General features: G+C 36.4%; 6 protein-coding genes across 6 annotated transcripts; 4 read left to right on the forward strand and 2 right to left on the reverse strand.

Annotated features, from left to right (window-relative positions):
• The first annotated feature begins 16,696 nt into the window (after nucleotides 1–16,696).
• On the forward strand, nucleotides 16,697–30,362 carry LOC150097131 (2-Hydroxyacid oxidase 1-like). Its single transcript, XM_090407593.1, has 9 exons — nucleotides 16,697–16,737; nucleotides 16,845–16,988; nucleotides 20,952–21,103; nucleotides 21,204–21,459; nucleotides 25,759–25,919; nucleotides 27,432–27,523; nucleotides 27,645–27,806; nucleotides 27,999–28,068; nucleotides 30,256–30,362. The coding sequence occupies exons 1-9, from the start codon at nucleotides 16,697–16,699 to the stop codon at nucleotides 30,360–30,362; spliced, it is 1,185 nt and encodes a 394-aa protein (XP_090263719.1).
• An 11,996-nt stretch (nucleotides 30,363–42,358) lies between these two features.
• On the forward strand, nucleotides 42,359–96,011 carry LOC150097132 (uncharacterized). Its single transcript, XM_090407267.1, has 11 exons — nucleotides 42,359–42,621; nucleotides 77,317–77,442; nucleotides 80,881–81,062; nucleotides 85,220–85,402; nucleotides 91,025–91,176; nucleotides 93,940–94,195; nucleotides 94,294–94,457; nucleotides 94,949–95,040; nucleotides 95,208–95,366; nucleotides 95,603–95,672; nucleotides 95,798–96,011. Exons 1-11 carry the CDS (start codon nucleotides 42,412–42,414, stop codon nucleotides 95,848–95,850), a joined length of 1,647 nt encoding a protein of 548 aa, XP_090263393.1. The 5' UTR covers nucleotides 42,359–42,411; the 3' UTR covers nucleotides 95,851–96,011.
• Nucleotides 96,012–96,417: 406 nt separating this feature from the next.
• LOC150097133 (2-Hydroxyacid oxidase 1-like) lies at nucleotides 96,418–103,868 on the reverse strand. Its single transcript, XM_090407595.1, has 8 exons — nucleotides 103,756–103,868; nucleotides 103,519–103,562; nucleotides 102,616–102,747; nucleotides 102,372–102,523; nucleotides 101,962–102,217; nucleotides 99,625–99,773; nucleotides 97,916–98,007; nucleotides 96,418–96,863 (listed from the first exon to the last, which is right to left on the reverse strand). The coding sequence occupies exons 1-8, from the start codon at nucleotides 103,837–103,839 to the stop codon at nucleotides 96,687–96,689; spliced, it is 1,086 nt and encodes a 361-aa protein (XP_090263721.1). The 5' UTR covers nucleotides 103,840–103,868; the 3' UTR covers nucleotides 96,418–96,686.
• A 6,828-nt stretch (nucleotides 103,869–110,696) lies between these two features.
• Nucleotides 110,697–135,632, reverse strand: LOC150097134 (2-Hydroxyacid oxidase 1-like). Its single transcript, XM_090407256.1, has 11 exons — nucleotides 135,519–135,632; nucleotides 129,145–129,282; nucleotides 122,825–122,868; nucleotides 122,547–122,687; nucleotides 122,211–122,362; nucleotides 119,485–119,737; nucleotides 117,269–117,414; nucleotides 116,651–116,742; nucleotides 116,387–116,545; nucleotides 114,176–114,245; nucleotides 110,697–110,854 (listed from the first exon to the last, which is right to left on the reverse strand). The coding sequence occupies exons 2-11, from the start codon at nucleotides 129,226–129,228 to the stop codon at nucleotides 110,766–110,768; spliced, it is 1,230 nt and encodes a 409-aa protein (XP_090263382.1). The 5' UTR covers nucleotides 129,229–129,282; nucleotides 135,519–135,632; the 3' UTR covers nucleotides 110,697–110,765.
• A 15,189-nt stretch (nucleotides 135,633–150,821) lies between these two features.
• Nucleotides 150,822–207,408, forward strand: LOC150097135 (transmembrane protein 130-like). The gene is made up of 6 exons (XM_090407377.1): nucleotides 150,822–151,159; nucleotides 160,015–160,296; nucleotides 164,014–164,349; nucleotides 168,611–168,695; nucleotides 182,989–183,191; nucleotides 206,727–207,408. Exons 1-6 carry the CDS (start codon nucleotides 151,063–151,065, stop codon nucleotides 207,023–207,025), a joined length of 1,302 nt encoding a protein of 433 aa, XP_090263503.1. The 5' UTR covers nucleotides 150,822–151,062; the 3' UTR covers nucleotides 207,026–207,408.
• A 40,487-nt stretch (nucleotides 207,409–247,895) lies between these two features.
• Nucleotides 247,896–255,333, forward strand: LOC150097136 (lysophosphatidylserine lipase ABHD12-like). Its single transcript, XM_090406786.1, has 2 exons — nucleotides 247,896–248,031; nucleotides 253,652–255,333. Exons 1-2 carry the CDS (start codon nucleotides 248,018–248,020, stop codon nucleotides 254,736–254,738), a joined length of 1,101 nt encoding a protein of 366 aa, XP_090262912.1. The 5' UTR covers nucleotides 247,896–248,017; the 3' UTR covers nucleotides 254,739–255,333.
• The last annotated feature ends 25,890 nt before the right edge of the window (nucleotides 255,334–281,223 follow it).

Here is a 281,223-nt window from a genome sequence, read left to right on the forward strand (position 1 = left end):
TGCCTGGGAATATGTTAGAATATGGCACATAAGCAAGTAAGCCCATAAAATTGAGTATTTATTATTAATTGCTGAGGCAAACTGTTCGTTAGGAGGTATGGGGTGGCAGCGACCTCAACCCACTTTCTGTCTTCTGTATCTACGAAGATTCTAAGAGTCAGAGAAAATATTAGCTGTTTTCTTTGGGATGGGGACTGGTGAGATAAAAACTAAAAGAATCAGAGAAAGTACCATCTATGTTCTTTAGGGTGTGCTGGTGGGGTTTTATTCTAAGATTCTGGATTAATAAAAGTCTTTAATGACACGAGATCTGACTTCCCTTTGTCTTCATAATTTCGATTATTATTATTTTTTATTGCTTCATCTTACGAAAGATTTCTGATAATCTTAAAAATAACAAAAAGGATTTTTCTATTTTAGGCCTAGTTTGTGGATATTTGCACAATCTACTGCAGAAACCAAAAATGTCCTGACCACAACGATCGATGCCATGGGTAGAGTGGGTCTTTTTACTAACAGCGTTGCACTATCAGTTCGGAAATTATCTGCGTCCGGTACATTTATTTTTCTTTATGTGAGTCAAACTCGCTTCCTACCGATAGTAGGCGACCTTCAGATAAACAGGAAGGTCACCTGCTATCGTGTAGTGAAATTCATTTGTCAACTGAGACACACTGAAGAGATAACTGCAATGCCGAAACGAACTTTCACATGTAAAGATAAGGATGATAACCTTATAAGGCCTCGATAAGACCTGAGCACAATAGTCCACGTGGGGAGTATTGTACAAAGATAAAAACGATATCAGGATTATGGAATGCTGATTTTGAAAACAGAGAGACAGCCGCTCTACCTCTCTCTCTCTCCACCAACCGACCGCAACTATACCAACGCCATCTACCGCCGACCACTACTACTAATATTTCAACACACAATCATCCATGCCCACGGCGGGATTCGAACCCGCAGCCTTTTGGCTGGAGAGCGGATATGCTAACCAATCGGCCAGCCAGGCTGCCTAGTCTGTTATACACAATATTGACATATACATTACAATAATTTTCAATCTATGATTATGAGGATTAGTTGAATGATTAGGGTTAGCTTTTATGAAGAGAGTGGGATCAGCGTTCACTATTTATGTTGTTTGGTACTGGGATGTAGGCATTGGATGCTGGTGATTTTGTAATGTGTGTATAAGTGTTACCGCTATATTAACATTGTTGGTATCGTCTCTACAGTTCGGGTTTTAATGTTCTGCAGTTGTCTATGTGTAATTTTAAATTTCTTGGTAGCATGGTTATCAGATGTGATCTCACAAAAGAACCATATCAGTTGTTGAAGGGTGTAGGGATGTAAAGAGTTGTTGTGGGTCATGTTATGCGATATGTGTCTCTGTTGTTTCTATAGGTGATGTTGAAGTAATTCCTTAATAATATAATGTAGTGTTTCAGATTTTTAATGCTCAGGATTCTGTGTATCGCCATAAGCGGTTTGAATATTAAGTCTCCAAATCACTGTTGACACGACTTTCCTGTGTAATGTTTCTAATTTCGTTAAGTGGCTGTTTGATGTGGTTGCATAGACTGTTATTCCGTGTCTGAGAAGGGATTCGCAGATACCGTGATATAGGAGTTTTTTTATGTTGGATGGAATAATGTCTTTTACTTGGAAGAGTTTCGCTGCGATGATCCGGAGTTTGGTGTGTAGGTATTCTATGTGTATAGAGACCGAAGTATTTGCATGTGTCACAGGTTTGATTTCGTCCATTCAAAACCGCATAGTCTCGCCCACTAACTATACTATTGAAGTCGATTTGTTTGTGCACTAATTTCTATTGCAAAATCATAATAAAATGTCTACGAACTGTGAAACGTGCTCGTATTCCAATATTTTGTTACACAAAAGTGTATTAATACGACCCCAGTGGTGATAAAGCAGTGAGATAAAAATAGAACTAGTAGAATACATTTAGAATGAAAAATAATTTCGAAAGGAATATTTTTAAATGCAAACAGTTTCAGCATGCAATGATTGCACATAATACATACACAAACGCGTTCTTTCTGCAGCAAACAAACAAACTTCAAATACATGTATTCTACTTATTTATGAAATATCCGAGTAGGATGCCCTCTGGTGGCAAATTTAAATTGCATTTAAAGAAAAAAAAATGGAAATAATTCAAAATGATTGGCAAAATATCAGAGTGAAGAGACGACAAATGAATTTAAGAGAAAGAGAGAGAGAGAGAGAGAGAGAGAGAGAGAGAGAGATTTAATGCAGCAGAATTAGCTGCGGAAGGCGATTATTAATGGAACATTTTGAATTTTTTTTTTTCATGCATGGAATTTTTTTCATTCAAGTGCAATAAGTAAGGTGATGGTCTTACAGCGCTTTTTTCTTCGCGTTAAGTATTTCTGAGTACGCAACTGTTGAAACCATCTCTTCGCAAGTGGCCTGAACACACTTAGAGTCCCTGTAGACAGAATGAAGACTGAAGAATGAAGGAGTGATAGTAAGATTACCTTCAGCTAAATCGTTTTGATTTGTGATCGGTTAATATGTTACTGAAAAAGAGAGCCCAAAGGCTTCACTTCGGCGATGCAAAATTATTCAAATTAAGTGGATATTGCATCCAACATTATTTCAAAGCCGAATCGAGAAACTACAAGAGTTTGAAAGAAAGTACAAGAGTTTCGTGCCAAATACAGAAACTATAAAAGTTTCGTCGGATCCAAGCTTAAGCAAACCTTTCATGACAGGGGAAACTCGTAGTAAAGGTGGAGTAAGCTCTGATCACTATCCTTAGTATTTCCCATAATGTAAAACACACCTCCTATCGAACATGTATGATGCTATACATTATGGGGGGGGGGGGGTCACTACCCAGACCGGTTTCGACTTTTGTTGAGGTCTCGTCAATGGATAGGTAGACCCAAATGTAAATACTCAGGTTGAAGTGACGCAGAACTTATACTTTACCATACGAGTTGCTAAAGAAGGTGTCTAAATCAGAGCTTACTCCACCTTTACAGCGAGTTGCCCCTGTCGTGAAAGGTTTGCTTAAGCTTGGATCCTACGAAACTTTTATAGTTTCTATATTCGACACTAAACTCTTGTACTTTCTTTCAAACTCTTGTAGTTTCTCTATTCGGCTTTGAAATAATGTTGGATTCAATATCCACTTAATTTGAATAATTTTGCATCGCCGAAGTGAAACCTTCGGGCTCTATTTTTTCAGTAATACTTGGTGCCTTTTGTGATGTGACACCTTTCTTGGCAACTCGTAGAGTAAAGCATAAGTTCTGCATCACTTCAACCAGAGTATTTACATCTGGGTCCGGCTCACACTGATGTGCTTTTGTGCAGAAGTGGTCCCTTTCCTGGAGGTATGAGACACTCTGCTTGGGGTAGGTTTTTGCCTGTCTCTGAGTGGGGCCACCGCTGAGATTATGGTTCTGTCTAGTGGTGGCGTGAGTCTGAGTGGAACAAAGCTGAGTTGGACGGTCCTTCGGTCACTCGTAGGGAGTGGTCTGGGGATCGCTTAATTTTTAGAGAGGTCTTTCCTTAAACAGACATCAAAAAGATCGAAATCGGCCTGGATAGTGACCCCCCATAAGGTTAATATATTATTTCGGCCTTCAACCAGGAGTCTGAAGTCCATAGAAGGTTACAACAAAAGCATTGAGCGTGAATTATTTTAGTGTAGGCGGTTATCAAAACGAAAGGAAGTATATTATACATCCATGCCCCTCCCCCCCCACCCACCTCTTGTTTGCTGATGAAACCTCTAAGAGAGCATCGCCGGTGCCTTAATATCTAATAACGAAAGTGGCGTCGCCAACGGCAGTTATTATTATTATTATTATTATTATTATTATTATTATTATTATTATTATTATTACCACGGGCTACTCCAGGAGTCCTTAGACTCATCGAGGGAGGCCCTAAACATCATGTTCACGCAGCTGTTCAACATTCTCACAGTATCTATCATACCTTGCCTTGAACTCGCTCACTGTCATAGCACCCACAACAGACTCTGGCAGCTTATTCCACTCATTTACCACTCTAAAAGTAAAGAACCCAGCTCTAACACCCCTGCTAACCACGCTCTTGCCCAGCTTCCATGGGTGTCCCCTAGTTCTCCCACCACCAGTCCTGATCTCAAAAATATCATCTGAATTAATCCTATAGAATCCTTTTAGCAATTTGAATGTCTCAATCATGTCTCCCCTTTTCCGCCTATCAACTAGTTTCTGCAACCCACAAATCTTCAACCTGTTCTCATATGGTTCATTCCATAGACCTGTTATCATCTTAGTCACTCGCTTCTGGATCCTTTCAACCTCCTCCCCATCAAGAAGGAACCGAGGTGACCAAATCTGGGCACAGTAGTCGAGATGAGGTCTTATCAGGGCTCGGTACAGAGGTACAATAACTTGTTTTTCTCTGCTCGTCAAGGTATTTTTCAACAACCAAGTGAGTTGATGAGCTGATTTAGCTACTTTCGCAATGTGCCCCCTAAACTTCATCTCCCTATCCACCAACACTCCCAAGTCCCTGGCCTCATCAATCTCTTGGAGTACAGTTCCACCAATGTGGTATACTGCTGCTAATCTTTTCACTCCGAAATGCATAACCTTACATTTTGTCACATTAAATTGACATCCATTCTCCTTAGTCCAGAACTCCAATCTATCTAAGTCATCTTGCAAGACTTTGACATCTTCTGCATTCACTATCGCCCTACCCAACTTTGCATCATCAGCGAACAAATGAACTGTCCCACTTAGACCATTCCCTATATCGTTAATGAACAGATTAAACAGCAGTGGTCCAAGAACAGAACCCTGTTGCATATCACTAGTCAGAGGCCGTCTTTTGAACTCTACTCCTGAATAAATTACTCTTTGATATCTCTCCATCAACCACCCAGCTATCCATCTCACCAACCCTATATCCATTCCCATATGTTGTAGTTTACGGATTAGAATTCCATGTGGTATCCTGTCAAACGCCTTTGCCAGGTCCAGCAGTACCACAGTTGACCATGCAATATTTAATAGGGGACAGTACTAAAAGCATTTCCACCCCAAAAGTGTAGATACCGTAATTCACCTCCCACCCACAGTTTTACACCCCTACGTAACCTCCTCCAGTGGTGGTTTGATGTCTGTGGATGTGCAGAGCCCACTCAGGGTTTTAAAAAAATTTCAGCAACGTGAATGCAGTTCCAGAACATGCGATTAGCGTCATCCAATCAGTCGTCGACGTCATCTGGCAATACTCAGCACGAAACAATCCAAATATCGACTAGTAAGCGATCTGCGGACACTGGCACAGGAACGTACTCATATACTGCTACGGATGAGTATTGTTGCAGGGTTAAAATCCCAAAGGGTCTCCATTTTCATATTAAAATAATGGATTGATAATAGATTTTGTGAAATCGTTTCGTGAACGATCTACTTTAAAATCTACTTTGAAATCCTACTTTAAACGTCTATATTTTTCAATTTGAAATTCACGCTTGCTCTTGGTATCATTCAGGGAGTGAGAGGTGTGATTGAAGTCTGATTAGCGGAATATTGAATTACTGACCATTTAAAACGATGTATTTAGAAATTTATGCACATTTAATCATACAAATACGACATTTATTTTACAAATGATATTCTATCTTTTTCAATTTAGCTACTTGAATGCAAATTCTACCCTACGGTTCTTCTTTATGAACTGGTCAATGACATCATCATAAAAAGTTGGTTGTAACTTAATTTTCCCAAACAACACGCACACTTGTAAAGGCTGGCCGAAGCTCACTGGCTAGAGCTACTTTGACTGCGTATGGCCCGTGTTTAATCAACAGAGTGAGACGACTTGAAATGACTATGCGCACGCATGAAATCACAGTGCTGCAGCTAGGACCTGGAAACTCCTACAACCGAGCAAGCCAAGGTAGCTTTGACTAGACGAGCAAGCATCGGTCTTCGATACACAACGCAAAGCTCAATTATTGCTGCGCAAGCTTAAGATGTCTTCTGTCTACAAAAATAAAAGCCTAAATGGAATGCTTATAAATGCATGCATTTATTAACAAATAAATAGTACTTCTTTCTCAAGCAATGAGCTTGCATAGAGAATTCGTTCCTGATATATATATATATATATATATATATATATATATATATATATATATATATATATATATATATATATATATATATATATATATATATATAGTGCTGAAGGGAACTTTTTTCTACTCGTTTTTTATCTGCTTAATTATTATACCTGTAACGTATAAAACCTACCATAATGCATAGTTGCGAAGGTAACACATTCAATCGATTCTAAGAATTGCGTAATTTGTGCTTAACTGAAGCTTGTCACAACCCAAAATGTTTACTGAAACTTTCTTCTAAACTTTTTTTTTTTGTGTGTGTGTGTGTGTGTGTGTGTGTGTGTGTGTGTGTGTGTGTGTGTGTGTGTGTGTGTGTGTGTGTGTGTGTGTGTGTGTGTGTGTGTGTGTGTGTGTGTGTGTGTGTGTGATCAATATCTACGTAGTATTTCCGTAAAAGCCGCCCTAGCGCAATTGGAAAAATAGCGGAATATTGCACCTTTCCATTGGAAAAGACCTGGGTTCGATTCTCGTCGACGAGCGGAATCCTTGTATTGGATTTTTCAGTTGAAAGTGAGTTAGCCTATTTCATTCGGAGGTAGGAGGGTTTTTTTCCCTCACGGAAACTCGGGTTTTTCATCCCGCGTACAGACAAATCGGCCTTTAGAACACACGCAATTTACAGACAAAAAATACTGTTGTTAATGTGATGGGCGATAGATGGCGTTAATGGTAGAAGTGTAGTAGTTGGTGAATTAAGTAGTAGTGGAGAGGATGAGATGTGTTTGGCGAAGTACAGCAGTGTGCCTTACCGCGATGATTCCTTGGACTCCCTGGAGGTGTCAAGTAATAATGAAATCATCATCATCATCATCATCATCATGCATATCAAGGATTTAGGCCTAGCATGGCCTGTACCGGCCTTAGAAGTCATCGTTGAATCTTTCAAGAGGACGTCCTGGTTTTCTTTTCGCTAATGCCTTGTATTTTAAGGCTTGTTTGGTAATCTTTCTGTTTTCATTCTTTGAACGTGTTCCATCCATTTATGTTTATATTTTTTAATTTTTTCTATTACTGGTTCTTGGTTTAATTCTTTCATAATTTCTTCTTTTCTTTTGTGATAAAATAGGGTATACTTTGCAGTTTTTCTCATAAACTTCATTTCTGCTGTTGTTAATCTTAGTTTGTCTTTTTGTTTTATTGTCCAGATTTCGCTTCCATACATTAAGACTGGTAGGGCTAATGTATTGTATACTTTTAGTCTGGCTTATTTTTGAACTAGGTTTGGTTTAAATATAGAGTTAATTACACCTGTTATTTTAAAATATTTTGCAATTTTTACGTTTGTATCTTTTTCATTTTCATATGTCATCATATATCCTAGGTAGTTAAATGAATTCACCTGTTCTAAGATCTTGTCATCTATTACTATTTTAGTTCTTGCTGGATCTTGTCCTTTAAAGGCCATAGTTTTTGATTTTTCTGTTGATATTATCATACCATAAACTTTGGATATCTCATTTAGATCTAAAATAGCTTTCTGTAAGTTATCTTCAGAATTTGTAATTATTATTTGGTCGTCGGCAAAGTGGAGAGTGTTTAGTAGGAGAAAGTTTTATACCTTGATGGAAATTTTTATTCTATTTTATTATTATTTCATTTAAGTAGATACTAAAAAGAGTTGCTGAGAGGGGACATCCCTGTCGGACTCCTTGGTTTATCTCTCTTGTATATGATAGCTCGTGATTTAATCTTATTTGTATTTGATTATTTTCACATATATTTGTGATAGCTTTTAGGATATTATTTGGTATTTGTCTTTCTTTTAATATGTTAAATAATATGTTTCTTTTAACTTTGTCAAATGCTTTTTCGAAGTCAATAAATGCAATATGTGTTTCTAAATTGTATTCTCTTCTTTTCTCTATTATTAATTTTACGCAAAAGGCCAGGTTTATACATGATCGTCCTTTTCTAAATCCATTCTGTACTTCTAAAATAAAATTTTCGGAGTATTTCATTAGTTTGCTTTTTAAGATTCTGCTATATATTTTGTAAAAATATATAGCAGAATCTAAAAACTATATAGGTATCAGTATATAGATCTCTATTACTTTTTTTTAAAGATAGGAATCAAAATTGCTGTTTTCCATTCTATTGGGGGGTGATACCAGTTGAATAAAGTTTATTTAAAAATAATAAGAGTCTTTCTTTGAATCTTGTTCCTGCGTATTTATATAGTTCTGAACCTAGCTTATCTTCTCCAGGTGATTTTCCGTTTCTTGTTTCTTTCAGGCTGATTTCTAATTCTTCTTTAGTTATTTCCTTTTCATTATCGTTAATTGTTTGCCAGTTGTCTTTTTTAAAATATTTGTCTGTCCACAGTTCTGTGTAGTAATTTAGAAATTCTTCTAATTTCATTTCGGTGTTTAATTTTATGTTTTCTTTGGTATCTGCATTTAGGTGTTTCAAAATCTTATATACATTGGGTCTTATTTTATATAAATCATGTTCTAAATTAGAAACAAATCTGTTCCATGATTCTCTCAGGCTTCTTTTTTCTTTTTGATTATTTATTTGATTGTATCATCCCAGATCTTCAGTTTTTCCTTTTATTGAATTTTTTGGTCTTTCCTAAGCTTTCATTTGCTGCTGCATTTTGTATCGTTTTTATATTAAGCCATTCTATTTCTATTTCTTCATTTTGTTTTATTTTATCTATATATTGGTTAATTCTTTGTTCATATAGCCGTTGTACATTTGTGTCATTCAATAGTCTAGTTGTATAAACAAATGTTTCAAATTTTCTTTCTGTTCTTGTTACTTGTAGCCATTTAGGTGGTAATCTTAATTTCATTTTAACAAGGAAGTGATCACTGCTTATTTCGTATCCTCTGTGAACTCTAACATCTAGTGAAAATTTTGATGTCTTTTCATTTAATATAAAGTAATATAATATTGATTTCTATCCTCTTGCTGCCCAAGCATATTTATGTATGTCTTTATGTTTATAGAAGGAATTCATTATTTTTAGGTTATTATAAACTACAAAGTCAATCAATTTTTTTGCCATTCCTTTTTAGAGTATGCTCTCCATATGTTCCTATATTATTACTAATTTTCGTGTTTCCAATTCTTGCATTTAAGTCTCCTGCTAAAATTACGTAATCATTTTTATTTATTTTATTATATATGTTTTGTAGCTGATTATAAAAATCAACATTATCCTGTTCTCTTCCTTCTTCTTCTGGGGCATATAAACCAATTATTGTTAAATAGCCTCTATGTATTTTTATTCTAGCTTCTATTATTCTTTGATTCCATAATTTATAATGTTTTAACTGTTTTGAAAGGGAGTTATGAATCCAAATTATGACTCCTGCTTGTGCTCTTTGGTCTCTGTCGACTCCACTGTATATCACATTAAAATTTTCAGTTCTCATGGTTCCTTTTAATTTCTTTTTTGTTTCAGTGATTACTGCTATTTTAAAATTTCTTTCATTTAATAATTGGTCTAATTCTATTTCTTTATATGCTATTCCTCTTACATTCCAGTTTGCTATGTGTATTATATTTTGTCGTTTCCATTTTTGTTTTACCTTTTCCATTCTAGGGTCGTTTCCCATAGATTCAATCCGATTATCTTTTTCTGTCAGCTTACAAGTAGGATTATGTTCTCCATGTCAGGGGACTAGCCTGACGATGGAATAGTTCAGTGGTAGGGCTGCTACCTTAAGGCTTCTGAACTGGCCTTCTTCCGAATTTAAACCCATAGGAGGAATAGGGTATATTGAAGGGGAAAGGGTAGATTATAGAAGAAATATAGTAAGGTTTATAGAGAGGGCATAGTTGTAAGGCCAGAAATGAAAAGACCCCATGGCCCTTGAGTACTCTAATAGCATAAGGGTCATAAAATAAGCAGAGTTGGCTGATAAGGTCTTATAGGAAAGATTAAAGTGAGTGGGTCTTCCTCAAAGTAGAAGAAGAAGAGGATAGATCCAGCTAGGGGTCCATGGGAGTGCCGCTTCCGTTACAATCAAGATGATTGCCCCAAATGGCCCTGTTGGTCCACGAGTCCTTATTCAATATATTCGGACCACCCCACCACCACACGCACACAAACGCGCACGCACGCACGCACGCACGCGCGCGCGCACACACACACACACACACACACACACACACACACACACACACACACACACACACACACACACACACACACACACACACACACACACACACACAGTGCACTCCCCTATCCGCCACCCAGGGGATGCGCTCTCTAAGGGTTACAGGGTTCCCGGAGAGAAATAATAATAATAATAATTAAAGATTTCATTCTGCACTGCCACCTAGCACCTTGATTATCTCAGTTATCCAAGCGCTGCTTGGTTAACCGAGATAATTCCCGTTCGTTATTTCCGCATGTGAAATGATTTTCCCAAGTGTGTGAAGTGCTGAATTGAAAGAATGCAGCAACACGTGACAGAAAAACAAGATGCGATTTGCGCAACGGAAACTGTCATGTTACCTAAAAACAACGGGAAGTTTTGGACAGAATCCCTCTCCCATCCCTATGTCAGTTTTTTTTTTTTTTTAAATTGTAAAGGTGCGATATTTAATCTTTCGATGTTTTAATGTAATACAAAAAGTAATTCTATACCTCTGAAAGTGTGATGTGATTTCACTGTATCCATTTTTTAGTGTGTTTCGCTTATTTATGATTCGTTTTTTTTTTTTTATCATTTTAACCTGAAAGCTCTTTGGTTAGAATCCCGGGTGTGCAAGATAATATTTTTTTATTTTTTTTAACATTTTATTATTTCTCAGATAAATTACATACATTATAGGAACACAATTATGCATAACAAATACTTTATCGTACATAATTTTTTTAAAAATAATAATAATAACAATAACTATTTACAACGTATATTATTATAATATTCATAATGATGATTATTACAGATGTTTCTTTGCAATTTTAAACTCTATATATACAATATCAATGGATATAATCACTCTATATTGCATACTTTTGTTACAGTTATTACATACATTTATTTACATATAATACATACATTGGTTTTCATGTGATACGTACATTACATGCATTTGGTTACATATGATACATCTTGGAAGAACTAATTTCTCTGCTTTCTTCCTCGAAGCTTATATGGAAGCTTATCTGAGGATTGTAATAATAATAATAATAATAATAATAATAATAATAATAATAATAATAATAATAATAATAATAATAATAATAATAATAATAATAATAACAATAATAATAGATAATGGCATCCACTTGCTCTTAATACCCTCAACATTATTAGAGACATTGATACAATTTCTGCGTTTTCAAATTGGGAATAAAATCTACAACTTTTTTTTATTATTTTTCCATTGTAATGCTGCCATGAAATCTTTATCCTTCGATGAAAAAAAAAATGAGCTGTAGAGTGCGAGGAATAGAGGTCCATGAAGAAATAGAGGTCCAGGAAGTACCTTTCATAAAGTGGAATGAGCAGGAGCATTGTTGTAGTAGAAACCCGCTCTCCGATGTGTCACGTGTCTTGTAGTGTTAACTGCACATCTTCCTGCAGGCAGCTTAGATATTTTGCGGTAAATCTCGGAAATATTGGTGAAACTCTAAGCTTTAATTTCTTGAATTTTTATTATTATGAACATTTTTATTTTAATTTCTTTATCACTTCAATTAATACTGTTTATTTTAAATATAAATTTAATATTAACTGAATCTAAATTCTTTAACTTTTTTACCGTTGACTCAGCGCTTGAGTTTATTTATTTATCCCATTATTATGAACACTTTTTTGTAATTTCGTCAAAAACAAACAAACAAACATAGCTGGGGGTTGTCATGTAAAAGATTTACTAAAAACAAGCCTGTTTTAATAATGTATACTTGAATGTGTAAAGTGCGTATCATCCACAGTTTTAATGCTTGACTAATTAATTTTCTTGTTTTAATTTCTGTAACAGCTGAAGAAATCTGTGTTAGCTGTCACCCGAGGAGATGTATTCTATTCGCACGTGCCACATTTTCGTAACTCGTGTTCGGTAAATGTGAAAATGCCTTTTATGACTCACCCGTCCCAAGGCGATTTCTTGCATTACATTAGCAACAGACTGTTCGCATGAATTTCAAGTATTCCATTTTTTTTTATCGAATTCTCCAACTTTATTCCACCAGTAAGCAGTTTAATCAGTTGTGCAATTAGTTTGACTTGAATTCTTCGCAGCATGGAGGTCCCGCAGAGTGAATGTGGCCTCAATTGTTAATGCCATCAGTAAGTTTAACAGAAAAACGTTCGCATGTTATTTCCTATGATGGATGCTTCCACCCACGTTCTGATCCCCAAATACTACTTGAGGTAAGTCATACTTTACCAAACATTCCCCAGGAACTATAATAATACAAACTGTGACTGTTAGCAAGTCACAATGTGGCTCTTTTATCTCCGTTAAGGTGCCCTTGGTTCGAGGCTGCTGGAGCACCGCTAAGCAAGACGTTTGAAGCACTCGTTCAGCTATGACAGGATAGAATATCGCCATGGCAACTGAGAGCATCCCAGATGGGTCTATTTACTGTTTTCTTTTAGAGTAACTAGTAGTTCTACTTATAATGCTTTCATTTAACAGGTTTTGTGCACGAACCGCAGCAGTTCTCATCCTCACGCTTCTGATGGTATTCATGCACACATCCATAGAAATAACTTCCGCTGCTGTCGCTCCAGTACAGTATATGGTAAGTACAATAAAAAAATTTTAAAAATTCCAATCAAAAATATAAAATATTGATAATCGTTAAATAGTTAAGGATAAATAATTATAAATGGTAAAGAATAAAATAATAATTCATTTAATGGAACGTGTATACTATGACATATTTAAAAGCTTTTTCGGATTATGCAACAAAAAATATATAGAATTCTATCAGATTCGAATCCGTCGTGAAAATAATTTTAATACCCTACCTTAAAACAACTTTTGAACAAATAGCGCGGATTGGTTACAAATTCAATTTATATGTTTCTTTTAAAATAGCTAGGAGACTGTCTTCCTTCCTCTTTCCTCACCAGATGTCTATCAAGAACTGTACTCGTGTCATCTTTGCTATATTGGACAGACTGGCTGTTCTGCATTGATTAGAATCGAGGAACATCAAGATTATATTACATTTTTGGAATCTGACAAGTCTGGCTTTGCTTCTCATGCTATTGACACTAGGTACAGAGTTTTTTGAAAACAAACAAAAGTTTTTCACTGCAGCAAGTTGAAATTCGATCGACTTTTCCTTGAAACGTGTGAAACGCAACGAATCTTTCAAATCTGAATCGATCAGAATGTTTGCCGATATCCAAGTTTTGGGATTGATCATAATATTTATTTCATTCCATTTTTATTTATTTATTTTAATTAATAATTATTTATAATGATTGTTTACCTACGCAACTTACTATAATTGTTTGAAGTGGGCTTCAGCTGTGATCGAGACGCAAACTAATACACGCATGATTTTTTGGCTTATTATTTTGATCCAAGTTTTGAATGTGATTCACAGTCTGTCTCCCTGATGATGTTCACGTAACATTGGATGAAATATATTGCAATTTTTTAAATAAAATTCTATATAATTTTTGTTACTTGTGTAACTCGTGAAAAATTTTTAATAATAAATAAAACACAACTTCGCCACAATATAAAATATTGCTGTAACATTTTGGTCCCATAATACTAAAGTGCAACACCACAGAAACTATTTTTTCTGGGTCGTTTTTCATTCGGTTTTCGAGTTTGTCGATCTTTCATGCACGCAAGTAGGATTTTTCTCTAGAATACCCAGAATGGCAACTACAGTAAGCATTATCGACTGTGAACTCTCAAAGTTTAAGAACACGAGATGGCGGCATATGCTTCCCATACCCTCGCCTAAAGTGTTCAAAATCATTGGTTGCCATGAACTCGCTTATCGGAAGCGACTAAGGGTGCACACAGCAATTTCTCTTTGCCGATAAGTGTAAAGTTGTCCAGAAGTAGCAATTGTTTGAATGACCTCAGTTTTTTAGAGCAGCGGTTTTCAACTTTTTTTTTTTTTTATCTCACGACACATTAAAACTAATTACGAAAATTCTACGGCACCCCATTCAAGAATCAAGAAATATATCAATTGTTCTAAATAAAGAGACAGCGATAGCTTAGCTGGCTTCTTGCTCTTTTTGTTGATTGTACGCGCTTGATTGCGTGTCGATTTTTCCTGAGTCGAGGGGCTAAAATATCTAGTTTCTTCCTGGATAAGAGAATTTCCCTTGCCTACATCAAGGCTCGACTAAGTCCAGAATCAGCTAGAAAAAAAAAAAAAAAAAAAAAAAAAAAAGGAAGAAATTTCTTCCGTCGATTGCTAGAATCGAACTTAAACTAAAATTAGCTTAAACAGTTATTAACCTTTTATATTTTAATATAAAATATTTTAACCTTTCAGGACAAAGTTTCGAGATACGGGGACTTCTATCCTTCAAAGTAAGTATGAAATACCATGAATATTTAAATATTTATTGAGATTGCTCAACTACCTCAGCTGAGCGTCAATGAAAAATGCTGAAAACCTTAATTGCATGCTTCCGGTGTGATTACTTTGAAAATGACATGAAAACGCCTAAAACAATTCTAGTGCATCACTAATGAAACCCATAATGGATTTTTCATTTTAGGATTCTGCATGATGGAAGCTACCCCGAAGCTATTCAGGAGTTCTGCTAAATTTATTTATTAAATGACTTTTATTTTTAATGGTGGTTTAAGTTTTTGTATTTATTACTGCAAATGTATTGCAACACTGCTGCAGTGCCAAAGGTGGAAAACGTTACTGCAGAAAATACCAGAGGGATCCAGACCATTTCGTTCAAGTATGCTTCATTGTTTCATGAACATTTTCAAAGTCCGCCTGTTGACATTGAAAGGTTCACATAGTTTACTACAGTAATGAAAGATCAAACACTAATACGGCATTCGACAACCACTCTTTTTGAAACTCAGTCGCTGGTACTGGTTGGATACTGTCCACAAAACTAACTTGTGGGTTCAAATCTCACTGACCGTGATTCTGTCGATTGTCTTTAGGTAGTAGATGAGAGTCTGGCTTTAAAACCTTCATATTTTGTTTTTAGGGGAGAGAACCTAACACCCTTTACCCAACCTGGCATTAATATACTCTAGGTTTGCAACCTTTGGCTGGTAAGACTCATAAAAAAAAAGTTTTTCCGTGTTAGCCACACATGATGGTGATATTTCTGGTGTTTTCTGCCTATTTGTTTTCTGCTCCTCCCCTTCTGATCAAATCCTTGACCTCATTTTGTAAATTACAGTTTAAAATATGCAAGCCTTTCAAAAAGGTTCATAGATTTTTTATTTTTTTTTGGGCAATTATTACGTGTATAAAAACTATAATTTTTTACGTTAGTTAAACATTAAACCTTACGTAGAAAGTCACACAATTATCGGCTGTTATTTTCTGCTTTTGATTTCTCTGGGCACTGACTCGTAGCATCAGTAGAGTAGAATTTGTTAAATCATGCAAAGAATATACTTTCTTGGCATCGTTAATTGATAAATTTTTCTGCTACACTGAAAGCAAATTTGCTATCAGAAAAAATCGGTTAAACTACAAAATATTGAGGAGAATGTCTGAAATTCACGTATGCATTGAATCCACGCTCTGATTAGTGTTTGTGATAAAATAATAGCTTAACAAAGGAAAACACACACTTAAATGCCACTTGAACGATCGTGAAGACCTAGTTTGTAGGTCAAATGATTATGAATTATAGGTCAGAAAGGTCAAATGCGTCTTTCTTGTTTACATGTTTTGTTTGTTACATCTGTTCTGTATCTATGCAACTGATATATGTTGGATATATCCGATCTAAAATATATAAACTATAAACGGGAATTGATTATAATAATTGAATAACATTTTATCAGTATACAAGTTATATACGAGATGATCCTGTATGTATTCTATCAAGGTTTATAATCTTTCGTGCATTGGATCCACATAATTATACGGATATGTAGCTTCTTTATGACATGAATCCTAACAGGAGAGTTGACAGTTTTTATCGATGCATTAACTAACTGATTTTCCCTTTTAGTCGTTTGCGACCGTAGGTGAATTTGTAGGCATTGCCCACAAAGTATTCCTGGTGAGATTTTTACAGGGTAGTTCACCATTTCTTTTCCCAACTCCCCCCAATTTTATCCGGGCTCGGGACCGGCATATGGCTGGGACGTATTCATGACTGTAGTCCATGTACGTTCAGGGGGCCGGTTTGCCTGTTTGCGGGGGGAAAAAACCCTGCTGTCTACGCCCAAGACCGGCTAACTTGGCTATGGACGAAGAAGATCCTTAAGCTCCACGCATCGTCCACGGGAATCGAACCTAGGACTCTCCTTCACCAGGCATATGGTTGCGAAGCGCAAAGCCACTATGCTAACCACGTGATGAACATCGATGCATTAATCATCGAAAAAAAAACGATTATGCGTGAAAGTCCTACTACAGTTGTAGAAAATATTTCGAAGTAAGTGTGTTAAAATAGATTGCCACTAATCTATACTGTCTAAAAGATGGTCTACCAACTTATAATTTTCTTCGTTTGTATTTACAAATGTACGTTTTATTTCACAGCACACCGGATCCCCAACAAATGGTAGTCGTAGAAGACTTCGAGATGTACAGCAACACAGTTCTTCCTCCCACCATCCGAGACTTTCTCGACGATGGAGCAGATGGAAACTTCACTTTGAGAGAAAACGTAAACGCTTTCCTCAGGTAATTTTTTTTTTGGAAATTTCTTCGAATATCTTAGCAACCAGTTTCATATACATAACACTGTTGCATGCCTTGTTGAACCTCCGAAATGATTTGCAAACGTAGGGACACTTCCAGGAGATCTCGGATGTGGAATAACCCACATATGAGATCTCCTGGAAATGTCCCATCTGTGGAGACCATCTTTATGGCTTCAATTGAATATAATAATAACTATAGTAAACTCTCTGCAGTGAATGAATGGAGTGGTTTATATTTTAATTTTCATCCTGCAGAATGACTAAATACTGTTCTTAAAGTCTTCTTAATTATATCTCTGCAGTAAATGAATCCTGTTGTTGTTGAAGTCGTAATTTTGGCTCTAAAGATGAACACATTTCTTCCGTTTTTGGTTTATAGAATCAGCACAGATAAGAGGATGGCTGACTGACAGATATCAAAAAGTAGTATATGGGGGATGTGAGTCTGAAAGATTTAAGGTAACAAGTGCTGTACCATACGGATCAGTGCTTGGTCCCCTGTTATTCAATCTGTACGATAATGATATTGGAAAGGATTTGACAAGCGACATACACTTATTTGATGATGATGCAAAGATAGGCAGGGTAATATGAAATGCTGCTGATATGCAGTATTTGCAGAATGATTTGAACAGGCTGTATTTGTGGGCATATGAAAATCGATGTCAGTTCAATGTCCATTAATGTAAAATCATTCACTTCGGCATAATTAGATATCCAGTATCGTATTATACTGGTAGGATTAGGCTTGAAGAAACTGATGAGGCTAGGGATCTTGGAGTGTTAGTAGATAGAAAGTTGAAGTTCAGAGGTCATGTGGCAAAGATTGCAAATACAATTCAAAAGATAATTGCAATGCTCAAACGAACGTTCATGTAAAGATAAGGATGTTATTTTACCTCTTTACAAAGTCTTGATAAGACCTCATTTCGACTATCGTGCGCAGGTCTGGTCTCCTGGTTTCCATTGTGATTCTGATACATTGGAGAGAGTACAAAGGAGATTGTTAAAATGATATCAGGATTGTGGAATACTGATTATGAAGACAGATTGAGAATTTGTAGACTGCAGACACTGAGAGAAAGAGGGGTAATATGATTGAGACTTACAAACTTCTGAAAGGGTTATACAGGATTTCAATTGATTTAATTTTTCAATTTATGGAGGGTGGGGAAAGGACCAGAGGGCATCCTTGGAAGCTGAGAATGAAGCCCGCTAAGAAGTGTATGAGGGCTAGATTTTTCTCTCAGAGGGTGGTGCGTGATTTGAATGGATTGCCATTGGGTGTTGTGAGTGCAAGCAGTGTGAATGAATTCAAGAGTAAGTATGATGGCTGGTGCGTGTAGCATGTGGCCTCCCTCAGTGAGTCTCTGATCCCCTGGAGGTCTCTCTAAATAATAATAATAATAATAAAAAATTTCTTGTATCAATCAGGAAGAATCCATTTACATATCTACAAATATAAAAGCACCTCCCATTAGACTTTGAACAAAACGTTCAAGTTCAAACAATCGGTTTGCAGTTGAAGGAGAAAATTCCTTCTGTGTCTCTCAACATTCAAGCAAACAGACCATAAAAGTTGGCCCTCTAAGATGGAACACGAAATATCCTGCGAACATTAATATTAATTACATCCGCATAAGTATGGTCAAGGATCAATGGCGGATGAGGATGTGCAGATACCGGCTACTAAATTAGAAATCTTTATGCTGATGCACGTAAATATCAATTACGCAGCGTATGTGCAAAATACTTGATCACGTGCGTCACATGTTCTAGGCAACTAATTAAGAATTCTACTGGATAGCAACCGACAATAGTGTTGATCACAAAAAGCAAAGGATCTTTACGAGTCCGATAAATAGCTTACTGTAGGTGCCCGTCAAGCTGGAGCCACAATTTGGAAAACAGCAGAGCTAATCGGTTTCTCCAAAGAGATGTTCTAGGTGTTTAATCAGGGGAAAAATAACCCACATTGCTTGTCTAAGAGGCGTAATTGTGGTTCTAAGAAGAGAAGGCCGTCCGCTGTGAAGACTTGTACGGGCAAACTGAATCTCTTGTGTGCTGCAACTGACCGATTCTTTTAGTCAAGGCTGTTCCCTACACATATCTCACCAAATTATGCGTAGGGAATTGAAGCGGATTGGAATTGGCAGTCACATGCCTATACGTAAAATAAAGGTTCGGAATTCAGTGGCTGCATGTGTACTTTGATTTCACAGATAAACGGATCTACTCAGGAATCAATACGGTTTAATTGGATTTCATGTACACCCTCTGTCCAAAAAGAAACCAAACTTTTCGAAAACAAAAGAAAATAGTGGCGACACCTGTTGTACCTTTTGTTGTCGAAAGCGGCAACTGCCTTCGACAACAAAAAGATTCTCGGCTTCTAATGAAACGTTTGTTTCGTTTGTTTCATCAGAAGCTGAGTTATAGTGCCAAGAGTGACAGTGGGTTTTGACGAGCGGTCGGAAAATGAGTTTCAAACAGAGAGCTGCGATTGATTTTTGTGTTAAACTTCGTAAAAGTTTTACGAAATGCATCAAATGCTTCTAAAAGCATACGGTGATGAATGCTTATCCCGTAATCAAGTTTACGAGTGGTTTAAGCGAATAAGTGGTTGTGAGACGCTTGAGGACAACGAAAAGCGAGGCTGTCCAAAAACTGGACTCAGCGTAGATAACATCGAAAAGGTGTGTGACTTCACCAAAGAAAACCCGAAATCGTCCGAGAGACTGATTGAAGATGCATTGGGGATTCCAAAATCAACTGTGCACAACATTTTGACCGAGAGTTTGGGCCTTCGTAAATTGAATTTGCTATTTGTTCCTCACAAGTTGACCGACGACTAAAAAATGCATCGAACTGAACACTGCAAGGACCTCATTAAAACCACTCGCAAAGACTCAAACGTCCTTGAAACGATCGCTACTGGTGACGAAACGTGGTGGTTTGAGTGTCAGCTCGAAACAAAGCGCCAGAGTGCTGAGTAGAGATCATCAAAAGAGGGAGCACGCGAAAAAAATTCGCTTGGAGAAGTCAAAAGTAAAGACAATGATGATTTCTTTCTACAATTCCAAAGGTATTATCCACAAAGAATTCATTCCACCTGGCCAAACGGTCAATGGTGAGTTTTATCTCGAAGATTTGAAGTGGTTGATAGCGAGAATTCGTCGCGTACGGCACGAATATCGTGACGACCGACCGTTCGTCAAAAGACACTGTCCCTCTTGGCACTACAAATCGGCTTCTAATGAAACAAGTGTCATAAACAGTTGAAACAACACTAATGAAGGTTGCCGCTTTTAAAAGTATACAACAAGTGGCGCCACTAGTTTCTTTTATTTTCGAAAAGTTCGGTTTCTTTTTGGACAGAGGGTGTATAAACCGCACACACCAAAATTTAATTCTGTACTTTGGGAATTTGCTGTTAATCGCCTTCAAAATAAGTTCAATTTCCAGATATTCGCTTACTCGAAAAACCGCTTTCAAAGCAAGTTTTTTGTCTCTTAAAGATTTCTAATTGCAATGCTTTAATTAACAGCGAATGCAGTTAAATTGTTTGTCTTGAAAAACTTTCTAAATTTAAGGAAACAGAGAAGGGCCTATTTCTGTTAAGTACAAAGGCGAAGGTCGAGCTTATGTCATTTTTATCACGGTGAGTTAAATGCCACGGAGACGCTACGTTTGCATTGTGTAAATAGCATCAGCATTAACCATGAAACATTAAAGCAGTCCAATGAGAAATGAGATCATCTACAAAATTAATGGTTGTTTAGTCATAGGAACCATTCGCGTCTTCTTTTACTCTTTCCATTTCTCGACGCTTACATTGTGACCAATATAAGAACGCTGAATCCATTAAATGATTTGTTGATGGCTGCCATGCGCGACAAAGTCCAATGTTTTTTCAATCCCTAAAATGGATTATTCCTTTCAGATACCGAATTCGCCCTCGATTGTTGCACAACGTTTCCACCCTTAACCTGTCGACAACGCTGCTGGGCCAGACGATATCCTTTCCTGTTGGTGTGTCTCCAACAGCATTTCAGAAGCTATTCCATCCTCAAGGAGAGGTCGGGACGGCCAGAGGTATGTAATCGAATTATGTACATACATCAAAATCTTACGAACTACATTGCAAGTATAAACACCATCACCTTTTTTTTTTAATTCCTCTGATGCGATGCAGGTGCTGCCCAGGCTGGGACCATCATGATCATGAGTAGTTTATCCACCACCTCCATTGAGGACGTGGCTAGGGCGGCTCCAAACGGCATTCATTGGATGATGGTTTACCCTCTTACGGTCCAGCAGGTAACCTGGAGGATTGTTAAGGAAGCAGAGAGGAACAACTTCAAGGCTATCGTGCTAACTGCAGACTCGCCAGTGTTGGGACAAAAAGTGAATGATGAGAGGAACATCTTTACCTTGCCAGACAACGTCAGGTAAGAGTTTACTTGTAAATTGTTAGAGAAGAGATCAGTCAACCATGTTGCTTCGAATAGTTCATAGGACCCTCAGAACTAATGAGCAGTAATAGTTTAACTCGGGAGTCGTATACCCCCAAACGTGCGCATTCTGCTGGCAGGTGGAGACACTGCGGATGAAAGTAGGCAACAAATATGTAAATTCATTTTCTTACTCTTGTCGAAGAGATTCGAGGTCATTTCTGTGAACTATCGCTGCACGTGATGATTGAGGGGTTCATAAAATGTGGCCTGGAGATTGCGAGATTCCAATGTTGGGAAATCCACTGCTTTCTTCCAACATCTTTTTCCTTTCTTCAATGCGTATCTGGTGATGTAATATCAAAAATTTCCTATGACTGTATATGTACACGCTCTGTCCAAAAAGAAACCGAACTTTTCGAAAATTGCAGAAAATAGCGCCACCTATCATATTCTTTTGTTGTCGAAAGCAGCAACCTTCACTATGCTGTGTCAACTGTTTATGACATTTGTTTTTAGAAGCCGAGTTATAGTGCCAAGAGTGACAGTGGGTTTTGACGAACGGTCGGAAAATGAGTTTCAAACAGAAAGCTGCGATTGACTTTTGTGTTAAACTTGGTAAACGTTTTACCGAAACGCACCAAATGCTTCACAAAGCATACGGTGATGAATGCTTATCCCGTACTCAAGTTTACGAGTGGTTTAAGCGATTTCAAAGTGGTCGTGAGATGCTTGAGGATGACGAAAAGCCAGGCCGTCCAAATACTGGACTGAGCAAAGTTAACATCCAAAAAAAGTGCGTGATATCATCAAAGAAAACCCGAAATCGTCTGTGAGATTGATTGAAGATGAATTGGGGATTCCGAAATCACCTGTGCATAAAATGTTGACCGAGAGTTTGGGCCTTTATAAATTGAATTCGCAATTTGAACCCCACAAGTTGACCGATGACCAAAAAATGTATCGAATTGAACACTGCAAGGACCTCATTAAAACCTCTGGTAAGGACTCAAACGTCTTTGAAGCGTTACTGGTGACGAAACGTGGTGTTTTGAGTATGAGCCCAAAACAAAGCGCCAGAGTGTTGAGTGGAGATTATCACCAGAAGAGGGACATCTGAAAAAAAGTCGCTTGAAGAAGTCAAAAGTAAAGACAATGCTGATTTGTTTTTACGATTCCTAAGGCATTATCCACAAACAATTCGTTCTGCCTGGCCAAATGATCAATGGTGAGTTTTATTTCTACGATTTGAAGCAATTGACAGCGAGAATTCGTCGCGTACGGTATGAATTTCGTGACGACCGACCATTCGTCAAAACACACTGTCATTCTTGGCACTATAACTCGGTAATGAAACAAATGTCATAAACAGTTGACACAACGCTAATGAAGGTTGCCGCTTTCGACAACAAAAAAGATAGAACAGATGGCGCCACTAGTTTCTTCTATTTTCGAAAAGTTCGGTTTCTTTTTGGACAGAGGGTGTATATACGTGTGTGTGTGTGTGCTCGCATAAAAATTTCTGCAGTGGGCTGTAACATAAAATTTCTGCAATGCCGATTATGTGTCCCCCCCCCCCAGTACGCAATTCTACAGTGGAATTTTAGTGCAATATTTTCTCACATTGATTTAATTATTTTCTTGAAGATGTTCCTATTAATCCCTATTTATATTGTATCAGAACTTTGTTTCTTTAAGAAGATGCAACTCAGAATTAAGGAGCAAGCAATAGTTTAATCACACTACATTTATTATTTTATATAGGATTTATTACGTTCTGTTCACGTGTTTAGCTTCACATGCAATCTGGTCAATTGTCTGCAAACTTTCATATGAAGCAAAGAAGAATGAACAACCACAGCGTGTTTCCTGCGAATTAGACTGCACGGTTCAGCAGAAAACGGGCTGCTGCTGCAAGTGGTGGTGGTATCGTTGTATTGGAATTGTTCTCTTGGACATTCCTGGTTTCTCTCATCTCCAATGAACACACTTTGACCGCTAATTCCTACCTGTGGATAGTTTCAAACCAGTTATTGCCCTTCACGGTGACAAGGTGGCTCCACGGATCTCGTAAAACAACGACCCTTGTCACGAGGATCACATTCTGCAAACAAGGTTCTAAGAGTTCATCCAAGAATTCCTTGAGTTCCTCTGGCTGCACAGTTATCTAGTTCTCCCGAGTTGAATCCCATTGAACATTGCAATGTAGCATCCGCCTGTCGATGTAAACGCCTCCCTCGGCCACTGTCTTCTGGGATGTCATTCTTTATAGTTGAGCCATAAAAACCCGGGGACACCTTTCATGGTCTGCTGGAATCAATTCAAGACGCGTGCAAGCAGTTATCTGGGCCAAAGCAGGTGCAGTACGTTACTGGGTAGGTGGCTATGATGTTTTGGCTCATAGAAGTATATCGGTTTTAGTTTTTTTCGTTGAAATCTGTTACTTGAAATAATCTAAATATTTCACAGATTTATTCTTTCAAAATAACATTCCAGGAGGATTTAAGAAATAGATATCAAATACCAATTAAATAGCTCATCACACTGTTATTTTTGAAATATATTTTCTAAACTGGAATTCGGAAGATCAATTATAATCATCCTGACAATCATCTTGTGAGATCATTCCCTTCTGGCTTTTACACTCCAATACTGAAAGCAGCAGAAACTTGATTCATCCCACAAGAAGCTAAGACACTCAGCAGCAGATGCAAATTCTTTCCATACAAGGAAAGAACACATTTCAGATTTCAATTTCGTGCCTAACCTGCTTTTCTTCTCCATCTCTTATTCCATCTGTAGCTCCCTTTTGGAACAGTCTTCCTCGGGAATTGTTCTTTTATTACTTTCTCTGGTTCTTCAATGTTAAGAGAGTTCGTCCCAACCTGTTCTTCAGAGCTCTTGGATCCACTTCGCAGGTAATCAGCTATCGAGATTTGTTTTCTTGATTTCATAACGCCCATTTCTTCGACCCTGCTACATTCTTGTCCACTACATCCTTGGCACTGTGTCTGTGTCTAATCAAAAATAATAATCATTTTTTCTCTGTGGTAAAGAAGTGTTTCCGTAAGTGTGATATGCGTACCCCTACAGGTATTCGAAGGGTCTTTTGGCAGTGCGTGGCAGTTTTTTTTTTTTTTTCATTTTTATATATCTGCCACTGTATTATTGCGGATGAGTGCGGGACTATTCAAGAATTAATTTTTCAATAACGAAAAAAATCCAAAGGTAGTTATGAACAAAATGGACGTTTTATTGATCAATTGACTTCCGTTAGGACTGCGTCTAATTGAAGACACGATCGCGTTTCAACCTCGTGGTTAGAAATTTTTGCATTAAAAGTTTAAATTCAATAGTTCGTACTACCAAGTGGGTTAAATTTTGGAACCGTTCATATTGTAACGGTCCTCTGCATTTTTTCGCCATCCCTAATTGCGAATGGTGAAGTTGAGCTTAGTAAAAATAAAGAACAATCGCTCCTCTACGAGAAGCCCCATCTACGACTAAAAACAACAATTAAAAAACCGGATTTCACCTAACTATTGGCAAAAACAAGAAATTGATTTCTGATGCTTTCCACTGGACCAAGCTGCAACAACAAAGGCACTCCGGAGAGAAGATTATAAGGGTTGAACTCTTACATCGATTTACTGGGAACAAGTTATTATCCAAAGATATGTTAATGGCAAGTTCTAGAATACTACACTTGAATTGTCATCTTCGGGTTGCATATGAGGAATCCAAATTTCTCTTCAAGGTGATGCCCGTAATGGAAGTTGCCATCTTTTCTAATTCTTCTTCTTCTATTCCTTTTTATAACCATTCATGGTTATGGGCCTCTCCTATTTGCTTCCAACTTTCTCTGTTGAAGGCTTCTCCATGCCAACATCCTGCATCCATTTCCACTAGGCCATCCTTCAATCCTCTCTTCCATTCTTCAATCCTCCAATCGTCAAGGAATGCCTTGACGATCAGAGAGATCTGATCGTCAAGGCATTCCTCTTTCTTCATATGGAAGGTCATTGGTGATTGTCTTTGTCCATCTATCGCTGTTGCCACTCACTTAAGCGTAAGTAAATCAAATACTATTTTTTCTTCAGGAACGAGTTTTCCAACATCTTTATGTTACTCGAAATCCATTGCATTAGAAGAAACAGAAAAAATAAAATAAAATAAAAACATGTCTAACTTGAACGTATACTCCTATATGCATTCCAGTAATATATTAAAATATGAAGATTATTCGTCTGAAAGACTTTTTTTGCACGCACTTCGACTTCAAGGTTTCTCTTTCAGGTTGCCAGTGTACGCAAAGGCCTGTGGAATACGGAAAGAGAGAACCGATGAGTTCCTTCGACGAATTCAAGGGTCATTTAGCACCTCTGCCACGTGGGAAACAGTTCGATGGTTGCGATCCATCACTTCTCTTCCAGTTGTGGTAAAAGGGATTCTCACAGGTAAGTGGTAGATGGAGAGTTACGCTGCCTCTAAAGACAATCACGTGATTTCGTTGTGTGAAAACATCCAGAAGTAGGACAACCAGGGGCGGCTCTGCATAGGCACTGCGGAACTGCAGCACCCCCAATTTTTCTCGATACATAAACATATTTATTAATTTATTTATATCTGCTCGCAATATTTAATTTTATCATCAACAATCCTATACAATTCTCTTAATTTGTATAAAAAATAATAAAAATCCACCTTGTAGCACTTAGGAGAGCGAAGGACACTAGCAGCACTGTGTTTACCACAGCGTCATATTGCTACAAGCGGAATCACATCATAGCGAGATGCAAGCTATTAGCATAATGCGGCACTGTCCGTCGCGCAGTTCCACTGTGGTTTATAAGTAGTTTGCGCCAGTAGTAGAGTGTTCGTAGTGCTTATCGTGTTTACTCCGTCTCTTTAAATATTTGGACATTACAATTAAGCACATAACATTTGTATAGTTTTTAGTTTAGAACATTATTGAGGTTATGATAATGGATTTTATTTTAAGTAATTTTGAATTATACTAAACTGTATAATTTTATCGATAATAAACAATATTTTTTCATGTTTAATTTTTTTAAATTTTTACCGTAATTTTGATATTTTATCCAAACAAGTATACACTGTACTTACAGTGTGTATGTATATTTCGAAAGTTGCAGCACCCCCACGATTTCAAGCCAGCCTCCACCACAGATCTTAATGCATCTGGAAAAAGTTTCGTATAAGCTAAGCATTTGTCTCTAAAGGTGTGTTTATAATCAATATTAACATTGGTTATAACAAAACTAAACAATAAAACTAACATAGTTGTATTTATTAATACTACTTACAACTCTAAAAAATATATGAACAATATTAACCACTTTTAGTGCTTGGAGACTTCAGCACGAGTTTGTGATGGTAATTCACTAGCTCAGAACAAACACAGATCAGGTTGCTATTCTGTGTTCATTTTAAACCTTCGGAGTTCACCCAGTCTTCCACTCTTCAAATGGAAAACCTCACAACCTCTTTGACTCTTACACCGATGCAAACAGTCGATCCTTTTAGGTCATAGTTCATTTTCGTGAACAAGCAGCATTCGCAAAGGATAAAATCTGTGGCCAACGTTAACTATCTGACACGCATGATATTTCCGTATCCAATTCGATATTTTCTGTTTCTTACTTTATTGTTAATATGCAAATTTTATTCTGTGAAGATCTGTTGAATAAATGTTCGGAATTACGGACATTTATTCAATCATACCTTTTACTTTTCCTGTTGTTTCTTCATTGTTCAAATAGCGACTACTTAAGGGAGACTAGTGATATGTGGATTTCTTGAATAAGAACTTCAACAATGGTTAGCATACCGCTAAGAAAGTCGGATTCGCTGGTCTCATTCACTAGTGTATAAAAGGTATAGAAGGTATGAGATGTTAATTTATTTGAACTTACTTATTACTTACCTATTCTACTTTCTTGACTCAGGACAAGACGCCCGTCTGGCAGCCCTTAACGGAGCTAACGCCATTCTGGTTTCGAACCATGGAGGAAGACAACTAGACTTCGTTCCTGCCACTGTAAGTTTGTTGCGCAACTCAATTTTAAGCTATTCGTTCTGTGTTAGTGAACACCAAGTCATTTGACAGTACCAGGATTTGATCCTTTGCTGTTTTTGTGTTTGAAATTTTCATTTTGCAGATCGAAGCCCTTCCTGAAGTGCTGGAGGCTGTGAAGCTTTTACCGATTGAGGTGTACATGGATGGCGGAGTGAGAAGAGGGACCGATGTGTTTAAGGCTCTTGCTATAGGGGCCAAGGCAGTTTTCGTTGGCAGGCCTGCCATGTGGGGACTTGTTTATGGCGTGAGTACAAAACTCATAGCTACTCATTGTCAGAATTCTGATTTTGTTGAGTTTAATATTACAAATTGACTGGAAACGATTTTGTATTAATGTTTCTAGTTTTCCAAAGCCAACTGTGATTAGCATTATTGCATAAGCTTGTAGGTCCTTTATTATGGCTGATCTCGAATTGTATTTCTGTTGTCCGTATAGGGCGCACAAGGAGTTGCCAGAGTACTGAATATTCTCCGATCAGAAACTAACAGGACCATGATATTAGCAGGTAAGCAAATGATGCTGACTCGTTTTTGTTTAAGAGGATGGAAAGGATTAATATACTCCACTTTCTGAGTTTTAAGATATGTCTGTCTCTTAACACCTCATTCGTTTAAAATTTTCTAAAAGAATACAAAGAGGGAAACATATCTTTGTTACCCAAGTATCTCTAGCCATAACCATGACCTTCATTCCCTAACGCAATTCAACAGATTCACCATTTGCAAATTTCCAATTATGATCAATTTCTAGAATCTAATTGTTAATAATCCTGATTTTAATTCCTCATTTAAGCAGGTAAAAACTGTTTCCATTTGTTATCTAATTACATGCAGTGATTTTTATCTAAATTATAGTTAAATTTTATCTAATTCCATCGTGTCGACTATTACTGATCTGAAGTTTAATCTGCCTATTTCTTAGGGTCTCGAAACCTTAAAGATATTACGGAGTTCCAGGTGGTCAGGGAGAGATACTACAAAGATCTCTGGGATCCTTTGGTACCTTTTTGATTATCAGTTCGTGACTGATACGTTGAAGAACGGGATCTGAATTGTTTAGACTGGCTGGAATGAGACGTAAGGATGGGGACCTCGCTAAAGCGGGGATTGATTTCTTGCACACAAATATCTCGAATGCGACACAAATGTAGGACCTATGAGAAGATGACAGAATTGTAAAAGTCCATAAAATAGATGTTCTTAAAATGTATTTTAGTTATTAATATTGCGTGTACAGCTTCAACGGACAAGCTGGTTTCTTCCATTAGTCCAAATTGCGACCATTAAAGGAAACACTTTTTGTAGTGATGCGTTTTCTGTCCAACATTCCCAACACAGAACTCACCAAGTGTATTATGCTCCCCAAAATTCCTTTTCCATTTTTGTCTGAATTGTCTTAGTCCGTGTCTCGCTGGTCGTCCCTCCAGATTTCTTCCAGTGACCAATCTTAAATTCCCATGCATTCTTCACCTCATTTAACAGTTGCAATCAATTGCATAGCTAGATTGGAACTTACGAAAAAGAATAAAAATAAGAAAAAAAAGGGTCGTATTAATCCCATTGTCTCACAACCGAGACAATGGGATTAATGGCCGAAAAAGGGGACAATCATATTAAAAACGGGATACGGGTCACTGTAACTTACAGCAACCTAAATTACAATGCTGGCATTCATTATGGTGAAATGTAGGATATGTTTTTTTTAAAAAAGGTTCCACCTTTATTAAAGAATCAAACCGACTGTAGAACATAAGCGTGCGACACATAGATAAATAAGTACGGTCTGGAAGTCTAGCCTCTTGTACGGCGCAGTGGGGAAAACATTCAACTTTGCCAATGGAATCCGGTTGTCTACTGATTTCTAGTAAAGCTGTGGCTAAAAAGATGGGATGCACTCTCCCCTATGTTTGTTATTGTTGATAATCGTGCACTGATGATTTACCACACAGTATTATTCGTTTTCTGTGCTAAAGATATATCGGCATATTCAATGCATCTTTCTTGGCCTGGCTGCCGAGGTAGAAAACGTACTACCTTAAAGGAAGCAGACTGCGGGTGTCAGTTTCGGTGAATGGCTTTAGGTGGGAGATGAGGTTCATCCACTGTGAGACCATCTCCTCCTCCCTGTTGGAGTCTTGATGTGGCTTGAAAAAGTTTCAATGTTGGACAAGAGCACAGGGTTTCTAGATAACGTAAAGAATAAATAAAAACATAACAAACAACAAAAAAGCTTAATCCACAACCATGAAATTGAGAGCCCAGACACTACCATTTCACCAACCAGAAGGTCAAACTTCTAGAAAGTCGTTCCTCTAATTAAACGTATTCATAGGATCAGAAAAACGCTCGTAGATGAAGTCGAGTGGAACCGAAATGGGCGTGTGGGTTACGCAGAGGTGTTCTGTGTGGAAGCACTGAGCGGCATAAAGAATCGGTGGCTTCCTTCCATTGCTCAGCGGTTGGAAGTCATTTCAAATGAAAGCACTGGACCTAATGGATGAGGCACGCAGAAGGTTTGAACTCCCCAACTGACCTTAATCCTCGTTCACAAGCGAACATACTTTACACCATTGAATAGTCACACTCCACTTGTACTTCTCACAGCCACAAATTTGGCTGTGGAATATGATAGATACAAACCATTGCTTCTAATTCTAGATTACAAGAACAGTGTGTTCTCTTTTTTTTTTTAGTTTGTATTGGTGTTTACGACGACACACTTTTTTCCAGTTCTCGCAATGATTTCAGACTACTATCAGCAGTGGCGGCTAGTGGATTGAAATCGTCGATTGTGGATTGAAATGCTGCAACTTTCGAAATATACATACACACTGTAAGTACAGTGTATACTTGTTTGGATAAAATGCCAAAATTATGGAAATTACATTATGTAAAAATTGTGTAATTACATTACAATTAATTGTAATGTCCAAATATTTAAAAGAGACGGAGTAAACACGATAAGCACTACGAACACTCTACTACTGGCGCAAACTGCATATAAACAACAGTGGAACTGCGCGACGGACAGTGCCGCCTTACGCTAATAGCCCGCATCTCACTATGAAGTGTGTGTGCTTACACGCGGAGCAAATACTAGCAATATGACACTGTGGTAAACACAGTGCTGCTAACGTTCTTCGCCCTCCTAAGTGCTACGAGAGGAATTTTTAATATTTTTTATACAAAATAAGAGAACTGTATACGATTGTTGATGATAAAATTAAATATTACAAGCAATATAAATAAATTAATAAATATATTTATATATCGAGAAAAATAGGGGCGCTGCAGTTCCGCAGCAATGCACGAGCCGCCGCTGACTATAAGAACAAACCAAAAGACAAGAAAACTAATAGAATTATATACATTGTGGCTGTAATCCATTATGAAACATAGCAACAAGAATCGAGTATCACTAAGCACAAGCTAGGCTGAAACACATGATGATCAACGATTAAATGACAACGTTCTAATAAAAAAAATAAATAAATAAAATTCGTGTACTTATATTTACTGATTTGAAATGACACCTTCAGTAAGTGCATATTCGTCAGACATGTTGAAAATAAATTGCGGTTAAACTCCTACATACATATACACGAATTTTTAATTAATTGACTTTAATACTACTATTGTTTCTATCTTATGGATTCAAACTCATCGAAAGACTAAAAACGTCTGTGAAAAGGATGTAAATGATTGCAGTTATGAAAGAAATGATTTAAGTTTACCTCGTAAATTCCTCCTAACGGTATTATTATTACTAAAGCGTGTGCTGCCATCTGTGTTTGTTTGTAATCAACAAACAAATAAATTAAATTCTAGAATTTGTGATTTTTTTTTATTTATTTTACTTGCAGAAGAAAATGTAACGAAAATATTCTACTTACTACTTTCAAAATTTATGTATTTAGAAAATAAATAAATAAATAATTATGGTTTTAATTTATAACTCTAAACAATATACCAAAAAAAAAAGCATTTCAACTCCCTAATCTCTCGCTTCGTCAGGTTCCTGGAGTCCAGTGCCATCAATATGGTGCATAGCTGGTAATCTTTTCACTTCAAAATGTCCAAAATAATCTTACATTTTGCCACAATAAGTTTGCATTCACTCTCATTTGTCCATTCTGCCAGTCTAAATAGATTCCCCTGCAATGATGCCATCATCTTGGTGTTGACTATTGCTCTAACTAATTTTGCATCTGCACAGAACTGATTATTTCCCGTCAGATGATTATTATTATTATTATTAGAGACACCTCCAGGGAGTCAAAGACTCATCGTGTGAGGCCACATACGACACACACCAGCTATCATACTTATTCTTGAATTCATTCACACTGCTTGCACTCACAACATCCAATGGCAATCCATTCCAGTCATGCACCACACTCTGAGAGAAAAATCTAGTCATCACACCTTATTTGGCAGCCTTCATTCTCAGCTTCCAAGGATATGCGCTCTTATCCTTTCCCACCCTCCATAATTTCAAAAATTGAAATCCTGTATGAACCTTTTAGAAGTTTGTAAGTCTCAATCATATCATCCTTCTTTCTCCTGTTTGCTAGTGTATGCAGTCTACAAACTCTCAATATGTCTTCATGTGCCCTCTCATTCTCTCTCTCTCTCTCTCTCTCTCTCCACTCTCCAATATATCAGAATCACAACTGAAAGCAGGTGACCAGAAATCCAAGTGAGGTCTTATGAAGGCATGGTAATGAGATCAAATGACGAACTTATCTCTACATGTCAAGGTTCCTTTTAGCATTGCATTATTCTCTTAGTTGTATTAACAGTTTTATGCTATATGACCCTTGATCTTCAACTTCCTATCTATTAACACTCCAAGATCCCTAGCCTCTTAATTTTCTTCAAGCATAATCCCACCAATATAATACGACACTGGATATTTAATCACATCAAACTGCATGATTTTACATTTACTTACATTGAACAGACATCCATTTTTCATGATCACAATTCCAGCCTACTCAAATCATCCTGCAAAGACTGCATATCAGCAGCATTCCTGATTACCCTACCTATCTTTGCATCATCAGCAAATAGCTGTGTCTCCTGTCAAATCCTTCCGAATATTGAACAGATTGAATAACAAAAGCCCAAGAACTGATTCTTGTATTACATAACTGATTATCTTGAATCTTGCAGAGTCACAGTCCCTGTATACCACTTTCTGATATCTATCAATCAGCCCATCCAAGCTAATATTCTATAATCCAGACCCATATAATCTAACAGTCTTCCAAGCTGTATTCTGTCAAAAATCTTAGCAAAATCCAAAAGTGTTACGGTGTATCCATTCCCCCTTGACTAGTTCAATGGTAACATTGTTATTAAATGTGAGCAGGTTGCAAAACATGACCTTCACTTAGTAAATCCGTGCTGTTTGTTATAAAGTAGAGATTCTCTGTCAACCCATTTCTGAATTCGAGCCCTGACCCATTTTTTTTTAAATCTTCACCAGCACTCCTAAGTTACTAATTGGTCGATAGTTGGATACATCGGCCTTTGCACCACCCTTGTGCAATGAAATTACCATGCATTCTCTCCATTCCAGCGGAATCTTTCCTCTTCGGAGAGTCATATTAAATAGCCTGGTCAAAGGAATGGCCAGTTCAGCTGAACACTCTTTTAGCACACGTGCTGATATTCCATCAGTCCCTATTGCTGAGAATTCTTATTCAGTTTGTGCAACAGCTCTAATATCTCCTCTTCGTACACCTGAGTTTCTTCGATTGTATTATCGTAGAGTAAATACTCTGTATGGTAATAAACCTTGTGATTGTAAAAAAAAATTATTACTATTATTATTGTTTTTACAAACTCCTGTATTCAAGACTCAATAGTGCGATGCATTCTAACAGAGATAATGTTTATTATACCTCGTCTTAAGTTGATTCAGTGTTTGTGCACTCATCACCTCATTTGCCAATACGTTCCACTCTCCATGTTGCCCTTTATTTTTAGCCACACTTTTACAGACCTTCCAAGAATGACCACTTGTCTCTATCCCCTTCACTCCTTTGATCCTTTGAAAAATATCCTCGGTATCTATTTGATAAGCACCCCTTAACAATTTATATGTCTCAATCATATCGACCCTCTTCCAACCTATTTACTAGAGTCTGCAATTTACATTCTTTGAACCAGTCTTCATATTCAGTAATCCCCAATCCCGATATCGCTTTGACTATTTGCCTCTGAACTTTTTCCAGAGTTTGGTTCTCACCTCGGAACGCAGATGACGAAATCAGTGCACAGTAGTCCAGATGTGGTCTAATCAACGTATATAATAAAGTAGAGATAAGGATGTGGTTATTCCTCTGAGCAAGAACCACATCCTTATCTCTACTTCTCAGTGTTCTTCTTCGTGTACTGGCATTTCTTTCTGCTGGTTTTATCACTTTAGCAATATGTCTATTGAACGTCATTCTTTATCCAATAATATCCCAAGGTCCCTCGCTTCCTCCACCATCTGTAATACAACATCTCCAATGTGATACACACTTTACTTTTTTGGTATCCAAAGTGCAAATTTTTACATTTACTGGTGTTAAATTTACAATCCACTTTTCTGCCCACATAGACACTTTACTCAAATCTCTCGGAAGCAATAGTATATCTGCATCATTCCTAATAACTTTTCCCAGCTTAGCATCATCCATAAACAGCTGAATGTCAGCTTGCAAACCACTCGCAGTATCATTACCAAACAAATAGAAAGTTGTGAGATTCTGTTCTAACTGGTAACCCTCTACACACCACCGTTTGATATTGATTAGAAACCCAGCTTGCTATCCAATCAACCATCTGATTTTCCAGTCTCATTTGCCGTAACTTTTACACGAGTTTTTTATGTGGTAGCCTTTGTAAAATCCAGAGTATCACTGTATATGAATCGCTCTTGTCCAGAACTGTAGTCACCTTATTATAAAATGTAAGCAAATTTGTAAAACAATATATCTCCCTTTAACAAACCCATGTTGACCTTTATACAGAATCTTTTATACCCAGTCCTGTATTCTATTCCTAACCAATCTCTTCAAGATCTTGAAAAACACTCCAGAAATGCAAACTGGTCTGTATTTTGGAACATCCGTTTTGCTTCACCTTTATGCAATGGAACACTCTTGACCTCTTTTCACTCATTAGGGTTTGTTGAAGACTCTAAACTCTCATTAAATAACCGAGTCAACGGAGGTGAAATTCCATCCATAACACGTGGTGAAATTCCATCCAGTCGAACAGCCTTATTCACATCAATATGACTTAAAGCAATCATAGACTTCTACCTCATTCACCTTCAGCTGACTATACCTTGAAGGTTATCACCTTCAAGGAACTAGGTTATCAACGTAGGAGCTGGAGAAGATGAAAAAATGATATTATATTGCATTACGTTATTATTATTATTATTATTATTATTATTATTATTATTATTATTATTATCATTAAGAGAGACCTCCAGGGTGTCAGGGACTCACCGAGGGAGGCTACATGCTACACACCAGCTATCATATTTATTCTTGAATTTATTCGCACTGCTTGCACTCACAACATCCAAAGGCAACCCATTCAAATCACAGACCATCCTGTCAGAGAAAATTCTTCCCCTCAATCCCTTCTTAGCGGCCTTCACTCTCAGCTTCCAAGGATGCCTTCTCGTCCTTTCCCCACCCTCCATAAATTGAAAAATTCCATCAATCGAAATCCTGTACAGGGCGTCTCTACCGACGGTGCGACACGTGCATTTGTACGGGGTTACAAGTTTTTGGGGAGGCAAAATTGGCCGAAAATATACGAAAACTAAATCATAAAAAGTCATTTATCCCTTCTCTGTTGAAACCAGACTTCAGGATATCGTTAGTTATGTGTTTGTGATTTAGCAGTTCTTCATTCTACATAACGTGATCAACATTACTTACATATAAGTTAATAGTAATTTATTATAAAAACAATATTTTTCGGTTGTGTTGATAGTATTTTTGATATTAATGAATTTTGGAGCAACACAATTATTCATTTTTTCAAATAAAAGTAACTTTTAATAATTGCCACTTTGAATTAATTTGAATTAATTCAATTAAAATTTACAGCAGGAGCATTTACTCTTGATGAGTATACTCGTCTTCGCTTGATTTTAATTACCCATGCATATGCACATTTTCAGAACAAAAGGTCTACAAGGTCTTATCAAGGCCTTGTAAAGAGACAAAATAACATATTTTTGTGTGATTCACCATTACAACTATCGTTTGAGTTGTATTTGCAATCTTTGCCATATGGCCCCTGAACTTCAACTTCCTATCTATTAACACTCCAATATCCCTAGCCTCATCAGTTTCTTGTAGCATAACCCTACCAATATAATACGACATTGGATATCTAATCACACCAAAGTGAATGGCTTTAAAGTGACGGACATTAAACTGACCTCCAATTTCCCATGCCCACAGTTCCAGCCTATTCAAATCATTCTGCAAGTACTGCATATCAGCATTATAATTTTCATTCCTGATTACCTTACCTATCTTTGCATCATCATCAGATAGTATGTCACTTGTCAAATCTTTCCAATATCATGAATGTACAGATTGTATGACATTGGACCAAGCACTGTGAATCAAGCAGTGGATTATTGTGGTACACCACTTGTTATCTTAAATTTTGCAGACTCACATCCCCCGTAAATCACTTTTTGATATCTGTCAGTCAGCCATCCTCTTATCCATGCTAATATTGTATAACCCAAACGCATTTTCTCCAATTTATGCAGCAGTCTGCCATGCTGTATTCTGTCAAAAGCCTTAGAAAAATCCAAAAGTATCATGGTGTATCCATTCCCCTTGTCTAGTTCAATGGTAACATTGTTACAGAATGTGAGCAAGTTGCTTCCCTTAGTAAACCCATGTTGTTCATTGCAGAGTAGAGATTCAGCGTAAACCGATTTCTGAATGTGAACCCTAACCAATTTTTCCAACATCTTCACCACTACTGCTGAATACCAGTTGGTCGATAGTTGGATACATCGGTCTTTGCACCCCCGCCCCTTGTGCAATGGAATTATGGTAATTCCAAATTCCTTTGGAATTACCTTCCAAAGGAATAGTCAGTTCAGCTGAACACTCTTTTAGCACACGTGCTGATATCCCACCAGTCCCCATTTCTGAATTCTTATTCAGTTTGTGCAACAGTTCTAATACCTCGTCCTCATACACCTGCGTTTCTTCATCTAGTGAAGAGGTAACACTGACCTCAATGTTGCGTTCACTAGGTTGATAGCGTTATCAAAATGCGCACCCTAATGAGAGGTTTTTCAACTCATTAGTTCCAAGTCCTATTCTGTATTCTGTCATATTTGCGTCGTTGTAAATGGCTACTATGGCCGTGTCGTCTGTGTACTGGAAGATTTTACGTTTTAGGGGAAGATGGCTAATATCGTGTGTGTATATGTTAAACAGAATGGGAGATAGAATAGTTCCTTGTGGTACTCCACAGGTTAGCAGTACCACTTTGCTGTGCGCTGATCCTGTATGTGTGATGTGCTTTCTGTTTTCTATGTATACTTTGAACCAGTTTAATAGACGACCTCTGATTCCCATATGTGTTAGTTTGTTCGACAGCATTTTGTGTGTTAATGTGTCAAACGCTTTTGTTTGGTAACTAAACGACTAATACTATTCTGTTTTTATCTAATGCAGTGTTTATTAGGTCTGTGAAAATTTCCAGGAGTATTGCTGTTCCTTTAATAATAATAATAATAATAATAATTTTTTTTATTTCTCAGATAAATTACATACATTATATGAAGACAATTATGCATAACAAATACTTTCTCGTAAATAAAGTTTTTTAAATAATAATAATAACAATCACTGTTTACAACGTATATTATTATAATATTCATAATGATGATTATTACAGATGTTTCTTTGCAATTTTACACTCCACATATACAATATCAATGGACATAATCACTCTATTTTTCATACTTTTGTTACAGTTATTACATACATTACATGCATTTGATTACATATGATACATTACTTACATTTGTTTACATATGATACTTACATTACATACATTTGTTTACATATAATAAATACATTACATAGATTGGCTTACATGTGATACGTACATTACATGCACTTTGTTACATGTGATACATCTTGGATGAGAGCTAATTTCTCTGCTTTCATTCTCGAAGCTTACATGCAAGCTTATCTGAGGATGACACCAGTTGGTTATTATGAATTGGTTTTTTTTGCTGTGTTGGGAAGCTACTAAATCTATGATTGAGAAATTCGGGTGCACACACACACACACACACACACACACACACACACACACACACACACACACACACACACACACACACACACACACACACACACACACACACACACACACACACACACACACACACACACACACACACACACACACACACACACACACACACACACACACACGCACGCACGCACGCACGCACGCACACACAATAACTTGGAATGTATTGATGCGTCGCTGAACTGGAAGTCTGAAGGAATATATTGTGTTTCACTAAGTTTGTATGGTATTTTGGGTGCGTGTTTCTTGTTCATAGTATGTCCTTAGAACTCTTTTCAGGCTATTGTAGTTGTTTCTGTATTCAAAAGGTAAGTTGTTTATCATGGCTGGGATGTAGAAGTTTCGCGTGGCCTTTTCGTAGTGATTATTGTATTTTTATGAGATATAATTAGTAGTCTGAGGTCTTGTTATACGGTATGTATTTCTAACTGTCCTGTAGTTGGCATCGAAATAATGTTTTAGCAAAGCTCCATAGTGACATAAATGTTTTGCTGTCAGTATTTTGTGTTCTGACATTGCAATGTATATAAGGTCGTTACTTTCTCTTTGTTCCCAAAAGTTCAGTTTTATCATTTTGTACTGTAGCGACATTAATCTATTTATTTTGTAGGGTGCACAGAAAGCATACGTTGTTATAGCGTTTCTTAGTATATTTTGGCATAGTGCTTTGTATATAAATGTTTTTAGGCGTATGGGAACTATGTCTTTTAACCTGTAGAGTTTGCCACTTATTGTTCGGAGTTGGTTGAGTAGATAGTTTATGTGGCTATTTTAGTTCATATCTGAAGTAAATTCCAAGGTATCGTATTGTCTCAACCTGAGTGATTGTAGTGGTTTTGCTGTTCTGTGTGTGTTTTATGTTGGAAAGTGGATGTTGGGTGGTTATATATTTGTTACCAACTGGTCGCGTCAGTGGATTTCGGAATATCGTTAATTTTGTCTTTTCGGAGTTTAGGTGTATGGAGTTTTTCGTGAGCCAGTCTATGATCAGATTTATGTCATTTTGCATATTTGTTGCTATGCTTGCGTTATTATGGATGGATATTATTGCTGTATTGTCTGTGTATTGGAATATCTTACCTTTGAGTGGTAGCTGATTAATATCGTGCATGTAAATGTTGAATAGAGTTGGGGAGAGTACAGCTCCCTGTGGTACTCCACAGGTTACTGGTAGCTCTCTGCTTCGGTTTGACCCGATACGTGTGATATGCTTTCTATTTTGAAGGTAGTTTGTAAACCACCTGTGAAGAGGTCAGTCTATTCCAACATGCCTCAGCTTTTCTAACAAGGTTTGATGTGTAAGTGTATCGAATGCTTTGGTTAGATCAATAAAGACTAAAATTTTGTTTTTGTTTAAAGCGGTGCTAATTACGTCTGTAAAGTCTTCAAAAAAGAGAGATATTGTTCCCTTATTTTTCTGAAAACCATATTATGTTTTCGGGATAATATGAAAGGTCTCAGTGTATGCTGTGAGTTTCTTCAGTATGATCCGCTCCAAAATTTGATTGATAATTGGTAATGTTGCTGTGGGTCTGTAATTGCTGATTAAATTTCTTTTTCCATGTTTGTATATGGGCGTGATTATGGCTGTCTTTAGCATACTTGGTATCTGTCCTGTTTTAAATATTTTATTTATTAATTTTAGTAGGATAGGACTTAAACTAGTTGCATGTTGCTTGTTGCTTTATATCTTTAGGTCTGATACCATCAATTCCTGGGCCTTTGATTGGTTTGATTGGATGAATTGCAGAGAGAGAAGTTCTGCTTCTTTTATGGTTGGGAACCATAATGTCTGTTTTGATTGTGGTCCAAGTGGAGGGTCTCGTTTTGTGATTGGGGGAATATTTCTGTGCAGTTCTTGAATGGAGTCTGCAAAGTATTGGTTAAAGTCATTTGCTAGTTGTTGGATAGGTTTTGCGTCTTTCATGAAGCTGTGTTTTATGGTTTCGGAGGCGGTGGTGTTGGGAACACAATCTAGCATCTCATTGATCAGATTCCAGTTTTGTTGTTTTGTGCAGAGGTTAGTTTGTCACTGTAGTAGCTTCTTTTTGCATTTCTGATTTGTGTTGTAAGGCGATTCCTTGTTATCTTATATTGAGTTTTTAAAGCTGTGTTATTTGGATATCGCTTTAATTCTTTCCATAAAGCGTCCTTTCTGTGTATTTCTAGGATTAAGTTTTGTGTTATCCAAGGATTTTGTGTTGTTTTTGAACGAATTCTGATTTTCTTTGTAGCTTTCTTATATATTTCCTCCAGTGTGAGTTTAATGTCGTTGTATAAGATATCTGCTGAATCTGATGCCAGGTGTTCCCAGTCTGCTTTTCTTATTTCGTGGTTGACTATTTCTTCGTCTATTATTGTTTTCTGTCGCTTTTCTTCTGTGGGACATTGCATGGATATTGTCTTGGTGTACAAGTTTAGAGCCCTGATGTAATGGTCTGCTACTTTATGACTGATGCAGTGTAACTTTTTGGCGGTGCTCGGACGTTTATATGATCAAGACAGGAGGCATTGATAGTATTTCCGAATATTTCTTCTATAGTACGTAATGTAATGGTTGGTATTAGATTATATTGGATAGCGAGTCTAGGTATTGTACAGGGTTGTTCTGGTTTTCATTTGCAATATTTATGTTTATGTCGCCAATTATCATTAGGTATTCGGTTGAGCATATTTCTTGGCTTGAAAGCCAGCAATTGAGTACGTGCAAGAATTTTATCATGTTTAGGTTTGATGGCCTGTAAATAGCATTTAGTATTATGGGATGCTGTCTATTGGTGGTTTCGAGGCAAAGGATTTCAGCATGCTCAAACTGATAGGCCGTTTCTTTTGCTATTAATTTTTATTTGATAAATATTAATATTCCACCACCTCGTTTTGTTTGGCGGCATGATCTATGTTGTTAGAAGTCTGGAATTTGGAAAGCAGTCGCTTCGTTATTAGTTATGGATACTTCTGTTAGAATCAATATATCAATAATATCAGTGTAATTCCTCAGATAAGCCTGTAACAATAACCAATGTTTTCGGATGCTTCTGATGTTAATAGTACATCTATCTGATGGTTCACATTCATTTTTGCTGTGTTGAGATCTTCTTATTGAACTAAGTTCGGTCTTTTGTTTCACTCTTTCACCCTGTGTATATCTTCCGAGCTTTTTATTTGTATAGACTGAAGTCTGTGAATTTTTCAAGAATATTTTGCCGTCTTTGATCCATAAAAATTGGTACTTTTGTTCTGTTTTTTCTTTTCTTGCTTGGTTCAAAAGATTCTGATTGAAAGGTGTTAAATACTCAGATGGAAAGATTGGCGTATTGTCTTGCGATGCATTTAAATCCTCGACTACTAGTTTTTTCAGTCTGCTGGCTTTTATGAGATTGTCTCTTGTAGCCTTGCTTGTCAGACGAACTATGACTGGTGCGGGTCGTGGCGAGCCTTGTTTTCTGTTCTTCCTGGGAAACCGATTTATGGTCTGAATATCATTATGCTGTAAGGGGATGTCAATTGGATGGCGTAACTTTAAGACTACGATTTAATAATAATAATAATAATAATAATAATAATAATAATAATAATAATAATAATAATAATAATAATAATATATCTTTATCCAGTACTGCCGAATTGGAAATTAATCGGTTTTCCACATTTGGAAATAGCAATCACATTCGGATAAAAAAAATAATAACGATATACTGTATTAAATCAGCGACATATTTAACCATAAATGACACGGTTATCAGAAACCATGGCAACGAGTTAAAAGCTGTAATTGGTGTTCAGTTGAAAGTTTTTCGTCTGCTTTCATGAAACACTGTAAACTGAAATGATATCAAGTAATATTTAAATCGACTTTGGTAATTAAAATATCATGTAATAATTCGATAAGAAAAATAATAATAACGTGTATTAAAGTAATAATTATTACTTTGCAAAATTTATAATGTATAAAATTAATTAATAATTATTTAAAATCAACATTTTTGAATGAATGCGTGGTGTTTCAAAAAATGCATCTCTTTAACACTTTCATTGCCAAGCTGAAAATTGGAATTTCGTGTGGTGGCCAAATTTTTTATATTTTTTTTATTTAGTTAGCGACGTCAACGCGATAACGCGTGATCGGCCGTTTGGTAAGAACCCGCATTGCGCGATATCGCGTGATTGGCAATGAACGTGTTAAGAACTACGCAGTTAGCGTAAGATCAAATGATGAAAACTCGAAGATAAATGATATTTTGCTTCATTCTCGAACTCGAGTAGGAATGACAGTTAACTGTATTTTGTCACAGGCGAAGTTTGAAGTCTTGCACTGATATTCAGATTGCGGAAGTTTGATAAGTTTGAAGGAATATTGAATATTCCAACATGGCATAATGCTAACTTTGCATTTGAGATATTTTGAGCTACTGCACACGCTATAAACCTTTGACCTTTTCTTGTTATGTAATGCACAAGTAACCACCTGGTTAATGTTCGGCTACAAAAAAATTTGCTTCGTATTAAGGACATCCCTGAGTGACGTACGAAACTCTACGTGCATATCTGCATCCAAACCTACAATATTCTACCGTATCACCTTTACTGAACTTCTCTTAGTGTCGAATGACTTCAAAGTATTTGAAAGAAGAGGATCAACTTTCGAGTTTAAATCGTTCTCAGAAAGTGCAACTGAAGAAATGGTGAGTAGATGTTTTCCTTTATTCTAAAATCAGAAATTACTTCGTTAATTTTCATGCAGTTATGACGTTGCTTGATAAACCAATCACGCTAATTCGTAGTTATTTGTCATGATAAGAAAGAACATGTTTACAACTGTGGAAATTGACTCGCTTCATCACGTGCTTCAAAAATTCTGTCAATGCGCAATGATCTGATATGATATTTGTTTTAGCATACAATTGCTGACGGTGAAAGAGATATTACAGAGAAGTGAAAAAGGAGTCCTATGCATTATCAGAATTCTATTTTTCTTTAAGTACTTTAACCTCTACATTTATTCGAGTCTAATCTGTTTTTTTTTTAATTTAAATGAAGCTGTATTTTAAATGTTTTAACTGCAAGGGTTGTAGCATCAGATGCCTTATGGTAAAAACTGTTTCCAGTTTTTATGTACGAAACAACACAACGTTTGTACTTACTCGCTTTGAAACGGCTTCAGAGATTTTAATGAATTTAGTGCAAGAGATCCTTTCTAAAATATGAATATATGGACTGAAGTTAATATGAAATCGTCTGAATACAAATTTTGTTTTTGTGAACTGTATAAATATACAGTTTACAATACACAAATAGTCCAACATGGATTTATCAAGAAGGATCTTATTCTAGTAGTCTGATTGCATTTTACAATAAAGTCATGATATCGCTAGATAGGGGCTAATATTGTAACTCATATTTCTTGATTTTGCAACAGTATTTGATAAACTTTCGCACGTTGCGTTACTGTTTAAACTTAGGTAGAAATGGAGGCTCATAACTGATATTTTGATATGGAATTGGAGATAGAGATTGTGATGTCGCTCTTGCAAACATGTGTTACAAATTTTCAACCAAATTATAAACCATTATCTGAAAGTATCCAGCCTCACTTCTGTCATTAAATGATAAGATTTGTTCAGCAAATGTTATTGGTATTGTACTTCATAAAGTTCTCAAATATTTTCAATTTGAAGTGTATCGTTATATTTATTTTTTATTCGCCTTAATATTGAAAAGGGGTGACCATTATCAGGTTGTAAATTTTCTAAAGTGGGTATTTAAATACATATGTAAGGAAATTATTATTATTTTTTAAATGAAAAAGTCATATTTTTATCGTTTTAAATAAAAATACATTACAGACATAGATTTGTCGCCCATAAAAGTGTTAGGAATTCGCATTTTTAGCATGAAAATTAAAAACCGTAAATAGAAAATAAAACTTATTTTGCATATAACAAGATATGGAACATTCTTATTCTAACAAATCTAACTTTAAATATAGCCCCTGTACAGGAAAACGTTGAACCCCACTGGACTCTAAACGATTCTCATCAATTTGTTGCGGCATATTATTATTATTATTATTATTATTATTATTATTATTATTATTATTATTATTATTATTATTATTAGTTTGCGGGTAATTAATATTATATAGAGGGCGCTTTAGCAGCAAGCAGTCGCAAGCACGCTATTTCGATGCTCCCATATTTTAAGTTGCAAAGTAGATCTTTTCTTGTGAATTAAAATTTAAAGTACATCAGTGAACTCCGTTCTTCAAGACGAACATATAGATGTAAAAACTGTAAGTATCTGTTAAGTAATAAGTAAAATATAAGTATTCAAAGTTCGAAGTATACGTTGGTCAACTACGCGAGAAGAGAACAAAGGAGGACTCCATATTAGAAAATACAGCAAGATCGTCAAACAAGAAGTATGAAGTGCTACAAATGCCAAGAAGACCTAACGGGGGAAGAAAACCACGTAACATGTAGGAACTGCCAAAGAAACATGCATTTTTTATGTTCAGGATTGTCCGAGACTACCTGGCAGCGAAAATCAAACAAGAATCGTGACGAGTGGAAGTGTCCCCATTGCAGAGATAACAAAGGAACGTCGCCTTCGACCGCAGGCGGAAAACAGCCAACGCAGAAAACAACCGCAGGCAGTAAACAGCTATCAACAACAGAGGGAATTAAAAACAAAGAAAACAACAACGGAAACCCAGGTGAGCCATCTTTAAATGCATTACTTGAAAATAGATTACAAAACCTAAAAGACTGTTTAATCGATTTTGTTGGAGAACTATTTAAAAAACATACCGCACAAATTACAGAAAAATTTAACCAATACGAGGCATTTATTAAATTTAATAATAACTCGATAGAAGATATGTTACAGACCGTTAGAGAAATTAAAAACTGCGTCAAAGAGCTAACTGAAAGACAGCATAATTTAATTAAAGAGACAACGGACCTACGGCAAGAACTAAACTCTCTAAAGCAACAGTACGAGCTCTCAAACCAACAGCAGCACAAAAATGACCTCCTCATAAATGGTCTCCCAGAAATAGCTACGGAACCTCTAAGAGACACTGTAATACAACTAAGCCAAAAAATCGGCTCCCCCATTGAACCAAGAGACATCCAGTCAGTGCATCGGTTACCACAAAAAAGGAAAAGAGAAAATAATACCCGTCCTTCTCCCGTCGTAGTGCGACTCACCAACAGCCTAACAAAAACTACACTTATAAAAGCTAGCAGGATTAAAAATCCAGTAGTAAAGGATCTGAAAGGAGACCACGACAACACCCCAATATACTTGTCTGAATACCTTACTCCACACTATCAGAAAATATTCTACCAAGCAAGGAAAGTAAAAACAGAAAACAATTACCAGTTTATATGGATAAGAGACAGCAAAATATTCCTTAGAAAGACACAAGACTCAAAACCAATCGAAATAAAATCCGTAGATGACCTCAACAGGCTGTCACATTGAAAGGAATATTGACAACTCGTAAAGAAGGACCAGCACCCCAACCAACATGAATGCACACCATCAAGCAGACGTAATCACCCCGGAACATGATAATTGCCACATTCTGAAATCAATATCAGAATGGAAACAACTGACAATCCCCAAAAAAGGACTATCTATTCTCCACATCAACATCAGAAGCATTCAAAAATACTGGCTGACCCTGCAAGCTTATCTGAAGGAAGATATAGACGAAATAGACATTTTAATACTGACTGAAGTATCTACGACAAACGAAGAGGCATCCTCCTACAAATGATACACTTCCAACAACACAAACACTGCAGACAAACAAAACGAGGCGGTGGTATAATAATATTTACCAAACATAAACTAGAAGTAACAGAAATAAACTATAAATTAGAATACGCAGAAAACATATGCATCGAAATTAAAAACATCAAACAAGAAAACTCCCTGATATTAAACGCAATATACAGACCACCCAACTTAAGCACCACAAAATTCCTAGAAGAACTAAACAGATGGCTTTCAGCCACGAAAGTAGGCACCTCAAAATACTTGATAATAATAGGAGACATTAATATAAACATTAGGAACATAAATAACAACACAGAACAATACCTAGACCTATTATCGGCATATAACATAACCCCATCCATACAGTCGTATACACGAGAAGAGATAGTCGGAAACACAACAACCTCAACCTGCATTGATCATATAAATATAAGGGCCCCTCCAAACAGCCACACAGCAGCCGTCATAACATGCAAACTAGCAGACCATTATTTCACAGCATTGCAGTTACACACTGAACCAGAACCCATAAAAATCACTGAGACTACAAAACAGTATCATAGCATTGTAAACGAAGCAATAGTGAACGAAGAAATCAGAAAAACAGACTGGATGCAGATAGCATCTTTAGACTCTGCTGAAGCTGTATATAATAATCTTAAACTTGCATTTAACAAAATATACAACAAAGCATTAACAAAAATAAAAATACGCCCCCAAACGAAACAAAATCCATGGATAACAGACAACATACTAACAGACATACAAAGAAAAGATGCCCTATGGAAACAACTTAAGAAGTCACCGAACAATATCGCTTTAAAAGCTGAATACAAAAGAAAACGGAATCTCCTAACAACCCAGATTCGAACGGCAAAAAGAAACTATTACAGCAACAAATTAACAACAGCACAGAATGACATAAAGGAAACCTGGCACCTGATTAATGAAATGCTGGACAATATACACAGAACCACTGCCACAGAAACAATAAAACACAGCTTTGCCTGCGACCCCAAATCCCTCAAACAGTTGGCAAACAACTTTAATCAGCACTTCGTGAACTCTGTCCAAAAGCTACAAGAAACAACCTTTCCTCACACATACGAACATTCTCCACTAGGTCCACGAGCAACCCAGTCGATGTGGTTCCCCACAGTAACAAAAGAAGAACTATCACTGGCAATTCAACAAATTAATCCTAACAAAGGACCGGGGATAGACGGAATCAGACCAAAAGACATCAAGAAACACTCAACCGACCTACTTCCAGTTATACAAAAACTGTTAAATAAAATCTTCGAAACGGGACACATACCTGAAACACTGAAGACTGCATTAATCACACCCATACACAAACAGGGAAAAAGAAACATAATAAGTAATTACAGACCTATCGCCACGCTGCCTGTAATCAACCAAATCATGGAGCGCATTGTACATCAGAAACTCTCCACATACGTTGAAAAATTTCAAATCATACCCAAAACACAATATGGCTTTCAAAAAAATAAAGGAACAGCAACACTCCTGGAAGATTTCACAGATCTAATAAACGCTGCATTGGATAAAAACAGAATAACATTAGTGGTATTCATTGACCTAACAAAAGCATTTGACACACTAACACATAAAACCTTGTTAACGAAACTTACCCATATCGGAATTGGAGGTCGTCTACTCCAGTGGTTTAAAGCATACACGAAAAACAGAAAGCACATCACACGTATAGGATCAGCACACAGCAAAGAGGTACATGTAACCTGTGGAGTACCGCAAGGAGCTGTCCTATCTCCCATTCTATTTAACATATACACACACGACATAAGCCAACTCCCCCTAAAAAGTAAAATCTTCCAGTATGCAGACGACACTGCCATAGTATCCATTCACAACACTGCAAAAATCGCTTACAAAAATATGCAACACGACATCAATCAAATCACTAACTGGTTAACCGAAAACGGCATATATATAAACCCTGGAAAAACAAAGCTAATGATATTCAAAAACCCCCAAACCCTGCCCACAGAAACTAAATATCTCACTATCAAACATTCATCCTCCTATACACAAAGTGCAGAACCTAAAATCACAACCATCACACAGGTGAAAACAACACGCTACCTTGGACTTCACTTCGATGCAGATCAAAGTTGGAATAGCCATACAAACTACCTACATACCAAGCTTAGGATAATAGCAAGCAAACTATACAGATTAAAAGACATTGCCCCAACCCACATAAAAATACTAATCTATAAAGCATTATGTGAAAACATTTTAAGATATGCAATCACATCATACGCATTCTGCGCAGACTACAGACTTAACAGGCTACAATGGTTGCAAGATAAAATGATAAAACTGATATTCTGGGAACAACCCACTCTTATGCAGGAAGCATGGACAAAACACAACATATTTAAGGTGAAACACTTACGCCACTACACAGTCATGTTAAAACACTACTACAGCCCAACATATAGAGTAACCAGAACAACATATCAAATAACAAGACCATAGTCAACAAACTACTTAATATATAAGTACAAATATCACTACGGCAAAGCCACCCGAAACTTCTACGTACCTGACATGATAAACAAACTGCCGTTCGACAACAGAAACCTAGGAACATACAGAGAGCTGAAACAGGCACTATATAAATATTATAGCGAGAATGAAAATTAGAGCAATTCCTGTTTCTCTCTCCCCCACCACACATACACACACACACAAACCTACGACAACTCCCCCCCCCCCCTCTCAAAAAACTACCACTACAAGAACACAAAGAAACAAACACACCATGTCTAAATCCAACCCTATTTGCACAAAAAAAAAAAAAAAAAAGTTAAACTGTAATAGCAGTCGAAGTCTTTCAAGCACGTACCAACAAACAGTAAAATCAACACCTGGCTTGTGACCACTATAGGAACACAACCATGAAACCACCACCCTCTGTCATCTATTATCTTCCTCAGATAAGCTCTGCTAAGCTTCGAGGAAGAAAATTACTAACTGCAAGTATCTGTTATACACACTTGTAATGCGTTATAAATATTATATACATATAATTACTACAGCAACTATGTATGCAATTCTTCTGAGACATAAAAAAAAAATTCTGTATAATCCTTATTGTAAATACTGTAAATATTATTATTGTATGTAACTTATACTGAGACATAATAATACGTAAAAAAAAAAAAAATTATTATTATTATTATTGAATTGTGTGTGTACGTTGCATTACTGCATTGTATCGTGAATTGTGTGCACATTGGTGCCAATCCATATTTAGCTAGTTTAAAAAAAATGTATATTCATATTTATAAAATGTACTCTGCATTTTGTATATCGAATTTTCGTACTGTACAGAAAAGATAATATGTTTTTCATTGTGTGTGTGCAGATACTCTGTGTTATTATTATATTCTAAATTCAAAAATTCTGTATAAACCTTGTTGTAAATATTGTAAATATTATTATTGTATGTAATTTATACTGAAACATAATAAAATGTTAAAAAAAAAAAAAAAAAAAAAATTATTATTATTATTATTATAAAAACCTCCATGGAGTGAAAAACTCATCGTGGGAGGTCCACTGTTATACACACAGTTTATCATACCACCACGCCTTAAATATGTTCACTGTCTTTGTGCTCACCGCGCTCTAGGGCAATCCATTCCAATCACTCACTCACCACTCTCCATGTCAAAAACTTGTTTTTTAGTCCTCTTCCTCACACATCCTCCTTACACAGCTTCCAGGAATGACCTCTTGTTCTCTTCCTATCTCCATCCATTCTGTGTAAAACCTCCCCGACATTAATCCGGTAATAACCTCTTAACAGCTTATTTGTCTCGATCCTCCTTCCATCTACCAATTTCTGCAAATTGCATTTTGCCAATCGGTCTTCATACTCATCATTCCAGAGACCAGAAACCACCTTAGTCAATCGTCTCTAAACGTTTTCCAACACATCTTCATCTTTTTGAAAACCAGGTGACCAAATATGTGCACAGTAATCCATATGTAGCCTGATTAAAGATTTATATAAGGGAACCATAACATTCTTACTTCTACAAGTCAGTGCCCTCTGCATCATTTCCATTATCCCCTGTGCTGTCTTCACAATTTTAGCAAAATGTCCCCAAAATTTTAGGTGCTTGTCCACAATCACTCCCAGATATCTCATCTCCTCTACATCTTCAAGATATTTCCACCGAGTGTGTACTACATCCCATCTCTGCTTCCAAAATTTCAAAACCTTACACTTTGCAACATTGAATTGATAACTCCCCACTCATTTACCCACTCGGCCATTGTATTCACGTGCTCTTGCAAAGCCACAGCATCCGCCCTGCTCCTGACGGCTCTTTCCTACCTTGTGTCATCTGTAAACAACAGCATATCACCATTCAGACCTCTCCCAATATCATTTACATGGACACCAATGACATACCCTTGGGGTATACCACTAGTAATGTTCTTCCTCTGGGATATCGCTCCTCCATAGACAACTCGCTAATACCTATCAGACACCCAATCTCCAATCCAGCGAACTAATCTACTATTCAGCCCCATCCGTTCCAATTTAATTACCAGCTTGTCATGTGGCAATTTATCAATCGCCTTTGCAAAATCTAAATCTACCACTGTGTATGCAACATCCTTATCCAATGCATTTGTCACCTTATTATAAAAGTAAGCATATTACTAAAACATGATCAGCCTTTAATAATTCCATGCTGGCCGCCAAAGAGCATTTTTCTGTTGTCAACTCAATTCTGAGTCTTGGTCCTAACTAACATCTGTAACACCTTAACCACAACTCCAGACTGGCCTATAATTTAAAGCCCTACTCTTAGAACAATTGGAACAATTTTATCCTCTTTTCAAACTTTGGAACTTGACCCAGTGCAAGATTCATGTTGAAAAGATATACAAAAGCTGTTGTTAACTCTCTGGGACATTCCCTCAAAACACGTGGTGAAATAGCATCGAGTCCCGCAAACTTATTTACATCAAATCTATTCAACTCCTCATATACCTCCCGTTCACTTACTAACAGTTCCTCCTCATCCTCCTTTCCCACTGCTTTCAAGTTCTGCATGATGCCACATTCACATGAATGAAATACCTTTATAAGTTGCTCATTAAATACCTCACTTATATCCTGTGCAGCGGTTATCATTCCTCCATCTTAACCAATCAATCCCATCCTGCCATAATCATTATTTCTTCTACTAGACTTCTACTAAATCATTATTTCTTCTACTAGACTTCTACTAAATCATTATTTCTTCTACACATCGAAAAAAATCCTTAAGATATTTTTTTTGATATGTGGCTAGTAGAAGAAATAGTTTTTTTGCCCGCATTAGCTAACTGCTGCTCATACTGTTAGCCGTATCAAGTGAGTCACCTTCCTCGCCTGTTCTTTGTACTTCTCATGCAACTGGTTGTTATAACTACTCAACTTGTGTTTCTTCCATAATACCTTCTTCTTCAAGATTGCATAGCTTATCTGTTGATATCCTTTCCATCCAGTTCCTCTTTTCAATTTATTACCACAAGCTGTTTCCTGTGCTTTCCACAGTTACCAATCTTATAATTCCACATGCATCCCTTCCTAACAGACGTCCTCGAATGACCAGGCATTCGAGGACGTCTGCTAGAAAGTGATCACCTGGTGGTCACTTTCACCAACTGGTAGAAGATTTGACACCCCATTTATAATAACATCATCTGATGAGATGATCAAATCCAATACTCTTGATCCTTGCGTGCCCTCCGTTACGTACTGCCTAAGGCAGTTGTCTTACAAAAACTCCAGAAATTTGCTTTGCCCCTCGTATCTTGATTCCAGTCTGGTGGGATTTTCCCTTCAGTCGTTTCCGACCTTACATGACTGTAGGCATTGCCCACAAAGTGTTCCTGGTGATATTTTTACAGGGCAGTTCACCATTGCTTTCCCCAACACCCCCAGGTTTATCCGGGCTCGGGTGGAGCATATACCTGGGACAAACTCATAACTGTAATCCATGTGTGTACGGGGTCAGTTTGCCTTTTCATCACTGACTAGAATCGAACCCAGCTCTGTCCAACCTAGGTTCGATTTTCCTTTGGTCTGTCCGACCAAAGGATTTCGTCTATACTGATCGAGCTACGGGGGCTCTTGATTCCAGTCTGTATTACCATAATTAACCTACCTACCGGCCGAGGCGGATAAAATAGTGAGACCAAATTGCACTTCTTATCCATGTTATTCAACGGGTGTTACAGAATCGTATATAGATTTAGCTGCACGTCATGGCCGGTTGCGGGTTAAAGTCACCCATAATGATCACTCGTTTCTTGCTAGCTAGGCCAGTTTGCCTATACATTCTCTTCTCATTATCCTCCATATTACCAAGTCTATAGCAACACCCAACTAAATGTTTTAGACTGTTTACCTTTACGTCACACCATACTGACTTAAAACCGTGGCCAATATTTGAACCCCTTGCAAATCCACTTTAGATGGGCACAACTCATCTGCTACCATCAACAGTACTCCTCCTCCTTTTCTTCCCTGTCTATCTTCACAAAAAAATATCATATCCGTTCATCTCTGTTCCTGTCAGGATGTCATCGTTATCTAACCATGTCTCGATTATACCAACAATTTTGGGGCGAATAAACTCAAGCAATGCAATAATTTCGTTTCCCTTATTTCGAATATTTATGGTATCACTAAACAAACATAAGAAATTCTGATTTCTTATGTTTGTTTAATAATGTTAGAAAGTGATCTCACACACCAGCTACGAAAAATAACCAAATTGGAAGATTTAGATAGGCTGATGTTGTGCTCATTTCTGTTGAATGCTCGGTTCAAAATTTAATATTTTTGGATGGAGGAATCGAGGTGCTTTTACTGTATTGGTGAAAACAGGCTTTAGGAGATGGAGGAAACAAGGATATTGCGGCAGATTAATGTTCAACGCAATCATAAAAAAGGTTATGAAGGTGACACAGAACAATGTTGGAATCATGCAAAACACACAAGTAAGTCGAGATCAAAGTTATAGAAGAATATTTGTAAGTCGAAAATTTGATCGCATTTGGCCTTTTGTGTATGCAGAATGGAGATGAAGAAAATTGGAAAGAGTCAAAAGCGAATAAGTAAGGTGATTTCAGGACTGAGGAATACTAACTGCGAAAACAGATTCTGGATGTTTAATGAAGGTGGAAAAAGGAAAAGGGTTAGGGTTATGGGACTGATGATGGGAGTTTCCTTACAGGTAGGAGGGAAAGAACCGGAGTTCATTCATGGAAAATAAATAACAATTCAGTTCTCCAAAATTGTTCTCGAGAAACACATGCTTCTGATAACAAGAGGAGGGGGGGGCGAATGGATTATCCTTAAAACGGATCATCCTCAGACGTTGTAGCTGTTATTTTAGCATTAAATGTAGATAAACTGATATGATGGAAATAAACAGATATCTGAAGAACTGACTATCGCAATGAGACATTAGCTCCATCGTGCTGGTGCAAGTATAATAATCAATATAAAATGCCGTCCTGGTTAACAGAATGGATAGCGTATCAGCTCTCCAGCCAAAAGGCTGCGGGTTCGAAGCCCACCGTGCGCATGGATGTTTGTGACCGTCTGTGGAAATTCCAGTTGTTTTCGGCGGTAGATGGCGTTGGTGTAGTTGTGATCAGTTGGGGATTGAATGGTGGAGATGGAGTTGTAGAGCAGGTTCCCTTCCTAGATGAGTCCTTGGACTCGCTGGAGGTGTCAAATAATAATAATAATAATAATAATAATAATAAAATCAGTATAATAATCAATGTCAAAATGATGGGTAGAAACCGCTGTACACTGGAGTATGTGTAGGAAATACGGTTTCCCAACTTGCAAAACTTCTTAGGAACATCAGTTGAAAAACTTTATTATTATTATTATTATTATTAAAAGATACCTCCATGAAGTCAGGGACTCATAGAGGGAGACCACATACTGCACACACCAGCTATCATACTTATTCTTGAATTCATTTACACTGCTTGCACTCACAACATCCAATGCCAATCCATTCCAATCACGCACCACCCTCTGAGAGGAAAATCTAGCTCTCACTCCCTTCTTAGCGGCAATTGTTCTCAGCTTCTAAGAATGCCGTCTTGTCCTTTCCCCACCCTCCATAAATTGAAAAATTCCATCAATCGAAATCCTGTATGACCCTTTTAGAAGTTTGTAAGTCTCAATCATATCACCCCTTTTTCTCCTGTCTGCAATCTTCAAATTCTCAATCTGTCTTCATAATCAGTATTCTGCAATCCTCATATCATGTTAAACAACACTGTCCTTTGCACACTCTCTCCACTACATCAGAATCTCAACGGAAACCAGAAGACCATCCAAGTGAGGTCTTATCAAGGCCTTGTAAAGAGGCAAAATAACATCCTTATTTTTACATGTGAACGTTCGTTTCAGCATTGCAATTATCTCTTGAGTTGTATCTGCAATCTTTGCTACATGGCCCCCGAACATCAACTTCCTATCTACCAACACTCCAATATCCCTATTTCTTCTATCATAATTCCACCAATATAATACAAAATTGGATATCTAATAACGCCAAAGTGAATGACTTTACATTTATAGGCATTGAACTGACATACCCATGCCCATTTTCCAGCCTTTTCAAATCAATCTGCAAGAACTGCATATCAGTGGCATTCCTAATTACCCTACCGATCTTTCCATCATCAGCATATAGCTTTTTGATATCTACCAGTCACTCATTCTGTTTCTTATCTACGTTAATATTCTATAATCCCAACCCATATTCTCCAATTTATCCAACAGTTTCCCATTCTATATTCTGTTAAAATCCTTAGCAAAATAGAAAAGTATGATTGTGTATCCATTCCCCTTGTTTAGTTGAATGGTAACATTATTAACTAATTTTTCCAAAATCTTCAACACCACTCCTGAGATACTAATTGGTCGACAGTTGGATACGACGGTCTTTGCGCCACCCTTGTGCAATGGAATTACAATACATTCTTTCCATTTCTGCAGAATCTTCCCTGTTCTGAGACTCATATTAAACAACCTGGTCAAAGGAATAGGCAGTACGGCTGAAAACTCTTTTTCATACTTGCTGATATCCCATCAGTTCCTATTGCTGAATTCTTATTCAGTTTTTGCAACAGCTCTAGTCCCTTATCCTCATACACCTGCGTTTCTTCATTCAGTGAAGAGGCAGCAGTGAGCCCAATGTTGCATACACCAGGTTGATAACTTTTAACAAAATGGGCACTGGTTAGTTGAACAACCTATTCTGCATCTCTTACCCTCTCGCCATCTCCATTTAGAAGAGTTATTCTTTCATATTCATTCCTTCCTTTACTTGCAGGATATCGACAGAATTCTTATGGATTGTCTTTAGCACGCAGAGCCAGTTTCTTTTCATACACAGACTTTGCTTTCCACACAACAGTTGCGACTATTCTAAACTGCTGCTTATAATTATCATAACTGATATCATCCTTATGTACGCAGTATTTTCCTTCTTCATCAGCCCATCATCTTTTTCTTACGAATCTCTTGCTTAATGAGATTACACGTCCATTTGACTCCTACTCTATTTATTATTCAAACTTTCCCACCTCCACCACCACCACAACTAGTATTCTTTTTTTTCTTTTTTTTTGTCTTTAAATTGCGCGTGTCCTGAAGGGCCGATTTGTCTGTATACCGACATGCTTTTATTTCATAAAAAATTTCAACGTCTTGTATTTATTGTGTTTAGAAAAGTAGAAATTGAAATTTTTCTTGATAAATATGAATTTAGAAATATGTATTCTACATAAAAAGATACTCATCTCTTTCTTCAACTATAACTGACAAGCGTGATCCTTGTCTCTCTTCCTAGAACTCTGTGAAACCCAACACCTTGAGATGGTTCCTTTTGCAGTGCTATTTCTTTCGTCATACTTGACAGCATTTCTATTATTTGCAAACATATCTTACTGAAAGAATGAAACGTATATCATTTAGATTAGGTCACTAGATACTGTATATCCTTTAACAACGTCTAAGTTCATGATTTACCTTTCAAATTCATGTTTAAAGCAGGTGGCGTCGAAGTCATAACTGATATAGAAATGTTTGAACTAAAGTAAATTTAAAAATGCCACTAGATGCAAGCAATGCCTAATAATGAAAAGTGCTTCCATATGTGTTCATTTAGTGGGTTAACAAATTATTAACGTCTTAATATTAATTAGCTTTACTAAACAATCAACAATTATAGGTATATAATAAACAGTAATTATTTAAGGTGGTCGATACTTAATTAACAGTATTATTTTTATGTTAATGTGATGTATTAGGTAATCATCCTCGAAACTTTTATGCACCTGAGTACGTTTTAGTATTGATGGTTTCACTAAGGACTTGATAAGAAGCCAAACATTTTTTCAAGCAACTCCTGAAGTCTAGCAAGCGAGGTTGTTAACCTGCTCTGGTAGATAAAGTTCAACCCGAAGACATTCACAAACACCCATGCGCAATGAAATTCAAATATTGGAATGGTGTTAAAAAGCGGATACCCAAACCACTCGGTCAACCACATAGTCAATTAAAATGATTAATTAATCTCCTTTTTCCCCTTGGGCACGGGTCATCTTTAAAAAGCTATTGAACTAGGCGGAGAGTGATTAAGTATGCAAGGCATACTTATCCAAAGGCATCACGACAAAAGAAGTTAGCGTTTGCGCACAGAATGAAAAATCTTCTATGTGTCTGTGACAAGTTTATATTTCTTCTTTCCCTCTATTCACTCAGTTTTTTTTTCCCTCTACATGTTACGTTTTTGTAACATGGAAGGGAAAAAATGGTTGTCCAACTTCTTTGAATAATCTCTCGCATTCTTATTCTTATAACATGATAGAAGTAATTTGTGTTTCTTGTACCTCGGATTCTAGAGGTCGTGTTGGGTTGTGATTGAAGCAAATAAAGATTTAAAAAATAATAAAATAATAAAATAATAAATAATAAAGATTTAAAATACAAACGAGATGTTCTTTGAACGTTTTTGTATATAGCGTGTAAATTTAAAACATAAATGACTACTATTGTAGTTAATTATTTCTAATAAAACCAAAAATCACGTGATTAATTTCCCTTTCCCACGCTAATTTAACGAGTAGGGCTACTCAAAGAAAGTTCACTTTCTCAATACGTTCGTTAAAGTTTCACACACTTATCCTAACGGCATCATTTTTACTTTTAGTATTAATTTTTGTGAACGACATCAAAACATGCAAACGGTTTTATTTTATTTTTGCATTATTATTACGTTTATGGGCACATTTTGTATTGCCAAAAGATTTCAGCTATAATGTTAAGTAACCTGAACTTATCATTAGTCTTTAATCGGGAAGTTCTTTAGAAAATAAATGACTTGAATTAGCAATGATCTATGAGGAAGTACAATAAAAGGTTAAACAGATTCATTACAAAATAATTAACTTAATATATTGGTTGAATCTCTTCTCATCTTCCTCCTTGCTTGTTAGGCTTAAAGACCTTTCACGACCGGCTTCATATAAATCTAATTTAATGAATACGAAATGAATTCCTATCGCTTTCTAGGATCAACCGTATCCATAGACTGAAAAATAAATAATAAATGCAATTAATACACTGACTTATCCAAATGTTCGTTTGCCGAAGTGCCGTATTATCCGAGGTCATTTTTTTGGATATGAAACCGGCAGTAAGATTACTATTGGTTTCGTTTTCTAATCTACTGTGCGGGAATGAAATAACATATTAAAGCACTCGAGGGTTGCCCTTTGCTATTCTGCACGCACGGGAGATAATAATGGGTGCGTGTTGGCTATTTAAATACATGACGGAACATTTCAGCACGGACAATATCAATTACATCTCAAAATTATGCGTACAAGAATCTCAGAATTCTCTCCGTAGATATTTTCAACGTTGTCTGAAATATTACTAATCTGTATATGCATAAATTACACGTGTAACATTTAAAAAAATGTCGTTGCTTAAATTTAAATGTCGCCTAATTGGTTTAATCGAATTCTGAGCACTTTTTGATGGATATTGAAATAATATTACCAGCTGGGATCATTATTATTATTATTATTATTATTATTATTATTATTATTATTATTATTATTATTATTATTATTATTATTATTATTATTATTATTATTATATTCTCTTCAAAGAAGAGGCTTATTCTACCTTTGAATGGTGGGGAAACTATAAAGCCATTCAGTGCACAATCTTGTTATCACAATAACATCCATCTCACATAATCTATGTAATCAACATAACAATATCTTATTATATAATTATTATTAATGTCGTTGTTAAACGGGTATCTCCATGGAGTCCAACGACTCATCTCAGGAGGTCCCCCAAACATTATTCACAATATACCAACGATGCCTCCCACAGTGCATCCAAAATCTCACTACGAACTATCGCCGACGAAGCACTGACAGCCACCTCAGTCAACACCCATTCTGCTCAATCACCACATTGGTAGCAATCTAAATCTCACATCCTTGCTAACTACAGACTTACTCATCTTCCAATGATAATCTCTTCTTCTTCTTCTTCCTTCCCTCCCACCCCGCAACGAAAGTCATTTCTCCTACTTCCATTTTATAGAACCCGTTTGGCAGCTTATATGTTCCATGATGCTTTCTTTCTTCTTTTTATCTGCCAATCTTCATAAATCTTCAATCTATTCTCTTATGGGAACATTCCATAGTTCGTGCCATCTTTGTTACCCGTCTCTAGATTCGCTCAGTCACCTCCACATCTCCAAGAAATATAGACGACCCCACCTGAACACAATAGTCCAAACGTGGACATATCAGAACCTTATAAGAAGGAATTGATTTCTTTATCCCTATTAGTCAGAGTATTTTTGAGTTTCCAAGTGATCATCTGTACCGTTTTACCTATTTTTGTAATATGGTCTTTAATTTCCATTCCCTATCAACCATAACTCCTCCATACTTGGCATCATCAATTTCCACAGAGTTCCTCACAAAGAGAAATACCATTATTCTTTGCCCACAAAATGTTACTCAAACTATCCTGAAGGATCGCTGTCATTACAATCCTTAGCTGTTATACTCGTAGATATTTTTCTACAACAATGAATGTTATCTTTGGTTACATACACCTCTCTCTCTCTCTCTCTCTCTCTCGCCATGTATCTTGTACTTTCCACAATCCTCCGAATGGCCTGTTCTGTGCCATCACCTCCTAAACTATAAACTACCTCATTTGTACAGAGATGCTCTACAGCGGTGGAAAAATACAAAACTTCATCACACACACTAACACAGAGTCAGCTGCACTTACAGAACCACTGGTTTAGAACAGAAACATAACAAGTCTCACAGCTGAGCATGAATAAGAATCATAGTGGATCTACTGACCCAGACACTAAAGGGGAAAACACTCGCTTGCATTTCACTGTAAAACCTAAAAACTGAAAAGCAACATAAACCGATGCAAGCTACTATTATAAAAACTTCCCAGATATCGTTACACCTCAGGAAATCCATATTCCTTCTAGAAACTGTGGGGTGCCCATCTTTTATCTTGTATCATCTGAAGCCTCACTTCCAATTCTTCCTTCCAATTACAAGAAAATATACCACTTCCTCATGACAATCTCTCTCCAACCTCTTCCTTCCTATATTCATCCTTAACCCTCTCATCTACGAAGCTGCACATGCCACTCAGTTTTCAGTGGGATCTTCCATATAAATCGAAGTGTGCCAAACCAGATTCCAACATACAGTGGAAACTATGGCATAACATCTTGTCAACTCCTACTAAGCTCTAAAATTTCAACTTAGATCATTTGACCTGTGTCTCTTCAGCGACGTTTCAGGTACCTTGGAACACACATATCTAACCTATCCTGCAAACAAAGCGATGAATACTAACACCTGTAAGTACGCACACAGCCAAGAAGACTACTGGTCTTTAGTCCATACAGAAGAAAACAGACAGAATATGCAATTTCCTCTTCATCTGCGCTAAGGCCGTCATTTACAGCTTCTACCTAAAATACACAAGAAATAGCCAGCACCCATCCATTACCGAATCGGCACAAACCCTCATAGCCTACGTCAATCTACAAAGCAGGCTTTCACTGGAACTTGATTATTACAAAGAAACAAAAAATGTTGCGAAATTCACAGAGGAGTAGAATCCAACTGGTACCCTGTTCTACAGGGTGTCCCAAAATTCACGCAAGAAGTAATTTTGATAGAAAACACACGTTTTTAATTAAAAATTGTAATTTCTTATTGATTCATAAAGTATACAGTATAGGGTTATGCATGGAATAGCATATCGGGTAAATGGCCTCCACGGCTTTGCTGGCACATACGCACTCTTTTGTCGAAATTTTCCATCACCGTTATGCATAAATGTGCCTGAATTTCGTTGATACAGCGCTCAATTTCCTCCTTCAAGGCGTGGGTGGTCGTGGGCTTGTTGGCATAAACCTTAGACTTCAAAAAAAAAAAAACCCAAAGAAAAAAGTCCAACGTTCTTAAGTCACATGATCTAGGTGGCCAATTCGGATCACCAAACGGAAAATTACACGACCAGTAAATGACTCATGCAGTAATTGAATTGTTTCTCGGGCTGTATGGCATCTGGCACCGTCTTGTTGAAACCACATGTCGTCCACATCCATATCTTGCAATTTAGGCACAAAAAACTCGATTATCATGTCGCGATAGCGTGCACTTAACTGTTATTGCCTTACCAGCCGCATTTTCGAAAATGAATGGACTGATGATGCCTCCAGCCCAAAATCCACACCAAACAGTGACACGTTGTGAATGCATTTGTTTCTCAACAATCACTCGTGGATTTTCTGAACCCCAAATGCGAAATTTTGTCCATTAACGAAGCCATCAAGATGAAAATGAGCCTCATCGCTGAAGATGATTTTTTTCGAAAAATAAGCATCCATTCAACGAACTCTCTTCGCTGTGTGTGGTCATTTTTAATAACCCTGAACTGTCACGCTGTCTTTTTTTTCTCGTTGGCAATACTTTACCGCACAAGTGGGGCTAAATTTAAATCTTGCGTGAATTTTGGGACACCCTGTAGATTGCCGACGACAATCAATTCAGTTCAACAGAAAGATAACTAAGAGTGATTCTGAAATGTAATGTTGACTTTTTTAATAAAGAGATAAATCCTCTCTTCCACTTTTCCTCCTTCCTGTTGTATATCCGAAAGGGAAATCCTTTTTTTCTCTCTGTAATATATATTCTTAAAATATGTGTAAATAGTCTTTTATTGCCTATCTTCCAATGCATATTTTATCAAGTTAAATAATAATAATAATAATAAATATCTCTCTGTATCATTTTATCTGACTTGTCTTTCTCATGTGGTTGTTTCTCTTTTTTATTCGTTTTTCTTTTGTGAGTTACGGTGTCTATTTGGTTTCTGTGGAACTAATTCAACTGTAAGTATGAAATAAAGATATAAATATATATGTATATGCAGATATAAAGTAAAAATATAAAAATGTCCAATCATTTGAAATACTACTACCACTCTTCTACCATTACCCTTTCAATATCTTAATATTTATGGGGATATTAAATCCCACATTGTTTTAAAACCGAATAAGAAACTCAAAGATTGGAATCAGAGAGTTTCATGCCGAATATAGTAACTATAAACGTTATACTTTGGTCTAGCTACTCACTGATGAAGCCTCAAAAAAAGGCTGAAACCGGTCTGGGTAGTGACCTCCCCACCATAATGTAATAACAGCATACATTTCCTAGGAAATGTGGTTTTACATTATGGAAAATACCTAAGAATAGCGATCAGAACTTTCTCCACCTTTGCAACGAGTTGTCCTAGTTTGTATTACGTACTTGAACTACGTGCTTTAGCTTACGCTAGTAGTCGCCGATACGTTTATAGTTACTATATTCGGCATGAAACTCTCTGATTCCAATCTTTGAGTTTCTTATTCGGTTTTAAAACTATGTGGGATTTAATATCCCCTTAATTTAAATAATAATATTATTAATAATAATGCAATGTAAAAATATTAAAATTGTAAATAATAATGCATACAAAATCGGCTAACGCCTTTTATTTAACAATGTCAGGCGGTTTTAGCCTAACTAATATCTGGAGACTGAGGGGCAGCCAATCTCCACCCTTAGGCAATCAGAGACAGCTTCTTCAAACTATATATTTTTGTAATGCACCCGACTTATCCCACAAAATCGGGTTAATTACATTTGTGTCCGAAGTCTCTAGGTGTGAACTTATTAATGTGTTTAAATGGGGACATTAAAAAAAAAAACTGAAATAGATAAAAACAGATAGACAGTCTTTGAAAAACTTCAAAAACTGATATTTGCATTTAACAGCATTTCAATATTTTTAAAAAAAATATTTCAGTTTGATTTGTATTCCCCTTGACGTCAACAGAGCCTTATACGTTTAGGTAAAACTAACAGGTATCATCCAAATTAATATTTTATTTATATCATTTTTTGTTATCTTTACATATCTGCACTGGTATCGCGCACACAACAAAATAAATGTTTAGCATCACAAAAGTATTGTAGAAAAAGTTTACATTATTACAGTATTATAAAAAAGACTGACCATATCGACGTTATGATATGTTAGTCTAAACCGACGTTTTCCCTCTCTCTACCAAATTGAAAACTTGCAGTTACATAAACATTGTCAGGACACCGTACAATATTTGTGAAACTAAAATTAAATAAACATATAATTAAACATATAAAAACGATAATTAAATAAAACATGTAAACAAATTGGGGGGGCATGCAGTAAGCAACTACATACCTATAGCTACATCGCCCATTATCAAGCAAAGCATAGAGTGGGTCATTCTTAATAAACTCAATGTGATATACAGAAAAATTTCGAGTTATCCCCCAACACACACAGCATCATTTAGGTTTCTGACGCATCCATATATATTATATTATAAAAACTAGGATACGCTGGAAAAGTTAAGATTCTGTCCCCATTGTTTAAAAGCTATCTACAGAACAAAACAAAACACGTTGGAAGTTTTTTCCCACTTTGTTAGACTACAATAAATTTAGTTTAATCCTTTATCCAAGTGTAAGCAATCAAAGTTTGCCCCTGAAGTTTCTTCAGGACTGAGGCAACTCGTGGACTCAGGTGGACCAAGCTCTCATCACTCCTTGTCTCAGTATCTCCCATAATGCGAAGCACATCTCTTTGCGGACATGTATAATGCTATGCATTAAGGGAAGGGCCAGACGGGTTTCGACCTTTATTGAGGTCTCGTCAGTGGGAGCCAGACCCAGAGGTGGTGATTCTAAGGAGGAAGCAATGGAGAAGTCATATTTACCTATACGAGTTCACAAAAGATGTCTCACCTTATTATTAAATTACTCTGGATTTTTGGCAACTCGTATAGGTAAATATGACTTCTCCATTGCTTTCTCCTTAGCATCACCACCTCTGGGTCTGGCTCCCACTGATGTGACCTCAATAAAGATCGAAACCTGTCTGGGTAGTGGCCCTTCCCTTAATTACCTGCGTATTGGAAAAGATTACCTCTTATGAATAAACTGGTTAGTAATATAATCCAATACGCAGGTAATTCAGCTGTGGTGTCCGCTCCAGCAGTCAAACAAGCCATTGCTTCTTTGATTGCTGGAGTCCGAAGTTTGTTGGCTTTTTTTTTTTTTTTTTTTTTGAAGAGTTACAGGATTGTCTGTTTGGAAATTTGGAAATATTGCTTGTGGTAGGCTGATCCAGAGAACGAAAGTAGATGGAATTGCAAACACACCAAAAGGGTGCTGGGCGGCCGCTGCTCTTCTATGAACCAGTGTAACAGAAAGTGAAGGAAATGATGGTTGCCAGTTCCGTGGAGGAATGATTATCGAAGTACTTGTAGAAGAGACGAAGTGCTGATGCACTGTGAGATGGAGGTTGAATGGAATCTGTAAGAGATGAAGCGTCTTTGAGCCGAATTGCTCTCCTCTGGACAGTGTTAAGAATTTTTAGAGAAGTTTTAGGTACTCCACCCCTAAACATGTGAGTAGTACTCTACACTATATCAACACAAATCCCAAATGCGTCTAGGCGCATTTGGGATTTGAGTATAGTGAAGAGTTGGTTGAGTGTAAAATAGTCTCTTGAAGGAAAGAGGATGCCAAGTTTCTTGGATGCTAAGGACTCCTTTGATGTGAGGAAATTTATGCCAGGAAAGAATGGAGGTTAACGTTAGACCAAGCAAAGAGATCTGAATCGTGTCTAGTGATTACTGAGGGTAAGGAATCTGAGCTGGGTTGATGAATGGGATAAAAATACACCGTGGTTTGTCAAATGAGTAGAATGAATGCAGATTAATATCGTGTGCAAAGCTTTGGACAGAATTGGTGGTGATTGAGAGTAGATTGTTTGTGTGCAGGAGAAAGAGGATACGTGATAGGGCATACCCCTGAAGTATTCCTGCACTGGTGGTAAAGCTCGAAGAGCGGAAAACATCGACCATGACACGCAGTGATTGACCAGAGAGCAAGCCGGCAACTTAATTACGCAGAGTGGTGGGGAGACCAAAGGATGGCAGCTTGCTTAGCAGGCCTCGATGCCAGACACAATCAAAAGCTCTGGAAATATCAAGAGCGACAACCCGTTTCACTGAACCTTTCCATTGCTCATTTCCAGTGGTGGGTGATGTAGGCTGAGATCAACCATGGACCTTGAATAGCGGAATCCATACTAGTGTTCGCTGATTAATTGATGGCCCTCTAGGTAGTTCAAAAGTTGGCAGTTGATAACCGTCTCCATTATTTTTGGAGAGGACTGAGGTGATAGCAGTTGGTCGGATATTTAATGGAACACTGCTATTTCCATGTTTTGGAATAGGCTGGATTTGAGATTGCTTCCACTTGTTGAGATAACTGCTATGTATAATACACATACCAGCCAATCAATTATGAACTTTTTTAATACCGTGTTGGACCTCCTTTAGCCCGAAGTACAGCACATATGCGGTTTGTCATAGATTTCACAAGGTGTTGGACTGTATCTATGACTAGAACATACCAGGCGTTTATGAGATGGTCCTTTAACGGGCTCAGATTTGACGGAATAAGACGGTGCTCCCGGATCTGATTTTCTAACATGTCCCATACATTCTCAATTTCAGAGCCAGGCTTTGCAGTAGCTAGTGAAGATGGTGGAGGTCGCTGTCATTGCGCGATGGACAGTAGCATTGAAGTCAGTGAAACAACCTTCATCTTCTGGATACAAATTCAATATTAGAGGGTGGATTTCATTGGCAACAATGTTCAGATATGCCTTGTAGGACTCCCGACCTTCCAGCAATATTAGGGGACCCGTTTTGTGCAAACAGAACATGCCCCACCCCATGGCACTACCTCTAGAAGTATGCGTTCTGTTCATAAGGCAGGATTAGATCATTGCTTCATGGGGAAACCCGTCAACCTTCTACCTACGTCGGTACAGAACAAACTGTACCGTGACTCCTTGGACCACAACTTTTTACCAATCTTCCAGTGTGTAGCCACGGTGTTCCTGACACCACTGTAGACAAACTTTCTGGTTCTCAGCAGAAATCAGTGGTTCCCGTATAGGCATCCAACTGCCATGATCCTCTTCAATACCCAGCACATATTTCGGTGAAATATGGATCAAGAACAGCCTTCATTAAATGCTTGATCAATTGCTGCACACAACTTCTGTTTGTCCATACAAGCCTTTTCAGATGATAACAATCGAGTTCCTGACAGTCTGTCTTAGGACCACAGTGATGCCTTTTAGACAAGCCATGTGGGTTATTTTTCTCTTGATTAAACACTTGGGATAGTTCAGGAGAAACCAGTCAGTTCTGTTGTTATCAAAATCATGGCTTCAGCCAGAAGGGCGCATGATAAGCCCTTTATCGAACTTCAAAAGATCCTTTGTTTCTCCCATTGTCTGATCGTCAATAGTGTGATCAACACTATTGACGATTACTGACCAGAAGCATTCTTAAATGGTTGCCTAGAACATGTGGTGATGCACGTGACCAAGTATTTTGCATTTATGCTAAGTGACGTTTATCTGCTTAAAGATTTCTAATTCAGTGGGCCAAATGTGGTGACATCATGCACAGGCTATTCGCGCTTTACATAATATATAGATCAAAATCTTTGGTGAAACTGCTATATACAAACACTACGTAAAACAGATAGTAGTAGTAGAAAGATTTTTCATTTGATTATAAATTAAACTAAAGATGCTAAGAAATTATATTCTTGGTTTAACCTTTATCTAAGTGCAAACAGAGTTTACACTTGAAGCATCTTCACATCTAAGCTACTTGAATATAGAAACTAGCGATTTCACATTAATTTCCTATAGTATCCCCGCTATGCATGAGACCCCAGAAAAGTTCGAAACCGGTCTGGGTAGTGGCCTTTCCCATAATACACACCTGAAAGGATGTGCACTTTGCATTATGGGATACTACAGCAATCGATATGAAGTCATTAGCGTCTATATACAAGTAACATAGTCATGAGGATACTACACACACAAAATTTGCTTAGATTGGATAAAGGATAACACAAAATTTAATTTCTTGATATCTTTAATTTAATTTATATTACTATTAGTAGTAGTAGAAGAAGAAGAAGAGTTGTGAATCTGATATTTTAAAAGAAGAGCGATGAAGCCAACTTAATTCGTAGTGCACTGGGCTAGTGTAAGATAGAAACGGGCGACACCTTTACAAGAAACCATCACACAGCTTTTCTGAAACACACACTTTGTGCAACTAGACAACAAACCCACGTATCAGATAACAAGATCTCAGCTAACTAAGTGTATCACTTGAATCTCCTGCATTCCAGATGTTAAACAAACCGCCACTTGAAAGCAGACATTTCGAAAACTAAAGCACTCTACAAAAGGCCCATAAGAGTATGCTAAACTGAAAGACGTACATTGCACACATTACAGGAGTATAAAAATACATTAGGAACAATAAACTGTTAAACAGAGCTCATGCTCTGCTGAACAACATTATTATTAGTAGTAGTAGTATTAGTAGTATTAGTAAGTAGTAGTAGTACTAGTAGCAGTAGTAATAGGAAAAAAAAAAAGAAAGGTCTGTATAGTCCTGTGATGGCGATGTTAGCATCCATAGCTGTAGGCCACCCGAAGAAAGACATTCAAAGTTAGTTTCCAATCGCCGCTGAAGTAACTTTTTCTAACCCTTTCTTTGATCAGTTCCCGAGTTAGTCGATCTATGACCCGAGCTAAACGGTCTCGCTTACTCCCTATGGAAGTAGAAGGCTTTATTGATTTTCTTCTTATTATTAATTATTCAAGTTCTACTCTGCCCAGTGAAAGTGAAGATTAACGCAATGAGAAATGCGCTGACTTTTCATGCAGTTGTGAAGAGTTGGTGGGAAGGAACAATGACAGAATAGCTCTTCAATTTACCATAATGCTCTTGATTGATAAGGATTTATTGATTTACACCGAAGTCTACCAGAAAGGGCCCTTAATCACCAATTCAAAATAACGCGCTTTCAGCAGTCTTAAAGCAGATACTTGGCGAATATCCACAGTTAATTGTTGAGTGAAGACGCGAAATATGCTTTCGTGTCTTCTTTTGTTTTTATTTCCATGATGACTGACTTTTCTTAGCATTTTCCGACAGATTTTCGATCATCTGGATCGAACTCGCCCAACCAAGGAATTCGTCTATAGGACTAGCGTGTTGAGCAACTATCGCAAGAGCTTTAGTGGTGTTCGATTCTTGATTTGCCTAATTGATTTTTCAGCTTCAGAGTAAGGATTTAAAATTTCAAACTTCCATATCTGCACTGGGTAGAAATCCAACCAACCTATCTTCATATAAACTTCTTTTAAAAACCACTCGAACTGTCATTCCCTGTGGCATCAGTGGAAGAATCATATTAAAAATGAAGATATCAGGAAGGAACTTGATATTGTTAATATTCAAGAATGTTACAGCAGATCTAATGTAATCTAAAGTGGCATGGTCACTTAAACAGAATGGAGATGGATTAGCCAAACATGTATTTGAAAAAATACCTAGAAAGATAAAAATCTAGGTGGATGAATGCAGTTAACAATACCTTAGAGCAGCGTTTCTCAATCGTTCTAAGCTCAAGGACCAATAAAATACCTAAAACAATTCTACGGACCACTAAGTTACAGAGGCGTAGCTGGAGGGAGTGGGGACGATCCGCCCCGGGCGGCAATTGTTTGGCGTTCAAGAAATCTTGCCATACCGTCTATAAAACAATGATAAAATAGACTTCGACAATGTCATCGACGATTTTGCGAACAGAAAAGCAAGAAAAATAACATTTTAGAATGTTGGAAGTAAAGGTTTACTTCAAAAATAAACACGGTGTTTTAATTGATTTCCCTGTACGTCGTTTTGACTTTTTGTAATTTTTTTAAAAACCTAAGTAAGAATTACCAACATTTCGGAAAAACTGTGCCATTTATAACATAATAAAACTGAATGCATGTTTTGAATACATATGGAAACATAATTAATTAAATGGGAAGTAAACGATTAAAGGTGTATCATCATTTGAACAAAGTTTTAGTTTTTATTAAACAAATAAATAATATGATCTAATTATGTTACTACTTCCTTTTAATGAGATGGTTGGGCTTCTCGGCCCTTGCAGAGTTGCTGGATATCTGGCTCAATATTGGTCAACTTTAGTCGAAGATCGACACACACACACACACACACACACACACACACACACACACACACACACACACACACACACACACACACACACACACACACACACACACACACACACACACACACACACACACACACACACACACACACACACACAAGACGATTTCTGTATTTTGTTTTTATTTGTAGAAACGATGAAAATCCTTTCTCACAAAGATTGTAGAAAACTGCATGACGATTTTCAATGCTTTTTCAGATAATTCGTGAAATTCACTTCTCACTAAAGGTGAGATCCAAAATCGAGCCAAACCAAGATCACGGAATTGCATTTTAAGTCCACTGCCACTTGAAAGCTCAATTAATTGTACCTTTTTCGATAACGAAATGTCGTTCTCGTGACTGCAAGCCTGAAATGGATCGCGAACCAGTTTTGCAGTTTTGAGGTGGTCACAAACCCTTTTCAGAAACGTCATCATCATCATCATGCCTATCAAGGATTTAGGCCTAGTATGGCCTGTTCCGGCCTTAGAAGCCATCGTTGAATCGTTTAAGAGGACGTCCTGGTTTTCTTTTCGCTAATGGCTTGTACTTTAAGGCTTGTTTTGGTAATCTTTCTGTTTTCATTCTTTGAACGTATTCCATCCATTTATGTTTATATTTTTTAATTTTTTTCTATTACTGATTCTTGGTTTAATTCTTTCATAATTTCTTCATTTCTTTTGTGATCTAATAGAGTATACTTTGCAGTTTTTCTCATAAACTTCATTTCTGCTGTTGTTAATCTTTGTTTATTTTTTTGTTTCATTGTCTTGTCCAGATTTCGCTTCCATACATTAAGACTGGTAGGGCTAATGTATTGTATATTTTTAATCTGGTTTGTTTTTGAACTAGGTTTCGTTTAAATATAGAGTTAATTACACCTGTTATTTTTAAATATTTTGCAATTTTTACGTTTATATCTTTTTCATTTTCATATGTGATCATACATCCTAGGTAGTTTAATGAATTCACCTGTTCTAAGATCTTGTTATCTATTACTATCTTAGTTCTCGCTGGATCTTGTCCTGTAAAGGCCATAGTTTTTGATTTTTCTGTTGATATTATCATACCATAATCTTTGGCTATCTCATTTAGATCTAAAATAGCTTTCTGTAAGTTATCTTCAGAATTTGTAATTATTATTTGGTCGTCTGCAAAAAGGAGAGTGTTTAAGTTCTTTAAGTTCACAGTAGGAGAAAGTTTAATTCCTTGATGTAAATTTTTATTCCATTTTATTATTATTTCATTTAAGTAGATATTAAAAAAAGTTGCTGAGAGGGGACATCCCTGTCGGACCCCTTTCTTTATCTCTCTCTTATATGATAACTCGTGATTTAATCTTATTCGTATTTGATTATTTTCATATATACTTGTGATAGCTTTTAGGATATTATTTGATATTTGTCTTTCTTTTAATATGTTAAATAATATGTTTCTTTTAACTTTGTCAAATGCTTTTTCAAAGTCAATAAATGTAATATGTGTTTCTAAATTTTGTTCTCTTCTTTTCTCTATGATTAATTTTAGGCAAAAGGCTGGGTCTATACATACATAATCGTCCTTTTCTAAATCCATTCAGTACTTCTAAAATAAAGTTTGCGGAATATTTCATTAGTTTGCTATTTAAGATTCTGCTATATATTTTGTAACAGGAATTTAATATACTGATACCTTTATACTTTTTAGGATCATCTCTATTACCTATTTTAAAGATAGGAATGACAATTGCTTTTTTCCATTCTATTGGGGGATACCAGTTAAATAAATTTTATTTAAAAATAATAAGAGTCTTTCTTTGAAGTAGTTCTTGCATATTTATATAGTTCTGAACCTAGTTTATGTTCTCCAGGTGATTTTCTGTTTCTTGTTTTTTTCAGGCTGATTTCTAATTCTTCTTTAGTTATTTCCTTTTCATTTTCATTAATTGTTTGCCAGTTGTCTTTTTTTAAATATTTGTCTGTCCACAATTCTGTGTAGTAATTTAGAAATTCTTCTAATTCCAGAAACTCAGAACGAACAAAAATATCATTTTCCACTAAAAAGGATTCCAATGTTGGAAAAGGTGCAAATTTTCTGTCTTTTATATAATTAATTCATAAAACCATTTTTTTCTGGAATGCCTTTATTATGTCGTAGACATCAAGAACAGTTAAAGAATTTCCCTGAAGGGGAAGATTTAGTTCATTTAATTTGAAAAAATGTCTGAAAGATAGGATGGTGTTGATAACTATGCTTCGTCAACAAGGAGTGATGCAAAATCAGAATTACGTTCATTTACAAATAATAAAACTTCGTGCCTTAATTGAAATAACCTTGTTAGTACTTTGCCCCTGGAAAGCCAGCGAATTTCAGAATGAAGCAAAAGTTGTGTATATTCACTGCCCATTTCATAGCAGAGTACTGAAAATAACCTGTTATTTAACGGTCGAGCCTTAATAAAATTAACTAGTTTGACAGCGTTGTATAGCACAGTTTTAAATTCTGGTGACATTCCTTTGGAGCATCCGGACATGACAATGCATCCGGAGCTACTGTTTCTAAGATCAAAGAAGCAACCACATTACGCCTACCTGTAAGGGCGCGAACTTCATCCGAACAGAAGCCTATACATTTTTCCCACTGGATCCCTTTGTGTATCATGCAATTATTGAGAGTGTGAAATATTTCTTCTCCAGTTGTTCGGGATGGCAAAGATCTACAAACAGAATATCATCATGAATGTTATCATGCGCAAATCTTACGTAGCCTATTAACTGCGCATCATTTGTAACATCAGTAGTCTCGTTCTATTTTCAACGCATAAAAAGGGCTCTTCTTAACTCTTTCGATTAAGGGAGATTCTACGTCACCTGCCATATCATTAATTCTGCGACCGACAGTGTTATTCGAAAGAGGAATCAAATCAACATCTTTCAGTAACTTGTTGCCAAACATCATTTTTACCACATCTTTTATAGCTGGAAGCAGCAAATTTTCCCCGATAGAATGAGGTTTCCCTGTTTTCGCTATGCTCAAACATAAGAGATAGGAGGATTCCCGTGCCTTGCTATTAATAGAACCATGGCCGAAACTCTATCTCTCCCATGATGTAATGTCCCTGAAAAGCATGGGAAGGCGGAAGCAATAAAACTATATTGTTGTTCACTTCACCCCCTTTTATTATTCGTCATTGTGCCGCTACAAATTGGGCGACAGAATGATGAATAATAAAAGACGAGTGAAGTGAATAACAATATAATTTATTGCTTCTGCCTTTGAACATTCTGACGCATTTGTTGGTTTTTTTAAGTCTCTATTTGATTTCGATAATTTTTACTTACTTATTCAGTTTGAATTTGTTTTGTTTGGATAATTAAAAAATATATATTTATTTAATTAATTTAAGTCTGCCTTCGGACCACCTGTCCCATCGTCGCGGACCACAGGTTGAGAAACACTGCCTTAGAGGACAAAAATATAAAACCTGACAATATTTCAGTTTGGGCAAATAACAGATGAATTTTTAAGAAAAATAAGTAAACTTAACCATGTCGAACTATCACAGAAATTTGTACACCCTGTACATTGAGGGTTCAAGATTATTCTTGTCATCTGCTATGCTATTTTAGTAATTCTACAGTTACTAATGACACCATGTTTAAACATGACTCTGTAGGTGTACTGAATTGCACTAATGGACAAATGTGACGCCTCTTTTTTGTAAGAAAATCAGTTTTGGCATTTTACGTTTTTGTACATGTAAAATTATAGTTTTCACATAATGGTTGAAATACGTAGTGTTTTAATGTACTGACGAGTAATATAGTTAACTTATAAGTTTATTTTGAAATGGTTTTATGTGACTGTTCCAGTTCAAGTCTACATCGATGCGAGTTTCAAGATATATCGCATGAACTTGCGCGATGGTGTGTTGGTTTTACTAAATTTACTTACGTTGAAGAGAAACAAATGTCGGATTATCAGACATATTATCCATGCGTTTGATCATTGGGATTCCATGTATCGTTAACTTTCCTTTTGTGCAGTTTAGCAGCTTTTCTAATCCAAGATTACTCTCGTGTTGTATGTTTGCTATGCGTGCATCATATGCATTGACACCATGTCTGTAATGTCACTCACATATGTGCCGATCATTTAATTGCCTTAATGCAGGAGTTGCATATCACTGACAAGTCCTTCGTAGTTAGGGAATATAAGATGATGTTGCTGCTCGCAAACAATGCGATCTGTACTTAGATTTTATGATGTTCATGGTGGAAAAAAATGACTCGCACAAGTATGATCCAAAAAAGATGTTATCTTGTACTCACAACTTTTTAAAACAGGAAATCTTTCTTTATCCACCAACTTCCAAACGTTTTCATTACCTTTATATGACTTTAATGTGGTATCATTCCTGAGATGTAAAATTTCCAGTTCTACTTCCGTTGTTGCATTGTTAAAGTTTGTAGTGAGTTCATCAATTTCGATCACACGTAGGTCTTCGGAGAAAATTAAAAAAAAACGATACCATTGGCTCAAAGGTGCTGAACTGCGGGACAAACTCTCTGTTGTCAATCATTTTCTGCAGATTTGGGAAATGATTGAGAAATTTCCGCTCCAAATGAAATATCCACAACGTTAGCTTCTCTTTGAAGGATCTGATCTAACTTATCATCATCGCAATGTGTTTATCCTTTCTTTGGAGTTCCAAGTTTAGAAAATTAAATTTTTCTACGATATCCCTAAGGAATCCCAAATCCATTAACCAATTCACTTACCTGCTCACAGTTCTGTTATTTGGAATTGAGAAATTCTTTTACCTCTTCAATCGAAAATCTTGAAAGTACAGGGTGGCCACAAAATAACTTTCCCTCTTTGGAGGCATCTAGCTAAAACCAATAAGCGGAATGAGACCACATTTTATATTGAGACTTTTGAAGGCACGGGGAGACGATTTCCGCGAAAAAAAGATTTAGTATCAAAAGTCGCCGATAGGGGAAATTTTGGCGCTGGAGGAACAAAAACAAGCGGATAATTACATTAAAGGCAGATAAAATTGAATAATAACAATTGGACGGTGTAAGCGACAGCCGCGTCACTCATTCCAGCTGGATATGTGGCGTGTTACAATGATAATAATAATAATAATAATAATTAAACTAAAACAACACCCTTGAGAGAGACAGAAATTAATGTAGTGATTTCACAGGAAATAATGTTTTATTCATCAGAATCGGGGTTCACTGGTTCAAATTTCTTAATTTCAGTGCTCTCAGTGCTACAGCTGACATAGGAAAATGGAATAACCTGCGTATAGGACCTATACGCAGGTTATGAAGTCTTCTAAATTCCCGAAGGGCCGCTACAGTATTGCACTATTTAAGGTAAAACAACTTAACAAGTAAAGCACATTGAGGCAAGGTAGGACGCATATTAAGCACAATTCGTCAGTCATTCGAATAACTGCCTGAACGTTCCCATCCCTTTTTAAGTGGAATTGGTGGCGCTACTGTCAAGTACGCGCAGTAAAATTTGTATAATCCTTTTAACCTGCGTTTACTGCAAATATTTGACTGCTTTCGGCTCCTCCAGCTCCAAAATTTCCCATATCGGCGACTTTTGGTACTAAATCTTTTTTTCGCGGAATTCATCTCCCTATGCCTTCGAAAGTCTCAATAAAAAACATGGTTTCATTCTGTGTATTAGTTTTAGCTACAGATACCTCCAAAGAGGGAAAGTTAATTTATGGCCACCCTGTACTTCTCCTTGGTTTAGCCAGCGAACTTCGGAAAGAAGAATAAGATCTTTTTTAGTTACATCGTCGGTAATCTCGATGAAAGATTTAAAGAGGCGGTTTTCTAGAGGAGAGACTCTAATTGAGTTTATTATTTTTAGAGACTGTTTTCATAAGGTGACCGAAGGAGAGAACTTTACCGCACAATGCTTCTTGATGAATAATGCAATGGTGTGACGTAAAGATCGGAAATGATTTGTCCTCCTTGCAAACAGCAATAAATCCTTTGGAAGTACCCATCATGCTGGGGCTCCAGCAGTGGTGAACGCTGCCAACTTGCTTAGAGGGAAATCTATTGTTCCGATGTATTGTTTAAATGTGCGGTAAATTTCCATTCCTGTTATTTGACCATTCATGGACAATCATTTTAACAGCTCCTCCCTAACAGAAAAGCCTTCAGATACCATTCTTACTAAAATAGTCAATTCCACTGTATCTGATTTATTTGTTGACTCATCAAATTGCAGCGATAAGTGTTCACATTTTCCTAAATCATTTTTCAGTTGGGCTTGCATGTCAAGGGAAACTAAGCTCAATCACCTTGTGATTTTTTTTTTCAAAACTGCAAGGCTGATATTATTATTATTATTATTATTATTATTATTATTATTATTATTATTATTATTATCTGAGATCTCCAGGGAGTCAAGGACTCATCGAGGGAGGCTATCACCCAAACCAGCTGTCATACCTTCCCTTAAATTCATTCCAACTAGATGCACTCACTACCCCTAAAGGCAAATTTTTCAACTCTTTCACTGCTATCTGGGAGAAAAACCTAGCTCTTACCCCCCTTTCTTGACTGCAAATAAATTTAACTTCCATTTATGTCCCCGTGTTCTCTCCCCACCATCCATATAATGAAAAATTTCATCATTTGAAATGCTATAACACCCATTCAAAAGTGTATAGACCTCTATCATATCACCCCTCTTTCTCCTGTTAACCAGAGTCTGTAATCCACATACTCGCAATCTGTCCTCATAATCTAAATCCCATAATCCGGATATAATCTTTGTAACTCGTCTTTGCACCCTTTCTATAAAAACCGAGAGACCAGATCTGCGCACAATAATCGAAGCGTTGTCTTATCAAAGCCTTATAAAGAGGTAAAATGACTTCCTTACATGTCAAGGTTCGCTTCAACAACGCAATTATCCTCTGGGGTGCATTTGCAACTATTGCTATGTGACCTTTGAACTTCAAATTCGTAATCACCAATACGTCAAGATTCCTGGCCTCTTCAGTTTCTTGTAGCATAACCCCGCTAATATAATATGCCGCTGGAACTGTAATCACGCGAAAGTGCATTTTACACTTACAACATTAAACTGACAGCCAGTTTTGTTTGTCCAAATTTCGAGCTACTGAATTTCGAGCCTATTTAAATCACTTAAGTGATTTAAATAGGCTCGAAATTCAGTAGCATCCCAGACTGCCCTGCCTCTCTTCGCATCATCGGCAAAGAATTGCACATCTGATGATAGACCCTTCTTGATGTTGCTAATGTATAGATTGAACAATAACGGCCCAAGGACTGAACCCTGAGGCACACCACTGGTTGTGTCTTATGTCAAACAAGAAATTATGCCGTTAATTTCTTGTTTATTATTAAAGCCCTTAAATAAAGAATCTGCTCGTGCATGAAATGCCTCTTTTATCGATTCACCATCCTGATGTGGTTTTTTTCCTTTTGACTAAGTGAGTAATTTTACAAGAAGCAATGGTGGCACTTTTAGCTTTACTATTGGTCTAATAAAAACTAACTGTTGAGATGTAAGTTTTGACTTTAGCTCACATACTTTTTTCTTTCTCAGTTCATAATTAACAGAACAGTTGTGGTCAAACGAGGAGTGATTAGTCTTGAAATGCCGCTCCACATTATGTTTCTTCATAACTGCAACAGAAGTGCCATCTACCAAACACACGCATTTGTCTTTTATTTTAACAAAACAGAAAACTTCTCCCCATTCATTTGATATTTACGTTTCTTTTCTTTTCTTTTTTTTTTTACTATCCACATTCCTTTTAGGGGAGAACGATAACTTTTTAAAACCCAATAACTGCAGAGTAAACTTTGAAAAGAAAGATTGTCTAACTGCTGTTAACATACTGAAAGCAGACGACTTTTTACGCAGGATCTTCCCGCGCTAGTTTCCCGCCAACGGATCTCTCGCCAATTGATTTCCCGCAATAAAATCAATAGAATAAAAGAGGATTATATATGGCTGAGAGGGAACCTCTGGATATGTTGGCAAGCGCCAAGTGCCCGCGGGAATAGGGGTGGTAACTCCTGCACTAATGGATGCATCTGCATCTTCATGTGATTGGTCTTGCGTTCATTACATTGTGTTAACATTTTAAAATTTCTTAGATGGCAGATGAATTAATTGCCCAGAGATCACAACTTTATCAAATGTTAGGCTTAGAGATCATGAAATGGCGGCAGTTGTCTGGCTTACCTTCCACTAGGATGGATGCCTATTAAAAATCATTGGTAGCCTTGGGCCAACGATCTGTGGTAGCTAAAGATGGAGATTAGCTGTTACGTGTTTTTGAAAGTTAGTTACTACCCTTTGGAAAATAAAAGGCGTAGCGTATATATGAATAAACTTTTTTGTGAACGTCAATGCCGGCGTGGTTGACTGAGCAGTTAGTATATCCGCTCTCCAGCCAAAAGGCTGCGGGTTCAAATCCTGCCTTGCGTATGGATGTTTGTGATTGTCTGTCGAAATACTAGTGGTGGTGATTGGCAGTAGATGGTGTTGGTTCACTGTAGTTGGTAGAATGAGTTGGGGGACGGAGAGCTGAGAGTAGGTGCCCTCCCTCGATGAGTCTTTGGACTCCTGGGAGGTGTCATGTAATAATAATAATAATGTAAAACAGAAATGCCATAATTTGAATCATGTTTTGTTTTGTTCTTTCAGCATACCATAAGTTCTAGTGCTGTTATAATCATTTTGGCTTTCTTATTCCTGACGACCTGTGTCCTTTCCCAAATTGTAGATCAGCAACATGAGCAAATGCGCCACGTTGATCATACTCACGTCCAGGTAAGAAATCTTACTCATAGCAGACTTCCACATTTATTCTTTGCTCTGATAAAGGAATTTTTCTATATATTTCTTAGGACGATTTTGGAGATCATAATGTTTTTTTAATAATTTCTGAAAGAGATAAAAAAAGGATAAAAGATAAATACAAGCCGATGACAGAAGACAACGTTCTTCTGTCATCATCTTGTATTTATAGACACCTTTGTATATTTATAGACACTTGTAGACACCCCAAGATGAATGTCCACTGTGCTGCATTATGACATTATGAAGATTCGCGTTCTATTAATCACTGACAAAAAAATATATATTCTTCAATATAAACCATAATCACATGATACGTATTTTGATAACATTTATTCCAGTAGTGTTACTTCCAGTAGCCACTAAACAAAGAACACTCATTATTCACTCTACTTACATGAGAGGAATATTCGGGACGTGTAGCACTTCAAATACATCGATATGAACTGTATAAAAAATAAGTAAAATTAATCAGCTAACTCCTTTTATTCTCTTAGAGGGAACAGGCGAGGCGCTTTTAGTCCGATCTAACTTTTGGAGACTGAGTGGGCAGTTCAATCTCCACTTATAGCCAATCAGAGATAGCTGGTTCAAGACTATCACTAATTTACGTGGCCACAGGTGAAGATAAGGCTCAACAGGTGCCGCCATCTCGTGGTCCCTAACCCTAACACAATTTTTAATGTCTGAAATAGTGTGGGTTCTACGGTCTATTTTCTTCAGTTTCCGGAAGAAATAACCCACTTGCCAGTTCCGGAGATCGACAACTCGGAAACCGGTCAAAAAAAGGCTTAATAAAAGTTCCTCTAGTCGGCGACTACACTTGAACTCGAAGTCTATCTTCGGGCGGTTTAGCGCTGAGGAGTTTGCTTTAAATTTTTAAAAGATTTCAGAGAAAACATAATTTACCCATTTTCACGATACTTCCACCTTTGACATTTGTGGACCTATACCACTGTCCATCCCACCAAGGATGGACACTGATGGTCGAATAATCCATAATGTCTCTTCTAGAAACCAAACACCCTTTTACCAAGTCTCTAATAAGTTGTCTCACACCGGACGATAAAAATCCATTGGATTCTTTTTTATGTTAATCCCTCTCACATGAGGTTGTAAATCTGGCTTACGGTGGGCTAAAAGAACCTCAATAATAATATTGATTGTTTATTATCTTTCGTTTTTTTTTATAATTTTCGATGCAAAAGAGAGTAAGCGAGATCGTTCAGCCATAACTAACTTTTGTAGGCGAATGAGTAGGTAGTCTCTAACCTTAGTAAAGGTTATCAATCATTCTGAATAGACATCTGGCGAGGAGAGGAGTATTGCAGACAATTGCTGACATTTTATAGTTTCTAACCTTAATGGGAGTTGCGTGATTGAAAACCCGAGGATTATAAAAATCTAGTCGCAATCTACAATGGGACTTTGGGACTTATAATGATCTTTTGTCGTTGCTCATTGGTAAATGCAGTGCTCCATGTAATCTCTCTCAGCCAATCAATTATAAGCCTTTATGAAAATGAACATAAATGTCACTTGCACAGCATATATGCAAAATACGTGATCACGTGTATCTCATCAGGTGTTCTAGCAACTGTTTAAGAATGCTGCTGTCGGTAATCATCAATACTGTTGACCACAATGGGAAAAGCAAAAGGATCTTTTGCAGTTCCATAAAGGACTTATTGTGGGTGCCCGTGTGACTAGAGCCGCGATTTTGTAAACAGCAGAGCTGACTGGTTTCTCAAGAGGTGAGATACCCTCGCTGTTTAATCAGTGGAAAAATAAATTGCATCGCTTGTTTAAGATGCATAACTGTGGTCCTAAGACAGTCAGGCAGACCTCTCAGACAACAGCGAGATCGCTGTTGTCTGAGAGGGCTTGTACAGCCACACAGAACATCGTATGGGCAAAAGTTGACTGAAGCATTTAATGAAGGCTGTCTTTGATCCGAGCTTCACGTAGCTCAGTATAGACGGAGCCTTTTGATTGGAAAGTCCTGGGTTCGATTCCCGCCCATGACGTGAAGAACCCTTATCTGGTCTCATTCGACTAAAGCTGAGTTAGCAGGTCTCATGTCGGATGATTTTTCACCCATAAACGTAGGTTTTTTTAATTCCCCCAGAACAGGCAAACCGCCATCTGAACACACGCACACATGGGCTTACAGCCATGAATTAATCACATCATGGTAGTCAACCTTGTAGATAGGAGACGACACATGAATGGAATGGGTTTTTCATCCATCTCTCACCAAACTATGTGCATGGAATTGAAGAGGATCGGTATTGGTAGTTGGTAACCACTGGTTTCTGCCAAGAACCAGAAATTGTGTGGTGTCAGGAACACCGTGATTGGACATTAGACGACTGACAGAAAAGTCATGTTGTCCGACGAACCACGGTGCACTTTGTTCTGTACCGACGGTGGGCAGAGGGTTTGCAGCGGCCCCGTAAACAATGAACCCATCTTGCCTTGTAAATCCAACTCAAGATTCTGGAGGTGGTGTGATGGTGCAAAACATGTTCTGTTTGTACGCAGCGGGTAATCTTATACTGCTGGAAGTTTGGATGCCCTTCAAGGTACATTTGAACATGGTTGCTGATCAAGTCCATCCTGCAATGTTGACTTTTTACCCTTCAGGTGACAGTTGTTTCGTGGTAGCACTGCAATGCTACTGTCCATCGCTGAAAAATTATTCAGCGACTTCCAGCATCTTCCACCACAAAACCAGGATCCGAACTCTATTGAGAATATATGGGGCGTGTTAAAATAACAGATTCTGAGCAAAGTCCTCTTCCGTCAAATCTGGGCCAGTTAAAGGATTATCTGGTGAACGCCAGGTATGTTGTAGACGTAAATGCAATCCGACACCTTGTGGAATCTATGCCAAACTGCATGTGTGATGTAATTCAGGCTAAAGGAGGTTCAACACAGTATTAAATAAGTTTCTAATTCAGTGGCCGGTATGTGTAAAAGCTGCGTTTGGCTCATGCAGATTTGCCAACATGAACGTATAAATCCAGACAGCAATAACAGCTTTTCTTTTTTCTTTTTTTATTTTTTATCAATTTAAATTGGTAGATTGAACTGGTCATATATTTTATCATGGTAGATCATGATAAAATATTAACCACGGAGTCGATTTCCAATCAGATTCTATGAAATCTCAACAATCGGTTCAAGATGGTGTGTATTCGTGACACAAAGCACACACAATAAGACGAAAAATGTTCTTTATTGGTTTCTCAATGTTTGCAACTAACTGGATATAAAATAATTAGTAGTTTCTTTGTCAATGTTTCCCATTGCAAAATATTCTTGATTAATATACTCGTAATATTGAGATAGCTATTTGGACAGAAGGAACAAGAATGTGACGATATTAAAATGTTGTTCACATTTCAGATCTCAAGCGATTTCTTCAGAGAACAATTAAGACAGATGGAACATAACAATAAACTGGCTAATCTCGGCCAAGAACATCCTCATTATTTGGAACAGGAGCTTATTGAAAAACATCTTCACAATCAGCTACGAGATCAGCAGCCGCAAAGAATCTACCACATTGACAAGCCTCAGATTAACGCGTAAGTAAATCCAGTTGGTAAGTTCCTGATCGCAATTTTTCTTTAGCATAGTTGCGAAGATTTAAGATGGACAAATGTCAAATAAGCAGTGTGTTCCCATGAGTATATCTTCCCTACAGAACAGTTGATTACAGGAATCGTAAAATAGTTCGTGTCACCATAGCATTTCTTTCTTGTTGATATAGTTATTATCATTGCTATTATTATTGTTAAGTTTGAATTGCTATTATAATATCAATTCCAAATAACAAAGCACTGACGACCTCCTCATTCAACTCACTGCACTCATTCACCACTCTCGTAGTAAAAAACCAGAACATCCCTACTAATTAGACCTTTATTCAACTTCCTGTGATTATCTCTTGTTCTTTTCCCTTCTGCCATAGATTTTCCCCTGCATATATTCTGTACCACCTTTTTAGAAGTGTATGTGTTTCTCTTACATTCCTTCTTTTCCGCTACAAGCTTTCGTAGTCCACAAATCTACAACTTATTCTCAGTCATGCAAAGAAGCAATTCACAGATCTGAAACCATTTTGTTCAACCACTTCCACATTCTCAAGAAACCCAAGCTCCAAATCTGAGCAGAGTAGTAAAAATGCGAATTATTTTGGATGCGTAGTGTTTTTAAGCATCCTAGATCCGGCGTGCATTTTACCACTTCTTGCAATACGGCCTTTGAACTTCATTTTTCTGTTAACTATGATCCCTCGATCCCTGACTTCATTCATTTTCACAAGTGATGCCCCACCAGTATAATATTTAGATTGAAATCTTTTTTAATCCAAAGGGCATAACTTGAGAGTTTACAACATAGAAAGAAAAATCCTTTATTCGCAATATCATCTTATTCAATTCATCGTAAGGATCTCTTTATCTTTTTATTTACCATTGCCCTCCCCAACGTAGTATCATCACCAGACAACTGAATGCTGTTCATTAATTTCCTTCAGTATTATTATTAATACAGAGATTAAACAGCAGCAGCAGTGGAAGAATAGAACCTTGCAGCATTCCATTGGTCCCTTGCTTAATATCTGAATCTAATCCACCATATATTACTATTTGATGTCTGTCTATTCAACGAGCACCCTCCTGTCCATCTCACCAATCCCATATTCATTTTCACTGGCTCCAGTTTACTTAAATCATCATCATCCTGTCTTGTATTAAGCCTTGGGGCTTGTTGCGGTCTCATTCCCTCTTTTATATGTCTTCCAATTGATCTTCCCCACGGTTGTGTATTCAAGGATTTGATTGGTGATTCTTCCAATGTGCTGTTTCCATTTCCATCTATAGTTGTGTATATATTCTATTATTGTTTCTTAATTGATTTCTTCCATGATTTCTTTATTTTTTTATGATCTAACAAGGTGTATCTTGCAGTTTTCCTCATAAATCTCATTTCTGTTGATCTTCAATGCCTCATTTCCCTAAGTAATTTCCCAGGTCTTCCCAATGTTAATAAGCTCTAATCCGAGTATGTTTTTGTACCTTCGAAGGTTTAAAAACTTGATTTATAATACTGTATTTAAAGCACTACTGAAATTTGTAATTTTCATTTCTATGTATTTTCTTCTCTGTAGATTAGGTGACATCCAAGGTATTTGAAGGAGTTGACTTGTTCAATAATTGTATTGTCTAAACAGATTTTGCTTCTTATTGGTTCTCTTCCCTTAACGGCAAGTACCTTTGTCTTCTCTTTTGAAATTTCCATATTAAATATTTTATTATTAGATTAAGATGATGGATAGAATATTGCAGATCAGTTTCAGAAGTTGCAAATATATCCTAATCATCTGCGAACAGTATTGTGTCTATATTAGTGCGTTTTTTAATTGGGATATAACCATGTACTGTGAGTCGTCAATGTCTTACTATAGAATTCATATAGATCGTGAAGTGAATGGGTGATAAGCTACAACTTTGCCTTACCCCCCCCCTGGTTATAGGTTTCCCAGTCAGGGATTATATATATATATATATAATATGGGTTTTCCGAGCCTCCATAGCTCAGTCGGTATAGACGAAGTCCCCTTTAGTCTGAAAGACCTAGGTTCGATTCCCATCTATGACGTGATGAACCTTTATTGGTCTCTTTTGACTAAAGGTGAGTTAACCTATCTCAAACGGAGGTAGAGGGCTTTTTCTCCCGGAAACTCGGGTTTTTCGTCCCTCAGAACAGGAAAATCGCCCCCCCCCGAATATACACACTGATCTACAGTCAAAAATACATACTTAGAAGTCCCTCACTGGAGGGGCCCATCCTATGGGGTGACGGATAGGGAAAATTGGGGCAGAACTCCACACGACAAAGAAACAAACAACATCGGTTTCAACATTGTATACTTTATGTTTTTCCAATAAAATTGTAGGGTAAAGTATCCATCTGCAAAAGTGCAACCTCTCCTAAATCCAATCTCTCTTCTCCTATCTTATCTTCATAGAAATTGGGACAATCTATTTTCAGAATTTCACTATAGATTTTATATCCAAAATTTAGGAGACTAATTCGTTTATAATTTTCACTTATTAATGTTGCCCTTCTTGTGTATAGGAATAACTATTGCCTTTTACCAGTCTTTTGATGCTGGTTCACCATTCCATATTTGATTTATTAGTTTAAGGAAACGAATTTTGAGATTTGAGGCTGCATATTAGGCCTGCGTAGCTCAGTGGAAGTGGCGCTTGGTCGCTCGAAGTCACACTTAAGTTCAAGTCTGATTCTCGAGTTAGTCAATCTCTGGTACAGGCAAGCGGATTTTTCCTCCCAGAAACTCGGGTTTTTTTATCCCGTAAACTCAAGAAAATCGACCGAAGTACCCACATTATTTCAGACAATAACATATCTTTTAGGGTTAGGTTCCATGAGATGGCAGCACTTGTTTGCCAGCCTCTTCATCGGTGTCTGCTATAATTAGTGATAGACATGGGCCAGCTATCTCTGACTGGCTACCAGTGGAGATTGAACTGCCCACTCAGTCTCCAAAAGTTAGATAGGATATAGAGGCCTCGCCTACTCCCTATAAGGGAATAAAAGGCATTAGCTGGTTTTTTATATTTTATTAATTCAGTATTTAACCCATCTTTACCTGGTGTTTTATGGTTTTTATAACTTTTTAGAGTAGTTTCTAACTTGTCTGTTGATATAGGATCCAAGAGTGCGTCATTATCGAAGTTTATTGTTTCGAAATCTTTATTATGAGTCCAAAGGTTTTATAATAGCTTGGCCAGTTATTCAGCTTGATGGGTGAAAGACGTGCGTTTTCTCTTAGATCTCTAAATTATTTAATAGTTTAAACGTTTGGACCTATGGGCGTATAATATCTGTTTCAAGTTCAGAGACAAAGTTGTCCCAGGACTTCCTGTATTTTTTTCTTACAGCTTGTCATTTTCTCTTGTATTTTATATATCATCTTGAGATTTTGTTGCTAAGTATTTTTTAAAAGCATTCCTTTTGTCTTCAATAATTTGACCGATCTGATCATCCCATTTTCTAATTCCCTTCCTTCTCTGCCATTCCCTCTTTTTCCCCAGTGATTCCTTGGCCGCGTCTGTTATAATTGTTTTGATATTATTCCATTCTTCCTCGGCAGTTTTGCCTACATTTTTCTCATGGATGGGCTTTTCTCATTAACCATTGAGGTGGGAATCTTAGGTTTGAAATAAGAAGAAAGTGGTCCTTTTCCAATTGACAACCTCGGTATACTCTTGTATCTAGAATGAATTTTGCAAGTTTTTAGTAGCTATTACGTAATCTATAATTGTCTACGAACTACGTGTTGACCAAGTATATTTATGGCAGTCATTATGCTTAAAGAATGAATTTGTGATTTTTAAACCATTAAATTCCGAAAGTGAAATTATTTTGTCCCATTAGAACGATAATTAAATATGGCCAATAGTTAACCATATTAATTCAGAATGTTGATTTAATTATATGAATAATAATTAATATAATTATTAATTACATATAAAATTAATATAACCCATGTATCAAAACCAAAATTATCTAGCATAATTCTGGTGCGCCCTCTATTATTGTAACGCAGTCAAATATTAAACACTCAAGTATTCTAAAGGCGTTTATTAAACACAGTTTGAAATGGCTACTTGCTTGGAAGTGGCTTAGATGCAAATATTGTTTCTCTTCCAAGCACATTCGTGTACGAGGATCCCCACTTCATTAAACAGGTCGAGTCGAAAACTAGCAACCTTCTTACGATCGACGATTTTCGCATATACTGCGACACCGCCATGATAGAGCCGTATCGAAGTTACGTTAATGATGGGGCTGATCAACAACAGACCGTAAAGGACAATACGGAAGCTTTCAAAAGGTAGGTAATCTTAGTCGTCAAATAATTCAGTGAATGTAAGAATATTTGGATATTTTGCCATTTAAATGAGATTTATGTTACAAGCAAAACTTTCATTTAGTGTCCAACGAAGCTCGCATTATTTGATATATTTTATCTATATTATCGAGCCATCTCTTTCAATGATGAGTAAAAATAGAAGCCAGAATCCAATATAAACTTCGATAGTATTTTATTCTTTTATCATTTCTTCTTACAGCTGATACTTCGTTAATTAATCCTAAAATCTGCTGGGCTTACTCATTGGCTTACCAGTAAGTTTCCTTAACATAAATTCTCTGTCAACCAAAAAAATAAAAAATCTATATTCATTAATATTTTCCTAAAGCCTATTCGTTAGACATATCTGTCTAATATTATCGTTTTACTGACTTATATTATTCATAACATATTCTTACCAGCATATATCTACAGGGTGTTCGGGATAAATTTGACAGTTTCGTAAGGAAAAAGAAAATCTTCTTTGTATCTATTAAATTTAATGAATTGACAAAAAAACATTACAGGCAGAGTTAATTACAATACTATCAACAAGATTTACTCAAAATAACCACCATTAGCATCGATCACAGCTTCAATTCTGCTTCGGAACCTCGAACAAGCTGATGCTACAGTCTCCCTGGGAAGGGCCGCAAAAACTGTTTTAATTTTATCCATTAACTGGGCTTTTGTATTACTGGAAGTGCGATTGGTGTCTTTTTCAACTGCGCCCCATACAAAATAATCCATGGGGTTAAGGTCTGGGGAGTTTGGAGGCCAAACATTTGGACTGGTGAAGTCGTAGAAATTTTCAGACAGCCATTTTTGACTTTTCCCAGAGGTGTGGCAAGGGGCCGAATCCTGCTGCCATACATACGGCCTACCATTGGCTACCCATGTTATCCAGGGCTTGACTACAGTTAGCAACTCCACGAACAAAGCCCGAATTCCAATGCCAGGGTTCTTCAACACCTGTTCCTGCAGATTTGCGAGGAATTCTGCTGTACGAACGCAATCAGATCGTCTGCTAGAGATCTTTCTTCTTGCTACATCCTCGTAGTCACCATTGCAAGTCTCTAGTTCATGCCTGATTGTTTTTACTGTATTCAGGGAGCATTGGGCAGCAGTCGTAATATCCTTATTTTGATGGCGGGCACGAATCATCATGATACAAGTTATTCTCTTCCATGATTCAGGTGGGTTCCAGCTATCCATCCTTTCTGACATCTTGTATATGAATGAAGAAGGGTCCAAACTTTTAAACGAAGAGAAGTGTGTGTTAATACATGTAACTTACGGAAAAATATAATTAATTATAAATATGTCAAATTTATCCCGAACACCCTGTATCTCATTATGTTATCGCCCAATTGCATATACAAGGGTGGATTGAAAAGTTCTCGGTCTAACAATGAAAAATGGAATTTATAATTTCAAAATTATTTTTATTTTTCAACATAATCTTCCGTAAGACTAATACATTTATTCCAGCAATGCTCCAGCGCCATTATCCCTTCCCTGCAGTGATTCTCAGCAAGATCTGCAAAATACACCCCCCCCCCTAAGCTGCAATCACCTCTTGATTCGAAGAAAAACGCTGATCAGCGAGGAAGAGTTTTAATTTAGGGAAGAGACAGAAGTCAGAGGGAGCCAAATCTGTGAAATAGGGTGGATGGTCCAAGAAATCATGGTGCAGATCCCTTAATTTTCCCATTGCCAAAACACCTTTGCATTGTCTCGATGAAAGATGATTTTTTTCTTCTGCAAACCGAGTCTTTTCTCACGAATTTTTTCGTCTAGTCTGGTTAAAGATCGGAATAATATTCCCCGGTTATTGTTTAGCCCTTTTCAAGATAATTAATAAACAAAATACCTTTAGCATCCCAAAACACCGATGCCATGACCTTTCCTGCTGATGGAACTGACTTTATCTTCTTTGACGATGAACAACCTGCTTCTATCCACTGTTTTGACTGCTGTTTGGATCTGATGTGTTATGGTGAATACAAATCTCATCCATAGTAATAAATCGACGCACAAAATCAGTTTTATTCTTGTTAAAACGCTCCAAGAACTGTTCACAGATTTTCATGCGAGTGCGCTTTTGATCTGCTGTGAGCAAGCGCGGCACCCATCTTGAGCAAAGCGTTTTGATTTGCAATTCTTCATGCAAAATATATTCTACACGTTCCTTGGAAATGCCTATAGTCTCAGCAATTTCACGCACTTTGACTTGCCGGTCATCCAATACCATATCGTGCACTTGATCATTGATTTCTGGTATTGTTACACTTTTTGGACGTCCTTCACGTTGATCATCTTCAAGGCTGGTACGGCCACGTTTAAACTCGTCAGCCTATTTCTTAATTGTTGAAAATAACGGAGAAGAGCGCCCATAAACTTTTTTGAACTTTGAATGAATTTCTTTTGGCTTTAAATCTTCTTTTACAAAGAATTTTATAACCGCGCGAAACTCGATTTTATCCATTTCAAGGGATACAGACAACACTTTTGCTTCAAACAGCTGTATAAAACAAACTACTTGATAGAATGACTTGCAGTTATGACAAATATACCAACTTGGAAAAATAACTCTTGCCGATAATGTTGCCATCTATGGTCGAAGCCGAGAACTTTTCAGACCACCCTCGTACAACAACATCAACAAGCTCCAACGTCTCATCCTGCCAAACTCTACTGTATATAATATACCAAGTCCGTATCTGATACTAATGGCACAACAGATTGTCTTTTAGAGGTTGCAAGATTAGAACAGTCTGCTATTTTATGCTCTTTTGTTCTAACATGGGAACGTCCATGTCTCAATCGGTATTATCTTATCGACGCTGCTTTTGGTTTGCTAATACCTTTCGAATTCCTTCTAGAACGCAAAGAATCTATAGGGGATTTTCAAATGAAGGTAAGTTACTTGTTCTCATATGGCAAAGTTGTTTCATCTAGAAACTTCTAATTGTTATCGCAGAAAACAGACAAACCACTCAGAAGACCATACGCAGTTTTTTGACATAATACGTTGCCCTCATGGCCTTTGTTGATTCGGACAATAATTCCAAACAATAACAGTTTTAATCTGGGAGACATGATTCTGTAATCTAAAACTGCATTACAAACGGCCGAAAAAGAACCTCCTCATCGAATGGAAGAAAGCAGTGCTATTACATGTATCAAATTTCAATACACGATAGCGATTTGAAATTTGCTATGTGTTAATAACACACCATCATCATCATCATCATAATACCAATTACGGGTATAGACCATATTGGTCTGTTCCGGTCTCATTGTCCATCCAATATCCTCTTTTGAGATCTGCCCTGCCTTCTCTTTCCAATTGGCTTATATTTTAGTATTTGATTTGGATGTCGTGTGTTGGCCATTCGGTTTAGATGTTCTATTCATTTTTGTTTATAATTGTTTTTTCTTCTATTGATTTTGTTTTTAGTTGTTTTAAAATGTCTTCGTTCCTTTTTTGATCTAATTATGTGTATTTTGCAGTTCTTCTCATAAATCTCATTTCACTTGTTTTTATTCTTTGTTTATCTTGTTTGTTTATTGCCCAAATTCCACTGCCCAATAATAATGTGGGCACTGTTAAAGTATTGTATATTTTCAAGCGTGTTTCTTGTTGTACTATATTTGGATTGAGTGTTCTATTTATCAGGCCAATAATCTGTAAACATTTTGAAGTTTTTAATTTTATGTCTTTTTCTCCTTCATATGATATTTCACATCCAAGATAACTGAAAGTATTTGTCTGTTCTATTATTTTATTATTAATAACTATTTTGCTTCTAACCGGAGTTTGTCCCCAAAATACCATTGTTTTAGTTTTACCTATGGAAATTTTCATTCCAAACTCTTCTACTATAATGTTTAAATTATATGTTACTCTTTGTATATATTTTCTTCCTTATTTGATATTATTACATTATCGGAAAATAATAGCGTATTTATTTTGTTATTCCGGGAAATTTCTATACTTTGATTGTTTAAGGTGTTCCACTGTATTAATATTTCATTAATGTAAATATTGAAAAGTGTTGGAGACAGAGGGCATCTCTGTCGTACTCCTTGGTTTATAGATTGTTTTTCAGACAACGTCTCATTTATTTTTATTTTTATTTCATTATATATATTCAATATTGCATGTAGTAAAATATTAAGGATATTTATTCTTTGTAATATATCAAACAGTATATATCGTTTTACTTTGTGAAATGCTTTTTCGTAATTATAAACAAAAGATGAGTTTCCAAATTAAACTACAAAACCCAGGATTCGTTGATATGTGTAAAAGCCAATCCTACTAAACCCTAGATTGACTGATATATGTAGTAGTAAGTGCTACAAAAACCCCAGAAATTGCAGCAGTTGCGATGGATTAGTCAGCCCAAATGTGCTAATTACGAAAGAGCGCCGCTTGAAACCCAACCTCACTTCTAGCCTCAATCACGATAGCCCGTGATTCGCGTTGTTTCTTCAGGTTGGTTCTATAGTTTGCCTTTTGATGGTGTCTTTTGTCGTTCAAGTACTCACGGGAGATTGGGGCCAATTTAAGCACTATCTCATTATTTGGGTCCCCAAATAATGAGATAGTGCTCCTGGAACACTCTGGCGCCTCAGGCCCCTCCCGCCTCAGGAAAAGTGTAAATACGGCCCTGCTGAGGTACCTAGATAATGCTATGATAAGCAAAGATCAGTTGAGTAATTAAATTATTTGCTCCATGCTTTATTCTATACTTTTTCTTCCAGTAAACTTGAACAAGAATTGTAAATTTCCATGCTCCAAAAACAGGCCTTTTTAGCATGTACCATAAGAATTCTCCTTCTTCAGATTACCACTGTTTGGCTACGAATTCTTCAGTTCTTATAGCTGGCAGACTTGCTCGAACAATACAGTGGCTAAAACAGCACTACGAAACGTGATCATATCTACAGAAGCAACTGACGCAGAAGTACTGACCAGAAAAACTGAAAGCAACATAACATCATCTCTTAATGGGGTGTTATGTTATGAGATCTCCCAATAGGATGTAATTCCGTCAGAATATAAATGACCTGTTTCATATTTAATGGGTTTCGTGCTTCGTCCCTTCCGTCATCTTTGTTTCGCGATTCGGATAATGCAGTCCTCATGGGGACATGACCTGGGCTGTAATCGTATTCGGCTCGTTTCAATGAAGAGCGAGATTGATCAAAGCCAGCGAATGCCTGTTGATTTTTCTAGAATGTAACTTTTGCAGATGTGCTATTGAAAGTATTCTTCAGCACTGAGTTGCAATCGTGGGTTGGTGGACAGAAATACTTGGGTAGACGTCCCCAAATATCATTTCAGCATTTGAACTAAGTTTAGAAGTCAGCTGCTACAACACTTAGCATCACTATGAAACTTGTATTTACAAAAAACTGCTGATGCATAAGTATCCCAGTACGTTTGAAAATCTGGTGTAGATTATATGGTACTTATACGGTGGGTATTCTTGTACACGAAGTGTTTCAAATTTTTTCTGATGCTTTGCGATATTATTTCGTATAGTATTTCCTAATTTCAGTTTGTTTGTTTATGTATTTATTTCTGTTTAGGTATCGAATTAGACCACGTATGTTGCGTGGAATTCCTGATGTTGATATAACGGGACACACTTTGGGCCTGAAAGTTTCTTTTCCTGTAGGAATTTCTCCTTTCGGCTACCATCAGCTGTATCATCCAGCAGGAGAGATTGCCACCGCACGAGGTATGTGTTGACTCTTTATCAGATTTGGCTCCAGAGCTAGAATATTTTTTTTTCCTTCACAAAACAAAAACCGCTTCAACGAAGATACAGTAATATGCAGATCCCCCCCCCAAAAAAAATATTACACTTGTACATACTTTCGAATCCTGTTTCACTAAATTTTGTAATTTAAATCTGGGAAGCTTTACATAAACGCTTTGAAACGTATGTAAGAAAGGTTCAGGACCATTTATGTGTTCCTCGCAAAAGTTTCGTATATCTCGGAGAGATAGCAATGCAAATCATAATAACTGTTAAGGTTTACCTTTACAGTGTAACACGGAAATATTTTATAAGGAAGTGCTGCTGCGCTGATATGTTTTCTACTGTGAAAGTAAAGAAGCAAAATTATTGTATTATTTATACCTGTGCAACGCAGCCCACAATTTTGGTTCTGTACTTTCACAAGGGAAGGAGACAAAAAAATCAGCTAACGCCTTTTATTCCACAATAGGGAGTAGACGAGGCTGTTTTAGCGCTATCTAACTTTTGGAGACTGAGTGAGCAGTTCAATCTCCACTGGTACCCAATCAGAGATAGCTGGCTCAAGGCTATCACTAATTGAGCGGCACGCAGTGAAGAGACGGCTAACAAGTGCCGCCATCTCGTGGTCCCTAACCCAAACACAATATTTTTAATGTCTGAAATACTTTGGGTTCGACGTTCGATTTTCTTGAGTTTACTGGATTGAAAACCCGCTTGCCCATGCCATAGATCGAAAAATCCTGGAACCGGTGGAAACAAGGCTTAGAAAATGTTCCTGTAGTCGGCGACTAGATTTGAACCCAAGTCTTTCTTCATGTGGTCAAGTGTTGTAGAGTGCAAACGACATTTCTACTAAGCTACACATGCTCGGGTGGGGACTACTAAAGCTTTATTCGTTTATACACTGTCAAGTTAAAATACAACCATATTCCTTATAATTCGTAGTCTCTTCTCCTTTCTTGCCATTACGCGGCAGGACATGGCCTCTATAAGACTTTAAGCATTGAGGGACTTGCTGTCCAATGTCAGGACCACCATTTCATCTGCAAGTGCTCGCTTCTAATTAACTATTGCGAACTTCCGTCTCCTTTAAGCTCTGCGACCTACCGGGCTTTGCCCGTCAAGTGACCTTAATTCCAAACTTGATGCAGACACTTTGCGAGATCAAAGGTGTCTGAGATACTCTAAACTCTTGAATGACCTTCATCTCAATGCATTTAATGAACTAGAAACATTTCAGCATTACTATAATTACTTAGCATTTAACCATTTTTTAAGAAATTGCACAAGTTACTCAAACTAATCTAAATTTTTCACACACACACGATTTATACACACACTTCGTATATTACAATTTAAATTATATCACTGTGCGTGCGTGTGTGTGTGTGTGTGTGTGTGTGTGTGTGTGTGTGTGTGTGTGTGTGTGTGTGTGTGTGTGTGTGTGTGTGTGTGTGTGTGTGTGTGTGTGTGTGTGTGTGTGTGTGTGTGTGTGTGTGTGTGTGTGTGTGTGTGTGTGTGTGTGTGTGTACAACCGAAGACGTAATATATAGTAACAGAAATAATACAGAAGAATTAATACACCCTCTCTCCAAAAAGAAACAGAACTGTTCGAAAATAGAAGAAACTAGTGGGGCCACTTGTATCTTTTTGTTTTCGAAAGCAGCAACCTTCATTAGAGTGGCATCAACTGTTTATGACATTTGTTTCAATAGAAGCCGAGTTATTGTGCCAAGAGTGACAGTGTGTTTTGATCGAAAGGTCACGTTATTCATGCCATACGCGACGAATTCTAGCTATCAATCGCTTCAAAACTTCGAGATAAAACTCCCATTGACCGTTCGGCCAGACAGAACGAATTCTTTGTGGATAATGCCTTAGGAATCGTAGAAACAAATCGGCATTGTCTTTACTTTTGACTTTTCCGAGCGACTTTTTTTCGGATGTCCCTCTTCTGCTGGTCTCCACTCAGCACCCTGGCTTCGCTTTGTTTCGGGCTCATACTCAAAACACCACGTTTCGTCACCAGTAACACGTAACCAGTCGCCACCAACTTCCATTTCAAGGAAGTTTGAGTCCTTGCGAGCTATTTTAATGAGTTCCTTGCAGTGTTCGATACATTTTTTGGTCGTCGGTCAACTTGTGGGGAACAAATCGTGAATTCAATTTACGAAGGCCCAAACTCTCGGTCAAAATGTTGCGCACAGTTCATTTTGGAATCCCCAATTCATCTTCAACCAATCTCACGGACGATTTCGGGTTTTCTTTGATGAAATCACGCACTTTTTGAATGTCAACTTAGTCCAGTTTTTGGACGGTCTGGCTTTTCGTCGTCCTCAATCGTCAAACGATCACTTTGAAATCGCTTAAGCCACTCGTAAACTTCAGTATGGGATAAGCATTCATCACCTATGCTTTTGGAAGCACTTGAAGCGTTTCGGTAAAACTTTTACCAAGTTTAACACAAACGTCAATCGTAGCTCTTTGTTTCAAACTCATTTTCCGACCGTTCGTCAAAACACACTGTCACTCTTGGCACTATAACTCGGCTTCTAATGAAACAAATGCCACAAACAGTTGACACAACACTAATGAAGGTCGACAACGAAAAGATATAACAGGTGGCGCCGCTCGTTTCTTCTATTTTTCGAAAAGTTTGGTTTCTTTTTGGACAGAGGATGTATATTCTGCCATGCAATCCTTGGTCTAATCTTTCTATTTTTTTGCCATTTCTTGCAGCTGCAGCGGCATCGGGCATTATAATGATTGTCAGCAGTTACTCTACAACTTCCCTGTCAGACGTGGCTCGATCGACACCGTTTGGCATCCTTTGGATGCAGATCTATCCATTACGGGACTTCAACGCCACTTGGCAAATTGTGAAGGCAGCCGAAAGAGAAAACTACAAGGCCATCGTGGTCACTGTGGATCAGCCAGTACCGGGCAACAAGATTCACGACGCTAAGATAAGGCTCACCGTACCGGACGATATCAGGTAGGGTGCTTCCTGTCTTTGATGCCAAATTAATGAAGGTATTCGCTGAGTTTCGTTTATCTTGCCAACTAATGAATGCCATCACCATTTTCCTGCAGACTTGCAATTTACGCCGCGGCTCTCCCAAATACTGAGCGAATGAGCACCCAGCAGATGAAAACAGTGGCCGAAGGACTCATTGATATGGCGGCCACGTGGAAGTTCATTGAATGGTTGAACAGCATCACCTTCTTGCCCGTGGTCGTCAAAGGAATACTCACAGGTAAGGACCCTGAGCGAAATAACCATCGCAATGCAGGCAGTGTGGACTTTGTTTATGTGTACATAAACGTTTATCACAAATATCAAAGACATTTTTTTTCTAGGAAACCATTAATCCCTCCTCCCCCACACATATTAAGAGTTTGTTGATTGTAATAATGCACTGTCACGCCGCCTACCCTGAGTATCCAGAAAATTCTTAGTAAAATAATATAACGTACCGTTGGTTTACGACGTCCACGCTGTTATCCTAGTAGGCTGTGCGATTCGCAACCATACGCTTCGGAAAGGATTTTCTTAGGTTCGATTCCCGCCTTATATCAAACAACCCGCCCAATTTAACAGCTGAAATGTGTAGAATGAAGTCATCTGCACAAAATACGCAACCAATCCCCCAATTTATTTTTTTCTTAATGTTTATTCCGATAAATTTGTAATGCTTCTCTGAAGTTTTAGATTGTGCAGTCTTAAGTGCAGTTTCCTTCTCTTCAGCACACGATGCCCTAAATGCTGCCCGCGCTGGAGCATCTGCAATCATCGTGTCGAACAGCGGGGGACAGCAGTTGGATGGCGTGCCTGCCGCGGTAAGTACTTCTAAGTTCTATCTGGCGAACCTCTCTAAACGGATTGCTTTAAATGACTGCTTGTTATCAATTGAGTCATCATTACTTTTCCTATACTTAATTGTTTTGGTTGGTTTCATCAGTCTGCTCTTCTATCAATCGAGGTTTTTTTTTCCCCCTTTTTGCAGATTGATTGTCTAGAAGAGGTGGTGAAAGCTGTCAGAGGGAAAATGGATGTGTACCTGGATGGAGGGATAAGAACTGGTACGGATGTCTTTAAAGCACTGAGCGTGGGGGCGAAGAGCGTGTTCATAGGCAGGCCAACTATTTGGGGATTAGTAGCTGATGTAAGTCTCACTTTTCCATCTAATTCATTTTTTTCTTAAGAATTTTATTTCTTTTAAATTCTCTGAGAATCTCAGGGAATCCTTATGGCGATGAATTTCTATAATTACATTAAATAACCATATGCGGTTGCCAGATCAGTACCACACTCATGGAAAATGGAATACGGGACAGAAACGGTTTTTTATGCGTATAAATAGTCCTGTATTTTAATGACTAATTCAAGATTTTATTACAGGGTGAAGTTGGTGTCTCCAGAGTACTGGAAATATTGAAGAATGAGCTGAAAAGAACCATGATTCTGGCAGGTGAGTTGTGGAAGATTCATCAACCTACTATTGTGTCTAAATACGAAACTAAAGTACAGACTAAATAATTATTTCTCTTTCTCCTTTGTTTACAAAACAATTGCTGTTTTTTTCCTTTTTTTCAGGATCCATGAAAATAAAAGACATTTCACATTCCCAGGTGTTGAGCTCAGAGTAGATGTTTCCTCAGGGGTGCTGAATCGACAAATGTCTTGAAACGAACAAACTAAACGCCATTCTTTATTCTTCAGTCTTCAGCAAAAAGTATTTTTCCTTTGTATGAATAATTTGGACTCACAATTCCACACTAGCTCATAAAGTTTTCATTTTTAATATTCAGTTATGTTTTTTACATCAGCTGTTCACTAAATGCACAGCGCACGCTCAGAAAGCAGAATTTTTCTACTTGTTTATTTAGTATGGGATATTGAGTTTTTTTATAAAACTTTTCTTGTTCTTACAACAGTCGTAGGAAACTCTTTCTCAGGATTACCAAGATGGGGGAAGTTTCCAGAGTTTTTCATAGTAAATATCTTGAACCACGTTAGAACGTTCAATGTCCTTGAGAGTTCTGGTGCCTGCAATATAAGACTGTTATTATACAATACGAATAAAGAATTCAAATGCAAAGTTTACTTATAAAATATTGGTGGAGTAGATCCATGAATATATTACTCAAATTATACGCAGCTTTTAAAACATTGGGCTCTACATAAAATAAAGCACATTGAAGAAACTAATACGAAGCAACATGGTTCTTAACACCAAATCCAAATGAAGAAGTTAATCTTGGTTTATAAATTCCTATTTAATACTCACCTGCTAACTTCATGGTGCTGTTCAGTTCTTTATGAAGGATAGATAACACTTGTTCCACTCCTTTGGATCCCTAAGATCAAGAACACGTGATTGAAATTAGCTGAATCTAAAATATTTGTAACATTTACGAAATTCAAAATAGAAAGAAATATTTACTGCTTAATTGACTTCTCAACTCAAATGTTGGTGTTAGATTTAATAGAGACTACTTACGTCAGAGGCAAGTCCCCAAATAGAAGGCTGGCCTATAAACACGGCCTTGGCGCCCATAGCCAAAGCGATGAAAATATCTCTGCCTGTGGTGATTCCGCTATCTAAGTACACCTCTTTGGTTGCTCCCACAGCTTGCACCACCTCTGGAAGGACTTCGATCTACAAATCACAATGAAACGCTCAGTAAGAGCAAGTCATTTATTAAAATAAATATGATCCTAAAGTCTCAACCAGAATGAGAAATTCAAAGCACCGAGTATGTACCTATTAGATATAGCAAGTATTTGTTTTTGACCTGCAGAACACACTATATGAGTACTGTAGTATTTTCGACGCTATGCTGTTCATATCTTTCAGCCAATGAGGATAAGCGAGTGTTCTTTTTTACTTGCTCCTGCAAACAAACAACTTGTTTAAAATCCGAACTCTGAATGCACTATTTAATTAGTAGTTATCTTCAAATTATGTTCTCACAGACCTCCTTCTCTACTTCAGTATCCAAGGTGTTAAATCTGTCCTTTCGCGCCCCCCCCTATTCCGTCCTCTTACCCAAAGATCGTAATTCCAGGTCTGGCACTGAGTGAATCAGAGCAGGTAGTTCTTAATTCGTTTAACGTGCAGCACAGGGAATTCTTTGTTGCCAATGGCGCAACTAGAGGACTTTTTGCAGCTCCTCATGGTATCCAGCTTGAAATAGTAACATATTATTCTGGATATAAGTTGCATCCACTTAAAAACTCCATTGATCACATTCAGGAGCGGAGACTCCACTGCGACCCACCCTTTCAAGAACATAAATAAAAAATGCATAAACCCTGTAACACCTTTTATTTCCAGCAGGAGTAAGTGGAGCTTCTTTATCCATAACTAACTATTGAAAACAGTAAAGTAATCAGTGTCCGTCCTTCAGCCCTCACTAGCTGTGAGTTTAAGCCGTCAATGAACCAAGTTTTTCAGAATAAAGTATGGAAGGCAGCTGACACCAATCGTATTAATAAACCTAAATTCGCATTAATGTCTGTAATAGTGTGTGAGGTCAATTTTTTGAGATGCAGAGTTTAAAAAACCTTCGTTCCTTGGAGAGGAAAACAAATGTCATGGCAAAGGTCGACTATGTGTGTGTGTGTGTGTGATCCATTATTTTCAACAGTCATAATTTCAAAAGCAGCTATTAAAGAGTAAAAACTGAACCTCGTTCGTACGGTACTCACCGATGCAGCCACCCCATCGATTTGAAGTCCTCCGTGGTTCGATACAAGAATAGCAGAAGCGCCATGAAGGACTGCCTGTCTGGCATCATGAGCTGCAACAAAAAATAACCGCATTTAATTCTATTACATTAATTTGATGCGATTATTATTCATTTTATGTGATTAAACGAACAATGTACATTAGCATCTTGGGTGAGTTAGACGGTATCAAATGTCCTTGACATGATATTGCTCTTGTCCCCATGCATGACTTGTACCGCTTCTATCAGCATGAAAGCTAATAAGTTTGGGAACTCTCCTGGGTTGTTCAATGGGGATGTTAATTGTTTTATTTATCCGTATACCTGGTTCTGTGTTGGTCAAGGGAAGTACTTTCAACCATCTTTATGTCCGATTCTACCCCGCTGTTCTAAACTTAAAACACATTCTTCATACAGAATCTGAATGATATAAATGCAGTATTTCTTGCACAAGGTGACACTGTCCAGATTATATACAACTCTCTCAGTTTTTTTTTTTTATATTTCTATTACTTTATAAAAGTTTCGATGCAGCAATTACTTCATGTGGAGCTCGCAAATATTTTCTTTCGATAAATCCGTGTTTGTCATTTCTCAAACATCCAATCCCCTTTCAGACAAACACGCGATTTATACAATTAAAACTCTGGCCTGGTGGCTGTATTTGTTTCTACAATAACTCCAACCCAGACCAGGAGTTATCATCGGGGATGGGTTTATATTGTCGAATTTACTATATTGCTAGTACCACGGTAAAGAAATTGCATCAGCATTTTCATGCATAGAGAAACTCAATAATTGGAGTTAAATGCTTGCCGTAATCTAATGTGTTATAATCTTAATAGTTATATGATGATGATAATGGAATTGGCAGAATATCTCATCATCGCTAAATAGTTACCAAATTAGCGAAACTCTGTTCAGAAATAAGTGTACTTTTGGAGCCCACAAGAGTAAGGCTCGATGTTGATTAATTCCTTTCCTACGTTGTATGTGATACTGCAACCCATGAGACTGGGTGAATGCAAGTGCGTGTGGATCCCAGCGTTGGGACCCACACGCGCTCTTGACAATTGTCAGGCTATTTCATGAGTCCATCATGAAAGAAATGACCCATTTTCATCGGTATCTATCTTGACTTTATCATCGAACTGGAAATGATGTCCTCTGAAATGCTCCTTCAGTTTCTGGAAGAGATGCCTTAAAATGGAACCAAGTACACATTCGTGTTCGGTCCAAGAAAGCGAATATCTGCTGTTCATGAAGTCGTGTGAGATTGCGCATTGTCCTGTTGATGGAAAATCTACCAGTAGCGTAGTGAGGGTTTGATGCGTCAATACAACTGCAAAATCTGAGCACCTAATCTTTTTATTGCATATATATAACAAAATAAGACATAATCATAAAACTTCTAACCCTTTGTTTCTACTTTGCAACATCATTGAGAGATGTTTCATGCTATAATGAATCCTTCGAATTCTTGGGGTTCTTTTCCTCAAATTCATTCTTGTGGCAGTACTGCCAGTACTGCCACAAGACAGCGCGCTCGCGGACACACACACACACACACACACACACACACACACACACACACACACACACACACACACACACACACACACACACACACACACACACACACACAAAAGCGGAGAGAGAGAGAGAAAGAATTTATTGAAAATCACTTACCAGTGAGTACGCCTTTGACTACGATGGGGAGGTCAGTTATGGATCTGAGCTGGTTGATAAAATTCCACCTGGCCGATTGATCAATCTTCATCGCCTCTTCTAATGTCTCAATTTCAGAATCTTTCAATGCCTTCTCGTACATCATCAGACTGTAGGAAAATCATTGTGTGCTTGTTATTCATGCTTTACAAAAACATCTAAATTGTAAGATATTCCTAAATATCAAATGCCCCAAAATACAGGGGGGGGGGAATTCAAGCAATAAACAGACACCATTTCGTATTTTTATTACTGTTGAATTTGCATGTGAAATATCAAATTGTTTAACATTTAAGAGATTACGGATAGAATTTAAAAATGCATACAGGCTGACGTGCAATTCTTTTCAAGTGTTATTAGAGGGATTTTAAAGAAGGCTGGGAACGCAGGCAATGAAATCAAGGTAGAATCAAAGTTCAATGCCTTGAACCAACGATGGTTGGAACCTGAGGCTTAAAAGACCAGCATTTTCTCTGTGTATAAGATCAGCAAAAAATGAGCCAGGTCTTTTCCATATGCAATTCACTTACTTAAAATGACAGACGATAGGGTCACGCTGACCTGTAATAGATTATGCGGTCACGTGATTTCATTTGGTGAGCATTCGCTATGCTAAATTTCATCGAAATCATTCAATGATTTATAAGAAGCAAAGTCGACTTGCCAATAAACTGATATTATCTTTACTGATAAAAAAAATACGTAAAATAAACAGTCCTTCCGTTTGTCGTTTGACCCATTTTGATTTTAATAACTCAATAAAACCTTGAGAGTAATAGAGTCATTCTTTTAACATAACCAACATCAAATTCTTTAAGAAGCTGGCTATAATTTGATCATGATCGGTTAAAGAATTTCCATGATAGAGTACGAATCGAATAGTAAACAGTTTAAGGAACTTAATTGCTACCAGGAACAGAGATAAATACAAAAGATCGTTTACAATATTTCTGAAGTAACATCACATTAGCAGTGTAGATAAGTGCATGGCCAGACCGCTTCGTTGCAGTTCTGCAGAAACCTGTCTGTCACGGCCACTGCACCTGCCAACAACACGCACACTCCACCTGCAGCTATTAACAACCGATGATGAGATGCTGATACTTGGCAACAACATAAGGAAATAGCAATTATATAGGGGGTGCCTGGGAAAATTACTGTGAAATTAATTTTTTTACGTGAATCCAACCGTAGATGGGTTTTAAATCTACGATATATTTACATTGGTGGGTGGGCTAAGGATTAGGTAATCCAAAAACATGCCCTAGAGACCAAACATGAAATTTTTTCGATCCACTTCAGTTCTTCACTAAGTACGGAAGAGGTCTCACGTGGGGCGGTGAAATTTAGGTTCCAACTAAAGACATCCAACAAACATTTCTATCTAGGAGTTATATCAAGAGCGGGGGTTTCTTCGAGACACTCCTGGTCCATTTCAATATTCAAGCTTGATTTAAGATTCAGTGCAAAATTAAGCTTGATTAAAAAGTCAATTCAAGGTTAAAATTTAACTTCGTGGCAATGATGTTGTGCTGCGTAAGAAAAACAATCTGGCTCACTTGTGAGGGCTTTTAATTGAAGGTAATTTGTCTCTTTCATTGTGAAGTGGAAATTTTTTCCTTTGGAAACTCTCCTTCCTCATCTTTCAAAACAGATAAAGCAGCCAGAACATATTACAGACATCAAACACAGATATCATACCCTTAACTGTCAAGGCCATCATTCTATTAACCACAACAATAACTGGCCCATTGGATTCCTTTGTCTTAGGTAAGTAAATGGACTGAACTTTCTCAATCATCGAGTTCGTTCGCATTATTGTACTCAAGCCAAGTCCATCTTTCTACGTTGTTGGATTTCAGTGTGAGATCTTTTCCCAACTGTACTGAATAGGTAATGAAGACTCAATCTGAGATTGATACACGGTTCAAGAGTGACCTTGGTCCTCAAAGTTTAATCATTTAAGCCTCACTTAACGCAATCCCCGATTGAAGATTTACAGTTGACTTAACCTAAATGATTCGCGATTCAAGATTCTACTAAAGTTCAATCAAAATTCAAAGTTTATCTCAAGCCTTAAGACTGACTCTATATTTAAATTCAATACGAGGCTCATTCAAGACTCAAGGTAAAGATTGAATATTTAAAAGTTTCTTTCGTGAACATAGCGCATACTTTATTTTCCATATGAATGACTCATTTCTAGAACTGACGGCCGTACTAGTCACATTTCGAAAAATATTGACATTTAAATTCTATTCCAAGGTATTACAAAATCTTATAAAAAATAATTCTCACCTTACGTTTTGGGGAAAAGCAGGATCCTTCATTGCACGTTCTACCTTCTGAGCGCATTCAGGGCAGTCAATGGTCACAACAAGGGCCTTGAATCCATATTTCTCCGCTTGTTTCACAATGCTTTCTGTCACCTCAGATTGCTCTTGTGGAAATATTTGCATCCAGTAGATTCCAAAGGGCGCTGCTTTCACTAAATCTTTGATGGACGTGGTAGAATAACTGCTGAGAATCATGATGGTGTCAGCATTTGCAGTTGCTGAAGAATAAACAAAAAAGCACGAATGATTAAACAAACCCTAAAAGAAGAGTATGTGATCCTAAGTGTTGAAGTTTATGCAAAATATATTCACATTAATCGAAAATCTGGTCATGGAAGGGCACCTAATGGAAGAACCTCTCGCTGCACTTACCAACTGCGGTGGCTGCTTCTCCTTCGGGGTGCACAATCTTCTGGAAAGCCACCGGAGCCACACCAACAGGAACAGAGACTTTCTGACCCAGTACCGTAGTTGAAGTGTCGATGTCTGATACACCCCGTAAGTAGCGAGGGCGAATCCGGTATCTGAATAGGAAAAATAAGCTGTTCAGAAGCCTTCTTTACAAAAGAGGGTGTTTTCAGGAAAGGGAAATTGTAACAACGTTGTTTAAACTTACCTGGTGAAAGCGTCCTCATTTGAGAGATAAGTGAATCCCATTTCGACACCAGGACCAGCATAGAGAGAAATGAGTTCAGTCGTGATCTGTTCTGCATGCTGATGGAAATCTGCCATTGTCCACATAATTGGTCTGTAAAGATGAAACCTCATTAACGACCGAAAGTAGTGTGGGTAATGACCCTTCCCATAATGCTTAGCAATATACACATCCAAAAGGTAGCGTGCTTTGCATCATGGGATATTAAGGCATTTAATGAGAAGTTAATTAGCTTCTATGTACAAGTAGCCCAGTAGTGAAGATGCCTCACGCGCAAATTGCATTTACTTACAGGCGGATAGCAGATATTAAGTTGTGTGGATTAAAATTTATTGTTAAAAATCCGGAGGATAACTAAAACACACAAGAAATTGTCATTCCAGGTTAACTGTTTAAAAGGTTTAAAGATGCTATTAGGATGAGAAAAATGTTTTGCAACAAAGCCAAGGCGAAGCCATTTTATCTGCCAAAAAAATACAATTGTGATGGCAGTGAGTACTTTTTGCGACATAACGCACTTGACAGTTAAGATCATTACTGATGTATCGCGTAAAAGATGACTCTACGCGAAGATTAATTATCAGCCACTGGACCTACGACTTCTGTCAAAAAAATGAAGTCTAGCCTCGCGTCTAGTCTAAGTCTAAGTCTAGTCTACGATTTATATGATTGATTCCATTGGCAAAATATGCAGAAAAGATATTTCAAATGCGATCACCACAGCGGTGTACATGGAGATTAATTTGCATTGTAAAAAAAAAATAAAAATGCTACAAATATCTTTGATAGATTTTTTTATATTTGTAGGATCTAACTGCGTTTAAGCAATTTGAACATACAATTTTAAACAAGTTCTGCACTTACTTTTCTATTTCTCCTTCATCTTCTACACTGAAAGTGACCACTGACTGAAAAGAAACGTAATCCGAATGAGAACACTTCCGAAATGGCGACGTGCATTATGATTGAAAAATATAATGATTATCGCAAATGTAATTTTGTTAACTGTGCCTGATTGTACACTGCATTGTCATTCGGTGCAACTCTACACTAACAATGAAAATAGGGAAAAAATGTTTTTATTTATTTTTTTCTTTTTACCTGGTCTTCTGTTTCTGGGTCGTCACTGCGAGTTAGAACCAGCACGAAGAGTAGAACTACCACTGCAATATGGGTGGCCGTCATGGTCGGATTCTGAAAAAACTACGGATAAGAAATTAAATTCCAGAACAATCAGAATGAAATCAGTTTGAATGTTGTAAAAGTAAAAGACAAGACTCAATAACTGAAATGAAGACTTCAAATGTTTGGACAGTTCCATGCATTCTTACACTTAGTCCATTACAACCATCAATGAGCATTGACACGGGACTTTTCCAGATACAGCAGACAATGAATTCCATAAATGCTGACTACGAGGGCGGTTGAAAAAGTTCTAGGCATCGACCATAGATGGCAACACTATCGGCATTTTTTTAAGTTGGTACATATGTCATAAGTATCCATATGAAATTGCTAGTCATTATATCGAGTAGTTTGCTTTATACAGCTGTCTGAAGCAAAAGTGCTGTTTGTATCCGTTGAAATGGATAAAATTGAGCATCTTGCAGTTATGAAATTCTTTGTAAAAGAATATTTAATGCCAAAAGAAATTCATTAGAAGTTCATAAACGTTTATGGGCATTCTTCTCGTTCGTTTGTGACAATTACGAAATGGGTTGCCGAGTTTAAACATGGCCATACCAGCCTTGAAGATGATCCACGTGAAGTGTAACACGTCCAAAAAGTGTAACAACACCAGAAATCATTGATCAAGTCCACGATATGGTATAGGATGACCGGAGAGTCAAAGTGCGTGAAATTGCTGAGACTATAAGACATTTCAAAACAACGTGTAGGATGGTGTATTGTGCATGAAGAATTGAAATGAAAAAGCTTTGCGCAAGATCGGTTCCGCCCAGCAGATCAAAAACACACTCGCATGAAAATCTCTGAACAGTGCATGGAACGTTTTAACAAGAATAAAACTGATTTTCTGCGTCGATTTATTACTATGGATGAGACTTGGATTCACCGTTTCACATCAGAATCCAAACAGCAGTCAAAACAGTGGAAAGAATCCGGTTGTTCAGCGCCAAAGAAGACAAAGTCGGTTCCATCAGCAGGAAAGGTCATGTCATCAGTGTTTTGGAATGCTAAAAGGTATTTTGATTATTAATTATCTTGAAAAGGGCTAAACAATAACCGGGGAATATTATTCCGATCTTTTAACCAGACTAGACGAAAAAAATTCGTGAAGAAAGACCCGGTTTGCAGAAGGAAAAAATCATCTTTCATCAGGACAATGCACCTGCCCACAAAGGTGTTTTGGCAATGGGGAAATTAAGGGATCTGCACTATGGATTGTAGAGCATCCACCCTGTTCCCCAGATTTGGCTCCCTCTGACTTCAATCTCTTCCCACAACTAAACTCTCCCTCGCTGGTCAACGTTCTTCTTCGAATCGAGAGGTGATTGTCGAGGGGTAGTTCGCAGATCTTACTGAGAACCACTACAGGGACGGGATAATGGCGCTGGAATAAATGTATTAGTCTCAAGGGAGATTATGTTGAAAAATAAAAATAATTTGTAAATTATAAATTCGTTTTACCATTGTTAGGCCGAGAACGTTTCAGTCCGCCCTCGTAAATCTAGTGAGCACTTCACTCATCACTCACTCTCCGGAAATTCTGTCGTCCGATTTATATTTTCAGCTGGAGAGGATGGAGAGATTGACAAAAAGAAAAGTCGTTTCGTTCCATTTAAAATAAAGTTCACTGTGTAAACTTGAACCCATTTGGCTACTCCTTTTTGGGGGGGGGGGGGGTTGACTATACGATACAGTGCGTTGAAACCTTAATTTTAATGGATTTAAAACTTATTCTTGGTGGCACGTGGTCGTTTCTGAGTTACACTCACGCATCCCATTTTGATAAAAATGCCCCTTTGAACTTAAAATCAGTATGAGTGATACGCGCTCACACACACGAAAGATTCTCGAGTCAGAAACATGTTTCGTAAATGAATTCGGATGTTTTCAATGAATGTTTTGTGAAAATATTTCACTGTGGCTACACCAGCACAATATGCCACAAGAAGTCGTGCTTTTCAGCAATGCAAAAGTTAAATAAATAAAATAACATCCATAATAAAATGGAGATTATTACGCGCAGTTATCGAATTAAACAAAAATTGAAATACGGCAGGTATTCCTGGTAGTCTCTTTTACTGGAAGAAACACACAGCTTTCCGACAGGTAAAGAAAAACCCTTCTTGCTTCAGTGTGACATATTTTCAGTCAAGTCTTCTTGTTTCAAATTATATCAATCCCTTGGTTCTGTACCACAGTACATCGTTCATACATCTGAGCTGCTCAGGATCCTCTTTCTCAGGTTCCTTAGGTTCCATATTTTTAATGGAAAAAAACGAAATTATGAAAAGAAAATTTGCAATTGTTTATGGATGGATGTCCTCTTACATTTATGGGTGAAAAAAGTAAGTAATTAAAATAGCAGTTGGTGGGGATTTTCCTTTATAAATGTAAAGAAATACAAATACAAAATATGGAAGAAATTTTTAGCTTGTTCTTATGAACTAATTAGTGGAAATTAATGAATTCCTTGCTTTGTAAACTATTAATTCAATGTGAATAGAAAGGCCCATACTTACATGCCAAGACAACGCTGGAGTACTTGCGTGAAAAGTAAATGGACGATGCTTAATCACATTCAGGTTGAACCATTGACGTCATCATTATTTCTAAGCAATTGTGACTCTCTGCTAGATTGATGACAATAGGGGAATTCCCTTTGCGGTGCACAATTATTCTCTGGATCGCGTGATGAAATTCATTTCTTCCTTCTTTGTTTTCATGTTTATCTAAAAATTAGTGTTCACGAAGTGTGAATAATGAAGCGATATCCTTGAAGGAAAATTGCACCAGCTTGGTGATATCACTCGGGAAAGGGTTGGGAGAGATCTGTAGCTGATTTCGCATCCATTTCCTAATACATTCAAAAGCATTGAAATGCAGCCTTCTTAGTACTGCACGTGGCTAAGATCCACCCTTGGCTTGCAATGCAGCACACACACACATACAAGCATCATACTTTCCGTTTGTGTGCGATATTTCAGCGGTAGTCTTTCGTCATTACTCAAGCAGAACATCTGTTAACAATATGACAGAAATCATCTCCAATGAACAGTTTTTTATTCCCTCTAATTCATCTCACGAAGATTAAATGGGTTAAGATAAAGATTTTGAAACATGAGACACTTTTGGTATTGAAACGTTTTACGTTATTTATAATGAAACTACGTCAACAGGAAGAACGCTGCGTTTTCTCTGATTTTGCTGCGCGACTGACGAGACGCAACCACCGCTTAACAACAAAGACCAACTCAGTTGTCCAACGCCCCTACAGGAAAGATCCCCCATGCTATCATTCAAAGTTAGGATAACATCCTCTTCCACATACACACACACACACACACACACACACACACACACACGGTTTTTCAAAATCTGTGTAGCTCACTATGAATGGTGTTTGCACTCTAAGCCTCTTGACCGCACGACGAAATACTTGGTGTTTGTAATCTTGTCGGCCACTAGAGGAACATTTTCTATGCCTTTTCTTTTCTCGAACGGTTCTGGAGTTAGTCGATCTCTGACATGGGCAAAGGGATTTTGTCTTCCCGAAAACTCAGATTTTCCGTCCCGTAAACTCAAGAAAATCGGCCGTCGAAACCACACTATTTTCAGACATTAAAAATATTGTGTTAGGGTTAGGGACCACGAGATGGCGGCACTTGTTAGCCTTCTTCTTCACTGTGTACCGATTAATTAGTGATAGCCTTGAGCCAGCTATCTCTGATTGGCTACCAATGGAGATAGAATTGCCACTCAGTCTCCAAAAAGTTATATAGGGCTAAAATGCCCTCGCCTACTCCCTATGCGGGAACAAAAAAGATGTTTAATAATTTTTTTATATTTTTTTACACAGAGTTTAATTTATTTTACTTATCGATACTTTTAAAATAAGAAGTGATTAAACAAAATCTTGTAACATGAGCACCACCATGATTGGAAACAGCATATTGATTGTTCACTGATTGCGACAACTCACACATTTGAAGATTTGTAGGGCTAATCAGTAGCCACTGATTCAATTCTATCTGCAGTATTTTAGCATATTGTTTTAACTGTTTTCTCTAAAATGATATCTATATATATCATGTCACTAATTATAGGCATCTTTACGCGACCAGTTAATCTGTTTTACGACAAAGAAAAATGTTCAGCGATATGAATGATTTATTTGAGCAAATCTCTTCTGCGCATAATCAAATATATTATTTCCCGAGGTAAACGAGAACAAAGCCAGTATTGAAATCTCGCTGCGAGAAATAAAACTAAAAATGATTTTTAAGTAATTGGAACCGTGTGTCACACACAATGTTCATATCTGTATTACTGGAGCCTGCAAAAACTCAGGCAACGTCGTCTGCAAATAACTGTTTCTTTAATCTGATAATTGGAAATTACCAAAAGAGTTGGTGTATACTGTCTCATCAAAAGTATCTGGATACTCTTCTTATTAGTAGATATGGCTGTAGATATCACAATCAAGGCTCATATGCGTATGAAAGGAGACACTGTCTTCAATCTTCCTACACAAACAACAGCAAATTGGGCCATGCTGAAGAGCTCAGTTGCTTTCCATGTTGCACTGTCATAGCACAACTCGTTTCGGGTCCCCGCTGCAGCTTCCCTGATCAAATGTAAGTGATGTTGTGAAGTGGAAACGCCTGGGAGCAACATTTAGGCCTGGTAAGCCTCATAAAATCACACAGTGGGGCTTCCCAGTGCACAAGGGCCAAGAAAGAAAAAAAAATCTTCTGTTGGTTGAATCACTCGCTACTAAGTTCCAAAATGTCTCTGCAAGCAATACCAGCACCACAACTGTTAGCAGGGAGCTGAAGAACATACGTTTTCATGGCCGCGTAACCGCACACATGCCTAACATCAAAAGAGCAATACAAGCGTCGGGAAGAATGGTGTAAAGCTCACTGCCATTGCATTGATTCTGAAACAGTGGAAATGCGTTCTCTCGAATAAGGATTCTGGGTTTGGCCGATGGCAAGAAAATATCTCGGATGTGTAGTGCCAATGTAAAGTGTGGTGGAAAAGGAATCATGGTATGGAGCTTCTTTTCATTGTCCGAGTGCCCTCACCCCAGTTCCATTTATGGAGAATCTTAAGGCTGCCGCCTATAATGGCATTCCAGAAAATTCTGTGTTTCAAACTTTATGGCAACAGTTCGGTGAAGATCATTTCCTGCATCAATACGACTGTGTGCCCCATCCACAAAATAAGTTCTATGCAGGAATGGTTTGATGAGATGACGTTAAAAAATTCACTGGTCTGTCGAGAGGCCTGACCTCAATTCGATCGAACATTGTGGGATAAACTGGAACGCCGATTGCGATTCGGGTCGAATCGCCTGGCATCGGTGGCAGATCTCACTATCGCTATTCTGTAAGAATGGAAGGGAATTCCAGAGCAATGCACCAAGAGGAAAGCCCTCCCAGAATATGGAAGGCTGTTGTAGCAGAACAGGACGGACGAATTCCATATTAAGTCGTTCATAATAAAGTGAGAGTTGAGATGATAATGCATCCAGATATTTTTTGATCAGGTAGTATATCTCACGATAGCTCCCATATCCATATCCAAAGCATCTTTTTTGCAGTATCTTCCTCTTACCACAGTCAATAAGTTGCCTGCTGTGAAATTTCGCCAACACCTACCATAACAATCGAACCCAATCATTGTTTGAGATGATCTTTGTCTTATGCTCAGCAGGCCTTTGGAAACAACGGCATGAAATTCAGTACACGATGCTCTGTAAGAAACGTGAACTGTGGAGTCCTGGTCGAGGGAATCTCCAATGTACGATGGGAAAATTTAATTTTCTGTATCCTCCTCTAGTATTCTGTCAGTGCATGTGATCTGCCCGTGTCTCGTATGATGCTACTGTGCTATAGTCACACAAGTGGGCGGTATCGCATGTGCGACAAAGATCATTAGGACATTATTTTATATCTTTAACTGGCTTATGTTCTCATTCTCGTTTGTGGGAGTAAAAAATCCGAGTATCTGGGGATGACCTTGCATCCTCCTTCTGAGACCGATATTTGTACGAATTGCTGGAAACTAATATGCCAGTTTGTGATTACAACAGTGTAATGGTGATTTATTGTAATGGTGACTGAAAATTGTTTTAGTAACTTAATAACAATTCAGAGGGAGGTGAAAATGATTTTTCCTCATACACTATGCATAATTTTGTAGCAAACATGCCATCCCGAACAGGGTCGCGATCAAAATGAATCTGCGCTGTTTTCAACTAAGTATAATGTTATAATTAAAGGATTATCGAACAAAAATTTACAAGTTGCTATGAGATCAAATATATCAAAGCAACCAGTTTGGGTCTAAATAACTAAAAACGAAACCAATTTATTTCAAGTAGTTGGCCTTCTACTAAAGTGAAATATAACGTTTTAGGAAGAGAGTGAGAGGCCTCTTTTTTTTTATTATTGCTTGAAAAGAGAGAGAACTATAAGTTCCTTATGCTCATGTGCGTTTGCAATACCTTCATTATTACTGATGCGTACATTTGCCATAATACATTTGTCACATGTCACAATACATTTGGAAATCGTATGAATTTCCACATGTATTGCATCGATTTCCAAATACAGTAGTTCTACAATGACCATCGTGTTCGTGTTGTGTTCTTTTTAAAATGCCAAATCGCGTTTCCTGTTTTTATATAAATTAATATTAGCTTAAATAATTAAAAAATAACTCAGTGTATTTTTATTGTAAGTTTTATTTCCTTCCTGAGTATACAAATTCGCCATTTATGGGTACGTTCACGATGACAAACACATTCCATCCTGATGGAGTTGTTTGTGTATCTAACGAACCAACTTCTTAAGTTAAAATTCAAAAAGAATGAATTTCCGGAATTAATCATACTAATTTGGCAGCACCGCTAGATGTCAGTACGGTATGTGTGGTTTCCATAGTTCTCTGTAGTAATTATCTCTCACTACTTGAGACGGATCGATATCCTTGACATTCCTGGACCCTAAAATGGAATAAAAGGACACTTTAACTTCCTTTTCATCACACATAAATGAAATATTTATGAAATCTTTAAATAAAAATAACAATAATAATAATACACGCCTTCGAATTTGTAAATATGATCTAACTTGCCACTAATTATTATTGAATCTACTTTTTATGAGCAATGTTTTATTGTATCCTTATTTAATAAATTATTGATTTAATTATAGATTAACAGGTAATTTTCAGATTATTCCTATCTGAAATTTCATCATGCAGCATAAAATCCTCTGTTAGTTACTTAAATAATTAGCTTGAAATAAATAACGCATAATTGACCATAGATGGCGCTGTGACGTATTTGTGATGTTTATATAGTGCTGCAAAGTTGTTTATGTTTATAACATGAACACCTTTTAGAGAAGTATTCTTCTTGTGGAGTAATTTTTTTATATTATGATGTTTAGGTTGAGCGCATTGTATATAGGTTTGTGTAAATTGTCTATTGGTTTTGGGTGAATATACGTTATGAAAATGCATTGGTTGCGAATGTGCGAGCAGCTAAGCCTAATTTCAGGCTAACGCTTAGCTAACTAATTTTAGTAGGAGCGTGTACCTTATATGTATCTGCTATAGGAATTCTCATATGAAGTTTAATGACTTAAAGTTGTGGTTGTTCAATATATGTATGTACCATGGAAAATTAATATTTCGCGGATTATGTTTCTATCATTGTTAAGGGATGCGGAGTTGCTGAAAATTAAAAACTTTTTGGAAGTTGCCAGAATGTAGACAAATTCCACCCAATGTCCACCCAAGTTCCAATAGAGTGGAAAGAGGTAAAAATTAATTTATTTTTAATTTGTTTAATTTATTTTTAATTTGATTGGCCTGTAATTTTTCTACCTCTTGGAGCCTCCCGTAAGGGAGTAAGGGAGGCTCCAAGAGATAGAAAAGTACAGGCCAATCAATATATCGGGAGTGGTGGTTAAGGTTTTGGAGAAATTCATAACAATTAGAATTCAGGACTGGGTGGACAGAAATATGATATTTTATAAGGGGAAACATTGTTTTGTGAAGAGCAGGTCTTACCTTTGTAACTTACTTTCTATAATAAAGTAACAAGGGAGTTGGAGAAAGGAAATCCTTACTCGGTGATACTCGTGGAATTTGCAAAGCCAATTTGACAGGTTCCACACAGAACTGTGTTGCATATATTAAAGCAAATGATGATCCGAAGCCGATGATTTGGATTAGTGAGCTGCTGATGGAGAGATATCAAAGAGTGGTTTATGGAGGAGCTGAGTCCAGGAGAAAAGGTGACTAGTGGTTAACCTCAAGGCTCAGTACTTGGTCCTCTGTTGTTTAATTTGTACATTAATTATATTGGAAATAATTTGAAAGAAAATATCCACTTGTTTGCTGATGATGCAAAATTGGGAAGAGCGATACTCAATTCAAATGATGTTGATATCTTGCAGACGACTTAAATAGGCTGACGGTATGGGCTAAACTAAATGGCTGCCAGTTTAACATGGCCAAGTGTGAGGCGATGCACTTCGGAAGGATGAGATCATATGCTGTTTACTATATTAATGGAACTGAACTGCAAGACGTCGACGAGGCAAGGGACTTGGGAGTTATTGTGGACAGAGAACTTAAGTTTAAAAGGCATATTGCAAAGGTTGCCAAAGCATCACATCAAATTACTTGATTGTTGAAGACTACCCTGACAAGGAAGTGATTGTCCCGCTTTATAAGGCTCTAATAAGACCGCATTTGGACTATTGTGCACAGATCTGGTCACCTGGATTCCTTGGTGATGAAGAAATGGTGTAAGGGATCCAGAGGCGAGTTACAAAGATTGTTGCAGGTCTGTGGAATGTTTCATACGAGGATAAATTGAAGATCTGTGGGCTCCAAAAACTAGCTGATAGACGTGGGATAGGAGATATGATAGAGGCATATAAATTAATAAAGGGATTTTATAGGATTCATGCTGATGACAGTTCAAAAAGAGAGAGAACGAGGGGTCATCCCTGGAAATTGTGTAAGAGTGTGGTTAACAGTTAGGACTAGATTTTTGCTTGGAGGGCTATGAATGGGTGGAATGCTTTACCAGGAGTGGTTGTGAATGCATCGTCTGTTGATGAATTTAAAGAGAAGTACGATAGGCATTGTGTGAATAATGGTTATTCTGTCAAAGTAGGATCTCCCGCGATGAGACTTCTGACTCCATGGAGACGCCATAATAATAATAATAATAATTATTATTATTCAAATAATTTCAAATTTCATAATTCAAATTTATTTAACATATTAAAATAAAAACAAATACCAAATAATATTCTAAAAGCTATCAAAAGTATATATGAAAATAATCAAATACAAGTAAGATTAAATTATGAACTTTCATAGATAGATAAACCAAGGAGTCTGACAATGATGTTCCTTTTCAGCAACTCTTTTAAAATATTTACCTAAATGAAATAATAATAAAATGGAATAAAAATTTAAATCAGGGCATTAAGCTTTCTCCTACAGTGAACTTAAACACTCTCCTTTTTGCCGATGACCAAATAATAATTACAAATGCTGAAGATAACTTACAGAAAGATATTTTAAATTTAAATGAGATATCCAAAGATTATGGTATGATAATATTACCAGAAAAATCAAAAGTATGGCCTTTAAAGGACAAGATCCAGCAAGAACTAAGATAGTAATAGATAACAAGATCTTAGAACAGGTGAATTCATTTAACTTCCCAGGATGTATGATCACATATGAAAAAGATATAAACGTAAAAATTACAAAATATTGAAAACTAACAGGTGTAATTCACTCTATGTTTAAACCAAACCTATTTCAAACACAAACCAGACTAAAAGAATACAATACATAAGCCCTACCAGTCTTAATGTATGGAAGCGAAATCTGGACAATAAAACAAAAAAAAAACAAACAAAGATTAACAACAGCAGAAATGAAGTTTATGAAAAAAAAAACTACAAAGTATATACTCTATTTGATCACAAAAGAAATGAAGAAATTATGAAAGAATTAAACCAAGAATCAGTAATAGAAAAAAATTAAAAAATATTAACATTAATGGATGAAACACGTTGAAAGAATGAAAATAGAAAAATTACCAAAACAAGCCTTAAAGTACAAACCATTAGGGAAAGGAAAACCAGGACATCCTCTTAAGAGATTCACCGATGACTTCTAAGGCTAGAACAGGCCATTCTGGGCCTAAATCCTTGAAAAGCATGATGATAAATTCAAATAATCCTGTCTACTACAGATTGTCTCTTCAATATATAACAAAACTACAAACCTGCAAGAGCCATTGTGATGTTTAGTTCATCTCGCAGAATATCAAGCACCATTTTTACTCCTTCACCACCCTGTAAAAATAAATAAATAATAATAGTAATAAATAAAAATAATTAAATTAAATAAAATACATTAAGAACAATAAAATTAACAGACCTACCCGATATTATCAGTTTTTGTTATACAAGGTTTGTTTAACCAGTGCGGATTGCAGTGATATTTCGATGCCAAGCGGGCAATCATTATCATGACTTTGCAAGTCGAGACAAGTTAAGCAATAGGCCGCTAATTGGTGTGTTGTATCAATTAGTTTTAATATTTTAAAACTCAAAAAGCATTAAAACATTAAAATAGAATACTTGGATACTGAAATATGATATCCTATATAGTAAATGTATGAAATGGAGTGGTTCATCGAAGTGAACAGAGAAGAATCTGCATTCTTCATTACCATCATATTCAAGAAATAACGAATCAATGGAAAAATAGAGCTTGCTTGATTTTTTTTAATGACTGCCTATTAACGCGAAGTAAGAGAAAGCTTAAATCAGGACCATTTTGGATATATGCTTTCACTGCACAAACACTGTCTTTCAGCCCATAAATTCAGGAAAATGTGTAAAATTAAAAACTAAAAACAGAGTTTTTATGTTGCAGTTTTTCCTATTTTCGCAGCCCCTAAACATTGTCTTAGTCGCCTTGTATACAAGCTCGTGCCAATGAATTTCAATTGGACAATCCTTGTCCAATTGAACATTTGGATAAGGATTAATTTTCTGCAAAGTACGTGTTAATAGTGCAACATTATAGTACATTTAAAATATCAGATGATTGGTCCATTATGAAGATGAAGTAAAAGAGCAAATGGAAGCGCAGTTAAAAAATGGCACATGGAATTTAAATATTCGAGTTTCGTAGGTGATTTTTATGAACTGAGAAACAATCGTCAGATCTCTCAGATACCCAAGCAGAACTTCTTAGATGTACACAGCAAGGATGGAATTTAGTGTACACCCTTGCTGTGTACTTCATTTAAAATTTGTTTTTTCATTTAAAAATCTTAATGGATTTTTAAATGAAAATGACGTTTTAAATCATATAGTCCTAACTGAATGAGGCACCAAATGGTCTGTGGAATCAGTCGGCAACATTTTAAATTCAAGCTATCATCATTTATAAACATAAACTATTCAAGAACCCTCCAAAACAAATATGTGGGTATGGTATTTAAGTAATAATCGAGTTCTTAGCTTAGGAAACCATCCTCTTACAGAACCTCTTCGAGAACATTGCTAATATTAAGTAAGATATTGGTGTTTACTGAATTTCTTCACAGAAATTTATAAGGTACAAACCTACAGAGGAATGTAACACATTTCTGAGAAGATTTAGCACCTTTTTTACTACAGCTGTTTAGTTGCTTTCTTTATAGATAAAAAAAAAAGAAATCAGCTAACGCGTTTTGTTCCTGTATAGGGAATAGGCAAGTCCGTTTTAGCCCTATCTAACTTTTGGAGACTGAGTGGGCAGTTCAATCTCCACTGGTACCCAATCAGAGATAGCTGGCCCAAGGCTCTCACTAATTAAGCAGCCCGCAGTGAAGATACGGCACAACAAGGGTCGCCATCTCGGGGTTCCTAACCCTAACACAATATATTTAATGTCTGAAATAGTATGGATTCTACGGTCAGTTTTCTTGAGTTTACGAGACGAAAAAGCAGAGTTTCCAAAAAAAAAAAAAAACCGCTTTCCCGTGCCGGAGATCGATAAACTCGGGAACCGGTCGAAAAACAGGAAAAGTTCCTGTAGTATTACTAGACTTGAACTCGAAGTCTATCTTTGGGCAGTTTAGTGCTGAGGAGTGCAAATACCACTTTCACTCAGCTACACAGGCTCTTTATAGATTTAACGGAAACTTATTTTCTAAAAAATATTTTAAATAGCAAAATTTAATCATGTTACGAGTTGAATTTAATTTCTAAAGTGGCTTTGAAAAACAATACATTCTGAATTGGCAATTTTTCTCTTAGATTGATAGTCTTTCCCAAATAGGTTCGTGGCCATCGATATTTTCACTCTGACTATGTTGCAAATATTCTTTATCCATACTGCGCCTCTCCTAATATTCCTTAATCTTCTACACGCAAGCTACATACAAGTGTTTAGCCAATTACAACACACTTATGTGAGCATAATACTAAAGCATACTGACCTGATATATCAAACCCCAGACAGTGGGTCTACCAATAAACACTGCTTTAGCTCCAAGGGCTAGGGCTTTATACACGTCAGTTCCCGATCTCACTCCACTGTCCAAATAGACTTCGACATTGCTTCCAGCAGCCCGTACAACTTCTGGAAGGGCATCGATCTAAAATAGAAGCATAAATTAGGACAATAGGATAAACTTCAGATTAATCTTGCACTAATTTTTCCTCTCTCTCTTGCTCAGAATAAGATATTATGGACTACTCACTGAAGCAGGTACACCATCTAATTGACGACCTCCGTGGTTTGACACTAAAATAGCGGAAGCACCGTGTATTACAGCCATCCTGGCGTCAAAACCTGAAAGCAGGCAAAAAAAGGCTTGTTATGAAGTATAAATATGAAGTATAAACATGAAAAACTAAAACTTAGCTGTAGGTTTTAGTCGATATTGTAATCACACACACACGCACGCATGCACGCGCGCACCAATTCTATCATGTAGAGCGATTGGAAATAATTCTGAAATGCGATCTTTTAGGATTTGCTGTTGTTTAAAATATGTTGTTTAAAAGGGACGAAAATACTATAACGTTTACTGACCCATAGCCGACATGCGATTAGCGTAATGCACTTTTCGTTGCTGCTGTTGTAAGCAGTATTAATGAATGGGAGAACTAACACTGAAGGTACGTAGGTCCGAATGCAGGACTTAACATTTAAGTTATCAATCACAAGGTTGTTTTCCAGACCAATCTTATCTTCAGTTACACCTTACAGTTTAGCAGAAATCCCCAATGCCCAGCGAATCATGCAAACAATAAAACAACCGAAATCTCATTTTCTTTGGCAAAAACTGAGAACCTAAAGAATTTGTTTTACTGACCTGTGAGAATACCTTTGGTGACAATTGGAAGTTTGGTGTTATCCTTCAGCCAACGTACGTATTGCCATCTTACGGAGTGGTCAAAGGTATCTCCAAGAGTTCCATAATCTTCTGTTCGCTTATTAGCCGTTGAGAATATTGGTAACCTGGAAAAAATGACAGTGGTGAGCGCATGCAATTAGTATACACGCGTGCACTTCTCAATACAAATGGCGAAACTCATTTATAAAGGGGAAAATGTATTTCAGTTAAGCCAGAATTACTACAACTTTTTCGCGAAAAAAGTAAAGTAATACCGGTTTATTTATTTATTTTTGTCTTGTTGCGTAATATTCTGTTTTGCTTAGTTTTATCCATCAATCATTTATGTGTAGTCCATCCGTCCGTCCGATTTTTTACTGTGGTTGCTCGACTAAGAGAAATCCAATACGTTTCAGGATTAGCAAAACGAACAGGGAAACTACACTGAGAGTCAGAACACAGAAGACAATTCCAAGCTAGGTGTATAAACGTTGTCAATACGATACTTATTTCAAAGATAAATAAATATTCTATCCATCCACTCGAATCTTTCTATGGTGCGGGGTTTTGATTCTTCTCTGCCAAATTTGCTAATATTGCCGAATCACCAGAAGCAAACTTAATGGATTTCCAAAATCCTTCAATAATATATGATGTAAAAAAAATGGAAATTTTCTCAAAAATATGTATCTTATTACTGAACTGTGAATAAGTCGTACATTAAATGATGCAAGCAGATGAACGCCAGGTGGAGTCACTGTTCTGATCATCTTGAAGGCGCCTTTTACTAAACATTTTACTTCCTGAGATATTTGTTCATACTTCGATATCAAGTTGCATTCTAACAAACCCTCACAGTAACAGCAGGTTTGTGTTGGCGACAAAAGACTAAGTATGAGATCAACGATTCAGAGAGATCTGAATTGGAGAAAAAAATGACGATTATAATATCTGTAAGTTTTTTTCTTTTCCAAACAAATAGCGCATGTCGTTTTGCCCTACCCTTCCGACTGCACTACAGGACTACGTCAGAAGCGAGACTCAGATCCAAACTGAGTATAAGCAAGCTGCTAATAACAGACACTGTGGGCTGTTTACAATTCACCATATTATTACCGAAGATCGGATAATGCATATTCTATTGGATTTGAATTACACATTAAATATATTTTTAAGTGCATAATAATTAGATTAAACATGTTGGTAATAAAAATTTCCATCAAGGTATTAAACTTTCTCCCACTGTGAACTTAAACACTCTCCTTTTTGCCGACGACCAAATAAAATTACAAATTCTGAAGATAACTTACAGAAAGCTATTTTAGATCTAAATGAGATATCCAAAGATTATGGAATGATAATATCAACAGAAAAATCAAAAACTATGGCCTTTAAAGGACAAGATCCAGCGAGAACTAAGATAGTAATAGATAACAAGATCTTAGAACATGCGAATTCATTTAACTACCTAGGATGTACGATCACATATGAAAATGAAAAAGATATAAACGTAAAAATTGCAAAATACTTAAAAAATAACAGGTGTGATTAACTCTATTTTTAAATCAAACCTAGTTGAAAAACGAACCAGACTAAAAGTATATAATACACTAGCCTTACCGGTCTTAATGTATGGAAGCGAAATCTGGACAATAAAACAAAAAGACAAACAAAGATTAACAACAGCAGAAATGAAGTTTATGAGAAAAACTGCAAAGTATACCCTATCTGATCACAAAGAAAACGAAGAAATTATGAAAGAATTAAACCAAGGATCAGTAATAGAAAAAAATTTAAAATATAAACATAAATGGATGGAACACATTCAAAGAATGAAAATAGAAAGATTACCAAAACAAGCCTTAAAGTACAAGCCATTAGGAAAAAGAAAACCAGGACGTCCTCTTGAAAGATAAGGCCGGAACAAGCCGCTCTAGGCCTAAATCCTTGATACGCATGATGATGATGACATGTTCGGTGCTTTATTATTCAGTATTTTAATCAAACTTTTTTTTTTGTGGTTCTGATCATTTATTTTTGTAAAAAAAAAAAAAAAGAAAAAAGAAAAACTAATAATAAAAAGGCGATTAATAAAATACCACGTTTAAAGAGAAAGTTAACACTTTTTTTCCGATCTAAATCACTAAAGTCAATCATTAGTCCAAGATAACCATCGTAATCATAAATGAACTTACTCCATGAGGCTCAACTGGAAACCCTTTCGAAAAGCTTCCACCCTGTTACCAAAGACTGGGGAATCCACAGTAAGAACCAGGGCTGTGAAATTATTCCTTTCTGCTTCTCTCACAATTCGAATGGTTAACTGACGATCTGCATAAGGATACAATTGCAACCAATGGATACTAGATGGTGCTGCTCGCTTTACTTCTGCAATAGATGTTGTGGAATAGCTGCTCAAGATCATCACAGTGCCTGCAGCAGCGGCACCTGGTGAACAAAAACCATGTAACTTTTTTAACATTCAGAAAGCAATTATTTGTTTCATTTCTTGTTACTATTTTCATAAAATGAGTAATAATATTTACACTCATTTAAGGAACTCCAAGTAGCCTAAATAAATCAATGTTCAAATTATGTAATTCAGTATATAAATTAAAAAATAAATAAATTGAAACGATAGAAACGAAAAATATATCAATAAATATATTGATATATATTATTATTACTTGTTTCAATGTAGAAACAACATCAAATAAAAATAACAAAAATCTTTCTTAAATCACCTTCGTCAGATATGAAAGTCCGGCCTTACGCTTCGTTCAATTTATTGTTAAAGCAAATTTTGAAGAGACGTTACGTTAAAACTTGATATGAATAATATCTTGATATCAACAGTATCCATGATTCCACAATACGTAACCTGATCTTTTTGCTGGTCCTAAAAAAGCATTTATTTGCTTTAAGTTGTGTGGTAAAAGGGAACTGCAATTTTAGTATCCTCCAAGTTCATGCAATTAGGAGTTACTACTATAAAATGAAATATGGACTGGTTCTCAAATTTAGATGTCTTAACCACTCTTCAATTTATGATACGAGAGCTTTGTATGATAATTTCTAAAATAGTAACCTGCCAAATCTGGGTAATCTTTTGTAATCCTGTAGAATTCGTTTATGAGCAGGAACGAATTCTACAGGATTACAAAAGATTTTTTAATCTTTTAAATCTTTTAAATAAAAGATTAAAAAAGAACAGTTAAAAGCCTTTGACTGTTCAGCGTCAGAAGCTTTTGACGCAGGTCAAAGGCTTTTGACCTGCGTCGAAATTTAATCAAGGATATACATTTTCAAAGTAATTTGGCATTTCTATAACCAAGAGAGCTTTGATTCAAAATTGATAGTCTATTAGAAACATCATTAAAGTTCTTTTGATCTGATCTTCCCTTTCACTCGTCTTCCGACCGTAGATGACTTTGTAGGCATTGCCCACAAAGTATTCCTGGTGTAATTTTTACAGGGTAGTTCACCATTGCTTTCCCCAACTCCCCCCAAATTTATCCGGGCTCGGGACCGGCATATGGCTGGGATGTATTCATGACTGTAATCCATGTGTGTTCACGGGGTCGGTTTGCTTGTTCTGGGGGACGAAAAGCCCAAGTCTCCGGGTGGCAAAACCCCCTTCCTCCGTATGAGATCGGCTAAGTTGCCTTTCGTCGAAAGAGACCAGACGAAGGTTCTTCACGACACTGCCGAGAATTGAACCCTAGCTCTTTCCGACCAAAGGACTTCGTCTATACCTACTGAGCTAAGGAGGCTCCTTAAAGTTCTTTGAAGGTGGTATTAAATTTTTGAATTTTACTGCTTTGAAGCATTTCTATGTTGTACTGAACAGGAGGCAAAAAGATTAATAGGACAATAAAGGAGTCAAAGATGTCTTCTTCTGTAGAAATTTGTGCTCAGACTGATTTCGAATCTCTACAGGAAGAAGAATATTGAAAACGAAAGGAATTAGGCCCAGTGGCCTATTGCGGTTACGTTAGACTTCGTGGCTTATTAGGAATTGGAAACTGGAAATCCCATGGACCAGGTCGGTCAATCCTATTCCATGTCCTATGTCTGTGCATTCTTGTGTTCACAGGGCCCGTTTGCCTGTTCTGGGCGACGAAAAACTCGCGTTTCCTGGTGAAAAATCTCTACCTGCGTTGAGACCGGCTAACTCACCTTTCGTCGAAAGAGATCAGATAGAGGTTCCTCACTTCACTGACGGAAATCGACCTGGGTTCGATTCCCTTCAATGAATCGCCTAAAGGGCTTCGTCTATACAGACTGAGCTACGGAGGCTCTACAGTCGTATTTTAAAACTCATATTCTAGCATTCTAAAATTCATGTTTCCAAAATGTTCAAGAACATTTTAATATATTCCTTGCGAAAAATAAAACGAGACAAGTAGATGACGTGACAACTAAATTTCTGGAGAGTTACCACCATAGGAACCCAAAATGCAAGCAGTGTCTTTAAATAAAACCATGTGGAGGGAAGAGAACTGAAGTGAAGACTAATATATATTTTTTATATTATGACTTGCATCGGAAACTTGAGCGAGTTTTGTGCCTGCATTCGTATTTCAAAGAAAATGTGCAAACCTTTTGAGTTGGGTCATAAAAAATAACTTTTGATTTAAGTCATTTCTTTTCAAAGCCTGCAAGTGAAGATACACCACAGCCTTAGATAGGCCTTCACAAAACCAAACTCCATTTCACAGCAATCTATTTTTCATATGCATGCCTGTTTTGAAGTTTCCAAATAAAATAGAAGGCCTTCCAAAAAATTAAAGAGATCATGTTAAGCTGAATGGAGATGTTCATTATTTAATTAGGAAATGGTTTACCTTAGAATGTTTATTAATTAACGATATTTATTAGAGAATTTTCTCGTCATAATAAGAATTATTTTATTGGTTACCTTTGGCTATTTCCACCTCTCCGTTTGGAGAATACAGCTTCATGAATGCGGTAGGACATATTCCGACAGGAAAAGGTATTTTACTCCCTAAAACTTTCATTGAAAGGTCAATTTTTGAGACGTCGTTAAAATGGCGTGGCCTTATTCTGTATCTAAGGAGATCGAAAACAGTTCGTTAGGATACAACTAAAGATCCTTAAAATTCAACTACATTCATTTTCTTATTTCACTACAAACATCTGTCATTTCCATAAGTAGTTTTCCATTTAAGTTTAAAAAATATACTTAAGTAATTCTGTCATATTGCTCACCCTGCTATTCGTGTTTCAAACTTACCTAGAGAATGCCGCAGTATTATCTTTTAAGGTTAAATCAATGTCAACTCCGTGGTTCAAATAAGACAGGTCTGGCTCCCTGACATGTTTTTCACTGTATCGGCGAAAATCTTCGATATTTACCATTATATCGTTGTCAAAACTAGGGGAAGGGAAAGAAAACGATAGCAAGTTATATAAGCTATACATGATGTTAATCATTTAAGATATTTAATAATGAAAATGTATACGTGTCATGAAAGATTTAAAGCAGAGTCACTGAAAGTAAAATTGATTTACCCTTTTGTTGATTTGCTGTTGTCTAAGCGAGTTACTGTCGCTCCCTACAAACGAAATAAAAAACATTAAAATAAAATAAATACATAAAACGGGTGAATTGTATGCTGGTGTATAAAGGTTTAAGTTGATTAAAAAGTGAATTGTAGGGAAAAGAAATCATTATTCTATCTCTGCATAAAGGAATTTACTACAAACAATTTTCACTGTTTTTGCAAACCTAAACATTTGTTGTTGTTTTTAATTTTCATTTTTTCTACATTCATAATTAGAGTTCTGGAGATATTTTTAATCATTTAAGATGCTGACGCCTATTAAGCAATTCACGGAAATTTCGGCTGTTCCATTTCAGCGACCCATGCTGAAAAGAGATCAAATGATCACCAGATACCATCGTCAACATTTACACCATCTTTCTTCTTCCCTAACTCCTTGCTGACTTTTTCAATAAGACTTGAGAAAAGAATGCTGTTAACACGCACACTACACCCTCTGTCCAAAAAAGAAACCGAACTTTTCGAAAATGGAAGAAACTAGTGGCGCCACCTGTTGTATCTTTTTGTTGTCGAAAGAGGCAACCTTCATTAGTGTTGTGTCAACTGTTTATGACATTTTTTTTATTAGAAGTCGAGTTCTAGTGCCAAGAGTGACACTGTGTTTTGACAAACGGTCGGGCGTCACGATATTCATGCCATACGCGACGAATTCTCCTAATCGATATAAAACTCGCCATTCACAGTTTGGCCAGGCAGAACGAATTCTTTGTGGATACTGCCCTTGGAATTGTAGAAACAAATCAGCATTGCCTTTACTTTTGACTTCTCCAAGCGACCTTTTTTCGGATGCTCCTCTTCTGGTAGTCTCCTCTCAGCACTCTGTTTTGGGCTCGTACTCAAAATACCACGTTTCGTCACCAGTAACAATAGTTTCAAGGAAGTTTGAGTCCTTACGAGCGGTTTTAATGAGGTACTTGCAGTGTTCAATTCGATACATTTTTGGTCGTCGGTCAACTTGTGGAGGAACAAATCGCGAATTCAATTTACGAAGGCCCAAACTCCAGGTCAAAATGTTGTGAATAGTTGATTTTGGAAACCCCAATTCATCTTCAATCAATATCGTGGAAGATTTCGGGTTATCTTTGATGAAATCACGCACTTTTTGGATGTTAACTCGCTTAGTCCAGTTTTTGGACGGCCAGGCTTTTCGTCGTCCTCAATCGTCAAACGATCACTTTGAAATCGCTTAAGCCACTCGTAAACTTGAGTATGGGATAAGCATTCATCACCATATGCTTTTTGAATCATTTGATCCGTTTCGGTAAAACTTTTACCACGTTTAATACAAACGTCAATCGTAGCTTTCTGTTTGAAACTCATTTTCCGACCGTTCGTCAAAACCAACTGTCACTCTTGGCACTATAACTCGGCTTCTAATGAACCAAATGTCATAAACAGTTGACATAACACTAATGAAGGTTGCCGCTTTCGACAACAAAAAGATACAACAGGTGGCGGCACTAGTTTCTTCTATTTTCGAAACGTTCGGTTTCTTTTTGGACAGAGGGTGTAGTCATCTGGCTCTGCTATGTCATGTGATATATTCTTTATTTGCACGCATGGTTCTCATACTGATAAAGCACATCTAAACAACCAACATCCTTTTAAAAACTTCAGTTAATAGGGCAAAATAATTTCTTTTAATGGCAATTCCCTCATGACCAATCTTAGAAGATCACTGTTAAATGAATTGGTTATTTAAGAACTTGAAGTTCAGTCATATGGATACCAAATGGGTGATGAGGAATCGAGTGTGCTCTCGTCGGCAAAACTGTGATAGATTTGAGGTTTCTGGGAGAAAGTAATTAATATAAAATAGGGAGGGTGCAGGAGGAAGCACAGGACACTATGTTCCTGTGGTATTGGTGAAAAAATCTGAAGAGTGGTCCAGAAGCAAAGAGAAGAATGGCACCATAAGATGGTGGCATGCAGTATGCCTGGATGCTAGAACTTCCACAGTAATTTCTTGGTTAATTACCAACAGTCACCTTTAAGATAATAAAGATCCATTGAAAGCTTGTAACGTCACTGAATATATGCAATAAAAAGAAACGAAATCCCCCCCCCCAAAAAAAAAGGAGTAAGCAGGTAAACTTTAAAGTAAACTTCATTAGTACTTCTACACCTATAATACTTTTTTAAGTGATTATAGAAGTGAATTCTACTAACAAATGACAAAATAAAATCTCAAAGGTATTTACTGCGATTTTATTAAGTTATTATGCAAGGCTTCAAAGGACATTAAATTAAATGTCCTTGTTTCATATGAAGAGTCTTTCATATCACATGTTGCCCAATCCTTCACATTAAGTAATAGTTTTATGATACATTTCGGTACCTTTGGAATATCATCTATTTATGGATGAAATAATTAATCAATTATATATAACTATTTTAATAACTATATATAACAAGAAATAACTATTTATTTGTTGTGCTGACAGAAGAAGTTTCTAAAAGAAAACGCTGCAGAGAGTTTAAAACCTTGTTTGTCTCATATCAGTTACTTAAAATTACTAATGCTAAAGAAAAAATAAATAAATTTCAGTTACAGAAATAGGTTAAGAGCACAAGGAATCGAAAGTAAAATTAATAGTCCTATTGGTTTAAAAAAATTAATGTAAGCATTAAATTACTACAGCAATAATTTCCCACAGGAACGAATAGTTCCAACCTAAACACGATTTCTCACTCACCTACGTACAACAAAATTGGCGACCAGATAAGAGAGATGTCTTTAAGATAAGACTTAATGAGAAATCTACAGTGTTGGAAAATAAATTCACATACATTTTATTTATTTATTTATTTATTTATTTATTTTGCTCAGTTATTCTGTTAGAATATGTAGTTAAACTGAATTTTAAAAGTAAAATAGAGAGAATAACCAATCAATTTGAAAAAAAAAATCATTTCACTTGTCAGAATTCCATACTCTAAAAGCACTCTGAATTCGAAACAGGAAATAACACTTACCCTAAACAAAACGGCACATACACTTTCCCACCAAGCTTGGGAAACACATTGCATGAGCAACTGTGGGAAAGAATTAATATAGAGAACCAATCGGATAGTAATCTAAATTAAGTAGTCAATTAGCATTTCTGGTTATTTACAGAAATATCTTTCAAATCCTATGTTTGTGTGTTCTGTGCTGTGAATATATGTTAGTCCCAGTAACCCATAATGAAAAAGTCAACTGCATTTTCAGACTTCTGTTTGTGTTCTATGCTGTGAATATATGTTAAAAATCAACAATTTGGAATATTCAGAAAACCTAGATAGTATCAAGATGTTCCCATTCTAGAAAGAAATGTAAGTTACTTTTTTTTAAACTTAAACATAACAATTGATAATTGTAATTTCAATAATCACTGCTCGTATGTTTTGGTAAGAGTAATTCTAATACTGAATTGTTTTTTTTTTCATAAGAATAATCATAAGGTACATATTAGAGTATTAACATGGATATATTAGTGACTTTTCATGTCTAGTGTGTGTGGGTGTGTGGGTGTGTTTGAGGGACACCAGCAAATAATTAAATTAATCAGAAAAGTCTAATCACTGCCGCCATCACAACTCTACTCTAAGAATTCCCACCCTTTAACAGGAAACAAATACTCCAAATTATATTAGAAAATTAGTACAGCCATCTATAGACAACCAAAGTTAAACGTGACGACAATGACGGATGTGTATCACCCTGGGAAAATTCCAAGGTATCTTATCTCAAAAACATCACCCACAATTCCATGGGCAAACCAAAACACCATGTGATATCACAGAGAGACATATGTTCCCCAGAAATTTCCAAACACATAACATCACGATTGCTTATCTCTAAATAACACCCACAATGTTATTGGCGAACCCAACACACCACGTGATGTCCCTGACAGAAGGGGACTCGAGGAAAATTCCAAACTTTATCTTATCACTATCCATCACCCATAATACCATACGCAAACCATTTACTTATCTACAACTCATAACAATACACATCCAAGACACTGATGTCACTTCGCCCCACATTCACCCTACCCCTATTTTGCTCATAGTATCCCACCAATCACTCCACGAATCCTTATCCACTAATGTCTTCCTTTTCCATTCAAAACAGTAATGTCGCTTATTTACAACTAATAAATGACGTCACTTATCTTCATCTCATAATAATAAACATCACGTCACAATTCCTTATCTTATCTTGATCTGGTCAGAAGTGTCCCACCAATCACGACACGAATCCTTATCTCTACCATCACCCATAATTTCATATGCGATCCAAAACACAAGAACTGAAGCCATTGACACATATACCCCCAGGGAAATTCCAAACATTCCAAACCCATGGTGTCACACACACGATGACGTCATCAGATGAACATCCAATCACGTCACGATTCCTTATCTCATCTTGATCTTGATCTGGTTATTAGTGGCTACCCCACTACTGATGTAGCCAAATGATTAACATTCCAACTAAATGTTGATTGGTTGGTTATGGGTGTGGATGCTTTATGAATATCTTTAGTTGGGAACTGTTTATTGGAATTCTGATATGGCTTGAAAAAAGTTCAATGTTTGGTCTCTAGAATAGAGATTACATAACTGGATTACATAACCCTTAGCTCATCCACTGTACTAATACCATTGAACTATATGCTAAAAGCCTTTCATAGGGCGGGATTCATATAAAAAATGAAGTCAAATCAAGATACTAATATTATGGTCTATAAACAATTTAGCCTCCTATGATGAGTCTTGTAATCCCCTAATGACAATACTATGTAATACCAACATGAATACATATTAAGAGCCACTTATCCACCATTAATAAAAGGCAATGTAGACTAAACCAAGTTTCACTGTATTAATTATATATAGTGCTTTCCCTCGTGTTATGTTGTGGTTATAGCCTTTCGACTGTTTAGGGGCAGCTATATATACGCCACCATCCAGGGAAATGACTAAGAGTGGTCTCCCATTGCCTTCCTTGCCGTACTATATCCGATGACTGTTGCCTGTGTGTTCACGGAGCTGGTTTGCCTGCTTGTGGGATGAAAAAACCCAGATAAACTAGTGGAAAAATCCCTACTGTGCACGCCGAAGACTGGCTAACTTGGCTATGGCCGAGAAAGATCCTTCAGCTCCTCACGTCGTTGGCGGGAATCGAACCTAGGACACTCCTTCTGCAGGCATATGGTTGAATATCCATATTTTAACGGTTTCACATCTGCTTGAAGTATTTAAATAAATGTGCTTCAACTTTTTTATTTATTCTTGGTATAATGTCTGTAAAAATTGGGAAAGGACAGAACGAAATGAGAGCATTATAAGTTTATGAGAATACTGCATTTAATTGAATGGAATTCTATATAAAATGGAGGCCTATATAGCCTTACGGAAGTGAGGTGCATCCATAGCTTTAGGCAGCCCGGATAATGCCATTCTCCATTCAAATTTAGTCGTCCTTTCGTCAACCGGTTCTCGAGTTAATTGATCTCTGGTACAAGGAAGCAGCGATTTTTTTTTCCCGGAAATTCTGGTTTTTCGTCTCGTAAACTTAAGAAAATCGACCCTGGAACCCACACTATTTCAAACAATAAATATATTGTGTTCAGTACCAAGAGAGGGCGGCACTTGCCAGCCGTCTCTTCATCGGATGCTGTATATAATTTTGTTATAGCCTTTGGCCATCTGTCTCTGAATAGCTGCAGGTGGAGACTAAAATGCCCTCTTAGTGTCCGAGAAGTTAGACAAGGCTAAAGCTCACCTACTCCCTAAGGGGAATAAAATGCTTTAGTAGATTGATTTATTTTATTCTCTATAAAATGGTAGATCCAAATTTGGACCCAAAATGAGGTTAGAGAATATATTTTAATGAATAGTCCAGGCCAAATTTCAGGATATCTGCCGTACTCATAACAAGCACAATAGCCAAATGAAACAAATCTGCCTTTCGAATAAAGTACATATTATACCATGCGATTCGCTATTAAATGAAAACCGCTTGTATAGAATTCTACCTCATTGATAAGAGATGGCAAAGCTAGTTCGCTATCAGAAAATAGTGAACTAGTTCACTATTTTCTGATAGCATTTTCTGAGATAATAGCATGGCATATAGAAGTTTTTTGTTTGTTGTTTTATCATGATAAAAGGTCGTATTAAAATAGGAGCCGTTGGTGATAGCAAATGACGAAAATGTTTCCATTTTAACTGGTAAAATATTTTAATAGCCTTATTAAGAAGTTAGTTACTTACCACCACTTTACAGGAAACTAAATTTTCGGGTGAATAAACGCTTATTACCACCAGCAGAACAGCACACCAGCGAAAAGATGCCATGACAGTATGTCTCGGACAGAAACTGGCCTTTAATATCACTTTTACTTCAATGAGCTGCTCAGTGAAGAAGACAAAGAACAAGGCAAGGGATGAGTTCCAACATTGAAATATAATGCATGCAAAATTTAAAAAATCAGTCGTCGTTGCAGGTGAATTCATTTAACTACCTAGGATGTATGATCACATATGAAAATCAAAAAGATATAAACGTAAAAATTGTAAAATATTTAAAACTAACAGGTGTAATTAACTCTATATTTAAACCAAACCTAGTTCAAAAACAAACCCGACTAAAAGTATGCAATACATTAGCCCTACCAGTCTTAATGTATGGAAGCAAAATCTGGACAATAAAACAAAAAGACAAACAATAGCAGAAATGAAGTTTATGAGAAAAACTGCAAAGTATACCCTATTTGATCAAAAAGAAACGAAGATATTATGAAAGAATTAAACCAAGAACCAGTAATAGAAAAAAAGAAAAAAATATAAACATAAACGGATGGAACACGTTCAAAGAATGAAAACAGAAAGATTACCGAAAGAAGCCTTAAAGTACAAGCCATTAGGAAAAAGAAAACCAGGACGTCCTCTTAAGAGATTCAACGATTATTATAATTACCGCTATTATAGCCTGTTTTTGTTTAGGAGTGTCCTTATTTTAAATACATTGGCTATTATTACTCAAAAAGGGGTATATATATATTTTAGGACATTATGGGCGAGTACAGAAGGCAATTATAGCAGAATAAAAGAGGTGAAAAATTTTGTACATACCTTGGTTTGATTCTTCCAATTTCATGATCCTGCTGAATGTTGTTTATCACGAGGGGAGGAGGAGGAAGGGAGCGTGGGGATCTGTGTTTTGACGCGGGAAAAATAAATTTGGAAACCTGGGTTATATATATATATATATATATTCTTGTGTTTAGGGGCGCATTTTTTGGGGGGGAAGAGAAAAGGGGAAGGATTTACTTATCGGGAAACTGGGGCAGGGGAGAGCGTTAACGGGGTGCGGACCGTTTCGGTCGACTGACCATCATCGGAACATTTTCGGAATGAGTGTAGGGCTGTGTCATGACTGCAAGTTGAATCTGCCAAATAAGGGCATTTGTTGTCGCTAAATGGCCGGAGGTGTGGCTTAATTTGTAAGTTCTGGATCGTCCAACATTCGGAAATTAGATAGGGGTGGTGGATGCTGATAGAATTTTCATCGCATTTTATGGCAATAGTTTCTGTTATTCTAAGCATCGTTTCGTTGTCTTGTTTGTCTATGATTATGGCCTTGTCGATTTGGGGGATGTTTCAGCTCAAGGGCGTGAGCTGCAATCTCTGTCTTCCCTGTACTCTGTGTTTTGTTTTTCTTTTTTATGTCGCGATGTTTTTTTATGTTCAGATAATCCGGAAGGGGAATATCGCAATCCCTGAAGTGCTCCTGTAGTCCAGTCCATAAGGACCTAATTGTAGAGCCAGTGTAGCTGACGTCACAGTCTTTTTGACAAGGAAATTTGTAGACTACGTTGTGGTGTACGAATATTTCTTTGTGGCTGAGAGATTTAGTGGGTTTTAGGAGAGTTGCTAATTTTTGGTTCGCGGTGAATACTAGCTTGAATCTGAATACTAGATTCAACGATGATTTCTGAGGTCGCAACAGGCCACTCTAGGCCTAAATCCTTGACAAGCATGACGATGATTCGTCGTTAATAATATTTTTTGTGCAATAAATAGCTTTTCATTAGCAATCAATGTACACTTCTTTATAACGATAATCCTACAAACAACAATTTTCACTGCATAACTTGAATAACTAAAAATCACTAATTGGGTACACAAATAACGTGAATTTGAAAATTCAGATCATGCGGCAATGCCAAAAAATGGATAACAATATATATGTTATGGTTAAAGTGATAAATCCGGTTATTATTAATAATTACCGGTTAAAGTGAATAATTTACGAGAATTAATCACTTTAACCGGTTAAAGTGAATAATTTCTAGAGGGGTCTGGTAAATGTAATAAAAACATGTTTATAGGTTTTCATTCTCAATAGAAATTATAACAGGTTAGATTAGGTTAGTTTATAATGAAAAAAAATAAGGAAAGTACTTATTTTGCACTCAATGAAATCAGAAATCATTATAAACTAATCTAACCTAACATAACCTAACCTTTATTGGTTGGCTTAGATTAATGGGAATAAAAGATAAATTTTCTCATCAATGGAGAAAAACATTGATCAGTTCCTCTCTGATTTTTCTATTATCCCCATTCATCTACCAACAACAACTTTTATTTGTTATCCCCCATTTATCTGCCCGAAATCATTAAGCTCGCCCCACAACAACGTTTATCTTTCATCCACATTAATCTGTCCACGATAAACTACGACTACACTTTGGTTCGACATGCCACATCCAGGTTAGTTTTGGTTAGGTTAGTTTATAATGATTTCTGATTTCATTGAGTGCCAAAGAAGTGCTTTCCTTATTTTTTCATTATAAACTAACCTAACCTAACCTAACCTAAGCTGTTATAATTTCTATTGAGAATGAAAACCCATATATAAAACCTATAAACATGTTTTTATTACATGTACCAGACTCCTCTGGGAATTATTGACTTTAACCGGTTAAAGTGATTAATTCTCGTAAATTATTCACTTTAACCGGTAATTATTAATAATAACCGGATCACACACACACACACACATATATATATATATACACACATACACATACACATATATATACACACATACACACACACACACACACACACACACACACACACACACACACACACACACACACACATATATATATATACACACATACACATATACACACATATATATACACACATACACACATACATAAAAGGTATTGGTGGTGGACGTGTCTTTTGTGTAAAATATCTATATTGTCAAAAATATAAGAAATAAAAATGCCATTTCACACCAACACAAAAGACAAAATTTATCCAAGAAAACAGTTACATGAAATACTTTAATTCAACTTGTGACTTGCTAACATTGATGCTTTCTTGGATGGCCTTGCAACTCATCCCAATGGTGTTCAATTAGCCGAGGATCGATGCTCTAATCCCGTGTCTATAATGTTGTGATGCCAATCCGTCATACATCTACATTCATGACACGCTGACTAAGAAGGTGCAAAGAAATTATTTAACACAGAATTTCATTAGTAAAGGTAATGGTGTCTTACTTAGAACGTTGTATCATGATTCTTCGGTCACTGTGCTGTTTACAAGAACTAGTAGCGCATGCAATCACAAACACCATCTGAACCCTATCCCGAAATATTTCTCAGTTGGGACAACTCATTCTGCTCTTCAGATCTGCATGCGTTCAATTCAAGCTCTATTGAATAAAAATAGCGATCAGCGAGACACAAATAATTCCCTTGCACAACTGAAATCGATCTTCTGTGTGTGCACAAAACCACTAAACTGTCGACTTTTGTTGATTCTGAAACACCTATGATCAAGTGTTTATATTCATTAAATGTCTGTTGTGCAATAGCCAGTGTGGTACATTTACTGGCATTTTGCGCTTTGCCTTACGACATGATGCTATGGATGCGAATTTGTTTGGCAACTCTTAGTTTTCTTTCAGCAGAAAATATTCATCCATAGGCTTTCACCCAGCGGTTCGTTGCTGTAGTCGTTGGGAATTTGAGTCTCCAAAATCCGTCAAACACTCAGAACCTCATACCAGTGTGCAACCCACAGAGCCAAATATCGCTAAATTTTTCACCCATAATTCACAGTAAAGATTATCAATTAATTTTCTTCGCGATCAGTATTAGGGAGGGGGAAAAAAGAGTCCTTGGGACTTCTACATAAGCTGAAAGCTTAATTCGCAACGAGATGGTCGATCATTTCACTGGTGATCATGTCTCCAAAAAAAGAAGAAGAAAAGGCACCTGCAAATTATTTAATATAAGTGGATATGAAAAAAAAAATTCGACAAGTAACTATTGCCGTGGGTAAGGGTCAATTTACATTACCCTCCCCAAGATAAATAAATAAATAATGAAGTATAAAAAATATCTAGGAAAATTCTTAATTATCCTGTAATTGGTGGTCTGAAAGAACTAAACTCTGTCACTGGGGGTCAGGAGCTTCTAGAAAAAGCGATTGTTTTCCCTTGGCAAATGCCATCACTAGGAGTGGAAAAAGGATAATTTACTTCGATCGATTAGAAAAGTTGTTCACTAAAAAATATTCAACCCACAGGTTAAACGTTCGAAAATGGATTCCATTTCAGAATAATAAAGCTAGAAAGAGAATGATTATTCGAGTCTGGAATGCTGTCAAATAACTAATCTCACGAACTTCGACGTTTTTTTAGAAGAATGAATACCGCAGTGAATGAGGAATTGTTGGCTGTTGTTGGAATACAAAGCATGTCATTGAACAGTACTCGTAAACGACGTAACTAACCACTGTCTTGTCGTGTCTTAAATTTAAATTCTTCCACAGCGTATCCAAATGGAAAATAATAAAGTGGAATATTTATAGTGATAATCTTTGACTGCAGTCACAAATTAGTGAATGACTTTTAAACACAACATCTAAAAACAGCTACTAGATAAGTCAAGCAGATATCTGGTAAAGGAACAGGAAAGCTCATCTTACCTTGGTGAAGCTCTCTTTGCGTACTATCGGATGTTAAATGGAAGCTTTTATGTCAGTCACACTTTCCGGATAGCTGTCATTTTTTTGCTGCTTTTGTTTTCCTAACCACTCATCTATTCCGACATCCTGTCGTACATCGGCGTACATAAATGCTGACCTTATTTATTTTTATTATTATTTTTTTACATCAAAAGGGTCAGTCACTTTCACCAGACATTTCCGACGGGTAAAATCAATCCTTTCCTAGAAAATCTGCCAAAAGGTCGCGTATTACTATTCAAGCGTTTCATGCTATGCTAATTAGGCTTATTTAGAAGAAGAAAAATGGGCCACATTATTTGATAGGATGTTGCTAAATGCCTGAAACCCTCTCTCCAAAAACTGATAGCCAGGGCTGTGCAAAAGAATTTAGGAACCAGGGGAGGAACAATTCGAGGCCCCACAAATATTTTGATAATTTTTGTTGTTGTTATCGATTTTGCTATTATTATTATTATTGGTAACCTGCAAAAATCCCTACTTTGAAATTTATGTACATCCCGATGAAGATATAAAAAATTCAAATACCAACCAGAAAATAATATAAGTATTTTATGTTTGAATTATTTACAAAATGTAACTTATTTGAAGAGGGAAGAGCTACAACAGACTGTAGGAATGGAGTTCCTAATATACAAAATACAAGGAAAGAAAAAAAAATGGAAAGATTTATTCGATCTCTTATTGCAATCTTGATTTCCTAATCAACATTAGAATAATGTAGCCCACAAATCTTCAATCTATTCTCAAACGTAACATTCCACAGTGCCGAAACCACATGAAGGAAGATAACCACATCCATAGGAAGATAACCATATGGTTATCTCCCTATGAATCCTCATCTCCAAGAAATCCAGGCAATTAAATGTCGGCAAAAAAGTCCAAATGGACGTACAGAGCCTTGCAAAGAGGAATAATGATTTCTTTGTCCCAATTAGTAGCCTATTTTTGACCATCCAAGTAATGTTTCGTTTCGTCATTTGCAATATGACCTCTGAACTTCTTCCCTATAAACTATAACTTCCAGATCCCTGGACTCATAATTAATAAAACCTCCGTATAAAAAAACAGATAGCATTTGCATTAGTGTATAATGACGTCATATCAAGGGAACTGCATTTAGAGCTTATATTATTATTATTATTATTATTATTATTATTATTATTATTATAAAATAATTAATAATATTATATGTCATGTACATCTTCGATAACATATTATAATTAATTAATAATTATTTTTATGAATATATTTATTTATTTACAATTTGACAAATTTTAGTAACCATTCCAAAATACTTCCACTACAATCCATCTGGGTAAAACGAAGCAGTTATGTGTAACTACAGTATTGACAAAATCAGAATAGGTACTTAACGTATATTGTAAAATGCACATAAAAACGGAAGAAAAATGAAAAGGGAGAAAAAGTGGGATAATAAATTATGATTTTTCCGAAAAGTTTTGTGATGATGATAATATCAAAAAATTTAAATAGTTTTGGTTTTACATAAAAATGCAGTTATTTTGACAAGCTTAAGCTAGTCTTACATATATCACTGAATAAAACACATACGTATTGTAACTTACCTATAGAAGACACGTATACAGTGACAATCAGCTTTTCGGTGCCAAAATACCCGAGAATTGGAGTCAATATGAATACAGTAAACGGTAAGATTTACTTGTATGCTTGACTTCTCAGCCAGCTTCTTTGCAGCGGTTGTATTCGGAGGAAATGCAGATCAGTACGCTTCGTAAATATGTGGAAGCAAAACCACTTTTACGTACTCCACACTCTGGAAATGCCGGTATATCCACCCTTTTAGATGCTATCTCTTCCCTTAAGGGAGAAATTCTCTTCGGATAGCGCTCTTTCTTAGAACTAATGAAAGAGTTCTCCTGATAGTGTCAATAAGTTAAAAACATCCTGTGTCCGTAAGAAATTGCACAGTAAATATGCATTACCTTCGACGTTGCGAAAATAGCATACCTTCGGTCAAAATGAAGACCCTGCTTGGCGATATGCAAAGCTCTTACTGAAACTGAGATAACATTCTTTTGTGTAATAAACAGCACTGGTGAAACACAGCTTTGTTTATTGAACACACTTTGTGAAGCATTTCGCTGAGGGAGAAGAGAGGGGGAAACAGGTTGGCAAGTGTACACGCTGTTGAAATTATTCATGTGAGAAGAATTTATAAAGTTAAGCTTCCTCTTCTGAAGACTGGTGTATATTAATCATATACTGCAATAGTAATCCGGAAAAGGAAAAAAAATATATAGGAAACAGAAAGAATCATATTCTTAATTTATTAAAATGATTGCTTAAACTAACAATCCCACGTAACTTCATAAATGAAATTTAACTTTATTGTATAAGGAAAGTTTAAAACATTAAAAAAAGTCTGTTGTTGTCGTACGGAATGTTACATTTTATATTATATCCAATATAATTAATAAATTCATTTTTATTCACAACAAAACTATAAAGATTAATATTATCATTTAAATATTAACTGATATGGTAAAAGACTGATTAACAATTATTAATGGATTTTGAGTTTAGAACAAACGCAAAGAAATATTCAGAGGTCACTGGATAAAGATTTAACTAGTTCACTGATAACACTATCAGGCAAGCGATCGTCTGATGAAAGTCACCAATCATAGTCTGATTTGAGAACAAAAATAACTTCTTTTTTTTTATGCAATGCCTTTTCTTGGTATTATACAAAACTGCTCTTCTATTTTATTAGAATCTCTCTCTCTCTCTCTTTGCACCATTAAATATTATTTTAAAAAAAAAAAAGTTATCGTATCTCACTCAGACATGAATATTTTGTTCTTCTCTTTCTTGTTTTGTATTGATGTTTTTGTGCAATAGAATGGAAAAAAAAAGTGTTAGTTCTATAATATCCAGTGCCAGATGTATAATGAGGACGAAAATGCGAAAGCATCAGTAACGTTGACACATCGTTAACTAATAAAATGTGTATCGAAAAATAAATTTGCATGCAATGAATATTTAGTGGCAGGAACAAAGACCTAGAAATTAGCCGTGTAATAAAAGACCGCTTCACTAAATAAATGACCTTATTTGGATGGTTCGCTGAAATGGGACAGAAATGTAACTGTTTAATGAGGAAATTGAAATGAAAAAAAAAAAAAAAAAAAAACGCGTTTCAAACAGAAAGGAAGATGCTGTCAAACGGGAATTATAATGTAAATTATAGCCTTTGAAAATTAAGTTCTTTATACATATTTTAATTTCTTGTTGCTATATTACCAACTACGAAATTTTATCAAATTTATATTCATAAATTATGTCCCGTAGCGGAACATTGGAAGAACAGCGGAACATTGTGCCTTCGATTGGACCCGGGCTCGACCCTCATAGTGACGAGGGGAATCCTTATATGGGCTTTTTCAATTCAAGGTGAGTTAGCCGATCTCATAGGAGGTAACAGAGTTTCTCTCTCGGAAAGTCGGATTTTTCATCCCTACAGATAAATCGGCTTTCAGAACACATGCAATTTACAGACAAAAAATACTGTTGATGGTAGGTGGTAGGTGGCGTTGATGCTAGTAGTGTCGTAGTAGGAGAATTAAGTAGTAGTGGAGAGAGTGAAATGATTTAGCGAGGAAGCGTAGAGTGCCCTCCCGCGATGAATCTTTTGATTCACTGGAAGTGAACGCAATAATAATAATAATAAATTATATTTATTATTATCATTGAAGTTTTGCGGAAAGTAAGAGAAATGAACTTCTACAAATTGAGGAATCAATGTCGTACAAAACAAATTTTTATAAAAATTAATAATTTAACAGCTGTTTATGTTATTCTCGCCGATGAGTTGTAAAGCTATAAATGATTATTAGCAATGGTAGATTATGAGGTTACATAATCTGAAAACCCTGCTTTAGAGCCCTAACATAGCACTTTTTCACGGACTTATGTTTCCAGTAACCAAGTTCATCTTCCATTAAGAAATAACGAAAATGATTTATCGCTTAAAGAACAAGCATTCAATTAGTTTATCATATGTAGACAGATGTATAAAATATGTATTAAAACAAACAACTATGGATAGAAGTTTGTTCTAATAATCATTAATGTAATCATTTGTTGTATAAACTTCTCCCTTGATGATTCTGACTTCAGGAGATTTGTAGTAATAATAATAATAATAATAATAATAATAATTTTATTTAAAAAATTATAAATCATATTATTATTATTATTATTTGAACTGCAGTTAATGATATTATTTGCTTGTGTAATTGTGAACTACTGACTGTAAACTATTCTTCACTATTATTATTATTATTAAAACAGCAACAACAATAATATGAATTTATGACGTACAGTAACGGGGGTATGAAGCCCCTGTGGCAAGTGTCTAACTTGCGCCCCCTAACCCAAAAATGACAAAAATTTTGAAAAATTTAAATGTAAAAAGTTAAATTTTACTAAATGCAATTTGTTAAATACTTACTATTAACCCCATTAAAATCAGTTGCAGTGTGTTGCAGAATTTTTGTGTCTAAAGCGGCGTATTGCCGAAATTTAAAAATACAATATAAAATACGGACTTTTATATCTATTTATTTATTTTTATTTTTTCCATTTTTTACATTTTGCGCCTCAAATCTAGTTGCACCTGTGGCCAGCGCCTCTTTCGCCACGCCCTCGTTACGGCACTGTTTATGACAGTCAAATGGCACATGCATCCTTAGAGGTAGGCATCCAGAAGAAACACATTCTAAGTTCAGATCTAGTCGCCGACTAGAGAAATATTTTCTAACCGTTTCTTCGACCGATTCCCTAGTGAGTTGATATCCGGCACGGTTCTACCGGAAACTTTGACTTTTGATCAGGTAAACTCAAGGAAATGGACCATGGAATGCACTCTATTCCAAAAGATACTATATTGTATTAGGAGCCTGCCAAGATGGCGACACTTGTGCATATATATATATATACGCTCATCATGAGCTCATCATAACACCTATGAATATTAGAAGTTTGCGGCCAGTCTACGAGGTGTTGAACGCCTTCATCCGAGTTAATAGAGGGGAGAACGTGGCTTGAGAGAGAGCTGACCCTGGTCCTATTGTAGGATATTTCTCTTCTGTGTTCCTCCATACGTAAAAAGATAGATTTAGCCATCTGACCGTAATATGGTTTGCCACATTCACACAAGATCTTGAAGACTCCTGGATACCGGAGAGGGAGATGTTTTATTTTAGGTCTACTTAGTATTGATCGAAGTTTTGGAAACGTAGTGAAACAAGTTCTAATGTTGAATTTCCTGAGAATTTTCGCCAGTTTTGTGGAGAGAGCTGATGTATGGTAAAGATATGAATGCTCTTGGGGAAAAAGAATCTTCAATGGTAGATTTATCTCTCACCGTCTAACGATGGTGTGAGATAAATGTATCAATTTTCTTAAGAGAGAAACCATTGTTGACAAAAGTCCTTTTTAGTAAATTAAGCTCATTTTCAATCTTTGTTTCATCTGTTAGTAAAGATCTGGCACGATGTGCCAGGGTTGAAATAATTCCAAATTTCTGCAGAGGGTAGTGATCGGAAGAAGCATGGAGGTATGTGTCTGTGTGGGTTAGTTTTCTAAAAATAGAGATTTTGATGTAATCAGTTGTGATAAGTCCAAAAAGGAAATACAGTTGTTGGATTCCAGTTCGTAGGTGAAATTAATATTCTCATGAAACTTGTTGAGATAGTCTAGAAAAATATTGAGGTTATTTAAACCATGTTCCCAAATGAGGAATATATCATCTATATAACGGCACCAGATTTTGGGTTTCAGTGTAGAGGAATTAATCGCCTTTTCTTCTAAGTCTCTAAGGAATATATCAGCAATAATTGGAGAGAGCGGACTGCCCATAGCCAATCCTAAGTTCTGTTTGTAAATCTTATTTTCGAATTTGAAGTATCCTGAATTTACACAGTGAGAGCATAAAGAAAAGAATTTCTTGGATAGTTTGTTCTTGAGAAGATGGAGGACCTCTTGAGTAGGTACATTCGTGAAGAGAGAAACTATATCAAAACTTGCCATTAAATCTGATTTGTTGAGTTTGAGTTTGGCATATTTGATTTTTGAAACGAAATCAGCTGAATTTTTTATATGAGAGAAGGAATCACCAGATAGGTTTTTCAAGAAATAAGCAAGGTATTTAGATAGGCTGTAAGTAGGGAAGTTTATGTCCTCAACAATTGGTCTAAGTGGAGAGTTCAATTTATGGATCTTTGGGAGTCCATATAATCGTGGGATTAGTCGATGAATTGATCTCAGGGAGAGATGGATGTTTCTTGGCAACTCTGAGGTGGTTTTCAGTAAATTGTTGGTCTTATTGTGCAATTTTCTTGTAGGGTCACTATTTAATTCAGATTAAGTGTTAGTTTCTAGTAGTTCCAAAATTTATTATGATAATCAGTTTTGTCCAAGATGACAGCAGCATTCCATTCATCTGTAGGGAGAATTATAATATCATTATTTTTCTTTAAGTTTTTTTAGCTGATCTTTCAGAATAAGAAATGTTATCAGATGGGGGGGGTCTTGCATGATTTATGGTAAAAATAGCCTCCATACGTAGAAGGTTTGCTTCTTGGTTTGGAAGTGAGGATGCTGCTTTTTTATCTTATTTAGCAACAGTTCTTTAGGTATGGAGGTAGGAGTGATAACAAAATTGAGACCTTTATCAAGTATAGTTTCTTCTGCCGATGAAAGGGAATGAGAAGAATTATTTATGACAACTTTTTTAAATAGTTAGAATTATGATGGGATGAGGGACGATCCTGCATGCATTTTAGAGCTTCAAATTTTCTGATGAGATTAATTTTATTAGTGTTCTGTGCTTTCGAAGCCGTAAGATTACTATTGTCTTTTAAATTGTTCCAAGATGAAGTGTTCAGAGAATTATTTAAACGGATTTCTAGAGACGTCTTCTTAGAGAAATAAGAGACTAGAATACGTTTGGTGTCAAGAATACGTTCGGATGAAAGCTCCAGTTTAGCATTGTGGTAAATTCTTTGAGCTCGAGCTGTTTTAATGGATTCGTTAAAGTTAGAAAACGGGGAATGATTGAATGGCACTTACATCTTTTAAGAAAGATTAGTCTGTTGATGAATAATCTTCTGATATTCTTTGATGAGCAAATTAAACCCTCGTCATCAGGAGAATTGATATCGGCGTTCATATTTACTCGGTAGTATATCAGGAGCAAATATTCCAGGTGTGCTCATCCAGCGAATAGCGATATCACTGATATTATATCTCTGCATTTATTCCTGTTAAAGACTCCCCTAATTGTTTCCAGACTTCGCGTGATTCCTAAAAGTAAAAGATATACTAAGGCTTCATGACGAAGCCACTTTTCGACGCATAAATATCGCATCACATTCACGTTAATAGCCCGGGTGTGCGTTCAAAATACATACATCTTTGAGACCTTAAATGTGCAGATGGCACAGCAGGTCAAATTCTTAGCGTTCTAGTAGTTTTAAACCGCTCAGGAGGCCAGTTCTGGAAAAATAGCCCCTGGACATTGTGATTGGTTATTGTGTTAACCAAATCAATTGAACATTGTCATTTGTCACGAGTTGATGTTTTTGTTTTCTGTTTTGCGAGCATAAAATGTGAACTAACGTGGTAGGCAAGTTTCTATATATAATATAGACAAGTGTTTAATATATAATTTTCATAAATTTATAACTTTTTGCCTATATTTACAATGGGAGACAGTATTGAAGTCGAAGGAAATAAGACTCGTCCTCTTCTTCCAACTTTTATACTTTTCAGTAATTCAAATATACCAACCAAATATAGCATCCTCCTTCACTTTTGTTTTCTCATATACAGTATCTGAAAACAAGCATTATCCATAAACAAGCTGGATGCCAAATAGCACATGGACCTTAACCTGTCTGTAACAAGTCAGGAGCCTTCCTGGTGAAGTGGCCCATAACCACGTTGCCACATACCCTTCCAGGTCATAGAGGGTGTCTGAGTAGTGGTATGTAGGAAGTCTTGTCATGTCCACGTCAATGGAAGGTGATTGGTTGTTCTATGTACGTATCTATGTCATATCCAAGAGATCATCTTCCATCGTTGCATATCCCCACTCTATCTTTCCGTTAGACCATAAATGAACTTATAATAAATCATATAAACATTGACAAATTTATTCCAGAATCTCCATAATAAAAACTCGCTGTAATATCTACTTTACTAATTCTCGTGACAAAAACCAACATTAACGACGCTGTTCACCTTCAACATCCAAATTGCACAGTTCACGATTCCTTTTGCTATAAGGATGGCACATGTGCCTTCTGGCTCATTTCTTTCCCCAGGCCCGCGGGCAGTGCTTTGGACAGCCCTACCTTAAACAATGAGCTCCATACCATCCTTCAATAGGCCGAGGATAATACTGTCAGCTTTAATGCCACCAAAACGCAGTCTTGCTTTCTTCGTAAAAGGGATCTCAGCTTTCATTCCCTTACTCTCAGTAATGCACACATCATCAGGATTAGATTTCTCTCTCTCTCCCCTTCTCCCTCCTTGGGGTGACAATTACCTCCAACCTTTCATGACATAAAACATCATATGAATATCTTCTTCAGCACACACACACACACACACACACACACACACACACACACACACACACACACACACACACACACACACACACACACACACACACTTTCCAGTTCAAGATTCTATTTCACACCCAATCAGCAATTAATTATATAAAAATCCCATTCCAAATTTGCGCATTCTTAGGACACTGTTTGGGGTGGTGCATCTAAAACCTTCCTAAATATTCTCGATACTGTCCAGAGGAGATTAATTAGATCATTGATGAGCTTTTCCTTAGAGACTCACTTCATTGAAACTCAAAGAAGACAATGTTTTATCGCTGTATCTGTTTACAGGTATTTTTCCATATCACAGCTCCAATGAACTGGCAATAATCACTTTCCATTGGGTCTAAAAAACAAGAGTAGAAGATGCTCGGAATCCCTTTTCAGTGCAACTGTAAATACACTGCACTTACTTCTCTTCTTTCTCCTTTATTCCATGTACCGCTTTCCCCTGGAACAGCCTTCTTCATTAAGTATGGCTGACGGAAGATGATATAGTTAGTGGGATAGAATGTGTACGTTATAGTGTGTTTAGGAGGGACAGAGAGAATAAATTGGGGGGGGGGGGTGTTATTGATGATAGCTGATGAGCTGCAGCCAAGGAGAATTGAAGTTGTATCGCAGGATAGTGAAAGGAGCTCATTTGAGGCTATTTGGCGTGAGATTGAGACTGGCTGAATAAAATATACAGATGGGTGCTGCTATAGACCAGGTGATGGAATAGATGGTGGAGATGGTATGCATAAACAAATTGATGAAATGAGTGGAAGGAGGGTAATTATTATGGGGGATTTCAACTATGATAACATTGATTGGAAGGAGGAGAGGACACATGTGAGGAAGGAAATGGATTTTATTCAGTTACTAAGGGATAACTATCTGAGACAGCATGTAATGGAAAATACTAGAGTTCGAGAGTGTTTGACCTAGTAATAGCATCTGAGAATTTGACTGTAATGAATATGACCATGTTGCCACCTACTGGTGAGAGTGATCATAAGGTCTTGACCTGGGAGGTGGCTAAAGGTGTGGAATTTTCGATTAAGACAGGGTATACGTGGAATTACCATGCTGGCAAGTATGACAAGCTTAGGAGATTGCTTGGATCAGTGCCAGGGCATGTACAACTGCAAGGGCTGGATATCGATAGAGCATGAGAAGTGGTCAAGGAGCATTTACAGGAGGTTATGGCTGATTGTATTCCTAGAGTCCGAATAGTAAAACAAGTAGGGGTTAAATGGATGAATAACACCATTAAGCTTGAGTTGCAAAAAAAGAAAAAACTGTGGAGGGAATTTAAAGAAAGAGATGACCTGCAGGCACGAATGGCATAAAGTGCAGGCCAGAAGGGTAACGAGTGTGGTAAAAAAAAGAAAAATCGGATTATGAAAGGAAACTAGCTATGCAAGCTAAAGAGAATCCCAAATAGTTCTTTCAATATGCTGCAAGCAAAAAAAAAAAAAATTGTACACCGCAAAATGATTTTAAGGAATGACGATAAGGAGGTCACTGAATCAGTCGATATAGTGGAGTTACTGAGGGAGAACTTTGCAAAAGTATATCATCCAGGTGGTGACATTGAAAAAATGAAGGAACCATTAGTTTATACGGGAATAGTGATGAATGAAGTGGAGGTGAATAGTCTATTACAAAACTTTAATGTGAATACATCCGTGGGATTGGATGGTATACCGCAAGGGTCTTGCGTGAAGCGGCTAAAGAATTATCAGTGCCCTTGACCATGTTGTTTAATCTCAGTCTCGGGTCTGGTGTAGTCCCGAAGGTGTGGAAAGAGGGGAAAATAGTTCCACTGCATAAAGGAAGATCCAAGACTACGATTGCAAATTACCGACCGATCAACATATCAGGAGTCGTTGTCAAGGTCTTGGAGAAATTAGTCAAGGGAAAAATACAGGAATGGATTGATGATAATGAGATACTGTACGGGGGACAGCATGGCTTTATGAAGGGTAGATCATGCCTCAGTAACTTGCTCAAGTTTTATAACACAGTGACGACTGAACTGGACAAGGGTAATGGGTTTACAGTGATACTGCTCGACCTGGCTAAGGCATTTGACAGGATACCACATGGAATTCTAATCCGTAAACTACAACAGATGGGAATGGATATAGGGTTGGTGAGATGGATAGGTGGGTGGTTGATGGAGAGATATCAAAGAGTAATTTATTCAGGAGTACAGTACAAAAGACTGTCTGTGAATAGTGGTGTGCCACAGGGTTCTGTTCTTGGACCACTGCTGTTTAATTTGTTCACTAGCGATATAGGGAAGGATCTAAGTGGAACAGTTCATTTGTTCACTGATGATGCAAAACTGGGTAGGGCAATAGTGAATGCAGATGTCAAAATCTTGCAGGACGACTTGGATAAATTTTAGTTCTGACCTAAGGAGAATGGGTGTCAATTTAATGTGACAAAATCTAAGGTTATGCATTTTGGGGTGAAAAGATTAGCAGCAGTATACCACATTAGTGGAACTGTACTCCAGGAGATTGATGAGGCCAGGTACTTGGGAGTGTTGGTGGATAGGGAGATGAAGTTTAGGGGGCACATTGCAAAAGTAGCTAAATCAGCTCATCAACTCACTTGGTTGTTGAAAAATACTTTGACGAGCAGAGACAAGCAAGGTATTGTACCTCTGTACCGAGCCTTGATAAGACCTCATCTCGACTACTGTGCCCAGATTTGGTCACCTCGGTTCCTTCTTGATGGGGAGGAGGTGGAGACGATCCAGATGCGAGTGACTAAGATGATAGCAGGTCTATGGAATGAACCATATGAGAACAGGTTGAAGATTTGTGGGTTGCAGAAATTAGTTGATAGGCGGAAAAGGGGAGATATGATTCAGACATTCAAATGGCTACAGGGTTTCTACAGGATTAATTCAGAGGATATTTTTGAGATCAGGACTGGTGGTGGGAGAACTAGGGGACACCTATGGAAGCTGGGAAAGAGTGTGGTTAGCAGGGGTGTTAGAGCTGGGTTCTTTACTTTTAGAGTGGTAAATAAGTGGAATAAGCTGCCAGAGTCTGTTGTGGGTGCCATGACGGTGAGTGAATTCAAGGCAAGGTATGATAGAAACTGTGAGAATGTCGTATTGTCATGTGGACATGATGTTTAGGGCCTCCCTCAATGAGTCTAAGGACTCCTTGGAGTCGCCCGTAATAATAATAATAATAAGTATTCCAAAACAACTGCATTCTTTTGACTATTCAAGAGCAATGTGAATAAGCTGCTTCTTTCTTAATCCCTACCTACATCCCCCCTCCAACACAAACACACACACACACACACACACACACACACACACACACACACACACACACACACACACACACACACACACACACACACACACACACACACACACACACACACACACACACACACACACACACCACATCGATGCTTGTGTAGGTTCTTTGACCTCTCGTGTATGTGATCAATTTTAAAAAAAATCATGAAGGGAGTGAACAAAGTCGGTTGGTATTCATGTCTGCGAATTGCGTGAGTTCTTTAGTCGATTTACCGATTTGTTGAATGAAATATCCCAGAGAAAAACTTTCTACTGCTGTATTTTATTTATTTGTTTTATGTTGCTCCACTCACTGAAGATTCCACAGTGTGATGTTCTTCTAACTCACATTCCATCGAAAGAGCACATATAATGATTGTGTGTTGCTACGGGTTAGAGGATCAGATGCACGTGACTATAAAATACATCGTCAAGTCAACGTAATGAGCACCAAACGATTAATCATGATGCTTTAATTATCCAAACATCGATTGCATAGTAGTGAAACATCAGAAGAGAATGAAGCCGAATTTATTGAATTATTGCTTGACAAGATCCCTTAGCGAAATCAACAGATGAATCCTAGAGTAAAGGGTATTAGACATCAACATAGTGTTCGAGGAAATTTTAGGAAAAGATGTCACTGTTCTGCCTCTGATTAGTGGTAGTGGTCAAAGAAGGGGCTTAGGTTACATGATGAAATTCAAAGCAGGAATTTATGACCAGCTGAGGAGAATGTTAAGTTCAATTCCAAAATATCGGTTGCTATGTGATAAGGATCTCGACAGTGCATAGAGTATTTAAAAAATACATCAATGAAACAATATCGGAATGTGTCCCTAGAGTTCTCTAAGAATAAAGAGGGCGGAAGTGAAAAATGGATGTGCAATTTCTCGTAAAAAAATAATAAGCTAACGCCTAAGTAGCCTGTGCAGCTCAGTAGAAGTGGCGTTTGCACTCTGTGGCGCTTGACTACATGAAGGGGGACTTGGTAGTTCAAATCTAGTTGCCGACTAGAAGAAATTTTTCTAAGCCTTTTTTCGACCGGTTCCCGAGTTTGTCGATCTCTGGCAGCGCAAGTCTGTTTTTTCTCCAGGTAAACTCAAGGAAATCGGCCGTTGAACCCACCCCACACTATTTTCAGGCATGAAAATATTGTGTTAGGGTTAGGGATCACGAGATGGAGCACTTGCTAGTCGTCTTCTTCACTGAATACCGATTAATTAGTCATAACCTTGGTCTAAGCTATCTCTGATTGGCTACTAGTAGAGATTGAACTGCCCACTCAGTCTCCAAAATGTAGATAGGGCTAAAACGGCCACCTACTCGCTATACGGGAACAAAGCTTTTTGTTCCCGTATAGGGAGTAGGACTTTTGGAGAGTGAGTAGGCAGTTCAATATCCTACGGTAGCCAATCAGAGATAGCTGGCCCATGTCTATTACTAATTATAGGCACATCAATGAAGAGACGAGCAAACAAGGGCTGTCAACCCTAACATATCCTGTTAGGGTTGGTACCTAACCCTAACAGGATATGTTACTGTCTGAAATAATGTGGGTTGTAGGGTCGATTTTCTTCAGTTTATGGGGTGAAAAATCTGAGTTTCCGGGAGGGAAAACCTGCTTGTCCGTGCCAGAGATCGACTAACTCAGGAACCGGTCAAAGAAAGGCTTAGAAAAAGTTCCTCTAGTCAGTGACTAGACTTGACTTGAACTATCAGTCTAACTTCGTGCGGCCAAGCACAGAGGATGCAAGCACCACTTCCACTGAGCTACACACACCTTGTGTAATCTCATTAACAAGAGATTCTTATAAAAATATATTGCAGAAGGGATACTGCATACTGATATCAGTTATGATAATTATAAACTGCAGTCAAAAGGATTACAACTATTGTATGAAATGCTAAATGTAAGTATATAAAGAAACTAGCTCTGCAAACTAAAGAAAACCCAAAAGAATTTTATTGTAATATTGCAAGTAAAAGAATGAATGAATGTGAAGGAATAACTATCATCAGTTCAGATGGTATGTGCATGGCAGTTGTAAAAGAGATAGTTCAACTGATGAGTGTTAATTTTGCTAAAAGCTGTCACTTTGGTGTAGTTAACATAGAGCCCGATGCTACATCTACACTCAGATGAATGAGTATGAGGAAGTACTTACTAGAGTTGCATAAACTGAATATGAATTCGGGTATAGGGACTGATGGGATTTCAGCATAGATGCTAAAAGAGCGTTCAGTTGAACTGTTGCTTAGACCAGCTATATAATTTGAGTCTCAGAGCAGGGAAGATTCTACGGGAGTGGAAAGAATGTATGATAATTCAATTGCACAAGTATGGTGCAAAGACTGATGTATCCAATTGCCCTATCAATATATCTAGAGTGCTGATTCTGTAGATTTTGGAAACCTTAGTTAGGTTCCGTATACAATTCCTAACGTTAGTTAGGGATTGTATACGGAAATGGATTGACAGAGAAACTATACTTAGCAATGAACAGAATGGCTTACTTAACAGTAGCGAATTCTCCATGCTTGCTGCACAAGCTCATTACTTGAGAAAGAAATAATATTTATTTGTTAATAAATGCATGCATTTATAAGCATTCCATTTAGGCTTTTATTTTTGTAGACAGAAGACGTCTTAAGCTTGCGCGGCAATAATTGAGCTTTGCATTGTGTATCGAAGGCCGATGCTTGCTCGTCTAGTCAAAGCTACCTTGGCTTGCTTGGCTGTGGGAGCTTCCAGGTCCTCTCTGCAGCACTGTGATTTCGTGCGCGCGCATAGTCATTTCCTCTCCCTTCACGTCGTCATAAACACAGGCCATATGCAGTCGAAGTAGATCTAGCTAGTGAGCTTCAGCCAGCCTTTACAAGTGTGTATTAAGTTACAACCAACTTTTTATGGCGATGTTATTGACCAGTTCATAAAGAAGAACCGTTGGGTAGAATTTGTATTCAAGTAGCTAAATTAAAAAAGATAGAATATCATTTGTAAAATAAATGTTGTGTTTGTATGATTAAATGTACATAAATTTCTAAATACATAGTTTTAAATGGTCAGTAATTCATTATTCCGCTAATCAGACTTCAATCACACCTCTCACTCCTTGAATGATAACAAGAGCAAGCGTGAATTTCAAGATCCGCATTCGCCCCTGTTAGCAAAGGCCATGTTTGAGCAACTTGTTCATATTCTATAATAATGTTACCATTAAATTAGACAAGGGGAATGGATACACCGTGATACTTTTATACTTTGCTAAATTTGTTGACCCAATTCAGCATATAAGGCTATTGTATAAGTTGGAGGATATGGCATTGGATTCAGTGAAGGTGCAAAAGAGAGTGCTAAAGATGATACGAAAACTATGGTTATCTAGACTATAACTCAAATTATAAAAACTGGTCTAAGGAACAGTATTCAGTTTCATATTCAGATCTATGGAAATTAACAATTTGTGCACTGCGGAAGTTAGTAAACAGGGAAAAGACATTTTATATGATAGAGACCTACAAATTCTTGAAAAGTTTGTGTGGAATTCCTAGATCTCTATCCAGTAGAGGAAACTTTTTATTTCACAGAGAGTAGTGGGGAGATGAGCAGATCTGTGGAAGTCAAGCATGAATGCAGTCAACAACAGATAATAGCTAAATTTATGATAGAGCTTGATAGCGCTGGGAGTTAACTGTGAGTGAGTGGAATAGCTTGCATTTGGAGGTTGTGAGTGCAGATACTGCGAACGGATTCAGGAACATTTTATGACAATTCTTCAAGTGATATGTGGCCTTCCTCAAGGAGTCCGTTACCCCTGGAGGTCTCTTGCAACAACAACAACAACAACAACAGCAACAACAGCAACAACAACAACAACAACAACAACAACAACAACAACAATAATAATAATAATAATAATAATAATAATAATAATAATAATAATAATAATAATAATAATAATAATAATAATAATAATAATAATAATAATAATAATAATAATGAGGCCTGTGTAGCCGTGTACAAATGACGTTTGCGTCCATAGCCCTCGGCCGCCTGAAGAAAGACATAAGTTCGATTCCAATCAACCAGGAAAGGAATTTTTTGTAATCAACAGGTGTGTTCTCCCTAAAACACGTTTTTCATCCCTTGAACTCAAGAAAATCCACCTTTGAACAAACACTATTTCAGACTATGTTAGGACTTGGGACTCTGTGATGGCGACGCTTGTATGCCTTGCTCTCTTCATTGGATGCTGCTTAAATTAGTGACAATTTTCCGCCAGCTATCTGTGATTGGCCAGTGGTGGATATCGACTTTCTTTCAGTCTAGAAACCTGAGATAGGGTTTAAAATGAGCTCAACCGCTCCCTTTGGCTAATATAAGGTGTTAATGGATTTTTTAGCGGTATAATCAGAATTATAAATAAACATCCTTCTATTCCTGTCAGGAAGTCGTCTTCTGCTAATTACATGTGGCAGTGATATCAATAGTCTTCGGACAGAAGAAGTATATCAACACCATAAATCTCATTGCATTTATCCCTGATACTCCTGGCAGTTATAAATCGTGAAGTTTGTTGGTATTACCACATCTGTTGCGCTTCCTCGTCTACATTCTGCTCCACGACAGTTCACGAAGTATTATTTTCGGCTGTGCCATCGCGAACGTTGTTCTTAAATTTTTCTCTACCCGATTCACACTACCTTTTAGATCATTTGTACGAACTTAGTACTGTATTATCTACATCATTCTGACTTGTCTTCATTCTATAGTTAGAAATTATTTCGCACTGTTACTAGATTGTATCACTTGGAATTTACTAATGATTGATGATCATTGAGTATATGGACATTTACTTTCGTTATATTTTTCAGTGGTATAAATAATAAAATCAGAAATAACGAATAACAGGATATACTGTATTGTCATTTTCAGTGGATAGATGTGTGCATGTTATTAAAGTTGTTTGTGTCTATAAATCCAGCCAGTACTATCGGAAATTCTTTTTATTTTCCCAGGCAATTCGTAGAGTGTGTCGCAAGGTTAATGGCAAGTGTTTTATCGCTAATGCTAATTTTGGAAATTAAATAATTTAGTGTGCTCAGAAATTAAAGAATGTGCGCAAATGTAACGATAATTCAGACATGTATCGATATTTAATCACAATCAAGCTAATTTCGCCTGCATCATTAATAATATTAATTTATTTTCTTGACTGTACTTTATTTGCGCCAGCTGAAAGTAAGTTAACTGTTTTAATTTTATTTCATTTATTTACATAAATTGTATAATAAATTTGATATTGATACCAAATTATATTTATATTTTTTTCTGTTTATATTATACAAGTATCGTAAATTAAAATATTTAAGTAAATATAAAATAAGTCAATATTTATAGATAAACAAAACAGTCATTTGCTAAATAGCAATATGAGGGACACAGTTGCTTGCTGGTGAAGTTGGGGACTTGAATAAACTGGATGAAATGATGAGGTTCTTTCGATGTGCAGCATCATTGGATCTAAAAGTGCCGATTCGTGTATAAGATTGACAATTGCATTACTATAAATTGATGAGGTGGAAGATTATGTGGATCAGATAGACATGGAATTGAATTCAGAGGGCAACATTGCAAGTTGGCAAAACAGTTGATCATTTTGATACCTAAAAACACAATGACTAGTAAGGATAAAGAATTATAAGGAAGTCATTATCATCTCTCTCTCTCTCTCTCTCTCTCTTTCTTTCACATTTGGACTACTGTGCCCAGATTTGGTCGCCTGGGTTTCTCAGGCAGTTGAAGTGATGTAGAATATTCATAAGGTGTTCTCGAATATTCGATAATAGATTGAAGATTTCTGGGTTACAGAAATTGGTTGATGGATAGAAAAGAGGAGGTATGATAGAAGAAACATAATTTACTTAAAGGTTTATATAGTATGGATACAGAGTAAATACTTCAGCACTTAACAAATGGAGGAAGAACCAGGAGTAATCATTGGAATTTGAGTGTGAGTGCTATATTGTTTTTTTTTTTTTTGGAGAATGGTCAGTGAGTGGATCAGGTTGACAGTCTGTTGTATGTGCTGAGCAGTTAATTAGTTCAAAGTGAAAGGAGGTATTGTGAGAATGTTGGTGACATGTACATAACCTCCCTCCAATAATAATAAAGTATTACTAATTTGATTAACCGTTTGACCCAGTAATCTAAGATAGAAAAAAAATATATACTAAAAAAGAAATATACTAAATTCCTGATATGTACCGTGAAAGTCTCCACAGGATATTATGATAGTACTGCATAAAAAATTTACATTATTACTAACTTTCTATACACAGTTTTCTTCCAGATTAGTCTGTTATCTGTCTGAACTCTAATGTTCTCATATATTATAAATCCCTTCTATTATATTACTGCTGTTGATGCTTATTCACTTGCTTAATTTATTTCAAAACTCTCATATCTGTGGTCTCTAGTTTTTGATCAACTGCTTTATCGTTAACTCAAAGTCTCCATAAGTTGAAATTAATTTGAATATTGTGTTGTTCACTGACAGTTTAGTGTTTTGACTGATTTCTCTCATCCTTATAAATTTATTCATTTGGTTCCACACCATTAGCTTTACTATTTTATTTTTCATTTTTAATTGCTATTTTGAAATATGGAATACAAGAAGAAACTAGCACTGCAATCTAAGGAAAATCCTAAGGAATTATTTCATTATGTGGCCAGTAGGAAGTGAAATGATTGTAGATGTATGATCCTGTTGGATAAAAGAGTTTGCATGACCAATGCAGATTACATGTCAAGCTGTTTATTGAATCACTGTATTGTATTATTTCATCCTGTAAAAGCAGATTTTATTTCTGAAGGGATGAGGGGGGCTGAAGGTTTAGAAGTGCATTAGGAGAATGATTTCCAAATACCAAGTACTCTGGAAATCAAGCAGTGGGGATGGATGGAATTATTATTTTATTTATTTATTTTTTTAATTGAGAGAATGTGCTAAGGAACTGATAGCTCCATTGATCTAGCTGCTTCAGTGAAGGTCTAACTATGGGAAAGCGTCAGAGGAATAAAAGGTGAGTAAGATAGTGTTATTGTACAAGGTTGTGGTAAAATGAAGGCATCGTATTATATATTTTTATATTTCATGTTATATATTTCTTCTCTAATTGTTAAGATTTTCAGAAATTTCTGAGAGATGTTATTCAAAATTAGGCAGATGAGAGTAATAATATCTATGAAAGTCAGTACAGATTTGCTAAGAGATGCTTTTGTTTCAGTAATTTGCTTACCTTTTATAATAAAGTAATGATAGCCATTGGCATACAGAACAGCACATATAGCACTTGTTTTTCTGTAATACAAGTGTCCTTCAGTGGTTGTTTTTGGAGTTAGTTGTCGCTATATTGTGTATTTTGGTTACCGAGAAGACAGGATCAGAATTGGATGCATAACAGTGGAAGAGAAGATGAAGATAACATAAGTTTTCATTATTTAGTTTTATTTTATTTATATTTAGTATACTTAAATATTTTGTTTGTACTTTTACTTATATAGTTATACTCCCTTATACCTATTTAGCGTTTAGTTGTAATAGTTCCTTGACACTATTTTGATTGATGGCAGCAGCGGCAGCTAAAATTGCAAATGGCATATTACCAAGTCCTACCCCATTTAAGGACTACATTTTGCTTGATATAATACGGGATTTTGTAACATGCAGATCTTGTGGAATGTATGCATCCTGGAAGTTGTATATGTGGAAGGTGAGAGAAGGGGAAATACTTATATGCACAAAATGCAGGCAATGGGAGGAACTTGGTGAATTAGAGATGACTATAACTGACCTCGTTGAGCCAGAGGCAGGAGATTCTCCATGTAGAGAGATGAGTGGTATGATAGAGGGCTAGAATAGTGAGAGAAATATGAATAAAATAATGAGAGTGGGGAGTATGGAAAGGTTGAATGATTGTGAAGTTTTCAGAGATGGTCTCAATTGGGAGGATGAATGGCAAATAAGAGGGGCTGACTTGCAGAAAGAGAGAGAGAGAGAGGGAGAGAGAATAGGTGAGCTGAAAGCAGTGGCATATTTAGGTATAGGCCCAGGCCTAGAGTGGCAAATTTTGAGGGTCGGCAGAAATTTCCAGGCTCTTATTTTTTAGTTATAACATGTTTCTTATATGCCGCATTTACTCACAAGTAGAGAAATATTTTTCTTTTCCTCATTGTAAGTTTAGTCCGCAAGCATATTAGCATGTAATCAGATTCTGTATAACTATACAGACTGAGACACGTGCACAGAAAGCTACTGTATTGTTATCGGTAACTTGACACAAAGACAGTAGGGATTAGTGAATTTGATCCCTTTCTTGCTCAGCACATTGCCAAAATCGGGGGGAAAAAAGGAAAAAGTTTCGTTTCCTATCTTTCCTTTGCCACATATAAGGAATTTATTAAAATAACGTAATGGGCAAGAAAGTAATCAAATATATTTTGGAAGAACTTAAAATAGCATAGTACTATTCCATAAGTGTTGACTCAACACTAGACTTGTCTCATGTTGATCAGCTGTCCTTCATTGTACGATATGTAAAAGAATATGGGACTTCTGTGGAGCGTTTCTTGCGTTTCATTCCTAACATAAGTCACAAATCTGAAGAGATACAAGAGGTGGTATTGACTTTACTAAATGAGCTTGGAATTAATGTAGAAAATTGCAGAGGGCAGGCATGTGATAATGCTAGTAACATGTCAGACAAGCACACAGGACTGCAAGCAAGAATTCTTGAAATAAATCCATTGGCAGAATTCACACCATGCACTGGATATTCTCTGTCTTAAATTGGTACTTGTGCTGCCAAATCCTGTCTATACTTTTCTGCATTTTTTATGTCCTTCAGAAACTGTACGTATTTTTCACACCTTCAACACATCAGTGACATGTTCTAAGAAAGCACTTGGAAACTTTTGCAAAAGTAATCAAACATCCTTCGCCTACTCGTTGGTCAGCTTGTGACAATGCCTGTCAGAGTCTTCGTGAGGGACAGACGGAAATAATTTCCACTTTGTCCGTATCTATAGCAACTTCAGTCACTGGAGGTTGGGATCATGACCTGCCTTCATGAGGGGCGGCACTTTCTGCATGCCTAGGGGCAGCAAATACTTAAATATGCCACTGGCTGAAAGAGCAGGTGGAATGTCTAGGAAATGAGATGAGAAGTGTGAAAGATGAGATTAGGCGAATCGAAGAGACGAATGCAAGGCGAATCAGAATAGGAGTGAGAGAGAGTTATGGGAATGATAGAAGAGGAGAGAATAGGAACAGTAGAAGAGAGGGAATGAGAGGGAGAGAGATATGGGAATGATAGAAGAGGAGAGAATAGGAACAGTGGAAGAGAGGGGATGATAGAAGAGGAGAGAATGGAAACAGTAGGAGAGAGGGAATGAGAGGTAGCACTGGAACCAGGGATACAGTCATGTCAGGAAGGCAGGTAAGGGAAACACAGAGAGAAAGTGTTAGAGGAGAAAGAGTGAGATGCATGTGAGAAATTGAGGAACAGGGTGGGTGGTAAGAGGTGTAATGTATGGGGACTCGATGATCCATGGTGTTCAAGATAGGATGCGTGAAGAGTGTTTGCCTGGAGGAACGATGGAAAGTGTGGCTATGGCAATTAAGGGGGGTGAAAGGATGGATGAGTTGATTGTGATGGTAGGAACAAATGACTTGAGAGGTAATGTAAATTGGGCAGCAAGAGATATGAGATTCTTGTTTGAGGTTGTAGGAAAGAAGGTGCAGAGAGGAAAGATAGTGTGTATGTTGCCTACGTATGATAGTGACGAGCTGAGTAGAAGAGCAGTAATATTGAATAACATAACAGCTAGAATGTGTCAGAAGAGAGGATTGGAATATGTGGATGCTTGGAGGGCATTTGAGTACAGAGAGAGAAATTGTATGCAAGAGACCGCTTGTATTTGAATGAGGAAGGACGTAGGCATCTGGGTTGATTGCTGTTCTGAACAAGTTGGTGTGTCAATGCAGGGAAACTAGAATGATATAGGTGGATGGTAGCAGGGGTGGCCTCTTGTGGGAATGGGTACTTAGGAGAAGGGGGACGACATCAGGTAACGCTGAGCCCAGTGGAGTCTAGAGGGGATAATGCTTGGTATAGAAACAGTCAAAACGCTTTATACTAATGCCAGGAGTATCCAGGATAAAGGAGAGGAATTGGTGCTGATGCTGATAACATCAGCCTGGCCAAAGATTATTGGGATCATTGAGACATGGTTGACAGAAGAGGATATAATAACAGGAATAGAAGTAGCAGGGTACAGCATTTTTGGCAGGATAGGAAGGGAAAGCATGGTGGTGGAGTACTGTTTATGATAAGTGACGACTTATGTCCTCATAGAGGACATAAGTCGTCACTTATAAATGGGGGCTTTGGAAGGCAGTGACACTAATGATTTTGAAAGCAAAATCTATTTAGATTTTGTAGTAGGGTGTTGCCACAAACCAAGGATCACAGAGGGTGTGGGACCAGGAAATGTTTAGACAGTTGAGCTTGGCAAGTGCAAGAAGAATGATTGTTATGGGAAATTTTAACTACAGCAGTATAAATTGGGGAGAGAAATATGCATGTAGCAATAAGGGAATGGAATTTCTAGAATTCTTGAGGGACAAATGTCTTAGGCAACATGTAATAGAGGGAACAAGAGGTTTTCAAGAGTTTTGACTTTGGTCATAGCATCAGAAGAGTTGATAATAACTGAGATGACATCTCTCATCAGTTGGAGAGAGTGACCATGTGGTTTTGACTTGGAAGATGAATAGATATGCAGGGGTATCAAAGAGACAGGAACATATATGGAATTATAAGGCAGGTGACTATAATAGTTTTAGACATCAACTTGGGGATATTTCATAGAGGCTGGAATTGGAAGTCCGGGATATCATTAGTGCTTGGGAAATTGTGAAGGAATATTTGTTAGCAGCAATAGTAAGCTGTATTCCACAAGTGAAGAAGAGGAGGACCCAATTTGGTGTAAAGTGGATGACAAACAATATTAAACAGGAACTGCATGTGAAAAAGAGGCTATGGAAGAGATATAAGGAGACAGGTGAAGAGCAGATGCATGAAGAATATAAGACACAGGCCAGGAGAGTGACTAGTATGGCAAGGCAGGTGAAACTGGAGTATGAGAAGAGATTGGGCCTAAGATTCAAAGAAAATCCTGGGGAATTTTTTAGCTATGTGGCCAGTAGGAGAGAAATGATTGTGGAAGAATGACATTGTGGGATAAAAATGGGAATAGAGTGACTGATGCAGAGGACATAGTGGAATTGTTCAATGGACACTTTATTGGTGTATTTTAATTTTAATACTATATATATATATATATATATATATATATATATATATATATATATTAAGGATACCAAGTAATTTTATAAACTTGGTTTTTTTACTCCTTCTCCCAAGTAAGCAAACTTAACTGTTTTGCTTAAAACAACTTAAACTGCTTAAATAACAAAACAGTTCCTCTCAGATCCTTTCTTATATCGTTAATGTACGAATTAAACAGTAGAGTCCAAAAGAACTAGTGGTGTGCCGCAGGATTCTGTTCTTGGACCACTACTGTTTAATTTGTACATTAACGATATAAGAAAGGATCTGAGAGAAACTGTTTTGTTGTTTACCGATTATACCAAGTTGGGTAGAGCAATAGTTAATAGTGATGTCAAAATTTTGCAGGATGATTTCAATAGATTGACAGACTGAGCAAAGAAGAATGGATGTCAGTTTAATGTGGCAAAGTGTAAGGTTATTCATTTTGGGTGAAAAGATTGTCAGCTGTATACCACATTGGTGGAACTTACTCCAGGAATTTGATGAAGCTAATCTTGGGAATGTTAGTGGATTAGGAAGTTTAAAGTTTAGGGGGCACATAGCAAAAGTAGCTAAAACAGCTCATCAGATTACTTGATTACTGAAGAATACTTTGATGAGCAGAGACAAGCAGGTTATTGTTCCTCATTATCAAGCCTTGATAAGACCCCATCTTGACTACTGCACACAGATGTGGGCGCCAGGGTTTCTTGGTGATGAGGACGAGGTAGAGAGAGAATCCAGAGGCGAGTGACCAAGATGGTAACAGGTCTATGAAATGAACCTTACAAGAACAGGTTGAAGATCTGTGTGTTACAGAAACTGGTTGATAGATGGAAAAGGGGTGATATGATTGAGACAAACAAATTACTGAAGGGTTTTTAAAGATTAATTCAGAGGAAATTTTTCAGAACAGGTCTGGTGGTGGTGGTGGAAGAACTAGGGGCCATTCATGGAAACTGAATAAGAGTGTAGTTAGCAAGGGTGTTAGAACTAGGTTTTTTGCTTCGAGAGTAGTGAATAAGTGGAATAGTTTGCCAGAGTCTGTTTTTGGTGCCATGAGTGTGACATATTGGATAGTTCTTGACAAGATGTTTAGGACCTCCCTCGATGAGTCTAAGGACTCCTTGGAGTAGCCCATAATAATAATAATAATACCTCTGTTGGGTTATGTAATTAAACAGCTTGCTAGCCAACCTCATATACATGTAGCAGTTTTTCTGTCTCAGAAACTTGGGTTTGTTTCATTCTACATACAAGTAAAGAGAACACAGTTTACAGACAACAAGAAAAAGTGGACATTAGGTGGCATTTTGTGTAGCTGGTAGATTGTGTGTGGAGTGGTGCCTCCCACAATGAGTCATTGCTTGATGGTAACATGTAATAATGATATGATTAATGTTGATTAGGTCCCGTGAGAGGCTCCAAACCAAAAGTAACATAGTGTTATTTCATGAAGCTGATACCAAATAAAAGCATCCAATTACACAATTGTTTATATTTCCAGTGTAGTGATTAAAGTTTAACTTTAATGACCACTCTAGCAATGCAAACTCAAAAATTAATTGGAACCAAAATTCTGGATTGTATAAGTACAAGGAATGTTACAAAAGTAATGCTTGTCTTGTGATAGCTCCATCCAAAAGAGTTGTCAGTAAACTACAAAACAAAAGATTAAGTTTGAAGTCTCCCTACTTTATTTTCATATGCTATTTCTCAACATAATCTCCTCTCATTCAATATATTTTCTTTACTGTATAACAAGTTTTTCAAAGCCATCATAGTAATACTCTTCAGGTTGCTTCTATGTAATTATTTTCTAACCTCTGCTTTGAAATATGTGTTCTTTTAAAATGTATGCCCTTTGGATGTGTTTTCAATTTAGAAAATGATCAGAGTTCTGATAGAGCCAATTCTGGTATGCAGGATTAATGTTCTGCAACTTCAGATCTGATCTCTTCAATAGCCATTAAAATAAATGTGCTTATGTGTAGCCTCACATTGCTATGTTATGAAAGCAATGGATGTTCCTCGGCCAAACATAATGCATTGTTTCAACTTTCCCAAGGTCTTAATATAGCTTTTCATATTTTGTCATCACTTTCACATTACAGTTTTGATGAATAACGTGTTGTCCCAAAAGAGATTTCTTGTTATTGTGCATTTCCCTATTTAGTTATATCTTATATTGTTATTGTTCAATCCACAGTGATGTTTCACAAGTTATAAAATGAAATTCCTGTGAAGTTTAATTAATAATCATTTATTGTGGTTTTATGTGCATGAATGAATTAGATATTGTATCAGTATTACCAGGATTTTACATTTTGCCCTGCAAAAGATCTCAATCCATGTATTATATTGAGAGGACTACTTATACAAGAACTGAACCTTTTTTTATGCTTTAATCTGTTCTTCAGGTTAATGCATAAAAAGTTTTTTCAAATAAATGGACATTATGAATTTTTACTATTTTGAACTAGTAACTGTTTGAAATCGCTTTTATTTAATTTCATAATTTGTTCACATATAGCATTTGCATAAAAGTTTCCAGACTAATATTAACAACCTCATAATAATAACTGTTATCATAATAATCAGCATATTCAAAATTCATCATTTTCAAAATTTGTGTAGACTAGTTAGATTCCTTATAAATTTTTATTATTGATGAAAGCACTGACTACTTTTTTTTTTCAGGACTTCTTGTAAATATATCTAATAATGGTCCAGTAGTGCTAGACTCTCCAATTAACTTTGATGTAAATTTAACTGATGCACAGCCAGGATATAATTATCTTTACTACCTAGTGGATAACAGTAGCCATCCTCAAAAGTTGCAGAAACCAGGTGGTACTAGCATTAATGCAACATTTCTTTATCCAAGAGATATATATAAACCAGGAAATTACAACATGACTGTAGATATTTGGGATAAAGGAAACAATATTGCTGTAGGTTGGACTCTCTTCAATCTCACCGGTAATGAAAGCAGTCTGTGTGTAATATGATAAAAATAATGTTGAATGTTCATGAAAAGGAATTTTCAAAAAATATGTTTCAAAAAAACTGTAATATTTTGTCAAAAATTTTCACAGTATGCTAATTATACATCCACTTGTGGTTGTAATGCTAAAATGAAGTACAAAGTGGATGTATAATGTTAAAATGAAGAAGAATCATGGTTTAAAATGAGTTCTCTGTTTCATCTGATTAATTTTATACCTCACTCAAATTTGTGTTTTTATTAATAAGAATAGCTATAGTCATAAACCAGATATATCATACAAGAACCTGTCATATGAATACTAGGAAACTTTTGCTTCCTACTTGCTAATGCTGTGTGATCTCCTAATAAACATATTCATTATTATTAACACCAGACCTCCATGGTGTATAAAGACTCATTACAACAGGCAAACACTGTTACACACAAAACCCATCAAACCATGCTTTAAACTCATTCAAGATATCTGCATTCACCACAATGCTCATCAACTCCCATCCTCTAGTACATGTTGTGTGATCTCCTAATAAACATTCATTATTATTAACACCAGACCTCCATGGTGTATAAAGACTCATTGCAGCAGGCAAACGCTATTACACACAAAACCCATGAAACCATGCTTTAAACTCATTCAACATATCTGCATTCACCACAGTGTCAGGCAAAGCATTCCACCAACCAACCACTCTCCATGCAAAAAACCTACTCCGTATGCCCTAACCAACACCCCTCCTTATACAACTTCCAAGTATGTCCTCTTATTCTATCCCTTTACCCCATAGAATGGGGTCAAGGGATTGCTCGTTTACAAATTAATATGACACATTTCTTGTCTTCTCTCCATGTGAAATTGTACACATTTTTATGTTGAAACATGGTATAGGTCTGTCTCCTGAACAGAAATCCAGCAGGCACTTACCATTTTCATTTGGCCCTTTTCTCCAGATTTTCCTAAAACCTTTGCTTGCCTCCAGCCAAAACCAGCTTTACTGTTTTGTCAGCTGCCTTCTCTAATGACTCAAAAAATTCTTCTACTTCTTTCTCAGAACCTTCTGTGAGAACTACAGGCAGAAATAAGTTTCATTGTCCAATTCCTCGTTTTGAATTTGTTGACATTACTACTTGAAATTATTTGTTAATTAAGAAGTTTCTCTATTTTTGCATTGATAACTGTTGCTACTCCTCCCTTTCCATTTTCCTGATCATTGTTGTCTGAGTTTAACATTCAATGTTTATTATTTATCAGGATCTCATCTGTTTCAGTCTTTATCTCAGGAAAACGCCAATTATGTGTACATGGTATTTTAGTTTTGCTAGTTCAACTTGTTTTCCTTATATTGTAAACCTGTGTGCTATATTTATAATGCATGTATGCTGAGGGTGCAGATAATTGACCCCTAGAGATCAGATGTGGTACTTTTTTCAACCCATTGTGCCACTAATAATCAGGATAATGGTGATCTTACATTTAGATTGAGAAAATCACCTTCTTCTTAAAGTCATGGACAAACAGCCATACCACATCAGGATTCAAATGTACAGCATATAAGCTGAAGATTTTAAATACCTGACCAACCAGTCCAGTGATAATCTAATGTCATGTTTTTATAATGTATAGGATTTCTTATTTTGCCCAACAGAATAAGACTCAAAAAAAAAAACTTAAGGCATAAAAATAAGTCTGAGTGAAAGGGATATGGAAAAAAACATGGATGGAAGGATAATGTCCAAAGAATCCAGGTTAGGTACACACTCTGGTGAAAGGAAATAAGTCAGCTGTCTGTCATTTGCCGGAGGCTAGGTCAGGAAAATATTCCTTATTCTTGATGGGTTGAATCAAGGTCTTTCCAAAGAAAGGGCATTTGTTATTCCTCTAACTCTGCCATAGAAGGAGGGACAAGGTTTTGATTAATCAGTGAGTATATCAGGTAGTAAGCAGATGGTTGGGAACAGTGAAGTATTATTTTATTATATATACTCATTTTCATAGAAACCTTACATAAATATACTTTTTAGTGGTTAAAGGTCATTTTCATTGGTTTATCATTAGATATTTCATGTATTGCATCACCTATCATTTCCATGGGTTTCTGTATAATGTAATAGTTGCTGCTATTGTGTCAGAATTTTTTATGCTATAAATAGCAAGAACTAGTTTTTGCATTTTTGTGCTGAGATTGCTATGGCTAGTTACATGCAGTTAACACCTCACAGAAAAAACTGTGATTCATGCTTTGAATAGAGAAGGCTGTTCCTTTCATGAAATAGCTAAAAGGGTGTCCTGTAATAAATCTACTGTGGTATGGCTGCTGTCGAAAGTGAAGGAAACTGGATCTGCTGAAAGGAAGAAGGGAACAGGAAGAACGCTACTGTCTAAATCATTCCAAGATTGAGTTCTAAAGTGGCTCTGCCTCAAAAATTACTGTGCATTGTCTGGAGAACTGAAATGGGACTGGGAAGAACAAATGGGAGTTGTGTAAAGTTCTGTCAGGAGAAGACTTATTCAAGAGGGACTGATAGTCAGGCACCCTAAAAAGAAGCCCTTGTTAATCAAAAAATTAGATTGACTCGATTAAATTGGTGTAAAGAGTATGCCAAATGGACCCTTGATCAGTGGAAAAAGAGTAATTTTTTTTCCGATGAAAAAAACTTTAAACTGTCTCGGTTTAAAGAACTTCTCGGCCAGTCAGATGATTTGGGGCTGCATGTCATATCATGGTGTTGGTTGCTTACATTTCAGAAAAAGTTCAGTGAATGCACGAGTGTACCAGAAAATTTTAGAAGAATGGCTGCCTACTATCAAGGGACCACTTTACTGTAATAACAAACTGCATCTTTCAGAATGACTCTACATCTTGTCATAGGTCAAAAAGTGTAAGTGATGCTATTATAACCCTAAAATGTACCATACAAATTGAGTTTAGTAGTTAAAAAAGCTTTAATTTTTATTGCAGATTAATAAGTGGCTCAATGAACACTCGATTCAGTGACTACTGTGGCGAGTAAGCAGCCCAGATCTCAACCACATTGAGAATTTGTTGTACCAAATGGAGACTGAAATACACAAGAAGCTGAAAACACTTTGGGAGCTCCAAGAAACCATTATAAGGGTATGGACTATGAATTAATAGCTGTATCCATCAGGAAATTGATTTTGTCAATGCCCTGCCAATGCCAAGCTATAGTAAACTCAAGAGGAGGACCCATGAAGTACTAAACAGCAAAATTAGCTTTGAATGTTAGTAAAACTGGGTAGTTGAACTAAATTTTGATATTGGTATTTGTTTTTTTCAAAATGGAGTTGACAGTGATATTTTCACTATCAACTTCATTTTGAAATATTTGTCAAGTTTATTGTTATTTCCTAATTATGTTACATCTTGTACTAAAAAGAGCCAAATATTAATCAAAAATAAAAATGTTATTGCCTTCTTCATTATTTGTGATAACTATTGTATTACTTCCATTACTATTTCTATAAACATGAGTGTACATAGGTATATACAAAAAAAAAAAAAAAGAAAGAAAGAAAGAAACTAGAGAAATAAATAAGCAATAAAAATGTGTAGTGATATCATTTTGGTAATATGTGAAAAAAGATTTATCACAAGAGATGAGAAAATAACTTTTCCATCTTCAGAAGAGATGAATTATTATATATAATATTTAATTTTTTTTTTTTTTTTCAGAATTTATTCCAGGAAAAATTTGTATGAGGCATTCAGATTCAGCAGATGAGAATGATGAATTTCTGATTACATCTAAAGAAGTTAATCTTAGTATTCATATACATGATCCTAGTAACTACTTTCAGTATGCTGAAATCATTTACTCGTGGAGGTTAGATGGCAGGAGGTTTTCTGGTCTTCGACCTTATTTTAATTATAACTTCACTCAGCCTGGTGACTACAAGGTGTCTGCAACAGCTGTAGCCAGAGTGCCAAATCATAAATATAGAAAAGATATGAAATCTGTTGAAGTCTTATATAAATGGGGATTTTTCGAAGCTATTGCCAGTGTTAAAGGTGAAAATTTTTGTTTTCATTAACACTTTTATGCCTTTTCTTTATTTAAAAAAAAAGTCATACATATGTATTATTATTAATATTATCAATGAGTTTCTTACTCTTTGAATATTTTATAACCAGAAATATTAGGCAGAGAAGTTAACTAAAGAAGTTAATCTTAGTATTCATATTCATTGCTTAATTTAGTTACAGGACTTTTTTTAGGAAAGGATAATTTGTCATTATAGTTAAAACAAGATTATTCATTCTAAGTTTGAATTTAGTTGCATAATCAATATTCCAAACTTCAAAATTTCATAACCAATGCTTTAAATACCCATTCTCCAGTTGGGTGAATATATCTGAAACACACACACACACACACACACACACACACACTACTGGCTTATTTTTCTCAAGAAAGATTTCACTTCTTCTACCCCAGACAAGACCAGATATCTTCTCTTGGTCTGAGTTTTGCTGCTAGCCTTACCTGGCACAAACATCATATTTGCATGCAATGTGTTTGTGCCTCCCACAAGAACCTTAAGTCTGTTATTATATGGGTATCCACTGTGGAGTAAGGAAACTCGTTTCAGGAAACCTGCACTAATTCTTATACACACACAGTTCCTATCATACCTCTTCTTAACTCATTCACTTTCAGGAGGCTCATAACTAATTTTGGCAATTCATTCACAACTCTCCAAGAAAAAGTGATCTAGCCTCCCCCCCCCACACACACACCCTTTAAAGGTGTGCAGACTAGAAACTTTTGGATTTACTTTGGCTTACTAAGCTAATTTTCTCTCATAATTTGGTTTGGTCTTTCTTGCCATACTACATGATCCTTCTTGCCTGCACTTTGCACTACTCATCAGTATGCTGATTACCTTTTCTTTATATTCCCTCCACAATGTTTTTTTTAGCCTCTGTAGTTCAGTATAGACAAAGCCAGGAATTTGGTTGCAAAGACCTGGGTTCAATTCTTGTCCATGATGTGAGGAACTTTATCTGATCCCTTTTGACTAATAAATATGTCTCATACGGAGGTAGAGAGTTTTTTTTCCACCCAGAAACTCGGGTGTTTCATCCCTCAGAACAGGCAAACTAGCCCGTACACACATATGGATTTCCAATCATAAAAAAATACATACTTAATCCCTCATTAGGAGGGCTCAACCCCATCTCTTGCCATTCACCCTTTCCTCTCTTCAGTTTTTCTTTTGAAGTCCACCATAATTGCTTGGGCTGTACTTGTTGTGCTAATCAGCTGATGTATGGTATCCATAGCTTGCTATTTCCTTGATCTATAGCAATATATAATGTACTATTGGCCTCTATCTCTCCATCTTCCCGGTCCTAATATCCTCCTTAACTTCTATTTTTGATGGCTGAAGTTCTTCAGCTATCAGCAAATCCCCACTTTCTGGATGAACACAAATATTGTGGTTAACAAATCTTCATTTAATTTCCAGCATTTCTAAACATAAAACAGGTTTATTAAAATAAACAATATAACCTAACAAGTTTTGTAAGTCATCAGGCTTACATCATGGGGGGGGGGGGTACAATACAATCAATCATCCTTGTATCTCATCACCACCTCCAGTCCTAATATCCTACTTAACTTCAATTTTTTTCAGCCAACAGGGAATTCAAATTGCATTGCTTCTTTTGAAGAAGATCGTCAGCTCTCTGAAAATGTTGGAGGTAGAATGTTGCTCAAGATAGGAAGGCAATAAGTATTTGGTGATCTGATTGCACTAGATACCAGCCACAGGATTGTTATTAAGCTGGGTATTGATGAGCTTTATGTGTGGACTGTTCAGCCTAACAGGTGAACAGTATTCAGCTACAGGTAATACTAGGCCTAGAGCTAATGAGCATAAGGTGAAAGCAGAGGATCCACAAAGGTTTTTTTTTTTTTTAATGAGGTTACAAGACTTGATTTTAGACACTGTATTCTCCAGGTGTTCCTGTAGGATAACATACAGTCCAGTGTGACACCGAGGTAAACTTGTTATATCGTAACATAGTACTATTTAAGATGACTTGAAGGTCTATATTGGCAAGCCTATTGTTCAGATGGAAGCAGTACACTTCATTTTTATCTGCATTTGAGTAGTCTCCATTTCTTAAAGTAATCCCCTAAAGTTCCTAGATCAGATGTTTTGTTTCTTCCATATTTTTAATTGAACTGTGTCTAGCAGCAAGAGTGATGTCATCTTCATAACAGAATTTTCTGGCTTGCATATCAAAGAGGTGAGAAATATACAGATTTAAAAAAAAGAGAAGGGCTAACACTGATCCCTGGGATAGACCATTTTTTTAGTTTTTTCCATTTACTAATTTCTTTTAGTAAATGGAATCCTAGAATCGCTTGAAAATATCTATCACTTAGCGTATTGTTTACTAGGCAGATTATAATTTTTTTAAAAATATATCTTGATCCACACACACAAAATGCCACATTTAGTGCTATGTGTGGGCAAGAGGAATAGAAGAAAGGAGGAATCTGTTCACATTTTGCTTGAACAGCTGAGGGTTGTAATCTTTGGGGAAGGCAGCATGAGGGAAACTCCAAAGGACAGAAGTAGATGGAATGAAAGAGGAGGCAGTGAAGTTGATTCATTCAGTTTCAAGATGGACTGTAAAAAGGGTGTTGGTTAGCAATGGCTATTGTGAATGTCTATGAGAGAGGAATTGAAGTGGGTATGTGTGAGGGGGGGGGGTATCATTAATTATCTGCATTGCCCTCTTCTGGACAGAATCGAGCAATCTTAGAAAGGATTTTGGTGTACTGCATCTAATATGGGAGCAGTATTCCATGGCTGGTGCAGATTTGGAGTTTGTATAGAGTTAGCAGCTGTGAAGGTGTGAAGTGGTGTCTTGTGCAAAAAAAGTACATCAAGTTTTTGGGTGGCTGCACAATGTGGTTGTGCCAGGTAAGATCTCAGGTGCAGGTCAGTCCAAGAAGAGAAATCTGATCGTGTTTGGATATCTCAGTATTACCGAAGGTAAGGGGGAAGGCATACAAGCTCTTTCTTGTGATAGATCAGACAGGGCTGACTTGTGGTGACATTGAAGTTTACAAGGTCTCGCCCCACTGAGATATAGCTAGGAGATCTGAGTTCAGGTCACTGGTCATGGTAGATCTTGAGGATTCTAATAAATACTTGAGCACTACAAGGTTTGTCGAATGAAAAGGAAGAATGAAGTGTACTGTTGTCAGCAAAGCTATGGATAGAATTGGAAGTCTGAGAGAGCAGGACATATATACAAGAGGAAGAGAGGGAGTGAATGAACAGAACCCTGAGGAATTATCAAGTGATGACTTGAATTAGTTTACATATTAGAACATCCCTCCAAACACAGCTGTTTTCAGTTGTTTTGAAAGCAAAGCTTGCTTCTATAAATGATGTCAAAGATAGAACCTGATCACAGCAGCAGCATCAATGGGCCTAAAACTTGCCTGTTCTGTAGGTTCCATGATAATGTAGTGAATTCTATTTAAAATAAGTCTTTCCAATAGGAGTTTGTATGGGTCTAGTTCCAGGATTCATCCTTTGGTTTACCAGGTAGTCTCACTTTGCCCTGCTAACTAACACCTTGCGTTTAATTGTCAAATTCAGAGAGAATGTCCAAGCTTTTTAATCAGGTAAGTCTTCAAAAGGATGGTGCTCTTTAATCTTGTGATGCTGCATGATGATAGCCTGGAGATTGTTGGATAGGTTGGCAACCAGTTTTTGCTGTAGCTCATTTAGCGTTATCCAGGGTGCACCACTAGGGGGCAAGCCAGAATTTTAATCCTGGAGGAAATATAATAGAAGCATATAATTACTAAATTGGTTTTATAGAGTAGGCTAAAGAAATTTCTTTTCATGTATTGAAAACAAATTTTTCAGAAATTCTGAAAAATGTCTTGCACTTGAAAATTGTGTAAAAGTGTGATTATGCAAGAGCTTAAGGACTATATTGAAAAGTACTAAATGAGTGGAATAGGTCATTGCCACAGATGAGCTTGAGTCATTGGTAAATCACTTTTAGCAGCAGTATTATGATAGGTAGTACAGTAATGGTTAGTGAGAGTCTATTAGTAAAACTATGGACTCCATGGAGATGTCTGTTTTAATAATAATAGTAGTAGTAATAATAAACTATTAACAGTGTGTGGATTAGATGGTGATTACTTAAAAATAATTTTAAACTAAGTACTGAAGATTATTTAGTATGATCAAAAAATATATTAAATCTCAGTTTTCTAATCTCTGTGTAGATCCTATTTCAACATTGAGGATTATTGGGAATACTTGGCTTTCCCATGGTCAGCTACTTAATTTAGATGTCTCATGCAATGGCAGGTTAGTAGTATATTTCTTGTAAAAATCTGAAATATTTTCAGTGACTCTTTGAATATCTGGTAATTTTACTTTTGAGAAAAAAAATGGCATTTGTTATGAAATAACAAATGCCATTTTTGTTATACATGTCAGATTTTATGATTTATGTTTTTTGTTTACATATTGGCATATATAAAATACAAACTTTATTTAAATTAAGGGGATATTAGATCCCACGTTGTTTTAAAACCGAATAAGAAACTCAAAGATTGGAATCGGAGAGTTTCATGCCGAATATAGTATAAAAACTATAAAAGTATCGGCGAATACTAGCGTGAACTAATGCAAGTAGTCCTAGAACGTAGTACAAACATGGGCAACTCGTTGCAAAGGTGGGTAAAGTTCTGATCGCTATTCTTGGTATTTTCCATAACGTAAAAACGTATTTCCTAGGAAATGTATGCTGTTATTACATTATGGTAGGGAGGTCACTACCCAGACTGGTTTTGGCCTTTTTTGAGGCTTCATCAGTGAGTAGCTAGACCAAATTATTACCAAGGGTATAGCTAAAAGAACTTATATTCTCTGCTATATGAGTTGTCCAAAAGGTGCACCCATTAAGTTACTTAAATATAAAGAGCCAACAGGCTTCATTTTGGCGATTATTTAAATCCCCTTAATTTAAACATTATTTAAATTAAGGGGATATTAGATCCCACATTGTTTTAAAACCGAATAAGAAACTCAAAGATTGGAATCAGAGTGTTTCATGCCGAATATAGTATAAAAACTATAAAAGTATCGGCGAATACTAGCGTGAACTAATGCAAGTAGTCCTAGAACGTAGTACAAACTAATGTTTATATCGCTGAAATGAAGCTTGTTGGCTCTTTATATTTAAAAAAACAAACTTTATTATTAACACCATTTTCCAACACAAATTCACATTGACTATGTTATTGTTAATAGTGATATCTTTATGCTAGTTCAGGATACAAAAATTTTCAGAGGATTTGAAATTGGAAGTGACCATCACTTAGTTTTAAGTAAGATAAAGCTGAATATCACATTGAAAAGAACAGTATATAAAAAGGTTTTAAAAAGAATTGAAGTTGTGCAGCTTTTACAGGTAAACTGTAGATTTGATTAAACAAACATTAAGGAAGAAAGAATGAAACAGCACAAAAACAAAAACCAAGCCTTGCAGGGACAGTCACAAACTCTGAAGAAAACATTGATTGGTTCAGTTACAATGTGGTGAAGGTGTCTGCTAGGATGAAAAAATTAGAATCTGTGGTGGACATAAGAAGTTAAAGAAGCAGTCCTGGAAAAGAAGAAAGCATACTGAAAATTATTAGCAAATAAGTTGAGAGATGTCCTGAAAGAATATAGAGAAAAATATAAGAGAGCCAAGCTATGTGTGAAAGTAGCTAAATAAAAGTCATCATCATTATCAAATTTCTGACATGTATCCTCAAGGGATATACAGGATATGATACTACTACATGAAAAATTTACATCATTACTAACTTCCTATCTACAATTTTCCTCCAAATCAATCTGTTACCTGTCAAGACACCAACATTATCAGATCTTATATTTCTATCTTCTAAGGAACTTTTTACCATATCAATACACCTATATCTTGGTCTTCCTCTGGATCTTTTTCCTGCCAACCTGGCAGAGAACACTTGTTTTGCTAGTCAAGTTCTTTCCTAATTTCCTCATTTTTAATATGATATTGCCATTCATTCCATCTGTTCATTTCCCTAATCTTTCTCAGGACTGTCATATCTGCGGTCTCCAGTCTTTGGACAAGTGTTTTACTTCTAACCCAGCTCCCAGATCCATAAGTTAAAATTGGTTTGAACACTGTGTACAGCTAATTTAGTGTTTTGACTAATTTCCTCTATTTTTCCATATAAATTTATTCAGTTGACTAGCTTTGTTGATTGGGCAAATACGAGAATGGGGAACTGGACAATGAGACTTATTTGTGCCTATGGTCCTACAGAAGGTTCTACTAAGGTAAAGTAGAGGAATTTTTTGATGTGTTAGAAAAAGCAACTGACAATGAAAAAGGGCAAGTTGGTCCTTGGGAATCTGAATAGCAGAGTAGGAAATGATTGTCAGACATACAAAAATATTTTGGGAAAATTTGGAGAAAAGAGCAAAGCTAATAATAATGGCAAATACCTGTTGGATTTCTGCTCAGGACATGGACTGGTTATTACTAACACCATGTTCCAACATAAAAAATGTGCACAAATTCACATGGAGTGAAGAGGCAAGGAATAAGAAAAGTCTCATTGACTATGTTATTGTTGATAGTGATGTTTTCTCCCTGGTGCAGGACACCAGAGTGTACAGAGGATTTGAAATTGGAAGGGATCACTATTTAGTCTTGAGCAGGATAAAATTGAATTTCATATTGAAAAGAATAACATGTAAGAAAGTTTTAAAGTGAAGAAAAGTTGAGCAGCTCTCAGATGTGAACTGTAGACTAAAATACACAAAGATTATTGAAGAAAAAATGAAAGAGTTTGAGAACAGGAACCAAACCTTGGAGATTCAGTGGCAAGCCTTGAAGAAAACCCTAATTGATTCAGCCAGAGAGGCATGTGGTGAGGTTGTCTGCAAGGATAGAAAAATCAGGACTCCACACAGGAATAAGAGTATAAGAGTCTTGCAGTGTGGTATAAGAGTCTTACAGTGAAGGAAAAGAAGAAATCATATCAAAAGTTCCTGGCAAATAAGTCAGCTTTTGCTCTTAGAGAATACAGAGACAAATGTAAGAAAGTGAAACACTGTGTAAAACTAGCTAAACAAAAGTCATGGCAGGACTTTGCCAAGAACATAGAAAATAAATATCAAGAAGGTGGTAAGATATTCTGGAGGTTGTTGAAGAAGCTTAGAAATGGAGGAAAGAGTGCTGTAAAAGGAGTTAGAGATGATAAAGGTGATATGAAAACAGGAGAAAAAGATATCCTTAAAGTATGGAGTAATTACTTCGAAAAATTGCTAAATGAAACAAGCAGTAATAGCACAGTGGTAAAAAACACTTAACAGGCATACAGTCAGGAATACATATCCATACTTGAAGTAGAAAAAGCCATCAAAGGCTTGAAATATGGAAAGGCAGCAGGAGTAGATTTTATTCGACCAGAAATGCTGAAGTATTGTGGTATAAGAGTCTTACAGTGGCTGCACTGCATAGTTCAGAAAGCCTGGAGAGAGGGATGAATTCCCGATAATTGGAGTAGAGCTCTCATAGTACCCATATATAAAAAGGGAAATAAAACTGAATGTGAGAATTATAGAGGTATTTCCCTACTGAGTGTTCCTGGCAAGATCTATGCAAGTATACTTGAGAAACGGTTGAGAAAAATTGTGGAAGAAAAGCTTGGTGAAGAACAAACTGGATTCAGGCCAAATAGAGGCTGTCAGGATCAGATCTTCACTTTACTACAAATAGTCGAGAAAGCATGGGAATATAACAAAGATCTGTATTTAAGTTTTGTCGATCTGGAAAAGGCATATGACAAGGTCTCAAGAGAGGAGCTATTCAATACGATACAGTTATATGGTGTTAATGGTACATTATATCAAGCAGTACTTAGTCTATATTTGAGTTGTAAGTCGGCAGTTAGAATTGAAGGATGTACAGGAAGATGGTTTAATGTTAAATCTGGTGTGAGACAAGGATGTACATTATCTCCTTTGTTATTCATTATCTATTTGGATCACATTATGAAGGAAAGTGGTATTAAACATGATATCAGAATTGGAGATGTTAATGTCAGCTCTTTGCTTTATGTGGACGATGTTATACTTCTGAATAAATCCGCTACAAGTTTGCAAGATTCCCTGACTAAATTGTATAACTGTTGTAATAGATATGGTATGAAGGTCAGCATTAAAAAGACAAAGACAATGAAAATAGGTAGAATTGTTGAAAATGTCAACTGTGTTGTGAACGGGGAACCTGTGGAACAAGTAAAACATTTCAGCTACTTAGGCATGATTTTTAGTGAAGATGGTAAATTAAATATGGAAATAGACAACAGAATCATCAAGGCTGGTATGGTAGGAAGTCAATTGAATAAATTCATGTGGAATAACAGAGAAATTAGTCGGAACACTAAATTAGCTGTATACAAGACTCTGTTCAAACCAGTTTTAACTTATGGATCTGAGAGCTAGGTCAGAAGTAAAACACTTGACCAAAGACTAGAGACTGCAGATATGAGAGTCCTGAGAAAGATTAGAGGCGTGAACAGATGGCAATATCAGATTAAAAACAAGAATATTAGGAAAGAACTTGAAATTGTCGGCATCCAGGAATGCGTTAGCAGAGCTAATCTCAGGTGGTATGGTCACTTAAACAGAATGGGCAAGGAAAGATTAGCAAAACAAGTGTTCTCTGTCAGGTTGGCAGGAAAACGACCCAGAGGAAGACCAAGATATAGGTGGATTGATATGGTACAATGTGCCTTAGACGATAGAAATATAAGATCTGATAATGATAATATTGGAGTCTTGACAAGTAATAGACTGTTTTGGAGGAAAATTGTAGATAGGAAGTTAGTAATGATGTAAATTTTTCATGTAGTACTATCATATCCTGTACACCCCTTGAGGGTACATGTTGTCAGGAATTTGATGATGATGATTGTCTTGTTATTGCTGATCTTCATACCATATCTATTGTAACAGTTATTCGATTTAGTCAGGGAATCTTGCAGACTTGTAGCTGATGTGTTTAGAAGTATAACATCATCCGTATAAAGCAAAGCACTAACATTAACATCTCCAGTTTTGATATCAGGTTTAATACCACTTTCCTTCATAATGTGATCCAAATAGATAATGAATAACAGAGGGGATAATGTACATCCTTGTCTGATACCAGATTTAACATTAAACCACCTTCCTGTACTTCCTTCAGTTCTAACTGTTGACTTACAACTCAAATAGTTGATAGAAATCATGGGAATATGACAAGAATTTGTACTTAAGTTTTGTAGATCTGGTAAAGGCATATAACACGGTTCCCAGGGAAAAGCTTTTCAAAACATTGCAGTTATATGGGGTAAACGGAACATTATACAGTGCAATCTATCTATCTCAATGGCTTTAACAGGCCTTTAAGGCCCACAACCCTCCAAGCATGCTTGGATTTCGTAACCTTAATACGAGGATAGAATGGTCACCCCTATGCCTCGAAGTATTCCTGGCTGTATCCCTGTGTGTGTTCACGGGCCGGTTTGCCTGCTTGCGGGATACGGTGCAATACATAGTCTATATTTAAGTTGTAAGTTAGCAATTAGAATTGAAGGAATATAAGAAGATGATTTAATGTAAAATCAGGTGTAAAACAAGGATGCACATTACACCCACTCTTATTCATCATATATATGGTTCACATTTTGTGAAAGGCAGTTCCATTAAACCTGATATTAGAATTGGAGATATCAAACTTTGCTCTTTGCTTTATGCAGATTATGTACCCCTAAACACATCCAGTGCAAGTCTCCAGGAGTCTCTTAACTAAATCGAATAACAGTTATAACAAATTTGATATGAAAATAAGCAATAAAAATACCAAAACTATGAAAATAGGCAGGAACATAGTAAACTTCAGCTATATTCTTAGTGGAGAGCCTGTAGAACAAGTAAAATATTTCAGCTATTTAGATGAGTAGAAAGGCTTGTGTTACCAGTACATCATAGTTTATTTAACAATATTGATTCACAATAATAGGGAAACAATATTTATTAACTTATTAGCTGATATTTCACTGGTATTAATTGGCAACATCTATTGTTGGATAAAGAGAGAGAAAACAAGTATTAATATGATCATTAAATGATGCCCAGATTTTTGATAAAATTGATATAGCCAAATCTGCTAGACCCGACTTGCCATAGCGATAGTGCTGAATATATTTATGTTCTCCAAGGGAGATGTCTGCATCTCTTCCTGTCTGTCCATAAGCCAGGTCACAAGATTAGAGCACTTCATATACTCCTGGATGTGATAAAGAAGCGAGTTTGTCCTTGGATGAACAGATTAAAGTTGCCAATTTGACATATGGTTTAAATATGGTGCATATCTGGTATTTATTAAGCACTTTAGATTTCTTTTCAGATGTGCCTACACAGTAGACACGTCTGTGAATCTCATCATCATCAAATTCCTGCCATGTACCCTCAAGGGGTGTACAGGATATGATAGTACTACATGAAAAAATTACACCATTACTAACTTCCTATCTACAATTTTCCTCCAAATCAGTCTGTTACTTGTCAATGCTTCAACATTATCAGATCTTATATTTCTATCATCTAAGGCACTTTGTACCGTATCAATCCACCTATATCTTGGTCTTCCTCTGGGTCATTTTGCTGCCAACCTGCAGAGAACACTTGTTTTGCTAATCTTTCTTCGCCCATTCTGTTTAAGTGACCATACCACCTGAGATTAGCTCTGCTAATGCATTCCTGGATGTTGACAATGTCAAGCTCTTTCCTAATATCCTCGTTTTTAATATGATTTTGCCATTGATGCCATCTGTTCACGCCTATAATCTTTCTCAGGACTCTCATATCTGCGGTCTCTAGTCTTTGGTCAAGTGTTTTACTTCTGACCCAGCTCTTAGATCCATAAGTTAAAACTGAGTTGAACACTGTCTTGTATACAGCTAATTTAGTGTTCCAACTAATTTCTCTCTTATTCCATATGAATTTATTCAATTGACTTCCTACCGTACCAGCTTTGCTGATTCTGTTGTCTATTTCTATATTTAATTTACCATCTTCAGTATAAATCGTGCCTAAGTAGCTGAAATGTTTCACTTGTTCCACAGGTTCTCCATTCACAACACTGTTGACATTTTCAATGATTCTGCCTATTTTCATTGTCTTTGTCTTTTTATCGCTGACCTTCATACCATCATCTTGCAGACTTGTAGTGGATTTATTTAGAAGTATAACATCATCTGCATAAAGCAAAGAGCTGAGATTAACATCTCCAATTTTGATATCATGTTTAATACCACTTTCCTTCATAATGTGATCCATATAGATAATGAATAACAGAGGGGATAATGTACATCCTTGTGTCACACCAGATTTAACATTAAACCATCTTCCTGTACTTCCTTCAATTCTAACTGCTGACTTACAACTCAAATAAAGACTATATATTGCTTGATATGATGCCCCATTGACACCATGTAACTGTAGCGTATTGAATAGCTTTTCTCTTGGCACCTTGTCATATGCCTTTTCCAAATCGACAAAACTTAAATACAGATCTCTGTTATATTCCCATGCTTTCTCAACTATTTGTCGTAAAGTGAAGATCTGATATTGACAGCCTCTGTTTGGCCTGAATCCAGCTTGTTCTTCACCAGGCTTTTCTTCCACAATCTTCTCAACCATTTCTCAAGTATACTTGCATAGATCTTGCCAGGAACACTCAGTAGGGAAATACCTCTGTAATTCTCACATTCAGGTTTATTTCCCTTTTTATATATGGGTACTATGAGAGCTCTACTCCAATCATCGGGAATTCATCCCTCTCTCCAGGCTTTCTGAACTATGCAGTGCAGCCACTGTAAGACTCTTATACCACAATACTTCAGCATTTCTGGTCGAATATCATCTACTCCTGCTGCCTTTCCACATTTCAAGCCGTTGATGGATTTTTCTACTTCAAGTATGGATTTGTATTTCTGACTGCATAACTGGTCAGTGTTTTTTATCACTGCTCTGTCATCACTGCTTGTTTCATCTAGCAGTTTTTCAAAGTAATTACTCCATACTTTAAGGATATCTTTTTCTCCCGTTTTCATATCACCTTTATCATCTCTAACTCCTTTTACAGCACTCTTTCCTCCATTCCTAAGCTTCTTCAACAACCTCCAGAATATTTTGCCACCTTCTTGATATTTATTTTCTATATTCTTGCCAAAGTCCTCCCATGACTCTTGTTTAGCTAGTTTTACACAGTGTTTAGCATTCTTGCATTTGTCTCTGTTTGATATGCTTTCTTCTTTTCCTTCACTGCCTCTTTAACTTCCCGTGTCCACCAGCGAGTTCTGATTTTTTTATCCTTGCAGACAACCTCACCACATGCCTCTCTGGCAGAATCAATCAATGTTTCCTTCAGAGTTTGCCACTGAATCTCCAAGGTTTGATTCCTGTTCTGAAACTCTTTCATTTTTTCTTCAATAATCTTTGTGTATTTTAGTCTACAATTCACATCTGAGATCTGCTCAATTTTTATTCGCTTTAAAACTTTCTTACAATGTTATTCTTTTCAATATGAAATTCAATTTTATCCTGCTCAAGACTAAATAGTGATCGCTTCCAATTTCAAATCCTCTGTACACTCTGGTGTCCTGCACCAGGGAGAAAACATCACTATCAACAATAACATGGTCAATGAGACTTTTCTTATTCCTTGCCTCTTTTCTCCAAGTGAATTTGTGCACATTTTATGTTGGAACATTGTGTTAGTAATAGCTAGTCCATGTCCTGAGCAAAAATCCAACAGATATTTGCCATTATTATTAGCTTTGCTCTTTTCTCCAAATTTTCCCAAAATATTTTTGTATGTCTGACAATCATTTCCTACTCTGCTATTTAGATCCCCAACAATTACCACCTTTTCCTTTTTCATTGTGTCAGTTGCTTTTTCTAACGCATCAAAAAATTCCTCTACTTCTACCCTAGTAGAACCTTCTGTGGGACCGTAGACACAAATAAGTCTCATTGTCCAGTTCCCCATTCTCATATTTGCCCTCATTACTCTACTTGAGAATGACTGCCATTCAAGAAGATTAGCCTCGTATTTTGTGTTGAATACTATGGCTACTCCTTCTTTTCCTTGATTGTCATTGCCTGAATATAAAATTTTGTATTTATTTCTCAGAAGGATCTCACCAGTTTTTGTCTTTTTTGTTTCACTCACTCCTATTATGTCGATCTGGTACTTATGTAATTCCTCAGCTAGCTCCATTTCTTTGCCATTCAGGCTTCTTATGTTGATAGTACTGATCTTTAACTCTGGTGATGTTGAGTTGGGGTTTGTTTTCAGATTTGTTCTAGTAGCTGACTTTTCGCTGTTCACCCTGATTCCCTGGCGAAAACAACAGGAGCCTTGTTTAACCGGGCAATGCTCCAGCCGGCATGAAATTTTGTCGTGTTGTACCATCATTTTTTATTTTGGTTTAACCAATAAGAATACAATTTGGTCGGCTAAATCTCAAATTGCCAGCCCATCCTCATTCGTTCAGTATCCAGGTAGATACCCAACAGGGTGCACCACGAGAAGGTGAGGATTGGACATTAGGTCAGAAGCTCTGGTCGGTTCTCCGCATTCCTTTAAAGGCTATATGGAGGTCTCCTCTCAGTTATACAGCTTTGACCCTTAAGCACCCTGTCTGTGAATGTTTGTGTAGATATTTACACAGACATTCACACCACCATCATCCAGTCAACAATATGCTATCCTGAAAACACTCTCAAGAGCCAGAGTTATCTGTTCTAATGACAATGCTCTTACCACTGAACTCACTTTTGTCACACCTCTTAACCAATGGCTATAATTCCCATAGAATAGAAAAAATACTAAATGCTCCCTGGAAATTCTCTCCATTGTCTTTTACACAACACTAAAAACTATTCTTCAGTGGTCTTAACAGGCACTTAAGCACCCATGACCTTCCAACTATGCTTGGACCTCGCAGCCTCAACTGTAACTTTAGGATAAGGTGGTTAGCCCTATGCCTCCCGGTGTGTCCTATGTCTGTAGATGCATGTGTTCATAGGGCCAGTTTGCCTGTTCTGGGAGCGGGGGGACAAAAAACCCGAGTTTCTAGGTGAAAAAAAAAACCCTACCTCTGTATGAGACCGACTAACTCACCTTTCGTCAAAAGAGACCAAATAAAGATTCCTCACGTCACTGATGGGGAATCAAACCCAGGTCTTTCCGACCAAATGGTTTCATCTATATCAACTGAGCTATGGAGGCTCACACATAGGTGTCTAGAGATTTTATTATTGGAATGAGACCTAATGCAGTGTCAGGGAAACTAAGTCATCTTGAGAGGAATGCTGAAGATGTGTGTGTATATAAGTGTGCTGCTAGAATTGGTAGATGTAATAGTTATATGAATGTTAGTGAGCAAAGTTATGAATTTGCTGAATGAATGAACTGGACTTTGATTACCAGCACCAAGTAATCAACTTTCATTTGCTGAATGAAAGAACTGCACTTTGATTACTATCTACAGACCAAGTAGACTGTAGATAGATTTAAGTATAAGATAAAATGAGGATGTAACTTATTATGTCTATGCACAAATGCCAGGAGCATTAGAAACAAAGTGGTTGTTTGTTGCTTTTGAAAAGATGCTTAAATGATGCATTATCTGAATGTGTCCCAGGTGTCTTAAGAATGAATCGATGGAATGGGGGTGAAATGGATGTGCAATCTCATTAAACAATAAATCCATAAGAAGAAGATGATGTGGAAAGAATATTGTGAGAATAAGAGTGAGTCTGTATAATACAAGTATTATACAGAAAGCTAAGCTGTATAATACTTGAAAGTTTTAGCCTGCATACCGAAGACATTGGGTATGCAGGCTAAAGGCAGTGCGAAAGGGATTTTAAAATAAAAAAAAGAATGAAGAAGAAGAATAACATTTATTGAATGCAGATGATACCCTAATATCAGAAGTAGATGAGCTAGTTCAAATAATGCCTTCTTACTTCACCAAGTGAACAGGTGAAATAAATCTATCAACCTGGTGTATGCAACAACTCAGTACACAGTGCAATAATTGGATGAAGAGATAAAGGTGCATGAGGAGGCGGTTCTATAGCTGTTCCATAACCTGGATAAGAATTTGGCATTTTTGACAGATGGGATATCAGTACTTGTGCTATAGGAAGGTTCATTTGAACTGCCTAGGTCCTTGACATATTTCTATAATTGAGTCTTAGCTCAGGAATATTCCCACAGAAATGGAAAGAATGTATGATAATCTCATTTGTACAAAAGGTGGTGCAAAGACGTGTCTATCGACCTATCAGTATATCTCTAGAATAATTGTAAATATTTTAGATATGTTAATATACAGAAATGGATGGACACACAAGCAATTTGTGTGTCCATCCATTTCCACTCTATCAGTTTGTTCATAATTTATGATGTTATGGCTGACCTGGATAAAGGGAATGGTACACTATGATACTGCTGGATGTTGCTAAGGCATTTGATAGGATACTACATGAAAGGCTATTGCATAAACTAGAGAATATGGGATTGGAATATGAACTATTGGCTTGAATAAGTAGGAGCTGATAGACAGGTATCAGAAAACATATATGAGGGATGTGAATCTGTCAGATTTAAGGTGACCAGTGGCATGCCCCAGGGATAAGTCCTTGGACCATTGTTGTTTAATCCATACAATAATGATATTGGAAAGTGGCTGACAGGATAACTTAAGTGTTTGTTGATGATGCAAAGATAAAGAGAGCAATCCTACTGATATACATTTACAGGGTGATTTGAATAGGCTGGAATTGTGGGCAAAAGATTAATGGCCACCAATTCAGTATTAGTAAGTGTAAAGTTATGCACTTTGGCATGATGTGATATCCACCAGTGTTTATATTGCTTGGAATAGCTGATGAGGCTAGAGATCTTGGTGTTATGTTAGATAGAAAGTTGAAGTTCAAAGGTCACATAATAAAAATTGCAAATCCAACTCAGTATATGGAAGTAATTTTTGCCTCTTTACAAGGTCTTAATACGATGACACCTTGTCTACTTCATGCAGATTTGGTCTCCCAGGTTCCAAAGGTATAAAGAAGCTGTCGTAAGGGTGCAGAGTAGAGTTAAAGATATCGGGATTATGGAATATAGATTACAAAAATGGTATGTGGACTCCAGACACTCATGAACATAAAGATAAGGGATAATAAGATAGAAGTCTATAAACTTTTAAGAGGACGTTATAGGATATTGGTTGATAATATTTTCCATTATATGGAAGGCGGGGAGAAGACAGTGGAGGCATCTGTAGAAATTAAGTTTGTCTGTAGATAAGAAGCCACCCCCACCAGCCATATGGCTGAGGGAATAGAATAGTAGGTAAGAAAGAGGTTAAGAGCTAAATGTTTCTCTCATAAACCATGAGTGCGTGGAATAGTTTGCCTTTTGAAGTAGTGAGTGCATATAGTGTGAATGAGTTTAAGAGCAGGTACGACAACTAGTGTGGTTGATGTATGCCATCCCTTGCTGAGTCCTTCACTCTCTGGGTAGAGTATTATTACTATTACAGGCAGCTCAAAGGAGTCCTTAGACTCATCGAGAGAGGCCCACATCATGTCAAGAACAACTATTCAACATTCACACAGTATCTATCATACTTCTCCTTGAACTCATTTACAGTCATGGCACCCATAACAGATTCTGGCAGCTTATTCCACTAATTTACCACTCTCCAAGTAAAAAACCTAGCTCTAACACCCTTGCTAACCACACTCTTGCCAAGCTTCCATGGATGGCCCCTAGTCCTCCCACTACCAGTCCTATTCTCAAAAATATCTTCTGAATTAATCTTATAGAAACCCTTCAGTATGATAACATACAGGATATCATCATCCTGTATTTGGAAATGTTTGGCATTTTAATACATTTACTGGGAGATGACTTTGCATTATTCATTCTGTGTAAGTTACATGTAGACACAGTTGATTAAGATAGATTAACTACAATATTTCGATTCATGTATTGTGGATTATTGTCAGTGTAATACAGTTGGAAATTAAATGACAATGATGGAGAATGGAATCTCTTCTTATATGTGGTTATGAGACAGCCAGGTGAATACTGATAATATTAGGATCAGTTGAAATGTGCATGTGTGCGCATGATTAAAAAAAAATTGAGTACATGTAATGAAAACTTATATAAAATTAAACAATATAGTTCTTAATAATAATTTTCCAGATTTTTAGAATGGAGAGTCCATCGTTCAGGTTGGGACTTGGGTGATGCCGAAATACTTAAGAAATTTTTTTAAAGAGATGCCCATATTTATGGGAACATAAATAGGTGCGTCTGTAATAAATATGAAACATTTATTACATGGATGTTCCTATAAATATAAGTAGATTTTTATTATGTGCAGATGTATGCTTCAGTTTTTTTTTTTTTTTCAATCTCATGTATGCGCACTTTGATTGATCCTAATAGTATCAATTTTTACCCGGCTGTCTCGCGATTGCGCATGAGAGATTCCAGTCTCTGCAAATCTTCATTGTTTAATTAATTTTATTTCCATCTGCATTATACTGATCCATGCTATGTGAATCAAAATATTTGAAGTTAATCTATCTTATATAATCTTTTATCTGTGTCTACATGTAATTAAAACAATTTGGCATTTTAGTAGATAAATTGGTGTGTGCTGGTACAAGTAAATCAAATATGGATGGATTGCCATCACTGTTTGGGAAAGGTCTGAGCAACTGATGTGTGAAAACTAGGCAGTTTCTGAAGACATTTACATTTTATACAAAATGAGTTACTCATCATTCATTGCAATCATTACAAGATGACACCATGGTAGATGCTAAAAACTGTCACCAAGGACCAAATGAATAATTACGACAAGTATAATAAACTATCCAGTTTAATGAAAAAAACATGCTGCCACTAAATTAAAATATAGGATTATAATTATTCTCTTTTTTAAAGCAATCTTTACAGTCACTTGATTTTTAACACTAGATCCTCAGCACTACTGGTTGGTTCATTTACATTACTTGCTTCCAGCACATGTATTGAAGTAGTCATACCATTGCATTAAGTTAGATACCAACTCCTGAGGATGATTCTAAATAGATAATAGTTAATTCTCAAGCAAAGGGGCATTAATGATCATAAATCTTTAGCATGAATCTGATTACTTCCATTTCCAAAATTAAAAACTCTCAATGGATTATGCTTTCAATTCACAGGAAATAACTAGAAAAATATGATAGCCTTATAAGCAACATGAAAGAAAAAAATTTTAATATTTCAAAAACTGGTGTGTGTGTCAGGGAGGGGGGGGGGAGGGGGTATTGTTTATTGCCAAACAAGGTCTTGCAGAACATGTATGAATTCAGTCTTCATCAATTAGTTCAGACATACGCTAATGTATTGGATACTTTCAACAATATTATAATTGCAACCTTTTATAATAATTCATATTAATAATATATCTGTAATTTTTTTCTTCAGTGGGCCATATGTATATTGTTGGAAAATCTTCTTGCCAAATGAGACAAAAACAAATCTAACATGTCCAGAACCTGTTGTTACAACGAGGTGCTCTTTTCCAATTATTCATTACTTTCCACGATCAGGAAAATATCACGTTGCAGTTGATATTAGTAACTTTGTTGGTTCTCAACAAAAGAGTTTTGAAGTACATATATATGATGGTAAGTTATGTTTTACTGTAATAGGTAAATGTAAAATATAAAGCAAAGCATATCATGAATTAACATTTCAAATTTATTATTTTGTAATATGAATAAATCTTGTTGATAAGCTTATAGTCATGAATAAATCTGTAATAACATTTTTTAATTTATTTTATTTATATTATATTTATTAATAATTATAACGGTGTTTTGATTTCAGGAGCATGCTAATCTGAGCTACATAGCACATAAACAGCCTTAATTTAATATTATAAAATCAAGTGGAGAAGTAAAAAAATTATCTTCGATGAAGAGCAGTCACCCCAGGACTGCAATCCTGGGGGTGACTGCTCATATGTTTGCAATCAGTAATGCAAACATATCCATGTTTGCATTACTGATTTCGCCAAAAGATTAAAATGATAATATATTCCAAAATTCAGAGTACCTCTGCTGGAGATTCATGTAACACTGTGAACCAGTAATGAGCAAAGAAAAAAACCATTGTGCATTCCTGCATCATACATAGCTGTGTATTTGTTGGAAATCTAAACAGCAGGGTAAGAAATGAATCTTAAGATGTCATTAAGATCAGTCAAAGTAGATTGATTGCTTATCATAGTGTGCTACAGCTCTTAATAGGAGGGTGTGTTTTGAATATTTGAATCCATTATTTTGCCTATTAGTAACATTTGCAAGGAGAAATATAACAAAGTAATTTGAGTAAGAACATAGACCATCAAGCAGATATTCAAATATTTTGATTATGCCTTCTGGACACAAAGGTCTGTTGTTAAAAGTTATTTGAAAGGTTTTTTTGTATCCATTTTTGTTTAGGTTAGAGGCATCTGTAAAGCAGAAGCGATCTTTTTTTTTTTTTAAGATAATTTTTCTATAACTACATATAGGATGTCAAGCACATGGTCTGGTAATCCACTTTGTTTCTATTCATAAATGCATAATTATGGTGTTCCTCTCTCCATTCACTGCAGATCTGTCAGTAAAACTATACAGAATGCCCAGGTGTCAAACATGTTTTGATAGACCCATTTTTAATATTTTATTGAAATTATTTAAGTCAGCTGATATAAAGAAAATGGAAATGCTGATACTTATTGGAGATCTAAATAGCAGGATAAGAAATGAATCCTAACATATAGAAATGTTTTGGGAAAATGCACAGAAAAAGACAAAGCTAATAATAATGGTAAGTACCTGCTGGATTTTTGTTTGGGAACACTGACTAGTCAACAGTAACTCCATGTTCCAACATAATATGCACAAATTCAACTAGAGAAAAGATGCAAGAAAAAGTTTTATTTACTATATTATCATTGGTAGTGGTATCTTCACACTATTTCAGATTACAAACAAGTAATTATCAGCTTTTAAGATAAAAATGAATATTATATTGAAAACAAAAATATTTTAAGTTTTTAAAAGGAATTAAAGTTAAGCAGCTTTTATAGGTGAACTGTATACTCAACTGTGCAAATATTATTCAAGAAAACATTGCATAATTTTTCTCTCAAAGAAGGGTTATTTTGGAGTTCAAGCAGCTTCATTTGTACTGAGCCTGGCATTTCGGCAGCATTGACACTGAATGGCATTGAAAATAAATCTAAAGAACCACACCTTGGAGTCTTGTTGGCAAACTCTGAAGAAAACATTGATTAATTCAGCTGTGGAGACATCTGATGAAGTTGTCTGCAAGGAGGGGAAATTAAGAACTCCATTGTGGATCGATTGAAGGACAGCAAATGTCATACTGTGCCAAGACACAGGTTACAGCAATACACATGTTCCATTGTGGATGCATGAAATTAAAGAAGCAGTCCTGAAAAAGAAGAAAGCAATATTGAAAGTCTCTAGCAAAAAAAGTTGACACATGCCCTTAGAGACTACAGAAAAAAATGTAAGTGAGCTAAGCTATGTGTAAAAGTAGTTATTCTTGGGAAGAGTTTGGTAAGAATATAGAAAATAAATATCAGGAAGGTGGCAAAATGATCTAGAGGCTATTGATAAAAGTTTATAAATGGAGGAAAGCATACAGTAAAAGAAATCAGATGATAAAGGTAACATGAAAGCAAACTAAATATATTCAGTACAGATATATAAAATACACGAGGGTAGTTTTGAAGTAAAAGCAGGTGTGAGATATTAGTGAGCTCTTATCTCCATTCTTATTCATCATCTAGAATTTATAATGATCACATTATGAAAGGAAGTGCCATTAAATCTAATATCAAAATTTGGAGATATCAAACTTGCATCTTTGCTTTATAGATATTATTGTACATCTATAAAGCATTTGTTCACTCCTAAACTCCAGTGCAAGTCTGTCTTAAATTATATTGGATAACTATTATAATAAATTTAAATAAATGAAAATTAGCACTGAAAGGAGGAAAACTATGAAAATAGTCGGGAACATCGTCATCAATTTCTGGTATGTGCTCCCAAGGGGTATTCAGGCTACTATTACAGTACTACAGGATTAAATTATTTACATTATTATTAATCTCCTATCTGCAATTTTTCTCCAAATTAGTCTGTTTATTGTCATATCTAACATTTTATATATCTAAAGCACTTCTGACAAATCAATCCACCTAGACCTTGGTCTTCCTCTGAGTTTCTTTTTTGCCATCTTGGCATTAAAGGTTTTGCTAACCTTTCCTTGATATTGCTAACAATATCAAGTTCCTTTTTAATATCCTCATTTTTAATGATTCTGCCATTTATACCAATCTGTTCACTCCCCTAATTTCTCTCAGAACCTCATATCTGTGGTCTCTAGTCTTTGAGTGCCTTATTTTTAACCCAACGCTCAGATCCATAATTAAAACTGGTTTCAACATGTCTTGTTTACTGCTAGTTTGGTGTTTTGGCCAATTTCTTCTTATTTCATATATACATTTATTCAGCTGGCTACCTGCCATACCAGTTTTGCTTATTCTGTTGTCTGTTTCCTAGATGAAATATTTTACTTGTTCTGTAGGTTCTCCATTCAGAATGCAGTTGATGTGTTCAATATTTCTGCATATTTTCATAATTTTGGCCTTTTTTTTATTGCTGATTTTTCATGCGAATTTATTACGTCTGTTATTCAATTTAGTTAGAAAATCCTGGAGACTTGCACTAGATGTGTTTAGGAGTACAACATCATCTACATAAAGCAAAGAGCTAAGATTGATGTCTCCAATTCTGATATCAGGCTTAATGCCACTTTCTTTCATAATGTGCATTCTTGTCTTACCCCTAATTTTTAACTATCTTCCTGTATTTCCTTCAATCTTAACTACTGAATTACAACTTAAACATAGACTATGTATTGCTCTGTACAATGTTCCATTTATCACATATAATTGTAGTGCTTTGAAAAGCTTTTCTCTAGGCAACTTGTCATATGCCTTTTCCAGATCTATGAAACTTAAGTACAGATCCTTGTTACATTTCAGTGATTGCTCAACTATTTGTCATAAATTAAAGATGCCAAAAAATTATATTCTTGGTTTCATCCTTTCTCCAAGTGTAAGCAAAGGTTGCACGTGAAGTAACTTCACAAGTGGGCTACTTGTATGTAGAAGTTAAGGACTTTACATCAATTGCCTTAATATCCTACAATGCTATGCATTATGGGAAGGGTCTTCCCTACCTCAATCAGTTTCAATCTTTATTCATTTCTCATCAGTGGGAGCTAGACTTAGAAGAGATACCAAAGTTTGGACATGAAGTAACTTCAAGACTGGGATACTTGTATATAGAAGTTCATGAATTCACATTAATGGCCTTAGTATCCCATAATGCAATGCACATATCCTTACGGATATTATAATGTTATGCATTATGGGAAGGGCCACTATCAGACTGATATCAACTTTTATTGAGGTCTCATCAGTGGGAGCCAGATCCACAAGTGATACCAAGGTTGAATATTAATACAGATGTCATAATAAAGTATAACAAAGTGAAAAACTTTCAACATCTATCTCTAATCCAGAGTAATTTAGTAATGAGGTGTGACACCTTTGACTACTTGTATATGGAAATATGACTTCTGCATTACTTCAACCTTGGTCTAGGTCTGGCTCCCACTGATGAGACCAATAAAGATCCAAACCAATCTGGGTAATGGTCTTCAACCTTTCTGACAGTGTGGGCTTTATTAAAAATTTCAGTGAAGCTCTGTGGGCCACCAAGCTATACTGTGGTATTTAGAATTGTAAGATGCTTTCCAGATTCACAAGGAACACTGTGCATTTGATACTTTACATGAAATCCTATAAAAATTAACCAACTCAGCTGTAAGAGTGTAGGTAGGAGTTGGGTTCATGATAAGTAAATACAATCGATACTTGAAAAAAAGATAATTTAATGAAGAAAACATTCATTTTTTACAATGTCAATGGGCAACTTGGCAATGTTTTTCCTTGACCAGCTTGTCGATGTTGGCATCAATGTTGGAAGCACTATGCGCAGAGTATTCTCGAGATGTTGGTCCGTAATCTTAGTTCTTGTCTTGGACTTCACATGCTTCATTCTGGAGAAGAGCTGCTCACATAAGTATGTGCTTCCTAACAAAGTGCACTTCTTCAAAACATGTGGGTAAAGATTAGGGAATGCATCCTCAGAAATGTAGATTTCTTTGTAAATTGTAAGCAAGGGCACATTGAATAATTTTTCTCTCAAAGAAGAGTTTTGGAGTTCAAGCAGCTTCATTTGTACTGAGCCTGGTATTTCAGCAGCATTGACACTGAAAGGCATTGAAAATAAATCTAAAGAAGACTGTTGGTTACGAAAATAACTAAATCTCTCTTCGAACTCGCTTCACGACACGGCTGATTTTGTAGCGTATTCATCAAGAGATGAACATTTGGACTCAGCGAGAAGCTGAAAATGAGTTGTCTTTTTTTTGCGAGTTGTGCCTCCCAAAGTTTGAGCTTGGCCACAAAAGCTTTGATGTGATCAAACAGAGTGTGCACCAGTTGATCTTTGGATTGTAGCCACGTATTTAGGTCATTCATATGCAACGAGATGTCAGTCACAAAGGTAAAGTCTATCATCCACTTCGGATTGTTAAATTCCGCAATCGGATTCCCCTTGGTTTGCATGAGCTGCTGTATTTCACTCCTTAAGTCAAAGACTTTTAAGAACCTTCCCTTTGCTCACCCAATGCACATCACTGTCACAATAACTTTCATGACATTCTCAAATCCAATAATTTTCGTGCACAAATTCTCCTTGTGGATTTATTTATTAGTATGGCATGAATAACAAAACATTCAGTACTATACACTGTTACTTTAAAAACATAAAATTAAGTCATTTTAAAAAACCAATAAAATTAAAAGGTTACATCCATGTTGGTCAAATAGTTCATAGCTTCGGGTGTAGCACTTAAAAAGTCCAGTTTGTCTCCTGAATATGCTCTGAGATAAAACTGAGTCACAATATGGTCCACAGTTTGTCTTTGAGCTTCACAATCACAATGCAGGGATTGTCCTTTACCCCATTTAAAAGGCATGTCCGCACATACACTAGTGGCCAAAATTGTGGAAACCTTTTGGAAAAAGTGTATTTTTGAGGTTTGATGGCTCATAACACCACTTTTTTTGGTGTAATACCATAAAATTATATATCAATGGAAAGATAATTTAATCAAGAATCTAATGCAATAACTTTTATGAAGGATTGTTTATTAGAACAGCAGTTATAAAGAAGAAAAGTGAAACACAGAAAAAATGAGATATACAAAAATTCTCACAATGTGAGTTAATACTTAGTTGGGTAACCTTTAGCGTTAATTATGGCCTTACAATACCTTCCCATGGAGTGAACCAAGTTTTTTAGTTCTGCAGCTGTTATAATGTGAAACCAAGATTGAATTATTGCTTCTATTAATTAGGTTTTATTGGTGGGTTGCTTCTGACTAACAAGTTTCTTTAGTCAGCTCCATAGATTTTCAATTACGTTAAGTCTGGACTATTCCCAGGCCATTCCAGAAGTGGAATATGATTATCTTGAAACCACTTTTTGCACACAGCAGCAATATGACATGGAGCTGAATCCTGTTGAAACATAAATGCTTCATTATCTTGGAAAAGATCACGTGCCAAAGGCTTCAGTTTGGGCTCAAGTATTTCATTTATGTATTTTTGGGCATTTATATTCCCATTAATCATGCAAATTCTGCCTACACCCTTTGATATCATACAAACCCAGATCATAACACTAAGTGGATGTCACGGTATGTGTAATGCAATCAGGATGCAAATCTTCTCCGATTCTTCTCCTTACGTATTTTATGCCATCACTACCAAACAGCGAGATTTTTGGTCTCATCACTCCAAATAACACTGTCCCATTCGCTGTCCAGTTAACATGGGTTTTTGCCCAGTTTAATCTTTTCAACCTTTGTTTGAGAGATAAAAATGGCTTTTTTCGTGGAATTCTAGCATTTAGACCAAATTCCTGCAGTCTGCGCCGAACAGTCCTTGCACTCAACTTCACATTGTATTGCACCATTTCATCTTGTATACACCCAGATTATTTTCTTCTGTCACGTAGGCACAGTCTCTCAATTCTTCTATCATCATTTGCTGTTGTGCAACTTTTCCTGCCTTTACCAGTCTGGTTTTGTTGTGACTGAGTCTCCTTATACCTCTTCAAAATTTAGAAATGCCACCTTTGGTTAAGTTTCCACCAATTTTTCTTCTAATTTCTTCATAACTGTAGCCTTGTTCACTTAATAGTACTATTTTACATTGCTTTCTGGGTGACCAGTCAACTCTTTGTGCCATTTCTTTAATTTTATTATGTTTTACAAGCTCACTAAATGAAAGAACACAAAAAAAAAACAACCGCAATCACATAACACACTGACAAATGTTCTCCTCTCAGCTCCAATACATGACATCAATAGCTGAATCCTACAATGACCTTATTGTGGTTCATTGCCAAAATAAGATGACACCTGATTGGCTCTCTAAACATTCATGCTCATTGGCATTGCATTCGAATGAAGGAAAGCTACTTCATATTGTTATGACGTCTTTCTTCTCCGTTGTGTGTTTTGGCTGTTGACTGACTCCACTTTTGAACACAAAGAAAATTTATTTTTTACTGCGCCACTTTGCATTCACATTTGTATGAACAATGTTGTGGAATCGATCATCAGCAAGCACAATGTTACATAATCTAAGTCCGAGAGGTATTCTCTCTTTGCCTGAGGCTGAGAGGCAATGGATATCTGTCGATTGATATTCTCTAGTCCTTGTACCACTTTATCTAGATTAACTAATATGGGCTGATTTTGCCTTTCTACTTCCTGTTTGATCGTCTCATTGATGTTATTCGCTGTGGGGTTGTGGTTTTCTTGAGACACTTCATAGTGATAACTGCCAGTTGTTTCACTACTTCATCAAGGCGATCCATCACTGGTTGCTGCAATCTCTTTATTTCTTGGTGAACTAGGGATTGCACTTCTTCCGTTAACTTCTCTTTGTTGGATTAGTCTTCATTCTCAGACAGGTAATTATAATTTATAGATTTCTCCCCAACAATTTTCTTCTTCACCTTTTCCTTTTTATTCTCCTTTCCGGTTTCAACTAGGTTTAGGGAACAATCAGTCCCTTCTATGACATTTACATGGCCTACATTGGATGAGGGACAAAAGTCTCCTATCATTTGTTCCCTTTCCTTGACAGCTTTAAGGCATTCTTCTAACATAGTAATTCTTTTCTTGTAGGCTGTCTCTCTCTCTCTTAGTTCTGGCCTTATACCTTGTCGAAACTATTGAAATACTGCCCAATCCAAATGAGGTTTGTCTACATTGGATACATTTAAACTATTAGAAAGCGTTAACATGCGATTATAAAAATCAATAACATTTTCTTTATCTTTCTGTGTGATCTTCTGTAGCTTCCATAAGTGGACCAATACTTCTTAGTTTAGAAAATTGCAATATTAAAACATCTCTAAATTTTGTGTACTCTAATGTTTCCTTAAGTACTGGGGATGAATACAGAAATGTCTTTGCTTTACCAGTTAATTTGCTTCGGAATAATATCAATAATTGAAAATCAGTCCAATTTGCTATCTCTGAGTTTTTCAACAAAAGAAAAAAAAAAGATAATACATCGTCTGATTCCTCCCCTGAAAATTGAGGAAAGACCTGCTGGGGGTTTACAGTTCAGAAGAACTCGCTGTCCTCCATTCCCATGCTGGATGCAAGAGCCATATTGGTTTATCAGTTACAATTCTAATTAATCAAAACTTTAAAATTGAAATTAAATGAGACACAATTCCTTGTCTGATTTGTTTCACAACCTGCTCACCGTGATTCACTTAACTTTGTTACTAAAGTTTTAAGAATTAATGCTTCTTAAACTAATTTTGAAACTTAATTAACACTCATGAATCAACATCCTGTCGACTGCTGCGCCATTTTGTTGTGACGTCTTTCTTCTCCGTTGTGTGTTCTGGCTGTTGACTGACTCCACTTTTGAACACAAAGAAAATTTATTTTTTACTGTGCCATTTTGCGTTCACATTTGTGTGAACAGTGTTGTGGAATCAATCATCAGCAAGCACAATGTTACGTAATCTAATTCAGATCGAAACTCCTTAGACAATTATCCTTAAATTATATATCAGTCGTGGTTCTCTAGTCTTATATTACTTTTTCATGAATAGGGTTCCCACTTAGATTCGAACTATTAAATGAGCGGTGCAATGAAATGAAATGAAATCAGGCAAACACAAGATTCAAAACAAATGGAAACAATTAATACATTAACACATGAAATTACATTAACCCAAGAAGTTCTAAACATAAATAATATGATCATGAAATAATCAAGTTCTTATTGAGACAATAACTTCACTGTAGAATACACTGAGCACAGTTAGAATTTTAACATATAGATTTCTATCCTTTTTATTTTTAAAAGCTTCTGAGCACAATTATTTTTTTAGACAAGGTTAACTATTCAATGTGCTTCAAATGTTGACTCTGTTTAGCTGTTCAGGGTATATAAAGCACACTTCGCTAAATACACACACCAATGAATTTCTAAAGTCCTTTCAATCTATCACTGTAATTCTTAGTAAATCGGTCACTAACTTATATCACGTTCTCTTGGAACCAGCTTCACAAAATCATGCATTCAGAATTGAACTCTTATTATGGCAATACGCTTCCCTTTTAGTATATTCACAAAAACATAGAAAGGATTTCCTTACCGGAACAATTGGTATACTTTGCCTATTATCACTGGTCCTCGAAAACACTTCTTTGCTTCTTAATAGCTTTCTCTCTCTCAGCTCACATTAGTACGCAAGAACCTTGGTTTTTTTTTTTAGCAGTTTGGTTGGCTCGGGAACACATGCCTCTTTGTTCTAAACTGACTATCCTTCAGGTTCCTTGGCAATTCTTGTCATGCCTCTTGTCCTTCACTATTACTGGACGAGGAAATAGAATTCCGGATATGAACAAGAGCCCAAGAAAAGGTAAATTAAACAATGGAGAACTCCCTTGTCTCTTCTACTCGGTTCCACTTCGCGCTACATTCTCCTTCTATATTAACAGCACGTCTCTTGTCTCCCATTTTCTCGCCAAAATCCGCCTCGTGGTTTCTCCATTAACACAGCATAGTAATTAGCACCAAAATGTACACTGGCAGATAACTTTGTAATTTCTCACAGCACTTAGTTTCTGTTATACTGGCTAAGTCCTTGGCAATGGTTTACACAAGCGGATTAAGTTCCACGCTTCCGTGCACAGTTTATATAGGACATATGCGCTCTGCAAAGAATTAGCACAAGATAAATAACTAACAACTATTAGAATATATAATTATTTTATAATTATGGAATATACAACAGTAAGTCTGAGTCTTGGGTCTGGTTTAGTCCCGAAGGTGTGTAAAGAGGGGAAAATAGTTCCACTGCATAAAGGAGGATCCAAGACTACAGTCGCAAATTACCGACCAATCAGCATATCAGGAGTCATTGTCAAGGTCTTGGAGAAAGTAGTCAAGGGAAAAATACAGGAATGGATTGATGATAATGAGATACTGTACGGGGGACAACATGGCTCTGTGAAGGGTAGGTCATGCCTCAGTAACTTGCTCAAGTTTTATAACACAATGACAGCTGAACTGGATAAGGGTAATGGATTTACAGTGATACTACTGGACCTGGCTAAGGCCTTTGACAGGATACCACGTGGAATTCTGATCCGTAAACTACAACATATGGGAATGGATATAGGGTTGGTGAGATGGATAGGTGGGTGTGTTGATGGAGAGATTTAATAGAGATGTAGAGTCCAAAAGACTGCCTGTGACTAGTGGTGTGCCGCAGGGTTCTGTTCTTGGACCACTGCTGTTTAATTTGTTCATTAATGACAGATGGGAAGGATCTAAGAGGAATAGTTCGTTTGTTCGCTGATGATGCAAAGTTAGGTAGGGCAATAGTAAATGCAGAAGATGTCAAAATCTTGCAGGAAGACTTGGATAGATTGGAGTTCTGGGCTAAGGAGAATGGATATCAATTTAATGTGACAAAATGTAAGGTTATGCATTTTGGGGTGAAAAGATTAGCAGCAGTATACCACATTGGTGGAACTATACTCCATGAGATTGATGAGGCCAGGGACTTGGGAGTGTTGGTGGATAGGGAGATGAAGTTTAGGGGGCACATTGCAAAAGTGGCTAAATCAGCTCATCAACTCACTTGGTTGTTGAAAAATACTTTGATGAGCAGAGACAAGCAAGGTATTGTACCTCTGTACCAAGCCTTGATAAGACCTCATCTCGACTACTGTGCCCAGATTTGGTCACCTAGGTTTCTTCTTGATGGGGAGGAGGTGGAGAGGATACAGAGGCGAGTGACCAAGATGATAGCAGGTGTATGGAATGAACCTTATGAGAACAGGTTGAAGATTTGTGGGTTGCAGAAATTAGTTGATAGGCAGAAAAGGGAAGATATGAGCTGGGTTCTTTACTTTTGGAGTGGTAAATGAGTGGAATAAGCTGCTAGAGTCTGTTGTGGGTGCTATGACAGTGAATGAGTTCAAGGCAAGGTATGATAGATACCGTGAGAATGTCAAATAGTTGTGTGGACATGATGTTTAGGACCTCCCTCAATGAGTCTAAGGACTCCCTGGAGTCGCCCGTAATAATAATGCTGAGTAATAATTTGATATTTATCTGATTAGCAAATTTGGCTCAGGGAATGGCAGACTATGTTAAATCCTGAATGAAACACTATTATAACATAATTCCTTTCATTCAGAATTTAACAATATTAATCTAAACAGGTTGTGCCTTTTTCTGGTTATTTGGCTATAACTTTTCGTAGAATACAGATAATTGAACAAACTTTGTTGCATTATTCTTGATTAAATTATCTTTCCATTGATATAATTTTATGGTATTACACCAAAAAAAGTGGTGTTATGAGCCATTAAACCTCAAAAATGCACTTTTTCCAAAAGGTTTCCACAATTTTTGCCACTACTGTACACTATGACCTGTTCGTATTCTATTAAGCTGAGTCCAGGATTTTTGTGGGAGGTGTGAACAAGCATTACTTTCTTGTAATTCTTTCAGAGAAAATTTTGTGATATCATCTGTCTGGCTCTCTCACTGTTCTTGCCACTTTTGCTGCAGGTCAAAATTAGATTGTAGTAGTAGTTGGGCTAATTGTAGTGGTGGATGTCTTGATCTCAATCGTCGTACACTTAAGTCTGGGAGATCTAAATGTATTGGTAGGGCTGTGTTCTCCAAGATTTTCTTATACTCCTGTAAGAGAACCTTAGTCCTGTGCAGATTCGGTGGAACAATGTTGCCAAGAGCTGGAAGGCCAGTGTGTGTGGGCGTTGATTAGTTGTGCCAGAAATCAATCTCATTGTATTATTTAGTTGGTATCAACAAGTTTAACATATGTGCTATTTAGCTACTACACTGGTGAGCAATATTCAGCAACAGAGAAAACTAGACCAAGAGCTGTAATCCACAGATTATCAGCTGTTGCTCCCCATGTCATGCCTATTAGTTTTTGTATTATGTTGTTACGGGTTCTTAACTTAGCAGAAACATTTGTTGGGTGTTGCTTGTAAGAGTGTGCAGTCCAGGGTCATGCCCAAGTACTTTGGAAACTTATTGTGTCGTAGTAAACATCCTTCAAAGAAGATATGTAAAGTGACATCTGCCATGTGATTATTAAGGTGAAAGCTTGATACTTCTGTTTTGTCTGGATTGAGCTGGAGCCTCCATTTTTTGTAATATTCACCTATTGTTTTCAGATCTTTTGTAAGTACCTCTTCAGCCTGACTCATGTTTTTGTGTTGAATGGCAATTACAGTATCATCAGCATAACAGAACTTGCATGAGATGGTAGCAGACAATTCATGTGTATAGATTATAAAGATTGTACTGGCACCCTTATAAAGTAAGGGTGCCAGTACTGACCCTTGTGAAAGACCATTATTAAGTTTTCGTTGTCAGGACATTTTATTTCCTAATATAACTTGAAAGAAATGTTCAGTGAGCATAGAGGAAATTAAGTGTGCAGTCCGTTTACATGGGACAATGCTAAGAAATTTGTATGTAAGACCTTCATGCCATACTGGTGGATTAAACAGTGGTAATGGACGAAATCTTTTCCTTCTAGTTCCGGTTCTTTCCGTAGCAGTGCAACAAACCCTTCCTTCTTTTTCACCATATTAGGGGCACCATCAGTTACCACATCCTCAAGGTTGGTTAAGTTGAGTTCGAAATGCTGGAGCATTTTCTTGGCAGCTTCAAGAATATCAGTGCCTTTTGTCGTTCCCTTCATAGGTACGAGCCCTAGCAGTTCTTCTGTCACATCGAATTGTTGATCAGTGCCACGGACAAACATAGCCAGTTGTGCTGTATTCTTCACATCTTTGCTCTCATCTAAAGCAAGTGAATATGACGTAAATTCAGACGACCGTTTTTTTAAAGTTCCTTCAATGTCATTGGCAAGTTCTTCGAAACGTCATGCTACAGTTACCCCACACAAACTCTGTTTTTAAACACTTCCCTATTATTTTGGCACAGAATATCCCCAGCAGTGACGAGACACACTTTCAAACTCTCCGTCCAAGAAGGCTTTTGATTTTTAGCAATTTTTTCAGCTATTATATAACTTACTTTGACACATGCTTCGCTCTCTTCCCTCTGCCATTTAAACATACCCTGCTATCATTTTAAATCAATTTGGAGATGGTTCACTTTGTCCACATGAAACTGCCCTTGAAGGTGATCGAAATTGGATGCATGCTTTGTCTCATAGTATCGTTTTATATTGTATTCTTTTAATACTGACACTGACTCATGACAAATTAAACAAACTGGCTCGTCGATCGGCACAAAAAAGTACAAATTGGTCCACTTTTCATTAAAAACCTGACAAGAATCACTTGATTTACGCTTTTTACTCATAGATGCCATAATGATGGAAGGTGAACCCAAAAAATGATTCAAAATGGCCATGTAATGGTTATTATCCACTGAATATGTCTCAACTAATGAAAAAAAGTCTGGCAATGTTAAACCACAATAAGCTATGGCTGACACGACAAACCTGCGTACACTCATATCAACTGACTGACTGGCTGTGGATGAGATCCTCTTGTATTTATATGAAAATAATGAAGTATCGAGAACCTTTGAGATGTATCTGGAAGGCACTAGACAGTGCATTCGAATGAACTACTGCTTCAGTCATCTACCTGCGACGTTAGTACTATTAGTAAAGAGCCAAGCTAAATATGTCTCAACTATGAAAAAATTCTGGCAATATAAAACCACAATAGGCTATGGCTGACATGACGAAATAATGAGGGATTTATTATCCCCTTAATTAAATAAGTTAGTACTAGTACTTAAGTACCAATTGACGCTAGTAGATGGCTGAAGAAGCATGTCTATTTAATATTGATTTTTATAGGATTTTATGTAAAGTATGAAATGCACACCGTTCCTTGTAAATCTGGAAAGCATCTTACAGTTCTAAATACCGCAGTATAGCTTAGTGGTCCCATTAAAATTATTTTTTATTTAATCACGTTTTAATTTTAAGTAGTTATTTTTTCAAAAGCCAGGTGGCCCGCTGGCCATTGTTGAAGACCCCTGCATAATAATACATGTCCGTAAGGATATGTACATTGCATTATGGGATACTAAGGCAATTAGCGTGAAGTCATTAACTTCTATATACAAGTAGCCCAGTTGTGAAGTTACTTCACAATCAGACTTTGCTTACACTTGGATAAAGGATGAAACCAAGAATATAATTTCTTGTCATCTTTAAATTGTAGTATAACTAAGCGAAAATCTGATCTTGAAAACCTCTCATCTGAACCTAGCTTGTTCTCCAAGTTTCTCTTCCACAATCTCTCTTAGCTCTTTTCCAGTATGGTAATATGAATCTTACATTGAACACTTAATAGAGAAATTCATGTGTAAATCTCACATTTACCTTTATTCCCTTTTTTATAGATGGGTACTATGAGAGCTCTACTCCAATCATCAGGAATTCGACCTGCTGACCAGGCCCTCTGAATTATTCAGTGTATCACTGCAAAACTTTTATACCTCCATATTTAAGCATTTCTGGTTGAATATCATCTACTCAGCAGGCTTTCTGCGTTTCAAGGTTTTAATGGGGGGGGGGGGGGGGGTTTCTTCCTCAGGTGATAATATATATTCCTCTTTGTATTCCTCTTGAGAATGTTCCAGTCTGGTTCTGTTACTGCTTGTTTTGTTTGACAGTCTTTCAGCAATAGTCTTCATTATTATTACGTGACACCTACAGGGAGTCCAAAGACTCATCGAGGGAGGGCACCTACTCTACAACTCTCCATCTTCACCACTCAATCCACCAACTACACCAACGCCATCTACCCCCCCACAACTACCACCACCACCACTAGTATTTCCACAGGCAATCGCAAACATCCATGCCCACGGTGGGATTTGAACCCGCAGCCTTTTGGCTGGAGAGTGGGTACGCTAACCACTTGGCCAACCAGGCCGGCATGTCACTTTATCATCTTTGATTCCTTTAGAATATTCTCTTTCTTCCATTTTTAAGCCTTTTAAATAGCCTCCAGAACATTTTATTACCAGAGTAGGAAATGATTATCAGACATACAAAAATATTTTGGGAAAATTTGGAGACAAGACCAAAGCTAATAATAATGGCAAATACCTGTTGGATTTCTGCTCAGGACATGGACTGGCTATTACTAACACAATGTTCCAACATAAAATGTGGAGCATTTTATGTTAAAAATTACAACACAATGTTCCACAAATCATATGGAGAGAAGAGGCAAGGAATAAGAAAAAGTCTCATTGACTATGTTATTGTTGATAGATGTTTTCTCCCTGGTGCAGGACACCAGAGTGTACAGAGGATTTGAAATTGGAAGTGATCACTATTTGGTCTTGAGCACAATAAAATTGCATTTCATATTGAAAAGAAGAACATATAAGAAAGACAACAGAATCAACAAAGCTGGTATGGTAGGAAATCAACTGAATAAATTTATATGGAATAAGAGAGAAATTAGTCAAAACACTAAATTAGCTGTATACAAGATAATATTCAAATCATGTGTAGAGGCTTAAGTGCTGTGAGCACATCATGTTGGAGGCTTAATGGATTTTTTACAACACTCAAAAAGAATTAAAATAGAATTTAATACTTCCTATATTTCGTCCTAGTCACTAGGACATCTACGGGGATTACAAAAACAATTAATGTAACGTGCTGTAAAGTTCTATCTAGGTCACTTTAGTGTCACCCACGTGGTTGGGCTTAGTATTGTTAGATTTGTGTGTGCATGTTACATTAATTGTTTTTGTAATCCCCGTAGATGGCCTAGTGACTAGGACGAAATATAGGAAGTATTAAATTCTATTTTAATTCTTTTTGAGTGTTGTAAAAAATCCATTAAGCCTCCAACATGAAGTATTCAAATCAATTTTAACTTGCAGATCTGAGAGCTGGGTCAGAAGTAAAAACACTTGATCAAAGACTAGAGACCGCAGATTATGAGAGGTCTGAGAAAGATGGCATCAATGGCAAATCATATTAAAAACAAGGATATTAGAAAAGAACTTGACATTGTCAGCATCCAAGCAGAGCTAATCTCAGGTGATATGGTCACTTAAACAGAATGGTTGAGAAAAGATTAACAAAACAAGTGTTCTCTGCCAGGTTGGCAGGAAAAAAAACTTACAGGAAGACCAAGATATAGGTAGATTGATACAGTTAAAAGTGCCTTAGAATATAGAAATATAAGATCTGATAATGTTGGAGTCTTGATAGGTAGCAGACTGATTTGGAGGAAAATTGTAGATAGGAAGTTAGTAATGATGTAAATTTTTCATGTAGTACTATCATATCCTGTACACCCCCCTGATGGTACAAGGCAGGAATTTGATGGTGATGACATTTTATTACCTTCCTGATATTTACCTTCTATATTCTTACTGAAGTCTTCCCATGACTTTCGTTTAGCTACTTTTACATATAGCTCATCCCTCTTACATTAATCTCTGTATTCTTTTAGAGCATCTGCTGACTTGTTTGCTAGTAACTTCTGGTATGCTTTCTTTTTTTCCAAAACTGTTTCTTTAACTTTTTATGTCCACCATGCCCATCATTACATCAACTTTGCCACATACCTCCCTAGCTGAATCAGTCATTGTCTTCTTTGGAGTTAGCCACCAATACTTCAAGCTTTTGTTCTCATTTTCAAACTGCTTCAAATTTTCTTGAATAACATTCATTTAATCAAGTCTACAGTTTACCTGTAAAAGCTGCTCAACTTTAAATTCTTTTTAAAATTTTTTTTTACAAACTGTTCTTTTCAATTTGAAGTGTGTCCACATCACTCGATTTGAAACTGTCTCCCAATCAAGAAGTTTATCTTCATGTTTTGTATTGAATGCTATCGCTACTCCTTCCTTTCCTTTCCTTTTTCCTGGATCATTATTGTCTGAATGTAACATCCAATACTTAAATAAATTTAGTTTAATCCTTTATCCAATGTGAGCAAACAAAGTTTCCGCCTGAAAGTATCTTCAGGACTGGAGTAAGGTGGTACAACACCGGGCAACTCGTTGCAAAGGTGGAGCAAGCTAACATCACTCCTATCTCAGTATCTCCCATAATGCAAAACACATCTCCTTGCGGATATGCATAATGTTATGCATTAAGGGAAGAGCCATTACCCAGACTAGTTTCAACCTTTATTGAGGGCTCTTCGGTGGGAACCAGGCCCAAGTGGAGATACCAGGCAGAAGCATTAGCAAGGTCATCTCCACCTATAGGAGTTGCCAAATGGTGTGCCTCCTTTTTATTAAATTACTCTGGATTTAGAGAAAGATGTTGAAAGTTTATTTTTCACTTAGTGGAGATGACCTTGCTAATGCTTCTGCCTGGTATTTCCACTTGGGCCTGGCTCCCACTGAAGAGACCTCAATAAAGGTCGAAACTAGTCTGGGTAGTGGCCCTTCCCTTAATGCATAACATTATACATATCTGCAAGGAGATGTGTTTTGCATTATTGAAGATACTGAGATAGGAGTGAAGTTAGTTTGTGCCACCTTTGCAACGAGTTGCCCGGTGTTGTTACCACCTTACCCCAGTCTTGAAGATACTTTCAGGTGCAAACTTTGTTTTCTCACACTTGGATGAAGGATTAAACTAAATTTATTATAGTCTAACCAAGTGAAAAATAAACTTTCAACATCCTATACTTAAAAATCTCACCTGTTTTAATCTTCTTTGCTTTTGTAATGCCAGTTATGTCCATGTGGTACTTTTCCATTTCTTCTGCAACTTTGATGTCCTTTATATTAATACTTCTTATATTGATGGTTCCTATCTTCAGTTCTTCTGATGCTGGGTTTATTCTTCTTCTAGATGTTGAGTTGGAGTTTCTTCCAGTAGCTGACTCTTTGCTGTTTGCCTTGATTCCCTGACAAAAACCACCCTTGTTTAACCAATCAACACCCCAGCCAGCATGAAATCTCATCATGTACCATCATATGCATTTACGATTTAAGCTAATATATAGAGTACAATTTGGTCAGCTAAGTACCAAATTGCCAGCTAATGGGGTGCTCCACATGAAGGTGAGGGTTGCACATTAGGTCAGAATCCCCAGTCGACTCTACATTCCTGAAAGGTAATGTGGAGGTCTCCTCCCAGTTATTTGGCATTGATCCTTACGTGACCCGTTTCTGTATCTCAGTGGGAAATCATTAGAGCAAGTGAAATATTTGAGCTAATTTAGGTCCAGTTTGTTTGTTTATAAATTTTGTTCTTCCAAGAAAACTATCCATAATTGATGTTTCAAGTTTCAACTAAAATATCAGAAGGAAAAACGTTTTTTAAGAGTGTCATGCAAGGAAAAATTGGTAAACAGTGAGGTGAGGTGAAAGCTAACCAATATATCTGTATTATTGAAAGTTAGATTTTAGACGTTTTAAAATAGAGATTTTATATATAGGATGTTGTATGACCAGTGGGGGAGAGAGGGTAAGAGAGTTTTCTAAGCTGTTTTTCCACTTGGTTTAATGCTTTATTCAAGTGTATGCAAACAAAGTTTGCACCTTAAATATAATCAGGACAGGACAACTCTTCTATATACTTCTGTATAGCTTCTATATACAAGTTGCCCTGTCCTGATTATATTTCAGGTGCAAACTTTGTTTGCTTACACTTGGATAAAGGATTAAACCAAGTATATAATATCTTGGTATCTTTAATTTATAGTATAACCAAGTGGAAAAACTTCCAACTATCTCTAATGCAGAGTATTTTAATAATAAGGTGACACCTTTTGGCTACTCGTATATGAAAATATGACTTCTACATTACTTTAACCTTAGTACCACCTCTAGGACAGGCTCTCACTGATGAGACCTCAATAAAGGTTGAAACAGGTCTGGACATCTTTAAATGTCAGAAATATGATTTTGCTCAGGCCACCTGTCAAGGCTCTTCATATCTAACCAGTGTGGCAGTAAAATACTTTGAAAATGGACTAAGACTACATCCATTCTACTCCTGAGCAATTCAAAAGCAAAGAATGAAAAGGAGATACAAAGGATCAAAGCTGAATAGAACATATCATATAAGGAGGCAAAGAGGAAGTAGGCCAGAACAGTAACATCTAGTGGAGAAACTCCCTCTTGTACTGAGAAGGTATCAGGTAACCAAAGGGGAACATTTACACACTACTGTCCCACCTTCTCACACTACATCATTTTTGAATGGTACAATATACTTGCTGTCACAACAGAATGAATCAGAAAGAGAGAGAGAAAAAGAACAAATATGGCCTCACTGCTGAAAATACACCTAAAATTATCTCTCCACATTAAAACCCATTAATTGAAAAATACCCGTGCGGTTAGCCTAATAGCTATGCGCTTTGCAACCATATGCTTGGGGAAGGAGTGTTCTAGGCTCGATTCCCGTCGATGACATGAGGAGCTTAAGGATCCTCTTCAGCCATAGCCAAATTAGCTGGTCTTGGGCATCAACAGCAGGGTTTTCCCCCAGTTTATCTGGGATTTTTCATCCTGCAAGTAGGCAAACCAGCCCCCGTGAACACACATGGATACAGTCAGGAATACTTAAGACAATCCCTCCAGCCATAGGTCTGAATTGTCAGCTATGCCAGTCCGGATAAAAATAGGGAGGATTGAGGCGGTGCCATACCTCCCCATAAAAGGGGCTCATGGCTGTTTGAATCACCATACGAAATGCAATGAATGAATGAATGAATTGAAAAATAATGGAATATCTTCTTTTAAACTTTAAACTATAAACTATATAATGTAAACGTTGACTAATTTTGACAGTAATACAATGTAAATATTGATCAATATTTAAATGTGCAAATGTACATCTGAAATACAGTAATACATTATAAGTATTGCCTTTGTTCTTCCACAATTTCTCATTATTCGTACAATGTGACACTGTTACCATGCCAGCCATTTTATTTCTGTATTACTCTGTTATTACATGGTCATCTCTTTAGAGTCTGAATACTCATCATTAATAACTTAACACCTATAAAACCAACAGTAATAATTTTAATGAATTAAAGGTACAAATATTTCGTACTGAAAGTAACAGTACATCATCAGTGTAGAACAAACATTTAAAGGAATGGAATACAAAGTACAGAACAGTCAGTGGATTATCAATCAAATTGTTGCTGCGTACCAGATGATTAATATTAATAAAATATTATTAAATAATTCTTCATAACTATTTCATTGATGGTTGCATAAGATGAGACTCTCCCAAACTTTTGGGAGAGAGAGAGAGTCATTTCGATTCAAATTCTGCCAATGTAAAAGGGGCTTCGCAACTTTCTTTAAAAAGGCGTTCATGTTTAAACTTGCATCTGTGGAGAAGACAAGCTTTATCCCACTGGATATTATGTTTAGTGTCGATGCTATGTTGTGCTAGACCAGACTTATGAGGTTTCATGTATTCGATATAATACTGATGTTCCTTCATTCTTTTTTCCACAGAACGGCTTGTTTGTCCAAAGTATGATAAATTACATTCGCATGGTATCTGGTAAACACCAGCTAATGATAGAGGTGCCAATTTGTTCTTTTGTAGATGGCAACAAGTGAGAAATTTTGTTGATAGGAAAATATGTGGGAATAAGAGAATACTTCTTCAAAATTCTGCCAATAGGTTCTGAGATGCCTGAAATATAAGTAATTGGAACTCTGCGGTCTGTTGAAGAATCCTGAGGTGTTGGAACATAGGAGTCAATTATCTGCTAGATTTGATTAGGGTTGTAACCATTAGATTCTATTAACTTTTTTATAGTGAAAAGTTCTTGTTGTAAGCTTAATGGGGAGGAGCATACTTTATGTGCTCTATTAATTAAAGATTTGATAATGCAATTTTTTGAGAGGTGTGATGAGCAGACTTTTGATGAATCTATCTGCCAGTAAAGGTAGGTTTTCAATAGACACTTGTTGACAGAGTACCAGAGGATGTGCATGTAAAGAGGATGTCCAAGAATGGTAAACTACCAGACTTTTCGTTTTCCATGGTGAATTGAATGCATGGATGAAGATATTAGATATATTAAGAAGCATGCTGGGCAAGCAGGATAACAAATCATTATCCTTCTTTATAAAGCTTTCATATCACCACATCTGGATTACTCTTCATAGATTTGCCTGTCTGGGATTTTTTGGGGATGTGGTGGAAAGAAAATTAAGATTGATGTTAAGAATTATTTAATAATATTTTATTAATATTAATCTTCTGGTACGTGGCAGCAATTTAATTGTTAATCCACCAACTGTTCTGTACTTTGTATTCCATTCCTTTAACTGTTTCTTCTACACTGATGATGTACTGTTACTTTCAGTACAAAATATTTGTACCTTTAATTCATTAAAGTTATTACTGTTGGTTTTATGTGTTAAGTTATTAATTTGAATTATGCCACAGGTACCTCTAAAGATTGAATACTCATTATGGGAGGCCCACACTAACCATTATTTACAAATGCCCTCATACCTCTCTTTAAACTTGTTCATTGCTGCATCTGATGACTCATTCTACTTATTCACTGCTATCCCTGCCTAGGTCCTTGTTCTCTCCTGTCTGGTCATGCTTTGAAAAATATTGTCTACTCTATTGAACTTTTAACCTACAAACCTTTATTCAGAGAGTACTCCAGTTACCAATTTGTTCATTTGCCTCTGAATTCTTTCTACCACTTCCATATCCCCAAAAAATCCCAGACAACCAAATCTATGCAGAGTAATCTGTGATGATATCAAAGCTTTATAGAGAAGGATAATGATTTATTATCTTGCTTGCCCAGCATACTTTTAAATATATCTAAGGTGTTCCTTTGAGTGTTTTTGTCTTCTGAATTTCATCCTCTTATTCATTATTGTCCCTAGATCCTAATTTCATCAATTTCTTTCAGTTCAATCTCATAATGCAGCTTACAACTTTTTAGCAATGAGTGCATAATTTTATACTTTGACTATCAGTCTATTTAAATCTCCTGTAGGATCTCTACATCACCTTTTGCCACTATTTCCCTCCCTGGTTTAGCATCATTCATCAGCAAACAACTGAATATTCCCCACAAATCATTGTCAGTACTACTGATAAACAAATTGAATAGCAATGGTCCAAGTATAAAGCATTGTGGTGCACACTGCTGGTCACTTTCTTCTCTTTATTTTAATACCAGTATACTGTTCATGATATTTGTGCCACCAGCTTTGTGTTCATGCCCATTTGCTTCAATTTATATAATTGGAGTCTGTGCAGTATTCTGTTGAATGTCTTTACAAAGTTCATCAGTATCGCAGTACAAAGATTTCTGTTATCAAGCTTGGTCGTTACTTTCTAAAATAAAGTAAATTACTAAGACAAGACCCTCCTCCTTCACAGTCCTGCTGTCACCTCATAGAGCATCATATTGCTGCCTTCCTATTCTCTGAATTCTCCCTAAACTAATTTTTTCCTATAACTTAACAACTACTTCCGATATACTAATTAGTGTGTAATTTGCTTATGGACAACTAAAATTCCTGTCCCTTACCAGAGCTCACATCCAAAATTGCTGCAAGGTGCACATTAATTTCATTTCTCATGTAAAAAAAAAATAGCATAGATTGCAAAGTGACTTTGGCTTCAAGTGTTAAAACTTTTAACACTGGTTCGAAATGCAAGATAAGAAAGGCTAAATTTTTAGGTCATCATTCTGAAATCTGCTTTACACTGCTGCTATACGTTAATAGTATTCATTAATAATTTTTGGAAATAATACAATTCATTTCTTCTTTTTTAAGAAGAAAAATAATTAAGTTCCTCACATTGTTTTTATAGAAAGTATCATTTTATTAAAATTGAATAAATAAGTCTGCTTGATGCATATTTTAATTAATTTTAAAATTTAAGATTTTTTTTTCCTGATATTTCTCTGCTGACTTTCAAGAAATTGGAAATACTCATTTTGTCAAGACAAAATTATTTTACATGTAAATAATTTGAATTGCAATAGATAATTTTATCTCTCATTATTTATTCAAATTGCTTATGTAGATGTATCTGACTAGATGGATCACTTGCCTGGGATAGATCTCTGTTGTGAGGAAGAGACTACTTCAGGTTCTTTCCTCACAAGTACGCTGACTGAACACAAGTATTCAGCAGACTGTGGTTATAAGACTTGGCTACTTTATTTATTTCAATCAGGTTCCCTGTTAATAAAATATCTAGTGGATTGAAGATATTACAAGGATATAAAAATAATACTAATATTACATAGCATTATTTTAATCATTGAATTGGGGATAGTTTAAATTCAAGCAAGGAATAGGTATTTATTTTAATTTGAAAATGTCATTTCATCTTCACTTTCATGAAAAAATTGTGTTCATGCTAAAGACATGACTTTCCTTGATGTTTATTATTTATTTATTTTAGTGTCTCATAAGCCTCAGTTATCTGTTGTCATCATACCAGTAGTGTGTACTATTTTAGCCATCATCATCATTGCTGCTGGATTTGTCATCTACTACCGCGATAGGCAAAAAGTGCTCATAGAAACAGCAGACTTTGATTTCTTGCAGTCTTCTCAACAAAGTATAGTTCACACTTTTTGGGAACAACTTTGTGGTACCATTAAAAAATCTGTTATCTGTGTTGATGAAGGAGGGGAAAATTCTGCATTATGGACATCTGAAAAGTTTTCTAGTTCTGGAGAGTATGGTTCCATTCAGTAGCAAATTGTGTCATTCAAAGAAGTCTGTGATCTGAAGGATTTTTTTTTCTTTTTTGCATTTTATAAAAAGATATTTATATAGAAAGTTATTTTGCTACTTTATATTGTACAGATTTTGATAATCTTCAGATAACTAAAAATGTAGAAATACTGTTTAAAGTATATTTAAAAAAACTGCCATTATTCTGTTCCTATAAAGATTGTGTTGTACAAAATAAAATTTATTTTCTATTATGTGTATTTAGAATATTTTATGAATGAAACAGTGCTGCTTAGAATATTTCTAAGCAGCACTGTTTCCATTCCATTGTTTATTGTTACCATTTGATAATAGCAGATTGTGAACTGTATTTTAAATAATTCCTCGAATGATTTTGAACTCGTGTTCTGTTATTATTTTTATTAGTTATTTTCTTGTAATTTTTGTTATTACAGTGTTTTCCTATTGAGAATTTGTTTCATACATATGATGCAGAACATTTTCACCATTACAGTTTTTACAAGATCAAGAATTACTTTATTTTTAATTGTCTGTTCCAAAAAAGTCATCTGTGACTTTTATATAGTACCAGTGTTGGATCCTACTTGTTCCCAATCTATACTTTGGATCTGACATGATTACTATTACGATGTTCTTAACTAATTGATAAGTTGTAAGTTGGTTTCTAATTCAAATATAAAGAAAATTTATATTTAAAGACTGCACCACTTTATATCTGAATTAGTTCAAGAATTGAAGATAAATTAACTCTCAACTACCCTTCCTTTATATGTTATTATATATACTGGCCGAGAATATTTAACTTAATTTACCTGCTTTGGTTTGAATATTTTATGAATGGTGCAGTAAAAGAGATTCAGGCAAAATACAACTTTTGATTAACAAAAACAAACATTTGATTTTAAAATCACAAATTTTACACTTAAGATCAAATCACTAATTAAGTTATTATAAACACTTCAGCCTTTCTGATAATACTGTCATACAAACTCAGACAATGGTAAATTTGTTATCTCTAATACAGTCTTCTCACAGTTCCTTAAGTTCCAAATACAATAAAATCGCAGTAACACCACTTTACAAGCAAACACTTTAAATTTACACTTCAGCTAATCTTCGCAATAGTTACTGTTAATATAAGGAAATTCTAGGATGAAACACACTCGCATCTCTGCATAGGAATATTAATGGTTGGAACGTTCTTACCGATAATCTTCTTTCTTCATCAACTTACAAACACTTTTAACAATAAACGGCACTTATTAAAATAAATCTTCTAAGCAATAACTGAATTAATCAACGGATACAATGCACTTAATCAAATGTTTTTGCATGAAGTACTACTAATCACTTATGAATTAAGGTAACACACATTAATTCCTTGACTTGAAGTTTTATATGCACAGTTGTCCATTCCTCCAGCATTCAATTCTTTAGGCACTATAATTCTAAACACAGCTATCGTTAAACTTCAACTTTACAGCCTCTACTATTCTCTAGTTACTCCATGCTTTGCTTCAAGGTTCCGTATGTCCTTGAAAAGTCAGCGCTGAAATTATATCTCAACTCAAGTATCGCTAGTCTATTTAATAGTCTCTCAGCTGTTTTCCGTAGCTATAATTGTTATTCTACAACTTATTAGCTAACTGCTTCTCGACTAGTAGACTTAAATTAGCTGCTTGAGTGACTTGCTGAATCTCTAATATCGCACTCTGATTCCCCGAATGCTGAATGCTCCGATTCCAACCGAATGCCAATCCTCCCTCTCTCTCGTCTATATTTTCAGCGTTCTTCCTTTTTATATCCATTCTTCCTGCCTAAATTGTTTTTGTGATCTCTTTAATTAAACTTTTAGCTTTTCTCCCTCACGTACTATTCCAAACTCGCTCTCACTCTCTTACATATGTCTCCATGACAACCAAACAAAATATAATAAAATTGAGCTATTGCAACATTAAACTTCTACAAACAGGAATAAATAGAGAATATTTACATTTCAATTAATGCACAGTTAAATTATCAAATACAAGTTCTTATAATATTAATATAGTAATAAATAAAATAGCTTAATAATATTAATACAGTCTTTTCATTATTAATACATATATCTTTGATTAAATAATTAAATATTAGACAAAATTAAAGGTAGTTATATGAATATTAAATTATAAATAAGTAATTCACATTAAATAATATTTACAAGTCTAACCTTTGTGATGGAAGATCATGTTGGATTCTGAACCAAATAATTACTCTGATCTTTACATAATCAGAATCCAACACCAGTCTTTTTTAGTAGCCTATATTATTACTCCCACTGTCTAAACGTGATGTTTTAGATACAACAGGTGTTCTTCCATTCCACCCTTGGCCTTTATACACTTAACTCAGTATACCAAGTTTTGTGTATAAGCAAGGACTAGCAAATAAGCAAAGCAGATGCAATGCATTACATTGTCTACATTAGCCTATACAATCCATTCGGTTTGTGAGTTTTGGATATAGCTAGTATCATATTCTCTGTGTGACAGAAACATGCCTCATATGTGTGTCAATTCTCATTTATTTTGCTATGCGTGTGGGGAGTTCACTCCGAGGAAGAAGCAGAGACCATTTACAAAGTTAATTAAGGGAGGCTATGAATGTTATTTTGGTTGTAAGTGATCAACATAAACTGGGCTCCACGTGTGTTGTGCAAGTTGTGTGGTTAATTTGTGGATTTGGCTGAAGGAACCAGACCCTCCATGCCATTTGCTGTGATGGCTCTCTCTCCAATCAATCATTTTACTGACTGTTGTCTGCCTTACAAGTTTCATTGATCTTCATAAAAAAAATAAGAAACATGTTGTGTATCCAAATGTTGCATTGGCTTTTCAACCAGTATCTCATTCTGTTCATTTGCCACTACTGAAACATCTAATCTTCAGATATTGAAAGTGGTGATGAAGAAACATAGGAAATATCTGACACAGAACATGATTTCAGAGTCAAAAATGACAATTCACACTTAATCACCCAAGAGGAATTGAATGATCTGAATGGAGACTTTATTGATTTGTCCAAATCCAGTGTGAAAGCTGTTCTTTTTCACAATAGGGACTTAAATCCATCCATTCATCCCAATAGCCCATTCAGTTACCATTGAAGGAAACATACTAAAACATGAAAATAGTGCTGGGAAATGTTAATTATGATGCCTACAAATGGGACATCTATGCTGATCTTAGTCATGCCAGTTTGCTTGGGTTACAAATAGGATACGCTAAAGCACCATTGCTTCCTATGCGAATGGAACAGCAGGACCAAGAATGGTCAGATTACGTTGTTAGACAGTGATCTTTGCATACACATTTCACACCTAGAGAAAAGAATGTTAAACATGCACCATTGTAGAGACAGAAAAAAATCTATTTGTCACCACTTCACATCAAACTTGGACTCATGAAAACTTTCTGAAAGCAATGAATCAGGAAGAAGCAGGATTTCAGCATTTGAAACAAAAATTTACAAAAGTAAGCGATGTAAAAGTAAAGGAAGACATTTTCATTGGGTCAGAAATTAGATTGTTAATGAACAGTCCCAATTTTGAACACATTCTAAACCAAAAGGAAGCTAATGCATGGACACATTTTAAGTTAGTTGCAGAAAACTTTATAATCAACAAATCTTCAATTACAAAGAAATCATTTTTTCTATGTGTGAAGCATATCATGACATGGGATGCAAAATGTCTCTGAAATACACTTTCTGGACTCGCGTCTAGACTTTTTCCCAGAAAATCTTGAAGTAAGTGATGCACACAGCAAGAGAGTTCGTCAGCAGATTATGAGGATGGAAGGCAGGTATAAGTGGAGTCGTGCTATGTTAGCTGATTACTGTTGCATTAAGAAATGGGGAAACAAGTTCATCTTATAAATGAAAGGCATTAGGTCAGTCGTCATTCTAGTTGACTCATTCTGCATGTATGATATTGTTGATATAAGCACTATGATAATAGTGCTTATATCATAAAAATGTATAGATATTTGTTTCTCAAAAACTATGTGATAGGAAAAAATTGAGTACGAATCACACAAACACATACACATGGTGATTCTTGGAAAGGAAAAAAATAAAAGTTAAAATTTGTAGGACAGCGAAAGTAAACCAGTTATATAAGAATTGAATTTAAGGTATCTACTGCTACAATGCCTTCTGAAAATTTATTTCAATAATTGCCTACTCTTTCACTAAAAGAATTTTGCCTGAAATTTAACCATTAGTGACCCTTTATTATCCCTTAAACTACCATAATCTGGTTACTTCTTTCTGCACTTTCTTCTGTATATCAATATTCTTTCTTAGTCTAGGACTTCAAACTTGAACACAGTACTTTAATTGTAACTGTTATTTTTTACAGGAGAATTAAGCAAAGTTCTTGAAAAGTAGAGAGGGTGCATCTCATTTGCAGTTCTGGTAATTACTTAATTACCAGATACCAGATGGTAATTACTTAGGTAATTAGAAGTAGAATGCTGCTCTTGAATTTTTGCTATTCAGAGGAAAAAACTACATTTTAAGCTGTTAAATCTCAGTTGCATGAGAAAACTCATGAGTGAGATATCTCATGTAAACTTGCCTGAAGCAGTATTCCTTTCCTCTATGTTGTTAGCTATCCTTCCCACTTTGTGTAGTCTGTAACAGCCTTTTTTTCCTTTTGTGATTGTTATTTCATAAAAATGAAGAGCAACAACAGATCCAATTGTGACCTTTTCAAACCTACCACGACTGAAGTAATGCAGAAGTCATATTTTCACACCTCATTATTAAATTATTCTGGATTAGAGAAAGATGTTGGGAGTGTGACACCTTTTGGCAACTGGTATAGGAAAATATGTTTTCTGCATTACTTCAACTTTGGTATCATCTCTGGGTCTGGCTCCCAATGAAAACCTCAATAAATGTCTGGGTAGTGACCCTTCCCGTAATGCATAGTATTATACATGTCCACAAGGAGATGTGTTTTGCATTATGGGAGATACTAAGACAAGTGATGTGAAGTCGGTCCACCTTTTGCTACAAGTTGTCCCAGTCCTGAAGATAGTTAGGCGCAAACTTTGCTAGCTTACACTTGAATAAAGGATATACTAAGAAACTAAATATATAATTTAATATTTGTACATGTCAAGGCGATAACTTGCTCCCCACTGTTAACAACACACCCTCCTCAACAGCCATTATACTGCAGATGCAAGAAAAACAAGTAGTTTTATTGTATCCCTGAATAAGGTACAGAGATATTTGCAGTCTGTGTAATATATTTCTCAACAAACAGTGCATTTACAGACAGCTGGGATAAAAACAGCGCTAACTAATGAATCATATGTCCCCTTTCAGAAACTATGCTGTATAGACTCAAGCAAAACCATGTGTTGCATCAGGAACACAAGTATCTAACTGAAAACTATTGTCCAATTTTTCAATTACATGAAATAAGTGTTTGTTTTATTGCATATGAAATTCTCGATGTCATTATGACAGATCACAGAGGTTAACTTGAAATAAAATTCTACCACGTATTGAAACATGCCATATAATGTGTGTGAGTTTGTTGCCAGCTCAAATAAGCAGCAATAAAATTCAACCAAGGGTTGAAACTGTGTGTGAGTTGAGCACGCTAGTAATGAGGAAGTTCCATCGGAACGACAAATGACACCCCTTAGTGAATGTGTTAAAACTAAGAAATATATAGTGAATGTTATAACAGTTATATAATTCGGTTGAATAGAATTAGTATTTCAACACAATAGTCAGTTGGCTTTATCTTTGGGGCGAGCGATCTTTTGTTAATACCGCACCAATCATGTGCACGTCTTCCTAGCTGCTCTCTCGTGTAAAACAAAATTTAACTTGTAAATATTGTAACAATTAATTTTAAAAAAAAGGCTGAATAATTAATGTATAAAAGGATGTCACCTGTTAATCGTTGACATGCCACCTCTGGCACACGTGCCATAGGTTCGCCATCTATGCCTTAGAAGAATTTATTGGTGCAATTAACGATAACACAGCAGTATCCGAAGCTAAAAGTCTATTAGAAAAGAATTCGAAAAAGAAAAAGATTATTTTCTGCAGAAGATTACTAAACCCGGTAGAGGAATTTAGATGTCACTTTTTCAACGTTGTGATTGATACTGTTATTGTACAAATAGATGAGAGATTTAAAAATATACCCAATGTTATTTCTTATTTTAAATTAATCACTGATATAAAATCATTAGAAAAAAATGAACTAGAAAACCGCTCAAGGGATTTTGTAAAATAAAATATTATGACTGCGATGTTTCTTATTTTGGACAAACTGGCCGTTCTGTGGAAAAAAGAATTAAAGAACATCAATATTATATTGATTACAACAAACCTCAGAAGTCTGGTCTAGCACAACACAGTATTACCACTACCCATAATATCCAGTGGGATAAAGCTATTCTCCTTCATAGAGTTCAAATATGAACGCCTCTTTAAAGAAAGTTGTGAAGCTTTTTACACCGACCGAATTTAAATCGAAATGATTGCCTCTCTCTCTCGAAGATCTGGGAGACTTTTATTTTATGTAATCATTATCCAGTGGGATAAAGCTATTCTCCTTCATAGAGTTCAAATATGAACGCCTCTTTAAAGAAAGTTGTGAAGCTTTTTACACCGACCGAATTTAAATCGAAATGATTGCCTCTCTCTCTCGAAGATCTGGGAGACTTTTATTTTATGTAATCATTAAAAAAACTAATCTTAAATATTAATTATTTATTAATTTCTTTCATTTCCTAGCTCGCGACAACATTGTATTTTAATAGGTGATCCACCGAATGTTAAAAACTCAGAAGCCCATCTGTTGAAAACTGAGGTCCCTCAAAAAACGACTCTAAGCTGGCAGCCCAGGACATATGCGGATGTAACCCGCCCTAAACAGACATCCCTACAACAGTCAACATCGCACCCAAATATGACAGCTATCATTACTGCGTCCCTGGCAAATATGCTATTAGATTTCAGCAGATCTAATCCTTCACAAAGTTCTACTAACAGATTTCTAAAAGATACTCAAGTTATAATTTCAGCGCTCACTAATGAACAGTAAAAAATTAAAACCAGAAGCCCTAGAGATAATAGCCTGGAATGCAAACGGCTTAAGAAATAAGATCCTAGAACTCCAGAATTTTGCCCACAGACATCGGCCAGATGTTCTACTAATAAATGAAACGCATCTAAGACCAGCTGACAATCCCAAAATCTATGGATATCAGTCGTATAGAACTGACAGATCAACCCACAGAGGTGGAGGCATGGCAATTTTCATCAAAAATTTTATCTCTCATCACTCCATAAACATTCCTACTACCTCCAATCTTGAGATCACTGGCATCGAGATTCTCACGAGCTCAGTAGGCAAATTAAAAATTTTTGCAGCATACCATCCACCACAAAAAGCACTACTACCTTCTGATTTGAACGCCATATTTGACACTGGAGAGCCTACCATTGTGGCAGGTGATTTAAATGCCAAGCATTCTACCTGGAATAGCCACTCCACTAACAAAAATGGACAGATACTACAGAATTATGCTGATTTCAACAACCTTCATGTAATAGGCCCAGCTGATCCCACCCATCACAACACCTATGGTAGGGCCGATGTATTGGACATAGCCATACTGCAGCACATCAGACTCCAATACAATCTAATAACAATCAATGATTTATCATCAGATCATAATCCAATAAGGTTAAAATTAGGAAATCTTGAAAAATCATCCCCACCCCCTCACTCATTTATTCCTTGGGAAAGGCTCTCCAAGATGCTCCCGAAATATATTGGACCTGTTCCCATCATTAAATCAAAAGAGGAAATTGACATAGCTGTCAAAAATCTAACAGAACAGATTACAGCAGCCTGTACAGCAGTTACTACCCCTGCAACCACCCACAAGTCCAACCACCTGCCTGAAGATACTATGAATCTGATTAGGGAAAAAAATAAGGCTAGAAAAAGATACCATAACACTAGGGCGCCACAAGATAAACGGATCTTAAATAGGTTAAATTCTGCAGTGAGAGATGCACTCGCAGCTCATAGAACTCAACTCTGGGAAGAAAAACTGACCTCCATCTCCGCTGACAGCCACTCTGTATGGAATCTTATCCAAAAGATCAAGAACAAAAATAAACCTCTTCCCCCTCTGCAAACAGATTCAGGTCTCATCCACACCGATGCTGATAAAGCTGAGGCAATAGCGAATCATCTTGAAAATCAATGCAAACCTGCATACAGTCACCTTGACATTAGTCATATCTACAAGATACACCGTAATGTCAGATATTCACTCAAGTCTGCTCCCACACATTCTACTCAAATCACACCCACCTCACCTGCTGAAATATATGCTATTATTCAGAAATTCAAAAATAAAAAGGCTCCTGGACCCGACGGCATCTCCAACAAAGTTATAAAACTTCTACCTCGCAAAGCTATTGTTCATTTGGTAAACATAATCAACCCCATACTTCACTACAAGTATTTCCCTTCCTACTGGAAATTGGCATACGTTGTTCCAATTCATAAACCTGGAAAGGATCCCACTCTGCCACAGAATTACAGACCAATCAGTCTCATTTCTAATCTCGGTAAAATTGCTGAAAAGGTAATTCTTACTAGGCTTCAAGATTCTGTACTCCTGTTAAACATCCTGCCTGAGGAGCAGTTTGGTTTCAGACAGTTGCATAGTACCACACAACAAATACACAGATTGGTGGAACATATCATCACAGGTTTTAACTGGCGCCAATGCACTGGGGCTGTCTTCCTAGACTTAGCCAGTGCATTTGACAAGGTTTGGCATTATGGTTTACTATACAAGCTTATATCATCCGGTATCCCAATCGGAATCATTCAACTCTTAAAGACGTACCTCTGCGATAGGCGCATGCAAGTGAGACTAAGTGGAGTGGTGTCCTCACAGAAACACATCTTGGCTGGAGTTCCACAAGGGTCCTTACTAGCACCAATCCTATTCTCCTTATACCTGCATGATATACCACACAACCCATTATCTTCAATTAAAGCTCTTTATGCTGATGACACAGCGATATTGGCCAGATCATTAAAGCCTCACCTAGCCATCAAGAAACTGCAAGAAAACCTACTGCAAATAGAGCAATATTTTGCCAAATTGCGTCTCCAGGTGAATCCTCAGAAGAGCGTAGCCGTCTTATTCTCGAGAAGGTCAGTGCTTCCCAAAGAAGATATTCTCCTCTTTAACACAAAAATTCAGTGGAAAACAGAGATCAAGTACCTTGGTGTAGTAATGGACAGTAAACTGACTTTCAACTCCCATATCAAGACTCTCTGTGCAAACACATCCAAAACCATAGCCCAGCTCTATCCGCTAATAAACAGAAACAGCAAACTGAGCACCAGAATCAAACTTCTGATATACGAACTGATGGTTCGTCCAATACTCACTTATGCCTCACCGGCCTGGAGCCATACTTCAAACTCAAATATCATTAAATTACAACGCATTCAGAACAAGTGTCTTAGAATGATCCTGGGCGCTCCATGGTTCATCCGAACTGTCCAACTGCACCGCGACACGGAGGTCCCCTATATTTACACCTTCATGCGGACTATAGCAACCAAATTCTTTTCAAAGGCAAGTGTGCATCCTAACAGACTGATCCAACTGGCCGCTGACTATGATGCAATGGACTATTCTAAGCACAAAAGACCTAAAGCCATCCTAAACCCACTCACTGAGGATTAATCTCCTAGCCCAATCAGGGCGAGCTATATAGCTCATAAACTCTTTCCACTCACAGTCTCTGTTAAGATAGCCGGGAATATGAAAAGCTTTTGCTTCACCCGTTAAGCCAGTAATGTTACTAGTTACTAATGTTCGTTACTTGTGTTCTATTTCTATCTGTTTGTAACACTGAAGATGTACTCTTAGTTTTAGTACGAAATATCTATCTTATTTATTAATTAAAGTTATTTAATTAATAATAAATTACTGTGGACTTACGTGTTGTTTTTAATAATTATACTATGCAACAGGTACCTCTAAAATAAAATAAAAATAAAAAATATAGTAAAGATGTAAATGAAGACTTAATCCAGGAAATTGATTTGTTACGAGAATTGATCTTGGACCAAAAAAATGTAAGACATATTGCAATATATATATTAAATAATAGTTATAATGAACTATTTCCAAATGTGCTAACTGTATTGAAAATTTTCTTTACCTTACCAGTTACTATAGCAAGTGCAGAGCATTCTTTTAGCAAATTAAAATCGATAAAGAATTATCTTCGGTCAAGTATGTGCGAAGAACGCTTAAATGCACTTGCTATATTAAGCATCGAAAAGGAAATTGCCAAAAATTGTAATTTTTCGGAAATGATTAATGACATAGCAAAAAAAAAAAAAAAAAATCGCATATTTAAATAAATACATATTAAGCAATATACATGTTAGTAAAACTAGGCCCCTAAATAGTAAACCTATTTATTTTTATGTGCTTAAATTAATTTTTTTTTTATTACTTTAAACAATAATTAATTGTCAATAGTTTTTGTGCGCTAGTTGGTGAGCCAGGTTACTTTTGTTTGTGTTTAATATTTATTTTAATTATTTAATACTTATATTTAATACTTATATATATATATATATATATATATATATGAAAGAATGATCATCAACTCGGTTAACATACATATTTTTATGAAGAATTGAATGACTAAAACCGAGATTTAAGTAAAAAGGTTTTAATATAAAAACACGACTAGTTTTGCCTTCATCAGGTGACATTATAAAAGAAAGAAAAAACACTAAACACTGAAGGTTAAAAGACTATGAACAACATAGAGAGTTTCTATACATAATTAGCATGAAAACGTTGTGGTTGTATTTAAAGCTGTTCTTTCGTTTGTTGCATTGTTAGAAGAGTGCGTGCTTGCAGCATCACGTGAACGCCAGTACATGATTACAGCTGAATGACTATCTGGGAGGTTGTAGCTCAAGTTATTATTTAGATGAACAGGATTGAAGATGATTTCCCTAGATTCCACGATTTTTCTCTCTAGTTCATCATTGCAACGGAAGATGTTAGTAGATTTTTCCCAGCAGCCTTTGTGACTGGTTATCATCATTAGGATTAGCCGAGAAAAGGATATGACTTGATAATGCACTTGCTGTCTCTTGTAAGTAATGTCCCTCATATGTTCTTCAATTGTAGAAGGTATAAATTCTCCGACGTACAATATTTCAAAATATCTTGCCAAATACATAAAATGTTTTTCAGGCAAGTCACCATCCTTTATCAAGAAACACTACAGAATTTGTTACATACATCAAGCATATTACAGTTAATGGAGATAACATCATGGCTAACTTGGACATAACTTGATGTCCCAACAGATGAAGTCCTAACATTATTCAACGACAAGTTATCCAAAAAAATGTTAGCCTTGCTTACACATTGCATCAAATCTGGTTACTTCAAATTTCAAAATAATATATACAAACAAAATCATGGACTGGCTATGGGTAATCCTTTATCCCCTGTACTCGCAAATATTTGCTTAGAGGATTTTGAAACCAAGGCTTTCTCTTTATTTTATCACCTAAAGTTAGGAAACACTATGTAGATGATGTCTTCATTATTTGGAGCCATGGACATGATTCCCTTATGGTTTTCCTCGAACATCTCAATAGCCGACATCAAGGTATTAAGTTTACTGTCGAGCTTGAAACGGATAATTCCTTGCCTTTTCTTGATGTCAAACTGACTCACTCTTCTGGTAAACTAAAAATATCGATATATAGAAAGCCCACACATACGAACAGATATCTGCACAGTCAGTCTCATCATTTCCCTCCTCATAAGCTTGGAATAATTTCTACCTTGGGACATAGAGCCCGTTCTCTTCTGGATGATCCAAATGAACTTCTTACAGAAATAAACCATCTGAAAACTTCTTTCGAAGTTAATGGATATTCCAAGAGAATCATTGAAAAATTCCTTCTTAATCCTCCTAGACACCACTCAGAAGAAACAAATAGATTCAAAGGCAATATATCTATTTCTTACATAAGTACAGTTTCACATAAATTAGTAAAAGTTCTAAGAAAATACAATATCAGAACCTTGTTCACTCCACTTCCAAAGATCCGTTTCTTAATAAACCACCCAAACCTTTGTCATCATCAACTCAAATACCCTGGTGTATATAAAATATTGTGTGATTGTGATATTCCTTATTTTGGGCAGACAGACAAATCCGTCGAATTGCGTATGGAAGAACACATGAGGGACATTACTTATGAGACAGCCAGTGTATTATGAAGTCATATCCTTTTCTTGGCTAATCCTAATGATGAAAACCAAAGTCACAAAGTCTGCTAGGAAAAATCTACTAACATCTTCTGCTGCATGATGAACTAGAGAGAAAAATCGTGAAATCTAGAGAAATCATCTTCAATCCTGTTCATCTAAATAACAACTTGAGCTACAACCTCCCAGATAGTCATTCAGCTGTAATCATGTACTGGCGTTCACGTGATGCTGCAAGCACGCACTCTCCCAACAATGCAGCAACGAAAGAACAGCTTCAAATACAACTACAACATTTTCATGCTAATTATGTATAGAGACTCTCTGTTTTATTCATAGTCTTTTAACCTTCAGTGTTTAGTGTTTTTTCTTTCTTTTACAATGTCACCTGATGAAGGCTGTTATAGGCTGAAACTTGTCGTGTTTTTATATTAAAACCTTTTTACTTAAATCTCGGTTCTAGTCATTCAATTCTTTATAAATATATATAACGAAACCTGTGGTGAATTCATCACTAAAACACACACACGTAATAAGCACAGTAATGACTATTTGATTCGTAAATATTTCATCCCAAGTATCTTGGGACATCATCAGCACAGTAGTTCGAACAATACTAGGAATAACATACAGTTAAGGCGGATGATTAGAATGGAATCCCACTATGAGTGCAGTCGCGTGTTATAGAAGTAAATTGAATATAATTGGGAAAAAAAAATATATATATATATGTATGAAGATTATATTACACAATTTTGTATGACAATTTCCCATACTTTATGAATAGTAAGAACATCGTTGCGGTGTAAATTTGTTTTGTGTAGTAGGACTTCAGCACTTTCTTTATATAAACGTTCATATTTATATAAAGATCTGTGTAAAAGTTTCGACTTCTCCCAATAGATCCTGTTGTTTGGATTTTCAACTCCGTGTTGGGAGAGACCAGATTTCTGCCGTTTGAAAAGACGAATGTGGTCTTGATGTTCCGAGATGAGTTCCTGAATAGATATACTTGTCTCTGTCCAAAGTAAGACAATTTGCAGGAGCATGGGATCTCATAAACGCCAGGTAACATCAGAGGTGAGAGTTTGTCTTTAGGAGAAGGTAACAAGTTATAGATTTGGTTGATAGGTTTGTAAGTAGTGGCAAAATTGTATTTCTTCATAATTTTAGAAAGACGTTCGGGGATGCCTTTGACGTAAGGTATGGGAATCCTATGGACTTCTTGTCTGGGTTGATGTGTGGGAAGGTGATTGATGATTTTTTGAGTTCTTTTAAGATTATATCCATTTAGTATAGCTGTATTATTGATTATTTCTAGTTGTTGGTTTAGAGAATCTTCGGAGGAGCAGAATCTGTGTGCTCTGGAAACTAGTGATTTAATAATGCCAGATTTCTGAGATGGATGATGAACAGAAGAATTGTGAATGTAGCGATCTGAAAATGTACGCTTGCGATAGACAGACGTGGCGATGGAACCGTCTTCTTTTCTTTTGATGTGTAAATCCAGAAAGGAGATACTCTGTGGAGATTCCTTTTCTAGCGTAAAGTTGATGCGAGAATGAAGGTTTATTTTATCTAAAAAGAGTTATAATTCCTGTTCGGGATGATCCCAGACTGCAAATACATCGTCAACACATCGTAACCAAATTGTTGGTTTGGGTTCAAAAGTGAATATTTTTTTCTTCAAGGTGTTCTAGAAACAGGTTTGCTAAGTTTAACTCAAAAATTTCCTTCTGATATAGTTGAATTATTCAAATTTGTTATTACATCAGGTTACTTCACCTGGAAAGGTCAAACTTACAAACAAGAAGAAGGAACAGCAATGGGATCTCCTTTATCACCAAACTTAGCAAACTTGTTTCTAGAACACCTTAAAGAAAAAATAATCATTTTTGAACCCAAACCAAAAATTTGGTTACAATGTGTCGACGACGTATTTGCAGTCTGGGATCATCCCGAACAGGTATTCTTGACGGTAATCCGGGCTTGTTCACGGAATCGGTTTGCCTGTTCTGGGGATGAAAAACCCGAGTTTCCGGGTGAAAAAAAAAATCCTTCCTTCGTATGAGACCGGCTAATTCACCTTTCATTGAAAGAGATTAGGTGAAGGTTCCTCGCGTCACTGATGGGAATCGAACTCAAGTTTTTCAGACCAAGGGACTTCGCCTATACTGACTGAGTTACAGAGGCTCCTTTCCATTAACACCTGAAAGGAAATAAAATGCCTATATTAAAATATTATTACATGATTATTTCCATCAATCAGTGTTTGGCTTCCTTCTAGATACGCTTAACTTTCTTCTTTTATTTAGACCCACTTCTCGTTAACACTGGTTTCTTTGAAATATTATCCGAAACGAACTAAAGTTAGACCAGGCCTTCCTAAGACCGGGTTGTCTGTTTTGCGAAATACTAAATTTAAGCGAGGAATCAACGACCCTCTTATGAGATCCGCTAATTTGAAAGGTCCTTATTTGAATATATTTCGTGTCGTCGGCAAGATTCACCCAAGGAATTTCTACCTGAGTATTGCTGATGACAACTGAGCTACAGGGAGTTTTCCTGATGCTCAGTGTCTTTTTTTTACAATTTACTACAATCACCTTTTGCGCTGGCAATTGATGAACAGCTAGAAATCAAAAATCTAAGTGCTATGCATGAAAGAGATTGCAGTAAAGCATGCTCAAAAAGAGACTGAAAACAGTTTTGCGTTTTTGGCAGAAAGGAAAATCGGAACTTATGGGTCATCACGTGATTTTGAAAACTCAGTGAGCTTCGTTTCTGCACATTTGTAGGTTTGGAATTTTTAAACTGCAAAAAAATAGCAGTTTTATGAGAATTTTATCCACTCTACATTTAGTAACGTGGTTAGCTTAAGGATTAAGCACAGTCGAAAAACGAGCTCTGCGGTCCAAACTTAGATTTATTTTTCAACCCCTTTGAAGCCTCCAATAAGCAGTATCATGATCTCGCACAACGTAGTGAAAATCATTTGCCACCCGGAGGGATAATATCCTACAATATTTTACATAAAAAATATTTAAAAAATTGTGCATTATTGGTCAATTACAATTTAAATTTTTATCTCGTTTATTAAATAAACTTTAGATATATTTTAGATATATAGAAATATCATCATCATCATGCATATCAAGGATTTAGGCCTAGCATGGCCTATTCCGGCCTTAGAAGTCATCGTTGAATCGTTTAAGAGGACGTCCTGGTTTTCTTTTTCCTAATGGCTTGTACGTTAAGGCTTGTTTTGGTAATCTTTCTGTTTTCATTCTTTGAACGTGTTCCATCCATTTATGTTTATATTTTTTAATTTTTTCTATTACTGATTCCTGGTTTAATTCTTTCATAACATCTTCGTTTCTTTTGTGATCAAATAGAGTATACTTTGCAGTTTTTCTCATAAACTTCATTTCTGCTGCTGTTATTGATCTTTGTTTGTCTTTTTGTTTTATTGTCCAGATTTTGCTTCCATACATTAAGACCGGTAAGGCTAATGTATTGTATACCTTTAGCCTGGTTTGTTTTTGAACTAGGTTTGGTTTACATCATACATCCTAGGTAGTTAAATGAATTCACCTGTTCTAAGATCTTGTCATGCATTACTATTTTAGTTCTTGCTGGATCTTGTTCTTTAAATGCCATAGATTTTGGTTTTTCTGTTGATATTATCATACCATAATCTTTGGCTATCTCATTTAGATCTAAAATAGCTTTCTGTAAGTTATCTTCAGAATTTGTAATTATTATTTGGTCGTCGGCAAAGAGGAGAGTGTTTAAGTTTACTGAAGGAGAAAATTTAATTCCTTGAAGTAAATTTTCATTCCATTTTATTATTTCATTTAAGTAGTTAGATAGGGTAAACGGCCCCGCCTACTCCCTATACGGGAACGACATAGGCGTTAGCTGATTTATTTTATTTTATTTTTTTAGATATTAAAAAGAGTTGCTGAGAGGGGACATCCCTGTCAGACCCCTTGGTTTATCTCTCTCGTATATGATAGCTCGTGATTTAATCTTATTTGTGTTTGATTATTTTCATATATACTTGTGATAGCTTTTAGGATATTATTTGGTATTTGTCTTTCTTTTAATATGTTAAATAATATGTTTCTTTTAACTTTGTCAAATGCTTTTTCAAAGTTAATAAATGCAATATGTGTTTCTAAATTATATTCTCTTCTTTTCTCTATTATTAATTTTAGGCAAAAGGCCGGGTCTATACATTATCGTCCTGTTCTAAATCCATTCTGTACTTCTAAAATAAAGTTTTCGGAATATTTCATTAGTTTGCTATTTAAAATTCTGCTGTATATTTTTTTGCAAGGAATTTAGTATACTGATACCTCTATAGTTTTCAGGGTCATCTCTACTACCTTTTTTAAAGATAGGAATCACAATTGCTTTTTCCATTCTATTGGGGGGATACCAGTTGAGTAAATTTTATTTAAAAATAATAAGAGTCTTCATTTGAATCTTGTTCCTGAGTATTTATATAGTTCTGAACCTAGCTTATCTTCTCCAGTTGATTTTCCGTTTCTTGTTTCTTTCAGGCTGATTTCTAATTCTTCTTCAGTTATTTCCTTTTCATTTTCGTTAATTGTTTGCCAGTTGTCTTTTTTAAAATGCTTGTCTGTCCACAGTTCTGTGTAGTAATTTAGAAATTTTTCTCATTTCAATTCGGTGTTTAATTTTATGTTTTCTTTAGTATCTGCATTTAAGTGTTTCAAAATTTTATATACATTGGGTCTTATTTTATATAAATCATGTTCTAAATTAGAAACGAATTTGTTCCATGATTCTCTGTGTTTTTCTGACTTCTCTTTTAGCTATGGCTCTTATTCTTTTATATTCTATTTCATCTTCTAATTTTTTACTGCTTAACCATTTGTGATAGACTTCTTTTTTCTTTTTGATTATTTCTTTGATTGTATCATCCCAGATCTTCAGTTTTTTTCCTTTTATTGAATTTTTTGGTCTTTCCTAAGCTTTCATTTGCTGCTGCATTTAGTATCGTTTTTATATTAAGCCATTCTATTTCTATTTCTTCATTTTGTTTTATTTTATCTATATGTTGGTTAATTCTTTGTTCATATAGCCGTTGTACATTTGTGTCATTCAATAGTCTAGTTGTATAAACAAATGTTTCAAATTTTCTTTCTGTTCTTGTTACTTGTAGCCATTTAGGTGGTAATCTTAATTTCATTTTAACAAGGAAGTGATCACTGCTTATTTCGTATCCTCTGTGAACTCTAACATCTAGTGAAAATTTTGATGTCTTTTCATTTAGTATAAAGTAGTCTAATATTGATTTCCATCCTCTTGCTGCCCAAGTATATTTATGTATGTCTTTATGTTTATAGAATTCATTATTTTTAGGTTATTATAAAGTACAAAGTCGATCAATTTTTTACCATTCCTGTTTAGAGTATGTTCTCCTTTATTTTCTCTATATTATGATTAATTTTTGTGTTTCCAATTCATGCATTTAAGTCTCCTGCTAATATTACATGATCATTTTTATTTATTTTATTATATATATATAAATATGTTCCATAAAAAAGGCTTATCATTTTATATGGTAGATTTTGTAGCTGATTATAAAATTCAATATTATCCTGTTCTCTTCCTTCTTCTGGGGCATATAAACCAATTATTGTTAAATAGCCTCTATATATTTTTATTCTAGCTTCTATTATTCTTTCATTCCATAATTTATAATGTTTTAACTGTTTTGAAAGGGAGTTATGAATCCAAATCATGACTCCTGCTTGTGTTCTTTGGTCTCTGTCGACTCCACTGTATATCACATTAAAATTTTCAGTTCTCATGGTTCCTTTTAATTTCTTTTTTGTTTCAGTGATTACTGCTATTTTAAAATTTCTTTCATTTAATAATTGGTCTAATTCTATTTCTTTATATGCTATTCCTCTTACATTCCAGTTTGCTATGTGTATTATATTTTGTCGTTTCCATTTTTGTTTTACCTTTTCCATTCCAGGGTCGTTTCCCATAGATTCAATCCGATTATCTTTTTCTGTCAGCTTACAAGTAGGATTATGTTCTCCATGTCAGGGGACTAGCCTGACTATGGAATAGTTCAGTGGTAGGGCTGATACCTTAAGGCTTCTGAACTAGCCTTCTTCCGAATTTAAACCCATAGGAGGAATAGGGTATATTAAAAGGGGAAAGGGTAGATTATAGAAGAAATATAGTAAGGTTTATAGAGAGGGCATAGTTGTAAGGCCAGAAATGAAAAGACCCCATGGCCCTCGAGTACTCTAATAGCATAAGGGTCATAAAATAAGAAGAGTTGGCTGATAAGGCCTTATAGGAAAGATTAAAGTGAGGGGGTCTTCCTCAAAGTAGAAGAAGAAGAGGACAGATCCAGCTAGGGGTCCATGGGACTGTCACTTCCCTTACAATCAAGATGATTGCCCCTAATGGCCCTGTTGGTCCAAGAGTCCTTATTCAATATATTCGGACCATAATGAAGTTTCGGACATCAAACAGAAGTAGATAAGGTTGTATGTCGGAATCTGTTTTTATTTTATTTTATTTTACCGCATTGTGCATACCAGGATTTGTGCTCAATTTACACCCATGTGAAACCGACAAAATAAAATTCAAGAAAAAGCATTTATTGTTTCAAAATCGGTTACAGAGATTAAAATTTGCTTCGTTACTGCAAAAAGTCCAAGGACTCGTTACAAGCTTTCGGTCTGTAAACCGCGTGTGTCCTTTAGTCTATTTGCCTGTATGCGAATGAAATATCTGTGACGACAATCTTTTCCAACAGAAGATTGCGCAAATTGCCACAAGCATGTTTCGGAAGGTAGCTACAAAGATGTCGAATTTTATAGTCGGAAAGAGTCCGTATTGAGCATTAGCAAGATTTACATCTTTGAGTGCAATTCCCTGAACCAACTGTAATAAAAACAAATTTATTACACAACCGGATCTTTAGACGAGATATTCCCTTTCGGAAGGACACCAGAACGAGCAATGAGTGTCACCGTATCCCCCCCCCCCTCCTAACGGGCAAACATGTGCTGCACTGGTGGCCCCACCCCATCGTCCGGATCCAGTTGTGCTGATCGACACGCGACTTAACCTACCTTAAAGAACTAAACCTGGCTCGTGGCTGCCAGCTCAGTAGAGCGGCTCGACACGGACCTGAAATGCGGTGACAAACCTCCTCAGGATGGACACGAAGGATTTCAACTACGCATGACGCTGAGTAGGAACGATTACCGTATCCTCCAGCTCCTAACGGTCAAAGTTCGACTACGGCAGAATGTGCTGCTCAGTTGGAAGCCAACACTCCCATCGTTCGTCACACTTGGGGCTTCTCAACGAATGAGAATGATCATCTTCACAATAAAAAAAAATAAAAATCACAGAATGACACTAAAAACATTGTGAACAGCAATATTTAATTAACTAATTAATGCTTAAAATTGTTATCAAGGGATAAAGCAAAAACGATGTTAGTAAATTATATTTTGTAGTTTAGAATAAATTATCAAATCAGCTTCCTCCTGTGCATTTTCACCAAACCCTTATGACACCATTTTCTCATTCTTCCACTCGCATGCAGGTTACCAATATAACATTTATTCCTTTACTGTTTTTGGCCTCTTGTGACATAAAAAGGATGGCTATGGAGAATTCTGTCTTCTATCTTTCCATCGAATAACTGGTCATTGTGGAGAATGCAGCGTTCATTTGGTAATTTACAAAAGAAATCGTGCAATAATCGCAATCAGTGAAAGCTTTCAGGTTATCAATAAAAGGCATCTGTTGTTAAAGCAATAATTACTGCACGTTCCATTCCATTGTTTCCACTTTTCTTATCGCCGTTGCTAGGATATTTACATATTTAATTTCGAAGATCCAAAACATTCATAGTCTTTTCAGCTGAAAAGGTTACGCAGATGACATTAAGAATACAACCTGAGTTCGGTAAATCCACTAACGCTAGAAGGACGTAGGCGAGATCATTGAGTCCTGACTAACTTTTATCGACTACATAAAGCCAAGCTCCCCTCTCCCCTTAACCAATCACTGATAACAGGTTCGAGGCTGTCAATGCATCGACGGAGGAGAGTTCACAGACTAGTGCCGCCATCTTGTGGTTCCTAATCTTAACAACTGTACATTATTTTATGCTCGTGTTAATAGTAATAGTGTAAGTTCTACGGTTAATTTTTTAGAGTTTACGGGATGAAAAATTAGAATTTCCGTGAGGTGGGGGGGGGGGTGATCCGAATGAGTATTTCTTAAACAGACTATGTAATTAAGACTTTTTGGTTTCGAATTTAATCGGCGACTAGAAGAAATTTTTCTAAGCTCTTTTTCGACCGGTTCCCTAGTTAGTCGATCTCTGGCACGGGTAAGCTGTTTTTTTCTCCAGGAAACTCAGGTTTTTCGTCCGGTAAACTCACGAAAATCGACCATAGAACCCACATTATTTCAGACATTAACACATTAGGAAAGAGGCTCAACAAGTCCCGACCACGAGATGGCAGCACTTGTTGAGCCTCTCTCCTTACTGTGTGCCGCTTAATTAGTGATAGCCTTGGGCCAGCTATCTCTGATTGGGTACCAGTGGAGATTGAACTGCCCACTCATCTTCAAAAAGTTAGATAAGGCTAAAACGGCCTCACCTACTTCCCTATATACGAGAATAAAAAGGCGTTAGCTTATTTTTTTTTGTCTTCTATCACTTAGGTGGGCAAAGGACGCTAGCAGCACTGTGTTTACCACAGTGTCATATTGCTACGCGCGCAAACATATGCACGTCATAGCGAGATGCGAGCTATTAGCGTAATGCGGCACTGTTCGTCAGGCAGTTTCACTGTTGTTTATATGCAGTTTGCGCCATTAGCAGAGTGTTCGTAGTGCTTATCGTGTTTACTCCGTTTCTTTAAATATTTGGATATTACAATTAAAGATATAACATTTGTTATAGTTTTTATTTCAGAACATTATTGAGGTTATTGACAATTATGACCTTAGAAATGCAACCCTCAAGAAATAAGTTCTGTGACAGAAGTGAGTGCAAGTGAACTACAAAAACTTAAATTTTCACAGTTGACTCTCTCTGAGAAAGTTTCTATTAAAATAAGAGGCCGTCCTTTACCCGATGTTCAAATATCTCAGCCAGGAATAAGCTATGATAAGAAGTACATTAGAAATTTTAATACAGAGTGGTATAGAAAGGAAAGTTGTTAAGTGAAAATGCACTGTTTTGTTTTCCGTGGTTGTTGTTTAGAGGTGATGATACGAAATGGACAAAGGTTAAATGCACTTGCGATGATTTCAACGGAGAAAAAATTCTTCAACAGTCACACAAACATCAAGGAAAAAGTTATTGACCTTTTCGCTCGAAACAAAACAAGAATATATTTTATTTTTAAGTAATTTTGAATTATACCAAACTATAATTTTATTAATAAAAAAATATTTTTTCATATTTAATTTAATTAATTTTTTTATCATAATTTTGTTTATGGTAAAAAATAATTCTTGTTCTCAAAACTGTACAAGATTAAATGTACACTGCTGTCCAAAAGCTAAGGACAAACTACATTTTACCTGTATATGAAAAAATTTTCATTATCACTGCCAAATATGGACATAAATTTATTGCCATTATACTAATGAATTATATTACACAAACCGCGTGTTATAACCACTATACGCTAACCATTCGGCCAGCCGGCCTGGCTGGCCGAGTGGTTAGCGTATCCGCTCCTCAGCCAAAAGGCTGCAGGTTCGAACCCCCCCCCCCTGGGCATGGATGTTTGTAATTATCTCTGGAAAAATTAGGGGTGGTAGGCGGTAGATTGCGTTGTTAGTTGCGGTCATTTGCTGGATTGAGTGGTGGAGACAGCGTTGTAGAGCAGGTGCCCTCCCTCGATGAGTCTTTGGACTCACTGGAGATGTCAAATAATAATAATAACAATAAATTTTGTACAAATTAAATTGCAAATATGTGCTTTTGACAGGAGTTACAAATTTCCTAAGGGCATAGTTAAGGAATTAATGGACAGTGCTTACAGAAAACTATGCATAGACTTTCAATATGGAATATGTCCACCTTGAAATGCGATGCAGCTCTTGCAACACCACACCATGCTTAGCACCAAGTCATTCAGGAATTCTTGAGGCAAACTGGCCCACTCCTTCAGATCAAAGATAAGGCCTTGATTGTTTTCTCAATGAAAATTTCGAGCAGCAAAGCGTCTTCCTATTGCGTCCAAACGTGTTCAGTGGGGGGGGGGGGTTTGATATCAGGGGAACGTGTGCTGGTGTATCTCCACTGCTCGTGTACGATGTGGTGTGGCATTGTCATCTATGAAAATGAATTCTTCGCCCACAGCACCACGAAACAGTGAAGAACTTCAATATCGTTCGCTAGTTCCCTTTTCCATCACTTGTAGCTTTGGTACTCCCATTAAGCATAATGTCTTCCTTCACAATGACCCTAGCACATCTATCCCTTTCAAGATTTTTCTCGCGATGGTAAGCAGTGTCTCTTTCACGCCAGATCAAGTGTCATCTAGAACCAGAGAAAACATTAAACTGACTCTCATTTGTAAAGAGTACATTAGCTCATTGGTGTCTTGTCCAATTTTTATGGACACAACACCACTGAAACGTGATGATGAGTTGCGGATAAAGGAAAGCAGACTACAGGCGTTCGGGTGTATACGCCTGCTCGTAGAGCAGGTAGATGCCTTACAACTGTTTGTCGAGATTTTCGCGTACTTGTGCTTGAATTCAGCCAATCTGCAAGCTGATCTGCCATGGTGAATCGATTACATTTTGTAGTAATTGCCAAAAATCTGATAGAGCAACGACCTCTTAGCAAACGTCTGGAACACATTCCGTTGGTTTGAAACGCTGCTCAAAGCCTGGATACAACGCCATGTGAGATTATAAGCTCTCGTGCAATGTCGGTAGTTCTCTGGCCTTCAAGCTTTTCTAATAACTTCTCCGCTTGAAATCATCTAGATGATGTCTTTGAGACATTACATCCAAGTTTGCAACTTTATTCCTTGACGAAAGGAGCTGCAAACACAACTCGCTTAGCGCAACCGTTTGCCTTTTATCCTGTTGAGTGCTATCACGTGATCTGGATTCGAAAATTCTGTTATACAAATTTCCACAATTCGTCCGAATTTGCAGTTTAATCTTTGTTCGTCCTTAGGTTTTGGAACCAGTGTATTTCCTGCATAAACCCTTAATATTAAATGAATTTCTTACAGTTCACCACAAGTATCATGTTTTACTAAGGCAGTGTTATATTCAAGATTTTTTTTATTAAATACATCTTTTTTTTAGTTCTTACTTTGTCTTTAGAAAGCCTCTGCAGCTTAGTGGTATAGACGAAGCAGAAATCCAGCCCAGGTGAGAAAGACCTGGGCTCGATTCCCGTCTATGACGAGAGGAACCTTTGTGTGGTTTCTTTCGACAAGAGGTGAGTTAGCTGGTCTCATACAAAGGTGTAGGGTTTTTTCACCAGAAACTCCAGTTTTTCGTTCTTCAGAACAGGCAAACTGTCCCCGTTCACACACGCGGATTTGCAGCCATGAATACTTACGACGATATGTGGAAGAGATGGGGTCCTCACCACATGTCGTTTCACCCGCAGCTAACCATGAATCACATCATGGTAGTCAACCTGAGCTGGCTGGGCTCATGGCGATAAAATTTACGGAACCCCTAAAACAAAGTGTTAGTGTGTTTATATATTATACAAAGAGAACTAGGCCTTCACTATAACAAAAAATTTAAACACACATAATATGTGATTCAAAAAAATAAAAATAAACTAACGCCTTTTTATTCCCATATAGAGAATAGGTGAGGCCGTTTTAGCCCTATCTAACCTTTGGAGACTGAGTGGGCAGTTCAATCTCCACTGGTACCCAATCAGACATAGCATACCCAAGGTTATCACTAATTAAGCTACATGCAGTGAAGAGAGACGGCTCAAGTGTCGCCATCTCGTGGTCTCTAACCCTAACACAATATATATTTAATGTCTGAAAATAGTGTGGGTTCTACGGTCGATTTTTTTGAGTTTACGTGACGAAAAACCCGAGTTTCAGGGAGGAAAAAACCGTTGCCCGTGCCAGAAATCAAATAACTCGGGAATCAGTCGAAAAAAGGCTTAGAAAAATTTCCTTTCGTCGTCGACTAGATTCGAAACAAAGTCTTCCTTCGTGGGATCAAGAGCTATGGTGTGCAAACACTACAACCACTGAGCTACACAGGCTCTATAATCACCTTACTGGCCATTATGGATCATACGCATCCTCATACGCTTTGTATCCATCATATATTTCAATGTAATATCAATGGTATTACAATTTTAATATGCACTTTGCATCCATGATAACCTTGATTAATGTAGATGTCATGGCCAGTAGCGTGGGTGATATTTGATTTAATAGTTTTATTTGGAAACATTGCAATAAATTTTTCTTTATAATAATATCAAGCATAAAATATATAAAAATATATAAAAATTAAAATCACAACAAAATAATAAAATATTTTTAAATAAAGCAGAAATAAATATATTTAAGTTGGAGTAAAAATTTCAATACATTTTTCCTCGAATTTTCTCTAGCAAACTCATCAATTATTTTCGAAGTATCGATGCTGTTTACTACTGCTTGTTCCATGTACAATAGGGCTCGATCCCCTGGCGGACTTCAGATACAATATCTGCTTGATCCGCTTTGGGGATAAATGAACAAACAAATACCCTTTTTTGTAATAAATTCTCTCTCTCTCTGCATGTTGTCACTACGTCAATTCGAAAAACCTTTTAACGAAGTGTCATAAAAGGAACGCTTGGTCCTCTTTATGAGATGGAAATCATAAACCAGGATGAACTTCGTCCGATTGACCAAGGGGTTAGAGCACCTGCTCTGCAATCCAATCTACAGGCTGCGCGTTTGAATCCCGCCTTGGCCATGTATATTTGTGATTGTCTTTAGGTTAGGTAGAAGATGAACTTAATCGTCCAGTGTGGAACTACCCCCCTGCTTATTGGAGGACTGAAGTGGCTTGAAAAAGTTCCACGTTTGGTCTCTAGAGTGGAAAAAATTAAATTAAAAATACGCAAACAGTGATAAAATAGAAAAACAAAATCACTAGCCTACTCACGGTATACAATAACCCCTCGTTTGGTTCGAAGGAAGAACTTTGGAAACAGCAGCGGACGATTCTTGTTCAAGCAACACCTGCTGTGCTGGCGAGTAGCGAAAAGAGAAATAACCAACTGAAAACTAACACTAACGAAAGAGCAGTCAAACAGAAATAGAATCAGACATTGCTCGATATGGCTAAGGTGATGATGGGGCTGTGCGTACACGCTTACAGTATTACAGCACAAATGTCATTAAGAGGCTCTAAAATATATAAGAAAGCATCCTCTCGTAAATTTCCTTATTTAATTCTCCTTCATTGTTCCACTATGTCTTCTCTCCTCTGTCTCATGCAATGAGAGAAATAAGCCTTTGAATAATCAGGAAAAGAGATTTCCGCCACATAAAATTCGTTCGCGTTGGAGACGAAGAGGGATGGTTAGCTGGCGGCAAGAAAAGTATGGCTTGCTCACACACACACACACGTACACACACACACACACACAGAGAGAGAGAGAGCGAGAGAGAGAGAGAGAGAGAGAGAAAGAGAGAGAAAGAATGTATCTTCACATTGCTTTCAAACATTTCCTCCACTTGTTTTTCAAACATTTCGACCCTACTGTTACAGCAAGAAGAACCACACGCAGTGTTCTCCAACAAAGTTTCCCACTGCTTGGTTTGAGAATAAAAATGCAACCCAAAAGATTGTGGATTTTTGTTTGGAATTGCGATAAGCAACTCTAAGGCTGTGTATTATTTCTTTTGGAATGAAGATTCCCACTTACTCAAAAGAAAAACTTTATTGGTTTCATATGTGATCGGTTACAAGTAAAAGCACGTGGACTCTTGTTTTAACATGACATAAAATACAAAGAAAGAGAATGGTCGCAAAAGACTACATGAAACCATCTTCCCAACCAGACTTCACGTCACAGTTGCTACGGATGCGAAGTGCATATCAAAATATTAACTCCAATGATATTACTTTGAAATATATGATGATATGAAGAGCAATATATTCCATCCATTTGGACGTCGATATCAATGGAACGAAGTCAATAAAAGATAAAGATAAGAACACAACTGAAGAGCAAGATGCCATCATGGAAAGGTGGACAGAACAATTTGGTCATCTTTTAAACAATATTCAACCTATTATCCAGTTATCCTTGGTGAACTAATTAGTTTCACTTTCCAATTTGATTTCAGTCCCATAATACCATCTGAGGGTTGAAATTGGCCATAAGTAAATCAAAGATCTCATAAATCACCAGGCTATGACATTATTACTGAAGAAATGCAGTAATCTTGTCATCGAAGCAGGTAAACAGAGTATAGCAATTTGTCTGACTGAGATCCTGGACATTTTCTATCAAAGTAGTCAAGATCTCAGAGACTCTACCAGAAGTATAATAGTGTCAATTTTTAAGAAGGGTGTTGCACAGTATGTAAGAATTATAGGGAGAAAACACTTATTGTCAATATTGTGGGTCTGGGCTGAGAATGGATGTCAATTTAATGTGGCAAAATGTAAGGTTATACATTTTGGGGTGAAAAGATTAGCAGCAGTTTACTACATTGGTGGAACTGTACTCCAAGAAATTGATAAGGCCTTGTGAGTGTTGGTGAATAAGGAGTTGAAGTTTAGGGGGCACATTGCAAAAGTGATCAAATCAGCTAATCAAATCACTTGGATGCTGAAGAATACTTTGACGAGCAGAGACAAGCAGGTTATTGTTCCTCTGTATTGAGCCTTGATAAGACCCCATCTCGACTACTGTGCCCAGATTTGGTCACCTAGGTTTCTTCTTGATGGAGAAGAGGTGTAGAGAATCCAAAGGCGAGTGACCAAGATGATAGCAGGTCTGTGGAATGAACCTTATGAGAACAGGTTGAGGATTTGTGGGTTGCAGAAATTGGTCGATAAGCAGAGGAGGGGAGTAAGATTGAGACATTACTTCAAATTACTGAAGGGTTTCTATAAGATTAATTCAGAGGATATTTTTGAGAACAGGGCTGGTGGTGGGAAGACTAGGGGACATCCATGGAAGCTGGGCAAGAATGTGGTTAGTAAGGGTGTTAGAGCTGGGTTCTTTACTTTTTGAGTGGTGAATGAGTGGAATAAGCTGCCAGAGTGTGTAGTTGGTGCTGTGACAGTGAATGAGTTTAAGGTGAGGTATGATAGATACTGTGTGAATGTCGAATAGCTGTGATGGACATGATTTGGGGCCTCCCTCGATGAGTCTAAGGACTCCCTGGAGTTGCCCGTAATAATAATAATAATAATAATAATAATAATAATAATAATAATAATAATAATAATAATAATAATTATTATTATTATTATTATTATTATTATTATTATTATTATTATTATATTATTATTATTATAATATTATAATAATAATAATAATAATAATAATAATAATAATAATAATAATAATAATAATAATAATAATAATAATAATAATAATAATAATTATTATTATTATTATTATTATTATTATTATTATTATTATTATTATTATTATTGTGTAGTGTATCGATATCGGAAATTTACGTCTTTTGTTTACAAGATGAATCATATGTCTGTCAGTACCTAACATCAGTGTTGTTTTATATGATACAAAACACTGAAGAGTTATACGTATTGCCAACACTAGACATCAAAAATGAAAAGATAACGAGAAAAATAAATTCATATTTATTTACAGGTATAACGATTCATGCATTGATAACGAAGAAGCAGCAATAAGATTGCTTTATGGTAGTCTAGTGCAGTGGTTGTTTAACCTTTCAGAAGTTGCGCCCCCTAGTTTGTAGTATCAGCATCATAATAATAATTAAACTTTTCTTAAAAAAATAAAATAGTGGTTTTGCTTACTGATCATAATGACAAAAAACAAAAATCAGCTTTACTTAAATATTTTAAAGAGACCTCTATTGTCAGACTTAAATCCATTGTCAATTCCAGTAGTGTGTCATCGTCCGTTGGTGATAAATTTGCGTTTTCGCAGTTATTATATGGATCTTGAATCCACAATTTTCTACAATCAAGTTCATTATTTGGAAAATATTTATCGAATTTTTCAATTAATCTCTGGAGATGACGTATAATTAAGGAATTTATGTAGTTTATCAAATTTAAAATTGTAGTCTGAAATCACTTGCGAATAATTCGGAAACATTTAAAAGACATCTGAATATCTTTTCAGATGTCTTTTAACTGGTTTCCTTGTAAAGATACATTTAGCTGATTTAGAACACAGAAAATATCGTCCAAATATTTTGACAAACAAGTATTGCAATCCAATTTTTGTCATCGAAATAAATGGCCAGGCTGGATTTTGATTCATTAAAAAATATATTTTTTTTAATTTTAATAAACGAGCAAGAATTTTCCCTCGCGACAGCCATCTCGTTTCCGTATGAAGTAGAAGCGATGTATGATCGGCACCAACTTCTTCACAAAGAGCAGGAAACAGTCTTGAATTAAAAGCATTTACTTTTATGAAATTTATAACTTTTACAGCAACCATCCTTACTTCGTGTAATTTCAGACTCATATCTTCAGAAGCTAGGTGTTCTCAGTGTATGAAACAATGAGTACCCATTATATCAGAGTTTGCCATTTGTTTTCTTCGAGAGACAACACCGATTTGACGACCTTTCATAGCGGCTACACCATCCGTACAGATTCCGGCACAGTTTGGCCACTGTAAGTCATTGGGTGTGAAAAATGCATTTATTTTGATACTTTCACTTGTATCAGTTTCTATTTCTAAACAAAACAGCATTTCTTCAAATATATCTTCTTTCTTATTTTCAGTATATCGCCCATATCCCGAACAGATATTCTTGTTGGAAACGTAAGTTGATTCATCTTTTTTGTAGTGAAAACCACGGAAAATTATTAATATTTTGAATTAACTGCTCTTGGAGATCGTCCGCGATCAGTGTAGTTCTATGACAAATAATATCTTTTGGCATAGGTATTTCTTTGATTTTATTAGCCTCTCATATTCCAAACAGTTCCTCGCAAATGTTAATCATGCATGGCTTCAATAAACTTTCTGCTATCGTAAAGATTCTTTGATTTCGATCAAAGCTGTTATAAACGAAGCTTTAACTAATGATTCATTTCGAACAGTTATTGCATTCGTGAAGGACTTTGATATTTCGGTTCACCCTTTTTTCTTATATAAAAAAATATCCAGTTTATATTTATATTGCTGATCAGTGGCGGCCGGTCAAAAATTCTAGTGGGGGTGCTGCATATACAAAATAAGAAAAATAATTCATTTTTTCCTAATCAGTAATCAATTTATTAATATGCAAATTTACATATCCAAGAATATGTAAATTTACACACTTTAAGAATTTAGAGACCCGCTGACATTAGTTTGCACTTGTTACTGTACTTAACAAGTGAATAAGTGAATCCGACACTGCTCGTTGAGCAGTGTCGCTACAGATAAATTCTATGCTTGTGCGCATTGTTTCTGTGTGATACGAAACTTTTATTATTGGTGTGTGTTTGTGGTGAGGGTGAAATATTTTTGGCTCACCCTCACCACAAACACACACCAATAATAAAAGTTTCGTATCACACAGAAACAATGCGCACAAGCATACAGTTTATCTGTGGCGTTGTCTGTGGTTTGTGGAGTGGAGTAGATAGTGGCATTGTAGATTGAGGTGTAGACCAGCGTTCTTCGACCTTTTAACACCTGCGGACCGGGGAGAATAGGAGAAAGATTTCACGGACCGGCTGACGTCTAAGACAGAAACATAAACCAATGTAGATAGTATTCTATTTATTAAATTCAATTTTATAAAATTACAATTTTTAGCTAGTGCGACATCTGTGCTGCTTAGAGGTTACAAAAATTGATATACGTGGCTGGAGCGTTGTTTCTGGGAAATTTTTGGCTGATCGCCAGGAAATTTCCGCGGACCACAGGCTGAAGAACAAGGGTTTAGACACTGTAGACCACGGGTTCTCAACCTGGTTGACGTCGCGGGCGGTTCGAGATTGGAAAGAGAGTGGCGGGCACCAATATTGTTTCTATGAAAATTTATATGGTCAAAGAGTGCCACTATATATATATATATACTGTATATATGAAAAACCTTTAATGACTAATACCGAGAGATAAAAAAGATGACAAGATATATTTAGAAAGATACTACTAGTTTACTAGTTTCGTTGAATAGATCAACATCCAAAGGTGTCACAATCAAAGAAGTATATAAAAAATTACAGAGACTTTAAATTGTAATAACAGAACAAGTATAAAAAAAGACAGTAGCGTGTTTTGAAAAACAAATGCGAGTTTGAGTTCCAAACAAACGTATACTACGCGCTGTCGCGAGTGCGCCAGTACTGAACAGAAGCAACGTGTGCGTCAGAGAGATTAAAACTCAGGCTGTTGTTGATATGAGAGGAATCTAGAGAAATTTCCCTGGATTCAACAATCTTTCTTTCGAGTTCATCGTAGCACACATGGATGTTAGAAGTTTCAGTTCAGTTTACAATGTGTTGGCGGCCTTCGTCTGAGTTAGCTGAAAAGAGAACTTGGCCAGAGAGAGCGCTAGCTCTAGTCGTGTTATATGAGATATCTCTACGGTGTTCATCCAAACGTAGAAGGATGGATTTAGCAGTCTGCCCATAGTATGGCTTTCCACAATCACACAAAATCTTGTACACTCCTGGAAACTGAGTAGGAAGATGTTTCTGTTTATGTTTGCTAAGTAATGAACGAAGTTTTGGAAGCGTAGTGAAGCACGTTTTGAAGTTAAATTTATTGAGAATTTTTGCCAGTTTTGGTGAAAGAGAGCTGATGAAGGCAAGGAGATGAAGGCTCTTGGGGAAGAGGGATCTTCAGAAGTAGTTGAGTGCCTGGAGGAAATTGACAAATTTCTTTCAAATAGTGTTTACTTGCTTTCTATGTTCCCACGCCTGAAGAAGTCGGACAATCCGATGAAACATGTTGCGTTTTGAATAAATTTAATTGTTATTCTAGTCTCGGTTATAATCAGTATATATATATATATATATATATATATATATACAGTATATAGTGGTGGCTCGTGGCTTGAAATCGTGGGGGTCTTGCAACTTTCGAAATATACTTACACACTGTAAGTATAGTGTATACGTGTTTGGATATAATATCAAAATTATGTAAAAATTAAAAACAAAAAATTAAACATGAAAAAATATTGTTTATTATCCAAAAAATTATACAGTTTAGTATAATTCAAAATTACTTCAAAATAAAATCGATTATCATAACCGCAATAATGTTCTAAAATAAAAAACTATAACAAATGTTGTCTTTAATTGTAATGTCCAAATATTTAAAGAGACGGAATAAACACGATAAGCACTGAGAACACTCTAATACTGGCGCAAACTGCATATAAACAACAGTGGAACTGCGAGAGTGCCGCATTACGCTAATAGCTCGCATCTCACTATGACGTGCATATGCTTGCGCGCGTAGCAAATACTAGTAATATGACACTGTGGTAAATACAGTGCTGCCAGCCTCCTTCTCCCTCCTAAGTTCTACAAGTTGGATTTTTATTATTTTTTATACAAAATAAGGGAATTTTAATGGATTGTTGATGATAAAATTAAATATTATTATTATTATTATTATTATTATTATTATTGTTCCGGGAAACTCCAAGGAGTCGACAGACTCACCGAGGGAGGCCCTAACATCATGTCTGGATCAACTATTCAACATTCACACAGTATCTATCATTTCTTGCCTTGAACTCATTCACGGTCGTAGCACCCACAACAGACTCTGGAAGCTTATTCCACTCATTCACCACTCTCCAAGTAAAAAACCTAGCTTTAACACCCTTGTCAACCACGCTCTTGCCCAGCTTCCATGCATGGCCCCTAGTCCTCCCACCACCAGTCATATTTTCAAAAATATCTTCTGGATCAATCATATAAAAACCCTTCAGTAATTTGAATGTCTCAATCATATCACCCCTCCTTCGCCTATCGTCCAATTTCTGCAACCCACAAATCCTCAACCTATTCTCATAAGGTTCATTCCACAGACCTGCTATCATCTTGGTCACTCGTCTCCACTTCCTCCCCATCACGAAGAAACCCTGGTGCCCATAACTGGGCACAGAAGTCCAGATGGGGTCTTATCAACGCTCGATACAGAGGAACAACAACTTATTTATCTCTGCATGTTAAAGTATTTTTCATAAGCCAAGTGATTTGGTGAGTTGTTTTAGTCACTTTCGCAATGTGCCCCTAAACTTCAACTCCCTATCCACCAGCACTCCCAAATCCCTGGCCTCATCAATCTCCTGGAGTACGGTTCCACCAATGCGATATACTGCTGCTATTCTTTTCACCCAAAAGTGCATAACCTTACACTTTGCCACATTAAACTGACATCCATTTTTCCTAGCCCAGTTCTCCAAACTATCCAAATCATCCTGAAAAATTTTGACATCCTGTGCACTCACAATTGCTCTACCCAACTTTGCATCATCAGCAAACAAGTGAACACTTCCTCTCAAATCCTTTCCAATATCACTGATGAACAAATTGAAAAGCAGTGGTCCAAGAACCGAGCCCTGCGGCACTCCACTAGTCACAAGACGTCTTTTTGACTCCACTCCTGAATAAACCACTCTCTGGTATCTCTCCTTCAACCACCTTCCTATCCATCTTACCAACCCTATATCTATCCCCATCTGCTCCAGTTTACTGATTAGGGTTCCATGTGGTATCCTGTCAAAGGCCTTGGCTAGGTCCAGTAGTATCACTGTAAATCCATTACCCCTATCCAGTTCAGCCAATCCTGTATTCTTTTCTTGACTAATTTCTCTAAGACCTTGACAATGATTCCTGATATGCTAATCGGTCGGTAATTTACAACAGCAGTCTTGGAACCACCTTTATGCAGTGGAACTATTTTCCCCTCCTTCCACCCGCTCGGGACTAACCCAGACCCGAGACTCAAATTAAACAAAATGGTCAAGGGTACTGACAATTCTTTAGCTGCTTCTCGTACAACACGAGCTGGTATACCATCCAATCCCACAGATGTATTGACATTGAGGTTATGCAATAGACTACTCACCTCCACTTCATTCACCACAATTCTCGTATAATCTACTGGTTTATTCGTTTCTGCAATGTCACCATCTGGATGATGTATTCTTGCAAAGTGTTCACTCAGTAATTCAGCTATCTCAACTGATTCAGTTACCTCCCTACCATCGGCATTCTTTAGAATCATTCTGCCATGTACATTTTTCCCTTTACTTGCTACATATCTAAAAAACTGTTTGGGATTCTCTTTAGCCTGCATGGCCAATGTTCTTTCGTACTCCTTTTTTGCTTTTCTTACCACACTCGTCACCCTTCTGGCCTGCGCTTTATACCGTTCATGTGCCTGCCGGTCACCTTTCTCCTTAAATTCCCTCCATAGTTGTTTCTTTTTTTGCAGCTCAAGCTTAATGGTGTTATTCCTCCATTTAACTCCTACTTGATTTATTATTCGAACTCTAGGTATACAGTCAGCCATTGCTTCATGCAAGCACTTCTTAACTACCTCCCATGCACTATCAACTTCTAGTCCTTGCAGTTGTACATGCCATGGCACTGAACCAATCAAACTCCTAAGCTTGTCATACTTTCCAGCCCAATAATTCCACATGTACCCTGTCTTAATTGAAAATTCTACACCTTTAGCCACCTCCCAAGTCAAGACCCTATGATCACTCTCACCGATTGGTGGCAATGTGGTCATATTTGTTACAGCCAAATCTTCAGATGTAATTACTAGGTCAAGCACTCTCTGACCCCTAGTATTTTCCATTACATGCTGTCGCAGATAGTTATCCCTTAATAACCGCATAAAATCCAATTCCTTCCTCCCGTGTGTCCTCTCCTCACTCCAATCAATGCGACCATAGTTGAAATCTCCCATAATAATCACCCTCCTTCCACTGATTTCTTCTAGTTGCTTGTGCATACTGTCACCACCATCTTTTCCATCACCTGGTCTATAGCAGCACCCAATTGTATATTTAGTTCTGCTAGCCACAATCTCACACCAAATGGCCTCAAATGTGCTCTTTTCTCTATCCTGCAATTCAACTTCTATTCTCCTTGGCTGGAGCTCATCAGCTATCATCAACAATACTCCTCCCCCATTTTATTCTCTCTGTCATTCCTGAACACACTATACCCATCACATTCAATCCCACTAGCTATATCATCTACAGTCAGCCATGTTTCACTAATACCAATAACCTGTGGTCTGGAAGTGCCAACCATGGCCAAAAACTCTTCCTTCTTGTTCCTAATACTCCTAGTATTAGTGTACATGAATTTAAGACCCCCATTAGCCCCAACCCTACCTTGATGCCTTATATTAACTATCCCACTCTGGTTTGTTGTCCATATTTGCCTTAGCATATTATATTCATTCATACATTCAACTGCCTCCCTAAGGACTGATTATCTACTCCCCCCTTAACAAATCTAGTTTCCCTGAATTTGCACATCCACTACATTCAGCAACATTTTCTCAAGTCTTCTTACACCGTAACCATTCAAATGCAAGCCATCCATCTTATATAGATCCTTTCGTCCATCAAACTCACTCCACACGTCCACAAATTCCACACCACTCGTCATACATAACCCTTGCATAAAGTCATTCGCAATTATGGCCCTCCTTTTAAGCATTTCACTGCCATACCGTGGCAAAAGACTAATCATTCTAACTCTCTCACTCTTTTCTTTTGCTACCTCAAACAATTCATTCAGGTCTTCTATCATTTCCATTTTATCTCCTTTCAAATCATTCGTACCTGCCACAACAATCATTTCTTTCACCCTTTCCTTTTGCTCTCTAATAGATTCAGTTACATCCTTTATGGTATAATAGATTCAGTTACATCCTTTATTACAAGCAAATATAAATAAATTTATAAATATATTTATAAATCGAAAAAAATTGGGGGTGCTGCAGTTCCGCAGTGCCTATGCATGAGCCGCCCTATATATATATATATATATATATATATGTATGTGTGTATGTATATATATATATATATATATATATTTGCCAACTTCGTAAGCAATGATGTTATCTAAAAGTGTTGGCCTATGAACTTCATCTATGCTTTCTGCTAATATTTTTTAGCTATGGTTTGTATATATAAATACTTTTGGACTGAGCCCATAAAATTCAAGTACAATGAATTGTGCACGGAAATCGCTCAAGGTTATCTAAATGACGTGTGTGGAGCTTATTTGAACAAAGTCGTAATATCGATATCAACAAAGAATGCAGAATGAGAAACAAAAGCAAAAGCATTTCTTTCACTGTTTTCCAGCTAATGAGATAACATCTCATCGCTTTATCAAGCATGTGGATAAGTGCAAAGGTACCTTATCAGTATTTTATATAGGAGAATGAATGAGTATAAAGCATAATGTAGAAATTGAAGTTTTTAAAAACAGCTGCATGTTGTTCAGGGGGAAAAAATCGCTTCGTGGAATAAATTAATTTCTTAAACACGCCCTGTCATTATACTGCTGTTACAACATTGATTTGCATTTTATGCAAGTGATGTTATTTTCTGAGATGTGGCTGAGGAAGCTACATTCCAGAAAACTTTCGTCGAATTTTTATATCACAATTTTACTTACAGCCAACATGAGCGACATCTACAGGAAAATGAAAAAGATATTCAAATACTGTCTTTGAATAACTTTTTCAGACCCGCAAATATTAGAATAGAACATCATATACAAGAAAGCTTTTAATATGATAGGTATGGTTATCACAATGCTCTGTAATTATATATGCATTTTCTTGTTAATGGGATAAATTTAGCTGATAATCCTGTACATTGTCATAAATAAAACAACGAGTTATCGTTTTTTGTCATGCATAATATTCTGTTGCTTCGTTTCAGGTAACCTTGATGTTTGCATAACGCCATCTATTTATTTTTGTTACTCAGTCCAATTAAATATTAGCACGCAGTGCAATGAAAGTTGCAACAATGACTGACATTTTTTTTATTTATTCATAGAATTGAAAATAAATTATTCTAATTAAACAAAAACAATAAAAAATTTCAAAATGAAAATGTAGTTTCGATCCAGTCTAACATGGAATCCCTACTTCATTTCAAATAGTTACTTCAGTATTAATCTACAAAAATTTTGACTTTCGTTATAGTATGCTAACAAGACACGTATTTACTTGCTTTTAGGCCTAGAACAACAAAGCAGAATAGTGATTACATTGGCCTTTGTGTACAAAACAGGTTGGGATTTTCTTTCTTAATACATTTCGATATATCATCATCAGCCATTTTCTGTGCAAGAAATTTGCACAAAAAAATGGCAACACATTTGCATTTGGAAGTTTTGTGCTCAGTGGAAGGCCACTGATCTTTCTCATGGGAATTATTTTGCCGCTGTATTAGTTTTCTTCTTTGAGTTTGCCCTATCTTGAACTTTTCTGTGCCATTTTGTTCCAGTTCATCGCTTTAATCTCATCTCCTCACCGTGTCTTTAGTTTTACTGTAGCTCTCTCTCTATCATCTCTGGGATACTCTTCAGATATCAACTTCGTCCATTTTTGAGTGTTACGTCTTGCAATATGACCCACCCATTGCTATTTGGACTTTTCATGGCTGTTAAAATGTCTCTCGCCTTGGTCTAAGCGTAGTAGAGATTGACTGAACTACGGAGGCTTTTTTTGAAACTAGTAATTTGTGACTCTGCAGTTTTGTGACATATGAGTCACTGCCGAGGCCATTCACTCCTACTTTGCCCAGAGTTCCTTGAATGATGCAAGCTACAAAGAACTGCAAGGAAGAAATGTTTTAACCCTTCTTTGACGGGTTGTAATATGATGGAATGTTTGTGGAAAGAAGAAAATATACCTTTAGGTCTTTGTGTGTGTGTGTGTGCGTGCGTGCGACTTCAAAGTACTCTGGGTTTATTTTTCATGCAGTGGACTTCGCACTTCAAATTTTGGAAGTTGTGATTTATTAAATACTTTTGCCAGCTACAGTACATATATGTATAATATTCAACCTGAAATAGAAGTTACATTAGGTCATTGAGTGTACTCTGCCAAAAGTTGACTGTACAAGCGTTAATTTATCGCCAGTACCAAAAATAAATTATTAAATCATACCGCTAGTAATTATCATACCTGAAATATTTTACTTTACAAAAAAATCACGTTATAATAACATTTCAAAGTTGCACTCGCAGATTATTATTATTATTATTAGTAGTAGTAGTAGTATTAAACTGCTATCATAATGCAAACACCTGAGGCACCTAGTGCCTCAGGTGTTTGGTCTTGATTTGGTCCTTATGTGTGATCTCTCCAAGAACTTAGTGAACTAATTCAAGATTTACGAGAGAAATATTGACTTATACAAAGCAGACAGGAAGATAAAGAATACAGCTCAACTTTTTGAAGAAAGAATTGAAAATCCTGGTCCGTACTACAGTATTTCTCTTCAGTCAGAAGAACACGAAGATCAAAGGGATTGAGCTCCACAAAAATGAAAGACACAGTCCTACAATAAGTTCATCTGCTTTCTATGAAAGTCTTAAAGAAGCTGTTGGAAAGCATCTGCTTGAAGGAGATGATGCTAATTTGCCTGAATGTGCTAAGATTTTAGATTCCAAGTATTGGCCAGAAAATCCTGGGAAGCATCTGACATTTGGTGAAGTTGAAATTGAAAAGTTAGCAAGCAAATTTCGCTTAAATGAATGAGAAGCAGTTCGTGGTTTCCGTGAATATCTTCAAGAAAATAAAGTCTCGGACACACTACTTCTTCTAAAGCACACTTTGGACACAATTGCAATATTTTCCAGTGAATGTGCAAGGGGTTTCCTCTCAGATGAATCTTATAGTAACTTCGTCTAAGTCATCTCTGCTTGTACGGACAACTTCTGCACTGATGTTCATCACGATAGCAGGACCTCCTCTCACAGTTCAACTCTAGCAAATATGTGGACTCATGGCTGCTTCGAGGTCATCGTTCTGCAGTTGATACCGAAAGCAAGAAGCGATATACCCTCATCATCTAGAGACGATGAGGGTATATCGGAGGATATGTTAAAAGTGTGGAAGTTGCTGAAATAACATCTTCATGGCGAGTACCCACACCTTTTTCCCAGAAAAAAAAGCACTGATTTTCTCTCAGCCATGTCTCACTAATGGCAATAACCTTTGCCAAGGATGAACTAGCCAATGACAAAAATTCCTCCTGCTTGTTTCGAATGCTCCTGACATTAGTGTACATAAAATACAAAAGCCCCTTACGTCCTTTATACTAGCTATCCGATTCTGTTTGTTACCAGTGGTACTAATTTGGGCATTTTATGCACATTCTTACGCTCAACTGCCTCATTGATGTCTGCGTATGCACTCAACAGCTTCTCCCGTAAAAGCTCTAGTTTCCCTGATTTTGCACATCCACTTTCACTTCATTCGATGACACTTTTCCAGACTCTGAACCAGTGGCGGCTCATGCCTTGAAATCGTGGGGGTGCTGCAACTTTCGAAATATACATACACACTGTAAGTACAGTGTATACGTGTTTGGATAAAATATCAAAATTATGATAAAAATTAAAAAATTAATAAATAAACATGAAACAATATTGTTTATTATCGAAAAAATTATACAGTTTGGTATAAATCAAAATTACTTAAAAATAAAATCCATTATCATAACCGTATTAATGTTCTAAAATAAAAACTATAACAAATGTTATGTCTTTAATTGCAATGTTCAAATATTTAAAGAGACGGAGTAAACACGGTAAGCACTACGAACACTCTACTACTGGCGCGAACTGCATATAAACGACAGTGGAACTGCGCGACGGACAGTGCCACATTACGCTAATAGCTCGCATCTTACTGTGACGTGCATATGCTTGCGCGCGTAGCAATATGACGCTGTGGTAAACACAGTGCTGCTAGCGCCCTCCTAAGTGCTACAAGATGGATTTTTATTATTTTTTATACAAAATAAGAGAATTATATATGATTGTTGATGATAAAATTAAATATTACAAGCAAATATAAATAAATTAATAAATATATTTATGTATCGAGAAAAATTGGGGGGTGCTGCACGAGTCGCCCCTGCTCTGAACACCAAATCCATTCAGATGCAAACCGCCCTTCTTGTATAAGTCCTTTCGCTCATTAAACTCATTCCACACATCCTCAAACTCCACATTATTCATCCTGCATAACCTACGCATCGAATCATTCGCTGTTATGGTCCCTCAGCTCTACTCTGTCATACCGCGGCAACAGACTCACTATTTTAACTCTCTCACTCTTTTCTTTTGCTACTTCCAATAATCCTTTAATATCTTTCCTCATGCCATACTTTCTCCTTCCAAATTATTCGTTCCAGCCGCAACGATCAATTCCTTCACTTTACCACTTTTGCGCAATAATCACCTGACTAACATCATTAATTTTTGCACCCGAGAAGCACTATTTTGTCAGTCTCTCACCAACCACATCTCTTATGATAGAATCGCCGTACCAAACTCGCTCCTTAATTTTTCCTTCTCTCTTAGTCAAGCGTTCCATTCTCCTTTCACACGCTTCTTTCTGATATTAGTTGACCAACTCGTCAGACGTTTCTGCATTCGTTGCACTCCCGCTTCGTCCAGTGTATCACTCCGCGTAACCGAGCTATGTTCCTCATTACAGGCAACCCTTTATTGTTTACATCCGTCATACTACTATTCTCTCGATCAACGCTTTTAACGTCTCTTTCAATCCTACCCTTACAGAGTCACACGCATTTTCATCCGTATTCTCTGTTCCGTCCATCACTTAAAGCTCGACCTGAACCGCACTTTCGACCCTCGCTTTCATAGCATTTTCCGCACACTTTCTCACCACTGTCACTTTCAAACCAATATTCCTCAATCACATATCTGTATCTGGAGAATGCGACGTTTTTTGTGGGATAATGTTCTCGTTATCGGCAATGCAGATCCCTAGGCATCGGCGTTTTGATTATAGCAGTCCTTACAATAACAACAGAACTGTAGCCATAAAAACAAATACTAGTCATTGTCTGCCTGGGGTTATCAATAGATGGCGTAGTCTGTTTTTGACAGATAACATGCGCTTTTATACGTGGTTTATGTTCATCAAGGATATGGAAGTGACGGTAATACTGTGTATGTGCAATGTCCTTGCTATAACTGACGGATATCTTTTAAATGTCGAAATTGCTAATCGTAGTATCTGTCAGAAACTTTTACCGTTACATATCACTGCAAGGACGTTATCTGAGGACTGTGTATCTACTTGCTGAGTTACCGTTCGAGAGAGAATAGCATCTGCAGTTGAAGAATGGACAAAAAAGCGTATGTATTTTGTCTTAACGCTTGTTCAGTGTGAAGTTTTAAATACATGTATTAAAATTTAATTAACTGGAACTTAATCTGGATGAAGTAATTATATATCAATTGATGAAGGTAGCATGAATCTTATCTTTCTTTCACTAACGCACCTTTCCCACCAGTGAGCATTTCTGTCCATCTTCTCATCAAGTAAACAGGTAACTGATTAAGATTGGTAAAATCTTAATCAGTTGCTCAGTGGTAAAATAGAAAGGAAAAGTCTAGTGCATGTGTTTTACAATGTTTTTTATGACTATATTGAGGCACAACTCTTATACAAGTTGATCATTTAAGAAAATGAAAGGCCAAAACGATATTGCGTTATGTGTTTGATTAAGTAAACTGTAACGCAATAAATACGGGTGTGCGTAAGTAGATGTCAAACTGTTTTCTACAACTACGTGTTTCATTTAGATATTCCAGTAATGTTGTTTTCAAGTGTTATGTGTTCAACAAGCGCTATCTCACACCTCTTCACAAGTAAAATAAATAATTATTATTATCGGCATTACGACCAAATCCCTGATGGTCGTAATGTACGTACCCTCAGCAGGTATATACAAGATATTATTATTGTGTTACGTGAAAAAATTACATCATAACTTTTAGGTGAGAGTTTTCCTCCAAAATCTGTTATCTGTCAAGACTCCAATATTATGTATTTATCTCATCTAAGTTGCTTTTTTGCTACATTAATCTACCTAGATCTTGGTCTTCCTCTGAGTCTTTTTCTTGCCATTTTGGCAAAGAACACTTGTTTTGCTACCTCTTCATAATGCAAAATGATGGCACAGCATGACAGAATAATAATGATAAAATAAAAAACGGGTGGGGGAGAATGCTTAAAATTGATTTCTGCTTATGGAAAATTAAATGGTGCTTACTTACCACTGATATTAAACATTTATATAAGTAGAAATTTATATTCTGAAAATATAAGTATATTTCCAGAATTAGATTTTAATAATATTATTATTAGAGAGAGAGAGAGAGAGAGCTTTATATATTTTATATAAGTAGAAACAATATTTCCAGGATTAGATTTTAATAATAATATTATTAGATAGAGAGCTTTATACATTTTATACAAGTCCACAGATTATCATGGAATTTCTCTCCCGCCTACAGCATTTCCATATGATAGATATGCCTTAAACCCATTCCTACTCTTAGCATCTCTCTACCTGCAATTGTTTAATGCACACAGAGCAACTCACTCTGATTTCTTTCTCATGTATACTGATGGCTCAAGAACTAACACCTGCATGTTAGTTCTTGAGCTGAAATGCTGTTTCCTGACTTTACTATCTCCAACCAGATCCCACCAGACTGCTGTAATTATACTGCAGAGTTACATGCCATTCATCTTGCACTTGTACATATAAAAGAAAACTGCTACCAAAAGTGTGTAATTTATACAGCCTCAATGAGCTCTTTACAGGCTATCTGCTCTCTTATGTATAATTTGCATAAAGTGCCGTATGAGGTGTTACACCTGTTAAACATAATAATAAACCTTAATTTTGATGTTTGATTGTGCTGGATTCCCTACATTGAAATTGAGGGATATGAGACTGCAGCTTCTAGATCACCTCATACTTAATCTACATACCGCTTGACAGTACTACAGACAATTTATAAAATCGAAGCTAATTGCTCAGTGGGAACGTGTGTGTGAGAGAGAGAGAAATTTGCACAAACAGATTTCACAAATTTTTTTTATATGTACATATTGCATTGCTAAACTTAATTTTTGTGCTTGCATGTTGCTTACTAATTTGCCTTTGACTACTTATGTGCTACTGTAACCTTTGCTGTTATTTTATTTATATGTAGATATGTTTGGGTCCACAGAGTTATCCTAGTGGCTAACCGCATGGACCTGAGACATATGATTGCAAAGTAATTACATGCCTGGGGAAGGAGTGTCCTAGGTTCGATTCCCGTCAATGACGTGAGGAACTCAAGGATCTTCCTCATCCATAGCCAAGTTAGCCGGCCTTGGATGTGGACAGTAGGGTTTATTCTGGGGTTTTTCATCCTACAAAGCAGGCAAACCAGCCTTGAGAACTCAACATCACGGACATAGGATACACCAGGACGTAGGTCTGACCACCTTATCCTGTGAATGGTTTGAGGTCCGATGATTAACTAACCCCCGACACTGCAAGGTAAAAGAGGGAAAAAGGAAAATTAGATGAGATATGTTTTTGTACATGCATATTGTTTACTAGTTTGTCTCTGACTATTTAAGTGCTGCTGTAACTTTTGATCTTGTGTATTGCTGTAAAGTTTGCTATGGTGCAGTATAACCTTTGCTGTTCTTGTGCCAATAAACCAATCAATCTTCATCATAGTAGCCGCACTCTGTTGTTGCTTTAACTTTCATTGTGTTCTCTGAATGTTGGGTCCCCATTGATCATCATCTTCTGATCCCTAAATCTTATCAGTGCTCATTTTGTCTCCCACAAAATTCCATAGTACAGTATATTTCTGCACTTTGATGTGCAAAAGCATATACTTAGTGATATATATCTTATCAGTGCTCATTTTGTCTCCCACAAAATTCCATAGTACAGTATATTTCTGCACTTTGATGTGCAAAAGCATATACTTAGTGATATAATGGCAACTTCAATAGTTTGTTAATGCCACTAGCCTAAGATGCCTTTATTAAAATCCAGTAAATCCAGTATCTCCTGTATTCCTCCATCACCTCAAATAGGCATAAAATATCATAAATATATTTTATGCCTATTTATACTCTGCTGTAATAATTTCATGACTGAAAATTAACAGAAGCTTATTTTTGGTAATGTCAACATTCACAGTTTAGGTTGTCTTCCTTTTCACACTGACCAAGCTTGTAAAAGATGGAGAGATATTTGGTGTTACCAACTATCCTTTACAAATTATCCTTCTGCCTACCAAAATATTATTATGTATTATTACAAGCAACTCTGTGTAGTCCATAGGCTCATCAAGGGAAGGACCTAAACATTATACCACACTAACCAATATTTGCACAATATCTGTCATACTTTGCTTTGACTTAGTCACCAACATGGCACATGCATCTGACTTTTGCAATCCATTCCATTTATTCATTCACCACTTTCCAAGAAAAAAATCTACTCCTCATGCCCTTGCAAAGTAAAGTCCTTCTTAATTTCCAGAAACATCTAGATGGCAGCTTTCCTCTGTAACTCAAACCCTGTATCCAAGTTTTCTTCTCTATAGAATTTCCTTTACCTTACAGTATTAGGTACATATTCATTTAACACTACCACAGTATTAAATAAATATATCTATAATTTCTTCTCCTCCTTTCCTTTACTTGAGCTGACTACTGCTTTTGCTATTAGCACTTGCTCCAGTAGAATAAACGAAATAATTCTCACTGGAATTGAAGCTCTTAATCCCCCCCTCCTTCCCCACAAATGCCCCAAATCACTATCCAAACCTTGGATCTCCAATACGTGAATTCCAAAGAATTCAGAATATTACAGGTGGCACAAAATGAAAACTTACTTCAGAATCCCACATACTGAGATGGATACACATTAGTGTACTTAGATTTTGCAAAGGCTTTTGATAGATTACTACATAAGTTAATAGTTCAATATGACTGAACATTCAATATGTTTAGTCATATTGAACAGGTAGATCTGTTCATAAACGCATTTTGGAACATCAAGACAATATCCGTCTTATCAAACCACAGAAATCTGATCTCGCTCAACATGGAGTTGAAAACCTAAACCATAGGATCCATTGGGAAAAGACTAAACTTCTACATAGATCTTTATATAAACATTCATCTTTATATAAAGAAAGTGCTCAAGCCCTAATTCACAGACCAAATCTAAACCGTAATGATGTTCTTGCTATTCCTAAAGTATGGGAAATTATCATACAGAATTGTGTAAAATAATTTTTATATATGTTATCTTATTTTAATGTTTTTTTTTCTCTCTCCAGATATATTTTAATTTAATTCTATAACACCCTACTGCACGCATATTGGGATTCCATTGTAATCATGCGCCCAAACTGTATGTTCTTCCTAGTATTGTTTGAATTAACTGTACTGATGATGTCCTAAGATACTTAGGATGAAATATTTACTTATTAAAACCTATTACTGTGGTTATTATGTGTGTTTGTTTAGTCATGAATTCTCCACAGGTTTCATTGTATAATAAAATTAATACCATCTGTGCTGATATCCCATCAGTCCCTATTGCTGAATTCTTATTTAGTTTGTGCAACAGCTCTAATTCCTCCTCCTCATACACTTGAATCTAAGTTTCTTCATTCAGTGAAGAATTAGCTGTGGATGCAATGTTGTATACACCAAATTGATAGCTTTTAGTAAAATGGGCACTCATAGGTTAAATAGCCTCTTCTGCAAGTTTTTCCACTTGGTTATATTATAAATTAAAGATACCAATAAATTATATACTTGGTGTAATTGTTTACCCAAGTGTAAGTAAACAAAGTTTGCACCTGAAGTATTTTCAGGACCGGAACAACTTGTATATAGATAGAGGTTAATGACTTCATATTACTTGCCTTAGTATCCCATAATGCTGAGCATTATGGGATACTAAGGGATACTAAGGCAATGGCACTTGTATATGAAAATATGCAGAAGTCATATTTTCATATACGAATAGCCAAAAGGTGTCGCACCTTATTATTAAAATACTCGGGAGTAGAGGTAGTTGCTGGAAGTTTTTTAACTTGGTTATACTATAAATTAAAGATACCAAAAAATTATATACTTGGTTTAATCCTTTATCGAAACGTAAGCAAACCATTTCTGAATTAACATTTGCGCCTTAAGTATTTTCAGGACTGGGCCTACAGACTGAATGGGCCTAACAGTGTGATAGGCACAGTCATGAATATCAGAATGCGCAGCAGGTCCATATAAAAGTGGCTAAAGTGCAAAGTACTTTTTTTTTTCTTTTTCAAAAGATTGTACACCTATAATACATTAGATTGTGTGGGCTAAGAGTTAGGTAATTCGGAGACCCTTCTCTAGAGACCAAAAGGGAACTTTTTTTAATCACTTCAGATCGACATAGTGGCAGTCTCGCATACTAGGTATTGAAATTTATCTACCATGTTTTAGATAGTTGCAAATGTTTTGTGGCCATAGTTGGATTAGAGTCCACAGTCATTTGTTTGAAGGCAGAGATGCTCTGAAACCCATCTGAAGATAATCTGTAATGTGTATAATGTGATGTTATGGAATCTGTATTCCGACTGGTATTAAAAAAGAGAGAGAGAGAGAATGGGGATGTATGTGCTGGATTAAGGGCTTATTTAGCAGGAGCAACATGACTTCAGAAGTGACCTGAATATCTTGAACTGAGGAATTACACTTTTCCTTCTGTAAAACACTAACCAAAACTTATTAAACATTCTTAAACATTAAAACCTGATGTTTCAGTATGACTTGTTAATTTGAAGAAAGTAATATTTTTATTTCAAATACTTACATATTTACTTCAGTAAGTACCATGAAAGATTATAATTTAATCAATTATCTTCCATTTCTTTCTCATTATTATAGAATGGCTCGTCAGAGAAACAAATCATATAAGAGAAGAATTGAAATTGGACCCAAAGTTCCTGCAAAAAGTACATCTACTAAGCTTGCTAACAAACTTCGTTGGCATATGATAAAAGTATCTGGCTTATTCCTGTTTATATTTTACATTCTTATACCTGTAAGTTTTTACTCTAGTGCATCATTCCGTCGTCATATAGTCTTCCTAAACTATATAAACTTGCAGACTGCAGGAAATTTGTCTACTCCTACTGATTTAGGCTTTCAGTGTGCAAAGAATTTCTATATATCTTCAGGTGAAGATGTGTCACTTGGAACATGGCACATTCCTCCAGGAAGCATTCAGAAAAATTGTGATACCTCAAAGCATGAATTTAAAAATATGTTTGCAGATAACAGGCCAGTCTTCATATATCTACATGGGAATGCAGGCAGTAGAGGAGGTTCCCATAGGGTTGAGCTCTATAAAGTGTTAGCTAACAGTAAAGTAGATGCACATGTTATAACATTTGATTACAGAGGATATGCTGATTCATCTGATGTTCCTCCTAGTGCCTCAGGGCTCCTACAAGACTCTCTGTCTGTTTATAACTGGGTAAAAAAATATGTTGACAAATCTCGCATATATATCTGGGGCCATTCCTTGGGGACTGGGGTAGCTGTTTCTTTTCTGGAATACTTAGAACAGCAAAATGAGAGGCCTGCTGCTCTAATTTTGGAAGCCCCGTTTAACAAGTTAACAGATGCTGCTCGGCATCACCCAGTATCTTTCTTTCATCGACACATGCCTTTCTTTGACTTCTTTTTTGTTGATCCTGTTAATATGAATGAAGATACTAATTTCAACAGTGAAGACAAGATCGGCAAAATAAAGATTCCCATTCTTATTTTGCATGCTGAGGATGATGGATTTGTACCATTTACCTTAGGAAAGAAACTGAACGAACGAGCACAGGAAGATAATTGTAAGGTGCAGTTTGTAAACTATGATGGTGCATTAGATTATGGGCACAAATATATATGCAGAGATCCACAGCTATCAAGCACTATTATAAACTTCATGCATAATCATCAGTCTAATGAAAATTAAGAGGTATTTTCTTCAATTTTGGAAGAAAATCCTTACTCACTGTGATTCCTTGGTTTTTAATAGCAGTTCCGTGATCATTTAATTCAGCTTTTCTAAGCATATGAAACTGATCATACAAATAAAATAATTTTCATTTTATTAGTATTTATTTTTGTAATAAAATCTCTAGCCATAAATGTTGCTTACATATCATGAAAAATTATTTTATATTCTATTCATAATATGGTTGCAAATTCGAATATAGCTGGATTAAGTTGTTTATAATTATGTTTGAATCAAATATTTTGAATATGAAACATTCCATAAATGAGACCAAGATTCTTTATAAAGTGGTGCTATCCAGTTTGTATTAAAAGCAGTTTGCTTTTGTTTTCATACTCTTGGACATGATGCACCTTACTTATGCCAAAAACCGAAACGGCCTCATCTGGTCATATGAGATTGCAAATTTGGAAGATTTAGCTAGTCAGATTTTAACTATAAGAGTTTTTGTATTACTACTTTCTTAATATTTTATGATATCAGATTATGGAAGAAGTATGTATATAAAAACGTATTACCATATTATTGTACATTGAAGTAATTGTTTTCTTCAGTTGAAACAGGTATTTTGAATTCATTTTTTAAAATAATATTGAAATAATATAAATATAAAACACTATATATTTACATTTTCATTCGTTGCAAATATGTAAATTTTGTGGCATTGAATTGTTCTTCTGAAATGTAATCTAACAGTTACTGGTTACTTTCTAAAACTTTGTTAGACATCTTTTATATTTATACTCAGAATATACTACTATTCACTTTACTAATATATAATATAAAAAGAAGCTTGATATTCATTCGTTTTCTGCATATTTTGTATTCTTATTCAGATTTTTAGTTTATTTTCATAGCGGTATATGTTATATTACATCATTAATTGTAGTAATGTCACATCTCTTGATTTTCTGGGAAAATGAAATATCATTCCACTGAAGTGCCTTAACTAATCAAAATAATTTTTGTCATTGTTCTGAGGGATAAATTGCTAATCAAAATCTGTATTGATTGGTTTGTGTGCATTGCAAGAAATAAGATTAACTTAAAAACTGCAGTGCACTTCTAATGCAGATATGTCACTGTTAAAAATAAAGAATTCACTTTACAGTAGCGCATCATACAGTCAGTTATGTTAATTGTATTTTGTCTTTTTGAAATAAACCACCCGAAAAAGTGAATTCTAGCCAATCTTGTTTGCATTGATCTGATCTTCCCAACCCCCTGATTTTATCCAGGCTCAAGACCAGCATATGGCCGGGACGTATTCAAGACTGTAATTGCCGTGTTCTGGGGGACAAAAAAACAGAGTTTCTGGGTGGAAAAAAACCCACTACGAGACCAGCTAACTCACCTTTTGTCAAAAGAGACCAGATAAGGGTTCCTCACATCACTGACGGGAATCGAATCCAGGTCTTTCCAACCAAAGGGTGTTGTCTGTACTAACTGAGCTACAGCGGCTCTTGTTTACATTATGTATGTAATAAATATTTTATTTTGTACTGTAGATACCCAAGTCCAATAATTTAAAAAAAAAAATTATTATTGGACCTGATTGATTTTGCTAAGTTTCAGGAAATATGTTCAAAGGAAAGCACCCTCTTAGCATATTCAGTAATGGTGATGCTTTTCAGGAAAAGACTGGGTTATCTGCAACACAAACAACATGAGTGCTTTTCTGTTGAAGGTGAGTTAGGTCTCATATGAAGATTACAGGGTTTTTACCTCCTACAACACAGATAAACAAAAAAAAACACTCATAATAATTAGCTTTATATAAAAACCTAATAATTGCCATGCCATACTGAGGGAAGACGAAATGCCCAGAGGCATGTTTTAAAGAACATAAGTAGAGAGGAAGAAAAATCTGAGTTTGCAAAAGAGAAAGAAAAACTTAGTGAGTGTAGACCTGAATTAATGATTAGTTATCTTTTTTTAAGCACATGTGGAGCAGAGTATGGAGAAATTATAGGTAAATCAAATAAACCATATCCTGCATAGAAATATCTAGAAAAGGTAGACAACAGTTGACTGACCTGTGTTGACATATAAAAACATACAGTGCTAACTTTTGCAAGTACTCTTTATGGAATAACAAGTATCATAGCATTTAAGAAGGAAAAAAAATAGGCGACAGATACTTAAAAGCACAAAAGTAGTAAACTAAATGCTTCTGTTTCTCTCCCTCCCTCTTGTTCCTTAAAAAAAAAAAACTGTTTCACTATTAAACATATCAGAGCACACCAATGTATTTATCAGCAAAACTGGGTGTGCATGAAACAACCTTTAGGGGATGTTTTTTCTAGAATTTTTATATAAATTCCAAAGTGCCTTTATTTTAGAATACCCATAAAAATACAGATAAAATTTTGAAACAACTAAAGGCTGTTTTTTCCAGAGCAGCAAAAGAAAGAAAAACGTTCCGTGGCATGGTTGCCAACCTCCTTCCTAAGGGATGACACTTGAAGGTTGTTTTAAGTACATCCAGTTTGTTTGTGCTGATAAATACATTATTGGTGTGTGTTGATATGTTTAATAGCGAAACTTTTTTAAGAAATTGGGGAAAATAGAGGCATTTAGTTTACCGCTTTAGAGCTCTTTTAAGCATCTGCCATCTATTTTTTTTTTTCCTTTTTAAATCTTATAACACTTGTTATTCTCTAAGACAGTACTTCCAAAAGTTAGCACTGAAAGAGTTCGAAGTCATGAGGTAACTATCCTCTGTTAACCAGTGTTGTTTTTCTGAGGAAGAGAAATTTCATTCATTTGAATCCTCTGCTGCAATGACCAAATCCAAAACTTTTAATCCTTTCCCTCTGCCACATTCTAAGAAAATTGTTTCTCAAAAATTATATTTTCTTATTACCAGATGCTGACCTGTCACACTCTTTCCTGGACTGTTGTAACAGGCTAAGTGTTCTGTCCTACTTACCTTCACCATATTGGTAATGCTTGAATGAAATAAATAGCACCAGGCATGTTTTAGCTTAATCGTTACTCAGCATCATATTTTATGCAGCCTTTTTCATACATTAAGAAATATCTAAATGCAAACATATTTGCACTGTAGTTTAGAATGATGAATCTTATTTCTTGTTTTGCATTAAAGTTTTTGAATAAATAAGGAAAAAAATGAGAATACAGTTATTCTTTGTTTATCATATAGTTCTATACTTCATAGTTGTTTTATTAGATTAAAAATCTATTTCCAGAATAGTGCAGGGAAAAAGAATTGCATAAAGTATTGAAAATGTAACATTCATTGCATTCATCAAGAAACCAATGGCAACCTCATACAAAAGTATTTGGGTTGATTCTAGGTGTAAACTGAAAATGTTGATCTCGCCATTCTCTTTAGTCTCGTATTTCAAACTCTGCAGTATGTTACCTTCTTAATCAAACTTAATTACACTAGGAAGTGTTTTGTATTATTCATTTGTTCGGATTTAGTTTTTATTTTTTTTTTTATGAAAACTTTGTTTTACTAAAGAGTTGGTAAAATAAATTAAACACTGTAATTTACATACATACTTTTGCTATACGATCGTATAGCAAAAGTATGTAAGTTTTCTTCACTTAAACTCTGATATTCTAGGTCTAGCTACTCACTGATGAGACCTCAAAAAAGGTTGAAACCGGTCTGGGTAGTGACCTCTCCTCATAATGTAAAACAGTACTACATCTCTTAAGAGCTGTGTGTTTTACATTATGAGAAAATATCAAGAACAGTGAGGGATCTTGCTCCACCTTTGCAACGAGTTGCCGTGGGGTGGCACTACCAAGTGGTCACTTACGCTTGGATACGCTGACAGTTCGTCGGCATGAAACGTTACAGATCGTAGTTTTCGATCTTGGTTTCGCTTACTGGCTGATTAACAATAAGGGATTTTTATCTCCTTAACTTATAAAAACAGTGTATTGTTTAATTTTATAAAATATCACCGACACTATTAACTTACTTCATTTAACTTTAAAAGCAAACCAAAATGACACAAAACCTCTCGGTTGCTTTCAGACTGCACTCTTACAAGCAGTAGCTTACGAACACTAGGGAATTGGAGCATTTGCAAGGGCACCACTGACAGGATATTTTGACAATTATTGAAATTGTTAAAAATGATGCATAATTACTAATTTGATAAGAGCACCAAAAACCTAGCTATGCTACTGCCACAGTTCATGCATCATAAAGTTTGTGGTTCTAATCACTACAATTACTTTGTATTCTACTTAATGGGCTAAATCATTAATTTAACTTAAGAGAACCTATTTAAAATTTTAATTGTATAGGTAAGATTTTTTTTTTATTTTAAGAAGTGCCATAAATTTAAATTACTTACAGTGTACTTAGTTTAATATACTACTTTTTATTATTAAAATATAATTTTATACTTAACTGTTATTAAAATGTTTTCCCTTGAAGCCTAAAAATGAATTATTTTTGCAGATAGTTATGCCAAGACCTTTTTACTGATAAAGATGAAATTTATCCAGTTAATGGAATATTGCATGCAAGTAAAATGTTACTTGGCTTGAATATATCTTGATATATGAATACATTTGTTACAAGATATATTGTAGCAAGAATACAAAGGTGAACTTTTGTCCTGTTGTTATTGTTAATATATAGACTGCTCACTATAATTACTCTAACCTGAATGATAAATCAAATGTTAATATCTTGAAACGAACAATTTTTTTTTAAATGCTCACAGTAGAAGTAGCACGGTGTTCTATCATAATCTACATTTTAATGAAAGTGCCTAGTTCAATGTTTCCTGGCTTTTGGACTGTATTTAAATGATTATTTCGCAACACTTCCAAGGAATGCAGAGACTCATCGAGGGTAGGCACCTACTCGACAACTCTCCGTGCCCACCACTTTATCCACCAATGGCATTTTCTGTTCACCACCACTAGTCTATAAATTGTGTGTTCTGAAGGACTATGGGAGGCATTTTTTTCCCCAGTTGTTTGACTGGGGAAAATGAAAACCCTCTCCGAAAGTGTATATTAACCCTAATATCTGTGATAACTTACACAGAACTCATCAGTTCCATGTATTATAGGCAGTGAATTCTCTTTAAGCTTATAACTCAGTTTGTTTTTTATTCCTCCCAACATTGTTATACTAGGTTAATGCCATTCTTTCTGCTTCAGATACCAACTTTTATATGAATATGAAAGCTAAAAAAGTGAAGTTTAAAAATAGTAGCATTCAAACACAGCAGCACACATGAAAGTAATATTAAGAGGTGTAGTTGGATGTAGAGAATTTAAAGAAAATATATTTTTAATGTTTTCAACTTTTATTTTGATATGGTGCATGGAATTGTTTTTCCTGTTTAAATGGTGCTGTTTAGCAAGGTCCTAGAAAGCTAGTGTTTTTATTTTTTTGCTTAGATGAAAAAATAATACACATGTAAGATTTCATTAGTCAGGATGGTGGTTTCATCGCTGTTTATACAGTGATTTACCTATGTTGATCAGTGATCATTATGTATTTTCACTCTCCTCCTCCCCCCCTCCCACAAAAAAAAAGCCTAAATATGTCATTGAATCTAAATAAATTTTTATGGTACATCCTTAATATTTGCATCCAAGATCCAGCTTATATACAAAATATAAGGTCAATTGTTTCAGAAACCAACACGTACTCTCCCTCCTTTTCCTAACAGAGGAAAGTTCTTTGCCGACATCTGATTCTAATACATTTTGATCAGAGTAACTGTTTGTCAATACAATCTAGTGTGCAACCATTAAATCAGAGTTATATCTGGGGCCGCCCTGCTCCAGATGTAACTCAGATTTTACCACCTTAAGTCGATGATTATTTGCCGCTTTGTTTTATGTATTCTTTCATATTTGCATGCAAATTACTAGAGATAGTAAAGTTCATCAAACCAGAGATAAGAACAAAATGTTTCTTAAAATTAGTGATTACCTATTTTTCTAGCATTGAAGTTTTGACCTTTTTTTTTTTTAATTCTGAAGTAAATTCTTTTTAATCTACATTGAGGTATTTATTCATTCATAATTTAAAAATGAATACAAAATTATTTAAGGTTACAATAATACTGTAGATTAAAAAGAATTTACTTCAGAATTTTAAAAAAAAATAAGAAAACAAATACTGTCAGCTAGGGCATAGTCAATATTTTTCAAAATTAGCTCAAACTTTTTTTATACTATATTTCCTCTGTCTTATTTTCCACTTCAGCTTTTGCTATGGTTCTTCCATAGCAGCCACCTTTCTCACGTATCTCAATATGTAGCTGAAAGAAGAATATTGCATATTATAACGAGAACTTGAGGATGAGAAGTTTCAACACAAATTGGTTTGTTATACGATCTAACCTTTCTTTCAAAGACATCCTTATTGAGAGATAGTTTTGTTGGGCTGTTCTACTTTAAGAAAAACATATCCAAGACAAAATTATTTCAATGTGCCATATGCTCTAAACCTACAATTAATGTTAAACATTCCACTTGAAACTTCAGACATAACTACTTATTGTGAAGATGGATGAAGACAAGCATATGTGGTATCATTTGTTAAGTGACTATTACTTACATCACTGAACTCTCATTGTTACTTAAAACAGTGTTTGTCCAACTACAGTGGTACCTTGGTTTTCTAGCATAATTTGTTCTGAAAACGTGCTCGTAATCCAAAGCACTCATATATCAAAGTGAATTTCTCCATAAGAAATAGAAACTCAGATGATTCGTTCCAAAACTCAAAAATATTCATATAAAAATGATTAATACAAAATACATAAAGTAATCTAATTTATTAATTACAGTAAATAAAATGAATTGTATTGGGTAGGACGACTTTCATTGTCACTAATGGAATCGCTGCTATCTGTCTCATCACAATTAAAAACTTGCTGCGGCAGGTAACACTCGGAAACCATGAGCTTCTGAAACTCGGCAATGTACGCCATAGCTGCTTTTGCGTCTGAACTCTCAGCCTCTCTGTGCCTCACAACACTATGGATGCCACTTCTTTGAACCCTTTTCTTCATTGGGGCCATTGTCGTAGTATAGTTAATAAAGAACAGTCACTACATTTAGACAGAAAATAAAAAAAATGCTTTACGCACACACACCACGTGGTCACAACGCTTGCACGAATGTTGACTATACGAATGAGGTATGCCGACTGAGACCGTGCATGCGAGACGATTACCCACAATCCTGAGTGTCTTGTGATCACGTGATGCTTGGCAGACAAAGCGTATAGGTAATACGTTACTTGTATTGCAAGACGTCGCTCATTTATCAAGTTAAAATTCATTAAAAATTTTTGCTCGTCTTGCGAAACACTCGCAGACCAAGTTACTCGCAATCCAAGGTACCACTGTAACTTGGTTTATGCTCTTGTTATTACTTCAGTTGTATTCACTTTTATCAGTCGAAAATTTTTCTGAAAAAGTATTCCAAACTTATGTTGTGTATATTTTTTTAACGCAAATCATCCATCTAACATAAGCAAACAGTATTAGTACTAGATATAAAAGAACCTCTGGGGACCAAAATGGAACATTTCAAGCCTCTCCACACCTCCTTTGAATAGGGTGATAGTTTCCCTAGTTAAAAAAAAAAAGGGCTTTCCATCTGTGACTTGTAGTTTACAACTGCACATACAGCCAATATGGAAAATCAGCTAGAAAAATCTTTCTATCTGAATTGTAGAGAGCTGTTCCTGAACAAACAGTTATTTTACTTTTCGCACAAAATTTGTTTGTTCAGAAATATTTAAACTCTAAATGATTGATTGGCCACATGGTCAGCATGTCGAAAATCTTTCAAATATTCTTGAAACAGTTGGGCGTGTTTAAATTTGTACCAATATAGACAGCTCTTACTTTTATTACTAATCATGTTTCATTCTCTTGAATCAGGATTCTGGCTGTGTCTTGACTAAGACAGTGAATAACAGAACACAGCATGCTTCTGCATAAACATTTGTTCATCCCATGACATTCATTTAATGTCACATCAAGACTGCAGAAGAAACACTTGTAAACTTGGGTTTTAGAAGTAGAAGGGTATTGTTAATATGTGAAAGTTACATTGAAGATAAAAGGTTGTACATCTTTTTTGTAACTAAACAGACAGGGAACATTTAAAAGCACAAAGCTATTTGTAATGAATAAAATATTGAGATCTTCACATACTTTTGTGAAGTGTTATTTTAATACCTTTCAGAATATTCTGCTCTTGGGTTCTTGTTATTCCAATTTTACACTTACGAATGTGAACAGCAAATTGAAATTGCTACTTGATACTAAATCCTCAAGATAGTTTAAATACATAGGAATTTAACTAGAAATAGTTTACATACCATTTATAATAGTTGGCATAGGTCAACTGAATATTGTAAATACTGTAGAAGATCAAACCACTTGGTGATCCCATTAGTGTGTGTTGGTCTGTTTCATGGTTATTGACATTGGAATAAAGAAAAAAAGCTAAATTTCAAACATGCTTTTCACATTCCTAAATAGTGATGTTCATCTTGAGCTGTTTTTTTTTTTTTTTTTTTAATTTAAAAAAAGCTTTATTCTGTTATACTTTCAAACATATAGCACATATTTCAGTGGGCAATAAATAAAAATTACACATGCAAAATCTGACACTATGATGGTTGTCTTATTGTTAATGATTGTATACTTATGCAAGTTTTGTTGTATTTAGACATCTGATGAAAGGGGAAAATGTTTAATACACCCTGTGATATTGTTATATAATAAACATAGCATCCAGTTCAAAAGGTGGAATCATATGATGGTACAATGTCAAATTAACTGTAAGCAAATTGCCTTAAGTTCTTGCCTCTTTACATAAGTGTTCTTAAAATATTGTCATTGAGTGTTGGCTTAATTTTTCTATTGTAATTGCATTAAATATTTTTATGAGAGTTTTAAAACATTTTACCATTAATTGTAGTACTACTGTATATACACTTGTGATACCTCTGATGTATGAATTAAAATAAATGTATGCTTTGTTAAAAAATAGTGTCACATTTGAATTTATTCTTTATGAAACCACCTTTTCATGTAGCATTGATGTTAACATTAATACCATATGTAGAAAACCCACACTGCTTGACAAAATTAACACAACATTCGTCATGAATATTCTAAACGTTTGATCTGGCAAGAACAAGTAATGAGAACCATCCCTCCAACATCAGAAAAAGATGCTTATGTTGGTGGCAATGTTCTCATGTGCAGTGGAACAATGACCAATAGCTGCACTCTTCGTGACAACTCCACTTCCTATAGAGCTCAAAGTGGTGGAGTCCTCCTAGATGAGGCTGACTCCATGGGGTCTTGGATGATGATAATATTAAAGCTAGAGATATCCAATGAAACTTCTGTGGATCTGATGACCATCACATTGCATACTCTCATTCACTGCAGTTAGCTGATCTGTTCTGATGGAAGGGTGAGATTTTAGCCATTAGTGGGGATCAAATGCCATAGTGATATTATCCTAAGATTGCATGGAGTCACTCATAGGAGGTCCTTTCATCATACTGTGCTTTGAACCCATTCAAATTCTCTGCAGACATCACGCTCTCAGGCAGTGCATTCCAAATCATTCACAACTCCACGCAAAAAAAAACTGCTCACTTCCTTGCTCACACCCTTCCTTGGTGCTTCCAGGGATCACCTCTTGTTCTATCCCCAATCTCCCACCATTTTATGAAAAACATCTTCAATCTTAATCCTATAACTTCTTACCAACTTGTGTGTCTATCGTATTATCCCTCTTCTTCCTATCCACTAGAGTTGTAAATTGCATCTTCTCAACCTTTCTTCATAATCAACATTCCAGAGATCAGAAACTGTTTTGGTCAATCACCTCTGGAATATCAACATCTTCATCCTTTTGAAAAATAAGTGATCAAATCTGTGCACATCAGTCTATATATGTGACCTAATCATCGCTTATGCAATGCAACCAGAATCTCCTTACAAGTCCTCTGCATCATTCCCAGAATTTGTTGGCCTCACAATTTTGGCAATGTGTCCACTAAATTTTAGACCCTTATCCACCATCATCCCAAAACCTTATTTCCAACAGTATGTTCCCACCAAGAATAAATTCTACATCCCATCTTTGTTTTCCAAACCAAATTTTAAAACCTTAAATTTCACAACATTGAATTAGCATTCCGACTCCCCTGCCCATTCACCAACTTATTCAAGTCTTCTTGTAAGGCCAGAAGATCTGCTCTACTCAGTTTGTCGCAACTTTGCATATCTCCAAACAGCTGTATATCCCCATTCAAATCTTCCCCAATATCATTAACATATGGGTTAAACAGCAGTTGCCCTAAAACAGACCCTTGAGGCACACCACTAGTGACTTTCCTCTTTTGGGATATTGTTTCCCACTACACAACATATTGATACCCATCAAGCAGTCAATCTAAAATACTAGTCTAATATTCAGTCCCATCTGCTCGTAGTTTGATTATCAATTTATCATTCAGTGTCCTATCAAAAACTTTTGCAAAGTTTAAGTATACTACTGTGTATCCATCTCCCACCTTATTTTAATAATTACTAAAACATCACCCTTGATCAAATCTGTGCTGTCCATCAAGGATAATACTACTGTTAACCCAATTTTGTAACCTGGTTCTCGCCAGCCTTTGACACTACCACAACATTTGACATGCAGACTGGCCTATAATTTGATGCTTGAATTTGTCACCTTTATGAAGCAGTGGAAAGAAGTTTCAAAGGAGTGGAAGGAAGGCAAGATTACAATCTTACCTTTCTTCCACTCCTTTGAAACTTGACCCAATGTAAGACATTAAAAAAAATATGTCAAGGAAGATGTCAACTCCCTGGCACATTCCCTCAAAATACGTTGTAATATATCTAGAGTCCCACAGCCTTAATATCAAGTTTGCTTAACTCCCCATATACCTCTTCCTCACTCACATTCAGTTTCTCTTCATTCACTATTCAAACTCTCCATGAGGTCTTTCACAAGGATGAAAGACTTATGAACTACTCATTAAATACCTCAACTATATCATCTGAAGTAATTGTCCTTATACCATTTTCTCTAATCAGTGCCATTCTACCATAATCATCCTCAGTATGACACTCAAGATTTAATCTTGGAGGTTGGGCCGAGTTGACTAGCTATACATCACATACAACCTATGACCGAGCATCTGCAGTGATCACTAATTCATTAGTATAGAAATAACAGACACGACAACATAAATAAAAAATGAAGTTTAATTAAGAAAATATGTTTGTAAATTTTCTAGTGTTTTTTCCTTTTTCTTTGGGGGTAGCTGGGCCCTTATCCCCCTCCCTCCGGGTGCCATTGATCCTTATTTTTGTTGGCTACATATGTTTGTAAATTTTCTAGTGTTTTCTCCTTTTTCTTTGGGGGTAGCTGGGCCCTTATCCCCCTCCCTCTGGGTGCCATTGATCCTTATTTTTGTTGGCTACATATGTTTGTAAATGTTCTAGTGTTTTCTCCTTTTTCTTTGGGGGTAGCTGGGCCCTTATCCCCCTCCCTCCGGGTGCCATTGATCCTTATTTTTGTTGGCTACATATGTTTGTAAATGTTCTAGTGTTTTCTCCTTTTTCTTTGGGGGTAGCTGGGCCCTTATCCCCCTCCCTCTGGGTGCCATTGATCCTTATTTTTGTTGGCTACATATTGAAAGAACTACCTAGGATTTTATTTGGCTTCATTAGCCAACTGCAGCTCATACTGAACTTTTGCTACTCTTACCAACTGAGTCACCCTACTTTCCTGTACTTTATATTCCTCATGGAATTCATTACCACCCTTATGTTGCCTCTATAATGCTTTTCTGTATTGCATGCTTCATCTTTTCATTCATACATTTCACACCTACCTTATTTAACCTCCTGTCCTTTGGAATACATTTAGACACTGCTTCTACTAGAGAGTTCTTGAATATTCCCCAAGCGGCAATGATCTCCTTTCCAGCTAACTCCTCATTTTTCTTCACCTGCAAGCTGTCTACTGAGCTCATAATCACCAGCCTTGTAGTTCAACATATCCTTTCTTCACATGGTTGGAAACCACCCAAGTAATCACTTCATGGTCACTCACCAACTGGAGGGAGATTTTACACCTGATTTATAATATCCTCTGAGATGATCAAATCCAAGACCTACAATCATATCTCACACCATACCGCCTCATAACCACTACTTTCCCCACTTGCATCTCTACCTTGTATGGACATAAGTTTTTCTATCATCAATAGTGCTCCATCTGTTATCTGTAGACTGGTCCCTCCTATTTATTTTCTTCTTGCTCCTTCCCCCTAACATTATTAGAGTATTGGAGGGCTACACTGAATCTTTCCTATTTTATGTGGAAAGGGCCTCTGCAACCCTACCTCTTGCAGTGATTTCACTCCAAAATGCTAATATGGTTGTGCCTTATAATACATCTCATGCTTCATTGATTGTCACGCAGAATAATCGGAGCCATGTTTAGTGCTTAAGCAGAAGGTCCTGTTCGAGAAGTATATTACAATCTCCATCAAAAGTCATTGATATTGTGAATGAGCAACACAGAAGGTATAAGATTAATCTTAGAAGGGAATTTTTACATAGGTACATGGAATGTTTGGAGTCTACAGATGGGCACTCTTGAGATTGTAAAGAGATGGATAGGTATAAAATTGACATCCTGGGTATTTCGGAGACCAGATGGAATGGAGAAGGTTGCTTCAAGACAGGATGGTAAGCTAGTTATTTACTCAGGTAGTGACTCAAAACATGATGGGTAGCTGTGATACTGAAGACAGCACAGGCAAGAAGTCTTCTTGGTTATAACCCCATTAATAATGATATTTTCTATTAGACTTGAGGCTCAGCCTATCAATCGTGGTAGTTTATACACCCCCAAATGGATAGGCCTAAAGAAGAGAGGAATTCTATGAAAACTACAAACTGTTTTGGACTGCCTACCAAGGAGAGACGCTTTACATCTTAGGGGGACTTAAATGCAAAAGTGGGAAAGAGTATGAGAGTGTGGCATGTTTGGTCTGGGTGAACATAACACCCATGGTAAAAGACTGTTGGAATTTTCCCATGCTAATAGATTAGTTATTACCAATACCTGCTTCCAGAAACACCCACAACAGACCTATACTTGGATATCTAACATTGATCGGTCAAGGCACCAAATTGATTACCTCCTGGCTCTCCAGTGGTGAAAGATGAGCATCTGATGTGCATACTTGTCCTGGAGTAGATTGGGGTACAGACCATCAGCTAGTAAGAGCCAAAGTAAGACTAAGACACCAAAGGTGTCCTCCGATGAGTCTTCGGACTCCTTGGAGGTGTCAGGAATAATAATAAAGACTCCAAAAACTTCCAGCTCGTGCACATTTCTAGATTGGGTGTTAGAGTAATTCCTAGTGGATTCACAGAAGAAGCATCAATTCAGTTGGATGATTTCTTGGAGACCAATGAGGAGAACTCACCAGAGATGCTTTGGGAAGGAGTCAGGGTGACAATACAGGATACAGCGAAGAAGCATCTCTGTCCAATAAGAAGACCAAGAGACCCATGGATATCTGATTCAACATGGGAACTAATCAAAAGAAGGCAGTTTGAAAAACAAATTGACACAGGAACTGAAGAATATAAGAGATTACACAGAGAAGTCAGAAGTACAATTATAAAGGGATGTTTTATTTAGTTCACGACTTAAAGCACAAGTTTAAGCCCAAATTGAATGTCATCAAAGACAGGAATGGAGCATTACTAACAGAACAGAAGAATTGGAAATCAAAAACAGACAGAAAGAATACTGTGAGGAACTGTACAGTAGAGTGGATAAAGAAAATTTGGAGCCCTCTCACCAGGAAAATTTTGATTTGGAACCTCCATCACTTAGGCATGAATTTGAAAGAGCAGTTAAAACAGCAATAAGGCCCTGGGTGTAGATGAAATCCCAACCAAGTTAATTAAGGCTACAGGGGATGGATGGATAAGTGTTTCATTGATTACAAGGATATGGGAGACAGGATCATGGCCTAGAGACTGAAAAAAGTCGGTTTTCATAACACTACATAAGAAAGGTGATATGAAGGCATGCAAGAACTATAGAACTATTAGTTTAATAGTTCATGCAAGCAAACTTTTATTGAAGATCATCATGCTAAATAGGATTGAGGCCAAAGTTGAAGCAGAGATGCCCAAGGAACAAGCAGGTTTTAGGAAAGGTAAGGGCACCAGAGATCAGATCCCTTGCCTTAGACAGATCATAGAAAAATATAAAGAATTCAGACTCCCTCTAGTAATGTGTTTCTTTGGCTACTCTAAAGCTTCTGAAAATAATGACACACTATCAGGTTGATAGTTAACTTGTACAGGGAGGAAGAAGTCATGGGAAGAACAGTTGTGGGATTGACTGATTGGCTTTAAGTTGGAAAAGGAGTTAGACAAGGATGTTTACTTTCTCCTCACTTGTTCAGTATATATATGCAGAGGACATCATGCGTGAAGCATTGGATAAGCTCAAGACAGGAATTAGGATAGGAGGTAGATTGATCAGTAATCTGAGGTATTATGATACAGCACTCCTTTGTAATGACATGGAAGAACGACGACTAAGTCTCGACAAAGTTAAGATCAGTAATAACAGAGGACTTCAACTCAATCCTAGCGAGACAAAGATTATGGTTCTCAAAGGAAATACAAATAGGGAAGCTCTTGAGTAACAAGCGTACTTAGAGAAAGAATTGAGAAAGTCAGCATATTTGAGTACCTGGGATCTGTTAAGGTGAAGAATTGCTGTTTAGAAACGTCAGAAGGAGGTCAGGAATAGCTAAAACAACGGTCAGAGACTTGTCTAAAATCTGGAAGGATGGATCAATCTCCATGAGAACAAAGTTGAGGATTTTGGATGCAGTTGTTTTTCCAACAGTCAGATAAACGGATATCTGCTTTTGAGATGTGGTGCTACAGAAGGCTCTTGAAGATGTTATATACTAAAAGGCATACAAATGAATTGATGTTAGAAAAGATTAGTAGAACTTTAAGGAGTGATAGAAGAAAGGTAAAATATTTAGGACACATTGAAAGGATGGAAGGAGGACTTCTCAAAACAGCAATAGAATGTAAAATTCCTGGAAAAAGAGGAAGGGGTAGACCATCAATGAGATGGGTGGTATGTGTGTGAAGTGACTGATTTCAGAGTTGAGGCTCCAGAATAGCAAACAGGACTACTTGGCAAGCCACAGTGTGGCACATCAGAGTGACCATATAGTAGTGCTCAACCTCCCTTTTTACCATTTGTCTTCACAAAATACACCATACCCTTCCATCCCTATTCCTGTAAGAATATCATCCTCATCCAATATGTTTCACTTATTCCAACAATTTTTGGGTGAACAAAATCAATGCAACGTTTTCATTTCTCTTGTTTCTGATACTTCTAGTATTCGTATACATACAAATATAACTCATTCCTGAATCTATAACAAGTTTCACTGAGAGCACTTATTAGATGCGACTTCTCCACACCTTCAAGACATTTTTTTCTTCTTACTTATCCCAGAATCTTCCTCAAATTCAACTGTTTTCTTACATTCCAAGTCATCCCCTTTCCTTTGTTTATACCTGCATTCACATCCTCGTGGAGCATCAACCTTTCTCATGCTCTTTTCTCCTGTCCACACCTGTTCTCTCATTCTCTACACTCATGCTGCCCACTCCTCCATTCATAACCACCTCTTCAATATCTCTCGTCTTACTCTACCATTCTTCCACATTGCTTTCCACTTGATCCTTTGCACTTCTCTACCTTCCAGTAGCAATCTCTCCAAGCAACGCCCATCAAAACCACTCAAATGCAGTCCATCGCTCCTATACAGTTCACTTCATCCTTCAAACTCATTCCAAACTGCACTCCTTTCTCTTCACACGTTTCTGCTAACAATTCTTATTCTCTGCCTCATCTGATCAATGCCATACTTGGGCAGCATACTGTCTACCTTTCCTATCAGACTACTCTTTTATCCATCTAAGCAACCTTCCGATATCCAATCTTATGTGTTCCTTGTGATTTGTCCCTACTACTGTTTAGTACTCATATCCAATGCCTCAGTCTATTCATTTTTCCTCTCAGAAAACAAACCTTGTGCGTCATATCCGTTTACCACACCTCTAATAATCAAATCTCCTTTTTCATACCTAAATTTGTTTTCTATAAATTATTAAAAATGCCAAGAAATTACGTGGTTTAATCCTTTAAACATGTGTTTTATTATTATCCCATGGTACTATTACACCAGATAGAGGTCGAATTCATTTATAGTTTATAAAGCACCTTTTCTGGGTTATAACGTTCACATTTAGAAATATTCATACAAGTTAGTAAATGCAGTGGTGATGCTTCCTCGATGTTATAGATTTGTAGATGGGAAAGATTTATGTCATTGCTAAACTTGGAGTTGATGGCAGCTCCTGGTTTTTCTGCTGAATACCAGTGGTAGGTCATGTCCTAAAGAATCATTCTTTACGTTCTCTTTTTGAATAGTTTAAAAAAAAGACTAAAATCTGTGGTATCGCTTGATGTTGCAGCCATTTTTGCCACTTCATCGGCAGTTTCAGTTCCCTTTTATCCGACCAAGAAATGACACCACTTGCTTGTTGGTCTCTTCGTCTGTGGTGACTTATTGGTGATAGACATGGAACAGCTATCGCTGGAGTTTGAACTGCCTACTCAGTCTCCAAAAGTTAGGGTTGAAAGGCCTCGCCTGCTCCCTATAAGGGAAAAAAGGCGCTTATATATGTAGTTTGTTTTTTTCTATATGGATTTCTTGGTGGATAGTGCAATAGTGTGAAGGGCTGCTAAGCAATGAAAATATATGGCAACAAAATTCATATGGAAAATATGAATTTTGTTGATTCAAATGCTGTAGTGCTTTGTTAATGGCTATTAATTCTGTATGGTATTAGTTGCATCCTATATCGTTGGTTGTTTTTAGTTCTATATTTTGAAAGCCATAGATGACTACACTACTCCCATAATTGCCATTTGGAGTTTGAGTCATCGGTGTAGATCTTTGAGTCGGGTCCATATTCCATTAGTTTTGAAAGAGCTAATCATCTCAAAATTTTGATGTTTTCTAGGCTTTTTTCTCTCATGTTTCCCAATTTCAAAATTAACTATTTTTCTTGTCTTGATTTAGAGGAAATGCTGGGTAGTTGACTATTTTTATTTCGACAGGCTAAGGGAATTTTATTTTCCGTAATTTTAAGCATTGTCAGTTTTTTCTACTTTTTAAAAAGTTCACTTGTTTTATGATGTGCAAAGTTGGCCCTTCTCTATAAATTTAGCAAGATTCTCTTACCACTTAATATTCAAAGGAGCAAGATTGGATTCAAATTCTATTTTTCCAGGAGTTGTAATCCTTAATCCACATGATTCTAGCTGTATTTTTTTTTTTTTTTTGTAAGCTTGTCTAAACTGGTTTGTGTTATTTGCATCAAGATAGGCAAAGCATATTCCATTATGGGTCGGATAATAGAAGTGCATGTGATTTAATGTTTTAGCATCAACTCCCCACTCTCTATCAAAGATACTTTTCCTGATATTTAGTCTTCTTTTTGCACTGACTGCAACAGTGAATGTTTATTCAAGTTTAATGATGGATCCAACTCCATGTATTTGGGATTTTCATAAAATGTAATTAGTTTATTGTTTAGCTTAATCTTTGGTCTCCACTTTCTGAGGTGATTATTAATGATAAATAGATGGGATTAAATTTCTGATTTTGATATCATGTACATAAACTTTCAGTGGCTTTGTTTAAGTGACTTTCAACTCTTGCTAAGTTATGAGCTGCGCATAGAACCAAATTATTAAGAGACCTCCAGGTAGTCAGGGGCTCGTTGAGGGAAGCCACATACTACACGGACTAGCTATTGTACTTATTCTTAAATTCATTCGCACTGCTTTCACTCACAACATCCAGTGGCACCACCCTATGAGAGAAAAAGCCTAGCCCTCATCCCCTTCTTAGCAGCATCATTCTCAACATCCAAGGATGCCCTGTTGTCCTTTCCCCACCCTCCATAAATTGAAAAATTCCATCAACTAAAATCCTGTATGAACCCTTTGGAAGTCTCAATCACATCACTTCTTTCTCGGGTTTGCAGTCAACATATTCTCACTCTGTCTTCATAATCAGCATTCCGCAATCCTAATATCATATTTAACACTCTTTTGTACTCTCCACTGTATCAGAATCACCACGGAAACCAAGAGACCAGACCTGCACACAATAGTCCAAGTCAGGTCTTATCAAGGCCTTAAAGAGACAAAATGACATCCTTATATGTGAAGGTTCTTTTCAGCATTGCTATTATCTTTTGAGTTGTATTTGCAATCTTTGTTACATGGCCCCTGAACTTCAACTTCCTATCTACTAACACTAAGATATTGAAGAAACTAACCTCAGTTTCTTAAAGCATGATCCCACCAATATAATATAATAGGACATTGGATACCTAATCACGCCGAAGTGAATGACTTTACATTTACTGACATTTTCCCATGCCCACAATTCCAGAATATTCAAATCATTCTCCAAGTACTGCATATCAGCAGCAGTTTTGTTTACCCTACCTCTCTTTGCATCATCAGAAAATAGCTGCATGTCAAATTAACTGTTAACTTATCACTGATTCTTTGTAGTACAAAACTGATTATTTATCTTTGTAATGGTTATGGGCAATACTACCCTTACATCACGTCCAGACTTGATATAGGCCTAAGCCCTTAGAAGTCTTTTACCCTATGCCTCTTCTAGTTATCATTGTAGTCAGTCTCTGGTAGCAAAGCCATGTCACCAGTGTGCCTGTAGAGCCCTCAAGGAAAGAACTTTTATATCCTTCTGCAGAAGCCCAAGCTGTTTTAAGTCCTTATAGCTATCTGCGCTCCATACGCCATGTAAACAGATGGTGGCGCTGGTAAACCTCGGAGTCACTCCATGCTCCTCCTGCATCTTACTAACTAGATCTTAGTTATTCTTATAATAGTTTACCTTATTATGGCTATAGGCTAGTAAGCGCCCTGTTCCTACTACGTGGGCATCAACTACCAAAACGTCACCATCTCTTTTAATCACTAAGTCTGGCTTACGCAAACCCGCGGAGGTCCTATAATGTGGTTCTCCTGCAGTTTCGTTCTTAAAGCGATTGTTCAGAATGGAGACCACGGCGTCATGCCTCCGCACGCGGACCCCATGGGTGAGGAAGCAACACTAGGCTATATGAGACAATGTCTCGCTGTAGTGGCAGCCAGCCCTACAGTTCGAGTCGTTACTATCCCATCAAGCTGTGCGGGCTCGAGTAGGCAGGGCATTGATCCTCGTCCAGATAAGGTCATTTACTCGAATCCAGGGAGGAGTCTAGTGTCATCCCTTACCTAATCATGCTGGGGAGGTACCAGATATGACTCTTTTAAAGGAGCACCATCTACAGAACAGTACAACAGAGATGCCCGCCTCGTGTTCTGCAGGTGCTGACTCAAATTATGGTACCTTGATAATGGGACCAGCCTTTAGCCTACCTAAAGTCTTCTTGTATTAATGGGCTATAGAAAGCCTCTCTGCAGATAGTTAGAACTTCGCGATTCTTGACAGTTGCAGGATCAGTCACCTAAGTGAGAGAACCTCAAGCCCACGATCCTTCACCTTCGCATGGAAATATGCAGTAGGGGGGGGTCAGGCAGCAGTCGGAGCCATGATCTCACTGCTAAACGGATAGCCTTGTTCATTTGGGACAGTACCGAGATATATGTCCTACCAAGCACCAACTTGTAGTAAAAGCGAAGTAGGAGATAGTAGGAAAGGAGAAACAGTTTTTGTTGGGACTTGAGAGAGGAGCTTTCCTCAAAGAAGCGATCCCAGCTTCTAGGATAGATCTTCCTTCTGTGGTGAAGATGATACCAAGGTATTTCCACTCTTCCAGGATGGTAAAAGCATGCAACGGCCTTCCGTGCAGGATAAACTATAGTCTCGACCTTAAGCCTGTTGTCATGACCAGAGGGGAGAAGAACTAAAGCGCAGGATTTTCTACATTAATAGAAAGGTCTCGAATAGAGAAGAGTCAACTGCCCGGTCAAGGAGTTCCTGCAAGCCTACCTTAGTAGAGGCTATGAGAATAAGATCGTCTGCAAAGGCCATAGCATTAAAGGAAGAAGCGCCTAGAGAGTAGCATATATGGCTAGGAAGAGAGTGATCTATGACGCAGTTAAAGAAAAGGGGAGATAGAGGATCACCCTGGTGGATACCCTGCACTGCAGGAGTAGAAGTTGCACAGGACCCTGTAATGAAGGAGCTACCCAAGTATAGCTCAATAACATAGGAAAGAAAGGGTTCTGGACATCCAACAATAGACAGCGCTCGAAGGAGAGCAGGAAGGCAGACGATATTAAAGGCTTTTTGGAGGTCCAGCAGCACCATATGTAGAGGCTTAAAGTGACGTCGGGAATCAGAGAAGATATATTCTCGACACATCCGTCCGAAGGGACAAAAGCCCTCTCTATCTACAGTATAGTCATGCTATATATGTTGCTGAAGTCGTTTAACTAAGATTTTATGATATAGTCTTAATAACACACAGGCGATGGTAATAGGCCTAAAGTCTGATGCACAGCTTGAAGTTTCTTTCTTTGGAATGAAGACAGTTCTTGAAGCACGTGCATCAGACTTTAGACCTATTACAGAATTTTCAATGCAACCTTCCGAAGCCTAGGTGCAGGAAAGCCATCAGAAATTGGATGGAAGAGAAATTGGATGAATCCAATTTCTCTTCCATCCAATATTTGAAGGGCAGAAATAGACTTCAATATCATAGGTTGGTGATTATAATCAGGGAAGTGTGGAGGTGGAACAGAAAAGACTACTCCAGAATTTATCAAAATCATCCTGCAAGTCTGCTAGAGGTTGAGGAGAAGCACTGTCAAGGATGGGTTTGGCACATTGCTCTCTATCCTTTTTATAGAGGGCCTATACAGGCCCTCTTCCTCTGCTTCCTATTTGACAAAGTCATTGTAGAATGAGACGTAGGCTGATGTTGACAAGGCATGAAGTGTTCAGAGAATTCAGCATGGAGGTAATCATGTGATATCCATTCCCAGAAGGGGAAGCTGGATGAGAGATTTAAGAATTTGATGGTTATATTCCCGAAGAGGTTCATCTAGAGATGTCAGTCTGAGAATCAAAGCCTCTTCAACAGCAGGATGGTGGCTGGAAGATGGAGAGGCAGGGACAGGAGATATTACCTGTCCCTACCTGTGGCGGATGGGCTGCCAATTCTTGAACTAAGGCTTTGGCAACTGGCTTTCCGTCTATGACACTTGATAGCATCTAAAGATCTTAATGCGAACACCTTAAATAAAGCCTCATTGATTTTCCTCGTCCCTCGAGCCATCAACTCTATCTCATGAGTGGCAAGGATATTTTCTTCTTCGGCAGTCCAACGTGCTTTGGCGCGCTCCATTCTTATTGCAGCGTTGGCTTCAGCTGCATGTTTCAAGGTGCGATGCACACGCCAAGGCCGACTGCGTTGGAGAATGCATGATCGCAGACCTGACATACGAAGCGTCTGAGCTTGGGAAGAGGCATGATGAGAACTTGAATGGGTTCATGACGTTTTTTTTTTTTTTTTTTTTTTTTTAACTTTCTTCCTGAAGAAGCCACTGGGACGGGTGGGAGGATCACCTCCCAACAAGAAACATACATCTGGATTCACAGTCTACGAGTTTCCTGGCTCCAGCCTAAGAGTCGGAGCCTTCATCTGATGAAGTATTGCAAGATAAGAAACTTAACCCTGGAAGGGAGGAATAGCAGGCCAGTTCAGTTGCCCAAAGGTGTCCAGGAATCTCCCCTAGGAGGCCGCCTACTGCCGCACTTGCGAAATGTCTCAGGGGATGTGCAAGCCAAGACAACGCTTCAGATTCCTTAAATCTTGCAGACTCAGATCCCCGTATACAACTTTTCGATATCCGTCAGTCAGCCTCCTCTTAATCACACTAATATTTTATAATCAAAACCCATATTCTGTCCAAGCCTTAGCAAAATCCAAAAGTGTCATGGTGTATCCAATCCCCTTGTCTAGTTCAATGGAGAAGTCATCATGCAAACAGCTTTGATTAGTTATATTTTTTAATCTAATTCATCCAAGGGTAAGCAAACAGTTTGTGTCTGAAGTAACTCCATGACTGGGCCACTTATATACAGACACTTCACATCACTTGCCTTAGTAACCCATAGAGCACATATCCTTCTGGATACGTATAATTTAATTCTATGCATTATGGGAAGGAATACTACCCTGATATGGCATCTTTAAATTTATAGTATAATTAGGTGGAGGATCTTGCAACATCTGTCTACTCCACAATATTTTAGTAGTAAGGTGCGACACCTTTAAACTACTTGTATATGGACGCATGATTGCTCTTACTTCTGGATCTGGCTCCCATTAATAAGACTTTATTAAAGGTCTAAACCGTGTGGGTAGTGATCCCATAATGCATCGCATTATAGGTGTCCATTAGGATAATTGCCGTTGCATTATGGGATACTAAAGCAATTGATATGAAGTCATTAGCCTCTGTGTACAAGTTACCCAGTCGTGAAGTAACTTCACCTGCAAGCTTTGTTTGCTTACACTCGGATAGAGGATTAAACCAAACAGATAATTTAATGGCATCTTTAATTTATAGTATAACTAAGTGGAAAACTTTCCACGAAAGTTGTTCGTCTTCTCTTCCATGGATATGTTCAATTATCTTGATTTTACTCTGCACCACTCCAACTCAGTCTTCAAATCTTGCCTGCTTTTTCCACTATAATTCATTCTCGCTGTTTTATCGCCAGTCACACACACGCTTACTCACCGTCAATCCCCGCTCGAAGTCGTTAATTTTCCTTGAAGTTTGGGGGAAATTTGAACTTAGATCTTTCCTGCATTCGGAAAGATCTGTTCCTGTTCATTGAACAGGGACATTCAAGTGATATTATTGGGTGAACGGATCTAGAAAGGGTAGTGAGTGAACAAGGAAGGAAAAAATTGAAAGTTTGTAGAACGCACATTTTATTCCTAGGTCCGAAATTGAAGCCATGGTGTAAATCCAATCTATTCACTGCTTGCTGTTTGTAGATAATCAACGAGATGTTCTATTGTTTGCTAAAGGAGGTTTGTTTTTTTAAGGAAAAAACTTCATTCACCATCACTTGAAAAGCTTAGTTTAGTTTTGCATTCTACGTATTTTCTTTTTCCTTTAATGGAAAGGGCATTTTAAAAAGAATTTAAAAAATCAGCTAAAACAGATTAGGCCTAAAAGTTTTGGAGACAATGATCCCTCTCCCAGCAACCAATGAGAGATAGCCGAACCAAGACTAATTACAAGCAGCATGCGATGAGATATGGTTGAAAAGTACCGCCATTTCATGGTCCATAGTCCTAACACGTAATGGGTTCTATGGTCGATTTTCTTTGAAAAAAACGCGCTTGTCAGAGAAAGATCGACAAACTCGGGAGCTGGTCGAAAAAATACTTAGAAAAGTTCTGGTCGACGAGACAACAAGAATAGAACTTTCAGGCAGCACAACCTGAGCATGCAAACTTTACTTTCCAGCTCTCATTACAAAACACTACTCAAGTGCTTTGCTGTAGATAAAATTGAACTATGCTCGTGTCGTTTTTATGACTAATAAAGGCTTCTCTAAGATTAGATGTAGTCTTCATCTGAGCTTTTGATTTCTGATGCAAGGTATGTACAATGGCACAAGATTTTTGGCAGAGGTATCAAACAAAGCCATCGTACCATTCGAGAAGATCAGATTTAATAATTTTATTGTACTAGAAAAGAGCCAGATTGTAAAGTCGATCGTGACATCGAGTATAAACGAATTATTAAATATGTCCTGTGTTTAGTTACTAAATAGTCTGTTGCAATTTTTCTCCTCCTCCCACCTACGAAGTTCATGTCGAGTTGTTAAATATACCCATGTCTAATAAAGGATGGACCTTAAGGGGTTTAAACATTTAATGACATACACAACCTGAAATTGTTAGTCATGAAAACTACAGGTAACCCTCGTATAAAGGGCTACTACAAACTGTAGTAGCCCTTTATCTTTTCGTATATATTTCTGGCCGTGCGACTTAAAAATCAAATTTTATCTTCGTTAAATTTGTGTCCGTCTGTATGGCGAATGTAGTTATAAGTAACGAATTTATATTAGGGGAAATACCCTTCAGCACGCATGTACCTACCTCAATTGTTTATGGTTGAAAATTGTCTTGTTTTGTGCCAGGAAAGCTCATAAGTGTGTTAATCTCAAGCTCAGCAATTTATTTTCTGGTGAGTTACATACAATATATGTTATTTTATTTATATAGTAATGACCACTTGCAGGGATGTTGCGACATGGTTGAAAGCGAAATTAGTGAATTAAATGGATAAATAGATTTAAATGAGTAGGAATTGGTAAAATTAATAGATGACGTCGAACAAAATGGCTGGAAAGTTCTGCCAAAGATTCTGATGAATCCGTTAAAGAAATTAGAAGGATTGGACTTGGCAAGAAAGTTAGTTATTTTACTGATAACGATTCCTCAATTCACCAGGCAACTGGATATTTGTTTAGCTCCACGAACTTAAATATTTTCAGCATATTGGTAAGTAAGGTCTTATTACTGACTTCTTGATACCTAAACCAGCCGAAGTATGCAAATGATGTCCAAGTGATGACTTCTGGCCCTTCAAATAAAGAACATCTACCAAATGTCAGTTTTGAAGACGTGATGAAGATTAAAATTATGCAGCTTATTTTATTTTGCCTAAAACATTTAAGCAATGAAGTTTACGTACAGATCATAATTTTTATAAGTTTATACCATGTATGTTTCATAGTTTGGTTTTTTTAACTTAAATGAATTGAATAAAAATATTTTTGATATTTCATTGTTTATATAATTAAAAACTATTGCGGAACATAACCCTATTTTTTCCATGTCATCTGAGTCTCGCATAACGCGGCATTTCTATTGAACCCAACATCCGCGTTATACGAGAGTTACCTCTATTTTAAACCTCTTCGTGCCTAAAAATATTTGGTATTTTTCCATTTCAAAGTGATGTTCCCCTTAACTAGGAACACCCAGGTAGTCCGTTGGAAGTGCACACCCTTCCAACTGCAGTTGCTTCCTGATCAATGGTAAGTGAAAAATTTAATCTGAAAGCGCTTTTCTAATTTCAAGATCGTCTTAAATGAATTTTAGGGATTCGTAATTATGGTCCTCCCAGCCGGCATGAGAATTGAATTGCAGGGATATTAAAGTAATCCTAAGTCACCTCGGACAATTTTTCATTTAATTCGAATGAAATACTAGAGTTGCTAGAATCGAATTTATTTTTTTAAGATAATCCAAGCATTCTCTAAACAAAGTGGGATTTAAAATGCAGGTTAAATGTGACCATTGTAAAGTACATTTCTAATTTAAGATTACCGAGTTTCTTTTGAAACTATTCTTTTGGACATGGATTTTGATCGAAAAAAATCGGCGCATATTCAAAATTGAGGGATTATGAGGCATATCTGGAGTTTAAAAACTCACTAATATTCACATGGGGAGGGAAGAGAGATGCTTTTAAAGTTGCTCCGTAACCAACCGGTCCTAAAAGCAAGAAACGAAATTAGTAATACGACATTTTTAAATAAATATAAAAAATTGCATCCATAAAAACGTTCTCACAAACAGCGCTGCTATTTATCATCTGCTGTTCGATATCAATTTCAGACAACTTCTTGCGCAGCTTTCGACGGTTAAAGATTACAAAAGCTAGAAATTATGTTTATCTGCTATGACTGGTTTATTACCATATTTTAAGTAAAAATTTATTCATATGTAGTTTAGAAATCCTTCTTATGAAGCGTTAATGACGAAGACCAATGATTTTCAAGCACAAAATTCCGTTAGAGGGAGAAAAATATGGAACTTAAAAATGTTAATTCAACAGTTGGCATCTTGCCAACGGTCTGTTTTTTCTTTCACTGTGCAGGAAATGCTCATAGCTGTATATTACTTTAAATAATTAATTTGACAATTATGTCCTTAACTTTAGGAATCTAAACAAAAGGCAATGGGTACGAAATTTCCAAGAAACTTCCTGTATAATTGAAGCTAAATTTTCACTTTTAGCTAAATAGAAATTTTCTACAGAATATTGCAGCTGTTATTTGTGCGAAAACACTTAATTCATTCTTTATCGACAGCAAACCTGGAAATTCCGATTTATTTTTAGAAGTTTAATGCTGAACGTTGCATGCAACATTAACACCGACTTGCACATTTGTCGGCCTATGTAAGTAAATAAA

Source organism: Typopeltis vanoorti, chromosome 17 (assembly GCF_054136105.1).
Source record: "Typopeltis vanoorti isolate ZY-2024b chromosome 17, IOZ_Tvanoo_1.0, whole genome shotgun sequence".
NCBI classification, from domain to species: domain Eukaryota; kingdom Metazoa; phylum Arthropoda; class Arachnida; order Uropygi; family Thelyphonidae; genus Typopeltis; species Typopeltis vanoorti.

What these genes read in the sequence shown, in the direction of transcription:
- LOC150097134 (XM_090407256.1), bottom strand. Translation starts at nt 129,228, where the DNA reads ATGGCATCTTTTCGCTGGTGTGCTGTTCTGCTGGTGGTAATAAGCGTT. An exon ending in AATACTGCGGCATTCTCTAG is followed by an intron (nt 122,363 to 122,546) that starts GTAAGTTTGAAA and finishes CGATCTCCTTAG; the next exon opens with ATACAGAATAAGGCCACGCC. An exon ending in TTCCAGTTGAGCCTCATGGA is followed by an intron (nt 117,415 to 119,484) that starts GTAAGTTCATTT and finishes CATTTTTTCCAG; the next exon opens with GTTACCAATATTCTCAACGG.
- LOC150097131 (XM_090407593.1), top strand. Translation starts at nt 16,697, where the DNA reads ATGCGTGAAAGTCCTACTACAGTTGTAGAAAATATTTCGAA. An exon ending in AGAGGTCGGGACGGCCAGAG is followed by an intron (nt 21,104 to 21,203) that starts GTATGTAATCGA and finishes GATGCGATGCAG; the next exon opens with GTGCTGCCCAGGCTGGGACC. An exon ending in GGTAAAAGGGATTCTCACAG is followed by an intron (nt 25,920 to 27,431) that starts GTAAGTGGTAGA and finishes TTCTTGACTCAG; the next exon opens with GACAAGACGCCCGTCTGGCA.
- LOC150097135 (XM_090407377.1), top strand. Translation starts at nt 151,063, where the DNA reads ATGTATCGATATTTAATCACAATCAAGCTAATTTCGCCTGCATCATTA. An exon ending in GATGTCTCATGCAATGGCAG is followed by an intron (nt 168,696 to 182,988) that starts GTTAGTAGTATA and finishes TTTTTTCTTCAG; the next exon opens with TGGGCCATATGTATATTGTT. An exon ending in TGAAGTACATATATATGATG is followed by an intron (nt 183,192 to 206,726) that starts GTAAGTTATGTT and finishes TATTTATTTTAG; the next exon opens with TGTCTCATAAGCCTCAGTTA.
- LOC150097132 (XM_090407267.1), top strand. Translation starts at nt 42,412, where the DNA reads ATGTTCGGCTACAAAAAAATTTGCTTCGTATTAAGGACATCCCTGAGT. An exon ending in AATACGGAAGCTTTCAAAAG is followed by an intron (nt 85,403 to 91,024) that starts GTAGGTAATCTT and finishes ATTTCTGTTTAG; the next exon opens with GTATCGAATTAGACCACGTA. An exon ending in TTTGGGGATTAGTAGCTGAT is followed by an intron (nt 95,367 to 95,602) that starts GTAAGTCTCACT and finishes ATTTTATTACAG; the next exon opens with GGTGAAGTTGGTGTCTCCAG.
- LOC150097133 (XM_090407595.1), bottom strand. Translation starts at nt 103,839, where the DNA reads ATGACGGCCACCCATATTGCAGTGGTAGTTCTACTCTTCGTGCTGGTT. An exon ending in GATGAAGGAGAAATAGAAAA is followed by an intron (nt 102,748 to 103,518) that starts GTAAGTGCAGAA and finishes TCATCTTTACAG; the next exon opens with ACCAATTATGTGGACAATGG. An exon ending in TCGATGGGGTGGCTGCATCG is followed by an intron (nt 96,864 to 97,915) that starts GTGAGTACCGTA and finishes TGTGATTTGTAG; the next exon opens with ATCGAAGTCCTTCCAGAGGT.